Below are 288,358 nucleotides of genomic sequence, written 5' to 3'. Positions count from 1 at the left end.
ATGGGACGTATCCCTTGGACTAGTGTTTTGATATAAGTGAGTATATACCGTTTGTCTCTTTTTGCTTCTGGGTGAACTCACTCATTATGATAATTTCTAGGTCAATCCATTTGTCCACAAATTTCGGGAATTCCTCGTTTTTAATAGCTGAGTAATACTCCATAGTGTAAATGTACCATAGTTTCTTAGTCCATTCTTCTACTGAGGGACATTTAGGCTGTTTCCATGTTCTGGCTATTGTGTATAAAGCAGCTATGAACATGGTTGAGCATATGTCCCTGTTGTGTGTTAGGGCGTTTTCTGGGTATATTCCAAGGAGTGGGATAGCTGGGTCTTGAGGAAGCCCTATTCCCATTTTTCTGAGAAAACGCCAGATAGCTTTCCAAAGTGGTTGTACTAGTTTGCATTCCCACCAGCAGTGAAGGAGTGTTCCTCTCTCTCCACATCCTCGCCAACATGTGGTGTCATTTGAGTTTTTGATCTTAATGGCTACTTCTCTTGAGTGCCCATGTGACAGAAGGACAGCACACTGAGTTGTCCAGTTACATTTGAATTTCAGGCACAATTTTTATTAGAAGTATAGGATTTGGGGTGCAGAGATGGTTCTTCAGGAAAACGTTATAGCTGTGGGAGAGTGAAGACTTGAGTTTGAATCTGAAGCAATCATGTTAAAAAAAAAAAAAAACTAGCCGAGTGAGCACCTGTCACCCCTCTCACCAACTGAGAGCAAAGACGATGACCCACGAGTCTCGCTCCAGGCCCTTCGAGATCCTGTCTGAAGTGGGCAAGGTGATAATGATAGAGCAGTATATGTGACATCCTCCTCCACCTCCATGCACACATCACACACACACACACACACATACACATACACACCACCACACTCCCACATACACATTCACGCATGTACACCTACACACATACATACATAAACATACACCACACACACCACACCACACTCCCACAAACACCTACAGACAGAGATAAATAAACATACACCACACATACATACACCACAACACACACACACACACACACACACACACACACACACACACACACATACATCCACACATACACAATTTTAACCTATTTTTCAGGTATTTTATTCAACATTAACTCTCAAGGAATCCCATGGACACAATGTTTACAATAAACATCAATTTATTTTTAAACGTATTCTTCCTGTGAAAACATCAGATGCCAGTAAGCAGATGAGCTATTTTAAAGTGTACAGTTCAAACCACTAAGTACAACCACAGCACTGTGTGCCCATCACTGCTGCTTAGTTTAGAACTCCACTTCCTTAATGCAAAACTCCCATACACTTGAAGCTTTCATTCTCCAATCTCCACTCCCCTGACCCTGGTCACCCCCAAATTGATTTCTGTCCCTATAGACTTTTCTCTACATGGCTTACATTTTATGTAAATGATATGTAAGATGTGCCCTTTGTTTCTGAAAATCATTCCCTAGAGCAGTGTATTTAACAAGTCATGTCTTGGCATGTACCAGAGTGTCACTTCCTTTCATGGATGAATAACTTTCAATCACAGGGATACACCATGCTGTGTTCATCCATTGATCTAATGAGGATATCTGGGTTGTTCTTAACAGCCTCTGGCATGTGTGTATGGTTCACACATGTGTGAGCTCACCTGGGTCCACAGGTGCAAGTGCACAGCAAAGACCCGAAGTTGATGCTGAGCATCTTTCTGGATGGTTCCCATTTTATTTATTGAGGCAAGGTTTCTCACTGATACCAGCTCTTCTATGCCTCTCAGTTTTCCTCAAGGAGGAAGGCGCCATGTGTGCCCAGCTCCTCCATGGGTTTGTAGGGTCTAAACTCCAATCCTCATACTTGGGGGGCAACTTTGTTCACTGAGCCATCTCCCCAGTCAATTTCTAACTTCTGACCATTGTAGAGTATGTACAATTCTGCACCTTTTTAAAAAGCTTTCTGCTGTCCTGGACAAATGAGAAAAATATTTCTCAGAGCTTTGTCCTTTTCGGTTTTAAATGATGCTGAGTAAAACAGACCACCAAGTGATCATTTGTTACACAAGATGAAGGGTATGGATTTGTAACACACACAGAAAAAAAGAAGCATAAAACCTAAAACTGTCCATCAAAGCACTTAGATTTTTCCTTTGGAATGGGAGTCAAAATCCAGCATTTAAACCCAAACCTCTTAGCCAGGAGCAGCTGTTGATCTTACCAGCTCAGGCTTCCGTTGCAACAATAAGTAGGGCACATCACATCTGTGTAATTAAAATGCTTGTAAAATATGTGCTTCCTGGAAAAAAAAATCCCAAATAAGTCATATTTTCCAGTTGTTAACCCCGCCAAAAGTTCAGGAATGTAGAGAGATGGGGGGGCCTCTTTCAACATTGCCTTCCTCACAGTGCATGTACAATGACTAACTCCTACATTCCCATGTTTAGAGAGAAAGATTTTGCTGTTTTAGGTCTTCAGGGATTTTCAGACTTGCATCAGCCAATTCTTCCTGCACAGCTGGAAGATGCTGGCTCTAAAACCTTAGAAGCAGGACTTTTCCGAAGCTCACAGCGTAGAAACTGTGTCACAGTGTCACAGAGAGTGACACTGGAGTTTCTTTCAGCAGCCAGTGCCAGTGCCTAACCCAACAGCTGAGGAAATAGAGCAGGGCGGGGTTAAGAGAAAGGGTTGACACACCTGAGGGATGGAGACTCAAAACTGTCCTGGTTCTAAGTAGGTTCTTTCTCTGTTCTACAGTTTGGCCTGCCCTTCCTTCGCCTCTGCTCGCATTTCCTGTGTTTCCCCACTCTCTGATGCCCACCACTGCGCCACAAATAATCTCCTTCAGAACCCTGGGCAAGCACTGCCTTCTCCAAACAGGTTTTCTTCAGCAACGGTTCTCCCGTTTGCTGCTTCCCTCTTTTGGACTCCTGCGGGTCGTATACACGGATTCCTACAAAAGTCTCTTTTCCATTCTCCTTGAATGAATATCTCCACTCTAAATGATCCCCCACCTTCCCACCAAGAGTCTACGTACAGCAGTAGTCTGACTCTGTTGGTGTTTTCTTTGAGTTTCTTTTATGGGTCTTGAAGATCTGTAAGTGCCATCGATGGAAATATCAAATCCCTCCTTGGCGTCACAGCTTAGGATGTGTGAGGAATCTCAGCCCAGATGGGTTTCCTAAACCCACCTTCTGGCCTTCTGCCTTGGGCACACCACATGAGCTACTCCAGATACAAACAAGGAAACTTTAGCCGTGAGTATCTTTCTATATGCCATGCCGTCTTCTGCCCCAAATGCTTAAACCAACTAACTACTGGGGAAGCTCTGCAGAGCCCAGGCCTCCCCTCCTTCCCTCTCCCTGCATTCTCCCCAGCTTGCTCTCCTTTCAGTGAATTCAAGATTCACTGCTGTGTTGGCTGGTACTAGCTGGGACTTCCTCTGCAGGCTAACGGTAGCTAGAGCAATCCTCCCTGGCTTCTTCAGTCCTTTGAACTATCTTCAGAGCCTCTCACATGGTGAGATGACACTATACCACTTAGCTGTGGCTTTACTCTCTTTTCATTTCTTTGCCACAGCCCAACCTGATCTCCAGAGAAGCAAGACTTTGTTAAGTTGACCAAGGTAGCCATCGGTTTGTTCTGCAGCCCAGGCAAGCATCAACCAAACTAGTGATCTCCCTGCCACAGCCTACTAAGTAACTGACAGTAAGGGCCTTCTAGAATAAGGAAATCATTTTTTTAATCATCTGATTTTGATATGATTATCAGAGTTCCCAACACACACACACACACACACACACACACACACACACACACACACAATGGGTCAGTGTTCCTGGCATAGAACAAAGAGAAAGCTACCCCACATTCTCAGACACTCTTTCTTTTGAAGAATAGCTAGTCCATAAACATCAGAGAGCTATTTGGTCTCCTACTGTCTATCACATGGGTCAGTAGTCAGAATTTGTTGAGGTGCTAGTCCTTTTTCCCAAGCTTGCAGAAAATTTTTCTTGGAAAGCGATACAGGAGGTGAGAGGATTAATCCAAACTTTGTAAAACAAAGTTGTCCTTTCCTTCCTTTGTTCTAGAAACAAAACCCAAACCCATCAAATCTTGATTGACACAAGCAGGAATAACCCCTTGTTTTGTCTTGTATAATCCAGTGTTTCCATGAAGTAATTTGCAGAGTAAGAAAGAGGAAAGGGGTCTTTGTTCGGGCCTCCAGAGGCATTCTGCCCAAGAAAATCTGATTAATTTGAATAGTAAACTTGGAGTCTCAAGACCTCTCCATGAAAGCCCTGCCTAGCCGACGGGTTCCTGGCAGCAAGTTGCATCTCTCCTTCTGCCTGGAAATCCCACATCATCCCACCTGCACCACCCCGATGGACGAAAGCAATTCCTGATGCTGCCAAACTTAGCTTGGTCATAAAACATGACCAGCTTCCCTTGACTTCTACAATGGCATAACTCCTTACTATGAAACATACCAGAGAGATAACACACATTAGCCTTTAAAATTAAAGCTAAACACATCCTACGAATAGTCCCCCATAAAGCAACCTTTCAGAATTTACCTGCATTATCAGAACCATGCACACTAATGCAAATGGGATTGAAGAATTGCACTGTTGTTTATGACAAAATAAAGGCCTCCTGTCCACCCAGACACTGCAGTTCATGGCTCTCACAGGAATTCTTTTGTGAACTGCGGTGGTTGATTTAAATTACGCAGTCCAAAGCGTTAAGCAGAAACCTTAAGAAACAGATTAAGACACAGAAAGATTAGGGGAAAGCCCGCATCGCTAAAAATACCAGTAAATGAGTCCTGCCTCCAAATGTTTAAAAAAAAAAAAAAAAAAAAAGAAACGGTAGGTTATAAATGAACGCTCTTTGTGGGTAGCAGCCTGAGTCAGTGTGCAGGCCTGGATAAAGGAAACAATGAGTACCTCCTGACACCAGGCTGCACGTCTGCTGAGCATCCCTCAGTGCAAATGTTAGCACTGTGTGGGTATTTATTGTGCTTCTATAAAGTCCTAATGAGCTCCTTGGTGAGAGTGAGACCCTGTGCCGTTTCACACTGTGCTCAAGACCTCGAAGCTTCACGGGGTCAAATCTAGAGAAAGGGTAATGGACCATGAGGTCCCGCTTAATAGACCCGATATTAACACAGCAGCAAGAATGTCACCAAATGCAAAGTTTAGGGCAGGCAATGAATGAAGTATTTGTTACACTTAAATAATATACAAAGGTTATAACAGAGTAGTGGCACTCTATCACTGTCATCATTGCAAGACTTTGAAAGTCTGCCATGTATGAAATAGCCCTGTAATGCATCTTTTGGTTACAATAAGTGAATTTGCTTTCCAACAGCAAATAATAAATTAGAGCAGAATGTTCTGCAGCTGCCGTGACTATCTGCAATTACTTTTAGATATTGAAAATCCTTTGCCTTGTATAAATTACGAGGCTGCTATAAGTATCTAGCGCTCATATCATGGAAGTACGATGTCTCCTTCAGGATGGCTGTGTGCTTTCTATGTGTACATGCACGCTTTCTCAAAATGAGGCGGTGCTCAGAGTTCTTGGGATAGCAAAGATTCCCCTCGCTTCGAAATGGGTAGCACACGACCGCTGTGAGGCTGCAGTCCTAGGACAGAAGCGCTATTGTGAATGGAGCGTTCTTCATCTTTGTCCTCTTTCCATGCATTATTGACTGTCACAATAACCTTGCTCTTTTACACAGTGAATCTTCACTTCAGATGCTATGGTGTAAGCCATGGACCTGGGATCGCAGACTCCTGTATACCATGATTTGCTTGTAAGTTAAAATTGAAGGTGGCCTCATTCTCTCCTATAGGTAAAAGTGGGAAAATATAGAGGCAGGGGTCAGTAAAAATATCTGTACACAGTTTATCTTTCAGGTTCTTATTTTCTGCTAGGCTTATTAAACAGTTTTCTTTGGACTAGTGGGCTATAAATTATTTGAGACAGAGGACTATGTATCCTCCCCTATTTTATTTCTATTCCCAACATCAAAGACAGCAGCAGCAGCACCCTCAGTACATCCCAGAAAATGTGGGCAGTACATTGTCAAACTACTAAGCTAACATAAACTGTCGAACGGATTTCGAACTGGTATTTCTTCATCATTTTGCATTATGGATTTGATTTTCAGGAGGTAGTCTTATCCACTAATTGCCTGAGATTACTAGACCATCACTTTCTTATTTTTAAAAAGTAGGCCAGGTTAAATTGACAAACCTCACAAGTTTCACATAATTGCCTGGAAAATGAACTGGGGATGCTTAGAAAGCAAAAATGCTCCTGAGCTCTTCCGTTTTGTTGTTAGCTGTCATCATGTCTTTTTGACTAACAAAGACAGAAAGAATGGCATAATCATTTTCCTTTATTTTTGCCATAGTAAGGGAAATATATACGGATTTTTAAACAGAAACTAATGATTTTTTATTAATAAATGAAAAACCAAAAACATTTAACTATTGATATACGTGACCGTAAAGAAAAAAATATCAGAAGCTACCTCAACGTACATGAGTCAGGAATGCCAAAGCTCTAACCTGCCTAAAGAGATCTTTTCCACTCACCCACCAGAAGTCTTAGATTTTTGCCTCCAGACACTGCTGTGACTAGACAGCATTACAAAAACTCGTTAAAATGGAGATGCAATGTATTTAAGCAATAGTGTCTATTCTTTCTCCATATACATTAGCCAAGAGCAAGTCACAGCCAAGTAAAGGCTGTGTGGGACAAAACTGCAAACACAAACTCAAAGAAAGGAGGATGTGAAGGAATTCTGGGAAGTCAGGAAGTCTCAAAGATACCAGAAATGGAAAGAAAATACAACCTAAGCCCGCTAGTGGGATGCAGAAGGAAGTGTCTTTTTTTGGAATTGAACTCCCAGTCTGGTTCTGCCCCTTGGTAAATTGTTTATAAAGGGTTCCCGACAATTAGCACTTCTTACTAGAATTTAAGTTGATATCTCCTGTCTTACACATCAAAGGCCAGGTTGTGTTATGAAAGTAATTCATTTCCTCTGAGATGCTTTTGGAAACAAAACCAACATAAATGTTAGCATAGAGGCACTGGGGTGCATTTCAGCTAAGACGGAGAAACATGACCTGGATATTTCCCTCTCAGTATACACACACACACACACACACACACACACACACACACACACACATACACACACACACACACACAAACATACAGACATACACACACTCACAGACACACACAAACACACAGACACACACTCACATACACACAGACACATACACTCACATACACACAGACACACACACTCACAGACACATACACTCACAGACACAGACACAGACACAGACACACACACACACACACACACACACACACACACACACACACAAAATCTTAAAGCCACTAAACATAAAGAAGCAAAGAACAGTAATACTTGCGGTGATTCCCACAGACTTTATACAATAAAATAACTAATTCCACAGCAAACCTGAACAGAGGAAGCACAGAGTTCTATCTACACCGCCCACAACCTCCTCACATACACAGCCCCCTACTGCCAGCATCCGGCACCAGTGGCTCAGGCGGCCAATCAGAGAACCTGCATTGGCACATGATTATTAACCGGTCTGTAGTGACATTAGAGTTCAGTTCTGCTTTTTTGATATGCCTATGGTTTTAACATGTTACAAAAATGAACCTCTAACCCTTACAGATGTTTACATGGCGGCAGATTGTAGCCGTGATGAAATACAAAGACTCGTTACAAGAGCAAATTTAAAGTGCCTTGGCTGCTGCCAAAAATAATAGTGTCTTTCTACACAGCACTGAGAAAACGTGGGGCCAATTCCACCAAAGGCTTATTAATTGCCCTTCCCTAGCAACAGGCTTCTCTCAGTCCATAGTTAAGCTAAAATGGTGACCAACACACTCCATTGCTATACTAACACGTTTCTCCTACGGGGGGGAGGGGGGGGTGTCAAACATTCTTCTTTATTTTCTCTCCATTTTAAATGACTCCCCACTAAGAAATTTCATGCAATCTTCTTAAGCTTTAGGTAAATGAACTTTTAAAGGCAGTAATGGTCTGCTAACTGATGAAAACTGAGTATATAGTCAAAATATTTCTATCAAACACTAAAGAAAAATGAGGTTTCTTATTTTTCCTTAAGAATGACTCTTCTTTTGTTTTTTATTTATTCCTTTTAATTTTAGTTTAAATGTAGTTACTTCATACACATCCTCCCCTTCCATCCCCTCAGCCCATCCTATGTCCCTAGCTCCTTCACTCCCTTTCAAATTCATGATCTTTATCTTTCATTATTGTGTGTGTGTGTGTGTGTGTGTACACATGTGTGTGTGTGCGCGCGCGCGCAAAACTATATAAAACAACCTGCTAAGTCTGCTTCGCGATGCTCATGTGATTTAAGGGCAAATTACTTTGTATTAGATAACCCAGGAGAGACTAATTCTTCCTCTCTCCACAGCCCCTAGCTTCCTATAGTTCTTTGCCTAAGCATGGACCCCATGCGGTTCCTCCCGATTCCATGTTAGCATAGCTGTTGGTTCTGTCCTTGTTTGGGCAGCCATATTGTTGAGGTCTCTTGGGTGTAGCTTCCTTATCATTTCCAAGTGACAAAAAATGTCACCAGCAGACTTCCTGGTCCTCTGGATGTTAGAATCTTTCTGCTTCCTCTTTTGTAATGCTCCCTGAGCCTTGGGGGGGGGGGTGTGCTCTCGGGGTATCTTTTGGGAGTAGACTTTCCAGGATCAGCTGATCACTACGTTGTGAGCAGTTGTGCCTTTCTAGAATGGTCTTCACCTGGTGTGAAGAGAAACTTCACTGATACAGGATGAGAGCTACACTTATCCATAGGTGTTAAGGATACGTATTTAGAATGCACTTAGGCATTATGCAGGTTTAATAAAGTATCAGTTGAAGGTTTGCCTCCAAGACCCATGACCTCACTAGCCCCAACTAGTTGGCTAGGTTTCTAGTATTAGGCAGGACGCCCCTCCTGTTGAGCTGACTTTAAGTCCAATTAGAGAGCTATTGGTTACCTCCAGGATATAAGCACCACTGTAGCCCCTTTAGAGATATCTTGTCACGCTGGTCATTACGATGGTTTATAGGCATCACATCTGGGCAGCACTACTGACTGTCTTCTTCCCTGGGTAGCTTGCATAGCTCTTTCTGGTATTCTGAAAGCTAGACAACAGAAGGGGGCTATCTGGTTATATCCTACTCAAATCTCCCAAGCCCCAAGTCAGAAGTATGTGCATCTTCAAGAATACTACAGATTTACCTTAATCCTCTGAGAGGTCACAGGGGTGAAAACAGTAGACAATACCATTTCAGAGTCTCTTTGACTACCCTGACTAAAATGTGATGACTTTCCCATCTCTTGTATTGGGATTTTTGTTATATAGTTTATGGCTGGTATAAGGAACATTGTCAGCACAAATAAATAAAGTGTGTGTGTGTGTGTGTGTGTGTGTGTGTGTGTGTGTGTGTGTGTGTGTGTGTGTGTAAAACAGAGCTGCTTCCTGACTACACTAAAAGAAAGCATAACATGCATATCAGTCTTGGTTATGTTCCTTTTGATTTATCCTTGGTAAACTCTGAAATATGACACTGACTCAAACCACCTACCAAAGATTAAGTCATAATCTTTAGGACTTGTAAAATGCATCTTTCTTACGTCTTTCTGGTTTTTTGCTTGTTCGTTTTAGCTCTCTGTTTTAGAGAACTGGCGATGTAAAAATAGACATGAAATGTTGAGAACAAGTAAGACAGGGCTTTAACAGCTGTTCACTGTCTTTCCACTCAGTGTACCACAGTGACAGGTGAGTCCACTGAACCATCCCACTTTGGTATCATTCGGTCTCACTCTGTGCTTTATAGGAACATCACAGACATACGGAGGCAGGAGCTCACTTCTTACTGAGTTCTCACTGCAGAGATGAAAGGGGCAAAGGCGAGAGCGATCATTTGGCCATAAGATTCGGCACTGAAAACTCCAGTGCAGGTCCCCAAGGCAGTCGGAGGAGAAATGCCACCCCGACCCCAACACGATTCCCAAATGGACGGCTTGCTGAGCTGTGAGCCACGGGTCCTCTGCAGAACGCTGATGCTCACTCTTGCCATCTTGCATTTCTGGAAGATTGACTAAGATAGTGCAGTCTCTGGCACATCGTGTGTTCTTAATAACTGTCTCCAATGAGCAAACTTACAAAAGCAATTGTATTAGTCGCTATGGTTACCATAGCCGGAAGAGTCAGACAACAGAAGGTCATTGACTAACAGTTCAGAAGAACGAAAGTACAAAAACAAGTGTTGTGAAAGCTGGATCCTTCTGAACAAGCAGGTCCTCTGCAAGAGCAGCCCGTGCTCTTACCCAATGAGCCACTGTTCCAGCCTCTGTTTACATACTTATTTTACCACATTAACATTAGAACTATTGACTAGCTAGAAACAGCAATGTATTACTCAGGGTTCTCTAAAGGAACAAAACTGAGAGAATGAATGAATGAATGAATATATATTCAATATATATTCATTATACTTACTATATGCATTCATATATATATATATGTAAATATGTGTGTATATATGTATGTGTATATTATGTATGTGTATGTATGTATGTGTGTGTATGTATGTATGTGTGTGTGCATGTATGTGTGTATGTATGTATGTATGTGTGTATGTATGTATGTATGTGTGTGTGTACTTGAGTGTCTTTACAGGCTATGGCCCAGCTTGTCCCACAGTGGGACAGCAATGGCTGTCTCCCAATGGAAAGGCCAAGAATCCAGTAGTTGGTCAATCTGTGAGACTGGATGTCTCACCTGGCCTTCCATCTAAGTTGGAATCTTAGAGAAGTTGGTTCTGACACAAGGAAGTAATGCTTCAGCCGCAGGACAGGTGAACTTGCCAGTGAGATCAAAGGCAAACAGGCAAAACGCTAAAGCTTCCTTATTCTGTGGCCTTTTATGTGGGATGCCACGAAAAAAACATGGCCCAGTTTAGGGTGGGTCTTCCTACCTCAGATAGTGCAATCAAGAAAAATCCCTCACAACTGTGCTCAGCCTGCGGGTTTTAGCTGGTTCCAGGTGCAGTCAACTTGACAACCTAGTTTAGCTATCACAAACAACAGCAATAATAAGATTCTGAATCAAGTTGTTCCAGGTTTATACAAATGTTGCTTCCTATCTTGGAATCACACACATCAATCGCATAAGAGTCACAGAGCAGAAAGATTCTGGAACTTTTTCGAGGCCACACAACCACTGAGAGACAGAAACCATTGAGGGGAGGATGTCCTCAGGCCTCTGTGGCTCAAGGTGGCCACCATCATCCTGTATCAGCTCTTGTCACCTGTCACCTGTCACCTGTCACCTTTCTTATATACATGCCTGTCTCTAAGTCCACATTTCCCTTTATTAGAACACTTACCACAGGGCGACCTAGTCATAACTAGTTAAATAGGAAAGTGACCCTACTTCCAAATAAGGCCAGAGTCTGACGCAATGGGCGTTAGAACTCAACACAGGGACTCAGTGCATTACAGTAAGTAATAAAGGCTTTTCATGAAAATTCAGGCAATACCTTTTCTGACCACGTCCCCTGGATGGGGAGGCCTGGCGGCACTCAGAAGAAGGATAGCAAGTTACCAAGAAGAGACTCGATAATCTTAGAGCATAGATAGGGGGAGGAGGTCTCCCTCAATCACAGACATAGGGGAGGGGAGAAGGGGGGAAGTGGGAGGGAGGGAAGAATGGGAGGAAACAGGGGAAGGGCTAACAATCAAGATGTAATATGAACAAATTAATAAAAAAATGGTAAAAAAAAAGAAAGAAAGAAAGAAAGAAAGAAAATTCAGGCAATATAAAAAATATCTCCTTTCAACTTACAACATTTTATATGTCTTTCTGCCCCACCCCCACACACACACCATGCATATAATCTTGTATTTAAGCATATACAGCCCTTTCACAGAAGATAATTCATATTACTCATATATTAGCTGGTTGCCTCTTTGAGCATATTACTTTATACGCCTATAAATTGAGATTATAGGCATATTTGCCCCCCTGGTAGATATTCAGAGAATTTCCAGACTAAAGTGTTAATTTTTAAATATTTTTAAATGCTTTATGTATATGAGTGTTTGCCTCATGAGGTGTGTGCACCATATGTGTGCTTGGTGCTCACAGATGTCATAGAGTACATTGGTTCCCATAGGACCAGAGTGAGCGGTGGATGTGAGCCATCATGTGGTTGCTAAGAATTGGAGTTAGGTCCTCTGCAAGGCCAGCAAATGCTCTTCGCCACTGAGCCACCACTCTATCCCCATGTTTTTTATAACGAAGTAGTGTATGGTTTTACTTATGCTTTTCCTTAAAATCTAGCACTTTTATCTATGAAAGTTAAGATTTTTATTGTTTTTTTTTAAGATAGTGTATAAAGTAATGGGTGTTGAAGGTTATTTTTACATAGTTGTGTTTTTTTCTCTTAGTTACTTAACCCAGCTATCACACAACTAATTGAGACTCTTTTATATTTGTTTATAAAGCTTTACAACACAATCTTGAGCAGTTTAAGTCTGTTCTTAACCCTCTATGCTATCCTGACTCCATCTTTGCCAAAATCCCCAGGTTACTTGCTTTTTAGTTCTTTCTTGGCTCAGCTGAATCTTCTTCATCTCTCCAGCACCTCTGCCTGTGGCTGAATCCCTACTTCCTCTTCTAACTCCTCCTCCCCTGGCTGGCAGGAAGTCCAGCCCTATTCTCTCCCCTGATCAGTGATTGGCTGTAAGCTGCTTTATTGACATACCAGAGGAGCAGAGCTTAAATGACATTGAGACAGGATATTCTCAGAACAAGGCTTACAACCAGATATGGAGGATTCAGAAATCATCATTTGAATTACACAATAACTTTTGCCAACAAATGGGTCTCGTTGTAGCATTATTACATTTCCTTATTGTGATTTGCCTTAAGAAGCAGTATTTCTAGATCAAAGATATACAATGTGAAATTCAATACTACAGACGACTTTTTAAAAATATGTTAGTGATTCATTCGAAAACATAGTGCTCACTAGATTTACATCTTTTTTCATACTTGTGCCAACGTGCATTTGATAAACTAAATTTCTTGAGTTTCTATGACACAGGAATGGTCAACCTTCTTTTGAGTGCTATGTATGCTATCCCTCACTACCACTGAGTGGCGTCTTCATTTTTTTACTCTTCCAAAAATTACCACATCACACATCATCCTATTTTTTCTCTGAATTCCTTGTCTCTTACAATCTTGTAAGTCATATTCATTGAAAGGCGATGAATAATTTGCATGCTGCAGGTGCTCTTTTCCAGCCTGCCATCTGTTCTTTCCTTTGTACTGGTGTCTTTTACCATTTAAAATTTTTTCCTTTTTTAAAAGCATTTATCAGTAAATAAATACTGAGACGAGTGACATATACCTTGCTCCTCTCTTGTCTCCCGCCCCCGAGACACACACACACACACACACACACACACACACACACACACGCACGCACACACACACACACAAGCCATGGACTGCCCTTTCACTGTGCAAAGAAAGACATTCTGTCCCTTGTATAAACATGGATGACATTATTTTAAGTGAAATAAGCTAGGAGCAGAAATATAAGTATGCTATGACCTGACCTCTGTGTGGACTCTACAAGAGTGAGCCCCACAGAAGTATAGAATAGGGATATCTAGTAAGAACCTGTCTTTAGAAAATAATTTAAAAAGGAAAAAGAGAGGGAGGGAGGGAGAAAGGGAAGAAAGGAGGGAAAAAGGACGTTTAAAACTTAAACAACTTGGCATGTTTGTGCACACCTATAATTTTAGTGTAAAGGTGAAGATAGAGCCAGGAGGATCAAAAGTTTGGGGACAGCCTCGGGTACATAGCAAGCTACTGGTCACCTTAGGCTACATAAGACCCTATGTCAAAACATTAAAAATAAAATAAAATACAATTTACCCTTGCAATACACTATAAAGTTCACTGTCACATTGGTGAAAATTGATTAATTGCTGGGTTTTTTTTTTAACTTAACTTTAAGATACTAAATTTTTAAAAGTTTTAAATCTTAACAAAATTAAACTTTTATTTCTATTATATGAATTTATGGGCCACCACATAATAATTTGATATATTTTCATAATCTGTAATGATCAAATTAGGGTGATTAATGTGAAATTAAAACCTTTCTAAGTGGCATTAAATTAAAGTCTTTATCTAGAGATAGAATGGTTTTAGTGGTATAGCACCTCAGAGATGATTATGGGTGTATGCGTGTGTGTGTGTGTGTGTCTGTGTGTGTAATATATATGTGTGTGTGTGTAATATATATATGTGTGTGTGTAATATATATATGTGTGTATGTGTAATATATGTATATGTGCGTGCATTATATATCAACAATAGATTAAAAAGAAGAGGTAATGATTGTGAGAGAGAGAGAGTGAGAGAAGAAACAGGAGAAGTTAGAGAGGGGAGAAGGTGGGCTATAGGTGATGCAAACATAGTATTCATGTATAAAATTCTTAAAAACATTAAATTCTTTATTAAAAATAGCTATAACTACACAGATGACAGGGCCACGTATGGGAAACAGCTGCAGAGCACTCGCTCCGTCAGCCCGCCTCCAGCAGCATCTGACCTGGACAGCGCTCAGTGCACAGCTCTGTGCACGAGGCTGTTTGTGCAGAGTGTTCACACTATTCAGTGTAATGGATTGTGTCGGCTCCCCACCCTATATGCCCAGGGCTTTCCCACAACCTCATTCATTTTTTTTTCCCGGACAGATTGAAATTACATTCTGTTGCTCTTATTAAGGAGATGTGGGGAGATTAAGCATGACTTTTCCCATCTGCCCCACATGCGTGCTATGCATATGTTTTTAGGCTTTTTGATCAAAGGCATGCTTATAACATTTTTTTCAGGAGAAACCAATGGGCCTGACACAAACTGTCAGAGTGAATAGCTTTCATTATTGAGAAGAGTAATGTCAAACTATTCCAGAATGTAGGATGAAATATCAGTCAAGTATTCACTACCTTATTAAAAAGATTGGCGTTTATCCTAAATTTACCATATGTGGTATAATAGCTCTGCTTGAAACATCTCCAAATAGAAAGGTTAATTTGGAAATGCAGTGATAAAACGTTACCTCAGATTGTGACATGAAACGCTCGTTATCTGTGAGTCGAAGAGGTGGTACCTCCAACCTCTGCACTGAGTGCCGTAATATGTTAATATACACACATGTCAAAACAACTTGCAATAGGCACCTGCCCCATTAAACTAAACAAATAAGCAGCAACCGCCAGACGGAATTCCTTAAAAATAGCACGAGAAGAGAAAGGAGTGTCTTGACACGATTGTGACAGGGACGCTCACTATGCCTTTTAACCTTCTGCTGGGGACATCACACAAAGTCAGTAGAAAATGCAAATGAGTTGAGGTTTAGTAATAGCTTGTGAGGACTGCAGAAGCTAGGGCCAGAGAGATGGCCTGGCCACTAAGGGCACAAGGAGAGATGGCTCAGGGGCTCAGGGGCACTGGCTGCTCTTACAAAAGACATGGCTTCCATTTCCGTCACCCCACAGCAGCTCAGACCCATGTCTACCTCTAGTTCCAGGAGATCCGACATCCTTTTCTGACCTCCTTGGGAACTTCAAGTGTGTGGCACACATACACAAATATGCAGTCAAAATATTTATACAAATAAGGCAAAGTGAGTAATTTTTTTAAACGTTTAACTCTCAATGCAAAGGAGTCTACTATAGGGAGTTGGAGTATTTGTTGTCCTGTGCTATGCCCAGATTAGCCTTTACATGATAACAAATTACAAACTTGGCAGAGAAGATCTGCAAGGTTTTGTAGGCTTTTGTAATGTAAACATGTCACACCAATACCAATTTGCTTTTTCTGAATTTATTTAATTTTCTTAAAAATGGACTTGCTTGTCTTCATATGTGAGAGATTTGTTATTGTGACTGATTGAAGACATTTCTGGTCTCATAGGTCTCCACCCTCAATGGCCAATCAGTGGTGACTACCTTCCACACAAAGCCTTCTTCTTCCGGACATGGAGGCAAAGGCAGCGCTGCCACCATCAGGAGCATGCAAACCCCTCTGTCTCCATTCAAACCCAAAACCCCCATTTTCCTTTCTTAAGACTCTACTCTTAGGTATATATACAATCAACAACAGAAGCAAGCGGGAACTGGATACAATCACATCCTATATAAAAGAAAATAAAAGGCACATGTGAAATTATAAGCTTAGAGGCAAATATTTTACAAAGCCTGCTATAGCAGTTATTTGTAGTAATTATCTCTATTAAATGCGTAGTCATCTCCATGAAAATGCCTTTCCCTTACACAACACTCTCATACTACAATACAAAGAAAAATATTCAAAGAACATGGTAACGTGTTTAATAAGGAATTCAGTAGATGTGTCACTTGTCCATGCTTGAAAATGCTGTATAAAATCAAAAAATACATAACATCTTCATTCTTCTGTTTGCTGCAATGTTTTGAAGCTATTGTGAAAAATAAAGATTTTATGTTACAAAAGCATCACACAAAAATGACTGAGAAAAATTAGGCTGGGGAGATCTCTTAGTGAGCACATACTGTTCATCAAGAGAACCCAAATTAGTTCCCAGCACTCAGGCTAGGCAGCTCACAGCTATTGGAGCTTCAAATCCAGGTGATCCAATGCCCATTTCTGACCTCCACAGGTACCTGTCTTCATGTGTACATAACCACACAGAGACACATATTTTTAAAATAAAATAAATTTTTAGATGAAATACCAACATTTAAAAGCTATATAATACAGTTTTTAAAATTAAGTTTCATATACTTGAGTTTTACAGGTTATAATTATGCTTTAATATATAAATGCTATTGACGGCTAAGTATATTGAAAACTCATACATTCAAAAACTAGCATGGTCCTTGGTCTGTAATTATCTTTTGGGATCTTAGAAAAGCTTTTCTGGGTTTGTTTCTATAGTCTCTACCATGAGAAAATTGTGGGACACCATTAAATTACCAGACCCTCCCATCCATTTTTAATCCTTTCAAATAGTTCAAACAGAACATCAAAACCCTCGTTCAGGTACACCCACACAATTTCCATTGATTTTCCTTTGGGAATATCTATATTGTTGAGATATAATGAAATATCCATGGTCATCAACTTGTAAAGCAAAATGCTTTTTTTTTCTCTCTCACAGAGTTGAGGATTCCACTCCATGGTTAGTTAGAAATTGCTACCAGAGAAGTTGGAAACTCATTGTAAAATCAGCCAAAATGTCCGCCAGCACATAAATGAATAAAGATTGGAGATAGATGGATAGATATAAAATAGATAGATAGATAGATAGATAGATAGATAGATGATAGATGAGAGAGAGGGGGGGAGAGAGGGAGGGAGAGAGAGAGAGAGAGAGATGGACAGATGGATAAAGTGTTACTCAGCCATAAAAGAGAATGAATTGTTGCCATTGTCATGGAGGCGTAAAACACTGGCCAGCGTCATGTTAACGTAGATGCTGACCCCACAAAGACAGACCAGACACACTGCTTCACATGCGCAGCCTGCAGGCAGAAAAGTGGGGACTACTAGGGAAGCGGACAAGGAAGGGAAGGTCAACATGAAATTCCTTCTTGGTACAATGAATACAGACTAATAGAAACTTTAAAACAAAGCGGTTAAATGCTTACAGAGGTCTGTATCCTACAGCATATCGCTTTCTACTCCTGCGCGACTGTCCACCCAATTAACTGTCTCCTCAGCTACAAAGGACAGGAATTCGGTGTGACCCGACCTTGAATCTTCAATCTGCAGTACTTGGGAAGTGAAGAAGCATAAATCTGACCCCTCTAAAACAGGACCTCGGGTTTATCTGCCCGCATTAAATGAGTTTTTAATGTCACAGTTGGAGCTACCGTGGAGGCTGCATAACTAGCTTGATGCTCTTCTATTAATTATACAAATAGGAACCTGTGATGATAACTGCTTTATTATAAATCAACCTGCCTCTCACTTTTACTGGTATTCAGGAAATGCAACACACTGAAGAAGAGACAGAGAGTTGGAAGCAGGCTGGGGAAATTATACACCACACCTACTTGTCACATAGGACTTCTCCTAAGGAGCTTGACTGACAAGCAATAATCAGCTGATCTAATCACCTCTCAGACCCAAACCCTAACCCCAACCCTGTTGGTCCTAATTTCCTCCCAGCATGACACATCTGACGTCTCCCCAAGTGTAGCACATCTCTGCAGGTGAGTGCCGTTTTTGGTTTTGGTTGTTTTGTTTTTGTTTTGTTTTTTGCTATGACAAAACCTCATGATCAGGATAGGGTTATTTGGAACTTAGGGTTCCAGAGGAATAAGAGTCCATCCCTATCACGTCAGTGCACTGATACAGGGAGGCGTATCCATCCCAGCAGCAGCAGCAGCAGCCAAGAGCTCACATCATGATCCACAAGCAGAGAGTGCACTTCTGATGGATGCCTCAGAGCCCACTCCAAACATGCCTCATCCAACAAGGCAGCCACACCCCATTCATTTTTCCCAAACAGTTCCTACAACTGTAGTCCAAATATTCAAACACACAAGCCTACAGGTACCATACTCATTCTAAATCGATAAAGGAAATTTTCCATGTAAAACGGTCTCATGTTATTATTTTAAATGAAGCCACCTGTAAAGGGAATACACTGATGCTCAGGACAAGGTAGATTTACTTTTCCAAGATTTATTTAACATTTTAAAGCGTTTATTTTACTAGTTTTTGAATATTTCAAAAACGAGCACTTTGTTTACACCATTTTCTCCCATGTTACACTTCAATTTCTCCCATGTTCCCCGCTCCCTCTCAGCTTTATCTTTTCTTCATTATTAATGTTATTCATAACATAATATATTTTATATTATTATACAATATATTAGTACACTATTTCCACAAGCTGCAGGGTAACGGACTTACATACAGAACTATAAGATTGTGTGGCTGCTATGGAAACAAGCGTGGCAGTTACTCAGGATGCTGGGAATAGATCTGCCTCAAGAGCCGACCACACCGTTCTTGGGAGTATACCCAAAGGATGCTACAGAGATACTGTTCACTCATGTTCATTGTTGCTCTACTTCAAATAGTCAGGAACCAGAAACAGCCTGGATGTCCGTCCATGAATGTACAGATATAGAAAATGTGGTACATTTGCACATTGGAATTTCCTTCAGCTTTTAAAAAATGAAATTGTGAAACTCATAGGTTAATAGATGGAGCTGGGGGGGGGGGGGGGAATCACCCTGAGTGAGGTAACCCAGGCCCCAAAAGGCAAACATTGGATGTTTTATCTAATCATATGTAACATTCACAGATGTTAGCTTCTAAGCCTTCGATGGGCATGTTACAGTCCAGATATCCACAGAGGTTAGGCCTACAGTTAGTGAGATATTATGCTAGGGTACGCCTGCACGCCGCAGTGCTCTCTGACAGGATCCACATCAATGGATTCTTACTCCTCTAAAACGAGACCTTAACCTTCCTTTCCTTCTATAAGTTGGCCTAGTCATGATTTCTTATCACAGCAATAAAAAAAAATAATAATTGAGAAAAGTCCGAGCCTGGACACTCACATGCAGAGATGTGTTACACTGGGGAGACAGGGGAGGTTAGGGCGGGGCTGGGGGAGAGGAGAAGATTTTCCAAGGACCGGAAGAGAGACTCTAGGCTGTGGAGACAAAGGGAGAGACCCGACTAGGAGGATTAAATAGGAGAGGTCGTGAGGGAGATGGGCAAGGGAGGGACTATAAAGAAGGACAACTAGCACTAATATACATCTGAGGGGCCATATTTAAACCTAATGACGTAGAAGCCTCCTAAAATACATACGTAATATGAAAGAAATCCTTCCTTATTTGGGCCGAATGGATCAGACAGAATGTCACGTGCACTGCTCCCACGGCCCAGTAGAGGGCGCCATCAGTCATTACTTCTGGTTTTCTCCTGGATTCTTCCACACTACTTAATACACACACACACACACACACACACACACACACACACACACACACACACACACACACACACACACACACACACACACACACACACACACACACACACACACACACTTTCTAAATCTGTTTCCATCTACATATGACAGATTTCTAACATGGTTGCCCTTAAGAGTTTTCAGCAGACCTCTCTGAACTTTTTTTTTTCCCTTCACTTAAGCCTTAGGACAACCAAATGTGTTGGGTAGGATTTGTCACTTTGCCATTCTGCACTAAAGAGCAGGATAAATTAGGTTATCTTTCTCCACGATCAAGCACACAGAGGGTGGGAGGTTGAGGCTGAAATCCAAGGCTGCACCTCATTGCCCCTTTATAATAATTACAACTTCAGGTCCACTGGAGGGTTGTGGGCTCTTAAGCAGGTGACCCAGGGTGCAGGGCTCTGAGGTTCATTTGTGTCTGCCCTTTGGTTATAATAATAATAATAATAATAATAATAATAATAATAATAATAATAATAATAATAATAATCATGGTGGTAGTGTATGGAAATTACATATTTATATTACACAGTTCTGATAATGTTTAAAATATGACAAAAACATAAAAATATATTTGTTGCAATATGCATTTAACAAGTTTGAAAGAGAAATTGCTGATAAGTATTCATCAAAATTCTGAGTTCTCAAAAATAACAGGTTTTGGTGTTGGGGATATTCCCAGTGGGTAAGTGCATTTGCTGTGAATGCAAGAAGATCTAAGTTTAAAGTCCCAGCACCCGCATTTTTTAAAAGTCCAGCACGGCCAGGCATGCCTGTAAATCTAAAGGCAGGAGGGGGAAGACAACTGGGCTCTGGGACCTGGTGGCCCAATAACCTTGACAAAATGGTGGGTCTTAGGTCCGTGTGAGACTCTCCCTCTAAAAACAAAGTGGAGAAAGATACAAGGAGACATTCGTCATCCCTTCTCTCCTGCACATGCACACACATTACTCTGCACACCATCCTACCACATTTACACACATGCACTCACTCACACACAGGCACGCACACACAGACACACACAGGCATGCACACACATGCACACACATGACTATGCATGCCATCACACCACATGCACACATTCATGCACAGTCACACACACTCACATACACATGCACAGACATGCATGCACACACACACAGACACACACAGGCATGCACACACATGCACAGGCACACACACACACATCAGTTAAAAAAACAGTTTTCTTGGTGGTGTTTCCTTGAAGTGCTTCATGTAATGAATCATATTCATCATCACCAGCAGCCTGAATTCTCCCTTTAGTCACCCTCTCATATGTCTCCAGTCTTTCTGTTTTTATCCTATAAGCATGTGTGTATGATTTTACATATCTAGTGAAGCATGGGATACACAAATGAGAAAAATATAAAATATTTGCCTTTCTGAGTCTGGCATATTTTGTTTAATATAATAATGATCTCAAGTGGCATCCATTTTTCTTTTTTCTTTTTGTTTCTTTTTCTTTCTTTCTTTCTTTCTTTTTTGAGACAGGGTTTCTCTGTGTAGCCCCAGCAGTCCTGGACTCACTGTGTAGACCAGGCTGGCCTTGAACTCACAGAGATCCACCTGCCTCTGCTTCCCAGGTGTGTGCCACTGTGCCCAGCTGGATCCATTTTCTTGAATAATCACATAATTTCATTCTTCTTTATGGCCAAACAAAATTCCATTATGTATATGTGTCACCTTTTCTCTGTCCGTTCATCTATTGAGAGTACATATACTGATTCCATAGCTGGACTATTATGAACAGAACTGCAGTAAACATAGATGCACGGCTCTCACTGTGGTCTGTTAACTTAGAAGAGGTGCATCAAGTGGTAGTTCAAGTTCTAAATTTTTGAGGCGCATCCATACTGAGGCACATCCATACTGAGGAGGCACATCCATACTGAGGAGGCACATCCATACTGAGGCACATCATACTGAGGCACATCCATACTGAGGAGGCACATCCATACTGAGGAGGCACATCCATACTGAGGAGGCACATCCATACTGAGGAGGCACATCCATACTGAGGCACATCATACTGAGGCACGTCCATACTGAGGCACATCCACACTGAGACGCATCCATACTGAGGCACATCCATACTGAGGCACATCCATACTGATTTCTACAGCAGCTGAAGGAATGCCAGCTTTGAAGTGATGACCCATATTGTAAGGAGAGTAAGTTGGCAATACCTAGTCATGAAAAAGCATCACATGAGGGAGATGTAGCTCAGTGGTAAAGCGCTTGCCTGTGATCTGCAAGAGCTTGGGTCTGATCCTCAGCACAAGAAGAGGAGGGAGATGGGGAGGAAGGAGACAAGGAGAGAATCTAAGAGATTGTGTCTGGTTTTCTTATTAACAGAATAGCACATACTCATTGAAGACACACCACATTCATCAAAGAAACACTAATCACGTCATTCCATAAATGCAGAAACTGAGAGGGAATGCCCAGTGTCTCGTATATGATCACAGTAGTTGTCAGCTGAGACCAGACCTTGGATCTCCACCAAAGTGCACACCTGTTATGAGCCAGCTTTGCAGCGTCAAATCTTCTGATCTTTCCACAGAGTATAAAAGTGTGCACTGATGTAGCTACACTGAACTGAGGTAGATGTTTAGAAAAGTTATACTTTCAAATAAGAAAAAAATTAGTCTCAGGTAACATCCTAGAAGATGGGGCAGAAAAAAAAATGTGAGAGTCAGAGGTGGGGGGGAGCACTATGAAGTGCTGTCCTCGGGGATGACCCAGTTGTCACCACTGCTGTGCCCATGAACTCACAGCAGCTGTGGTCACTAGCACAAGAGCCGCACAAGATTGAGCGTGTGGATAGTCTAGCACAGATGGGGGAGGGGCTAACGAGGCCCCACCCAGTCACTGCCTGTTGGAGGGAGGGGATTTGACTATTCTAATGGGATGACTGTTTGTAAGTTATCTGTGTCAGAGCGAATAGCCTCACATTCACACTTATGCAGCAAGCCTAATTAAACTCAGTGGGTCATAGAAATATGTAAACAAAATAAGCAAATACTATTGTTGTTTTGTTGTTGTTTAATGTACTGTGCAAAGCCTCTACTGCATCTGGCTCAGATGAGGGAAAACTGAAAAGTGTGCCAGAGGCGTTCCTTCCAGGGTTTGAGCACGTTGGCAGGGCCACGGAGGCTTAAGGTACACTTATGATACAAGGTCAGAGATCAGAGTCATTTCTTAAGGCTTTCAGTTGTCCAGAGAACATTTCCATGCTGGTCTGAGAAATAAAAGGGTTAACTGCAGAGATTTTTTTTCAAACATCAATTTGCACATAGCAAACATGTATATTACTTAAGGGAGCTTCACGTCCCTTTTAAGTACAGGACAGAATCAGTCTTTTCCCCTGAGATAGATTTAATCTTTGTTTTGATTTCAAGCTTTATTCCATTGTGTTAATACGCAGAGTGCGAGGCTGAAGAAATGGCTCAGCAGTTAAAAGTGCACACTGCTCTTTCCAAGCATTCAAGTTCAGTTCCTGGCACCCACATAAGGTGCCTAACACCTGCCTGTAACCTCAGCTGGAGGGGTGCCTGGCCTCTGCACGCACCTAAACACACTTTTTCCTGTACTCCCCAAACACACACACAAACACACAATTTAAGATAGTTATATAAACCTTTTGTAAAGACTGCATGGAGTTTATTCAATTTGTAGAGGTTTTTTTTTTCTGTCTCCCAATATGTGGCCTATTTGAAAGAACCCCCCCCCCATGGACTGCTGAATCTTTTATAAGTCCATCTAAATATAATAAGGAACTTGCATCTTTCAAAATATAATAGCATAAAACAAACACTAGTGACCACGAAGCTATGCATCCTAAAAGCTTTTGTTAAGAAACCACAATTAGGCGCTAAGGAAAATGAATTTAAAGGCACACTCCCAACATGGCGGGAGTCCACTGCAAACAGAAAGCCTAAGAACTGGCAACTCCCTCGAGGCCAGCCAAAGCCACATTCCAAACTGACCTGCTCACAGAGCACTGACTTGTTCAGAAAGTGTCCACTTGGTGGCACCCCGGTGCTGCCACAGGGATCAGCCTCTCCTGTGGGGTGCCACCTGTGACTTATGGAGGGTTTCATGACTCTTAAACATGTGGTCAGACCACAGGACATGCCAACAACTTACAATCGCCCTAGTCATTTGCACAGAGGAAAAAAGAAAAGAAAAGAAAAAGTATTTGTAGGTTGCTCAAGCAGGACAGCGTAGGTCAGGTTCCTGAGGACCTGCAGGACTGGTTGAGCAATGAGTAGGCGGCTGAGAGCTAACACAAGCCTCCCTTTATCTACAGCCATGGACAGGAGTGTCTCTGTCTATTTGGTTGTTCTTTATTTTCATAGTCTTGGGACTCGATTCTGATCAGAGAAACAGGCACCAACCACTTGAGCCCGGATGAAAATTGCACCGCGTTTGTTTCTTAATAAACATCTGTTGGATACCTGATATATCACTATTGGGCGCCTTAGGTTTTGTTGTGGAAGAATAAACGCAGTTCGTACTTGGGTGTCTTGCGGTCCGCCTGCGAAGGAAAGATGTGCGCATGCGTGTGAAGCAGATATTGTTGAACCGCGTGTTGAAGAGAAAGCTAACCGGAAGAATGGTCACGAAAGGCTTCTCTCTTAAAGAATGGTTTCTCTGTGGCCTACCGCACATTTCTGCACAGCTCGAGCTCCGGCTGTCATCTCTGTCACCGCAGCAGCATAGGAAAGGGGTGGCACAGTTTCCCGATGGACTTCCCCTCCACCAGTTAACACCTCACTGAAAGGGCCCACTGACTCGCTGGCCTAGCTTTCTAAAACAAGTACACTGCTCCAGACATTGGATGGACTATATCTCCTGAATCATTTAATTCACAATTATATAGTTGACTTAGAAAGTTGGGCCCATGCTGGGTGCTGGGCATGGTGGTTCACATCTATAGTCCCAGCAGCACCAGCACTCCCTAGGCTGAGGCAGGAGAATGGAGAGTTAGAAGTCAGCCTATGCTACACAGGCCCTGTTTCAATGTGTGTGTGTGTGTGTGTGTGTGTGAGAGAGAGAGAGAGAGAGAGAGAGAGAGAGAGAGAGAGAGAGAGAGAGAGAGAGAGAGACAGGCAGGCAGACAGACAGACACAGAAAGACAGAGAGAGACAGAGAGATGGGGGAAGGGAGGAATTATAGATAAATATAGCCAACAAATCTCATGGTTTGGGGGGGGGCAGAATCTTGCTATGTAGCCTCATGTGGCCTTAAATTCTAAATCCTCCTGCTTCACCCTCCTGAGTGCTGGCATTACAGATGTGTGTCACCCTGACCAGTTTCAAAAGCCTATACTTTTAGAAGTATGTTGATGACATTTAATAATTTAATGTTTAATTCGTACCAAAGTGTATATACATAAAATCTTATGGAGTATGGATGTGCTTTAAGATGTTTAAAGAAAGGCGAGTGAAATGGATGACACTGTAATTTTGACAGTTGTCAGTGTGGACGTTAACTATGTAGAGATGTATTTATTCTGTCATTCTGGTTTTGTGTGTTTAGAAACTTTTGATACCTGTTCCTCAAAGTCAATGGTTTGAAAAGGGAATTCCAGAAAATGGGAAAGATGGAACCTAAGGGATGTGGATGATGCTGTTAGTCCTAGGATACCTGGCACCATGCTCACACACACCTGGAAAGAACATTACTCCTCACCCTCTCAAAAAAAAAGAAAAGAAATGTATGTCCTCCCAGAGATGTTTACTAATTTAAATAGGCTCTAACATAAGACACTGATTCTCTGGGCACCATATGGGCCACAGCAAGTACAGGTCACCAGGACTACACTGTACAGATAAGCGCCTACTAAGCAAGGTTAGATGTCTTCAAGTGCCAAGTACAAAGTCCCACAAAAATGTGAGAAAAGCCATGCTTGTCTCTGACGGTCTTCTCTTATCTGTGGGCTAAAGGGAGGCAGATAACAAACCAGGGGAAACTTCAAAGGAAATGTGGGAAGGAATGGGGAAGAGGAGGAGGAGGAGGAGGATTGACTTAAAATGGGCTGAGCCTATGACCAAAAGTAAGAAAACTCAGAATTCTAGTTCTTTGACTTTTAGCTTGTGGGATTGAGAACAAGACATGTAAATTTTCCAATAATCAAGTTTTCTATGACAAAGCAGACGTGCAAAGAATTGCCCAGGCACCCTATGAAGAATAGATAGTGTGGGCATGATTTACAACATGGATGCTCTCTTCACCTCCTAGCCTTATATGCACAGGTCCTAAAGCCCAGCACCGACGGAAACAAATACACGAAATGACAAGTCATAGGTAGAACAGAGACCCCACTGTGTGTGACACACTAGCCATCTGGGAATGATGGGGAAAGGGAGACCCTGTGGCTGTTCTTTACCACGTGGAAGATAAACCATAAAACACCCCCAGAGGATTGCTGTGCGAGGGAAAGTAAGGGAGAGAGGTGGAGGGGAAAGGACGGGACGAAAGGCCTTTCCCATTCGCAGTGCTTTTCTCTTGTCCTTGGTGGGAAGCTTCACTCCTCCACAAAAGAGTGGGAACTGTAGCCAGACAGTGGTGGCGCACGCCTTTAATCCCAGCACTCGGGAGGCAGAGGCAGGCAGATCGCTGTGAGTCCAGGACAGCCAGGGCTACACAGAGAGACTCTGTCTTGGAAAAAAAAGGGGGGGTGGGGATTGTGGCATAAGCATAACCCAGCCCTTACCTCCCCCCTTTCCTCATGGCATCTGTTTGCTAAGACACGAATTCTGCCTGGCTTTGTTATTGATAGCCCCATTGGTGGGTACAGCACAGGCCCATGGACAATGGGCCTTTCTAGCCCTGAGATCCAGAATTGGGCACCCATGTGTTCCAGAATTGTAAGCCTTCCCCACAGAGAGCAAACCCTCATCTGTAGCCAAGCTAACCACAGGGCCTGCACAGTTCTGCTTGAAGTATATGTATATAGTTGTACTACATACGGAAAATGGTGTTGGCTGATTACACTTTTCTAAGTCAACATGTAGACAATAGGGTGATTTTGCAAAATGAACCTACAAAGTAGGCCCCTAGTTTAAGATTATGAGCCTGGTGGCGGTAGTACACACCTTTAATCCCAGCACTTGGGAGGCAGAGACAGGCGGATCCCTGTGAGTTTGAGGCCAGCCTGGTCTACAAAGGGAGTCCAGGACAGTCAAGGCTACACAGAGAAACCCTGTCTGGAAAAAAAAAAGATTATGAAGGCAAGTGCTAGAGTCCTGGTGCTCTTGTGATCACAGTATTTTATACATTCCCATAAATATGGAGGTTGCCAAGGATGGACTCCTAGGAACAGAGATTAGAACAGTGGCTCCCAGAGTCCAGGAAGGACAAGGCGGAGAGTGAGGTGGGACAGGGTTGGCTAATGTGCACCAATGGACACCGTTCCATTGCGGTGGTCTATGTCCTAGTTGTGACTTAGATAACAGTGACTTTTTGCACACATGAAAATTGTTAGAAGGCAGCATTCTGTATTTCCCTAATGCAAAAAAAGGATAATGTTCTAGGTGGAGATAATATTTCCTATGATCTTAATATCATCAAATATATGTATGACATGCATGCCTATTACATATCAATTTTGTTAACCTAAAGAAGAAAAGGACTTTAACAACTAATACAATTATTGACTGCTATTGGACATAGAAGAAAGAGACCATGGTCTTTTAAGAGTGACTTTGATGTCATTCTTCGTAGTGCAAGCCCGAGGCAAGAGGACCACTATTTCAAGGCCTAAATATACCACAGAGTGAGTTCAAGGCCAGCCTGGGTTACTTAATGAGATTTTTGCCTCAAAATGTTTCTTAAAAATACAAAGAGAGCCGGGCGTGGTGGCGCACGCCTTTAATCCCAGCACTCGGGAGGCAGAGGCAGGCGGATCACTGTGAGTTCGAGGCCAGCCTGGTCTACAAAGGGAGTCCAGGACAGCCAAGGCTACACAGAGAAACCCTGTCTCGAAAAACCAAAAACAAAAAAAAACAAAAAAACAAAAAAAAACCCAAAGAGATCTGGGGGTATGGCTCAGCGGTAGACTAGCAGGCATGAGGCCCTGGATTCCATCGACAGTACCTCGGAGAAAATGAAGCAAAATAAACAATAAAATTGAGTTGCTGTTCTCCCACCTCAACTGTATACAACCCAACATCCTCACCTTGTCTCAACTTAATTCTTAAAGTTCATTTGTTTAGAGATGCCGCAATATGTACCTAGAGGGCAACTTGGTTAGAAGCCAGTTTTTTTCCCTTCTACCGTGTGGGTTCCTGGGAATGAACTCGGGTCATCAGGACTGACTGCAGGTGCCACGCCCACTGAGCCCTTCGCTGGCTCTGATCTACAGAATTTCTTAAGTGCAGCATCCTATTTGCCTCCCCAAAGTCCTGACGACAAATAAGAATTACTCTAGATAGCCGTGTGCCCACTTGATGATTTCCATTTCTTCCAGATGGAATTCAAACTGTGGAGACAGAGACTCTCTCTTGTTTTCTGTTTGTGCGAAGAATCCCTAAAGCAATAAATATGTGTTTGTGCATAAAAGGAATGGATTATTATTGAGCTGTGGTTTGTCTAAACCAGAAGAGACTCAAGGCTTAAGAGACTTGGGAAGTTCACTAAAAGGAAGAAAACAGTGTCACCCAGAGACAAGGAATGAGTCCCTTGTTTGGTGACCACAGCCAGAGAACGGCTGCCCTCACTCATGTAATGGGGAGGTATAGTATTTTAAATTAGACTTTATTTTTATATCTTAGAATGTATACAGTATATTACTCTAATAGTATATTATAAAATTTAAAGTAAATAAACATGAACATAGGAAAACGAGGCCCCATATTATTTTATTTATGGGTTATATGATCAAAAAATATCTAGGGAGAGCTCTCCAAAAAAAGGATTTCCCAAGGGAACTGAGGTTGGGGTGGTTGGCACAAGCAACTCTGCACATTGGGTGTTATTTTAAGCAGATGAGGCAGTGCTGTAAAATCAGTTATTTGTTTGTGACATGGTCACACTATATGTCTGGAAACTACTATACTATATACTATATGGGGGGGGGGGCTGGAAACAACCATGTAGGCCAAGCTGGCCCCAAACTCAATAGCTCCTGCCTGTGTCTTCCAGGGGGCATCAAAGGTGTGCACCACCACACCCAGATCAGCAATGTTTTCAAGCCACAGAAGACTGCTAACAATTGGGGACCTATCTCTTTTTTGGGAGGATGTCTATTTTTAATTACCCTGATAATTGTTCTTTTTAAGCTTTTTTCTTTAAGAAAATGAGGTAAAAATGCTCTTGAAGTAATATAAAAATAACCACCCAGAGTTAATTCATGTTAGCATCTTGTCATATTTAAGGCTGTTTATAAAGAAACAAAATGTGACTGATAAATATGGAGTCTATGTGTGACCAACGCCAACTCGATCTATTAATAACATTTTCTCACTAGCATGTGCATACATGCACACACACACACACACACACACACACACACACACACACACACCACATTACCTTTTCACTCATTATTTTCTAGAGTTATCTTCGTTCACAAATCCAGAACTAGTTAATTCTACCTAATACCGTTATAGGGTTGTACCATGTGAATGAATATCTTAGGCAGACATTTAGGGATGGGCGTTTGGATCACTTCAAATTGCTGGTTGATACCACTGACTTCCAGAGAAAAACTCTTTTTTTAGGCTTAAGAAAAATTTAGGTATATTCTGTCAAGACATTTGATAGTAAAGGAATCAAATATAATTAAATATTTTGAATCTAAGATGTGTATTATATATTAATCTACATTTCAATACATATATTAAATTATTTGTATGAAATATGAGTATGAATAAGAAGTCAAAGTATCCTTACTTGCAGATTATATGATTCTGCATATTAGCAATCCTGAATCGTCCATCAGAAACCCCTAGAACAAAACAGGATGCTACAAAATTACACACGTGTCTGGAGCCAGACTAATGCCAGACTTTCTCAGAGGCCCTGATGAAAGGACAAAGGAGACTTTAGTTTTGTGTCCTTGTCCAGGAGTGGACTTGGCAAGGCTAGTCTGGGGCAGGAGCCAGCGTCTCCTCAGAGGAGTTAGGGGAGAGTTTTGGGGGACCCGAATCTTCCCCCTAGGCTAAAGAGCCAGCTATGTCAGAGGTATGCTATGTTCCCTTTGCCAACACTGTCAGACTTAGCTCTTTGCTCACCTTCACGTTCCCGCCCCCACCCCCCACGCCCCCCACCTCCGGCAAAAAAAATATGCTGTACTTCTTAGTAAACATGCTAGGCATAAGTCATCAGCTTATGCAGGACTATCTGGGTCCCAGCTACTGCCTTTGTCTTCTTTGTTTCTCATCTTTTTTTACTTCTCATCTCTGGTCCTCTCACTTGACACCTTGCCTTTTGGGGCCCTTGTTCCTGCTGGTGTGAGAAGCCTTCATATTCCAAACACACTGAGGATGAACTCACAGAAGCAATCCCACCCACAATAGCCTCAAAAAACACCTTGAAATAAGCCGGGTGTGGTAGCACACGCCTTTGATCCCAGAACTCAGGAGGCAGGGGCAGGTGGATTGCTGTGAGTTTGAGCCAGCCTGGTCTACAAAGAGAGTTCCAGGACAGCCAGGGCTACACAGAGAAACTAACAAACTTGAAATAAACGTAAACAAGGGAAGCAAAAGGATTCTAGAGGTTGCTAGAAGATGGAAAGGTTCCCTAGGCATGTGGATTTGAAGAATTAATGCTTTGAACGTGGCCCTCCTACCAAAGCAATCTTAGGCTTTATTGCAATCTTCATCGACTCCCAAAGCCACTCCCCACAGACATTTCATTTAATCTTTTAAAAAATTCACATGGAACCACAGAAGATGCCAGATTGCTCCATCAATCCTGACCAAAACGAATAACAAGGAAGGTAATTCCACACTTTGCTCCAGCTACACTACAGAGCCATAGTAACGAAAAATATGGTGTTGGCAGACTACAACTACATGAATTTTTATTAAGATGTCAAAAATACACATCATGGAATAAGGACATTATCGACAAGCAATCCTGGGAGAATGGGTCTCCATATGTTGACTAAAGGCCGCTATGCCTCATCCTTTCCAAAGGTCAAATCCACATGAGCCAAATCCCTTTTTTAAAAGACTTTATTATATTTTATTTTATTGGCATATACATTTATATTATTACATGTAAATTAAAAAATTGCATACAGCAAGAAGAACCAAAAAACAATCAGGGATCATATTAATGTTACATTCATGGTATTTTGGCTAATTGTATTTGGCAACCTTGTAGAAAACATCTCTCCTATCTTGGTGAGTCTAAAATTCTGAGTGAGAATCAATATCTATCATATCTCATCTCTGTCAACTTACAACGTCTATCTAGACCTAAAAACATCTTAATCCCTAAACAGCTAAGGTTGACTGTAAGACTAAACTATCTTAAAGTAAGCTTCCAGACTCTGAAACTATGAAAAGAAAATGATGGGGGAAACCCTGGAAGATTCAGGCATAGCTGAGGACCTTCTGGATAAAGCTCAACTGCTCAGGAAACAGTGCTCACAACTTACAAACGGGACTTTATGAAACTGAGAAACTTCTGTGCAGCAAAAGAAACAGTTAATTGAGTCAAGAGAGAGCCTACATCATGGAAGAAAATCTCTGCTAGCTGCTAGCTATACGTCCGACAGAGGGTCGCTGTCTAGAATACACAAAACCACACTGAGATTCCACACCCCTCCGCTGGTCCAAATGCAGTTGTTAATAAAACAAATAACAAGTGTTCATGAGTAAGGCGATAAGAGAAAATCCTTACACACTGCCAGTGGGAATGTAATCTGGTCCAGCCACCATGGAAGCTAGTATGGAGGTTTCTCTAATAACTCAAAATAGATCTGGTTTATGACCCAGCTATGCCATTTCTGGATATTTACCTGAAGGATCCCAAGGCTGACACATAACAGAGATATCTGCCTATGACAGAAATTAGTAACTTTCATATTCCAATTACAAGATTGCCAAGAAAGAAATGGGAGGGGCAAAGCTGAAAACACTAGAAGATGGAAAGGCCTCCCCTGTTTGTGGATTGGAAAAATTAATATTGTGAAACTGGATACAACACACTAAACAATCTACAGAGTCTATGCCGTCTCCACCAAAATGTCAATGACATTCTTCACAGAAGCAGAAAACAAAACCTAAAATTCATACAGAAAGCCAAAAGCCCAGAATAACCCAAGCAGTCCTTAGCAGATGCTAGAGATATCACAATATCTTATCTCAAATTATACTATGGAGCCATGGTAACAAAAACAGCAGACAGGTAGATAAGTGGAATAGGACAGAAGACGCAGAAATAAATTTGAATAGCTACAGTCCCCTAGTTTTGATAACACTACTTAAGACATAGCTGTAGGAAAATGACCTCCTTTACAATGAAGCTAGGGAAATTATGTTTCCATACGTAGAAAGATGAAAATAAAGTCATATCTCTCTATGTACGTAAATTATCAATTCAAAAGGGTTCAAAACCTTTAATCTGAAATCCGGAAACTTTGAAACTGCTAGAGAAAGCACAGGTAAAACATTTGCAGCTACAGGCAGAGGAAATCATTTCCTGAAAGGAATTACAAGAGTACAGGAAAGTTCCCTTAAGAATTGACCAAAAAAGAAAAAGAAAAAAGAAAAAAATGCCTGGTGGCAAGTGTCTTTAATCCCAGCACTGGGAGGCAGAAGCAAGTGAATCTCTGTGAGTTCAAGGCCAGCCAAGCTACATGGTAAAACCCTACCACAAAAATAAAAAAGGAAAGAAAAAAGAAAGAACAAAAGAAGGGAGGAAGGAAGGAAAGAAAGAAAGATTAAAAGAATTGACAAGCAGGATTGCATGAAATTGAAAACTACTGTACAGCAAAGAAAATCACCAGAGTGAAGAGACAGTCTACAGAATGATGTAAGAGTATGTGTGTGTGTGTGGGGAGGGTAGTATGTGGTATGTGTGTGGGGGGGGTGTATGTATGTGTGGTGTTTGTGTTTGGTGTGTGTCTATGTGTATGTAGTGTGTGTTCGTATGTGATACGTATGCGTGTGTGGTGTGGCTGGGTGTTGTATGTGTGTGTGTTTGTGTGTGGTGTATGTGCTGGTTGTTGTGTGTGTGTGTTGTATGTATGTGCTTGTTTGTGTGTGTGGTTTGCATGCGCTTGTGTGTGTGTGCATGTGATAAAACTGGAAAAGAGATCATGAGCTCAAAGGATATCTTAAGGGAAGGGGAAAAAAGAAAAATTAATAAAATAGCATGTCATAGCTAGGGTATCTATTGCTGCAATAAGCCCTATGAACAAAAGTAATTTGGGAAGGAATAGGTTTATTTCAGCTCACCTTCCATCACTGAAGGAAGTCAGGGCAGGAACTCAAGACAGGAACCCAGAGTCAGGAGCTGAGGCAGAGGGCATGAAGGAAAGATGCTCACTCACGAACTCCTTGTAGCTTGTTCACTCTGCTTTCTTATCTGCCTCAGGACCATCTGCCCAGAGGTAGCACCATGCCCAGAGAACTGCACCCTCCTACATCAATGTTAAGCAAGAAAATGCCCCACAGGCTTGCCTACAGGCCAATCTGGTGTCAACACTCTCAACTGAGGTTCTTCTTGCAAATAATGTCTAGGTTTGTGTCAAGTTGGGAAAAAAAAACCCAGCACAACATATGACATGAAATCAGAGAGGTTAACTGTCTGAAGGAGGGTAAGGAACTAGTTAGTAGTGGGCAGGTGACACAGGAGAGAGAAGTGAGGGCAGAGAACAAAAAGAACAAAGTATAATTATATATATATATATATATATATATATATATATATATATATATATAATGACATAATGAAACATTACTTTGTATGCAAACCTGTAAAATTATTTCTAATTACCTCACAGAAACTCAGGAAATATTTGTAACTAATAAGTAAGTAGATAAATGGAGAAACACCTGACGCAATTACTAAATATATGTCATCAAAATGGCAAAGGTTGAGATTAAAGAACAAGCCGAGACTTTTCAGATCAAGGTGAATTAAAATAAAGCAACGGGGAAGAATAAATTGTTTAAAAGTAAATTCAGGTCAAAGAAAATAAACAAGATAAAAGGCATCAGTCCACAATAAATACACACAATTGGCCTTTGGGTACTAAATAAAAGCTTTAAAACATTGGAAGTTATAATATATATATATATATAACTTATAATGTAATATATTAATATATATATATTCCTAAATACAGCCTGCTCGGTATGTATAATGCTGACGGTGCGGATGTTTTCAAGGCTGACTCTTAGTGTGCTCTTCCCTAGGAAGAGCCACCTCTGCCATTCTTGCCAATTCCCTTGTTTCCTGTAGTTCTTTGTGTAGGACTGAGGCCTCATGGGCTTTTCCCTGTCCACTTTGCAAGTCCACCGATGTCATTCCTGTTCAGCTCACATTTGGGCAGCCATGTTGGTGAGACTTTGTGGGCGTGGCTTCTGGCATTACTAGGAGGCACAATCTCACAACAAGCTTCCTGATCCTCTGGCTCTTAGAATCTTTCCACCTCCTCTTCCACAGCGTCCCTTAAGCCTTGGGTGCAGGAGTGTTTTACGGATGTATCCGTTGGGACTAGGATCCAGAGCTCTGCATTTTGATTGGCTGTGGGTTTCTGCCGTGGTCTCCATCTGTTGCCCAGAGACGTTTCCTTAAAGAGGGCTGCAGATTCCATTTATCTGTGGGAATGAGGACAAGAGTTTAAAGATTGTTTTTAGGAATGATGTTGGTTATATAAATTAGTGATTGTATAGTCTTCTCCAATAAACATGACATCACCAGTACTGAGTAACTTCCTTAAATATGCCTGTGTAACACAGGAGTAGACATGGCCTCTGACCAGACGGCAAAATTTAAATCAGTTTATAAAAGTTTTTTCAGTATCTGCCAGTAACAGAAAAAAAAAAAAAAAAGAGTAAATACAACACTTTAAATCTAAATTAAATTAGCATTTTAAATTAAATGCCACTTTCCAGAATTCCTGTGTCACCTTCCTGCTGACATTTTTCTTAGCATTTATCACTTTCCGTTGGTTACATCTTTGACTTCATCCCAGTTTCCTAGAATGTAAAACTCCAAGAAGACAGAGGTTTCTTTGTGCTATTCTAACCACTTTATCTTAAGCACCCAAAGTATATCCTGGCTCACACAGATAGTTACTAAAATTAATTAATGAACTGCCAATTTCACTGAAAGGCAAATATACACCCTAATTTTTATTTTTAAAAAAATTAAAGAAGAAAAATCATCCAACTCCAGTTGAAAAACATAGATTGCAGTCAGTCAAGAAAACCAAACATAATTCCTGAATAAGCTGGGAAGTCAGTAAAGGAAAAGATTCTATTTTTAAGTAGCTTAATGAATTAACAATTCTTGATCTGTAATTCATGAACCTCCAATGAATCTAATGGATGAAAGTGGGAAGTCTCAGACAAAGCAAAACGGGGACAAGAAAGTAGCTACTATAAAAACTAAAAAGAGAATCATATTATTACTGAGTGTATTTATAATTCTATGTCCCCAGATTTTAACCTTAAAAGTAAACAACCTTCTCTAAAAACATAAATTATAAAATTTGACTTATAAACAAAACCAGAGTAGATTAGCTATTATTTACCAAGAAATGAAAATTTATCAAATATTTATCTTAATTATAAAAGATTCTTGAGGATTTTTTTCATCTTATCCTATAAATTTTCAACAACAACAACAACAACAACAAAAGAGCCTCTGTGCTATAGGAGGTGACTAAGGAATATTGAAAAAAGAGGAAGTTGGGCTTGGATTTTACCAAGTGACTTTTCACCATTCTCCTTTTTCTCTGGGTCTGTTGATCCTACTCACAGTGTTACAAAAAAACGCCTGAGTGATGAAGCATCCTGCGGAACTGTGGGACAGTCCTTTAACCCTACTGTTGAGCTCACTTTGTTCATCCAACTGCACAAGAGACTGCTAAATACCCAATTAAAGGGGAGGTTTTCAAGAATAGTTCATGATATGGGAAAATGCTTACCGCTTTTCCCCATCCCATTTATTAGCTCCATATTTGAAAGTTGTACATCCTATCCTTATTCTGCCAGTACAGAATTTCCTGTACAGGGCAGCCTCAGCCTGAACCTCCACCTGGACTTGCGTTGGTTCTTGTTCATTGATAGAAGGTGATCTCCGGGAATCTGGTAAATATGCTAGCCACAGTCTAAAATGCCAGGGGAAAGGCTGGTGAGACCATTTTGTTCAGAGAGTTCCCCAGTTTGACAGTGTTGGTCATAATTTTGCTACGGTCTGACCTTGCTTTCCCCCACCCCCAGCCTCCACCCCGAGTCGAGTTCCAACCCTGAAACGTAACGGCTATTGTGATCATATGATGAGGAGATGTCTAGATAGTGATGAGATCAGTGATCTGGCAAAGATGTGTCGAGGAGACCTTGACTCCTTCCATCATACGAGGACACCTGATATCTTATCTAGAGATGTCACCCACGAAGAACAGACCCCTAACCAGATAGACACTGCAGGTTCCCAAGCCTCCAGAAAATGAGCAATACACTTCTGTTGTTTATAAACATCCCTTGTAAGACATTTTGTTATGATAGCACAAAGGGAGTGATGTATTTTCCCATTCTGATTACCACACTGAAAAGTTGAAAGGGTGTAGACAACGCTAAGTTAATACCACAAAGTATTCAGCTAACTTTCTTTAATATTATTTGTTTCATTCCTTCAATTAAATATTGTTGTCAGAAGGAGCAAAATCCCCTTTTCCCATTTATATTAAGTAGCTGGTAACAAACCCTTCTGCTCCTAGACTAAAATTGTGGATTCTTCATGTATCCTTCCTGTGTAGTTTTGCATATTTCTCATCATTTGCACATTATCCAGGTTTACACAACGTTTGCCTGTTACAGTCTGTATTTGGATATGTTTGCATTTGCTATTTGTGTCCAAGTTAAATAAACCGGGGTGGGGGCAGGGCGGGGAGGTTCTTTTAAATGGAAAGGTTGTAATTGAAAGGTTGATTCTGTGGAAGGGCAGAAGACCTAGAAGAGTCAAGCTTAACTTGAGTAAAGGATGGCATTTATTTAATGGGTTTAGAAACAATGCTGACCAGATTCTTTGTGTGGTGTACGCATCCGTAGAGCAGTTTCCTCTTGATTGAAACATTCCATCTGGAGCCAGGTTCCTGAGCACTCAGGATGCAAGCAAGTCCAACAAGGCTCAGGACATAAACAACTGGCAAGTCCCAGGAAGTTTCTGAAACTTACAAGGGTACAAAACCCTTCTCCAACGCTTTGTAGGCAGTAATAATTGCTGAAATGGGGAGACTCTCTGATCTACCTAGCTGTCTGTGAGCTGTCCAGAAGATTCCATGGCTAAAATGGACTTTTAGATGATGCAGATGTCTTTGAGTCACTCAGGGTCTTCTAAATAGCACCTCATCCATATTCCTGTAAGTAACCCCAATAAACACCCTGGGTCACCAAGTTTGACCTTGGTAGAATTCTGACTTTGGTCTGTCACTGGTTCTCCATCTGAGGTGAGTAGATACTAGTTCCTGTCTCCAGTGGAAAAGTCATAAAATGTAGCACAGCATCTTGTCACTTTAGAACTTGGAAGGTTATTCTGTTTCATAAGAAAATGAAAATGAAACACCAGAATTTTTATTACGACCAAAAAGAAAAAGTGCGAAGGAGGAACATTTGACCCTTTCCCTTTGCCTTATCAGTGTCTTAGTCAGTATGTCTGTGGTGTAAACATTTCTGGAGGAAGGAAAGTTCAGGAACTGGGGACTTCCTCAACGGGGAGCAATACATTTCTGTTCTCTACACATGCTGTCTGCTGCACAAAACACTCATCCAGTAGCAAAAATACTTTCCCTTACTTGTCAAGAAGAACAGAAGACAGGAAAGGAGGGAGGGAGGGAGGGACGGAGGGAGGGAGAGAGGAATGTGAAATACTTGATCTATCTTTCAAAGTTGTACCTAAATGTCCCAATCCTCCACTTCCTCTGTTCAGTAGAGGAACCAGTCACGACTTCTGGGAATGGAAGTCCCATCTTTACTTGATTCTGGCAGCATCTATTTCAGAATAGCAACAACTCTGGTTGGCTCCCCTGCTAGGAGAATGGGCGCAACTCTTTGCATTTCCTTCCTTGCTCTAATCCAAAGAACTTAGACTTCCCCTCTCTAGCCACAGTTCACAGACCAGCACTCCAGTCTCCATCTCTTCAGGAAGAAGTTGTCACAACACTAATCTGGCAGTAACGAGCTCACTCACCACTAGCTGCTCTGTGCGGGGGGGAAACTGGGAGAGGCTGCAGTTTGCACCACCTCCTTTAAGTATGCTGTAATTATCCTGGTAATTAGCTCAGACTATTCTCCCACTTCGTGCCTGCCCGCTGAGACGTGGCTAAAGCCCTAGGGAGACAGCTGCACTTCAGCGTGAGGGTGAGTGTGCTCCAGTTCGTATTTTAGGCTGTTGGTTCTTCTCTGTCCCAGCAGAGGAGAATCTGGCAGAAATGAGATGACGACAAATAGCAAAAGAAATCACCAAAGCAGCAACAGGCATCTAGAACAAGAAGAATTGAGAACACAGGCACAAAAATAACCGCTCTCTTTATTTTGTTATACAGAGATGAAAGCGGAGTAGAGAGCGGGGCCCGGCCTAAATAAACCGTCCCTGTGTCTGGCCTGGAACAGGGGCTCAACTGCTCATTGCATTCAGTAGATGTTAACTAGTGGCGCTACTAGCTCCTAGTGGGAAAAGATGTCATTGAGATGCTCCACGTGCAGCCTCTGGCCACGTGGCAATTTAAGGGGAGATAGTGAGAGCAGAGCACTGGACTGGGCAGAGACCCAAGCAGGCACCTAAACACCCAGTGCTCTCTCTGTTGCTCGTGATTATCACGTGCACTTGGTAAAGCAGGCATAAGCTGCAGGAGCAGCCCAAATCCCCTCTCATCTTTACACATTCCTAAGAGATTAAAGAAGGAAATTAACCAGGACCCGAGCTGTGTCAGGCTCTGAGCCAAGTACTTTAAAGCATTGTTTCATTTAATTGCCCAGAGCACGACCGACTCAGAGAAAGCAAGTACCCTGGCAAGGTTTTGGAGAGCTAAGATTCAAACTCAGACCTGCCTTGCTGAGCAGCCCATTCCACCGTGCAAAAAGAAAGGGGGAAAATGCTTGATCTCCAGTAAATAGTTCCTTTCCAGAAGAGACCATTGAGCACCATACAATGTCAGCATACATACAACCCCGCCTAACCCTGCTCTTTTCTGGAATGAGTGTCTATGGCGTCCGAGATTTGTGAGGACTTCCAGAAAACTGACAACTGATGGATGCAACATTTTGTCCATCTCTGGACTCCCTCTCTTCTGGCGAGGAAGCAAATTTTAAAAGCCTACTATTTCTCTCCGTCTGAACTTGAGGTCCTCTGTTATTTTCCACTGTCAAAACTCAGACAAACTCTATTATTTTATTAGGTCACTGGCTATGATTTATATGTCTCCTAGGTGGAGCGTCTGCACAATGGGAGAGTGATAGGATTATCAGCCCCAGAGTGGACTGAGCTCGCCCATTACAGCTAGCCTGTGTGGCCTGCGCTTACCAGGCACAACTGCAGCTTTTGCCTCTTGCAGAACCCAGTGCGGGTCCTGGAGAGCCAGTTGCAGGCGCAGCACCATGGCAGCTGTTACTGTCCAGACATGCCAATCGTTTCCACATCTGGGGCACAGAGTGCCATAACACTTCCCTCATTACCTACCTTTGGGGGTTCCACCCCGAGGAATTTTAATAACCAACAAGAACCTGATATGGCTTTGAAACAATTTCCTATTGTTTCACCACACTCGGGTTCAGCCAGTTTCTAGGCAGGCAATGATTGCGTCTTAATAGCGCCCCAGTACTCTGAAGGCACCTGCTTCTCCTGACCAGCCGTCACTGTGTTATAACAACCCTACAGGGCCAGTGAGCTCAACGTTCTGACCACTTGCTCTCCGTAACAGCTGTCTTCAGCTATTCAGTGGACAAATGCAGATGCTAGGATACATAATAATTTCTTTGTATTAACCAGGGGTAAGTGAAGTCATGTTGCAGTAACAAGCGACCACCAAATCACAGAGTCTTTAAAAACATGCTTATTCTTCATTCATATTAAACTGTGGCCTGCGTTGTGGATTAGCGTAGTGTGTTCCTTCTAAGACCCAGACTAGTAGGGCCACGCCCCCCACCCCGCCCCCGCAGTCAAGACACAGGAAGCAAGGCAAAACAGAAGCTCTTCGGAGAGCCCCCTCCTTACTTTATTAACAGGGCAAGGTGTATGGCCTCTTCAACAAATAGAAGAGAAACCTTCATCCAAGATCCAACCACTTAGGAAAGCAAGGCATACGGCAACACTACAATCTAGAATAATGTAGTAACTTTGATGGACAGAAATAGAGAGGGCCATTTGTAAAACACACGTCTCGGGGTTCCCCGGGTTGGGCAACGGAGACTGCACTTCCTCAACAGCACCCGCCATGTTGCATTCTGGTCCTCTGTCACTGGCAGACGGACTTCCTGCGGTGAGTCAAGGTGTTGCTCCTGGTCTCTGACATTTCCATCTTGTGGGACCCTAATACCTAAAGAAGCAGACCTCACCGGAGCCCAGCCCCTGGGTTGAGTAGGAACCCAACTCCTGTCCAGCCACTGAGTTGAGCAGATTTCAAATCCTTGCCCAGTGCAGGTGATAAGCCCCTCTGCTGGAGCCTTTCAGCTGTCAGGGAAGGACACTGCACTTCTTTTACAGCTTGAGAGAGACCAAAGGAGATCGATCGTGTTTTGTTTTAGTTTAGTTAGTTAGTTTTGTTGCACCAGCAAATATTCAAAACAGTAGTCTCTGATACATCTTTATCAGGTTAGTAGTATAAATGCACTTGACATTTAAGGCTGGGATTGCCTCTATATTAAAATATCTGGGTCTTGGAGGCTGGAGAAATGGCTCAGTGGTTAAGAGCACTGGATGCTCTTTCAGAGATCCCACATTCAATTCCCAGCCCCAAACTAGTGGCCCACAATCATCTGTAACTCCAGACTCAAGAGATCTGATGCCCTGCCCTGGCCTCTGTGGGCACTGCATGTATATATGGTGCACAGACACACATACAGAAAAAAACACCCACATGTATAAAATAAAACTAAATAAAACCTCAAAACAAAGATATAATATATGGTACAGAAGATGCTAATTCTGTTCCTGATAAGGTGAGATACACTTAACATGACATGAAGATGAGTTGAATATTTGCATTATGCTAATAAATAGACAATGTCTGCACATAGATTCTTTGAAATATGGTTAATCAAAACCTAGCAGAAGATCATTTAAAAAAGAGTTCATATGGTCATTTTAAATATATTATCTGAGGGCTGTATACACACATGCATACACACAGTTTGTATAGTATTGTATGTATTATGAATTTTACACATCTATTATTACTCATATAAATAAAGACAGAGGTAAGAACTGCAGATAATATATTTAAAAGAATCATATCAACTCTTTGAAATGGTCTTCCGCTAGATATTGATTAACCATATTTCAAAGATCTGAACTTCCTGATCACCCTACAAGCCCCTCGCTCTCACCCATCACCTTACTTTTATCTCTGATACGCCTTCAGCACCCTAGAGATTTGAAATTCACAGATCCCATGGTGATACAAAAGGCTCAGCTTCTAATCTCCAAGTCATATGCCACAGCATTCCATCGAAGCGTACTGCTCATCTTATCCAAAGGGGATTGCCCCCGAAATGATAGGTTGACAGGCCCTCGTAGAGACGGCCTCACATGTATTCATCTTTTCCTCTCTATTTCTAAAACTGGCAGTAACTTCTTCTCCACGGTTCTCTCACTGTCTTCTACATAAAAACTGACAGGATCACTTTCTTCAGATCTCAGGGTGGGGAAAGTTCACCTCTCCTACTGGAGGATGAGAGCGAAGTATTCTGTTGTGTCTCCTTCTTGCTGTGAGCTAATAGGATACTCAGAGCTGAGGATAATGCTAAATTGCTATGAGTTTTCTTAATCTTCTTTTCTTCTCTGGTGTCTCTTCAATGTTTCTTATTTTATATGTTGTTGTTGTTGTTGTTGTTGCATTGATTATTGACTTTCTTAAGTACCTAAGTAAGTCATAAATGTGTATTAAAACATGATCTAATTATTTTTATTTTGGTTGACTGCTTTCTCTAGCTATATTGACAGTATGGAGATAACATATCAAAACAGAAAATTTATGCCAGTTAATCATTAACAATCTCTTTGGTAAGTAAATTAAACAAATTAAGTGACTTGTATTTTCCACTCTAAAGACAGTATTTCTTATCCAGGAAGAAAAAACAACAACAAAAAACCACTCTGGATAGCTGGTTATTACTGGATCCTTCAGTTTAGAGGATCCAGAGGTGAGTGCATCCTCAAGAAATTTACCATCTAGAGTAGAAGAGATTTTATTCGTTCACACTTCTCTTCAGAACCAGCGTTGATTTATAAGTTTAAAAACTAGTTTGCAGAAGAATATGTTTTGAGAGGAAACTAGTCTCCCCACTTGGCTCTATTATCTCGTGACAGTAGATAACACTCACAAAAGAAATCGATTCTGTGCATCCTACAGGTGCAGGCTGCCTCAAAGACGTAGGTAATGCTTTTAAAATTGCTTCTACAACAAGAGTTGATGAAGGCTCCCCACAGCTCCTGACAAGCCACGAGGGTGGGGGGGGGGTTTCCTTTTGATCTATCCTGCTCTTGTCAACATCAAACTCTTTTTAAGTGTTTGGAATCAATACTTGGCTTAGGAAGGCTGAAGTTTGCCCACCTAACTATTCAGGATGCTCTTTAAATATCAGTCATAATTCTGAGCAGGTTTTACACCTTTTTAAGCTTGGTGCATAGCTTTATGTCATCGGCAATGCGCCTAGAATATCGACGGAGGCGTTTTTCAGACTTGCAGGTTATAGACCTAACTAGTCCCAGTGGGTTCTCCTCAATGTTGGCACTCTTTGTTCATGTTGCTAATCATCTCTAGTGCGCCCATCAATACTACACGCTGCAGTATAAAGAGCTGCTAAACAAGACAGGCATGTCCTCTGCCCTCATGGACCTGAGTCAACGGATGACACAAACAATAAACAACATGTTGTTCAAAGTGGGATGGATGTAAGCTGAAGGCATCTGCAACGCACCAGCCCAAAACGTGCCATTCTGAGATATTAGTTATCTGGAGCTAAAGATCTTGTAAGAGGGGCGCATTCTATAAAAAAAAAAAGAGTCTGCTTTGTCCTTTTTCTTCAACACAAGAGATGAGGACTGCATGTTTCCACGTGAGATCTGCCCTCCCTATAGCAGAAGGAAAGACGCATTCTTCTCATCAGGGGCAGGAAGCTGAGACCTGCAGAATTCTGAGCAAATAGATTTTGTTAAGATAATTTTTATCTTCTTTTACTTTCCCATGTATTTTGGTTATTTCTCCAAAATTACCTGCCTTTGTCCAATCTAGTATAAATGCCTTGAGTCTTTAGGGTTTTCATTTCCTTCTGCAGGCTCCCATGTCAAGTGAAGCTTACATTAAATCACTTATTATACATATATATTTTACTCTAGAATGTTCTCTAGTCTCTTACGCCAGTCTGACTCCCAGGCTGAACTGTGCCCTGAGAATAAAGGTGAAGTGTTTCCTCCTCTATTGAGCTCCTGAGGGCAAAGGTTTGTGCTCACGGCTGTCACTATGGCATCTCTGATGCATACAGAGTGGTGCTTGGCTCAACAACTAAAGGAAGCACAGAGTTCTACAGAGCATCGCCTAGTCTTCAGGGCTGGGGAAGGTGGTCCTGATGAGCCGGTGGTACATCTGATACTTACAAGGTAAAGTAAAGAGGAGAGGGAAGAGATTGTGGTGAATGACAAGCTACACTCGAAGGCCCAGACGCAACACCCTGAAGTTCAAAAACCGAATTCATAAGTACTAAGAATGACGAGGAGGGCAAGTGCACAGGCAGAGCTGGTGTTGCAAAGCCGGGTAGCAGCCAGCTTAGGCAGTTGCAGCAAGCACAGGCAGTGGGGAGGCACTGACAGGTTTCCAGTTGGCAGGGGAGGCCACTAGATTTGTCATGTGTTTGTTTTGAGACAGGGTTTCTCTGTGCAGCCTTGGCTGTCCTGGAACTTGCTCTGTAAGCCAGGCTGGCCTTGAATTCAGAGATCCATCTCAGCACAGACAGGCCACCAAACAAGAAGCAAGTAGTTCTTCAGAGGCTCTGAGAAGGCTTCCAAGGATTTTAGCCCCCAAATATACCGTTTACAGAAAAGGTGGCGATGTTATAGTTACACTGGCAAATCCCATAGGATGCCTAACAAAAAAAAGACAGCCCAATTTTAGATGAACAAACAACAGAAAGCCTCTTCAGATCCCTCCCACTTAAATTTCCCAAGGTTCGTGAGTTTAAAGTAGTTGCCATGAAGGCGAGGCTCCAAACCAAAATATAAAGTAATTGCTATGCTATAACCTTCAGACTTAAAGCTTAATGATGCACTCCTGGGCATTTTCTAAGAGTTTGTGTAAAACTTGCTCTCTTCTCCACACCATGGTGGTGAGAGCCCAAAAGTAGGGACCAAGATAAATAGCGCATAATAGTAAAAAACAAAGACACTGGACAAATTTGTAGATCCAAGGCACTTCACTCTGTTGTAAAGAACATGTGAAATTAGCCAGGTGTGATGGTACATGCCAGCAATCTCAGTATTCAGGAGCCAGAGGCGGGAAATTTGTCACAAGTTTGAGGGCAGGCTGATCTACATGGCGAGCCAACCAGGGATGCATAGTAAAATCCTCTCAAAAAAAAAAAACTACAAAACAAAACAATGTAAGAATATATTAATTATTAGATTATACCAAAAAATGCACGGGGCAGCATCACTACTTAAGACTTAAAAGGGTTGCAGTTGTTACCATGACTAATTGTTTAAGCATCACCTAGTATGGTGTGTATTCCATGTGTGAGCGAGTTGGTGATTTTAGGGTTGGATCCCACCCACCCATCTCACCCTGTGTGTGTTCTTTGTTGCATCCTTGAGAGTTGCAGTTCGTTGACTTGGTGAAATGCTTATTGAATGTCTCTTGCATCAAGCAGTGAGCTCCATCCCCTCAGGGACGATGTCAGTCTCATTGGCATCCATACCACCACGACTAACACATCCCTGATGTGGTGTGAGCGGCCTTAGTCGTTCATACTTTCTTGCTTTCTGCAGAATAAAACAGTGTTTACACACTCTTTACCTTATGTCAAGTGACGCCAATAAAGCCATTCCGTTTAAGAGCCCCGAGATGCTGGCTTGTTTTGTAGACAATTTTCTTGTCTCTCTGAAACCCAGTGTCCTTCCTTCTCGTGTACTTGCCATTGTGACACAGCCAAATGTGCCACTAGCCTGGAACTGACAGCCGACGACGGTCCATCTTCTTCTTGTTACATCTCTAGCAATCACATTTGACAAATTGAATCGCGGCCCCCAAATGATAAACAAATCTATTAAAAGAAATTATGGCTCACCAGAATTTATTTATTTATTTTTCACATTAAGGGAATTCTGAAATTGAAATATTGCTAAGGGAAGGGTGACATAAAACAAAACAAAACAAAACAAAACATTAGCGGAGTCCGGAGTTAGAGAGACGAAAGAAACAGAGACTCCCAGCTAAAAAATCTAAAAATTAAATTGCCTCTCTATCAACCAGGTGCTGAGATTTGTGGTTTAGGAGGGGCAGGGCGGCTTCAGAGTCAGCAGTCCCAGTGGTTGAGAGTGATCAGAACAGAGGCTCTGCACTGTAGAACAGGCGTCTCTTCAGACTTCTAAGGCATCTGCTACGGCTTAACAGATCGCCCTCTGCTATAACAGCTGTGTAAGCAACTGACTCTGTAGCCAGCAGGGCAGCTGTGGGAAGCAGCCGAGAGTGGGAGGGGGCGAGACACCTCACAGTTTTCAAACAGTGCATTTGATAACATCTGAGACATCTTCTTCCATCAATAGCAACAGGCTAGGAAACCTATGTTTAATCGTATCTTTTTTCATGGATGACTCATATTGATGGACCCAAAGTACCGTGTTTCTACACCTGGGAGGTGAACAGTTGATAGGAACCCAGACCTAGTCTAAAGTGCTCATTGCAGGCTGTGGCTAGACTCTCTTAAGAACCGTGTGCTGGGCTGGAGAGATGGCTCAGTGGTTAAGAGCACTGTCTGCTCTTCCGGAGGTCCTGAGTTCAATTCCCAGCAACCACATGGTGGCTCACAACCATCTATACTGGGATCTGATGCCCTCTTCTGGCCTGCAGGTATACATGCAGATACAGTAGTCATATACATTAAAAAAAATAAAGAAAGAACTGTGTGCTAAGTACTTGCCATTGTGCTCCTGTAGCAAACACGTAAGGTCCCAACACATCACCTGTCCCTGAGAGGGGTCTCCCACCACTCAGCTATGGGCTTATAAAATAGAAGATTTAATTATACTGTATTCTTTAATAAGATTAATAACAGAAAAATAAACTGTCATTTGACTAGAAATACTTGAAAGAAGCTGGAGAGATGGACCAGTGGTTAAGAACACTGGCTGCTCTTTCAAAGTACTGATGTTCAATTCCTAGTACCCACATGATGGTTCACAACACGGTCTGTAACTCCAGTCTGAGTGGATGCAGTGCCCTCTTCTGGTGCCCTTGGTCACTGCACACAGATGATGCATACGCATACATGGATGCAAAAACACAAGAAAAATTGGGGGAAAAAATCCTAATTAGTTACACACTGGACTCAATTTCTTGTCTGCTGACTTTCTGCTGGGGTAATGCAAACATATCCTTAGGCAATACCTTTCGTTTGTTTTCTTGTTAACCGGAGACTAGAGAAAGTATGGATTTAAGTGCGTGGGGAGGGCTATGAGGAAATGCTGCTAGCATCCCAGCTCTCTGTGTAGTGAAAGCTCTGTGGTGTGGGAGGATAACAGTGTAGTACAGAGAGGAGGGCACAGACCAGCCTGGTGCCTAGAACCAGTGAGGGTTCCAGACGGTACTTCTTTCAAGCAGGCCCTGCTGCCAAATACAGCTCAGTAAGCAATGAGAACCAGAAAGCCATCATTGAGTCTGTTGATCATAGCTCAGAGCCTTCCCAATGAAAACTTATAGTCCAAAAAAGGTTTCTCCCATTAGTGACTTTTACATCAAATTTTTACAAGTTGTGAGTTTGAAGCCAGCCTGGCCTACAAAGCAAGTCCAGGACAGCCAAGGCTACACAAAGAAACCCTGTCTCAAAAAAAAAAATGTGTAAATCATCCAGTGGCACTTTATTAATTTAAGATGTCTTCTTTTTAAAAAGCAAATTATAGCCAGGTGGCAGTAGTGTACTCCTTTAAGCTCAGCACTCAGGAGGCAGAGGCAGGCATGTCTCTGAGTTTGAGGCCAGCCTGGTCTACAGAACAAGTTCCAGAACAGCCAATACTACACAGAGAAACCCTCTCTCAAAACAAAATGAAAACAAAACAAAGTCTGAATTATATGATTGTAGAAATATGCTGAAAAAAATCCAGTAAATATGAGTGTCATTCTGAGCTGAAACATGAACTATGCCACGGGCCCCAAATCTACACTAAAATTGTGATTACAACCCTAAGGGAGCCAGCTCAAATTCCTATGTATTCTACCAGACTATTCTGTGGTTAATTCCATATACAAGCCTATGAAGGAAGAACATGTACTTGCCTATAATGTATGCATATATGTATGCATATGCATGTAAACATATATACACCATATAATATATACTAATATATGTATATGTGATATATATATAGATAGATAGAGAGAGAGATAGAGAGAGAGAGAGAGAAGAGAGAGGTAATAAATGTCCATACAGTTTGGAGACAGTTGAGTAAATACTAATGTGTGGTAAAATGGCTAACACCTGGATGGGTTTTGGGATAGCGTGGCAGCCTGTGAACTGATCTGTTTCCACGGCAGCATCTTCACCTTTTAACTCAGCCAAGCCGCGTGTCTCACTTTCCCTGGGGGAAGCCAGGGTGGCCATATGACTAAGTCTTGACTAGTCAAAATCAGCCGGCAGCTCAATCTCTGCCCTTTTGTCGGCACCCTTTCTCCCTTCCTGTGGGAATTCAGACGTGAGGGCTGTGCTTCAGCCACAAGTGACCTTGGAGATGGGATCGAAGAGGAGCGAGGACCACAGCGGAGGGACTCAGGGAACCAAGATGCTCTGTGAAGCGCAGCTGTCACGTGAGCACTGCTCTGTCCACATCTGGGCTTGGAGAAGAAACCTATTCTTTTTCTTAGCAAAGCTCACCGATAAAGCTAACCTTAGATACCACAAGCACGCCAAATGACCAAAGAGAGTGTGTTAGCTACAGACCAGGAGAAACCAGATGCAGAAGGAACAGTCAAAAAGATGGAAGGAAACCAGGAGTAAATGATATTTGAAAGCACACGGTTATTGTTCATAAATTATTCAGCCTTGGGCGTTTTGTTTTAGAAGCACAAACAGGCTGAAACAATAGACATTGTTGACAGCAGATAGTTAACAGTGATCACCCCGAGACATTTGCTCAATGGCGCAGTCAGCTCCAGTCCCATAGCAAGGGGGTTATAGTTAATAATGTGCTGTATATTTCAAAATGGCTAGAAAAGGGTGTAGTCAAGACTATATGATGATAAATATTTGAGGTGAGGGGACGCTATCTAGCCTGACTCCTTATTCTCCACTAAACTTGGGTATCAAAGCATCACATTGCATCATGTTGATAATAACTGTTCTTCCCCCTCAGTCACAGTCATAGGGGAGGGGAGTAAGGGGAAAATGGGAGGGAGGGAGGAATGGGAGGATACAAGGGAGGGGATAACCATTGAGATGTAATGTGAATAAATTAATAAAATTAAATTTAAAAAAAGAAAAAAGAAATAAATAATAACTGTTCTACACCAGTGAAATCCAGACTTCAAAACTTATCTTATTTGGTCCTCACAATAATTCACGTTGCCAATGAGGAATCCGGCACAGAGAAAACGTACACACATCACCAAGGCCACACAGCAGCCAGAGGGGAATCGGAAGCCGATCCGCATCTACGGGCCCTCTGTCGATTCCCGTACTCTTCTGCAAACTCACCTCCAAGGCCCATGGAGACACCATCGCAGAGAACGTCAGTAGACTATGAGGACGGAATCCAGGTCATAGGGTCTGGGAAAGGAGGAAGTAAGAAAAAAACAAAACAAAACAGAACACCAGAATAGTTTTTAACTGACTTCAATCAAAGAAACAGAAGACGCAGATGAGAAGGTAAGATGAAAAGACTTGCTTTAAGAAATAAAACCTACAGAGGCACAGGGAAGAAGTGTTCTAGGATGGAGCAGATAAACACAGGTGGGAGGATGGCCTAGAAGTGGGATTTGCGCTGTGAGTGAGGTCATCTAAAAGGGCTGCCAGAGCCAGAGTACAAGTGTTGACTGTACTGCGCATGCCTGGTGGGGTCTAACATGGGCGAGGGATAACTTAGATTTAACGCTCCAGATGGAGAAGAGGGCATGGACAGAGTAACTCACCTTGACAGGAGAAAGCACGCCTCATGGCTTAAGTTATTTAAAAGCAGAACGAGTTGAGACCGCAATTTTCTTACTCTAGAAAGCACTTTGGTAAACACTCTTTGGATCCCAAGGGAGGAATCTTAACTCTGCTAACATTTCATAAATACCACTAAGTATTATCCTGCCTATGGGAAGACTTTTTGGAGCGCCCTTTCTATTATTTACAGGTAATAAAAGCGGGAACCGGCTTGCCTTCGTTTCTGGCACAATCAAAGCCTCTCGAGTGTTGGAAGTAACTTGAGTCACTGTTTCAACTCACAATCGGGTGTCCTAAGTACAATTCCCTTTTCCTATCGCAGTAAATAGGAGGCCCTTTTTTTATGTATCTTCAGCGTCACTCAGCACATTCTATAGATAAGGAAAATAGTGAGTCTCACGTCCCAGTTCGTAGATAAAACTTTACTTCCAAAGTAGAGGGACCATGATTCCGTGGGTTAATAAAGAGAAAGAAAGGAAGAACCCACCAAATCCCGCGCACATCTCAGCGCACCCCAAATCAGTCCCACAGCGACTCTCTGCTGTTCTTTCTCCCCAGCCTGAAGATGCCAGCCTTGCCACCAGAACATTGGAAAGGAAGCTGGAACTAAAGCCGCCTGGCCTCAGGAAAAAAGAGCACATTCACCAAAGCGCTTGCTTTTTTTTTCTCTGCAAAGAGGCAAAGCCCAGCCTGGTGTGAGTTCAGGAGAATGTCGCCATCTGCTCCACCTGTTGTGGAAACAGTTGATGAGGAGACCAGGAGACCATGTAGACCGCATGCCTGAGCTGGCCTTTCCAGAACTGCAAGATCAAGTGTCCCATGAAAACTAACTCAAACTCACAGAGTCACGAGGGACCTGAACCTTCCATCTCTTGTCGGAAACGTAAAAAACAGATTGCTCGCCTTGCAGTTCTGGCTTGTGAATTTAGAAAGATGGTTTCTAAGGTCGCTTTGACTTTTAGCCTGAGTTGAGACGCTGTAGCCCGCCCTACCTGTGGGTGGGCCTTGCACAGTTGCAGTTGCCCCTGTTCTACGGGAAGGATGGATTTAACATGGAAAACACTTAGAAGAAGATGCTGCATTATTCACACAACTGTTATGATATTATATTCTTACATTGGTCTGTTTTGTTGTTAGCTGTTATTAGCTGTTGTTGTTAGTTGGCTACTGTACTTAATTTATAAATTAAACATTATCAGAGGTGCGCATGTTTATGTCAGATGTGCAGGGTTTGGTAATCTCCACCACTTCTGGCAACACCTGTAGGTTTTACATGCATCTCACACAGATAAAGATAGCTATTGTATGGGGCTGGAGAGATGGCTCAGTGGATAAGAGCGCTGTCTGTTCTTCCAAAGGTCCTGAGTTCAATTCCCAGCACCCATAGGGTGGTTCATAATAACCATCTATAATGAGATCTGGTGCCCTCTCCTGGAAGGTAGGCATACATATAGGCAGAGCATTGTATACATAATAAATAAATAAATAAATCTTTTTAAAAAAATAAAAAAGATAGCTATTGTATGGAAGTTGCTTTAGAAAAATGCTTTTTTTTTTATCTTTTCATGCCTTATAAAAACATAGTAATCAGGGGAAATTTTCTACGCATGTGCATGAACAGGTGCATATTATGTCTGTATGTGTAACAGTTTGGACCTTCATCTCTGAAACTTCAGAGTAGCAAACCTGCTTGACAACACACGAGCCTTGCATCATCACGAGGCATGACAGGAGAAAAGGAGAAGAATCTATTTAAGTGCTGTGGGTGTCTTCAAATGCCCTTAAGCAAGGGTTCTCAACCTGTGGGCCATGACCCCTTGGGGAATAAATGACCTTTTTATAGGGGTTACATCAGACCATCTGCATAGCAGACATTTACACTACAATCCATAACTGCAGAATTACAGTTATGAAGCAGCAAAGAAATAATTTTATGTTGGGAAGGTCACCAGAACATGAGGAACTATTAAGGGGCCCAGAGCATTAGGAAGGTGGAGAGCCACTGCTAAAAAGAAACAACAGTTTGGAGTGGCAGTTTTATTGTCAGTATTTGTGATTTCGGGGCTGGAGAGATGGCTCAGTGGTTAAGAGCACTGCCTGCTCTTCCAAAGGACCCGGGTTCAATTCCCAGCACCCACATGGCAGCTCACAACTGTCTGTAATGCCAAGATCTGACACCCTCACACCAATGCACATAAGTTAAAATTAAATAAAATATTTTTTTAAAAAAGAAAAGTATTTGTGATTTCTCACAACCATGAAAGTTAACAAGGACAAACCACAAAGGCACAGTTGTAAGATTCTCTGGTGCCCCTACAAACTATGTCACCGCATGTAGAGAAACATGTACTTTTTCTTTTCATCTTGTAGATACCAAGTAGATACGTACGATGTAATCACGACGTTTTCTTTAGAATGTTTATAAGGTTGCGGGTGTTTGCAATGTTTAGAAGCAGTAGAATGGAAAGCAGACCTCAGCATGACCAAGGCCTAACAGCTAGCTCGTTTTGTAAATCAGTTTATCAGTTTCTTCCTTCTGAGGTAAAAGTGAGAGGAAGAGAGGACATTGTCACTGGGTCGGTTTGGAGCCAGAGCTGTTAATGGCCATCCACCAGGGGGCAGCGCCGAGCCAGGAATCAAGAGGTTAGCTGTGGTCAAACTCAGCTGAGTCTCCTTGGTTATCTGAACTCCCTGGACCTGTTTGCTCATCATAACAGGTCAGGTTAGTCTGTTTTGTTTTGTTTAACTAGTATATTGTTCATAAAAGTCTGTTTTTGAACGACTTGGAGTCTTGCCGATTCTCCCTCTGGAGGTACACTGGCTTGCTTGAAGGGCAGGGAGCCAATGGGGAGAAGAGGGAAGCCCGGAGTAAGTGGGGGAGTGGGCGGTTTAAGCGCTCAGATTTTCTCCTTACACTACTTCTCTGCAGTGTGGTTGGCTACGGGGACAAGACGCATGCAAATAAGTTACATTCTGCTAATTTACTAGACGTTGCTCTCTTCGGCATCAGGACACGTGTGCCTGTGTTCAGAGCGCTTGAGCAGACTGAAATGAAAAACAGAAGCATGCTTGACGAATATTTAGCGCTTCTAAATATTCTTCTTTAAAGGCGTCCCACAGGCCCGGTCTTAGTGGTAAGAGCAGACAGAATATTTGAGATTAGGTAGCTAAAGACCCCCTCTCCTCTCCTGTGGCATAATATTATCTTGCAGCATTAATTTTTACCAGTAAGCTTGGGAGCTATTCAGTGGTTCTCAAATAGAATAAATGACCCCGGGTTCTTTTTTTTTTTTTTTTTTTTTTTTTTTAATGGTTGTCCCGGGCATGGCTTAGTAGTATACAGACAGCTCTGGAGTTCAAATGCCTGGGTTCTGGTCATGACACTGACTTGCCTTATCAGCTTGGCAGATCCGATCCCTCTCATCCCCACCCCTGCTCTCTCTTTCTGAGAGAGCCAGGTAGCCCTGACTGACCTGGAATTGACTGTACAGACCAAGCTAGCCTTGACCTCACAAAGATCCTCCTGCCTCTGCCTCCCAGGTGCTGCCACTTATGTCCAGCTACCCTTCTTCGTCTCTTAAATCAGGCCTGACAGTTTGCTACATGGTATGCACTGGAAGATCAGCTGCTTCTGGAATGTTCTTACCCATTCCATCTGCAATGTGTCTACAGTAATGATATGCATGCTCTATAACAACGTGATGTTATGCCACAGCCAAGTACTTCCACAGAGGGCACATGACGCCATCCAGCCCCAGCATTATCATCACCGCCATTTTGCGGTGCATCACAGTGTTAAGATGACGCTTTAAAAGTGGAGGCACATGTGGTCCAAAAGCACGAAGAAAATAAGTATCTGTTTCCGGTTGAAGTGTTTTCAAATTAGGGCCACAGCCTTCAAATGTAGAAAACACGTTGATGCAGCCACCATGCGCTCTGGAGAGAGATTAAGAGCAGGAGAACAGAGCATAGTGGGAAGAAAGGAAGGGTTGAAAGAAAAAGAGGAGGAGGAAGAGGAAGAGGAGGAAGAGGAAAAGAAGAAGGAGGAGGGAGAAAGAGGAGGAAAGGGGGAAAAGACGTGAAACAAAAGTGGCAAGGAACGGGGCGGGGGGAGGGAGAGGAGAGGAAGGGGGAGGTCACATAAAGAGAGGTCTTGGGGACTTATTTGTCATCATTAGCGAAGTCCACTGTGAAATTCTGCACGCGTTGGGGTGCATTGTGCACTTTTATTCTTATTTTCACTTTATTAATTGGGCAACTTAGGAAAACATGGTTCTAAGGTGCAGGTGGAAGTGGTAAAGTGGGGGGCTGACGTGCTGGCTCACTGGGTAAAGGGACCAGCCTGACAGCCCGAGTTCAATCCCCTGGTCCCTAAGGGTGGGTGACGAGGACTGACTCCCAAAAGTTGTCCTCAGATTTCATACTCTTGCCGATGGCCCAGCCCCCACCTCAATAAATGATAAACAAATGTAATTCTTTCCGGTTGTGAAGTACTATTAAAGAATGTGGAACTCACTGGGACTCAGCTGGATCTCTGTCTTTTGCAGCTGGTTTCCGAACCACTCCATTCAGGTAATGTATGTCATCTCGAGCAAGTTTCTAATCTCATCTTACGGGTTTAAGGCTTAAGAAGCTGCAAGCTAAAAATACAGTTGAATGCATAAATCATTAGTACAAATAATCGATAAAAAGGATTTATAAAAGACTATAACGGCCTATAGAACCGTTTGGACAAATGAATTATTTGTAAGGACTTGACGACTCTTCAAGAAATTTATAATCGCACGGTCATCAATGCTTTGGGTAATTTTCAGGATGTAAAATAGCGACAGTGTAATAGAACGAATCCTTGACATTTGGAATACAGCGAGCATAATGGCTGCTGAATAAATCATGGCTTAATTCCTCTGTCTTGAACTGTTGGATTGTGTCCACTGCCTTCTGGTGCTAATTTTTCCAGCTTGAAGAACACTCACCATCCATCTCTGCTCCTAGCAGCTCCTCACTCTGATTTACCTTTCCATAGCTGCACATACCCGCTACCCGGAATTCCAGGCACAGGCAACAGGTGCTGCTATATTTAAAAGTTAAATTAATTTAAAAAATAAATTAAAAAAAAATGGACAAATGGGCAGCTTGGAAACCCAGGTCCTGTAGGCCAAATAGACAAAAGTCCTTGTTCATTATTCATATTTTCTCGGAGGACGTCTGTATGAGGGTTGGTGGAGACCTTGCCGCCTAGTTTTGAGATCAATAGCAATAGGCTAGCATTCTCATAGGTGATGCCCATATGGCTACGGAGGTCCAGTTTTTCTCTCCCTTGTGTCAAAGTGCTTTATGGCTTACATATAAACCATCCCCCCAGAAAACTTCATGTGTTGAACATTTGATCCCTAGTGCAGTACTCACAGGTGGGCTGAGAGGAAGTCACTGGACCCTGATGGCTCTGATCTAATCAAAGGATTGGTCTACTGATAGGGTCATACTTCATCCGACCTTTGGAAGGACTGCAACTGTGGAAGTGGGATCTGACCAGAGGCATGACTCCCAGGGGATGCCTCTGAGGGTGTGTGGTCCCTGACCCAGTACTCTGATTGTCCCTGGTTCCTGAGCATCAGGAAATGAGCATCTTTACACCATAAGCTCCCAGCATGCTGCTCTGCCTCACCAGAGTCTAAAGCAGATGGAGTCACCTGACCATGGACTAAACCCATGAGCCAAAAGCTGCCCTGCTCTGAACTGTTTTCTGAGGTATGCTTCCATGAGTGAAAAAGTAACCAACATAGCAACCATTCAATAGGGATGAACTCATACTATTCTTTGGGTGAGGAGAAGGAGAAGAAGAAGAAGAGGAAGAGGAAGAAGAAGAGGAGGAGGAGAAAAGAAGAGGAGGAGGAGGAGGAGGAGGAGGAGGAGAAGGAGGAGGAGGAGACCAAGAAAGATATTAGTGTCTGAATGAAGAGCTGTCCAGATCATAAAAGCTTTCTGTCCTGCTCCATGTTTTCAGAAAATGTACCTGACTGTAGTTAGTTATCTACCATACAACATCCTCACCTAAGGTTCAGGGGACATTTCAGAAGCCAGAAGACCAGGATGCTAGCTGTGTGGCGGTGTTTTCTAGACATAACCTGAATGTTGCACATACAGAATGCCAACAGTACAGTTGCCTTAAGCAAGACTTTAATAATGACCATGCCTGCTAACTGCGTGGTTTTGGCTATGGGACTCTAATGGTGCAGGATTAAGGAGGAAGGAGAGCTTCAATACCAGAGGCCTCAGGTGAGGATGGCATGAGTCAGCCCTCTCCCTGGTCCCAACCTGGGGCCATAAAGTTGGCTGCCCTACCATTAGCCCTATTAAGATTTATTACCCTTACAATTATCAGGCTTTCCTCCTTGTTTGACCTTGCGAGGTTCTTACACACACACACACACACACACACACACACACACACACACAGCCTCTGAGTATGCAGATGAAGATGAAGTATCTTCCAACACCCTTAGTCTGGCCAATTAAACAGGGCCACATGAATGTTGCCCAGGGAACCTGGTCACCTCCCCAGAGGCATAAATACCCCCCTTTTCTCCTCCAATAAAGTAACCAGTTCTCCAAAGCTTTGCACCAGCACTTACCAAGCCAATCAAGATCCTGCCTGCACCCACCTGCCCCAGCTAAGACCCTCTCCCTCCAGTCCATCTCAGTGCACAATGGGCCTGGCTATCCCAAGGGGGAGAGGTGGACACGGGTGACACTTTGCTTCTGGTGAACCGCTTGCTTGCTTTATTTCCCCTTACACCAGGATGTAGCTTTTCTGTGTTCTTTCCCTTTCCAAGGCTCTCTGTAAAATGCACTTGAGGCTGCTCTGGGAGAAGCGTTTCTCTGGTGCTTAATACCGCCTCTACCGGACAACAGTCAGCCCTAAACCCATGTACATATGAGCATCCCTAACTTGTGTCAGGTGTGTATGTGTATGTGTGTGAGAAGGGGTGTGTCATGAATCCAAGAGGGAATAGGAAAGGGTAGGGAGTAGTAGAAATGATGTAAATATGTAAATACAATATACTCATGATATATAAAATTATTATAAACACACATATATGTATATATGTACATATATATGAAATCATATGTATGGTAGCTGACACACATTTCAGTCTCTATATCTTTTTGTTATTGATAAAAAAAAGAGTGGATTCTTCTAGGCTTCTTGCTTGTCAGCCTCCTCGGTTCCCTTTATAACTCAGCCAGGATTTACTGCATGACCGCCGTATGTACAGCGAGGACTCTTATGAAGGGAAGGAAAATCTAAAGACACACACGCATTGCTGTGCTAAACAAACATCCTAGAGAAACAGAGCTGAAGAACACAGTAACTGACCGAAAAGCCACTGCAGGTGCTTCCCATCAGACTGGAGCTGACAGAGGGAAAGTCTGGTTGGTGAACATGCAAACAGGACACTGGGGCTAAGTCAATCAGAGCAGGAAAGGAAAAGGAGGAGAAGCAGCCTGGTGGGGTGACCTGACCAATGCTTAAAAAGCTTTTCAGGAGAATCAGAAAGCACACTTAAATAAGTTGCCACTGAACACTTCTCAAACATGGGTGCAGCCACTTAGAACAAGAATGGCCCCTGTTGCGGTTTGGCTGTAAAGGTTTCTCCCCCCCAGGCTTGTGTGTTGGATGCTCAGTCCCCAGGTGGGGGCGCTGTTTTGGTAACTGATAAAATACATTATGACCTGAAAACCAGCTTGGAGAAGCACATCCCTGGGGGTAAGCTTTTAAAGCCTATCCATGCTTTCTTCCTTCTGTCTCTGCTACGGGTCAACCAAGAGCTGAGCTTCTGCTGCCATTGTGTGTCATCACAGGCCCAGAATTAGTGGGGCAAAGGTCAGTGGGTTGAAAGCAGGAGCCAACATGTGCCTTTCCAACCTAAAGGTTTTTTTTTCTGTCAGGTATTTTGACAGAATTACAGTTACAATTACAGTCTGACTGACATATCCTCAAGGTCCATGTGTCAAAGGCTTGGTTCCAGCATGGTACTATTGTGATGTACATAAGACCAAGTGCAACTATTTAGAGTGCATGGCCAGGAAGGGGATTCTGGGATTCTGGTCTCTTCTTCCTCTCTTACAGCAAATGGAATCTTCATCAAGACACACCATGACAGACATCATGACACATAGGTCATACACTGAACCTTTTATTTTGAGGGGAAAAAACTAAAACCTTTCTTGTTTTTAAGGTGATTTTTCTCAGGTGTTTGCCACAATAATAGAAAGCCAGGTGACCCACTGGAGAAAGGAATATGCATCTACATGGAATATACATTTAGGTGGAAAATACATCTATGTTTGTGAAACCAATGGGATTTGGCCTATGAATCCCAAGACCTTACCAAGTAGTCAAAAATCAAAAACAGAGACTTTTTCACATACAAATGATCCTTCATTAAACATTGGCATATTTCTTAGCTGAAATCTTTCAGACCAGAATGGAGTAGGAAGATATATTCAAAGTATTACAAGGGAAAAACAACAACAACAACGCTATGTTACAATTGATGTCTTGGATCCACAGTGAAGAGGGTTTGTCGTGTTGAGTTGGGTTTGTCTCCTAGGTTTTGATCAGAGGTGGCTGGATCTTTCAAGATATTGCTTGGCCAGGCCTATATTGTAATGTCATGGTCAATGTCCCTCAAGCTTGGCTGTCGTGTGTGTACCTTTAGGCCCGAACCCACATCCCAGGGTCTAAAACCTGGCTCCATCCACCACAGCACTGGCCAGCACGTGCTATAAAGCATCTTGCCTGGCAGCTAGAAAGGAGGAAGTCACAGTGAAGTGCCTCCCAGTTGGAGAAGGAGTTTGGGCCTGTATTAGTCAGGTTTCCAGGAAGAATGCATACACACAGGAAGGAGGGTTACTAGGTTGGCTTAGGGGCTGGTTAGTCCGGAAATAGTTGTCTGCACGTTGGAGTGGCTGAGAATCACTCAGCAGCCCACCCTAGTAAGCAGGGCCCGGAGGGGTTTCTGAGGAGCGATGGTCTTCAGTTCACATCGCAAGCCGGAAGCCAGGAGCCTGAAGCAGCTGGGCCCTGATGTCAGCATCGGAATGCAGCAGCGCTGACAGCAACAGTGGAGCAAACTCACAATCAAGATAGTGAACTCGTCGGTGAGACAGGAAACGCGAAAGCTTTTCCCCAGGTTCCTTCTGTCTTGGCTGCCACAAGAAGCTGCCACTATATTTAGGGCAGGTCTCCTCGCTTCAGATAACCCAATCAAGAGCATGCCTCAGAGCCGTGCCCAGCCCTTATCTCATAGATGATTCCAGATAGAGTCCATCTCACAGCCAAGATTAATCTCAACAGCCCATCCTGATTTGGGCATTTTAGAAGGAGGGACCGTACAGGGACTTGGTAGAGGCTGAGAAGTAAACTGTACATGGGTCTCTGGGGCTATCTGAAAGGGCAACCAGCAGAGAGTCAGAGGCCAGCCGTGGGGATCGGAAGCTCCTGCTGCAGGGTCCATGGAGAAGCTCTTGCCTCTGCATTCATCTGTCTACTGTGCCAGGCCTGGACTAGGCAACAGCAGGGTGGCAGGTGTCCACTGGCTTGGTCACTTCATCCCTTTGGTCATCTAGTATACTGTAAGTGATGCCCCAACAAAACGAAATTAGGAAAGGAAGTATTTATTTTAGCTCATAATTCCAAGGTAGAGTCCATCTGGGGAGGCCAAAGTAGCAGGAACTTGAAGCGGCTAGTCACTTCCACAGTCAGAAGCAGACAGAATGAATGAATGCATGCGTGCTTAGCATCCAACCAGTTTCCTTCCTTGAATTCACTGCAGACAGCAAGTCCAGGGAAGGGGGCCACCCGTAATGGGCAAGTCTTCCTTCCTCAGTTAATGTGATCAAGACGGTCTCCCACAGATGTATCCAGTAGACCCATCTGATCTAGGCAATCCCTCACAGAGACTTGCTTCCCACGTGATACCTAGATTATGTCAAATTGTCATTTAGAAATAGCACAGCTAGCCGGGCTTGGTGGCGCATGCCTTTAATCCCAGCACTCGGGTGGTAGAGGCAGGTGGATCGCTGTTAGTTCGAGGCCAGCCTGGTCTACAAAGTGAGTCCAGGACAGCCAGCATTACATAGAGAAACCCTGTCTTGAAAAACTAAAAAAGAAAAGAAAAGAAAAGAAAAAAAAAAGAAATAGCACAGCTATCACTAAATGTAAGCTTCAAACTGTAGTATGGAGCCATGGTGACAAAACCGGCATGGAACGGGTACCCGGACGAAAAGAAAGCCATGTAGATCAACAGAACAGAACCCCAATAAAAACCTGGGCAGCCCCAGCCACATGGTCTCTGACAAAGATGCCAAAAATAGACATTGTGATAAAAGACAGTGTCTTCAATAAATGGCGCTTGGACAACCACAAGAATGAAACCAGATACCTATTGTTTATCCAATACAAAAATCACTGAAGGCTAACTCAGCAGTGCCAAGTACTTTAGTGCTCTTGTAGAAGAGCCAGGTCTAGTACCCAGATCCCTTAAAGCAGTTGACAACTGTCTGAAAAAGTTCCAGAGAATGTTGTGTTCTCTGGCCTTGGCAGGTTCTGCATATATGTGGTATACATAAACACACACACACAGACACACAGACACACACACACAGATTTTTAAAAAAAAAACTTTTAAATGGTTTAAAAAATAGACTCTACATAGACTAAAGTCCTTAATTTAAGCTCTGAAACTAACAGAGGAAGAAGTAGGGAAACTCTTTTAAGACAGCGACATTAGCAAGCATTTTCCTAACAGAACTCCAGCCACTTGGGGAATAGCCTAATGATTGGCAAATAAAAGGAAATGTCTTTACTGCAAGGAATCAATGAACTGGCTGAAGAGACAGAGGACAGAGCAGGAGAAGATCTTCGTTAGCTGTATCTCACAGAGGATTAACTTCTAGACTGTATAAAGACCTTTTTCAAAAAGGCCCCCAAATGACAAGAACTCGAATGATCCCGCCAGGAAACAGGCTAGCGGAATGAGCAGACAGTCATCAAAAGGTGCAATATAAGTAGCCAATAAGCATACGGAAACACAATCAACACCACCAGCCATCAGAGGAATAGAAATGAAAACTACATTGAAATTTCATCTTACCCCAGCCAGAATGGCAGTTAATGAGAAAACATACATCATGGCTGCCAAGATGGCTTAGCAGACAACGGCCGCCGTTGACAAGCCTGGTAGCCCGAGTTCGGTCCCTGGAACCTACACGGTGAAAAGAGAGAACCAACCCCTGCAAGTTGTCCTCCGGCCTCCATACATACGCCACGGCATCCAATGGCACTAAACACATAAATGAATAAGTGTTGAAGTGTTGAAGTCAGTAAATACTGGCAAGGATGCAGACACAAAGAAATCTATCTGTGCTATTGGTGGGAATGTAAACCAAGTTTAGCCATTATGGGGTCAGCCAGGGGTTCCTTTAAAAACCACAAACAGGCCTTCCACATCCTGCTCCTGGACATTTACCCAACAGATTCAAGTCAGCCTGTCACACTTGAGTGTCAATTTTTATCACAACCTTTCACAATAAAGTTATACAGGTGTGGCAATCACAAGTTGAGGAGTAAAGTTGTATATATGCACAGAAGTATTCCTTTTTGTCTTTCTGTTTCTCTGTCTCTCTGCCTTTGTGTCTCTGTCTCTGTATCTCTGTCCTACAGGAAAATGGGTGTGCCTGGAGCTAATCACAATAATTGAATTAAGCCGGTCTCAGAAAGACAGCTCAGGCCACCAAAAAGTTCCTCGGTTGCTCAATTACCTGACTATCTCCAGCACAGCATGCTAAGAAAGTGAACAGCCGACCCAGCATCACAGTTGTGCTCTGTGGTGACTGACGATGAATGCGATGCTCCTGTCACTGCCAAGGCTCACAGAATCAAACACAGCACTGAGGCACAAGGTTGTGGTGTCAGAATAGAATACAGAGACCAGAAGAGTATATTCTCTTACAATCTACTTTCCCAGAAAATGCCTGGGGAAAAGCATTGGGCTGCCACTGTTACCGCTATTATTAAACCAGGATGATATTTCAAACGCTGAAAATTACAATCATTGTGAAGAGGCTAGAAATGGCTCCTTAGTCAATGGTCTATTATGGCCATTTTCTTTTTTCACATCTTACAGACACTGCTCCATTTAAGATTTATATAAAGCTTTGTTTTTCTCATCAGATGGGCAAGATAACTAACCAAGGTCTAGAAAGCTTTCTATTGGTCCCAGTTTGCTTTCTATTGCTGTGACAAAAAGCGTGACCAAAAGCAACTTGGGACAGAGAAAAGTTTATTTGGCCTACACTTCCATGTCACAGTCCATCACTGATGGACATCAGGACAGGAACCTGGAGGAAGGAACTGATACAGAAGCCATGGAGTAATACTGCCTTGCTCCTCCATGGCTTGCTCAGCCTGCTTTCTAATGCAACCCTGGACCACTTGCCCAGGGGTGACCCCAAGCACAATGGGCAGGACCCTCCCAATATCAATTGTCAATTAAGAAAGTGCTCCACAGACTTGCCTTCAGGCCAATCTGATGGAGGCATTTTCTCATGTGAGGCTCCTCTTCCCAGATGAGCGTAGCCTGCGTCAGGTTGACACAGATGAGCCTTCACACCAAATAAGTGATATGACGGGTGTTGAACTTCTGGTCACTTGACTCCCGCGTCCCATTTCCCAACTTGCACTTCGGCCTCTCAGATGTCAAGTCCCAGAGAGGAAATCCTAGGTCCTGGGAGCTCTGGATCCCCACTTGCCTGTGGGTTCATTTACCCCTTGTGGAAGTCTTGCATTACCTGGGAACAGATGCGTAGCTTGCTCTCTTGAGTCACTGACATTGGCTCCTCATACACTGGTTCCTCACTAAACTCTGTGGCCCTTTAAGAGTCCTGTCGCAGCCCATCAGAAGGAAAGGTGAGAAGCTACAAGACATGGAAGGTGGACGGGTCAGCTGTGTTCTCACCATAGCTTTGAGTACAGCTGAAAGACTTTGGACGTAGTAAATAGAATTAAACTGCAGGATTTTCCTCCCCGTCAGCCCCTCACTCATCTGGATAGGATGCAACGAGCCGGCCAGTAGCCAAATCCCACTTACAATTGTGCGTATCAGAAGGGAAAACCTCAGACATTATAACTTGTAGTGCTTTAGAGTCTCTTTTATGGCTAGATCTCTGCAAATAGGCTTTGTGAACAGCATCTAACTCCTACGAAAATGTAATTTTCCGGGTTCTATTCAGTCTTTTAGAAAATTTGATGAAGTTGAGCTAACACATGGCTGTCAATATCTTTTAGACACTTATATAATTTTCCCATGGTGCTTTAATTTTTTAGACTTGTTTTATATTACGCATATGAATCTTTTGCCTGCATTTATACATGTGCACAGCATGCATGCAATGCTCATGGAAGCCAGAAGAGGGCATCAGATTCCCCGGGAACTGCAGTCACAGATGGCTGTGAACAGCCACGTGGGTGCTAGAAACCAAACCCGGGTCCTCTGTAACAGCAACCAGTGTTCTTAACTGCTGAGCTGTATCTCCAGGCCCTAGAGGGCTTTTTTGTGATTCAAAAGATGCTAGAAGTATTAATAACCAAATGTTATGCAGACAAACGAGTCCATCCTATTGTTTTAATGATTTCTAGAAAAGACAATTCACAGTATCCCTCAGTTGCCCTTCCCTGAGGGTATCAGTGTTCACTGAAGGGATCTCTGTAATACCTAAGTCCCATTTCCTTGAGTGATTGGCATTTCTTCACTCCATGCCAATGAATGAAGAGGGATGTGTCGCAGGGAGAGGGGAGGAAGAGTTAATCTGTACGCGATGAAATGCTTCTGAGTTTTAGAGCAAGAAAGATAAGACCTAGAAATTAAATTTTAATAAACCTCAAGATTTGGGCAGCAATCAAAGGTTCTGTCTATCGTAACAATTACACACCTCACCGATCAGAGATCAAATATTTATGTCTTCTCCCTGATAGAAAAAGAAAATGCTAGCATGTTTCTGGTTGCAGATATCACTGGGGCAATTCGATAGAAGGTCAGAGAGACTAAAGATGTCTTTCACAGCGTAACCTACAATGGAAAGCAACAAGACGCCTGGAAATGATGAGGAACGGCTGGAACTGAGTGAGCATGGAAACAAAGCTTCGTGCTTGAGTGGATATTTTAGGCTATAATTCTAACTTCTGCTGAAGGACTGTCCTGCCTATCAGTGAAACACACACAAAGGCAGAAGAAGAAGGCTCGTGCCAACAGGAAACAAAAGCTCCCCCACTTCCTACAAGCACTTTCGTTTCTAGGAGTGCACAGTTTGAATAAGGCTCTTCCATTATGCCTTGGGGGACATGCAACCTTTCCCTTTTTTTCAAGATGAAATACAGAATATGCTTCCCCATGGAAAGACATTTCCATTGGTGTTTGTAATGTAGAAAGCAGTAACAGATTAAATTCTGCTCACACAGGATGCGGCTAAACAATGCTAGTGTCTTCTGAGAGGTAAGGGAGTGGGGGATGGGGAGGAGAGAGGGGCTATGATTGGGATGTAAAGTAAATAATAATAATAATAATAATAATAATAATAATAATAATAATAATAATAAACAACAGTACTGCTAATGTCTCACCCACCTTAGAGGACTGGGGCTTGCTTCCCTTAGCCCATCAGTAGCAGCAGCAGTAGTGTCACATTGTCAGCTGCCACCAGCTGTATCTTTGGTTGTATAATTCTGTGCTCCATATCCTTTTCAGAAATAATTATAGAGCTGCCTCTGGAGAACTTTAGACTTAATAACTCACAGTAAATTATATTGCCTACACAACTTTCTTATAGGATTTTCCCTTCTGTTTTGGTTTGGTTTGGTTTTTTGTTTTGTTGTTGTTGTTGTTGTTTGGGTGATTTTATTTGACTTCAAAGAGTCTATAAAATTCTGTTAACTTTTTTTCTCAGTGAGTTCAGAATACACAGGCCAGCTAGGCCATCCATAGATTTGCCCATACCCTATGCACACGGTGCTTGATAAGTCAAGTAGGGAGACACTGAAGCCCTCGACCATCCATCTGTTATGTTAGCTGTTGATCTAACTCTCTACCTGCCACTAGGCCTGGTTGGCATTGCTACTACTAACCCTGCAAATGCTTTGCTGGCTGTTAAGCTAGGCTGCTTAATTATCCCATTTTTGTGACAAGCTTATAGTTTTCATTATGGGTCTTTCCCCTTGCTACTTACTCATAATAAGCACTCTTGCCTCAGAAATATCAGACCAAAGAAAGACCAAAACTTAGGGCAAACACCGAACCCTGTGGCACACCGTGCCTAGCATCACAGGCTTGTGACACAATCATGTGGGTGACAATAGCCCCCTCACTGTCACCTGCAACATGCTCAGCCTTTCTCTTGAGCCAGCTCCACGCCATGACACCTGCAGTTATCCCTCATAGGTGTCTCACAGTGCTGACATTTCCAGCATCCTGGCATCTCATCACAGCTTAGGCATCTCAGCTTAGAGTGGCTTCGTGGGACCTCCCCATAGAGAAGCTGAGCCCCTGCTGCCTGCTGCATAGCTTTGGAGGCTGTCTGGAAACGTGGGGCTCTCCTGTGTGACCCTGTAACTCTTGCATCTTTCATGGCTGCAAAACCAGCACCACGGGAACGATGCTGCCAAGTTCTGCCACCAGCCTGACATGCAACCTGACCTCTGGATTACAGCTGCAATAGCCTGCCTGGGCCTTTAAGGTGGACTCCGGGGAAGCGTTTTCTTGGGGGGTTGCTTTTTTGTTTATTTGTTTTTGTTTTGTTTGTTTGTTTGTTTCATGATGGGATATTAGTTTGGTGGCTTCCGTTTTAAGCTCCCTCCTTTAAAATGAGTCTTCAAGCTATAGTTTGGAGCATTTGAGGATCGGAGGGCGGGGTCTTAATATTAGGGTACCTTTCCTATTGCTCCCGTGCAAAGCACTGAGGTTTCTCCTTAATGGTGTGAATCTCTGAAACAGTTACAGCTGTTTCCCCATCTACCTTGCCTGCAACCTCCAATGCTCACACCTCACTTGCCCAAATACACACTTCTCCCATACACACTATTCCCACCCTCCACTTACTGCTCTCTCCCTGACAGACACAACTTGAATGCTCGTCTGTCTAGGACTTTTGAGTTCAGCCTCACCCAAGCTCTCGGGACAGCTGCAGAAAGCAGCCAGGTTGTTGCTGTTGTTGTTGTTGTTGTTGTCATTGTTACTGTGATGCAACAGGAATGACCTCTAACCCAGTTCCTAGAAAGAGTTTCCCTTCCCTCTGACACGCTGCTTAAGAAGGCTTCCGTGTGTGCGTTTCTACCAGTGTTCTGGTCTTCCAAACTCCTACCCGAATGGTCCATTAAACTCTGCTTTCACGTTCCTCCCTTAAACCAATTCCAAAGGCCTTAGAACAGCAGTTCTCAATCTATTGGTCAAGCACCCTATGGAGGCTGAAACACCTTTTCACAGGGGTCAAAGACCATCAGAAAACACAGGTATTCACGATTCATTACCATAGCAAAAAATTACAATTATGAAGCAGCAATGAAAATAATTGTACGGTTGGGGTTGCCCCAACATGAGGAACTGTGTTAAAGGGTCCCAGCATTAGGAAGATTGAGAAGCACTACCTTAGACCAATGTGGTTATCTTTATAGTAGCAATGGCCCCACTGCTCAGTACCAGTTTGGTACGTTGCTCTTTTGTTTCTCATTACTATGACAAAATACCTGATACAAGCAACTTGAGGAACAAAAAGGTCGTTCTGGCTTTCCGTTCTGAAGGATACCGTCCATCATGGTATCGCAGGTATGCTGCGGAAGGAGCAGGAGGCAGCTGGCCCCGTTTCACCCACAGTCAGGAAGCAAAGTGATAAATTCTGGTGCTCAGCTTGTTTTCCCCTTTGTATCCAGCCCAGGACCCCAGCCCATGGATCCTGCCACCCAGAGGTTTGCTTTCTAGGTGACTCTTGAATGCAAGGGATGCAGTAAAGAAGCCAAAATAGCCTATTTTATCCCAAATTGTCAAGGCTGTCTCTTAGGAAAGCAGAGAGAAGAGATGGGAAAAACATCTCCGGGTACCTGGGAGGAGGGGAGCCTGTGAGCTGGGGTGGGGGGCTCGGAAGTGTATGACAAGTGCGTGTGAGGGAGCCTGTAGTCCAGCACGGGCCTCCATATGCTGATGGGCACCAAAGGCACAAGCAAATGGAAGAGCCATATGTCCCTTTTGCTAGAGACAAGGAGAATGACTCCTTTTGGCAAATGGGAAGTAGTTCCCCCAAGTCCCCGAGGGAATGCTGGCTTTGTCTATCTACCAGGATGCGGGGAGAAGGCCTTTCTTCCAGACCTGATTATTCTAAATTCAGATAAGCTATCAATGAAGGTGAACCGTCACAGTTAATATGAAGATTGAACAAGAAAATGCACACATTAGGCAGAGCACGTCGCCAAAGAGGTACATGATGGATCTCTGCTGTCTGCCCTTCTGCTGTTTAGAAATACATGTTTCATGCATGTTGTCAACAAGTCTAGAAAATACAGAGACGCATTGTCAAACAGCTAAATACCATGATTTTTCACTACGTACAGGTGTTACATTCTCAGGCAAACCAAAAACGCCTTGGATGTAACCAGGAATTGCCACATTCATCAGATGAAGTCCAATTGCTCCAGCAAGTGCCCCTCCCTGCTTCCCACGTGTTTAACATAATTCCAGGCACACCGGTGCCTCTTCTCGATTTGCTGAGAGAATTACTGCTCAACCTGGGGCCATTCCATGAAAGGAGAGATGGTGAGTGGCTAGGAATTCTGAGGGGTGACACCTCAGGTGTAATCATTTCTGGCAAAAATGGAAGTCCTTACTAAACACATGACACATAGATCCACATGTCAAAGGTACTTAAAAGTTCTCGTCAGAATCTAAGCCCCTTGAGGACCAGTTAGTGTCCTGGTCACCTCAGGGTCCCAGATGCACGGCACATGGATGGCTAAGGACCATCTCTTGGATGTGAACCTTGATATAAATCGTCTTAGCTATTTCTCTTTCCCTCCCAACAAAGGAGGAACCCAGCGTGACAAAGTGAACAGCTTGCCCGAGTTGACTCGATTTATAAGCAGCACAGTCAAGACTTGTAGTAACTTCACTGTAGGCACACTTCTTTAAAAATCTATTTTACTTAATTTTCTTACGTCTCTACCTTCCTTCTCTACCCCAATCCCTTCCGCCACCTGAATACCAGGTAGAAAAGAAAGAAGACTAGAAAGGAAAAGGGAAGGTAGCCCTCTTTCGACTTCGTTTTGGCTCTTTAGGGCCACTGGATTCCTTGGGGACAGGTCCAATCTTTGTTTCAGGACATCTCCAACTCCTCAGACTGCATCGACAGTAATCAGGAGAGGCTGGGGGAGCAGCAGCAGTCTTCTTTCTTGGAGCCCCCCTCCCCCCAGTCTTATTTTCTCTCCAGAGTCCTCATAATTAAACAACTGTCTGCAGCTGGTAAAAAAAAAAAAAAAAAAAGCCCCTCTCAGACCCGCACGAGGCAAACAGTTTGCTGCTGTGGACAATCTGAATCAGCCCCATCCCCAACACCTGGGATTAAAACAAAAACATGTTTACATATCACAACTGAGTTTTTAAAGACACCAAAACTTTCCACTATACTGTACATCTTGGGGCCTTCATGTTTCCAACAAAGGTACTCTGTGTGCGCAGCCACCTTTTGAAGTGGGGGAGGGGGTGAAGAGGGGAGGGAGAGTGGGGCCAAAATACGCAACTTGAAGGAGAAAGGGGAAGCTGGGGATAGGAACATTTATCTCTCTTTGTGAATTTGCCTATATTTACAACCTAACTGATGAATGGCCAGGCTGGCAAGTCTTCAGCCCTGGGTGGGTGACACAGAGAGAGCCATGCTTGGGTCTTGGTTTTTCCCTCTAACTGCTTTGCAAAGCCCTTTGCATTTTTATCCTAAGTCTCACAGAGACAGAGGACCTGCTGACCCTCAGCAAGTTGATAAGGCAGTGCTCTGCCAGCCTGCCTCGCCTCTACTGCAGCAGCCATGCTCCTGGAAATAAGCCTGTTAGGACCGGCTTCTGCAGGAGGAAGGCTTCGTCCCTGCCACCTCTTTCTTCTCCCAGCATCCACTCCAGGAACTGTCTTAGCAACTGTCTGAATATGACGCACCTGACTAGGTTTTAAGCTCTACATTTATTGGGGGATGTTTGCATATTTTTTTTGAAAAAAGAAGGTACAGAGACGTTAGAGGGGTTGGAGAGATGGCTCAGTTGTTAAGAACAGTGGCTGCTCTTTCAGAGGACTTGGGTTCAGGCATATACGTGCTGCACAGATGTATGTGCAGGAAAAAAACACCCATACACGTAAAATAAATCTTTTAAAAAAATGTAAAGCTGGTAAGGATATAAAGTTCCAGGTGGGAAAATGACCTCTTTCAACCATTTTCTGTTTTGATTTAGAAAAGCTGTGTCTTTGACATCTCCAGACCACCTCCAGATGGCTTTTCAAAACTATAAACAGAACCTGAGACGGAGTTCCATGGCAGAGGGCTTTTCTACTCCTCAGTTCTCTCCCTAGCATATCAACCAATAAGCCAAACAGTAAGCTTGCAAAACCATAACTGATCATCCTTTCATATTTCCTTTCAGGATCTACTCACACCCAAATAAAATATTATTCACGTATAGTGCCTGCACATATGTGTTCTCAGGTTTAGACACGTTCTGCAAATTCTATGCATCCAATATTGCGCATTTGGTACTTTTGCATAGCTGGGACCAAGTTCCTGATAGAAACAATCTAAAGGAAGGAATTGCTCGTTCTTAACTCACAGTTTCAGAAGCTTTATCTTGGCTGTGCATGCTTGGGCACAGCGACATGCTGTACTGTAACAGACCTGGTGCTGTCACATGAGCAAAAGCCAGGAACTGAGTCTCCAAGCTGAACTTTGTTCTGAAAGCTGGCAATCTACAAAGCCAGAGAGAAATCTCTCTTCTAAATTCTTTCCTCATTAGTGGTTTTATAGAGAATCGGAACAAAGAAAATCAATTAAAAGTCCAGGCTTATCCTTCTGGCCAGGTGGCTCATTTCTCTGCGATTTGCCCTTCCTCCCCAGCAGTAGAGGAAGGTCTGCACAGCCAACCCACCAAGTCTTGTCCACCCCTCCTTTGGGGTGTGTGTGTGTGTGTGTGTGTGTGTGTGTGTGTGTGTGTGTGTGTGTGTGTTGGGGGTAAGTCAACTCAGAACAAGAATCATCAGCAATCTGCCTTACATGCAGAGTCATCCTTACAGGATGCCCAGGAATGCATACTTGCAATGCTCCTAGCATTGGGTCCTTATATTATGAGCACGTGGTAGAGAACCATCGCTTGTAGAAACAGAAGGAAAAGGAAGAGGCTACTCCGCAGGCCTTCGGCTCCCCCTTCATTCAGTCCAAGGCCCTGCCTAGGGAGAAGTACCACCATGTCTGAGGCCTGCCCCAGCCTAGGGGGAAGTGCCAAAGGTGGCTTTAACAGCCTCCCTAATCCACACAGAGAAAGAGAAAGTGTAGGCTCCAAAGTTAAGAGCAGTGTGCTTTGTGACCGTTTGCAAAGCCCACGCCTTATATTGTAGACATGCTTATTACTTTTAAAAGTCTCATGATAGCAACTCTTACTTGAGCTCGCATTTCTTCAGGTATACAACCTCCCTCTCACCTACACTGCTGTCTGAGACCTCAGTAAGCTGGGCCACAGTCCACAGCTACGCTGGGTGTAAAAGCATGGCAAATCTGCTTTTTGAAAAAGAGGATGCTACACTTTGCACAGAGCGCTTTGTGATACCTGTGGCTTCATCTACCAGGTTGAAGGAGACAGCTAATGGCTTGTGGAAAAGACTGGATGTATGTGAAATAAGGGTAGCATCTAAGTATTTGGTCCGATAAAGGGCTGTGCTGACTAGTTTTACGTCAAGTTGACACAAGCTAGAGTTATCCGAAATGAGGAAATGTCAACTGAGAAAAATGCCTCTGTAAGGTTCAGGTGTAGGACATTTTTTTTTTTCTTTTTTTTTTTGAGACAGGGTTTCTCTGTGTAGCCTTGGCTGTCCTGGACTCGATTTGTAGACCAGGCTGGCCTTGAACTCACAGCGATCCGCCTGCCTCTGCCTCCCGAGTGCTGGGATTAAAGGCGTGTGCCACCACGCCCGGCTGTAGGACATTTTCTTAATTAGTGAACCATGGGGGGAGGGCTCAGCCCAATTTGGGTAACACCATCCCTGGCTGGTGGTCCTGGGCTCTATGAGAAAGCAGGCTGAGCAAAGCATGAGGAGCAAGCCGGTAAGAAGCACCCCTCCAGTGCCTCTGCATCAGCTCCTGCCTCCAGGTTCCTGCCCTGCTTGAGTTCCTGTCGGGGCGTCATTTGGTAGTGAACAGTGATGCAGAAGTGTAAGGATAAACCCTTCGCTTCGCTTGCTTGAGTCACGGGGTTTCATCACATCATCAGTCTAGCTACTGTTCTGTACTAATTACCAGGCACTGTGCATGATGGCCCCATCTTCAATGTCAGCTTGACTGGATTAGGGGCCACCTAGGAGACACGCCTCCGGGCAAGTCTGTGAGGACGTTCTAGAGAAGAGGAAAGACCTCCCCAACTGTGACTGACACCACCCATGGCTGCGATCCATACCAAACCAAAAAAAGAGGACGGAAGCAGAAGGAAATTGGCTGTGTTCCGTCCTTCTTCCTGACTCCAACACTCTGTGAAGCAATGCCTTGTACGCCCGATGGCACAGCTAGAGGCTCTCTCGATGCCACGCCACATGTTACGTCTCTGCTTTGCCTCATAGCATCCAAGACACATTAGCAAAGCCATCCCCTTGCTTGTACCCGCAATTCCTTCCCCCTCTTTCCAACCGCTGAACTCCTCTGGTGAACCTCAACCCTACTTGTAGCCAACTGCCCACCTACTTGTCACATACATCTGAGATATGGCCTGTACCAGAAATAAACAACACCCTAAAACAAACAAGGTGATGGAAAACATCACCACACCCCCACACCCCCCCACATGACCATCCTGACAGGTTTTACTTTCATTTCCTGACCTTATGTAGGGTATTGGTGTTTTCCCTTGAGAGGTTCCCATCCATGCCCTCTCTAGGAGTCTTAAGCAAACATCCCATTCCTTCTTTCTGCATTAACTTTCAAATTATCTTGCCTGCCTGCTAGTAAGTTTGGTTTCCACTCTATGGAGAAAAGAGAACTTTGATCTGAAATAGCTTTTGATCCGCGAAGACACTATGCTAAGTAAAATAAGCCAATCATAGACAGGCAAACACCGCCTGTATCATCCCACTTAAATAAAGGCGCTTTGTAGTCAAAACAGAAAGTAGAGGGTTGTGTGTAGATTGGGGGAGACTGCACAAACGGCAGAGAGTTTCAGTTTTGCAGGGGGAAAAAAAAAGCTTCACTGCACAGGAGTGTAAATGTATGCTTTTTAAATAGCACATGCAAATGTTGAGGTGATCCCTTTTATGTTATTTTGTTGGTTTTATCCCTGATTTGGACAAACAACAAAAACCGCGTCCTGTCCTCTTCGGGTCTCTTTTCTGTGAAGTTATGGTATTCTCACCAGTCTTGAGCCTCCTGCTATATGTTTCCTCCCAGATAGTGGGGACCCAGGCTGGTAATGCTCTGCGGCTGCTGGGCAAGGAGGCAGACTGTGCTTGTCAGGGTGGAGAGAACACACGGGGCTTCCCTGGCCCCTGTGACTTCCTCTGCCTGAAGTCAGCAGCACGGGCATCATCTGCTAAGCAGTTCCTCGCCCTCCATACTTAAGCAGGGTGCCACTAAAGGTGACCCAGAGATGGACGCATAGCATTAATAAACACCACCAGAAAGATGGGCTCCTTTTGCCAAGAATAGGGCTCTTAAGAACAGCCACAGAAGAAGCCAAGTAACATCATCGTGGACGAGAACACGTTCACAAGAGACACAAAGAATGCAGTGTACCAGGAGGGAATCTGGCATAGGGAGGAACGATTATTGGGGGGCACTGCCCAGAATCTCCACCAGGAAGGTGAGTGGCTGGCCGGAGGAAAGCTGTTAACCCCATCCTACATGCGTGCTGTCAGGATGGGGCTCAAGACTACTCAAGACTCAGTAGAGAGGCCTGGAGACAACCAGGACTTAGCTGTCTAACCTGTGACGGTGAGGAGCCTTGTGGGTAATTTTCTTTGGAGAAAAATATGGCTCACTCACAATTCCTTTTTCAAATACCATTTTTTTTTTTTTTTTACTTTCTTTCCAGATTCAGTCAGGAGACTATTTAAGAAGACATGGTAGAACATTCCTATAATTCTAGCCCCTGGGAAACTGAAGCAGAAGAATAGAGTATTGAAACCAAGGCCAGCTTGGGCCACATAGCAAGACCCCATGCCAAGAAATTTGAAACTATTAAAAATAAAAGCGCACTTAACACCTGGCCAAGCATTCACCTGGAGCCTTTTCTTGCAGCTTTTTACTAATCCTATGAAGTTCTTTTGTGATTTCGTCCATAATAAGCCCTAAGGAGAAATGTATAATTGTTGAAAGTAATGAATAAAAAAATCAACATATCAATAAGTGGTTCTTTGTAATTGTCTCTTTGTAGATTATTCACAAGGAGGAATAATGCCATCCCAGTCAGTGGGGGAAGGGACAGCATAACCCAGGGGTCCCTAAAAGGGTCCTCTGAAAGGGCCAAGGGATAACTATTTTTGATGTAGGCCACAAAGGTTCAGCAAATGAGATAAAGATGCAAAGAGGGCTCAGGTAGTTCTGTGAGCTGAATATATTCATAAAAATGCACTCCTTCTGAGGCTGGGGACTAACTCAGTTGTCGAACACGTGTAAGCACAGTATCATGGTTCAATCCCAGGCGTCAGAAAACAACCAAACACAACAAAACAACCAAACACGCACCTTCCACTAATTTAAAAAAACATCAAGAGCCAGGTAAGGGCATGAGTATTGCTCTGAGTTTGAGGCCATACTATTTTTCTGTCGCTGCAATAAAATAACATGACTGTATTAGTCAGGTTTCTCTGGAGCAATAAAACTTATAGAATGAATATATATATAATGTAATATAAATATATACATATATACACATATGACTTATTAGAATGATTTACAGGCTGCAGTCCAGCTAATCCAACGATGGCTGCCTACCAGCGGACGGTCCAAGAATCCACAAGGCTGGATGTCTCAGTTGGCCTTCAGGAGAGGCTGGAATCCTGAAGAAGCAGGTGCTAATGCCAGTGTAGGGAATGCACTTGGCAGCAAGGTGAGAGCAAACGGGGCGAAGAACAAAGAGTTCCTTCCCCTGGGTCTTTATATAGGCTCCCAGCAGGAGCTGCAGCCCAGTGAGATCTGGATTACAGATGCGGCTTCCTACCTCGGAGATCTGAGTTAGCTGTAGATCTTCCTGCTCCAAATTAAACAGAAATCCCTCACAGGTGTGTCCCTCCATCTTAGGGGTTGTAGTTAATTCCAGATGTAATCAGGTCAACCAAGAGTGGCCATCACTATGACCAAAGCCCATTTGCAGGAGGGAAGAATTCATTTTGGTTTTGGTTCTAGAGGGAGAGGCCACAGTGCTGGGGGAAGTATGACAGCAGGCTACCAGAGCAACCAGAGCAGGGAGCTGGAAGATCACAACTGACACGGAAAGCAAAGAAAGTGAAGTGGAAGAGAGAGGAGGCTATACACGCTCAAAGTGTGTAACCCCAGGGAAAGTCTTCCTCCGGCAAGCCCCACCCTTTAAAGAGCCTAACACCTTCCCAAGGGGCACTGTCATCTGGGGACCAGATGTTCAAATACCCAAGCTTCCGGAGGGAGGGAGTTTATCATTCAAGCCACCACACTGGGCTACACAGCGAGCTCCAGACCAGCAGAGACTAAGTAGTGAGACTTGACATGAAAACAAAGGGAAACAAAACACAGCACACATTGGCCAATGGACTAGAGTAGAGACCGTCCCACACACTCACAGTCAATTGATCACACATTGAACAGCGGAGCAGATTAGGGATTTCTGGGATAAACCTACATGCTTATAGTCAATTGATTTTAAACAAATGTGTAAAGAACACACAGTGGGGAATGTTCACACGCAGAAGAATCAAGTGAGAGTCAGATCCGTATCTCAGCTCACCTATAGAATCCAGCTTAAACTGGTTAAAAAACAGGCAACCAACCTCAACAGGCATTTACCAAAAGAAAGCCCACAAGTGGACAAAAAGCATAGAAACACATTCTGAATATTACAATTTTAATGATTTTAAAAAAGTAAATTAAAACAAGCTCACATCTTTTAGAATGACTAGTGTTTTAAAGAAAAGGACAAAAGGGAAGACTTGTCAAGGATGGAGAAAATAAAACCTTTACAAGTTCCTGCCTGAAATGTACATAAGTAACACCACTCTGAAGAAACAGCTTGGAGGCTCCTTTGAAAAGCAAAACTATTGCATGGCACAGAAATCAGATGCAATCTGCTCCAGGGAACCTGCTTCCACATGTGTGTTTGGCACTAGTCACAACAGTCAACATAGCAAGTCAAAAGTCAAGTGTGGTAGCACTGAGGTAGGGGCAGGAGAATCCAGAAGGAGAGGCAAGTCTGCACTACATAGAAGGTTCAAATCCAACCTGGGTTATCTTGTGAGACCTCTATCTTAAAAAACAAAGAGAACTCCAAACAACAAGTGACCTGAAGAGGCGACATATACACAATGGGATTATTGTCCTTTCAGAAGATGGAAATGCCATCCCATGTGATATGGATAAACTCTGAGGACATTAATCCCTGTGAAAAAAGGAGTCTTGGAAAGACAAAGATGGCATGATTTTGATTCTATGAAGAATTACTGATTGATTGAAAGCAGATCTTGCTGTGTTTCCAAGGCTGATGAAAGTCTTGGGCTCAAATGATGCTTCTGTCTCAGCATCCTGATTGTTGTGACTACAGACACATGGCCACTGAAGAACTTAAAAAGAGCAAGCTCCCAAAAGCAGAGAGTAAAGTGGAGTGCTTCAGTTACAAGAATAGGACCCCAAGATGTACAGTACAGAACTTATAATGACCAGCGTGACAAGGCACAGTGCCTTTGACTAGTCACATGCACGCATGCATGGGTGTGCACAGACATGCACACACACACACAACTCATGTGAACACATGCATGTGAACACATACTCACATACTCATTCATATACTCATGCGTACACACACACACATACACACACACACACACACGTGCATTCACATACACACACACTCACACACACACTTTTTTATAAATGACAAGGCTTCTCTGAGTAGTTCCAGCTGGCCTGGCAGCCCCGTGGGGCATTGGGAGCAGCGCATATAGTGCTAATGGACCTCTTAGTGCCCCAAGTTCTCTTTCCAGTAATTTCTGGAAGGAGACAAGTTGAACTGCTTCATTCAGTACGTGAAGTCTTCTAGAAATTTCCTTCCATTACAGTACTGCTGTAAGGAGATTCCCAAATTCTTGCTTTTATCCCTCTGGAGAAGTGTTCCCCTTCTGTTATCAGTAACAGTTAGTCCCAGTACCTTTTGAAGAAGATACCCAGCAGCAGCCAGGCTAGCGTGTATTAACTGCCCTGGCATCTTCTCACCATCGCATTAGGCCACATCCCCTTTGCTACATCTCCTAGGAACATTTACATTTACTTTTCCTTCTGCCCAGACGGCCCTTCGGATAGCAGTTGCCAACATTACTCCTTCACTTTCTCTAGGTCTCCCCGACAATGCCGCAGTAGATAAGACAGGCTACGTTCATAGTAGCCAGGAAGTGGTTGCAGTAGGATTCAGCAACGGGCTGGCTCGGGTAGACAGGGAGAAGAAGCAGGGCTTAAAATAGCTTTGGCTTATGCAGTTTATGTCTGTCTGTCTTTCAGTCTTAGGATTATTGGCTTCTTTGAGGAGCTTGTATCGTTCATTGGTTCACACAGTTTGGGGCAGAGATGATAAATTTACTAAATTTCAACTGTGGAAAGAAGGTGCAAGAGATGTTCAGTAGTGCAGGCAAATACACCTCCGAGAATAAGGACGCGGATCTAGACTGCAACTTGACAGTGCCGTCAGGTCGGCTGCAGCGCCACAATTTTCAGGGGCCAGTGCTATAACGTAACAATTCCCTCTGAACAGAAGTATCCAAAACATCCCATCCTGGAGAACGATCAGGAAGCAGACCTCCTCCGTCTCAGGAAATTCCTTAACCTTACGAGATTCTGAAGCCCCACGCCACGCCCAAGGATATGTAAGTGTTAGAGTTGCTGAAGATGATTTCCCAGGTCCAGGCAGCTTGAAGGAAATTCTGACCTGCTGAACAACACGCAGGTCCAGGGAGGCAGAGATCTAGGGATGCCTATGCTGGGATGGCCTCTAAGCCACACCTGCTCCTGCAGGTAACACTCACTGATTTACCATATTGGACTCTGGTGGAGCTGTTACTTGGTTCTCTATCTGGGTTAAGGAGAATTGTTGATGCCTCTCCTGAAAAAGTCACACAAAAGCTACAGGACAAAACATAAGGGTGCTGGAGAGATTAAGTGGTTAAGAGCAGTACAGAGCTCATGCCTGGCTTCTCATAACTCCAGGCCTGATGCCCTCTGCTGGCCTCCTCAGGCACTGCATTCAAGTGCACAAAGCCATACACATGCATATACAAATAATTACAAATAAGGCATATATATATATATATATATATATATATATATATATATATATATATATATTTTTTTTTTTTTTTTTAAGGATATACCTATATAGGCACGTTGGCAAGGGGCAGAGGTCAAGCCAGCTATGTCTTTTTTTACTTTTCCAGGCAATCCACAGGACTGAGGCACACAGCCTCTGTCCCTGGGCGGAGGGAGGCATCCTCTACTCTTTAGTCTGGGTGACTGAGGTACTGGCGATCCAGGTCAGGGACAGCTGCTGTCATCCCTTACCATGACCCTGGTCCCTATGCCTGTGCCCAGACTTCCATGGTGGTCTCAGGTATGCTCAGGAGGACTTGCAGGGCCAAGATGGAGGAACACCACAGCTGCTAGCTGAGAGCCCACTTCACAGAGATGGAGGAACAGATGGGGACAAGGCTTGCACGTGAATGGAGGCACTGTCCCATCTGACCTCACTGACAAAATTCAATTTCAAAGACAAATGCTATTAAGAAATTTAAGATTGCCCGGCAGGCAGTGTGGGTGAGCACACCTTCAATTCCAGCTCTCAGGAAGCAGAGGCAGGCAAATCTCTGAGTTCTAGGCCAGTGTGGTCTACAGAGTGAGTTCCAGGACAGCCAGGGCTACACAGAGAAACGGTGTCTCAAAAAACCAAAACCAAAACAAACAAAAAGATGACAAGTGTAGGCCTATAAAAACCTTCAGGAGCTTTGGAATACAGGGACTTTGTGAGCACACTTTCTTTCCTTTTTTTTTTTTAAGTTTTTCTTTTTCGGTTTTTTGAGACAGGGTCTCTCTGTGTAGTCCTGGCTGTCCTGGACTCGCATTGTAGACCAGGCTGGCCTCGAACTCACAGCGATCCGCCTGCCTCTGCCTCCCGAGTGCTGGGATTAAAGGTGTGCGCCACCATACCCAGCGAACTCTTCTTTCTTGTGACAGCGCTTAAAGTTGTAAAACAGCATCAGTTTTATAGGGAAGGAAAAGGAGCCACAGACTAAAGCCAGTGGGAGTGCTATCATTCACAGGCAGGGCAGGAAAGCATCTTTCTTGTTGAAGACCAATGAGTGAGAAACTATTTGGTCTGCGACCTGACTTGGAAAAGCTATGCAAATACAAACACACTGGCCACATAAAGCCAGGGGCATCTTCTCTCGCAAATTGGCAAACTGTGCATAATACACCCAATTCTTTAGGATCAAGGGTGTGGCTCTTATATAGGGCTATTATTTGTATTAATTTTGCAACATATATTGGTCAATTGGGAAAGAAAAACAGGGCATGAGAAAGTGTATTAATGGACCAGACGGGTGTACTAATAATAGACTCACAGCTGGCCTAAGTAGAAAATTCATGGCAACAGTCATATCGACATAAAAGATCAGCAACGCCTCTGTGTAACACTTACCAAGCAAGAGGCAAATGGAGTCTCTAAAATCTGCTGAGAATCCCAAATGACTCGGCGAGACTTCTTTCAGAATGAAAGCCAGGAGCTGCCTAGCTACAGAGTAGCTTTGTCTTAGGGCAGAACCCCAGGGAACATCTGCTGAGAAGTGTGGCAGGTCAGTGAGGAGACTTGGAGGAGAGTTGGAAGAAGTTGACATGGAAACACCTCTGGAAGCGGTTTATGGAGGGCTACTAGCACAGGCCCACCTCCAACACCGACCCTGTGTGATGGTGGGACAAGGCCCTCACTGCTCTGGTGCTCACGTGAAGCCACGGCGGCAACTCCTAGGGTGAGATGAACCGACCACTGTAAAACGTTTAAAGCCAGACACAGCGCATGAAAAGCGCCATGTAAGTTTCTACTGAAGGAAGAACGCAGACTCTGCTCCTGTCACCCAGAGGCCTCTGGAACTGAGAGTTCAGTGAAGGCATTCTCTCTTCCCCCCCCCCCCCCCTTCGGAAGACTGTCTTGCTTCAGAATCCCCTTCTTTGGCCTCTGGAGTGCTGGGATTGCAGGGCCTAACTACTATTATAGGTCATGGGACACATGGATGGCATTACTGGTCGTTTGTGTCCCCCACCCCCTCCCTCTCTCTCCCTCCCTTTCTCCCTTCCCTCCTCCTTCACCCTCTCTCCCACCTCAGAGTCTTCTCTTCACCAGAATTCTGCGCTTACTTTTCATGTTAGTCTTCTTTATTAAAACCAGGCCCTAAGAAGCAAGGATAGTATTTCCTTGTCGTTTTCTGGAGCCTAATTTGTACTGTCTTTTAGTGCATATCCGCGCTTAAATTCGTGGGTTAATATTGATTCTAGTGTTTGTTTGTTTTGTTTTTTGTTTTTTCCTTCACAGGAGAACACCAAAAATAACCATTTGAGGGTTGGAAGTGTAGGTCGGTGTAGAGTGCCCTATTGGCATGCCAGGGGTGCTGGGCTGGATTCCCAGCATCTGAGAGGGAAAAGAGGAAGAAAAGTTTGTATATGAAAGACTAAAACACACAGTCATTTTAGTGTCATTGAGCAGCGCTGGATGATACAATAGGAACAGGCTCAGGAAGCAAGAGGTTAGGCAGTGAGAGAGCAACATCCTAGAAGCTGCTCTTCACCAGCGTTTTTGACAGCAGCGGTTCACAAGGACTCTGCAGATCTGCCTCCCTGCGTTTTAGGAGCAAACTCGCTTCGTACCTACGCCCCAACGTCCTTGGGTTGTCACGGAGGCATTCCTTCACTCTCGGCCTTCATTTTCCCGTTGCATCTCTTTGTTCTTCCTGGTGCCGTAGTTTCCTCCCCCCCCCTCCGCCCCCATTGCCCTATTAAAGAGTTTACACGTAGCCGTGACGTGTTTGGCCTAGTGTCCGGTCTTTGAGGTCTGATTTGCAACCGCTGCACCCCGCGACCACTCCCCGCGAGTGCTCCCTCGGGCGCGGACAGAGGGTTCTCCGTGCGCACGTGTAGATTCTCCTCCCCTCCCTAACACACACATACACACACTCATCAGGCACCTTTCTGTCCTCTTGCCATTCTGTATAGGATAGTTTTAAGGGCCCTGGCGAGCACCCCCGCGCTGGCCCGCCTCTGCGGCTGCAATGCGTGCTGCAGGCGCGGCCGGGCGCACCCAGCGTCTGCTACTCACACCCTCTCCCCCACCCGACTTCCTCCGGGCTCCCCGAAGCCGGGGCGGTTTGATCTGGGGCGGGAGTGGCGGCCTCTCTCTGGGCATGCTCAGTCGCAGGCTCAGTGGCTGGTGAAGCTGAGCGTCGGCGGAGTGCCCCGGGGCTGTGCTGAGAGGGCTGAGCGGAGCTTGCCGCCCGAGCCGAGCAGAGCCGAGCAGCGCCGAGAGGAACCGAGCGTAGGTCTTGGGGAGACATGCAGATGATGACTAGGAACGTCCTGCTCAACATGGAGCTGGAAGAGGACGACGATGAGGATGGAGACATCGGTGAGTGCCCGATCGCGGGGATCCGAAGCGCTGGGATCCGGGGCTGGGCTGGGGGGATCCGGGCCGGGGCTGACCTCTCTGCGCCGAAGCCGCTGCTCAGAAGCAACTTCGGGATTTTTCCTGAGCCCGTTCTGGGCAGTGTTTTGGGGGTTCCTACACTCCGGTCCACGAGACACCTGAGCCGGTTTCTCGGAGGTCACGGACTGCGCCGCCCGCGGGTCCCGCCCGCAGCCCCGCACGGGCCCCGCAGAGACACAAACAAAAGGGCTGGAAGCCGCGGGAGCGGGGCAGAAACGCGGGGCGACGCCGGGCGGAGGACTGTGGCTCATTGCCACCAGGCCTCTTGGATGTCAAGCAGTTCCCTCTTAAGGCCTCCTAACACTTTACAAAGTAAATTTAGGAGTTGGGTGTGGCTTTTCCTTCCTTTCAGGTTTCACTCACAGACCATTTAAATCAAAGGAATTTGGTAACTTCCCCGGTCTAGATGAAGTTGGCCACGATTTAGGCGTGACCTTTCATCGCGACAGCTGTTTATCGGGCATTCGTCTTTCTGGAAAGAGCGAATAGTATTCCTTGTTAAGCAAGAGAATAAAGTGCGCACAGGTTAACCTTCTTGGCGCCTCACGCTGTTCAGCACAAGTTTCTGGTTTACTAGACGTGAGCAAGTTAAGGCTCTGCACCTGGCCACTCTGGGTAAAAGATGTAGGATGCTACAGTTAGTGAGACTGGATAGTAAGTGACCATCACATAAAATTACCATCCCTGGGAGCAGCGTTTAAAAGTTACATTCAAATTAGCACAATTAGTTTCTTAAAATATTCTTGTCTGTCAGTCATATGAGCTACTACGTGAGAGTTAAGCCGGAACAGAAGTTGAGGTAAGCAAGAGGCGCTGAGGGCAAACACTTGGCTCCAACAGATTTCAGTTTAGAAAGAAAATCTAATTTGGTCTAGCCTGTGTTACTTAATGAGGCATCATGGGTTGTCTTTGGCCCCTGGTAGTAGGCTGGCTTTGCTTTTAGTGACAGCGGATGTAATTAGCTACTTCTACCTTCTCCTACGGTGCCCCTCCCCCCCCATATTTAGATTCGTACTTTAGTGTAGACAGCAGACAACCTTCTTTGTCAGGTAGCAAATATTTAAGCAGGTTCTGGCAATTTTTGCTTGTCCTTTATTGAATTACAAATTTAATGTGGAGTACAGTGATTTTTGTATCAGGAGCCTTTTTTTTTTTTGCCACGCCTGTGAACGCTTAGGGAAGCAGTCTGATAGTGGTTTACAGATTATCACAAAATAATTCTAATTTCCATCAGTGGGAGAGGAGGCATTGATGAAATGAACAATCATTGAAACCTCTGCCTCAAGTGTTAAAGCTCTTGGTTAACTTATTTCTTCAGTACTTGTCACTCAGTGGTGGTTCTATAATAGTTTAAAGCATAATCAGTATTGACCTTTTCTGTTAAACTTCTCTTAGCTTTATAAGTCAGAGCAGGAAAATTGCTTCAACATGAGCCCCTGACGTCATCTAATGCGTATTGCAAGCTATGAAAGTAAAAAAAAAAAAATTTTTTTTTTAAACTTAGATGATAGTATCTCAGAGATGTCCCACCTACAGCCTTCTGGGAGCCTGTGGGAGCCGCCTTCTGGTTGTAGGGCTTTATAAATAATTAACTCAGGCTGTTGTTCGGTACGTAGATGCCAGACTGGCCTCCTTATTCGGAATGAACCCACATGCAGAACTGACTGTGGTGAACGTCCCTTGGTGTCTTCCTTATTTGCTTAAGTCACGACCACCGGAAATTATGCCTGATGAATGAACCCACAGGGCACAGTGGCTTTTGCGAAACTTACTCTCTGAATTTCACCAGTTATCCACAGAAATCCTGGGTAGGCAGCGGTTGCAGGAAATGCCCTGGTGGAGGTGGCTGTAACTGGGTAGCTTTGTCTCCAAACTTCCCTGCCTTTAATTAGTCAGTGATCAATTGGGTCAGTGATTCAGCATCACTCCTTGATTTAAAAAGTCATGGAAACAAGACAGGTGAGATGGCTCAGCCAGTAAAAGCATCTGCTACCAAGCTCGAGGACCTGAGTTCAATCCCCGGGCCCCACATGTTGGAAGGAGAGACTCTGACTTTTGTTTGTGCATTGGCACTTGTGTCCTACCCTCTACCTCTTAAAAAAAAAAAAGATAGCAAAAGCTTTCATGGCTGAATGTAGAAGCTCTTGATTAATATGATTCTTGGGTGCTTCCCACTCCTCTAATAGTTTGTATACTTTAAGCTTTTATTTTCTTGTGGTATCTATGTTCAAACTCTGCCAAGGGAAAGTGGGTCTAGACATGGGACCTATAAGGAAGAACTCAGGGTTCAGATGGTCAGTTTGATGTTCATAGTTGATCTGTTGTTTTGGCTTCCTAGTTAGGTTAGATGGTAGGTGGTTAAAAGCTCTGGTTTGACCATCTTGGGTTTTTTGCTTTTTTTTTTTTTTTTTTTAAATTTCGGTAGTTGATGTGATTTCTCATACTGATTGTCTTGTCAATTGGGAAGTGGACAGAGGCCCTGTGAGGTAATGGTCCAGCCATCCCTTTTCTGACTTAGCTGCTCACACAATCTCTGCTCCCTCAGTCCTTTTCATGTTTAACCTCCCCCAAATCTAATCCTAGCCTGTTAGGCCTCATCCACACTAGTTGAGCAACCTTTCTGCGCTAAGTGCGGGAGGCTGTGTGTTAGAGACACACCTGTCCCAGGATGAGGGTCCCTTGAGACTGTAAAAGTCCCTCATCGAGGGTGGCTTTATTGAAGCATGCGCAAAACGGACGATGGGAGAAGGGCCTGAGAGGGAACTTTCCAGAAGAGGTGGTTAGGCTGTGCAAAGTCTGGCCTGTGCAGATGCACAACGGGCAAGAGAGCTCCCGGCACCATGCTGGAAGGACAGGGGACAACTATTCTGTGAAGAATTCTCCATACATCTTAAAGATCTTGGCCTATGGGTAACTTGGGAGCCCCAGAAATGTGACCATCTGGTCTGAGTCTGGCGGATGCTGGCAAGTACAGGAGGTAGGAGATGATGCTGTAAACCTTCTTGGGTTTAGAAGAGGCTGCAGTGTCCCGGGGATTTAAGAGTGTGTCCCGGAGCTTAGGATGGGGGAACCACCTCTAAGCATCTGGTTTTAGCTGCCATGCCTAGTGTGACTCCCCATCTTGAAGGATGGGCACTGCCCAGTGTGGTGTTGGTGTGTGTTAAGTCACAGTTTTCTTGGCTGCTTTGGCTTAGCCCATTGCCTTCAGCCCCACTTCCCCTCTTTCTTAGTGACGCTTCATCCTTCCAAGCCTGATACGAACTCCTCCAGATAGCGCTGATGACTCGACCCCTACGTGACCAACCCCCAGTGCATTCTCACATCCCTTGATTCTCGGGTCTGTCCTTAGCTGCCGCCTTCTTCTTCTTCTTCTCCTTCTCCTTCTCCTTCTCCTTCTCCTTCTCCTTCTCCTTCTCCTTCTCCTTCTTCTTCTTCTTCTTCTTCTTTTTCTTTGTGTTTTATACTCTTTGCTTTGATTAACTCTACAACTGGTGTGTAAATTTCTTAGTACTGGGTGGAGTTCACTTAAGTCTTGTAGAGATTATATAGAATATTGCAAATAAATCTACTCATAATTTTTTTTAAAAATCATGTCTCTTTATTACCCTTTTTAAAAAATACAAGTTGACTTTGAGTTTTAACCCTACCCCTAGAAGCTTATGTAGAAGCCAATGAGTTCATTATTGAAAGAATGAATGGTGCGTGTGTGTGTGTGTGTGTGTGTGTGTGTGTGTCTATTATATAATGTGTAATATGATATTATATTATATGTTATTTATATATACTATATATAATTTTATATATTACTTATTTACTTATTTTTACTTTACTATTTTGGAGACAGTCTTTAATAGTCAAGCTGTCTTTGAACTCAGTGCATAGCTGAGGCTAGCTCTGAACTTCTGATCCTCCCTTCCTCTACCTCTTGTGTGTTGGGATTACAGGTACGAGCCACTACACCCGAGTGACTCACTCTTGAAACAATTTAACACAAGGCTTAGCGGTGTTTATGGCTTTGTAGAAGTCTCCTCGGCGTTATCTATCTGAAGAGGACATACTCTTAATTTTTCTGCTTGGCTGGCTGCACAGCTTCCTGAAGGAATCTATTACTACTAGCGATGTTATCAAAGGGGTGTGCCAGGAGCAGTCCTGGTACGGAAGTGGTTCCAAGGGGAAAGCATGTGATTTTGTTGATTTGCTGTGGACAGGTGTGGGTGGCAGAGTCCGCTGGGAGGGCGGAGAAGACAGATGATGGGGGACATTGTGTGTACATTGTTTTAAACAGAAGGATGAGGGTTAAAAACAAACTGTGATCAAAGTCCTTTTCTCTTTCAGTCTAGTGTTGCTCGGTTCCACAGCCGTCCACATTCTCACTTTCAAGTCAAACAGCAGCTTTCCAAAAGGTCCCCTAGTCTCTCAACTCTTCGGCAATCTACTGTTGTGCATTGACAAGTGAGCTCTGAGAGAGGCACTCGAAGAGAGTGTGTGGGGGCAGGGTTGCCACAGGGGCAAATACTGCTGGTTCCTCATCCCCCCCCCCCCCGCCCCTCTTTAGAAGCCAAGAAATTTAGATCAAACACTCCTACAGACATTTCCCTTGGAGACCAGGCTTTAACCATATTTGTGGGAGATAATACAGTCTTAGTGAGAACTGCACGATACTTGCCTAAGGAAAAGGATGGTACTGAGCTCTGTAGGAGGCATTTGCAGCAGGCTAGATTGACATGTGTGTATGTTGATAAGGGTTGCCCTGTAGTTAACACTTCCTTTCCTGTTAACAGTGCATCTTGACCACAAGCTGTAGACTCACTGGGTGATGTTTTATGTGCTGCCGTGCTGCTTTTCTCATAGTAGGTGTTTAGCAAAAACATTTGTTACAGGGTTGATTGAGGTCTTGTTGCCACATGATTTAAACTGCCCGATCCACCTTAGACACAGTGCATTCTGGCGTGCATCTGCCTGAAAGCAGCCGTGGTTTAGAAGGAAGAGACACCTCTAATTACCTTCTACCAAGGCAATGGGCTTCTGGGCTGAGAATGTGGGAATTGTAGAAGCTGAATTGTTGTGTTACGGTCATATTGCCATTATTCGGGAAGCCCAGCCTCTTGCATGCGGGGCGAGTGCCCCACCACTGAGCGACACGCCTGGCCCGTGTCTTTACTATGATCCTTTTTGCTGTTGGCTAGCCTTGTCTTTTCAGCTTTGCAGCTAAAATTAATTGGCATCCATCCTGAGAAACAGCCAGTTTGAAGAGTATAAGATGAGTATGTCAAAGGTAGAGGATTTTGGATGTGGGCCAGAGAGCAGTGCAGATACCGTTCGCACCCTGTGGAACATGCACAGAGAGGGGCATGCTGAAGGGTTAATGGTAGCTTTCTCTGCCTCTGTATTTATGGGTGCCCTGGCTACATTTCTGAATACCAATTGATTGATCTTGCTACAAGAAGTTATTCAGCAGCCAAAAAGACAAATAAAGGAAAATATATTCTTTCTTGGAACCCAGATGTTGCTTTTATATTTAAATACGTTTATTCTAGGGCATGGGAATGCTACAATTTGCCACATCCTTTTAAAATATAAATAACTTAAGATTGGGAAGCATTGATCTTTTAAAGTTGTCTTTTCTATAATATTTCTTTTAACTTGGACAGAACTTTACTCTTGGGTCAAAGTCATCAATAATAGATGTTCTTTTACAAGTTTTACAACCATGCAAATTAAAGGCTTATTTGTAAAGTTTGTGTTGTAGAAACCAAGACTCTGTTTACATAATTGAAATTTTATGATCTCTCCAAATACTTTAACTAGATATTTGAAAAAAAATAATATTTGGCTTTGCATGCTCAAAATGATGACTGAGGTTTTCTTGTAGCACCATCAGTAGATACTTTCTTAAATTTTTTTTTCTGGTTTGTGCTGCTTATTGATAAACATTATTTAAAAGAAAAAAATAGTACTTTATTTTAAAAACAACTAGGACCCTGTTGTTTTTAAGGTTTCACTTTCATTTACGTAATGATTTGAAATAGTTGCATTCTTTTGAATCATCTTATTTCTTTCTGTTACTTATGAAACAAGTTCTGAGTGTGTAAAACACAGTCCAATATTTCTGAAAAAAGGAAAAGAAAAGCCAGTATTATTTCTCAGTAATATGTAAAGAAACACGTATAAGTTTATTGCTTTTAGATGCTGTTTAAGAAGAAAGAAATTAGATTTTAAAGAACTTTTTGCTTTCTTTGGGCCACAGGTAATTTTTTTCTTTTCTTTTTCTTTTTTTCTTTTCTTTTCTTTCTTTCTTTCTTTCTTTTTATTATTATTATTATTATTATTATTATTATTATTATTATTATTATTATTATTATTTAGTGTTTTAAGACAGTGTTTCTCTGTGTAGCCTTGACTGTCCTGGATTCCCTTTGTAGGCCAGGCTGGCCTCGAACTCACAAAGATCCACCTGCCTCTGCCTCCCGAGTGCTGAGATTAAAGGTGTGCACCACCATACCCGGCTTCAAACAATTCTAATAGAGGACTGAAATTTTATGGATGAAAAGAGACTCCCACAGAGATACTTGCTACCATCATTGCTGAGTGGAAGGAGAAAAAACAGTCTTGAGTGACTGAGTGACGCCTGAGTTTGTATCAGCTAGCATGCAATGTATTCACCTAAAGCCTGTCTCCTGAGGCCAGTTTCTTACCTGTCAGAGCCTGTCTATTCAGCCCTATGAGGTTGCCAGGAGAATGTAGGGTGATGTTTTTAGACCTGGGAAGAAATCTCTCTCTCTCTCTCTCTCTCTCTCTCTCTCTCTCTCTCTCTCTCTCTCTCTCTCACACACACACACACACACACACACACACACACACAGCTATAGTCTCTTGTCACAAAGTCACCATTGTAGCTAATTCCTTTTTTTTTTTTTTTTAAGGCAGTCATGGGAACTGCTACTCTTAACCTCTGACACCAGGAGACGATTTCCTCTGAACCACAGGTGCCTGTCTCTGTTGCATGTTGTTATACACCCAGGACTGTCAGAGGGCAGTCATGATGGTGGCTATTCTGCAGCCCCGTGTGTTTAAAAGTGAGAGCTAAGGAGTAACAGCCAACCATTTCTGCAGAGACGATTACTGTGCTTCCCCCCACCCCCCTATATTTTCAGTAAGGCTGATAATGTTTTCACCGGGAATGTTTCAGCAGGAAGCGTGAACAGTAAGTCTTTTTTAGGGGAACCTTAGCTAAAGACTGTATGAGTTAATGCATGGTAGGTTCCTTAATACGTGGTGGAAGGAAATGTGGAGGTTGTAGCCCCGTCAATGGTCTCTGCAACACGTATCATGCTGTCATACAGTTTTGGAAGTGTGCCCCTACCTGGATAGTAAGTGAGGAAGGAGTCATTCAAGTAGGTGATTGTAGTTGTTTGAATGAAAATCCACCCCCCCCCCAAGGCCCATAGGGAGTGGCACTGTTAGGGGGTGTGGCCTCCTTGGAGTGGGTGTGGCCTTGTCAGAGGAAGTGCGACACTGGGTACAGGCTGTCAAACCAGACCCAAAGTCTCACTCTCTCTTCCTGCTGCCTGCTGATTTGGAGGTAGGACTCTCCACTCCCTTCTCCAGCACCATGTCTGCCTGCTTGCCCCCTTCCTTCCCACCATGAGGGTAGTGGATTAAACCTCTGAACCTGTAAGCAGCCCCAATTAAATGTTTTCTTTAATGAAAGTAGCCGTGGTCTCATGGTGTCTCTTCACAGCAATAAAACCCTAACTTAGACACTGACTAGCTTTTTATTATAAATTAGCTCTTTGAATGTGCCAAGAGGAAGATGTTAACTGGTGAGATTGTTACTGAACCGCTCTGCATGACCCTGCTGGAAATACACTTTTCTACAGAGGGCAGCCAGTTGGGAAGCTCCCGAGAGGAGAGACTGGCAGCCTGATGTTTAAAACGCTTGCTTTTAATCTTAACACTCACTCGGCCTTGGAGTTTTCTACCAGTGTGCACATGGAGAGCGTCCATTGCAGTCTTCCTGTCTCCGAATGTCTTGGAGAATTCAAGGTTCTCTGGGTCTTGACTGTCTCAGCTACATTTTCCTCTCTGCGCAGTCTCCCAGGGCGGTCAGGTTGCCTTGGGAGTCGCTGTGGATCTGGAGGGGAGGAGGGACCAGGCTCTGGACTAGAGGAATCCCCCTCCCTTCCAAATCCTGAGAGGTGTAGACCAGGCTAGCCAAAGGTCTGGATTGGAGGGGGTCCCTGAGTTTTTCCCCTGCAGGGACTTACTCTGCAGATGAAAAGGAAAGGATGACGTCCCCACGTGGAGAGGTTATTTCTGCCACCTGTTTAGTGATAGCCCCAATTTTATTTGGCCGGTGGTGTGGACTGACATCCTGCCATGCTTTGGCTCTGTGTGATGCAGACCAGTAGCCCTGTGCTGGCCTGGGGTCTATACGTTGGCCGCGTGTGACGCAGAAGCGATTCCTGGCTTGGTTGGTTGTTTCTTTGCTTTTTCCTCTTATGTCAGCTGCTTGGCCTTTTCACTTGTTCATCGTTTTTTTTAGAGTCTATCACTGTCTGCCCTGCCCCCCCCCACCCCCACCCCCCACTTCTTCAGATGGCTTAGCCTGGCTCTACGCAGAGGATGGAGAGCATGCAAGTTCACAGTCTGGCTCAGACACTCACCAGCTTGTATGGCCTCAAATGAGCAACGTGGCTTTCCCTCTGCAAAGTGGGGCTGTGACGTGCAGGGTGTTAGGAGTGCAGGCTTCTGGTGCCCGCTGAACTGAGCCCTCCACAAGTGTACGCTGATGTTGCCAATGCTTTGTGTAGCTGTTTTCCGGCTGTCTTAACCCAGGGTTACCTCCTGCTTGTTCTGTAGGAGTTTGTTCCTTTTCTCTAAGCCAGCGACTTCCACTTCCACATCCCACTGTCGCTCTGTATTTCTCATCTCTTACTGTTACTGTCTTGAGGCCTGTGGCCCTAGTGAGCAGCACGGGGCCTTAATGCATAGTTTCTGATGAAGAGAAAGATACTGACTCCCAGGAGAGCTGACATAGCACTGGAAAGGTATGTCTTTGGATAGTGACTGGCCCCAGGGCATGCCAGTTAGAGGATTAATATATACAGCACAGTGGATGGTTCTCGGTCCAATAGGCCAGTCAATCATAGTCATTATAAAACAACTAAAATATAAAGAAATGTACATGACTGGGGCTTAGATTCAAGTAAGATTTTGCAGTAGTAGATGCATTTCATAGCGTGGTTGGATCAACGTGTTGCAATTTTAATAAGAAAGATACAAGGACATAGTGCAAGGTCACTATGACAGATGCTATACTTTGGTAGCCTTTATTCTAAAAATCTGCAAGAAATAAGACTAGACAGCCATCCAAAATGTGTTTTGATTGTACTCCACACTTACCCCCTCCAACTTCCCCAGGAACCACCACACATGTCCGCCTTTAAACTCACGTTCCCTTTCTATGGTCCTCCCCACCCCCATTACATAACCTGCTGAGGCCAGTTAGTGCTGACTGTATAGGGTCATCTACTAGAGCGTGGGCAACTGATCGGTCACCATACTCCTAAGGAAAAATGACAGCTCTCGCTCCTGGCGTGGGCTTTGTGGGCCCCTCCCCATCCACACTAGAATTTTCGATGACTTGATCCTTAGCAGGTCTTGTGCGGGCCACCATAACTGTAAGTTGATGACGTAACGGCTGTGTTGTCAGCAACATTCCTCCTCACGTGTCCCCACCTCCACGGTACATTCTTTCCACCCACTCTTCCTTGATGCCTCCTGAGCCTGAGATGAGGGCACTGATACAGATATTCTATCCGAGGCTGAGTACTTGGTGTGCTTGTTCTCAGTACTTGGACCAGCTATGAGTCTGCGTTGGCTGCTGCCCACTGCACAAAGATGCTACTCTGAGCAAAGCTCCGAGCACCATACAGAGTATGAGCTGTTGGCACAGTTGCACCAAGTCAGGAAATGAAGTTCCCACCGTTTTTTACGTATTCTAATAGTAGGTGAATTTAAAAGGGAAAAGTCCAAAAGTGTTTAATTGCCTGTGAGATCTGTTCATTGGATGGTGTTAAAAAGTTTGGAAATTAAACAAAGCCAGTAAAAAGACACAAATAAATACAAGACAAATAGATGAAGCAGAGGGCATGAATTCCCTTTGTCTTATTGCCCTTGTCGCTTTAATTCTTTTGAATTTAATGGTAACAAAAGAGAAAGCGCTGTATCACTGTATCATTTGCAGGCTAGGTTTAGGAGACAGGGCTTTCTCATTTTGTGTACTGAGACGCTGGGGGCGCTTTGCTCTGTGTCTAGTTGTTGGAGCTGGACTGCAGGCTGCCCCCTCCAGAAGCACCGGACAAAAGTTGAAAGCCAACCCATTGCATCCTGTTGGGGTCAGGGAGAGCAAAGTGCAAGGAGGAGGGGAGGGGAGTTTAAGGTTGCCTGCTTGGCACTTACCCCTTTAATAGATGAGACTTCTCGAGTAAGCCTAATTCCACCCCTCAAGTCACCACGGTTGGAGTCCAGCCTCTGCCACGAGGGCCTCTCATGTTTCCCGGCTTCCATTTTAATGTAAATAGTATTTAGTGACCACTGGGTACAGGCATCTATAACAGGCTCATTGCAGCCTACAAATCACAGAGGAGATGCGAACACTTGCAGACAAGCCTTTCATCATGCCCAGGGTAAGCAAACACCAAAGGCTTCGTGGCAATATGGCAATCATGGTTTTCCTGGGCGTTACGGGTGCCTAAGCTGCGGCTTCTGGCTCCTTTCCTACTCCACGGGCTTATTTTGAAGAGTTCAATCATAGATAGTGTCAACTAACTTACTTGACCAGAAGAGTTCCTTTGAACTCTGCCTGGATTGCTAGCGATGAGCCCTGTTGCAAATCAGACCTCTTTGTTTTGTTTTATTTTTTTTTCTTTTAAATCGTATCCATAGAGACACCATTTATGCTAGTGCACTACAGTGGTCTCACCTTACTCTTGTATTAGTTCAGTAGATTTTCACGGAAACCCTCCCATTGGCTGCATGCTCTGAGGTCTTAGGATAAAGAGGCAAGTAGCGACAGCCCATTTTCAGTGGAGTTTGTAGTCTAGACATGGTACATAAAAACCAAACTCACACAGGATCCTGCTCATTTACCAAAAGGTCAGGCAGTGCTTTCTGTGTGCTAGGTGTAGGGGAAAGTTTCGGTGTCTTTAAAAACGCAGTTATGTTACCTACACATGGTTTGGATTTAATCCCAGGTGTGGGTTATGGGGCTGATTCAGATTGTCCACAGCAGCAAGCTGTTTGCATCAGGTGGGCTCTCCGAGGGGGCGTGGCCTTTGCCAGCTGCAGATAGTTTAATTCTAAGGACTCTGGAGAGGGAATAAAAGCCTGAACCAGGAGACGGGAGGCTCCTCATGGCTGCTGTTGATGCATTTGACGAGAAGTTGGAGATATCCTGAAATGAAGATTGGACTTGCCCCAAGGAACCCAACTGACCCGGACCAGCAAGAACTAAGTTTAAGGAGGTGTGCGTGCCCTCTTCCTTCTACCTTCTTTCTCTCCTACTGGTGTTGGGGTGTTGGAAGGGATTGGGGTGGAGAAAGAGAGAGAGAGAGAGAGAGAGAGAGAGAGAGAGAGGGGAAGAGGAAGGTAGAGGCATAAGGAACCTATGAAATAGTGTTAAATGGCGCCCACGGCTAGGTATGGCATTTGGCACTGGGAAATGAGCACCAGGTAAGACAAGTGGCCCCTACCTACCTACTGCAGCACGCGGGCAACATGGCGGGGTGGAGCAGATGCATCAACTGAGTGTGCCAAGTTGTACTTAAAGGTTGAAAAAGCAGAGCACACCAGGGTGGCACAATGGGAGGAGATCTTGGGTGTACCCCAGCACTCTCCAGGGGAGGGGAGGGCTTTCACTGGGGCATGGCTGGCAGTGCAGTTGTTATTTTCATGACTCTAAAAATAACAGGAGCTTAGAGAGGAGCACATCTTCGAAAAGCAGGGCCGGGGAGAGAAGGCTCAAGTGTTCATCTGGCGAGAGTGCGAACCTCTGCTTCCAGCTCCAGCTGCCGTGGGGAGCTGGCCAGGCACAGGCTCTGTTTATACGGAGTTCTGCGGTTTATTATGCACCTTGCAGAAGATGGTTGCGCACAGTCCTTAGACCCACACCATTCCCAGGAGTGTTGGCTGCAACAAAACTTAGTTGCATCCTCAGGTCCTTTCATAATGACTTTGCAGTTCAGCATAGGATAATCCTCTCCCCTCTGTAGCTTTAAAGGGTGGGTGGGTGGGGGGCACTGAGACCTTCAATGTCATCAGTTTTGTCAGTTTCCCTGAGTTATCAAAGGAAGGAGAGACACAGAGTTGGTCCAGACGTTTCCTGCTCCCAGTGGGTTCCTCTCTTGACCTCAAAGGCACGGGGACCTAGAGGAGTGCGAACCTTCTAGATTCTCAGCCAGGACCAAGCTCTCTCTTCCTGCTGTGCTCCCCAGGGTATGAGTCAATGTCTTTTGGGAGGAGGAGGAGGAGGAGGAGGAGGAGGAGGAGGAGGAGGAGGAGGAGGAGGAGGAGGGGGGACTGACTGCGCTGGGAGTCATGAGCAAGCTCCCCCCACCCACAGGAGGGGCATGAATCAGAAGTCCTGTGAGGTGGGAAAGCCCCACAGGTGACCGAGCTTAGGCTCCAGCTCCTCATCCTTTCCCTGTGCTAGGCAGAACACCTGGCACCGCACAGCAGGGGCAAAAGTTAAGGCTTGTTTTGTTGCCAGTTCACGGGCCAGGAGGGCATGAAGACAAACTGTTTTCATATGCTATTTTTTTTTTTAAATCCCATTGCCTGTTTTCCTATATTGGCTTTTGTTCAAACTAGAAGGGCATCTCGACTTGACTTTTATGTCTATTAGGCGTGGTTCCTGCCCACATGGGAATCTGCGTGAAAGGGGAAGTTGAAGTGTGAGCCGTACGGGCCCTGCCCTCTGCCGTGCTTTTATTGGACTGGGCATTTTTTGATTGTATTTTTAAAGTTCACATCATAGATAGTGACATGGATGCACTGTTAACTATTGAGCTGGGCAAGTTCAATCCTGGGTGTAACTACCACCCCCACCCAGGTGGAGGCCATTTCCAACACCACCTCACCCCCATTTGGCTTCCTCCTCCTTCATTGAGTGGGGGTGGGGTGGGGAGGGCAGCAGCAGGGGGCGTGGGGTACTTTAATGACCTCTCCTGCCAACTGAGTTTGCCAGCTGTTGGTTGTCATGGTAATAGGACCAATTGTACTATAATCTTTACACCTGGCACTTTTCTCTTGGCGCGGTATGTTTGGAAGTTAATCTATGTGTGCTTGCCTATACCCAGTGCATTCCAACTACAAAAATATCTGGAAAAGACCTTTCCGGTTAAATCTTAAAAGTGCTACCTAACATTAATTACTCTTTTTCATTCTACTTAAAATCGGGTGTTTTTTTTTCAATCTTAGTTATTTTTGTAATCTGTAGCTCACACAATGCCTTTGCCTGTAATAGGAAGTTAGCTAACTTTAAGTTGGAGGGGGCGGTGGGGTGGTGTAGGGAAAGTGAATTCCATCCCTTTGCTGCGAGTCTGAGTGCACACTCAGTCCTTTCACTTGCCATCCCTGAGTGAGCAGGCTGCTGGTTGCCTGTGTGTGACAGCAATCCACAGAGGAGCGCATGCGGGCCTGTTCCTTCCACACAAGAATGTCAAGCATAATATTCTCCCCCCGCCCCCCCACGAAAGGTCAGCACTTATTGGTGTTTCTGACTAAGGCAATGCTTTCGACGGATAGTCTTAGCCTCACTGGGTAACTGAAGAGCTCCCACAGCCCAAAACTAAACCTGACCTGTGCAAAGGAAAGGGGCTGCGTTCAGTGCTGGCTCCAGACCGTACATTCCTCACTATTTGCCCAAGCCCATGTGTTCCCAGTTCTCAGAGAAGTTTCCATGCCGTGTGACTCATGATGCCTCAAGGCTGACTTAGACTATTAGTCATTCGCTGCCTAAGTTGCTAGGAACTGCAGGAGGCAAATGGCTGCCCCCATCCACACTCCCCCTAGAGCCAGCTCTGGGTTCCTGCTTCCTAGCGGGGGCCACACCCCAGTCTGTGGAACCAATTCTGGCTCTCTTCAGGAAGTGCCATCATTTTACTATTAGCCCAGCAATAACCTTGGGTGTCTGGCTCTGATCCTGTTGCCTGCCTCCCTCCCGCCACATGCCCCACACGCCCACAGTCCGTCCTTGGGAAGGTTTTTCTTCAGCTTGGGTTCACCGGTTCTTGTCGATGTCTCTTAATTAATTGCCTTCTTGCCTGGTGTTGTCCCTGTGTGGTGGTGCCACTTGTCTCCTGCCCGAGGCAGAGCTGATAGGGGCCTGCCCATCTCTGTGTCTCTTACCGGATTCAATTAGTTTATTCTCGATCCCAGGTCTCCTCTTACACTGCTCCACTTGTGGTACCTGAAATCTTGGCTCCAGATTGTTACCGGAATGTTATTTTATTTCCGCTGCCCTTCCTCGCTCATACTGTGTCTGTTGTATGTGAGATGGTGAAAATGGTGTAGCACAAGAGAGAGGCTGAACTTCACTGCTCACTAGGATGTGGGGAAGCCACCTACCTCCCGGGGAAGACTAGCAGTGTGGGCCTGGCAGCTAGCAGGTCTGTTGAGAAGCTGCTCCCTAGAAAGTGGTGACCACAAGCTGCATGACTCTGAACAAAATGAAAAATACGTGCTGGCAGCTTGCTTTAATCCCAGCACCTGTGTCTGGAAAACACCTCTCGGTATTGTTTTTGTTTTTTCGAGACAGGGTTTCTCTCTGTAGCCTTGGCTGTCCTGGGCTAGCATTGTAGACCAGACTGGCCTCGAAGTCACACAGATCCGCCTGCCCCTGCCTCCTGAGTCCTGGGATTACAGGCGTGTGTGTCACCTCACCCAGCTTCCCTTTACACTGTAAAAAAAAATGGACACTTTCTTGGTCTTTGTGAAAAGTCCTCTAGTCAAAACCACCGTTATTTAGAAAACTCTTTGGATCTGAAATTATGAATGACTCTTGACCTTTTTCCTTCCTCATTCCTCAGCCGTGTCTCATGTTTTGGTGTCTGTGTTTTCCTAGGTGACTTTGCTCTGGAATCTTCCTGGCTTCATTCAATCCACTCTGGGGCCAACCGCTTTCTTGCAGATGGTCTCTGCTTGGGTTGCTGAGTGTGGACTGGCGAATGGATTAAGTTTCTGTGACCCTCAGAAAGGTCTTGTTTGTTTTATGAGAGGGAAATGAGCTATTTGTGGGTGGGCGCACAGGCACCATACCCTGACTGTTGCTGTGAACTGAGACACACCTGGCTGATCTTGTGGGGGGGGGGGCGAGAGGGGGCACACTACGGGGTCACTTTTTAACTAAAGTGATAAATTCTGTGAATAAGTAAACTTTAGAGTTCATTGTCGGACTTCTGTTAGAGCTAGCATATGTATTACTTGTCATTTGTTTTACTAAGGTGGTGGTTTTTTGTTTTGTTTTTTTGAGACGGGGTTTCTCTGTATAGCCTTGGCTATCTTGGACTCAACTTGAAGACCAGGCTGGCCTCGAACTCAGAGCTCTGCCTGCCTCTGCCTCCCAGAGTGCTGTGGTTACAGCCCTGCGCCACCACGCCCAGCTTTGTTTTACTAAGTTTATGACCTTCTTACATATGAGGTTCTAGAAACCTGTCCTTCTGGCCTAGTTTTTGTTTCTGTTGCTGTGATAAAACGCCATGACCAAAAGCAACTTAGTGGCAGAGAAAGGAGCTCATTTCAGCGGTAATCTCAGGCTGTCATCCATTGTGGGAGTCAAGGCAGGAACTTCAAACAACACATCTTCAGTCAAGAGCAGAGGAATGAATGCATGCATTTATATGCGTTCAGCTTGATTTCTCCGCTCTTACTTAACACAGCTCGTGACCTCTTACCTAGAGACCGGTCCTGCTGCAGTGGGTTGGGCCCTCCCGCATCAGTTAAGACATCCTCCCACAGACATGCCTACAGGCCAGTTCAACGCAGCCAGCCCATCATCAAAACTCTTGGCAGTTATTCCAAGTTGTGTCAAGTTGACATTAAGGCTAACCATCATACTTCCTAGTTTTTTTTTAAAAAATGGTTTTTTAAAATATTCTTTTGAAAGATGTTTATGTCTATTGATTTTTTAACCTGTACATCATCCTTTGGTACCTGTGGAGGGCTGGCTTTAAAACCTCCTAGATATCAAAGTCCCCAGATGGCTGGGTCCTTTATATACATGGTGTGCTCTTTCATATGACCTACCATATACTCTAAGTCAATTCTATATTGTGGGACCAAATACACTGTGAAAGCTGTTAATGCTTGTCATACAGTTTACAGTGTTAACTTTGTATTCCTTACGGGAAATGTTAAGAAAAAGGCATGCCCAGTGTAGGTGCAGGCTTGCTTTTCTTTCCCAAGTATATTTCCTCCCTCCCTTCTTCCCTCCTTCCCTCCCTCTCTTTTTTTGGTTGTTTTGTTTGTTTGGAGACAGGGTTTCTCTGTGTAATCTTGCTGTCCTGGACTCATTGCCGTCCGTCTGTTAGAGCTAGCATATATGTAACTTGCCATTTGTTTTACTAAGTTTTTGTTGTTGTTGTTTTTTTTTTTTTGAGACAGGGTTTCTCTGTGTGTAGCCTTGGCTATCCTGGACTCCCTTTGTAGACCAGGCTGGCCTCGAACTCACAGAGATGCGCCTGCCTCTGCCTCCCAAGTGCCGCATTCTAAGCTGTTAAAGAGATTACATTTGTAGTGTTGATCCCACCATGGTAGGCGGCACTAAAGAGTTTAGTTTTAGTTCTTCTACGTCTATCCGTTTCCTACATTTTTGGTCTTTACCAGAGGTGCTTTCCCCACCCCCCCTCTTGTTGGAGACAAAAATATCATTATGTAGCCCAGGCTATGCTTAAACTGGAGCTCTTCCTGCCTCAGCCTCTTGGCATTACAGATGCCAGCTGCCTCTGAGGAGACCCATTGAGAGTCTAGGCTAGTGAATGGTGCTTTTAAAGACTGCGATCAAGAAGTTGCTGTCTGCCCCAGGTCTATTCTCGCCATTGCTGAAGCCACAGGTATTATGAAGAAGCTTCTAGGCCAGGGTCTGTGTGCTACATGGGTAGAGATAAGAGATACTGGACCCTGAAAGCTGCATGGGAAATAGGTTATAGGTCTTTGTAGGTCTCTGCTGTACACTGCCATAATTTCCCTTAGCCGCTAAAGGGGGACCTCCTTGCCCATTCTCCAGCGTACCCATGTGCTAATTATGAGGAGTTAAGGTGTGACTTGTTAGTGCTGTGGAATTCTTAGCCAACGCTCCTGCCTTTTAAAGCCGAATTCCAGCGCTGTTGTTGCCTTAGCCTTTTAGAACCATCCTGAGTTCCCATCATGAGTCGCTGTGTTGGGTGATGGTGAGAGAGATGCAGAATGCTGCCCCTCCCTAATCCCCCCCTTCCTCCCTCCCTCCCTTCCTTCCTTCCTCCCCTCCTCCCTCCCTCCTTCTCTCCTTCCCTCCCTCCTTCCCTCCCTGCTTCCCTCTTCCTTCTTTCTCTGACTTTTGACTCCTGTTTCCAATTACTTTGGCCACAGGGCACAGGAAACGCAAAACACATGGCCTGAACAATGAAGAGATTATGTTGTCAAGGTGTGGTGACTGTAGTCTCAGGAGCTGGCTCTTAGCTCCCTGCGAGGGGTTCTCAGCTCAGCTTGCCTTGCTGCAGATCTGCTCCGGTGCTTTCCCAGCTGCCTAATCTCTGCAGCAACCATGACTTTTTTTTTTTTTTTATCTTTACCTGGCATCAATATTGGGGTCATGAACCTTTGGCTTGACAGGACACAGGCCCTAGGTTAGAAGCCATTGCTGTTACTTTGCTAAATGGGCAGAGCATTTAAGCCGGCGATGGCTGCTGCTTATACCCACACATCGGTGCGTCTTTCTACTTTCACCAGAGAAGCTTCTGCCTGCAGTAGATGGTAATTAACCTAGAGACTCAGAACTGGTCAAGGCGCAGGGAATGAGAGACTGTGGGCGTGGTCACACGTCTTTATCACACCCCGTCTCCTCCCTTCCTCTGGAGGAAGAGGCTGGAGGTGGTGGATGGCTACGATATAGTGGTGGTTTCTGGACACAGCAGGGTGTCACACATACAAAATGTAAAGCAGTTGAGACAGCACAGGTCGTGTAGGCTTAGGCCAGAAACAGTTTTAGCATGCAGGGCAGGGGTGTGTGTGGACATTAGGTATTGGCAATTGACAGCTACTGGGAGAGGAGGGGGTCATGCATGGCCCCTGGTGGGGTGACCACCCTCTTAGGAAGGTCACACATCTAAGAGCATAGGGGTGGCACAAACCTTAAGTTGGTAGGTTAACAACAACAACAACAAAAAAAAGTAAAGTTGGGTGGGTAAGAAAGGGGAGCAGGGCTGGAAAGCATGTGGGGTGATTATGATCATACTACATGGCATGGAATTCTCAAAGAACTGATGAAAACAAGGAAGGAGAAAAGAGTTCTGGTAGCTTCTGTCCCTGGAGCCCAGCAAGGGGCTCCTGTGGGGTCATAGATGGTTCTTGAGGCCACCTTTGTAGGCCAGTGTCGGTCATCACTCCTACACTCCAGATTTCAGCCGCATAAGGGAAGGTAGAAGTGAGGATATTTCTTTTGAAAATTTATGTTATCTTGTAGTGAAACCATCTGCTGTTTCAATGTACTGACATGTAATTTCTAATATAGTATTTGGTTTTTTAATATAAAAATCAAAAGCATAACATTTTTCATTGATTTTTTTTTTTCATATTGAAAACAAAGTTTAAATTGATTTTTTTCTCCTTCCTCCTTGAGTTATTGTTGGTGGCTCTTTTTTTTTTTTTTTAAATAGAAAATACCCTCCTAGCATTAATCTGCTTTTTTGTCTTCCTGGCAAATGCTTTTCAGATTTCTGTCTAGTATAAACCAGCAGGAACGCCTCATTAGGAGTCTTTTCTGATGTTGAAATCTCTGAATTAAAATAGTGACCCTGCTGCATACAGACTTAGTAAGTTACTGTGTCTTCTGAACTTTTTCCTTCTCCTTGCTATGAAGGTGAAATGAGAAAATACATGCCCATAGCTTGGTATAGAACCTGAGCCTAGTAGCTGGCTAGCTCGGCCTGACATTGTACATCTCACGATTTCAAAGACAACGGTTGTAATATATAAAACAGCTTAATTCCAGATATTCATTGAGTAGACTCAAAGCTAATTAATCTGCCTATAGAAGGAATCTGTTAATTATAAATTTGCACAGATTCTCTCGGGTGGGATTCCAGAAGTTGGATTGACATCTTAGCAAAAAAAAGAAAGCCCAAGATTATTAAGTTGACAGTGACGGCATATGGTGCATTAATACTGCTAATAAGCGTTACTTGTGCCTACTGCATTAGGATCTGGAAATACCAAGAGGGAAATTAGCTTAAAGCTCTGAATTCCTAAGTCTATCTGAGTGTAAGCACACAGTGCGTCTTTAATTGATTTTTATTCCTCTGGCGACTTCATTCAGTCTGGACTTCATTCAGACTGGAGCTGCCTGTTCTTAAGGATATAGTAGGAGTTAGTTAAAATGAATACATTCATTTACCTCTGTAGTAAACGACCCTCATAAGGATCATTCACCAGCGACCTTCTTCGAAACCGGCGAGTGGCCGAAACCCAGGGGAAGTTTACTTTGTGGTTTTTGGGTTGCTTGCACTTTCCCAGAGTAATCCTGTCTGAGTTGGTCAGGATTTTTTTAACCTGGGTCAATAGAGTGCTCAAAATACTTCTATATTTGAGTATTCAAGTCAAACCAAACATTGGCATGCGGGCTGTGGGTGGGGGGAAAGCGGCGGGGCTGAAGTCCTTGGGCCTGCGAAGAGAAGCTGAGGCGTGGCCTAGGAGACTGTGGAGGTGGATAGACAGGTAGTCCTGTTGGATTTGGGGAGCTGGCTCTTGTAGGTTAATTAAACACTTAGTGAGTCCCCTAAATATAGACTTGTTTCCATAAGAATGCTTAAAAGTAAACAGAGCAGTGGTTGGCCTGGTTGTAGATTAGATGACGTCACTTGGTTCAAGTCCTGTCTTTTATAAGGAAGGCCTTTGGCCCAAGCTTGTGTTCCATGCCTGTGTTTAAAAAGACTGGAGATGTGAGCAGAGACTGCAGCCTATTTGTCATGAGCTCTTTTCTTGGCTTCCGATGGCCTCTCCTGTATCCTCTTAGAAAGAGCATCAATCCCAAGGTGAGCGTCACCTTCATGACCTCATCTAACCCTAATTACCTCCCAGAGACCCCAGGGAATACTGTCAGCTTGACTGACAGGATCTCATGACAGGAAGTTGAGGATGCAGTGAGTCTGTAGCTTCTAGCTACAGATAGCAGCCTAAACAAGTAAGAGCAGTCTAAATACTTGACTGGCTATTAGCCTGGCATCTTGGTAAACTTATTTCATTTTGTTTGAGACAGGGTCTCATGTAGCCCGATCTGGTCTCAACCTCCCTATGTATTGTAGACTGGCCATAAATTCCCGATCCTCCTCCTGTACCGTTTAGAGTATTATGGTTACTGGTCTATGCCGTCATGCCAAGGTTAAATTTTATTTTTAAATGTATGTTATCTCGTTTCTATTAATTTTATTTCATTAGCTTGAAAGTTCTCCCTGGGTGGAAAACTAGTTGGTTAGTGCAACAAATTAACAATTGACGAATACCGTGATGAGATCACTTCCTTTTCCTGACACTCATTCATAATGGAACTGGCTTCATTTTGTGTCCCCATGGCTCACTGAGGGCACACGCCTTAGCAAGTTGGGAGGACATCAGTTTGAGGGATGCGGGGACTGAAGTGTAGAGTCACCCCATACTTCTGTCACAGTCTTGCTACTTCGCTAAGAAACTCGTGCGGGTAATTAAGAGTGCATTTTCTTTCGTGTTTATAGGGATTATTTGAGCTAGGAAAAGGAATGTGTGAAAACCAGCTGCTTTTTACAAAATCAAAACTAAAGCAGGAATTTGGCGTTGATTGACCTGAAGGATTATGAAGGACGATCTTAAGACAGGGCTGTGACAGAGTTTATGGAGGATTGCTTTGTGTCAAACAGAAGTCACTGCAAGTCCCATGTGTGTGCCCCCAGAGCCTGCTGAGGGTGCATGTTTCCTAGTCACATGGCAGCCTTGATGTAGCATGCCCTGCCTCTCAGGTCCTCACCACCTCTAAAAATCATCATGTCTGCCAGTGGGACCATGTAGGATGTTTGGGGAGATAAAATGACAGCGTAGACATTGACCTTCTTCCAAGGACTTAATTGCAAGCTGATGTAGAGGATGGTCCGAGTGCAATGTGTCTTAGACCTGAAAGGCCTAATAAATACAATAATGTGGTTGCACCAAAAACTCCATTTCCATATCAAAGAAGCACAGAACCCCAATCTACATAATTAAAAATACCATTGTCTAAGAGATTGCTGTCCACAGGGCATTTCCCTCCTGTCGTGCTCGTGAAATATTCACAGATAGTTTTAGGTTGTACTGTTTGGTTTTGACTAATTCTGCTGAGATATTTCTTTGGATTGCAGTCTGTCTTTTTTGATTTTGGTCTATTGAGTATTGTGCAAGTAACAAAGGTTTGCAAAGTCAGAAAATAGCTCTGAGAGCATTAGGACACTTCTCACTCCTGAATGTGCTGCTGAGCAGTTGAAAAATCAGTGTTTACAGCAACTGATCCGTTGGCAGGACAAGAGGTCTTAACGTATTTCAGCTCCCTTCTTATCTAAGATTATATTTTTAATCCTCTCCCTCCCTCCGTGTGTGTGTGTGTGTGTGTGTGTGTGTGTGTGTAGTCACAGGTTTGTGGGCTGCCGAATGGATGTGCTGTGAGCTCAGGTTCTCTGGAAGAGCAGTAAGCATTCTTAACTGCTGAGCTACCTTGCCAGCCCTCTCTTTCTTTAAGGCAGGTCCTCATGTACTTCGGGCTGGTTTTGAACTTCCTGTGTAACTGAGGATGGCTTTGGACTCTTGACTTTTCTGTCTCCTCCTTCCAAGTTGTACTAATGTATGGGTAGAAAGAGAAGCATTTAAGAGTTGGATACTATGTCCATTTAGCAAAGTAGTACAAGTACGTATATGGGGCCCATGAGCTCCTTGGCTACGAGTTCTTGGCAAGATTCACAGTACCAGTCATGGGTTTCCTCCTGTCTATGGGGCCTTAAATCCAGTCAGGGAGTGGTTGGCTACCCACATTACTTTCATGCCACTGTCACTCCAATGGCTGTGTCTTGCTGGGTTGGCCATTGTCATCCTTGTACTCTATGAGAGGACGCTAATGATCAAAATTAATACTCTGTTCTCCACTCCTCCTTCCTTGCCCATTCTCCTGCCATCTTTGATATTCATTTAGCGTTATAAACTTGTGTTTTATTCAGGCTATATCGAAGACTCCTTTCTTTCATCACCATCTAAGCTTTAAAAATTGTTTCTTTTGCAGCTGAGCATGGTGGTGCATGCCTGTAACTTCTCCACCTAACGTGGTGGAGGTGAGAGGGCCAGGAGTTAATGTTCATCCTTAGCTGCCCACTGAGTTTGAGGCCAGCTTGAGTTGTGTAAGATACTGTCCCAAACCAAACCAAACAGAAAACACATTGTGCTCTTGAAAAGTAGAGTTTGGCCAAGTGTTCTATGGGCCTCCCTTTGCGCTCGATGTGTGGTGCACATCTTTAATCCTAGCACTTGAAAGGCAGAGGCAGTAGAATCTCTGAATTTCAGGCCAACTTGGTCTGTATAGTAAGTTCCTGAGCAGCCAGCACTACATATAGAGACCATCACAAACAAAAACCCACGGGCCTCCCTTGGGGTGAAGAACACAGGGTATTTACCAATTTTCCATTTTCAGCAAACACAGAAAGGCCATTTAGATCATCACTTCAGCAGCTAGAGAGCTGACAGGAGTTTATAACTTCAGAACCCAACAACTTCTGCTTTTATAATTTTGAAGTTAAATAAAATGCTTTGATTTTTTTTTTTTCTGGAGCCCTATATTTACTTTGACTATAACAGGAGGCTATGTAAAGGGTTTAAGGAATTGTTTATTTAAATAGTTTAATACTGGCTAGAAAATTCTTAATACAAAAAAATCTACATTTTGAAGATTTATCATATTTTCCAAAGTTTAAGTGAGCTTTATAAACAACCATATTTTATGACGAATCGCCATTGCCTCTCAGGCAGGGCCCATACTGAAATTTTGGTGGCTTTTATTGTTCTCCTTTGACACTTATTTCATAGTGTGAAGGAGTCTCATTGCCCAGACCCCATAACATTTTGAGTTTGGGGGAGCGAGCGGGAAAGGTAATTTACTCTTCTTTTGAGCCACAGCAGTTCTCACGTTTTTCTGAGATTCAGAGCTAGCAGTATGGATGTGGAAGGCCAGCATCCTCTGAGGTGTTTTGGGTTGCTGTGTGACCAAAATATCTGACAGATAAGCCAGCGGTTGAGAGGTCTCTGTTGGCTCAGGACTTCAGTTCTTGTAGTCGGGAGGGTGTGGCAGCACGCAGGGGTCTCTCTGTCAGACCACAGGAGCAGATGCTGGCAACCAGTCACATGACACAGACCAGGAAGCAGAGAGCATGGCTGGAAAAAGGCTCAAAATAACTGTAAGGACCTGCTTCTAGTGGCCTGCTTTCACTATCCTACCCCTGAAGTTTACAAAAGAATAGCACCAGAGGCTTCAAAACGTGAGCATGTGGGGGACACTAGATTTAAATCATAGCAGGCACGTATCTGTTTTAGTATTTGTATTTTATTTCGTTATACTTTGTTTATGACGATTCAGTTATCAGCATACCTAAAAATAGATATATGGGTAAATACTGACTCTGAGGAACAAATTAGTCAGGCTATGATTTTTACCTCTTTACTAAATCATCTTTTTGGATTTGTGGAAACAGGAGAATGTCATGCTTCCTCACCTATTTTGGGTGTTTGGTGTCTGTGCTTTTCAACTTCCTTAAGGAGGAAAATTACCATTGATGTTTTCTTGTTTATTCTGGATATAGAATATGACATAGCATTGTTTTAATAAAGGCTTATAGTGTCTGTTTATTCTGGTGACAAACGTAATACTTGGGCAACTTAAGAAACGTGATACTGATCAGCCGGAATTATACACTGTGCTCCGCCCCCCACCCAACATGTCGGGTCACCTCATTCTCAACAAAGCAGACTTGTTCCACAGAGCAAGGATGAGTGTGCAGTCTGAAAATAAACGGACACTCTGAAAAGAGTATTCAGAGAAAGGAAAATTTGATGGTGCCTAATGTCTGTCAACGTTTGGTTTTTAAGTAAAATGAAGATAGTTTAGCAGTCACTGTATCTAGGGCGCCAATAATCAGAGTGGATCCTGGCCTCTTATGTAGAAATATTCTGTGTGCAGTTGTGGCAAGTCTGACCGCTGTGGGTGTCCTCCCCTGTATGGCGTGAGCTGTTAGGGGGGCTGACCATAGCTTTGTGACATTGACCCCTCCTGAAGCTCTCTAGGCTGACTTCACTGATAGATCAAATCTGAGACAGAAATTGAGACCACAGAATAAAAAGATGATTTTCTTGCTTGTTTTAAAATTTTCTGGTTTTTTTGAGTCACCTTCCGTATAAAGCTAAAGCCTGGTCTTCAATTTCCAATCCTCATGCCGCAGCCTACAGCATGCTGGAACTGCAGGCGTACAACTTTGGTCCTGGCATAAATTGACATTTTACTTACTATCTTGTTACACACATAGCATCGGAGGGTTTCTCTATAGCAGATTAAGGACGACACATCGTAGGAAAAGAAATGTAGCTTTAATGACTTTTCTCATCATTGTAGCTCCTACTAGGCTTTCTCATTTGTGAAATCAACAGGAGTCCAGACCTTGATTTTCAATCTCCCTCCAAGCCCTTGCCACTAATTCCATTGTAGGTAGAGAAAATAAAATTCAGAAACCCTAAACATACAAAATTATTCATTGTTTGACATAATTTGAGAATAACCTGTTGGTGTCATTAATAACAATGATGCAAAATTAGTGTTCGCGGAAGAGGCACAAAATATTAAACATTCCAAGTCCTAGCCTTAGATCTACACAGTATCATTAATAACCTGGATTTAAATGAATCACCTCATTTAACAGGGACTTAGGGTCTCAACGCAGGAAGATAGATAATTACGGTACTCTGCCCAAGTTATATAAACATGTTAGGTTACCTTATTATTCTTTGACGGGCAATCACCAATATCCTAGCTCCCTTGTCAGTAACCTGGGATTTGGCTTAGGTTGTATGTCCGAGAGGCCTCCCAGATTGCTGGCGTCTTAACTGTAGGTTGATAACGTCCTGGAAAGAGGCTAGGGAGTTTCGGTTTATGCTTTAGATTTGCAAAAGGCTCTTCCAAACGGTAAACGAGGGGGTTGATAGGCGTTGGATAGACAGAAGGAAGGCAATAAAGAAAGCCTTTTGGGCTATAGTTTGAAGGACCTTGGAGAGGATGGTTACCAGGAGATTCTAAAGCCTGTATTTGTAATACAGTTGTGTATGCCTCCTGCAGGTGGGCCAAGAAGCAGGCCAGGGGAAAGGAGGATGGAGATGTCCTTGGCCTTTATAAGGCCAGGGGAGGAAGTAGAGTACACACTATGATTCTGCAGTGTCCCCATTCTTGCGTTCCACCAACTATAGGAGCAGATATTGGGGAAGAGCTGTACGTGACACATACAGGTGACCCCGCCCACAGCACCACAGCTGTGTCTGTAGCGCTTGCATTGCGCTGGCTGTCCGTGGTCTCCAGATGTACAGTGTAGAGGTTTGATAGGTCACATGCAAACACTGTGCGAAGTCACATCAGGGACTTGAGCATCCGTGGTTTGTGTATCTCTTGGGGTTGCTAGGTGATGTCTGACTGCTCAGATCCACGGCTTTGGTTCGGTGAAGACCATCTTCCTAGTGTTCTCGCAGACCAGAGACGCTGGACCAGCAAAGAGACACTGGATGTGTTGAACATATATATTTTTCCCTCCCATGATCTCTGGGGAAACTTGGGGAGGGTGTGTTTTACTTCCGGCCTTTTTTCTATATGGGGTTGCAGGGTCCTGAGACAATTAAGAAAAGGACCATGAGCCCATGGCAGGAGACCCACACCCATTCTATTTCTCCTCTTCACTAGTCTTTGACTAATAATGACGTTTAGTGGCTCACTAAGAGCACATTCAGTCCTTAGATTGTAATTATGGTATGCACCAAAATATGGACGCACACGACCAGCTGATTGTTCCAGTTGGATTGAGCACACAGACCTGGGTTGTTTGTGCTCCACTGAATGCCCACATGATGGGTAATAGAGTCATACGACACTTATAAGAAGATAGGCCAGGCGTGGTGGAGCACGCCTTTAATCCTAGCACTCGGGAGGCAGAGGCAGGCAGATCGCTATGAGTTCGAGGCCAGCCTGGTCTACAAAGTGAGTCCAGGATAGCCAAGGCTACACAAAGAGACCCTGTTTGAAAAAAACCAAAAGAAGAGGAGGAGGAAGAGGAGAAGGAAGATAGTGAGCCAGTCCTTACAGTGTGACCTGCGTGCTGGGTTCTTTTCTGGTCCTGCTTTTCTCAGTGCTTCCTCACAAGGATCTTGATGGGTGGGTACCACTGTGACCTTCTTTCTGTAAGCAGAAAAGCTGAGGCAGAGACCCGGTAACTTGCCAAGATCACACAGATTATAAGGGGCAGAGCTGATGTTTGAACATAGACCTCTGCTCTATGCTGGGCCATGCTGGACTGGACAGTTTGCTGAAGGCTTTGTAGGTAGTAACAGCTGCTTTTTAGAACCATTGAACTACACACACGCACGAACACATGCACAAATACATACATATAACTGATATATGTATACACATGTATATTTATGCATATAACTTACATATACATATACTGGTTCAATATTTATTGAAGATACATATTTTTCGTATTTAAAATTACCTTTATTATTTACTTTTTTTTTTCTTTTGCCATGGATACATGCTTGCCGCAGTGCACGCATGCGGAGGTCAGAGGACCACCTTGGGGATTGTGTTCTATTTCCACCCTGAGGTTCCTGGGGGAACAAACAGGCCATCAGACACGGCAGCAAAACATTCAACTCACTGAACATCTGTCTCTTCAGTCAGCCTGGAACCAGTGTTCAGTCTCATGTTAAGTTTGATTTTTAAAAATAGTGTAAGTGCATTGCTATTCTGTTTTTGCCTGTCATCTGTCTGTTCCCCTAAGACAGAGTCCCATGTAGCTCAGGCTGGCCTTGAACTCCGTTTCCCTAAGACAGAGCCCTATGTAGCTCAGGCTGGCCTTTGAACTCCCTGTTTCCCTAAGACAGAGCCCCACGTAGCTCAGGCTGGCCTTGATCTCCTGCCGCCTCTCCTGTCTCTACCCACAAGTGCTAGGGTTACAGGTATTTGCTTCCACACCCAGAAGATTTTGCTTTTTATTAGATGTTTATCATACCTTGGTAGATAATGGAGTATTTAACCTTTTCACTGGAAGACCTAGGATTAAGTGAATTGTGACAAATTCTCCCAGTTACAAGTGAACACCTAAGGCCTACCGATTACCTGCTAACGAGGCAGAAGCCTGTACTGTGCACACAGTGTACTGGAGTGGCTGAGAGTGAAGTTTGCTGACTCAGCTGGTTTATTATGTGCTTTCCTTTGAATAGCAAGTCATGAAACGATCATGGTTTTAAAATAACTGTTCAAGATTTGATCTAACGTTTTACTCCTCTATTTTATAATTGAGAATAAGCTGGTTTTTGCTTAAATTCCTCCATATAAGAAGTTATTAGTGAACACTTATATTCACTCTTATGTTAGTGAATACTATCAAATCAGGCCACCAGTATTTTAAGATGTTCAAATTGTCAAGCTATCTATTTATTAGAGAATTCCTTTGTTTTCCTTCCTTCCTTCCTTTTTTTTTCTATTTTTTTTCTTCTTCTTTTTGTTTTTTTGTTTTTCCAGACAGGGCTTTTCTGTGTAGCCTTGGTTGTCCTGGACTCACTTTGTGTACCAGGCTGGCCTCGAACTCACAGTGATTGCCTGCCTCTGCCTCCCTGAGTAATGGGGCCATGCACCACCACGCCAGGCTTATTAGAGAAGTCTTAATTTTATGGGTACCTGTTCCTGTAGTTTAAAGAGGTCATCGTATTTTTTCCCTTCCTTCTCTTTTTTATTCTAATTTTTCATGTTTAATCTGCTGGTTCATCTCTAACCTTGGTGGTCACCTGTCTACTTAGAAAAGACTGGCCTTCACTGCAGCTCTGTCCTCTGCCTTGGGCATCTTTCCTCCACGGAAAGCAGGACTGTGATGGAGGGGAGTTGCCATGGACACCGCTTCTTGGATATTATCTGTAAAGGAGTTACCTTGGAATCATAGACTGGGAAGAGCTACCCTGAACAGAATGGCAAAACTAGCCTGGTGTGGTGTCTGCCTGTACACCCTGCACTGGGAGGCCGTGGCAGGGGAACCATGTGTTCGAGGCTAGTCTGAGTTATGTAGTGAGACCCTGTCCAGAAACGCAATCAAAACAAAACCATACAGAACTAAATCCCCAACTGAGAAATCCTCATCATAGAGACCACAGTGGAGTAAACAGGCTGGGCCCAGAACAGGTTGGCTAATGGCAGTGTTTTTTAAGAAGGGGATATTGGGATTGAGATAGTCTGGGCTGACTCTATCTGTCCCTGGGCGTGTCTCCTTTGATCTTATCACAAGTTTCTTGGTGCCATAAAATCGGTCACTTGCCTACACACACACACACACATACACACACACACACACATATACACACACACACATACACATACACACTTGGTGCCATAAAATCGGTCACTTGCCTACACACACACACACACACACACACACACACATACACACATACATACACACACACACATATACACACACACACACATACACACACACACACACATATACACACACACACACACACACACACACAAACGATGAAGGATCACTGTGTGTTATATCTCTAGCCTCATTAAACACCACCATAGTGGTTATTTTAGATTCCAGACCACATTTACCTAAGGCATTTTGGGTAATTTATTTTCATATCTGTCTTGTCTTTGGTTGCGTGGTACCTCAGATAGACTGTGTTTTCCATTTATCTGATTGTTACTTTTGTTAATCATCACAGCATCTTATTACTGCCCGTATATAAATCAAGAAATACAAACTCGATTTCTAGCATTCTAATGTGGTAAAACAAATTCGTGAATCTAGGAAGTTTCCTCTGTATATGTAACAGAGAGAAAATAAATGTGGGCACAAACACTATTATCATCTTTTGACCTAAACCACACATTAAATAGCCCAATTAATGACTGTTTGATATTTATGATAAAGTATATTAAATTCTTTGATTAACTGAATCGTTCCTTCCTCTTTGTTTCATGAAGCAGTGAAAATAGATCATTCTATTATCATCCTTGCTAGGAAACTTATAAAATTATCCATGAATGTATTTTTTCTTTAAACTGGAGATATATTCAGGTGGTATTGGGGTGTACCGAGCAGACGTTTCACATTTGAATGGCAGGCGCGTTGACTATAAATTGCCTTCCTATTGAATATTAATCTCCTGCTCCGTATGGCTGGTGGATAAAGCTGTGAGAGGCAGCCCAGAGATGTAAATTCCTACCCAGTCATGAACCCTGTCATTAGTTCACTGTTTAAAATTAACTGACTGACCTCCAGAGTATTTTTTAAAAATATTCTTCTCGGGCAGCCCAAGGGCAGAAGAGGCTCAAGTGGGGCTCTGATTCTTTTTTCCTTCTTGGTTAGTTCTGCTCCTTCTGGGCCACTGATTTAATTCAAGCTGAATCTGGGCCCCATCTGCCCAGTCTTTGCAATGCCTGCTCCTCCCTTGGAGCAGGGGTGGGGGTGGGGCAGGAGGGGGGCAATACTATTCACATCCCTGGACTTTTAGGGAAGGGACCCTTCTCCAGGGTGTACCCCGTGACTTCCTGTCTGTTCTTCTTCCGTGTACCCATAATCCTGTCCTTGTGAAATGCATTCTGTGACTGATGTGCACAGTGGAGTTCATTGCCACCCCTCCCCCAACTCAGCCACTGTCCACCCCCAGCATTCCATTTCCTACTTCCTCTTTTGTGCTCTCCTTGACCCGCCAAATCCTTTAACATCCTGCCTTCTCCATTCTTTCCTCAGCCAGGCTCCTGCTCTCCCCCCCAAGAGACCACTTGTTTCTAGGCCTGCAGTGTGACCACATCTTAGCTGACCTGGTCTTCCTAAATGCACCCTTCTCCGCACCACTTCCAGGTTTCTCTGTCCAAAGCAGGCGTATGAATGTGTGCCACCCTGCAGGATTTGCAGGTCTTAAGCGAGGAAAACGATGGACCGTGCTGAGATTGTGGAAGGCCCTGGGTGAGAGAATGGTGTAAGCAAGGCTTCATTCCCCAGCCTTCTTATAGGTAGCATGCTAATCAGGATCCCAGAGAGATGAGTTTGAGAAAACTGGAAAGGTGATTTTTTTTTCCCCTGTAAATCAAGTGAGAATAAAAAAAGGGGGAAATATGAAGTTTTGGAACGGAAATACTTAACGCCGAGTTCCCCTCAGCTGCATGTGAGTTGGGCAGGGCCCTCATAGTTGTCTCTTTCAAAAGGCATATTAAATAGCGACGATTAAATGATTCCATATTCAGCACAGGCTCTGGTAAATAGTAAACACAAGGCATTTTAGTAAAACTGAAGCAGGACTGGTCACATGCACAGACGTACGTGTTTATAAAATACATAAAATGGAAGACCAGTGAATAGCACTCATTTGTTAATGGTGAGGTCATGATTGTTTCTTCATACTTTTTTTTTTTTCTGTGACAATTGTTACTTTGCTGAGTAAAAGCAAGGAACCGGAAAAACCAGTCTTCCAGAGGAGAAAGCCACATCCCACACATTTCTTCCCTGCTCATCTCGCCTTCTCCCTCTTCAACTCTGTCAGCTCCTGAACCTTCTGCCTGTGTGGTCATGTGACTCTTGAAGTACCGTGTTCCTGGCTGGTGCCTGCCTGCTGGCCATCATTTCCGCCTTTAAGGTTTCTCTTTATCTTTTACTCCCCCCCCCCCTCGGTTTTTTGAGACAGGGTCTCTCTGTGTAACCTTGGCTGTCCTGGACTCCGTTTATAGACCAGGCTGGCCTCGAACTCATAGGGATCCACCTGCCTCTTTATCATTCCTCCCACTAGACTGAGCATTAGGACACCAGCGCTAAAAGTGTCTGGTTTGCGTTTGTTTACCTCAGTGGAATGCTTTCTTCCCAAGTGGAGGTTTTGCTAAAAGCTGGAAATAAAACATGATTTAGTTGCTGACAGTCCTAACAGAAGGAGAGGGCCATGTGATTTCCTGAGGGTAATTAATGCTGTGGGATCTCTGGTGCAGGGGCCTACAGCGGGAGAGAAGGAAGAGGCGGCTCTTGGAGGAGAGGGGGTTGGGATGATGGTTGAGAATGATAAGGTGACTAGCTGTTTCCTGGACAGACAACACAAAGCCAGGTAGGTGTTCCCAGCAGGAGTTTTGCATGGAACCGAGGCACAGGTCCTTGGGGAGTGGGCTGGCATTCAGAATGGAGAAAAGACTGAGGTGTGAGGTGTATTTTTCTTGGTGCTTGGCAAGCACTCAGAAATGGTTACATCCTCCTCCAGGTGTCTATGGAGGCTTAGGGGGTTCAGTGCTTTTTATGTACTTCTGCTTTTGAGAATTTTTCTAAAGTTTTTAGATTTTACCAGATTTTGCTAAAAGATCATGTGTGAAAAGCCAAGAGCCATTGTTTTGGAAAAACAAAAACAAAAAAATGCACGTGCACACACATACACACACATACTCACATATACACATACATACACACATACAAATACATACACATTCAAATACATACTCACACACTCACATACTCATGCGCGCACGTGCGCGCACACACACCCCCCCTCACGCCCTATTTAGAAATGGCAGAGAAGGACAGAGCACGGAAATGGTTTGAAGATGCTTTTGCTCTAGCCAAGCTTGGCCGCGATGCTCTTGACAGGCACAGGGCAGGCCCTCAGCTGCCAGAACTCCACAGGGACTAGCCAGTCACGCTCTGGTTGCTGGCTCCAGACACCCTTTCCAGAACCTTCAAGTAGGCTGGTTTCTGCCTCTTTACTTGCTCCAACTAAGTGGGAGCGCTCCATGTTTTATCCTGAGGTCTAGGAGAGCAGGTAAGCAGATGTGGCAAACATGGTTCAGTGTGGCTCTTTTCTAGCACTGAAGACTGAACAGGCACAAGCCAAGCCTCCAGAGGCGGAGGAAATCCACTCTTTCATACCTACTGGCCCACAGATGCTGAACTACCTGGCCCTTAGGATCCTGTCCAGGCAGATTCCTCACCCTCAGTGCAGGCGTAACAGCCCTCTGCATGCCTTTGTTCCAGAGCAGGTTCTCAACCTATAGGTCGCGACCCACATATCATCGGACATGTAGCGGGGGTCACATATCAGATATCCTGCATATCAGATATTTACATTATATTCATGACAGCATTGAAATTACAGTTATAAAGTAGCAGTGAACATAATTCCATGACGGGGGGGGGGGGGGGTCACCACAGCATGAGGAGCTGTGTGAAAGGGTTACAGCGTTAGGAAGGTTGAGAAACACTTCTCTAGAACAGGATGGGCTGGCGCCGTGGTGGTGCATGCCTTTAATTCCAGCACTCTGGAGGCAGAGGCAGGTGGATCGCTGTGAGTTCGAGGCCAGCCTGGTCTACAAAGCGAGTCCAGGGCAGTCAAGGCTACACAGAGAAACCCTGTCTCCAAAAAAAAAAAAGGATGGGCCCACAGCAAAGTTGTTTGTACTTTTTCTCCCATCATGCAAGAGTGGCTTATTGCTGATGCACATGTTTATTGAAAGAATTTGAGCTTCCCAGCCCGAAGGCAGTGAGTTCGGCTTGTGTACTTTACTGTGCACAGAGGAAATTACTGACCGTTGAAGATTCTCTGGATCCTTGGCGTCGTAAGGCAGAACGCCTTTTTTAAGGGAGGGAGGTTGATTTTAGTGAAGATAGGCGCTGCCTTTCCACAGGGAGGATTTGGTTCAGTGTTGACCTGATGCAACTTCTGATGTTATCAGCTTGCTCAACAATGTGGGTGACTTCAGGACTCCATGAAGAAGAACAAAGGTCATGGAACAGACACGGAGGCCACTGTCAGTCACACTGGACATTTGGGATTGTCTGGGGAGCACCATAGTCTCCCTCAGAGTCAAGTAACTGTCAGACGTGTAATAGTTTGCTGTTTTCTCAAAAGCTCAGGAGCTAGCCTGGCAGCGTGTTCAGCCACGCCGGGGTTAACAGACCTTTGGGAGGACTCTGAGGAGCCATTGGAGGAATGCAAGATTTCAAAACAGGATTGTCAAAGAAAAAAAAAATGGTTTCTCTGGTATGTGAGGTCACCCCCATAGGGATGAATGTTTTTCTATTACTGAGGAACAAAGAACCAGGAAAACATTTGTAAACTTTATTACAAGGTCTTCATTGGGGTCAATTAGAAAGTGTAGAGCATTTGCCTGTTTCTGGTATAGTGCCTGTCAATGCCAATACTTTAGCATTTCACTGTTTTGTTTTGTGGGTTTTTTTTTTTTTTAGACACTTCATTTGAACAGGAAACAGAAGGAGGCTCATGGTATGGCTTGGTCATCCAATGAGAACAGTCTCAGAACCTTTTTGTCCTGTTAAATACTGAGGGGAGAGGCACTGTCGTCCCCATGTGTGATGTCACTGGGAAGAGCATTCGCACACCAGTCCTTTCTGTGTGGTATCTGCCCAAGTTTGTGTGACTCAAATCATCTTGCTTGAAGGTCAGCCCCAGCATGGTGAATCCATGTTCTCTCAGGTCACCTCTTTGTCTTGTCACAAGTCCTGACGGTTTACCTTCTCATGAGAACAACTGTTCACCGTCCAGTCAGTTACCTGTATGTCCAGAACACAGCCGTTACTTGGCACTGTTCAGCCTGGTTGAGGCATGCTCAGTGGTGCCTCGGCTCTGAAATGCATGCTTTCTGCCATAGAGAAAAAGAAAGCAAGGAAAGTGTGTCATTATAATGAAAACAAAAGTCTTAACTTACAAGGCCCGAGTTTGGACCATCACAAGGAAGGCAATGGTATAGTTCATCAGGGGTGGCAGCAAGGTGAGTCAACTTGGATCCAGATTGAACCTGCTGGTGATAAACCTTCATATCCCCCCACTCACTGCACCACACCCCTTTTTATCTGCAAGTGTTGAAATATGTGAGCAAGTATAGAAGATTTGGAAACTACGGAAAACTGAAACAAACAGTGCAGGCAAGCTCCCTGCCTCTCACTGCCTCCTAACCAAAGCACTGGAAACGCCTTGGCAAGCCATCTTCCCGCTTTGTCAAACGAGCATTTGTAGTTTTTGTACTTAAGGCATATGCTGCCCCCTTTTTCAATTACCTTGCTCGATAAGCATTCTTCTCGCTTATTTTATTTCTCTCGCTGAGATAGGATGCACACAAAACATCATTTAACCATTTTCTAATTTCTGTAGCACTAAGCATGTTCAGTTGTGTTAACTGTCACCTTTGTCCATTTATGGAACTTTTCATTATGCATAGTCCATATCTGAGTAATATTCTGTGACGTATAATCTGTTGTATCTTATTTGCCTGCAAACAATAGCAGATGCTTATTTTGTGCTCACTGTGAGACTTTATGACTAAGTGTGGATAGTATCTGGGGGGCTAAAAAGATGATGGCTCGCTCAGAAGTAGAGAGCACTGGCTGCTCTTGCAGAGGAGGTGGGTTTGGCTCCAAGCATCCACACAATGGCTCACAACTATCTGCTACTCTGGTTCCATGGGATCTGATTTCTTCCTCTGTCCTCATTGGGCACCAGATTTACATGTGATGCACAGACCGACATGTAGGTAAAACGTCTGTAAATGTAAAAATAAAATATAAAAAAAAAACATTAAAAATACGGTGCGTGTTCTACAGGACCCTAGAACTCCAAGGGGAAAGCGGCCAAGTTGTGTCCTGTGGAGGTGACAGCACAGGGTCTGTGGGGTCATATAAATGAGAGGAATTTGACTTGAGGCTTTATTCGTGAGATCAGTCCTTGATTATTACAAGTTTTATGCATCAGTTTTGTTACTTTCATAAGTAATAACAGTGAGCTATTTGTAATAAATCTCTGCTCATATTTCATATTTAGCCTTTGTTTTCTCCCAAAAGGCATTCTTGTCATTTGTCTTTTTTTTTTTTTTTCCAGTGTGTAGCTCCAGTTGGCCTCAGAGTTGCCACCCTCTTGCCTCTGTGTTCCACTCACCGGGACTAGAGGTGTCCTCTCCCATTCTTTCTGTGACGGTATCTGTGGTCAGTGTTACAGGTGTATCTGTACTGACTGGTGTCCAGGTGGTCTTACTGGTGGGTGTATCCCTCGTTCCCTTCTGTCCCCAGGTCACTAAGTGCTTGCAGAGCGCTCTGTGCATCTCACCCTCTTTGATTGGAAAGTTTCCGTTAACTGTGGGGAGAAGAATCAAGTTCATCTCACCCAGCTCACATAATCACTTTGGGATTTAAGAAAGAACTCTGTCTCTGTCTCTCTGTCTCTGTGTCTCTGTGTCTCTGTGTCTCTGTGTCTCTGTGTCTCTGTGTCTCTGTGTCTCTGTGTCTCTCTCTCTGTCTCTCTCTCTGTCTCTCTCTCTGTCTCTCTCTCTGTCTCTCTCTCTGTCTCTCTCTCTCGTGTAAGTGCAGGGACTGGACAGAACAGTGTGTAGACGAAGTGTTAGTTTGGAGAGTAGACATATTACCCAGGCTTTTCATATGTTCACATCGCAACGGCTTGAAAGATAAAGTTTAATGGTTAAAACATACCTCTAAGCACCCATGCATATTTGTGTGAATGTACATGTTGTAAAAATACGCAGTCTTCCTTTTAAGGCCGTATTCCCAGAGAACATAAGCGTGGCTGTGTAAGCCATTGCTTGGCATGGGCAAGGCCTCAGCTGCATCCCCGGCATCTCGCACACATGGGATGTTAGCATTGCTGAGCCAGACATGGCACCATCATCTTTACTTCTGCATAGTGACGCAACCCACAGGACCAGGGGCTGTGATAGTAAGAATTAGAGAAAGGGCCTGGGGCTCCATCTGAGGCTGTGAGCCTTGTGTCAAGTGTTAAACAGCCTGTAAAGTCCCAGGATAAATTCTAGACAATTTCCGGTAATTCACACTGCAAAACCTTTCACTGTGTTATCAGGCCCTTTCATTTAAGAGTGGAAGGAAATGCTTCCTCATTTCTTGTCAGTTTTTTATGTTGGCAATTCCATCCTTAATTTAAAAAAGCATTGGTGTTTTCACTATGAAAACAGCTTTCCTGAGTTTTTAGCTGGAACCACTAAATTCAGTTGTTTAAAGCTCACTGGTGTTAGCCTACGCAGTTACATTTGTGTGTAAAGCAACCTAAAATTGATTTTTGGGCCTTCAGAGTTTGGTGGTTTCAGTCTGCTCACAGGTTACAAGAGGCTGCAAGAGTCAGAACAGCCACTGAAGAGTCTCTTGGCTTCACAGCTCTGCATGTTTGTTGAGTTATTTGGGTCTGCCTTTTCTTCACTTTTAATTTGCTAGGGCAACTGTAAGAACAGCACGGAACAGGTCATTAAACAACAGATGTTTGTTGTCTCACAGTTCTGAAAGGCCTAGATCCGGGTGTCAGCATCCCTGGCCTCCCAAGGTCAGCCCGCCCCCTCCTGCACTCCCCTCCCGTCCCCCCCTACACAGCTGCCATCTCTTGTGTCCCTGTGTGCACACACATACCTGGTATCTCTTCCTGCAGCCCAGGGTTTCTTCTGATCAGGACACCAGCCTGCCCCGGTTAGGCTCTACCCCCAATCCCCAATAGCCTCATGGTAATTTGCTTAATAATTTCCTTTAAAGGCTGCAGCTTTAACTTGGATGTAGGGATTTTGGGGAGTTGCAGTTTCCTAAACATCTATTTAGGACAGCATTGTTTTGCTTTCATGTGGGGAGATTAATATAAAAAAAGAAACCAAAGTAGCACACTACCAAGTTAGTGTCTGTTATTAAAGGGGAAGAGGCGGGTAAGTAGATGAAAAAGATAACTCAAACTGCTTTACAGGAAAAGTAACTCTGTCCTAGTGCTCTTCTGGCAAACGACTTCTCTGACATTGGCACTTTTTTTTTTCTCTTCATGTGTTAATAATGTGTCATAGGGAGGCATCCATGCACTGACTGTCCTAAAATGCTGTGTAACAATCTCGTGTCTGTGTGTGTTTGTCTGTGTGTCTTCAGTTTGGTCAGATAATAGTGGGCATTCAGGCTGTTTCCAAGGTCACCCCTCTCCTAACTCCCAAAGTGGAGAGCTGTATTCCCTTTAAAGCCTGAGCTGGAAAGAGCCACTTAATAAAGGCAGTAGGCCTCAGCTTTCTGTGAAAGCAGGCTGTTTTCCAGCTTCCTGTTTGTTGCTGCTTAGTCTTTCGGCCTCTCCGAAGAGGCCCACACTATGGAGGGAGGGGTTTTCCTTGGCCACTGAGGTCATCTCTCACCTCAGCTCTGCCCTTGGACAGGGGTCTGTCTGAGTCATTAATTAGCAGGAGTGCCCACTTTCAGTTAAGCAGCCTTTCTTATATGAACGGCTGTTGCCTGTGACTCCTTTCTGCCTGCCCCAAGCCTCTGGCATGGTGGCAAGGGGCCAGCCTTCTAATGGAGAGTGGGAGCAGTCTTGCCATTCATCAAGATCTCAGAGCATGCCAGGAAGGCCAGGCACTTCTGACGTTATCAGGCCCTGTAAGCCAGCTGCTGCAGCTAAGGGTGGAACAGTGCTCTGCTTGGCCCGGGGTTTCCTGCCCTAGCATCTTAGCCTTATGTGTCACCTGCCATTGTTTTATAAGCCATGCCATGGTGCAGATGCTCTTTTGGTTTCTGGAAATAAAAGCTGTCTCTAGAGAGGTTCTTTTCCAGATCCCTGAAGAGTTCATTTTCACCTGGGACTTCTAAACCACACAGGGCTAGTGTCCTGTTTACCCAGCTGGGAGAAGGCACTGGCAGAGAACAGCCCTCTTCTAAAGTCTGTGTTAGCTCCCTACACAGTCCCCAGGAGGTCCTGAGGTAGCTTGTGTTTATGAGGCTCTGATTTTGCAATGCTGTGGACATGTTGTGCACATAGGCTTGGGTGCAGGAAACGTGTAATTTCAGCAAAGATTTAAAGGGTTGTCTACAGTGTTTCTAATTACTGTTTGCTTGGCTCACCAGGGCCTAATAAGAGTGTTTACGTAACCTAAGGAGTAAGGAATGCAACGCTCATGTTACAGGCAACCATGCAAATCAAATTCTAACCAAGGATTGCAGAGAGTCGTTGGTAGGGAAGTATGCCATTGGGTTTTAATTTTAGAACAAGAGCAGTTTGGAACTTTCCCGCCTGTCGCACACTGACAAGAAGGACATGCACACCTGAAATTGGCTACTCTGTGCAAACCCCCTTAGAAGTCACCAGTGGCCTCTGATAATTCACTTTCCTTTTTAACTTGGCAATGAGGGAGGGAGAGACTTAGAGGCTTCTTTCTTTTCTTTTCCTGTCCTTCACTGCCTGTACAGGAAACCAAGCACGGGTCTGGAACAGTGGTGTCAACTTGGGTACAGCTGGGCACCAGCCTGGGAATGTTGAGGTGCCTGGGACCTGATCTCCACCCCACCACGCTGCTTTAATTGTCTGGGATGCAGTCTACTGGCCTTTTAAGAAGCCCCCCAGGGGGGTGATTATATACCAAGGTTGGTTCATGAGACAAATCTCAGCCCTGGTCACACAGGGTTTCTGCAAAGCTCTCGGGCAATTCTGATGTGCAGCAAGAGTCTGGCCAATGGATTGACTAACTGAACTAACCGTGTCCTAACGATAGGAAAAGCGAGGCCCAGGAGAGTGGGATGGTTGGTCAAGGTCAGACACTTGTTGCGGATGCCTGGGTCTCAGGTCTGATGTCTCTTCTGGACTTTGTTTGCTCAGTGCCAGTCCTTGTGTTTGTTTATTGTATTTATTGATGCCTCCTCATCCTTCAGGTGATGTTCCCGACTCCAGGAGGCCTTTTCTGGCTCCTCATACTCTTCACCCATCCGGTCTGGGTAAGATCCCCTTGGTTGTGTTTGAACAGCACTTTTACGTAGGCGTCCCCTCACATGGTCGGTTCCGGAGAAAAGCCCATAACCTCCTTGTGCGCTGTGTAACTAACTTGATGGTATGTGCTAGGTCCTAGGTACCATTTGTTGGGTTGCAGTTCCCTAACTTTCGGTTTAATCTGTCAGTCCACACGGGTTGCTAAAAATAATCAGATTCCGTTTACTGGTTCAGACAGCTACGTGTGTTTCCTGGGGCCTGCTGCATTATGGGTCAGGATCTAGTGGGAGAAATGGTTGACCCAGGCAATGCTAATGGTGATAGAATGAAAGCCAGATTTTGGTGGCCTCGCATGTTGCTCAGGGTGCTTTGAATAGCATGCAGCAGTCAGGGTGCAGTTGACGTGACGAGAGGGAGCCTGTGGTCCTTCGGCAGATGGAAGGTTGTCTGATGAAAATAGTGTTTCATGGAAATGTGCTTTCAATCAACTCTGTGTTCATGTTGAATATGTAACTCTGAGCGGCCACAAGCCAAATAGCTGAATTAAATGGCAAAAACAATGTGTTTTCCTCTATTCATCCTCAATATTTAGAATGGTGGTTTTTACTGGGAAAGCACTGCCAGCCCCGTGAGCTTGTGTTTCCTGCTTGTGGCTCTGTAGCCTGTAGGTGGCTTATGAAGGTTGGTGTAAATGTCACACAAAGAAATGATTGTCATGGGAGTCAAGAGTTTAAGCCACCTTGGAACCAGGAGCGCTCACTGGGCAGTGTTGTGGGTAGATCCTAGGACGTGAAGGTGTTGAGGAGCCATGGCCAAAGTGCACAAGTTACTTTGGAATCTATAGAACACATTTTTACAGGTTCATTGTTATCAGGGACCATCACATCCTGGGTGTGTGGAATCAAAGCCACCACACATCAGGGAAACTTCCACAACAAGCACTTCGATAAAAATGTTAGGGCAAAGAAAACAAATTTAGTTGGAGATAAATGCAAAATATTTTTTGTTCGATTGTTTTCTGAGGCAGGTTTTCATTGTTGCCGGCTGGCCTTGAATTCACCGTCTCAAAGATGTCCCTAAACACCCAAGCGTCCTGCTGTCCCACCCTCGCAGTACTAGATCATAAGAGTGGTGGGCTGTCACACCAAGCTCCAACTGGAAAACATTTTCATACCAAGTAACTTTACCATATTGTACGAAATGCATTAAGATCACTTTTAAAACAGAAATCTCAAGAACAGTTTCTGTCAGATTATTTTTTTACATTTTTGGGTGAAAAGATTTAACAGGCCAGTAAAATCCTATTGATGAGTAACTGTTGCCATCTGAACCTCATTGGTGAGTAATGATTGCCACCCGAACCTCAGAGGCATGGCAGTATAATCCAGAAATAGAAAGGAAGAAATTAATGCTCTAAACCTATAAGGACTGGTGTCCTCATCACCTACGTCACACTGCTGACCTTCTGTAACGCCCTGCCATTTAGGACTAAGGTTTTACAAGTAAATACACACCCATGCACACCTACCCACACCACCCACGTGCATTGCACCACACCACACACCCACCCACATTTGTGCACATACCCACACCACCCACACCACCCACACCACCCACATCACAGGCACACAACCCACATCACAGGCACACACCCCAAACCCCACACCACATGCACATACCCCTCCAACACCATACACCACACTGCATACACACCACACACAATACACACCATCCACACACCCACACTCTTGCATACACACTACCTATACCCTCACACACACCACCCACCCACCCACACATGCACACACACACATCACACCATGCCACATGCAACACACACACACACACACACACACACACACACACACACACACACACACACACTAGAACTGGAGTTTGAACCCAGGTCTTTCTGATTCCTAAGTCCTGTGTCTTTGGCCCGTGGTTGAGGTGTCCAAATAAGACTGCTTACTGAGTGTGAGCATTTACCATGCTGGTGGAAGAGCCCTTGATTTACCGTCTTAGAATTTCCATTGAGCATTGTTCGGTTGCTGAGATGATAACTGTCCATGAAGTGTGGAGAAACGGGGACACGTGTACACCCCCATTGGAGTGCAAGCTGTCCAGCCATTATGGAAAACTGCCTGGTGGTTTATGAAGAGCCTAAGAGTAGAAAGAACTTCTGTCAGTCCTGGCTCTGGTGTACACCCAGAGGAGATAAGGTCAACATCTGCATCTCCATAGCTATCACAGCATTATCCACAGTAGGCCAAATATGGAAAAATACCTGTCTGTTGGTGATAAGTGGAAAAAGAAATTACAGCGTATGTATGCACGTGTGTAGGTGAGTCCCTGTATGTACATGCCTGGGTTATTATTCAGCTGTATAAAGGAGGTTTGTGACACTCGGGATACCATGTGTGAATCTTAGAGGACATGGTACTGAGTGAAATAAGACAGAAAAGAAAGCCAAACACTGCTTATATGTGGGATCTGAAAACGGCAAACTCACAGGCGCAGAGAGCTGAGCAGTGCTGGTCCGGGGCCTGGAGGGCGGCAAATGGACAGCTGGCAACCAAACAGTTCTCAAGTCCAAGGGGGGGTGTGAGTCCTTAAGGGTCAGATGCGCCTCCCTGTGTTGTGGGAGGTGGTGTGTGGTAATGAATCTGACTGAGGTCGTCTGCACACAGTGTGTATGTGCAGCAAAGCCCTTGCATTCTGGGAACGTGTCCGGTCTTTGCCAGTTACATATTTTAAAAGGACTGCTTGTGATATGAGGTCATAGCTTTAGAATGTGGGGATCTGATTATCAGCTATATTTGATGTAGGAGGAATCGAATGAGCAAGATGGTTTGTCTGCGTGCTACCTGTGTGATTGTCAACAAATCACTTACCTGGTCTGTCTTCAGTGTCTGCATCAGTCAAATGAGACGTTATAGCTTCCTTCCCACAGGCCCTGAGTTAGAAGAATATAGCAGCCTATAAAATGGTTCTGCCCTCTGCTCACAAAGCTTGCTTTCTCTGCCAGGACATTGTCTGCTTCCTGTTTGGGAAGCGTGCCCATCAGAGCCTTTGCGGTTCACAGGTGGGTCACAGGGTTTCCCGGTTCCTTCCTGGAGCCCTCTGCGGAAGCTTGGCAGGACGGAGCATCCTTGAGAGTCAGTATTCTGGAACTTTAGGTCATCTGAGCACACTTCTAGAGGAGGCGTGCAGGGTCCCATGCCTGCAGAGTGAGTCACACAGGTAGTCCTGTGGAGCTGAGAGCCCTGGCTTCTCCAATGCGTCACCTTCCTAAGATGCTTTACTGCCCTCGTTCCAGGATGCTGCTTCGTGGGCATTCTGCTCACGGCTCACTTCCTTCTTGGAATTCCCAATTTGTCTTCCCAGATCCTGCTGTTTATTCTTTGGTCCTTTGCGAGCATTTCCTTCATTGTAGGATGTTGAAATGTTGACTTTTTCCCCCCCTCTTTCTGCTGTGGTTTGGGCCCGTTTTCTCTACATACTCATCTGTACCCAGCAGGCTTCCGTTAACCTCACTTTTAAAACTACTTTGCGTTTTGAACTCTCCATCTGCCTGCTTCTCCGAGGATGAAGTCGAGGTTTATTAATTAGTTTTATTTATTAATAGTCTCACCTATTCCATCCTGCCTCTTATTTTGTTACCTTCCCCATCCATGGGTGATGCTGCCTCCTCCCTAGTTTCTGAGTTAAAATGTTACCAACATGAACAGGGAACCAGCCTTAGTGTGTTTTCTTTGTTTCTTCGTTCCCTCCAGCACTTGGGCTCTCCTTTCAAAATGATCGGGAGTTTGTTTTTTCTGTCTCCATTTCGTCAGCCTGGTCACCTGCCCTCAACAGTAGTCTACGGACTGGTGTGTGACCTGCACTCTTGCATCAGAGAGCTCTGTGATGCTGAGATGCCCCACTGTTTGCCTTCGGGGGTGGGGAGACTTCCTTGGGGTTCATCTGGATTCTTCTACTTCTTCATCTCTGTCTTTCTTTGGGTTCGTATTGGCTGGGTATCATGAAGTGTCCCACACGAGCGTGTACTCTGTCTCTTGTTTTCTTCTGGTCATTGTGATAGACCCAAGCTATAGTCTTGAGTACACCAAAACCTGTTCAGTGATCACAGCATCCCTCTTCCCTCGTCCCCTGAGGCTTTCCTTCTGCACAGTCAACTTCCGTCTCACTCTTCCCCATCTCACATATCATTTCTCAGGGAGGCTCCTCTCTCCACCCTGCCCCTGTGGCGTTATCTGTCATAGCAACCTGTTTGTTTTCCTTCTCTTCACTAAGCAGAGTAAGTTATTTTAGAAGTACTTACACCCGGCTTTGATTGCAGAATTAAAGCTCCCTCAAAAGAACATTTTATGATTTGTGCATTGTTACATGTTTTGCACGCAGCATGGTGCCTTGTGTATTGTAGGTGCAGCATGTTCTCCGCACCCATCCCCCCCCTCCCCATCCCCCCCCCTCACCTCTCACGCTCCAGCTTGGTGATTGATCCCACAGTGAATGTCTGTTTGTCAAGTGCTCCACAACTGCACTCCTCCTTTTTTGTAAAAACTCTTTTGTTTTACTTTGTGTGTGCATATATACATGCCTGCATTATTTTATGTGTACCATATGTGTGCAGGGATCTGCAGAGGCCAGAAGAGGGCATCGGGTTTCCCTGGCACTGGAGTTACAGGCTGTTATAAGCTGCCATGTGGGTATCGCACGTGTATTTCTAGTCAACAGTTGTAGTGTAGCTGTTTCTCAGTTTTAGGCATTATCCTTTGTGCCAGTATTTGGTTTGCTTTTATCTCCCCTTGTCCCTTGTTTTTCAGTTCATTTTGCCAACAGTAATCGTATTGTAATTGTACTGTGATTTGGGCGAGATCAATATTCAGTGTTTACTTTATTGCAACTGTGGAATCTTCTCCACAGATGAGCCTTTTAATATAAGTTTGATTAACGTTTTCTCTCATGATTAAATTATGTGGCCAATATTGACTTTTTATCCTTAATTTTTGATATCAGTTGTAAATCGCCTTTCAACATCACCAGCCACATAGGAAATCTGTCAAGGTCATCTTTGGAGGAAGAGTCTCTGAAACCTTCCATTCCTTTCCAGGTGGCGAGTGGTTTCCACTACTGCACCACCTTGCCAATTCCTTTAGGCTCTGTCTTGTATGGGGGCCCTGCTCCATGCTGGCTTCATTGTTGGTTTAATATTTCACGAACACATTTTCCAGTGCTCACAGAGGAAGGTGGGAATTCCAGAGATGAGAGGCACAAGTCTGAAAAGGTCTTCATAGGCATCGCGTGAGGGACGCCACCACCTCCTCCCACGCAACAGCCCGGTCCTCCCTCTCAGCCATGCAGGTTGACTCGACCAAAGTGATGGTGGAGAAGCCTAGTCCCCTGCTGGCCGGGCAGGAGTTTGTGCAACAGTACTACACCCGGTTGAACCAGGCTCCAGACATGCTGCACAGATTTTATGGAAATGAACTCTTCCTATCCCCACGGGGCCTGGATTCCAATGGGAAGCCAGCAGATGCATCTATGGGCAGAAGGAAGTCCTCAGAAAAGTGATGTCATAAAACTTCACCAACTGCTACACCAAGATCCACCATGAGGATGCTCACGCCACTCTTGAGTGATGGGGTGGTGGTCCAAGTGATGGAGCTACGGTCCAACAGCAGCCAGGCTCTGCGGAGGTTCCTGCGGACCTTTGCCCTTGCTCCTGAGGGGCTCTGTTGCCAACAAATGCTATGTTCACAAGGACATCTTCAGATACCAAGATGAGGTCTTTGATGGCTTTGTCACGGAGCCTCGGAGGAATCTGAGGAAGTAGGAGAGCCTGAAGAAAGACAGCAGATGCCAGAGGGTGGTGCCTGATGATTCTGGAACTTTCTATGATCAGATTGTCATCAGTGACTTGGAGGGACATTTAGAGGAGCCTGCTGTAGAGCTGGAGCCCGGAACCAGAACCTGTGCTGGACATGCGAGAGGACCAGCCTGAGCCCGCACTGGAGGAAGCCGCTCCTGAGGACGTGCAGAAGAGCGCTTCCCCACCCGCCAGCCAACATGGCCCCGACACAGCAGGACTTGTGGACATTTTCTTGAGCATCTGTGACTATTGTGGGGCTGTTCCAGTGGCGGGGATATCACCTCCCATGGTCAAAGTGTGCCACTTTCATGGCCCCGTCCAGAATCTAAGCTTGGGTCTCAGATTCCACTGCAAAGGCTTAAGAGAGAGCGGAGAGTTTGAAAGTAACGGATCAATATCCCTACACAGAGGGCACCCCGGCCAATCCATGAAGCTGGTTAACCAGAAGGTGTGGAACCTTGAAGGATGGGGAGACAGCACCCTGACAGTCACCAGCTCTTCATCAGGAACCTGCCACATGATGTTGACTGAAGGATTTTAAAAAATATATATTATATTAATTTATTCATATTACATCTCAATTGTTATCACATCCCTTGTATTCTCCCATTCCTTCCTCTCTCCCATTTTCCCCTTACTCCCCTCCCCTATGACTGTGACTGAGGGGGGCCTCCTCCCCCTGTATGTGCTCATAGGGTATCAAGTCTCTTTTTGATAGCCTGCTATCCTTCCTGGTGGCACTCAGATGAAGGATTTTTTTTCCCTCAAATCTATGGGAGCATAGTGTCGGGAAGTTACCTAACTTCAGTTTTGTTGTGTTTGATGATTCTGAGCCTCTTCAGAAAGTCCGTAATAATAGGTCCATCATGTCCCTCTGAATGTGGAAGAGAAGACTTGAGCCGCCAGGGAAGGCACCCACAGGGATTAACCCCCCACCTTCCTGTGTGGGCCGAGTGGTGGAATGAGAGGCCCTCCCTGTGGGAGGCATGGTTCAGAACCCAGAACCCAGGCTTTGGCGTGGGCCAGGGGAATTACAACTTCAAGGCAGTGAATTGCTCGGCCCAGATCTCACACAGCACACAGCCCGGGCTCCTGTAGAATGGTGAATTCCTTCAAGCTGCCCTTGGTGTCTCGGGGTAGACTATTATACACTGCTTGGGTTTGTACAGTTTTGATTTCGCCTGTGTTCATGGTGTGTGCTCCTCACCCTTCTCCCCTCCCCTGACCTTTTAGTCCCTCACTTCCAGTTTTCCCGAATGATGCTTTAGGAGGAATAGTTTTAAAGAGGAGGAAAGACTGATGTTCCTGCTCACGCTGCTTATACCGACTGGAGTCTAACAGCCGTTCCCCCGAAGGAGCGTGTCTCGGTTTTCACTCTGAGTGGTTGCTCATTTTTGTTGGGAGACACAGGATTTGATAAAAATTTTGGAAGCAGGAAAAAAAATCCATATTATCAAGAGTCATGACTCCTTTCTGGTGTGGAAAAATTGCCTTTTTGGCAACTACCTCTGGGGTCCTTTCTGGTGTGGGTAACCGAATAAAAGGTGTTTCCAGAAAAAAAATAATAAAAATTTAAAAAGAAAAAAAAGAAAGAAAATGCCTTCATCTTCCTGGATTTTTAAGTGATGACTCAGTTAAGTGTGTGTGTTCAGGGTGGAAAACATCTGCTTTCCGAATTTTGACACCTTCCATCCAAAGATGCTTCTTGGAAAGTTGCGTACATCAGGTTCTGACTTTGAATCCTTTGTATGAAAACCTTGCCCTGGAATTTTGTGGGCTTTTTTCCTTCTTGAATCCTGATTTAGAAAACTTTATTAACGTGGGAACATTCGTAGATCCTTTTACTCTGGCAAGCCTTTCCCTGGCAAAGCTCTGGCAAGCTTTTCTTTCTTAATGTTTAATAGGTTTTCTCCACTGATGAAATGAGCCAGGTCAAGTCAGATTAAAACATAAAGGCGAGTTTTTATTGGGTACAGCTCTTGGGTGGGCTCCTGGTCACAAGGAACAAGGCCAGGGAAGTTGTCTTGGGTAGGGAAATGAGAAGAAGGGGAAGAGAGAAAATGCAGAGAAGGGGAGGAAACCAAAAAGTCTGGATTATATAGAAAAGCCCAGGCCTTGGGTTGGAAAGTTCAGGCTAGTGGGCAGGCTTTGCCAGCCACACCCTGTAACAAGTAGGGACTGAGGGATGCTGGGAGAACCTGGAGGCCAGGTCCACTTTGATATGTGAAACATGTACCCCTGTAATGCCCAAGTTGTGAAACACCCAAAGACTACCAGGAATCAGCTGGATGCAGATTACACAGGGTCTCCTTTATTTCAAGCTCAGAGCCTGGACTGTCAGCCCCCTCATGAGGAGAGAAGATGGTGGCCCCTAGTGCTAGGGGGAACAGGGTTTTTAAAGGGAAAAACTGCAAGGAGGGGGTTCCCAAGCCTTGCTGTTAGATGATAGGTTAGAAGGGTACAGGGGCGTTGCCCTTTAAGCTGATTGGCTGGGGGACCAGGGCCAGACTGCAGGGGGTAGTTTTCATTTGTTCTGGTCACTATGACCTGTAGCTCTAATTGGTTCACCCTAGCTCCTAGGAACAGTTGCTAACTGTATGTTTGTGGGTCTCCCTGGAAACTCCGGGGGCTCAAGTTTTCAGGCCCTGAGCACACAATGTCGTTGGTTTGGTCTCTACACCTCAGCCACTTGTCCTGGGTCTGAAACCCAACAGTGTGGTTCTCAGCTGACTTGGCGCTCACTCTGTGGACCAGGGTGTCTCAACCTTCCAAATGCCATCACCCTTTCATACAGTTCCTCATGTTTGTGTTGACCTCCAACCTTAAAATTATTCTTGTTGCTACTTCATTGCTGTAACTTGGCTACTGTTAGTTAACCATAGTGTAAATGTCTGATATGCAACCCCGATGAAAGGGTTGGCCCCACCCCCAAAGGGGTCACAGCCTGTAGGTTGAGAACCACTGATGTAGGTCATGTTGGCCTGGAACTCCCAGAGCTCTGCCTGCCTCCCAAATGCTGGGAATAAAGGTGTGCACCACCATGCCTGTGTAGAGGAATGTTAATTCAGAATATGGCTGTTCTGGCTAGAGATCACATCCAAAGACGTTCTAGGTCTGTCTGATCTGGCTGGAATACAAACACGCCTTTAATCCAGGAGATAGAGGCAAACAGATCTGAGTTCAAGACCAGCCTCATATAGAGCAAGTATCAGGTAAAGAAAAGCTTAGGTCTAGGTGTGGTAATACATGCCTTTAAAGTTAGTTTACAGAAGGAAGCACCCATGTTTGAAAGTGATGTCTAATTGTGAATGGCAGAAAAGGTGACAAATCAGAGAATATTTGACAGAATGGGATATGCCCAACTCTCAGAAGAGAGAGGAAAGGGAAGCTACTTGTGAGGAGGCAGTTTTACCAGGACAGTAACAAATGGGTTGCAGAGAGAGAACTCAGGTGAAGATGGAATGAGCCAGAAAATGAGAAGCCAGAAGATTAGAGCAGATGGCTGAGTTAGTTTGAGGTCAAGCAGAGCAATTCTGAGCTGAGTGAGAAGTCAGGTTAAACAAGTCAGTTGGGAGAAGAGTTTGAGCCAGAACAGCTAAGTTGAAGCAGCCAGCCCAGAGCTCAGGAAGAACAAGTAAGGGTGAGCTCATTAAGCAGTAAGTCTCAGAGGCTGAAAACATTCTAGGCCTAGGTTAGATTGTATGGAGGCTAGAAGCTTCCAGGCCTAGGCCTAGGTTAGCAGGAGGCAGTAAGCCTCCCAGACAACAATTGAAACAGGCAAATAAAATATACTTTTACATGCGTAGCCTGTCTTTTAAACGAGAAAGTTTAGTTTGGAGAGCAAAATAGCCTTTAAATTCTAGAGAGAAAATATACCACATGCTGGGATTTCCCCCTCTTTCTTGTTCCTTTGGTTGTAAGTACTTCTGTCATCAGATATTGGCTCTCACGCTTTGCACAATTGCTCTTTGATCTCTTGGGCAGCTTACTGAACATACCTTGAACTGGATCGTTCAAGCCTGCTGGTGAATTTTTAATTTCTACCACTATCTGAGTCTCCATGGTTTTTGTTTTGTTTTTTTGTTTTTTTGTTTTTTTATCCTCCAAATGCTTCTCTCTTTGTGTTTCTTTTTGGTAAATGGCTTTTGTTATCTCATGGGTGTGTTCATCTGACCCATCAGATAATCAGTCTGAAGCTGTGCATGCTACTCCCCCAACACCCCCCTCCCCACACACCAAGCAGCCTTCCACCCCCCCCCCCATTCCTAGATTTTTATCTAGGGACTTTTGCTGATTCTTCCTGCAGTCCAGGCTTCCTCCACAGTGACTTGGCTGGACTGTTAGAAAACATGTTGGTATTTTTAAGTCTTTTTTTTTTTAACCCTTGACTCTAGCTATTTATGAAATAGTTCAACCAGAATATAAACTTTACAATTTTATTTGCCTTTAAGAAGAGGAAAAAGAAAGGGTGGAGGTGGCCCATGGATTTGGGCTCAGGATGCTTGTGCAGGCCGCTGTGTTCAGTCCTTAGCGACCCCTGAACCGCTCCAAGGATGGAGGACTCATGTTCGATTTCTATGAGAAAATAGAACCAGCTGGGAAGCTCGGTGGGTAGCGGCCTCGGAGTCGCCGCATTGACAGTCAGCCCCTGTGTAAACTCTTTTCCGTGTAACTCTCCATCCTGAGTTGGACTTAGAACCAGTCCATGGATCCTTGCTGAGAAAACAGCCCAAACCTGTAGTGGGGCTGGGGGTCTGGGGCTGGGGGTGGGGCTTCCGGCTTATTGTTCCCCTTCCGAGGATGGTGCGGGCAGGGTGAACCAATATGTCCATTGGTTCTAGTGTTTGAAACCTATAGAGATGTAACCGGCTGGCCATAGTGGCACACTCCTTTAACCTCAGCAGAGGCAGGTGGATCTCTGTGAGTTCGAGGCCAGCCTGGTCTACAGAGTGAGTCCAGGACACCCAAGGCTACACACAGAAATGCTGTCTCAAAAACAAACAAAAAAGACAGAGGGGTAACTGGATATTAGTGGCATTTGGCTCCTCCCTCCTGCCCCATCTTTGCCTCCTGCCCCAGAGCTTGTGAGGAAGAAATGAAGTTCTCTGGCCCCTCCTAGCTTAGGATGGAAGAGCTTCTCCAGGGGCTAAGCCAGTTGCTGCTTGCCTGTGAGTTCTCTCTTTCACGCACACATGTCCCCATGTCCTCTGTCCTCATTGCTTTGTGTCCTGGTGGGTCAGCCCTCACTGCAGGAGAGGGTCACCCATACCTGCCCTGGGCTGCTGGCTCTGTGCAGGGCTCCGCCTTCAGTCTCCTTAGCATTTCTTGGGAGGCAGTTCTGTTGCCCTGGGAGAACAGGGTAAGTAGGAGACTGTGATCTGCCCCTAGATTAGCCCCAACTCTGTAAACACACTCACTCTCTTCCTGGCGTTCCTCCTCCCCTTAAGACCAAGGACGTGAAGACGTCAAGGGCTCCTTTTTGCTCACAGGTTTATTACGTTTAAGCAATGAAGACAGAGAGTGGAGCTGCTACAACTGACAGAAGAAAATGTGAAGTTAAGGTTTTCCTTATATTCAATTCACTAACTCCAAAAACCCTTAAAATGGCAACCCAACAATTGCAACGCATGCTTCTCAACTTGTAAAAGGTTGAATACTCTGAAATGTTTTCCCTTGTGGGCATTTTCAGCGGATGGCAACTCAGCACCCAAGTGCGCTGGATCCATGTTCTCAGTAGTGAGGTGAAGTTATCTCAGTCAGGAAAATAGGAAAGCTAGCAGCGAAGAGGTGTGTTTCCCCTCTTTGTCCTCTGGAAGGGACGGCATCCTACTGTAGCACCTTCCAGGAACTGTGTGTGAGGAGATGATAGTCCCATCTGTGTAGACTCTTCTCCACCTTGCCTTTCTCAGTTGGGATGGAAGGCAGTGGCCATTGCCTGTCACTGTGGTTTTGACTGGAGGGTTTGATCATTAACCCAGCAGAGTCCGCTGCGGTCAGTACAGTGACTGAGGAGAAAATTGCATTGTGAGGTCCTTGACCCCGTGGCCCAAGAGCCAGGGGTGGCTTCCCTTGGGCAGTGCTTCTGCACTGGCCTTTACAGCAGAGCCCCCCGACCCAGGCTTCCAGCCTAGGCTCTCCTCGGCACGGTGTACAGATTGTTCCGATAGTTCAGCAAGCAGTTGTTATTTACTCTGTTTTTTTGCACTGACATTTGGGAACCACTATTTCAGGCACAGGAAGCCAAAAGCCAACTCCGGGCTCTCAAGTATTTGCAGAACTCAGGGAGAAAAAAAAAAAGACAGTCTGTGTACCTGGACAGCTGACCCTCTCCTGTCAATCATTCATAATCCACACCCCTGTTTCTTCCTCACTGTGGATCTCCTTGCTTGGGAGAAATGGCAATGCTGAGGGGCGCTGGCTCAGCTTATGTCTGTCTTCTGCCCATCAAAGCACGTGTGTACATGATACATAAGTTGTATATAGTGTGGATGGTTGCAGTCCCATTTTATATGTCTGTAAGTGTAAGGCATGTGTAAGTGGATGGCTGTTGTCTCATTTCTCGTTCTTGTATGAACATGGGGGTTTGTGCATGTGTGGTATGTGTGTATTTGTGCACATGATCAAGTGTGTATGGGTGTGTGTGTGTGCTTGTGTAGACCAGAGGTTAGGGATCTTCCTCTATTGTTCCACCTTTGTTTTTTGTTTAGTTTTGTTTTTTAGACAGGGCCTCTCACTGGACCTGGAACTCGTTGATAAGCTAGGCCGGATGCTTAGGACAGGAGTCGGCCTCTCCGTCCCCCTCCTCTTCCTCCTCCCATTTTCCCCTCCTCGAAGCTCTAGGAGTTACAGATAAGCGCCTCATGTGCCTTTTATGTGACTTCTAGGGGTCCTTACGCTTGAAGGGCCAGCGGGTGACTGACTAAGCCGTTTCCCAGCTCCCTTCCTCCTGCCTCTGATGCTAACACGTTCACCTACCTATGCCTGTTTTCTTCAGTGGACCCTCCTAGTTTTCTTTCTTTTCTCTTGATAGCTTTGTATATGTGAGAATATGTCATATATAAAACCACCAGAAAGACATACTCCCTTTAACTTTATGGTCACCTAGGTTCTGCTTTGTGCCATTGAGTCATCACTAAAGATTGATCACAGTTAATATACAGAGAGCTCGGCTGGGCCCTGACGGTCTGTAGCAGCATATGTAGACGTAACTCCTTTTCTCAGATGCTTGTAGCCTCTCAGTAATTTTTTTAAACCTTTAATTGGCGTAGTAATTATACATACTTATGGAAAACAGTGTCTCACATATGTGAAGGGTACACACACACACACACACACGCACATGCACACATGCATGCATGCTTGCACACGCGCGCCACACACGTACACACACCCCAGATCAGACTGAGGTATGTCTGTTTATGTTAGGAACATCCAGCATCCTTCTTGTAGCTATGTGAAGTATAAATTGATGGCGTCTGCTGCTTTTGCACTCTGCTGTGGAACATTCGAAGGCTTTTACCTGACTGTGCCCCCTTGCCTACTAACTGCCCTCACTATCACACATTTAAGACTCTGGAAACCACTATTCTCTGTTTTTATGAGACCAGTGTTTTTGCTTCTGCATAGAAGTAAAAACCACGCAGTGTGTCTTTCTGTGCCTGGCTTATCTCACTTAACACCATGTCCTCCAGTTCCACCCGTGTCACTGCATACGGCAGAAAGTGCATTTTCATTGTTGTCCCTGTTACTGTGTCATTCCACACCAGGCTCTTTATCCATTTGTCCACTGAAGGACACTTAGCTGATTCCACATCTGGGCTGCTGTGAGTAGCCTTGCTCTGTGACGGATGGAGCAAATGTTGTAAGGACTGAGCTTCTTTCGAATTCTCTCCCCTGGCCCTGCCCCTCACCCTCATCTTTTTTTTTTTTTTTTTTGAGAATTGAGACAGAATAGCATACCTTAAGAGCATGCCTCTCTTCAGGTAAGGTCTGCCTATGTAGCTTTGATTAGCCTGAAGTTCCTTTTCCTCATGCCTCAGCCTCCTTAGTGTTGAGACTACAGGCCTGTGCTACCACAGCCAACTTTAACAGTTTTTTTTTTAGTCAAACATCTTTTTTAAATGTATAATTTGCCTCATTTATTTGAAAGTCATTCATAACAAATTGCCTATATTTTATTCACTCTGTCTCCCTTAATAAAAAAAAAATGTTTTTTTCCTTTTCTGGTCTTTTCTTAAACTTTTTATTGTAATTGATGGAATTTGTATTGGAAATCTTTTTTTCATATAATATATTCTGATCTCCTCCCTCATCTCCTCCTAGATCTTCCCCTCCTCCCAACCTGTCCAACTCTAGCCGCCTTTTACTCTTTTTAGAAAACAGGCAAACAAACCAAAATAAAACAAACAGAAAAAAAAAAAGCGTAAAACATGAAAGCATGAAAAAACAGAACAAAGGGGGAAAAAGCATGCAGAGATACACACAAATACAAAACCCATAAACACACACACACACAACACTGGGAACCACAATATATAAACAAAAGTCCCATAAAATAAAAAAAGGCCCAGACAGAGCATCGTGAGACAAAAGAGAGCTAGAAATACCATTGAGTTTGCTCTGCATTGGCCATGCACTGCTGGCATGGGGCTTGCTTGCCCTTGAGTGTGCTAACTAGACTTCTAGAAAAGCGATTGTCTTAGTTTTCTACATTACAGAAAGAACAGATGCTTGGTACAAATTACAGAGTGGTTTTCTTCACTGGAAGCCATTAAAGGGTTTATGGCATAAAACTACTTTGTCAGAGTTCTGTTTCCAAAGGTCACTCTGATAGCTAGAAGGGGTCAGAAAGAGGATAAAAGTTGCTGACAGAACAGATGAGGAAAGTGCAGCTGTGTGTAGAGCAGCATGCAGGGGGTTGCCAGGGTGACATGAGAGAAGAAGGACCACAGGATGCTGAGTGTGCCTGTACAGGGCAGAGGGGAGAGGGTAGGACTTTTGGGTCATCACTATGTGTCACTATCACATAGACAAGGGGACATAGCAATCCGGAGATGGGAACTGCAACAGAGCCAGGCATTGATGCAGAATGTGCTAAAAGATGCGGTAGCACAGCCTGGGGGTGGGGAGCCCTAGGTGTTTCCTCAAGAGGGGAGATCCAGTCTCAGAGGGGATGAGAGGCCAGAAAGATGGAAGGACTCAGGCACAGAAGACACCCCTGTAATCTCAGCATCTTGGCTTCAAGGCGAGCCTCGGGCGCTCAAGGCCAGCCCACAGTGCAGAAAACCTGATTCCCGCCCCCACCCCCCCACAACACACCAAAAAAAAAAAAAATGGCAACAAGAATTTTTCAAAGTTGTCTTGGTCAGCCATGGCAAAAATCACTGAGATGTCTGAGGGGCAAATTAGTAAGACATGGGGCTTAAGCAGCGTAAAAGCCATGGTTGAACTTTGCTAGACCTCATGGAGGTGGGATGCTCGTTGGTGGGATGCCAGCAGTACCTACATATCTATCGGTAGTCATAAGGATTTGGACTGGGTATCAATCCAGGACCTTGTGCATGCTAAGCAAGTGTGTCATCATGGAGCTACGTTCCCAGCCCTTAGGATTTTGGACTGTGTCACAGTACAATAAGTACACTGGGAAAGGCTGATGAAAGTTGTTATTTTAACTTCTTAAGATAACCTTATCTTTATTGTTTTATTCAGATTATAAAGCTCCATATACCTGATGTAAGTTTTGGGCTTTAAAAATGCAGCCTGGAATGACGTCCATAGCTATTTCTTTGTGCAGTCATATATTTGAGATATGCCCTTTAGGGTTCCTTGCTTTAGCACACACATGTATGCAAACACTTGGCAAGACGTTGGTTTGTAAGGTTACAGGTAACACCAGATTGCTTCCTTTGAGCTGTGTGTACCGCTGTGGATTGTACACGTTCATGTCAGGGGCACCACCGCCTGCAGCTGAGGCATGCCACTCTGTGGGACTGCAGCATTTTCTGGATGCTTGAGCTTTAAAAAAAAAAAAAAAAAAAGACGTGGTATCATTTAGCTTTGCTGTGGGCACATTTGTATCTTTTCCCGACCAGTGTGGCAAAGTTCCCGAAGTGGAATTGTGGGGGTCAAATGGCGAGCACATTTGACATTTTGATAATCTTTCACCACCGAGAGCCACCGCCTCTCCCTGGTTTTGTCATTATCGTTGTTAAATATAGATGGAAGATAATGTGACTGTGAGAAATGTTAATGATGGGAAGAATAAAGAATAATTGAGGTCACAGGGAAAAAAAAATGCCAAGTAGCCATTAGTAAGAAGGCCAGTGGGCGTGGGTACCATGGTCCAGGACATCGTAGCTTTGTCCTGCAATCAGAAGGCAAAAGCCACCTATTTGGGGGGGGGGGCATTGAGGGAGACAGCATCCTCAGCATTCCTGTATCCACAGGGCTTGCCCAGTGCAGGCATTCCAAAGCTTTGCTGCTTAGATGAAGAGTCAAATAATGAGTCGTTCCTTCTAGGGAGCTTCGTGGTGCCTCCATGCAATAACATCTGTTGTTAAGCTTTATAAATTGAATGTTACTATTTCCTACTGAAACCGGTGAAGGAGCCCTTCTTGCAAATGAACTCTGGCCCACATCAGAGAAGACGCCCAATTTAGTCATTAAAAACGTTTAATGTTTTATTAGCGTAGCTTAATTATATATAGGATGGGTTCCATTATAACATCTTCATATATGTACATAACTTGTCTAGGTCATCTTCACCCCGCTGACCCTCTCTTTTCCTCCTCCCCACCAGCCTCACTTCCGAGTTCATCTTGTGCTTATGAGTGCACCCGCTCCCATTTGACCCAATGAGCTCATTACAGTTCGTTTACAGCGGCGTGACTGGGAGTTTGTTTACAAGTCCTGTACATCAATCAGACCCCTGAGGAAGGTCACCTTGTACCCCACCAGTCCTTGTCAGAGATAGGTAGGGCCTCGTGAACCCCACCTCCTACCATGACAGGGTGTTGGCAAGCCCAATCTTATGGGGGGGAGTGTGTAAAAATAACTGCTCCTGAAGACACTACACAGCTTGGTCACAGGACACAGAGACATCAATGTGTAGTCAAAGGATCAGTGAGTTCAGTAGTGCAACAGCCACGTTATGCCTAGAAGTCGTCAGCATTCCGTCGTGCCCTCACGTCTCCAGCTCTCACAGTCTGTCTGCCCCTTACCGCTGATGTTCTTTATGTCCTGGAGGGGCTGTTATCAATATCCCATTTATGGCCAGGCATTCGGTCACCACTACTGACCACTACAAAAAGAAGCTTCTCTAATCAGTGCTGGCAGTAGCTGTAGTGTGTGGGCATAGACGTTGCTGTTTGGAACGCAGTTTGACAGGAGCATCAGGTCCATTTAGCAAAACAACAGCAGAAGCTTCCTCTCTGAGGCCTTGACTCTTCCCCAGCGCTAGGCTTTTGACTGGCTTTATAGGCCCAAGATGTCAGTTCTCTCCGGAGTAGCAGGCCTCAAACCTAACTTAATAAAGCAGCTGGTTACGCCCCGTAACAAACTTGCTACTGTTGCTCCTTGTCTGTGTGGATGCTGTTGTTGCAGGCAGGGTCCACAGCTGAGCAAGACCATTGGTGGCAGTTTTCCCTCAGAAGCCTATACAACACTTTGTAGGTACAGTAAGGCCACCAGGAGGAGGTTTCCAATCCAGAATCGCTGATTTACATGAACTTTTCTATGTCATGTGACCAAGGCGTGTAATGTCTTCAGTAATAGGCTCTTACCAGCTAGTTTCAGTGGGCAATGAAGAAGAATGGAAATTACCTGTATTGTTTTGGGTATCAAGGGGCCTCTCAGAAAATGACTCCTACGGAGGAAGCCCAGTGGTGAATGAGCTCTCATAGTAGTTTTACCTACCTACACAGGGTACCTGCTCAAACTTTTTTCGCCTTAACTTTGGTTTTGACTAGCTAATCAACAATCAAGATTTCCTTTTTGTCTTTTTCAAATATTAATGTTGGTAGGCTCCCTTCCCTTCCCCCTCCCCCAAATTTCTCTGTCCCACTGCCTGCTTAAACCTTAAACCTTTCCATTTCCAGTTTCCCCCTTCAACTTTTATACCACACATTGGTATTCCTTTCTGGGTTTTTCTTTTTTGTAGTTGGTTTTGTGTGTGTGTGTGTGTGTGTGTGTGTGTGTGTGTGTGTGTGTGTGTGTTTTGAAGGAGAGAGAGAGAGAGAGAGGAGATAGATAATTGTACACACAGTTGATAAGATGCAGGTGAGCTTCTCCAGGGAGAGTTGCTCTTAGACTAGAAATCTGTAACCTTTTCTTTCCAATCTACCTGCAAGACCTGTGCTTCTTGTAGCTTCTTGCCTTGCCATTCCATTGACCTCTGTTTGTAGCTACTGCCACTTTCACTTTCTAGTTCCATCCCTAGATTTCTGACCAGCTTGACCTCTTAGGTGGTCCCTGGTTCCTACCAAAGTGTCCATCAGGGCTTGTCTTGGGGGGGAGGGGGCAAGTCTAAGCCCCATGGAGCCATCTGCCATCCATAGCTGCCCATTTATGTGAAGCCATCACAAGTAAGTGTCTCAGTAGCTGTTTTATCTTTTCTATTTCCAAGGCCGTCTACAATGCAAACTGCATACTAAATAAATGATAGTTATGATAGTTATTTTATGTGAACAAGTGTGATGCATATATAGACTTGGCACATTAAAAAACAAACTGCTGGGGAATCTGAGGCATGAGGATCAGAAGTTCTAGGCCAGTCAGGGTCTCACTAAGTTACCCAGTCTCAAAATAAAAAGGTAAGAGGGAGATCATGGGATGCAGGGGTTGATAGAATATTTGTCTAGCGTTTGCGAGGCCTTGGGTTAAGCTGCTGAAAATGTGTGAGGCCATAGTTTAAAATACCAGAACTGAAAAAAAATAAAAAATAAAAAATACAAGTAAAAATAAAAGAGAGGGAAAAGGAAGGAGGGGTGAAATTACAAGGACGAGGACAAGGACAAAAGTAGATATTAGATAAACTAAAAAATGACCAGAAACTGAAAATGTTTGACCTTGAAACAAGTAGCAGGATTATAGCTCCACAGGGAAGAAAGAGCAAGCTCAGTCACCGGTGTTATTTTCATCATTAACAAATTAAGTGCATGTTTAAATAATCCAAAATAGCTCAGATCTCTAAGGAGATGTAGCTACATTTGCGTGCGCACACCATTAAAAATCTCAAGCAGAACTACAGTGTGGTGTATTCTGGGTAAACGTGTCTGAACGTCATTAGCTGCATCTGGCCTACTGAGGATGAGTGCAAGGATCCGAGTCTCAGCTGGGGTTTGACGGGTGGTAAGGAGTGTAGAACTGGATGCAGCAGTACCTCTAGGATCTGCAAGCTTCCCTTCCGTCCCCTCAGCCACTCCAGCAACAAAGAGAGTGAGAGTGGCCAACCCACCCCCTCGGCAAGACAGAGCGGAAAGTTACAAAACACGATTAAATAGAATGCTAGGAAATAAGAGCTGCAAGGGGCTGGCTGTTTCAGGTTTTATGAGACCTCGCATTTAGGGCTATAGTCATAAGGTTGCAGGGGTCATTGCTTCACGGAGACAGTCTGCTGAGGGAGGTTGTAGGCATCGCCGGCTCTGAAACATCACTCCTGGCACTGGGCCAGATGCTGCTGTGCACGCCCTCCCCACCTCCATCCCACAGAATAGCCAGTTTACCCAGAGTGCTTAGTTAACTCCTAGCCTGACTTTGATCACCTCTTCCTTTAGTGAAAGATTTGCAGGATTGCTCCGGGCGCCCCACATCTGAGAAGTCACCTTGAGGCTCCTGGTGGGGGCCTGAGAAGCTGGGTTGACTCCATAAAGCTCTGAGTGATGGCAACACGTGCGTGGTAGCTGACTGAACTCAGGTTGGCTGAGCTGTTCAGCTTTCTCTTCTCTGAAATATTAACTCGAGCTAAAAGAAGGGAAAAAAAATGGATCCTTGCGGAAGGGACTTTTGTTGTCCACCTTCCTCTGTTATTTATTAACCAGTGGCTTGAAATGACTCCCCTACAATCGAAAAGTAGAAGAGATTTCAGTGGAGAGTGCCTGAAAGTGGTATCTGGACGGGTCATGCTCATTTGAATCCTCTTCGTTTTACTGGGGGCACTTACCCCTTTGTGTACGCTTTCTTATTTTCTGCAGTACGGGCTCGGAACACAGTGCCCTGCTGTGTGCTCTGCCGCTGAGAGCGCCATGCTCAGCCACATGCCTTCTTAGTCTTTGCTGTAATGGGGCATTTACTAAGCTGCTGGTGGCATCTTTCTCAACTTACTCCGTTGCTGTATTTCTCCTTATTTACAGTATGAGTGCAATTAGGAAGCGCTGGGCCCGGGGACTGAGTTCAGATCTGCCTGCCCTCTAGCAAGTGGCCTTATAGAGAGCGTGTTCATCTGCGGAGCCATCCACAGGAAAATAGGGCCTAACAGCCCAGATGCTGCTGTAATTGTGTGCAGCTCTGACCAAGAGGAAGACTGCACCCTCAGAGGACTCAGACTCAGACTGGATGGAGGACTTACATGGCAGCAGCGAGTACAGAGAAATGGTGAAAGAGTGGCGGGAGACCAAATGCAGTGTGTAGAGAGTTGAACGCTGAGCTCCTGGGTTCAGATCCCACAGAGCTTAGCTCTGTGACTTTTAGACTCACTACTCAACTTGTCTGTGTCTCTTTTGTAGTGCAGAGATGGTGGCGGTACATATGTCCTGCCAGCTAGGATGATGTGACCATGGCTGAGAAGAACTTAGCTGTGAAACAGGCACTAGGATGCTTGAAGGTCTCTGAGTGGCAGCCGTTTTATCTAGGCCCAGGAGAAAGGGCCTGGTTTCCAGGTGCAGTACTTTCACGTGATGGGGTTCATCCAGGCACAAAGCATCATGGAGGGCACATGTAGAAGTGTGTCTATCATGTTCATGTTCCCTGATCCTTGTAGAAAATACAAATATATATATATATATATATATATATATATATATATATATTTTTTTTTTTTTTTTAAGTTAAAAGTCACTTGACCGTGCTGCATATAATACATAGAAGCTTTGTTTCATCTTTGAAAATAATTCACTGGGTGCTTTATTGGCAGATGGCCCCTGGCAGAGGGGAAAGTTAGAATCCTGGCACCGTGTGAGGTCTCCACCCATTCCCACCCACTGTGGTGCTGGTCTCTAGCGTGGGGAGGGTTGGGGGAAGGGGCCAAGCTGCCCTGTTGGTAGACATTTCTTTCTGCCTGGTCCAGTCCAGCCAACAATAGGCAACAGATGTTTTTACGCTACTTTCTTTTTCATTGTGGTAAAAAATATATATATAACCTACCATGTACTGGTGTACCATTTGTAATTATATGGCTCGGTGGCATAAAATACATTCACATGTGGTCTGTCCATCACCGTCCCCAAGTCCATATTCTTTTTGTCTTGTGGACTCTTTTATCTTGCACGCATTAAACCTGGCTCCCCACGTTCCCCTCCCCTGACGGCCGCCTTTCCATTTCACGTCTGTGTGGAGTTGGCCTCTGTGGTACTTCACATAAGTGGAATCATAAGCCGGGCGTGGTGGCGCACGCCTTTAATCCCAGCACTCGGGAGGCAGAGGTAGGTGGATCGCTGTGAGTTCAAGGCCAGCCTGGTCTACAAAGTGAGTCCAGGACAGCCAAGGCTACACAGAGAAACCCTATCTCGAAAAACCAAAAACCAAAAGAAAAAAAAAAGAATCATATTTATCATTTTATGACTACTTATTTTACTTAGCGTAATGTCCCCAAGATTCTCCCATGGGTAGCACTTTGGATTTCCTACCCCTTATCCTGAGCTGAGCAGTATTCTGTTGTACTTGCAGGGTGCATTTTGTCTGTCTGTCCATCTGTTGGTGGACATGGCTGGCTCAACCATTCATTGTGGTAAATAATGCCTTTCTACACGTGGTATGCAAGTATCTTATTTGAATTTCTGTTTTCAATTTTTGGGGTGATGCAAACCAGTTTCATAATAATAGCTCCCCCGCCCTGAAATACATTAAATTTTTTCTGTGTGACTATTCTCTAAGTTATTTAAACCAACCCACTCTTATCATGCAGCTGTATTCTAAAAGATTCAAGCACCTAAATAGTGCTTTCTCTATAATTAAAACAAAAGGGTGTAACAAATACTGAAGATTTTGTGATGCATCAGATTGCTCACAAAGCTAAGTGTAGCCAACACATGTGTGTCCTCCACCAATACTGATTCTGGTAATTTTCTTTTCTGCTAATTATGAGAAATACGGTACCATTTCTGATTTTTTTTTTTTTTTTTCATTTCCTGAGCTAGAGTTGTTTGTAAGTTCCTGCTAGGTGGTGTTGCTGTGGTGGAGACTCAGTCGGTGAGAGGGTGAGAGGGGCTGCTGGGCCTTCCTCTCTTCCAGCTGCTCTCCGTTCTGAGGAACTGGCCTGCTCCTTGCTCTGCTTGCCCAGGGCAGTGTGCTCTGGTTTACATCCTGTTTACCTCCTGTTGTCCTGTGGAGGAAAACGTTCTTAGTTCTTACAGATTCATGATTCCTTACAACAAAAATTCAAGAAGGCGCTAGAAGGAATTTTCTGGCTATCTCTTGATCATCACGCCCCACAGATTTGAGCCCGCTTGATGAAGTGCTTGTTAAGGGCGGTGCCAAGGACCTGCCAAGGCTGCATCTTAGTAGAGAGTGAGTACGCGTAGACCTTCTTTTGTTTATAAACTCTGAATGCTCAAGATGCAAAGTTTTGTAGTAGAAGGTTTAAAATAAGGGTGTGCGAACCTGTACAGGCTTCTTTGCTTGGCATCCCCTCTCATTTCTATGGTCTTTTTTTTTTCCCCCCCACAGGCTGTAAAAACTGATTTTGAAATCAGGCCTACTCTGGTAGATTAAGCCAGGAGTTATATCTCAGTTGTGGCTTGGGTTTACAGGCAATAGCAACTTGAGTGCTGTGTCTTTTTTCCTTCCCGGTCATGTCCAGCCATATAATTGGGGAGCTGGCAGGCCAGTGACTAGACTGAATCTCACTTAGCTATAGCCAATAGCTAAGCTAGGGTGGAGTGCATTGGGGGCCCCAGGAGACTGAACCCCTTCAGATGTAAAGTGATAGCGAGGTTTCCAAGATGTGGTTCGGACGTGTTTCTGTAATGAATACCATTTGTCGTCTATAGAACCTCAGCTGTTGCAGCCCTAATTTTAAAAACATTGCCAGATCAGCACAATTAAATAGCATTACTCTTCAGTTATATAATGGATGTGTATTGAATGGGGAAAGTGTATAGAAATATAAAAGTTGATCATGTGGGAGGATTCACATGAGCTAATTTAAAAATTAATGCAGAGCTGGGTGTGGTGGCATACATTTCTAGTACTGTGTACCTCCTCTGCCTCAGGGCTATGTGTTAGTACTGAGGCAGAGGCAGGTGGGTCTCTGTGAGTTCGAAGCCAGCCTTGTCTGCAAAGTAAGTCGCTGGACAGCTAGGGCTACATAGAGAAACTCTTGCCTCGGAAACCCCACAAAAACAAACCCCACAAAATTTAAAGCAAAGCCACGAGCAGTGGTGCTGCAGCAGAGTGTGGGTCCAGACATAAAGTCGCAGCTTTTTGGCTTGTTGAATTCTCCATGAAGGCAGAGCGGAGTCTCTCAAAAGTGATGGTGGGTTGACTAGACTTCTACACAACAAGAGTGAGACTGAATTTCCTACCTCAGAGTCTGTCAATAATGTAAGAGTTAAAACTGTAACTCCCTTAGAGGAAAACAAAAATGAGTCACATGGCCTTGGATTTGACAATGGCTTCTTGGAAAAACACAAAAAGCTTGGGCAGCAAAAGAGTTATAAAACAGATCACTGAATTTCATCAAAATTAGAAACTTGTGCATCGAGGGGATATTATTGACAAATTAGACTTTCTCTTTTTTTTTAAGGAGTAATAATCAGAACTCGTGTATCTAGTATGTCTGTAATATCCAGAGTACATAAAGAATTCCTGTGCTCCACAAAAAGACAACCCTTTTGAAAATCGAGGAAAGGTCTTGCGTTGGCAGGTCTCTGAAGAGTGCGTTCAGACAGCCAGTGGCAAGTAAAAAGTATCAGAGCAACACTGGTCATTAAAGAAGTGCAAATTAGAACCTTGGCACCATTTAGCACCTACCTGCATGGCAGCTACTGAGAAAAAAAAATATCAGCACAGAAAAGAGCAAGGGCTCATGGGGGTGTTAGAACACTCAGATGCTGTTTGGGACTGTCAGACAGCAGCAACCCTGGCAAAACGCTTTGGTGGCTCCTCCAAAAGCTAAGGTGTACTGTCCGACTCACCAGATCAACTGAAAAGTAAGGACTTAAATGGCCACTAAATATTCACTGAGGTGCTAGTAGGAAGAGCCCAAAGATAGAAGTAACCCACATATTCACCAGTAGATAAGTGATCACACAAAATGTGGTTTGTATATGCAATGGAGTCAGTCATCAAAAAGATCATTGGAGACAGTACAAAACATTACACTAATTGAAATACTAAGGCAGACATTGGATTGCGGAGACACATCAGTTGTTAGGAGCACTGGCTGCTCTTCCAGAGGACCCGGATCTGCTTCCCAACACCCACAGTGTGGCTCAGATCCATCTCTTAATTCCAGTTCCAGGGATGCCCAGATGCTGCCTGCCCTCTTACGGCCTCTGTGGCATTTGCGTGCAGGTGGTGCACAGACATACATGCAGGCGGAATACCCACACACATATGACATTTAAAGAAAAAAAAAGGCGGATACTGAATTATCCAGGTGCCTGACATATGCAGAAGGCAAGTGAATAGAAACAGAAAAATTTTAGAAATGTTCAGGCAGAAGGAAAGGGGAATTGGGAATTATTGCTTAATGGTTACGGAGTCTCTGGGGTGATTGACTTGGTCAGAGGGGTGATGGTTGTGCAACACTGGAAGTTAACGCTGCTAAAAGGCCCAGTGGAAACTGGCTAACATCTGTAATGTGTATACGTATGCCTGCTAGAAAATGTAAGTCGGTAAAAGAGCAGACAATTTTAGTGTATCCATTGTGAGTTCAGAGCACACAGTGGGGTTTCCTGTGAAGCATTGACTGGCCGTGTGGGCTGTGAGAGTGAACAATGTGATCACGTTTTCAAAGCTTTTCTGAAGCGGATCTGTTGGGCTTCTGAGATTATTTCCAGAGCTGAGTGTTTGGGGAGAAGGGTGTGCTGACAAGACCAAGTGTGTCTGTAAGAGGAGCCAAAAACGGCATGACGGGGCGGTGTGCTCGCTGGCGCCCTTCTTGAGGATGCTGCAGTGTATGGATGAAGGTCGCCTTTAGAATTAGTTTCTCTTGGACAGACACCAGGAAGGACAGCGGCTTCCTTCCATTTTGTTCTCCTGTGGAATGCTCCTGGCTGGGGAGTTTGGTGGCAGCGAAATGGGTAGGGTGAGGAGGAGCTTGAGTCTTTTCCTTCTGTCAACCGTTTGCCAAGTTTTTGTAGACTATTGTCTGAAAGAGGCACTGTGCCAGGCCTCCTCAGTGTGCGCAAGTCTCACCGTGGCCCAGTGCAGCTTGTGTCTGGCATAGAGCTTTCTCCTTACCTAAGTAACTACACTCGCTAGGAGGAATCACAGGGCGCTGGGAGCTCACCTCAGTTTTCTTTTTGTTGCTGGGAGAAAACACCATGGGCAGAAACAGGAGAAGGAGGAGTTTATTTCTGCTTTATAGTTTATACAGTTCATCGCAGAGAAGGTTGGGAGGCAACTCCAGGCAGGAGGCTGGAGGCAGGGACTGCCTCACAGTGCCCCCTGCCTGCCTTGCTCTCCTTTGTTTTCTCAGTTTGCTTTCTCATATACCCCAGACACCTCAGGACTGGCTGGGCCTTCCCACATCCTTCATTAATCAAAAAAATGCCCCATATGTCAGTCTGACGGGGCATTTTCTAAATTGAGGTTTTCTTATCAGATGACCCTGGCTTGTGTCAGGTTGGGGGAAAAAAATAAACAACAAAATTAGCCAACACAAGTGACTTTACACACAAACACATCATTATTAAAGTATAAACTTCTTTTTTGTCCTCTTGTTTGTCCAAAGATGTTGTGTTAATATTATTACAGTATAAAACACAGTGTAAGTTTGAAAAACCTAGTCTTTAAAGAAAAAAAAAATCAATGCTTTAAAAGTCCAATCTCTTTTAAACATCCAAAGTCTTTTTATTTTTTTTTCTAGAAACAAAAGGTATCTTTAACTGTCTACTTCTGTAAAACAAAAAATAAGTTATATACTTATTTCAAAAAAGAAGAGCTAGTGTATAGCCACAGTCTGAATAAAGTAAAACCGAACTGTTAAACCCAGTAGCTTAATGTCTGGCATCTGAGATTCACTCATGATCCTCTGGAACCTAAGTGCTCGGGCAGCTCACATAGCATACCTCATAGGCTCAAACAGGCTCCTCTCCAGAGCTGTTGCTGTCCTGGGTGACCATCTAGCAGTCCTGGCATCTCTAAAAGGTGGGGTCTTCATGGCTGCACTTCACCAATGGCCTGGCCTCTGTTAAGGACTCCGCCCCTGCCACATGGTGCTAAGTCTCAGCTTTTTCCCCATGACTCCTCCCATCCTTGGGTCCCCACTGCAGCTGGGTCTGCGTCCTCACCAGTGCCTTCTCCTGACCTCTCAGCAGCTTCGCAGCAGTGTCATGTGGGAGCGGGAGACTGTGACACATTACCTAATTCAGCTTGACGCAGCTTCTGGGTGCTGAGCCTGAGGAACACTCCCTGAAGATGACTTCGGTGGTGATGCTGCGTCTCTTCTTAACCACAACTGATTTCTCAGCTCCAGCTGGCTAGACGCAGCGCGCACTCGTAATTCGGAATAGCGTGTAAGCAACCCTGACGGTGTCTTTGAAGACCTCTCCAAATTCCCTCTGGATCTTCCCAAGCCAGGCCTCCATCACCTGCACTACTCTCAGCATCACCTCCCAAGGTGCACAACAGCTCAGTAAGGTCTGAACACCCAATGGCTTTTCTGGTCAACGTTCAAAACTCCTTTGACAGTCTCCCGCAGCTCCCTCCCAGAATGATATTGACAAAAACCCACTACAGCTCCGCTGTTAATATTCTTCTCAACGGTGACTCTGAGTGACCCTATTTTAAAATCCCCCTGTAACCATCTGTACCCTTGCAAGCAACCTCCTGGTAATAAGAGGAATAGCGTTCACTTTGTCACCACAGCCCAGTAGATACAGTTAAACTGAGATCAGAGAAAGGGACGTCAAAGCTGGGAGCCAAATGTGACTGTTAAGAGTGGCGTGGGATGACCAGGTTAGGCGGTTAAGTGACATGGGAGTCGGGTGAGGCAGGCCGGTCCTTCTGGAAGGCAGGGGCTGCTGGGAAAAGTGTCTCGAGGGTGTTAGCACAGTGGCCGGGGAAGGCTGGCTTTGGGGTCGAGTACAAGATGCTCTAGGATCCAAATTCCTGAGGCTTCTATCAAGGAGGAGGAGAAAACGCTAGGTGTAGAACATCCAGGTAGGCCACTAGGTGTTCTGCCCTATCTGGGTATAAAACCGTGTCTAGTGTCCCCAGGTGACGCAGGTCACTCCCTTGACTTACTGTTTTTGTTTGTTTGTTTGTTTTTTAAGATTTATTTATTGCATATGAGTGCTTTATCTGCAGAAAAGGGTATCAGATTACATTATAGATGGTTGTGATCCACCATGTGGTTGCTGGGAATTGAACTCAGGACCTCTGGAAGAACAGGCGGTGCTCTTAACCACTGAGCCATCTCTCCAGCCCTCCTTGGCTTATTGCTGTTTTGATTGTACATCCACTAGATCGCGGAAGTTTTGAAGGCAACCTCTTTATTCTTGGGGTCATTTGAACTCAGATGATGGCTTGTACTCTTGACATCTGTGTTCAAGCCCCAGCGTGTATGAGCAAGTACATGTGTGCGCACGCGCACGCTTCTCACCTGGCTCCTGGGTCTGTAGGCTTGCCAGTATGTCTTTGTTTTGTAGAGCTTCTCCATGAACACTCTTCCAGTTATAACCGCTGCCAGCCAGTTCCATGGCATGATTTTTCCCCCCTTTGGTTTTCAAGATGTCTTAGGTTTTAGAGAGAGGATTTTATACAGCCCAGGCTGGCTGCAAACTTGCCATGTAGCCAAGGCTGGGTTCACAGCCCTGGTCCTGTCTCTACCCCCTGAGTGCTGGGATTCCAGCACTGTGCCACCTCACCTGCCGTGTTAGGCGTCTGTTTCTGTCTGGCCATGTGTTGGCACGGATTTTTGCTAATAGTCTTTCAATTTGTATTTGCAATGCTATTTTAATTTTTTTTAAATTAATGTATTTAAAAGACGTTCAGTTTTGCAGCAAGACAGATTCAGAATCCAATTGATTTTACTTGTTGATTTGAGGTGACTGACAACCTTAAAAAATTATTCATCTTCTGAGGAAATCAGGGCAGAAACAGGAATAGATAAGATCAGACTTTTGGAAGTGCCAGGCACAGACTAGTATGCCCAGTAACTTTGCATTTTCATTTTTTCACATTATTGAATTTGTATGTGCAGACTTACTTTATATTTACATAGTGTTCAATTAAAATTATTATTTTAAAGTATGGGTGTTTTGCCTGTGTGTATGTCTGCACACCCTCTGTGTGACTGGAGGTCAGAAGAGGGCACCAGATTCTCCAGAGCTGGAGTCACAGATGTTGTTAGTGTTGGAAATTGAACTCAGGTCCCCTGGAAGGTCAGCCAGTGCTTTTAACTGTCAGGCTATCTCTCTAGCACCCCCACACCCACTTTTAATAGCATGCTTTTGAACTGTTATTGGTATCTTTGTTGACCCTGTGATATCACCGAGGAAACTGTTATTGCCAGGTTGGGATAAATATGCTGATTGAACTCAGCAGGTCACATTAGGCCTGGAGCCCTATCAGGGCCCTTGGTCCAGGCCCTTTGCACTTGGCCCTGTCATTCTTACTCTTTTTTTTTCTCCCCAATTCTGGGTGTTGAACCCTGGGGTGTTTCACATGCCAGGCAAGTGCCTTTTGCCAGAGCTACACCCCCCAGCTCAGGCCTGGCATGACCTGCTGTCTCACATATTCGGTGTGTCTGATTATTTCAGTGGTAAACAATTACCTTTATAAATGAGTCAGCTAGACCCAATTCCTTGCCCATGCTGGTGTCGTGTGTTAGAGAAGTGTGTTCCTATTCTAATCACCTTTATTCCAAAGCTCTCTGTATCGGCCACTTTGGTTTTCTTCCATGGATTTTTCTGAGAGACGGTTTTGTGTTTCCTGACGGGTGATAGGCTGTCTAAGCTTTAAGATGATAGATAATGACCTTTTATTGGCTACTCTGTATCACAATCTCAGTAAGTGTTGTAGTACAGGTTATATCTGTTTCGTTTTGTAATCTAGGTAGTAAATTCAAGTCACTCCTTTTTAATCAGTACACAAGTAACCACATGACCGTCACTTTTTGGTGAGGCTGCCGATGTCCTTTTATTAACCCATTAATATGGCCACGCAACTACGTTGTTTTATTGGGTCCTTAACTTTACAGTGCTGAATAAGTCAGAATTGGCTCCACCTTAAGACTTTTTTATGCTGACTATATTTATAAATCTTTAAAAAATATATACTTATTTTCATTTAAACTACTTGTTAGGTGTTCAATTTACTGTTAAACTCATTAAAAGTGGATATTTTATGGGCTTCTTTTTTATTTTTACTCAGGCAATCCAGTTAGGAGTATTCTTTTGTTTACTTTTAGGTTGTCCTATTTTGTGTGTGTGAATGTTTCACCTGCATGCCTATGTACCTCAAGCATGCCCAGTGCCTGTGGAGTTCAGAAGTGGCTGTCAGATCCCCAGGGAGTAGAGATACAGAAGGTTATGGATCACCACGTGGGTGCTGGGAGTTGAATTCGGGTCCAGCCCCTCGTTGATGGTACTTAGAGCTCTCTGTAAATCTGTCTAACTTGCAACTGACAAATGATTCTGACGTTAGCATTGATTCTGTCTTGAAGAGGGGCCTTAGTCTCCTTAGGGCTAACGTACAACGGACAGTGTCTTTTGGGCGAGCCTGACGTTCAGTTGCCCTTTCACCCCACATCTGCATGGAGTTCCGTTGCTGTGTCAAGACCACAAGCTTGCATCTAGAACAATCTCTCTAGTTTGCCTTTGACAGACGAGTAACATAGACATACCCAGGGTCTTTTATGTTCCAAGTGCTGAAATTAAGTGAACCGAAGAGAGTGTTCACAGTAACACTCCTACTGTTTAACGTAAAAGACATAGTGGCGATACTGAAGGCATATTCCAAAATCTATTCAGTAAAATTACTTTTTTTAATTTGCATGTTTGCTTTTTTAGAACTATCACTCCCTTTTTAAATAGGAAACTCTGTTTTCTACCTTAATTTTAAAGCTAGCTTTTTTTTTTCAAAGAAATGAATTTTTTTCCCATTTATTTGGAACTCTCCTTTTTGATAACCTAAGACTTCCCGAGCCCGTAAGTTGAAGAAGACTAACTATTGTATTAGCATCATGTGTCATGCACTTCTCAGCTGTGTTAGGTCCAGGGAGAAACAGCTGTGGCTTTGTCCTTACCCACACGGCTTGTCAGCAGAGCCAGTTTGTTTTTATTTACTCAAATCCAGTTTCTCTTCCGTGTTGGCATTAACTGTGACCATGTTTTCATTATGAGAATAACTAGGCCTCTCAGCAGCTCTATACTTTCACAGATCCATTCCTCTGCATCCATGCCTGTGATGTAATGGAACCCCTGGGTACTGTGTATCTTGTTTCTTCTGTCACGAGGCACATAAGTCTGTCTGCCTTTCCAAAGGAGAAAAAAAGGAACAAAAGGAACACCATTGAGATTTTGACCTCAGACACATAATAGATAACTTGCACATCTCATCCTGTTGGGATTTAGAGAAGATGGCCAATGGAGTGACGCCATCAGATTTACAGTGGTCTTATAAAAAAAAAAATACATGCAAATATGGTATTTCATTGACTTTATAAAGCAATAAATAGATCATAAATACCACGCTTGTCATATCTTCACTATCTCTACAGTAAATACTGTAGAAAGGTCAGGCCTTTAATTCCAGGTGTGTGAACCAAGCTGCGCTCCAGCTGTGAAGAGCTTGTCACAGCCTGGTGTATTAGACAACCATGTTTTAGGACAGTGGTTCTCAGCCTTCCTAATGCTGCAGCCCTTTAGTGCCCCATGTTGCAATGACACGCACCCTCCCCCCCAATCATAAGATTTCCATTGTTACTTTGTAACTTTAATTTTGCTACTGTTATGAATCACAACATAAGTGCCTGATACAGGATCCCAGAGGGGTCAAGACCCAGGTTGAGAACCGCGGCTCTGCCTGGATGGAATTAATCTTGGGCAGGGGCTAACCAGCTGTTGAAACATCGAGCTCATTGGTTGCCTGCTCTCTACACTTCACCGGCTGTGTGGAGGTCGCAGGCCTCCTGGGCTGTGCAGGTGCACCCTCCTCAATGTCACCTTTGGGAGATGCCTTCAAGCCTTCTCTCAGCTGTTTCCCATTTGTTCTCTGGTTCTTACATGGGGGGCTCCTCTGATAAGCTCTTCAGAGGAGGTGGCTGCCTACTTGTGTGTGCTGCCCGCCAGTTCTATTGGCCTTTCTTTCCAGGTCACGGTGTTATTAACATGTGAGTTAAGTGTACAAACAGAGGTATTCAGTGTGAGTCGAATATGTAATTCTGATATTGAGATTAAAAAAAAACCAAACAAAAACAAAAACAAAAAAAACCAAGGTACAAGTCCTATGTATTGTGGCAGAGGCAAATTGTCTCAACTTTTGGCTGATAACCGGGGTTTGTTTGTAAACAACCCTAAGGTCTCCTCGTGAGTCTCCCTATGCAAGTTGAGGTGTTCTTTTTTTAGGCACTGAAAAGAGGGATTTGTTTGCATCAGTAGGAACAAGCTATTTCACAAAACCTTGTAAGATTCTTGCTACTACAGGTAAAATTAAAGGCCCCCTTCTAGCTGTTCCGTCAGGACCTTCTGAGGGCTGCTGATTGTGCCTCGGGGCTCTGCATCCTTAGCCTTGTCCTTTTTCATGTCAGTGGCTTGTTGAAGGCACATCGGCCCGTTGACAAACAGGAATATCTATTTTAAAAATTTCAAGCAGTTGAGCTTTGGACATCCTTAACTATTTAATGACTCTTCAGTTTAATGGTGTTTTTTCTAAATAATGCAAGTTATATGATTATGTACTAATTCCTAGTATAATCCAGGACTTTATTCTTATTTGAAATTTCCCAATTTTTTTTTTAAAGCGCTCATGTTTGAACAGTGCAAGTGCTCTACTGCTGATCAAGCCCCAGCACTCAACACATCCCTTATGCAGGTTTTCACTTCTTTTAAGCTCTTTGATCCCAGAACCACACACAGTGTGTATGGTTCGTTTGCGTTCTCAGTGCCCTTCTCACCGGGCCAGCCCCTTTATTTGTGTCAGGGTCTTGATGACTACATAGAGATAGACCTGGTTGAATGACCACATCCTGGACTTGGCTCCTGGACCCCACCTCATGCTGCAGTCACCTAATACCATGGCCATAGTCACCTGTGGCTGCTGGACTTTTGACTATGGTTCATCTGTACTGAGATACGGATTGTAGTACATCCCGGATCCCCAAGACTTAGTCCAAGAAAAATGTAAAATAGTTCACTGATTCTCTTTAATATGGACTATGCATTCAACTGTTAATATGTTGTTAGGGGTTAAATTATATTGTAAAATAGTTCACTGATAATGTTTAATATGGACTATGTATTTAGATGTTAATGAATTATTAGGGGTTAATTATATTATTGTAATTAACTTTACTTGTTATTAGTTAAAAGTATCTACTGGGATATTTTATTGGGCTCCCATTAATGCCTGCCAGATACTGACTTTCAGTATATTTTAAGACGGAAAATGACTGCCCTCATCTGATTCCCCTTCAGTTCCCTGAGAGACTAGAGGGATATTGAGTTTCCTAGCTGCACTACAGCATTTAATTGCAGTGGAGAGGCTGGTAATTTTCCACGCTAGACGCAGCCTAAAGCATTTTGAGCCCTAGCCTCACGGATGAACTAGTTGCTGAAGATTTTAGTGGTGGAGAGAGCTTTCAACCATCGCAACCTGCAGATGGGCCTCACATACTGAGGATCACGACTGCCGTTGCTTTACTTATTTCTTTTGCTCCTTTGTTTGCAGTGCTGGAAAACTTTGACCAGACAATTGTCTGCCCCACCTTCGGCTCACTGGAGAACCAGCAGGATTTCCGAACTCCAGAGTTTGTAAGTACTTCATCTTAAATTGTCTTTATTGGACACCAAGAATTTCTTTGAAAAAATGAATTCTACTCTCCCGTGGTTCAGCCTGGCATAGGACTCCTCGGTGACTGGTCCAGTCTTTGGGTCTCTGCAGAGCAGGTTACTTGCACTTGAGCCCTGGGCTTGAGTCCATACTGTGTGTGTGATTACCGGCAGGAACTCATTCCGTAGTAAAAGAGTGAAGAGAATGTTTGTGAAATGTCCTGCTTTGTTGCCTGAGTCTGTTGCTGTTGGTTTCTGCTCTCTGTGACCTTGGCAATCAGTCTTGACCGAGCAGGGACAGTGCTCTGGCCAGGGCTGTTGTTCACCCCGGAGCAGCCTGTTTCTCGTTTCCTTCCTTCCATCCTCCCATCCTGGTAGGGCTGGGGATGTTTTATTGCGTCCTCCTACCAAGAGGGAAACTAGTGTTCCCACTCAGTCAGACACTGAGGATGAGCCATGGTGCCTACCCTCAAGGAATTAAAAGTCGTATTAGATGCCACTGTGATTTTTAATCAGTGCCTTGTCTGGAGAAAGTTAAGGACGGAGGATGTCTTGCAGAGAGCATGCCTTTCAAACAGATTTTATATTGGGCTCCGGAAGTGCTTGGCTCTGACTCATGCCTTACTGTGGCACCAGAGAAGAGGGAAGGCATGGCAGCCTTCATCCGCATCACCCAGTGTTCTCCTCACTGTAAATGACTTTGTCTGCCATTTGCTTTTACGATGTGTGTGTGTGTGTGTGTGTGTGTGTGTGTGTGTGTGTGTGTGTTGGTTTAATTTCAAAGTGTGATATACCTTCAACAGTCCAGTAGTTGGAGTGTGACTGCATCTCTGATTTTGTGCGACTCATCTCTCTCACTCTGTATGGATCGCCCACTCTATTGAGCCATGAATATAGAGACCAAAAGTACTCAAGACTGACAAGGATTGCATACAAAACTGTACCCACAGTGCCATTTTCATCTCAAGAGTGAGGCTCTTGCAGTGTCCTTGCAGATGGCCTGCTGTGAAGATCAATGCGCTGTAGTGCAGAGACGTGGCACTCAGTGACTCCTGTCACAGTCAGGGTGAGTGTTGGTGAAGGGGAACTGAGAGTGCACTCCTTTGTCCCATGTCGTGAAGGGCAGAGCAGTTGGATGAAAAAGCAGAGGACGCTGGCACAGACACAGAGAGCCTCTCGACTTTTCTCCTTCCAGCCAGATTTTAGTTGAAACATAACTAAGGTACCAAGACTAGCAGCAGCAAGGTGATGGGCGCCCGATAACACTTGCACTTCACAGCCATGGTGCGCATTAAAATGAAAGCTCCCTCAGCAGCTGATAGTACGCCGAGGTGTTGGCGCCTGGCTCCCCTCGGCAGTGGCTCACAGATAGCACAGATAAGCTGTCCATCCTCTTCCACCATCAGCGTTAGATTCTTGACTTTTACGCTTTTCATTTTCAAAGTTAGAAGACTGTCAGCTCCGATGACCACAAGCAGAATCTGGGATCGCCGACTACGGCTGTCTCAGAGAAACTTATGACAGCTGTGGTTCTGAGAACTTAGACACTGAAACCGGAAAGAATCTTCATTTCAATTTTTTACCGTTGGGCCTCAGGAATTCCTGCCAGTCATTTCATTAAGACTATAGTGTTGACACAGTATATACGATCGCCCTATAGGCACACTTGACAGCACACCTCTGTGTCCCTGTCTACCAGTTAGTTTTTGCCATCTTGACCCAAACCAAGACACAGGCGCAGAGAGGGACTCTCAGCTGAGGAGTCGCCTTCATCAGAGCAGTCTGAAGCTATGCCTGTAAGGCGCTTTCTTAATTGCTAATTGATGGAGGGACCCCAGTCTTCAGGGACCTCCCTAGCAAGTGGGCATGGGTTTAAGAAGAAAGAGAGCTGAGCAAGCCAGTAAGTCGGCCTCTGCTTCAGTCCCTGTCTTAAGTGTCCTGTCTTCCCTCAGTGATGGACTGTTACCTGGAAGTCTGAGGTGAAACAAACCCTTTGCTTTCCAGGGTGTTTCTTATCAGTGTTCTATCCCAGCAGCAGAAAGCCTGGTTACCTAACTGCCTTTGTCTACACGTTCTTCTCATCCAGGAAAGAATTATTTTTAAAAAACATTTTTACGTTTATTCTTTGTATGTTGCATATATTGCATATGTATCATATGTGTATGTGTATAAACATAACACATATAATATATTTGATTATAATCCACTCTCTGTTTCCCCTTCAGCTCCTCCCTGACTTACTACTATGATATCTCCCTCCCAATTTCACTTCCTCTTTTTCTCAACCTACTGAGTCCAGTTTGTTCTTCGAATACAGTTCGAATACAGGTGTACAGTTTGCCACTGGAGCGTGGACAATTTTCAGGGGGTGGGGCAGGTCCCTAAAGGAAATGACTGTCCCTCAGGCAGCAGCCACCTGCTAGTAACTCTTCAACCAGCGTGGGGCTTGAGGACAGGTCTTCATGTCCCAGTGCCTCACACCCAAGTTCTTGTGAAGCCTGCAAGTAGCTGCTTGTATTTGTTTCCCAGCACCACTGTTGCCAGTACTCCTGGCCTGATAATAAACAGATGCTACCACACGCAGTCTCCACAGTAAACAAACAGGGTGTAGAGGGAGGTCCCTTGAGAGTGGGACCCTCTAGGGAACCGCATGGTCTGTTTAAGAGAAGGCTTTTATATAGGCAGCAGGTTGTAGTGTTAGGGAAGACAGAGCGCTGCTCTTAGAAGCAAGTGGTCTGGGATAATGCCAGGGCATCAGGTAAGTTGATGACAACAAGCTACTTAAAACCAGGGCGATGATGGGATGTGGGAGCCAGAGGCCCTCATGGCAAAACAAAGTTGCAATCCATAGGGGGAGGGGAATAACAGAAGTTGGACAAGTCAGTTTTCTGTTTGGGGGTCTCTTTTGTTTTGTTTTGCTTTTAATTTTTTTCCATCTGGCATTTTGCAGTTTTCTGAGTTGAAGAAAAAGCACACAGTATATGCTCAGACCTTATTATCAGATGGCCAAGATTTTAGGCGGGTTGAGAGCTGGTGTTGTTTACGTAACTGTGTTTATCTAGTTTTTCAACGGGGAGGAAAGAGATTGCTTTTCAGGTTACTTCCTTCTGTAGATCTGTTTCAAAGCCGTGTTAGCTGACTTAGCCTAGGCCACTGGAGCTAGAGTGAGTGGTACCCTCACGTGTACCGTGATTCTCAGGCCGTTGCAGAGCCTACGTTAAGTTGAGCAGATTGACACCCCTGTCGCTGCCTACGACTTGTGGGCAGTAGCAGCTCCATTGCCCTCCACTCTTTTTCCTCGCACCTCCGCTTTGCTGCTGCCTCACTGTCCCACACAGGTGCTTGCCCTTTGCACAGGTGCATCCTTTGCAGACTGAAGGCCTCAAGTCAGCCAGAATGCTATCATGATGAACAGAGATGCAGGCACAAGGCACGTGTGTTCTTCCTATGTCACACCTGTGGAAGGTGGGGACATGTGGAGACTAGAAATGATGACATATACCCACGGTGGGGTAAGGCAGATGTGTTGGGAGGGAGTCAATATGATAAGGATGTGGTTAAACACGCTTTACAGAGAAACTTGGTGATTTTCTATGGTAAGAAGCCATTTTGGTCCTGCTGCAGTTTTGCAGAAGTACAGTCAAAATAGTTAACATCTCATTAGGAATGTTTTCCCCCACGCTGCTATCTTTAGAAAGCAAACTTGTTGGTACTGGTATTGGGAGGGGCACATGTGCCATGGCACTCACTCGTAGATCAGAGGAAGCCCATCTTTGTGAAGTCAGTTCTTTCAGGCGGCCATGTGTTCATGTCAGGCAGCAAGCAGCTTTACCCACTGAGCAATGCTGCACCTTGCAGAGGGGTCCCCCATGCTGTTTTATTTCTCTCATTATCATGTATTCTATCAATGAAGCTCAATTCGCTGACATTATAGTATCTAAAGCAATTAGTTCATGATCTACAGAAATGGCAGCTGTGTGAGTGATGTCTGTCATTTAGAGCATGAGTGAAGAAAGGCATGGAGGGCTGTGGTTCTGGGGATGGGTGAATGGTGGAAATGATGCTGGGAACTGAGAGCCTGAGCCTCAGGTCATCTAGGAGAGTGAAGACTTAGAAGTAGAGGGTGAGGTCGATGAGATGGCTCAGTGAGTAAGGGCACCAGCCTCCAAGCCAAGGTAACCTGGCTTTGATCCCCAAAGCCCAGGTGGGAGGAAGAGAGAACTGACTAGGTTGTCTAGACACACACACACACACACACACACACACACACACACACACACACACACACACACACACACACACACACACACCGTCGTCGTCATCGTCATCATCATCATCATCATCATAAATGTAAAAATAAAACCAACAAACAAACCCAGATGCTATAAAAGTAGACTACAGATTATAGGCTTAGATTTTTCAAAAACCTACTTTATTTAGGGTTCTTAAATGCTTCTACCTCCCTTCCCACCACCCAAGGAAATGTGGACTTTTTAGACATAGTTCCTTAGGGCAATTCCACTGTGCATCGTCAGGATACCAGCAGTCCAATCCAATAGCAAACACCAAACAGCAGTAGGAATCAGCAGCTGCACGATCCAGCAGAAGCAACAAGGCTCTGCCCAATCAGCCCGAGTCAGTGGGAGTGGCCAGAGTCAGCCAGAGTACCGCGAGAAGTTCTCTGGAGCGCCTCTCTCTGGGAAGCGAAGACCCGCAAAGCGACGTTTTGCAAGTCAGAGTGACGAAAAAGCATTCTCACTGCCTGTGGGCTTCTATTTATAATCTGAGTCCTCACGAGGATGTTTTTGCAGCTGGAGAGGTTGTAGAGAGGGAGAGACTAGGGAAAGCCACGAGGAGGGTCTAGGATTTCTTGGTAGCAGAGGGAACAGAAGGTAGCTGATCCCGTCGGCAGCACCATAATATCCCTCAGACATGGAGAGAAATGAGAGAACGTGTCAGTGAGGGTGTGAAGAGGGCTGAGTGTCTCTGGCAGGAGGAAGTGTGATATATTTTAGAGAAGACGGGAGCACAGTGATTAGAAAGGGACTGGAGGGGCTGAAGGGGGTACCTCTGGGGTCTTTATGACATCGGAAGAATGTGGTGCTGGCCAGAAAGGACCGGAACCTTTCTAAGGGATGGCAGTGTCTTTATTGGCTATGGCAGTTAGGGCATGGAAGGGCGAGAGCAGCAGGAGCTGGGAGAGATGGGGTGGGCAGCGCATGGCAGAATTTTCAGCAGCCAGGAGCAGCATCTGGGAAGTAGACGCTCTGTTCTGAGAGCTCTCAAGGCTCTGATCACATAGCCCTATAAGGAAAGGAATCTCCTCTTGAGAGGCCGACTGGTCTGAAAACGTGTAAAAAGTCAGTTTTAACCTCTCTCTGGTGTGGGGTTGTTCTGAGAACAATCTACCAGAAATCGTGTTTGCAGATTTTGTTTCCAACAGGGTAGGTCAGGGTTCGTGTTTCAGAGCCAGGCATGAGGGCTCATATTTTTAGTGCCAATACTTGGGGAGCAGGAGGATTGCTAGGAGTAAATTCCAGGCTAGCCTGTCTCTCCCAAAAGCCAAAAGCCAAAAGCCAAAAGCCCAAAAAAAAAAAAAAAAAAAAGCCGAACAGCAAATTCAAGGATTTTAATCATTTTTGCTTTTCTCCACCCTTGCTTTGGTTACTTCTGAGGCAGCTGGATCCTGGAGCTATTAAAAATGACTTATTTTACTGCCAGCCTGTGGTCTTTCTGGCTAATCTCTCAAGTCAACTAAAGTCTTACTGTCTTTCTCCAGTTTCAAGATCAGTACCTGTGGGAGTGATGCAGGACCATCCCCTCACGTGTCCCCTCACGCATCCCCTCAGGCATCCCCTCACTCGGATGCACAATCTTCTGTGTAGAGAGAGAGAGATAGGATGTCTTTGTCCTGTGTCTTCTGCAGTGACCACTCAAAACAGGAAGAGAAAAGGACCTCAGTGCCCCCAATCCCAAGCAAACAAACAAAGGAATTTAATATTTAACTTGACAGAAGGACTCTCATAACAGGAGTGAAATCAAAGATGAGCACGTTAGAATCTCTTACTTGGACCATTTTGCTGTGGCTGGTATTCACAAGGTGTTTCAGCATCGCAAGGATACTGTGCAGTCAGGGGAAAAGGTGATGAACTGTGTACGCTGTCTGAATATGGAGGGACTCTCGCTCTGTGCGGCTGGTCCAGAGCCTGATTTTTATGAATTACTAGCATGGAGGAAAATGAGCAGAAATAGGCAGACTTGCAGAGACGCCATTCAGAAATTCTGAGTTACGTCTGTGGAATACAGAAAGCCTGTTCCAGGGAGGTGGTAGAAATTAGACTACAGGGGCAGCCAGGCCACGCCCATTGGAGCCAACGTAAAATACTACCAAATCCCATTCTCAACATTCTGGAGCATTCTAATTTTTTTTTTAATCATTAATTTAATCTTAGGAGACAGAGGCACGCAAATCACTGTGAGTTCGAGGCCAGCCTGGTCTACAAAGTGAGTCCAGGACAGCCAGGGCTATGACACAGAAAGCCAGTCTCAGAAACCCTGCCCCCCAAAAATCATTAAAAATTATTTTTAAAAAAATTTAAAAGCCAGTCCTGTTAGTCCTGTTGGCACAAGGCAGTAGTCCCAGCCACTTGGGAGCTAAGGCGGGTGGTTCCCAAGTTCAAGGCCACTCTGGATAACTTAAAAGAGATTCTGCCTCAAAATAAAAGGTATAAGGATTAGCTCAAAGAGAGAGAGAGAGAGAGGCCTGCCTACCACGCACGTCACTCCCGGTTCAAACCCACCCCTGTACACTTTTCCCCACAACTCTGAAGTGAGTAAAAGTAAAGTCCAAAGTTATGTCAGCAAATGCATAGTGTGACAGTATAGAGTAACTGACTGGTTGCTTTTGAGTCCTGCCAGACAATGAAGCAACAGCAGTAGGCCCCACGGGGGGGAAGGGGGGGGGTTTAAGGGGGGTGGGGGGGGGTGGGGGGAAGCCAGCTCCCTGTAGGAGGTCACAGAGCAAACAGGCTATCAAACTTCTCTGTGATGGGAGGTTAGCCCCAGTGAGCGGCCACAGGTGTCCAGGCTGCTCAAGAGTGGTCTTCGTAGTAGTGCGCCTGAAATGTGCCTTGGGATCTGAGGCCTCAAACCAAAGCCCCAGAGAAGAGTCACAGTGCTCCAGATAGGGGGGAGCTTTCTGGCTGGAGCTGCACGTCAGCTAGGGTGTCCAGAAGTGGGGGTGCCGGTTTGTGGAACCACAGTGACTAGTCTTGAGGTAACATAGGTGATATAGGTGCCAGGGGATGACAAATGGGATATTTTTCAAAAAGTGGGAGGGGGAGGGGGAGGAAGAGGGAGCAGAGGGGGTGCACATTGATTTAGGGAAGATATTGAGCACAGACCAAACTGATGAATGGTGGGTGTGTCAAAGCCGGAATGTTCGTCTCCTAGAATGTTACAGAAGGTCTCTAAGTATGCTGTTTATGAATGTTAGGAAGAGGTCAGAGGTCACCAGGAACCAGCGTGAGGCTGGTCGTCTCAGCAGGAACAGAATTCCAGCCTGGGTATGTTAATTTTTTTTTAATGGAGTTAATTAGACAAGTAGAGTGGGTGAAAGCACATGTGTTCATTTTCTTTGAATTTAGTAAGGGAATACAGAAACAAACAAACGAACAAAAGCCCTGCCTCTAAATACAAAAATGAAACAGTATAGTCCTGGAGATGGCATTTACCAGGTAATCGATCTTAGGAGGAATGCGGGATAATGGATGGAAATCAGTTTACTGAGGAGACAAATCAATATGGAGCAAGGTGAAGGCCTGCCCCCTGTTCATAAGCAGAGAGCACAGCAGTGGAAGCTGAGGGCTGATGGCGTGGGACGATGGGGTGCTGGGCTAATTACGCGTGGTATGAGCAGGACACGTGATGAGGGTGTCGGGAAGCCAGTGGGAATCCAGGCTGCATCCACGCCTGTCCCCGGGGAAGACAGCACCAGGTCTCTGCTCAGGGTCAGCGAAGCCACCTCCCATTCTCAGTGCTCCCCCTTGGAAAGGGAGCACATTGAGAGGTGGTTCCTGATAACTGCAAGAGTGTGACATCATCAGGCAGTGGCAATTGGCAGGTAAAGACACAAAGTAGAGAGGGTTGGTTTTTTTTTTTCCTTTTCTTTGTTTTTTAAAATAAAAGACAGTTCATTTTCAAGGTATTTTTAACATTTAAATTAGGTAGGGGTGTGTGGTGTGTGTGTGTATGTGTGTGTGTGTGTGTGCATGCACACAGGTACCCAAGGAAACCAGAAGCCTGGCATCCCCTTGAGCTGTAGTTTCAGGAAGGTGTGAGTTGCCCATTGTGGGTGCTGGGAACTGAGCTGGGGTCCTCTTGGAGGGTGTTCTCCTTAGGAGCCACCTCGTCAGCACTGTGAGTGAGTGGAAGGCAAGGATAGCGGAGAGACTGCACTCCAGGAGGAAGGCTTCTCCCCGTGGAAACACTTAACCCCCCAGCGGCGTTCCGATGCGGTCAGATGACCAGGGCCAGATGGGGATGATGAAGATGTGACACGGGATGGGTCAGTGGGTGGGAGGACAGGCCATGGACGGCTCGTGTAGAGCGGGATGCACTTGTGGGACCTGTGGGGTGGTGAAGAGTGGGAGCGGCTGTGAATCCCCTTTGTGTCTTCATTCAGTGTGGCTCGTTGATGCATCTGATTGATTTCATTTTTTTTTTCCCCACTCTGTCCTGATCAGCAGCCGAATTACATGATTGGTTAAAATCCTCTTCTCCTTGTTCCGCCTGGTTTTTACCCCTTCCTTGTCAGAAATCCATGACTGTCAATGCCCTGTGCACCCTGCCTCACAGAGCGTCACATTGGACATTCAAAGCGAGCTTTCTGTTGTGTGGGGATGTCAGAATTAAATTAACAAAAACATGTCGAGGAAGGCCGGAAGCCCTGGGCATATTCTGAACAGTTAGGATGTCTATTTACGGTGGAGCTCATCTGATTAGAAGGCATCTGGACGCACAGCACAGGAGCGCCCATGGAAAGCTAGGAGTCTCCTGGCCAGCAACCTGACCGTGCTATGACCTGCAGCAGCATGGATGTGCAGATGCGATAAAAATGTAAAGAGAAAACAGGGGCATGTGGGAGTGTGGGTACACTAGGAATCACAGGATTTCTTATAAAATTAAAGAGGGACCAGTGGGATTGGTGCCATATTTTCACTTTACAAAATCTCCTAATTTATAAAGGTTCCCAGTTAACTGTAGGTTTTGTTATTTCATCAAATAGAAACAAAAGGTGAGCCTAAGTTTTAAATTCTCTTTCACACTTTGTGTGTGTGTGTGTGTGTGTGTGTGTGTGTGTGTGTGTGTGTGTGTGCGCGCGTGCATGCATGCACGCACGTGCACACATGCCGTATGCGTCTTGCTGTGCATGTTGGGGTCACCCACACACTCTGAGCCATCTTGTGATGCTATTAAAAGTCTTAGGTATTCTTCAGTGAGTCTGCTGAGAAACAATAGACACATTTTTACCTAGAAAGCCCAAATGCATTTGCAGTTCCTTCCAAGTCACTTTGTGAGATATAGACAATTGTGACCTGATAGATTGTAATTACCACAAAACAGCACCATCAGTGCTGGAACATTCTCTTTCATGGTGTTAACATTAATTAGAACATATCAAGTCTGGACCCGAGTTGTTTTCCGGGGTAAAATTTGATCTCAGTGAAGTGCCCAAAAAACAGAACAGGCCATCAGATTTACCAGGCGGCTTGGTGGGGCTTTTGTGTCACTCTGTTCCACGCAGCGTCAGAAGCTTTTTGTGGGTGGTTTATAGACAGGGTCCTACCATTAGCCCAGGCTAGCCTTAAGCCTGCAGTCCTCCTGCCTCAGCTGTCTGACTACTTAAACCACAGGCAAGCACCACTGTACCCTTAAACTTTATGCATATTTGCTGTCAATACATGAAGTGTGAAATAGGGATAAAGAAAAAGGTGAGAACAATGAGGGACTTCTGAGCTTTTAAAAAACATTTTTACATCCTCTTAGGAACTGGCTTTTTGTTTGCTTGCTTGTTTGTTTGTTTGTTTGTTTTTTGTAGGCAGAAGCTGTTCTAATAGCCGCAGTAGGAAGTGAAGCCTCAGATGGACCTGGGGCTCTGGAAGCCTTCTGTGGCTCTCGGTGGCTCTGCCCTCTGGCTCCCATCAGCAGCTTCCTTTTTGCTTTTTCCACTTCCCTTGTACAGAAAAAGCAGGGCAGTCAGTGGTAGGCTTCCTCGCCAGCTTGTGGTGCAGCGGCTGCGCAAGGATGGAGAAAGTGTGGGCAATGTGTTTCATAAAGTTACACAGGGAACAACAGCCTTGGCTCAGTCAGTGGTCGTGGATGCTTGGCACACTGCAGGCGAAAGCACTGTGTGGACATTGCTCAACCACCTATGCCACTTTCCTTTAAAGTGATGTCACTCTGTAGGTATCAGAAATTGGCCTCGTTCTTAAGGAACAGGCTAGATCATCAATAACTTGTATCCCTGAGAAAGTATACTTATTGGTTTTTATATATGGACCAAATTAACAGTGGGTTGGGAATTAATTATAACCAGCAGCATTCTAAAATGCCAGCAGCACAACTGGCCAATAAATATATTGAGTGAGCCCTTTCTAAAACTCACTAATAGAATTTTTAATGAATTAGGAATAAGGCCCATTTAAATTATTCAGTTTTGAATCAACCACTACCAACCTCGCTAAACTTTGTAGTAAGAATTTATTCATCCAGTCATTCAGTATTTATTAACCCATGTGCTCCGTGGGGAAATGGAGTGCATCTCAGAGGTTTTCCCTCAGGGCCAAGAGTGGGCACAGTGTCTACCTCTGTGTCAAGTCACTATCTGTGCAGATGCTGCTGACTGGCTGGTGGCTGAAGGTCGGTCTCTGAGGCCTATTGGAGTCGTAGGTTAAGTCCCAGTGTGCACAGAGTGCTGCCTGTGCCTTAGGTTTCCTAGATGATGCTCTAAACATAGAAAGGACCACATGTGCTCTCCTTGCTCCTGGCTGGAGGCCGAGCGTGTTCATGTAAGCTTTACAGAGATAACATACACTGTGCCCCTGGCTGCTTTTGCAGGAAGTAGTAATATTCCTCAGCTCCTTTGTTCCTCCCACCCTTCTTTCTTGAAGCCAATCTCCCTTCAGCATTGTACCACCCACTGGTACCCACTCTTGTGGGCACCTTTAAAAATGCACACCGGACCATTCCTTTCCTTACGTGATGCAAAGCGGAATTTCTCTCCTGGCCTTTATCTGCCTAATTATAAAATGTCACCGGGTAAATGGGGGATTAATTTCAGTTTATTTATTTAATATTTATGCGTTTAATGTTTTTGTAAGTCTCCTGGGAAATGCAATGAAATGGTGGCATAGTCTGTGTCCCCTTGGGGCATACATTCTAGAGAGAGACAGACATTAATTAAGCCATTATACAAATAGCTCAACAATTAGAATTATCAGACATGACATTTAAGGAGAGGTAAGGCACTCTGAGCTGTAAGGGAGGAAACCTCAGCAAGCAGCCGTGGGAAGGCCCTTGAGACTTTGCTGTGGGAGATAAAGGAGAGTCTAGAAAAAGGACCTATGGGCACAAAAATGAGGAAGCATCCACGGACATCCCTGAGCTCAGGTGCAGCATCACTGGCCTGGACTCTCAGCTGCGCAAGTGCAGCATCATCACTGGCCTGGATGCTCAGCTGTGCAGGAAGATGTGAAGCAGGAGGATTTGGAGCTCACGTGGTTCCAAGAGTCACAGAAAGACCCTCAGCCTCATCTCAAGAAAGCAAACCAAAGACACAGAAACTTCAAATAAACAATCTGGTGGCTGCCTTAGGATGGAGTTGCTTGTTTTCAACATCATCTACAGTAGCTCTTGCAAACCAGCAAGAAGAGACCATTAGTACTGACTTTTGGCTGCTAATTATAAGACTTTAACCGAGTGGTTACAGTAAATATTTTTACTGGACTATGTTACCTCAAGTCAGTGCAACAAGTATCCTCGGAACCACTTCTCTTGGTGTTACAGGCTAAGAGCAAAACAAGTTTTCCCTTCAGTGTTATATAGTCCAATTACACTTATCAATGGTATACACACAAATACATGACATTATGCTACGTATGGATGGCATCATACTGTGGTAATTTATATAATGCAAAGTTAGAAATATCGTGTAGAACCATAGCTCTCAGCTTTTATGGTCTTAATATTTTACACTCAGTAGAGTGTGCCCATGTAGTGATCAGTGCACTAGAACTTAAAACAGAAATTCAACACATTTACTAATCAATTTAAACATAATCAATAATAAACCAAAGATTGGCAGTGTAAATTAATATTGAAGCATGTTAATGTACATTAGCATATTTTAATATAGAACATCTTTTTTTTTCCTAAAAACATAATATAGCAGGAGAAATGTCCTTCTGTGTATTTTGCATCTCCGTGTTAGAGTAGATAGGTTTTCATGTTTGATTATATATTACAGTATATATTACAGATTAGCAGCACTTACAAATGTTTACTTGTTTCTTTATACAAAATGAGGAAAAAAACATCACCTTTTATAACATTACCTTAAGTCTCAACAAAAAGCCATTATTGGGAAGCTATCAGATGGCCGTGGTGAATGCTAAGTTCTAATACTTGTTTGAAGCTTTAGGATATGGTCGTTAATAACAAATGTTTTCTTGAAAGTATCTGCCAACTACCTAAGTCTTTTGTAAATTTTTATTACTTAATATAATTTACTTAATATAATATAATATAATAAACATCCTGATTATTATCCCTTAGCTCTTATCTTCTCATTTCTACCCACCTCCCTCCCTCTTCTACCCTGTTCTCCTCCCCTAGACTGCTGACAGAGGGGCCCTCCTCCCCCACCACATGGCCACAGCCTATCAGGTCTCATCAGGTTAGCCTGCACCCCTTCCTCTGTGTGCCCGCAAGGCCACCCTGCAAAGGGGCAGTGACTAAATCATGGGCCCCAGAGTACATGTCAGAGGGTCGGAGGCAATCTCCCACGACCCCCAACATGGAGAGTTAGTGTTGTGCCTAAGTCTTTATAACCAGGTTTTGATCAATTTCTGTGGAATGGAGTGTTTGCTGGTGCCGGGAGAGATTTCAGCACACACGTCAGAAGCACTTTTTCTGGAGCTGTCAGGAACCTTTTGTGTGTAGATAGCTCTGTTTTATGAGAACTTCTTGCTTTGCTCCGCATGTTAAACAGCTGCAAAGTGCGTGTGCCAGTTGGTAAAGCTGGGCACAGTTACTCTGCCTCAAGGGCGTGAGTGTGGGTAGGACGTGGCTGCGGCACAGTGGGGCCGCTGTGTGTTCAGTAAAGCAGTGGTTTTAACCCTTCACCACTTTTTCTCTTAAGCCTTATTTAATTTTATAGATATGGGTATTTGGCCCATATGCACGTCTGTATACCACATGCGCACATGGGGCCAGAAGATGGCATGGGATCCTCTGGAACTGCAGATAAGGAGGGTTGTGTGGGAATGTGGGTGCTGGGAATCAAACCCAGGTCCTCTGGAAGAGTAGCCAGTGCTCTTAACCCCTGAGCCGTCTCTACAGCCCGCCCCGTAAGTGCTGACTCACAGATGTTAACAGAAGACAGACAAACAACGTCTTCTATATTATAGAAGTGTTTTTGGCCTTTCGGATCCCCTCCCCCAAAGGGTCAGGCGTCTCTAGAGGTGGGTGGGACACGCACGCAGTGGCTTAGAAAACAAGGAAGAACTGGGATTTGGGTAGGTGGTGAGAGAACGTTACACGAGCCAAGGAGTCGAGGTAGATGACAGTCAAACCCCTGCTTAGAAGAGATGAGGTTAGACCGGATAGTTAGAACAGGGAGAGCTGTTCACAGTCTGTCGGTTACAGTCAGACCAGCAGGTGTCTTTGCCCTCGGGACTTGAGCATATTTAGGCGCGTTCCTGTGTGGGCAGGGTACGGGGTGCACCAGAGGGCAGAGAGTGTGCCCTGTGAACTGTGATCCAGCTGCTGAGAGCCCAGCACAGGCTGCGTGCTGCCGCACTGGGGGACCCGAGGGTTAAGGAGACGGCTTCGGAAGGAGAAGTGAGCTGAGAGAGCCAGAGCCGACGGTCCGAGGTTATCTGCACAGCGTGTTATAATAGCTCCACTCCCTGCTAACGGCATTGTTAGAGAAACGGACACAATCAGGGTGTTTTTGTGAGAGGTCCCTTATAAGACTTTTCTGCCCACCCCACCCCCCCAGAAGGATTGAGAATGCTTCCTTTTCTTCTGATAACAGAACTATATTATTAAGCACGGTTTCCCTTTTGTACTCCTGCCAGGAGGCTTCCAGCCAGTTCTTATGCTAGGATCACGACAGTTGAAGTTGTCCCAATGGCTAGTACATTTTCTTCCCACCTATCTTCTCTGACCCCAACCTCCTCCTTTCTGTATCCATTCTCCATGACAGCGATATGCCGCCTTTTTTTTTTTTTAAGGGGGCTGGAGGTGGCTCAGCAGTTAAGAGGTCATACTGCTTTTGCCGAGCACCTGGGTTCAGTTTGCAGCACTTGTGTCTGTAACTGACTCCAGCTTCAGGAGAGCTGAGGAGCCCTTCTGCCTCCCTGAACCGCAGGTATAGGCAAGCACTGGTGAGCTGCCTGACAAGGGTGCTGTCCTCTGCAAGAGCAGCAACTGCTTTTAACCTCTGAGCCATCTTGCTGGCTCTATTAGAAACTCGTTTCTTTGGAGCATTTAATTTACAGAACACCTCTAATAATTGAGTGGGGTTTTATAAAGTTTTATTTCTCTTCCTCCCTGTGATGCCTTTCACGTTTTCCTGCCATTGTTATGAACGAGTTGTTAGGGCTGCACGTTATGGAAATACCATCCTAGCACAGCCATCAGCGCTGCTGCTGCTTCTTTTTTTAAAAAGATTTTAAGATTATTATATATACAGTACTCTGCCTGCATGTATACCTGCAGACCAGAAGAAGGCACCAGATCGCATTATAGATGGCTGTGAGCCACCATGTGCTTGCAGGGAATTGAACTCAGGACCTCTGGAAGAGCAGACGGTGCTCTTAACCTCTGAACCATCTCTCCAGCCCCATCACTTCTTTTAATACCACCTTTTGGTTGAAGGGGGGAAGTAGCATCTCTATAGAACATCATCCAATGGATGCTGGTTGGCACGGACCCTTTGCTCTCTTGGGCTCTGGGTTTTCCTTCCTGTTGGTTTGAATGAAAGTAAAACATCAATTGCCAAGTAGAGGTCAAGTGAGATCATTGTGGCTTGAGAAGTCTCTAGGGCATAGAACAATTGGGGGAGGGGAGCACCCCTGCTCAGGACCCTGGAGCTGACAATAACACAGTGCCTGCTGCTCTCTCAGATAACATGCTTACCACAGACGTCTTGCCACCTCAGGAAAACCCTTAGATGACTGTCAACCTCACGTCACTAGAGGAGGTGAAAGATCGCAACCTTGAGGGAATCTGTGGAAGAATTACCCAGGTACCCAGGGAAGATGTGAAGACTAACTCAGCTCACAGTCTGGATAGCTGTATTAGGAAACTATTCGTTCTCAGCTGAGGAACCTGCCGTGCAGTGGCTCACTGTTTAAGACTGTTGACCTGCGAACTTATTGATGTGAATGATGGAGCCAAGGGGGCAATCCGTAGCCATGAGCTTGGTGAATGGCTCTACCAGTGTGTTTAAGATATAACCAATCATATATGTTTCAAAAGCAGCTGAAATATGGCTAGTAAAGAAGTTGCTCCCGAAGACCAGGCATCCTACAACTCAACTTCTAGGTAGAGTACCGTGAAATCACACCAAGACGGAAGCTAGGCGCAGTGCCATTCTGGCTCTACCTGATCCCAGACTATAAGACAGGGGAGCCAGTCTTGAAAAAGTTCGGAAATGTAATTTAGGGCAGCCGTCTTGTTTAAGGTGGAAACCCTATCCAGCATTCTTCAGAAGAGGGTATAAACTAAAATTTGAAGTGGATTCAAAGTTTTATGCAAGTGGATGAAAGACGAACCCAGACACACTGATGTGTGGGGATCTGAGACCTCGGGAGCCTAGCCTCTAGGAGAGACAGCGCTTCTCTCAAACAAGTTCTCTTGTAGCACCCATCGCTAGCCTGTACCTTATCCAGTGGGACGTAGTTTATCCCTCACAGTACTTTTACTAACACTAGCACCAAGAGCTGAAAATAAAATAAACAAATGACAGTTTACTCTAGAGTGGGAAATTATAAAAAAGAGCTACAATGGGCACTTTCACTTTTTCTTTTTATTGTTTGATGCTGCTTTGCAGTTTTCTTATTTTTTTAAGACTAAACTGAGATTTCCTCCCTGCCCCCTTCCTCCAAGGTAGGAAAGACCATAGGATATGAAACGGAAAATGAAAAAGAATGAAGTTGTGTTGTTGAGATCAGTCACACTGCAGCTCTTGAGGGTTTAAGAGAAGACTGTGAGGGTAGCTCCCTGCCGAGCAGGAAGGTACCTGACCGGAGTCTCCATAGTTAGTTAGATTTCTGTGAGCGGAGCTTTGGATAGAACCCAGGACTATGCTGATACCACTGAGTCGCATCCCCGGCCCTGGTGAAGTCCTTTAAAGGAGATTTTTATCTTTAGACATCATTTCAAAGTTCTGTCTTCATAGGCCCGCCCCTGAACTCTAGTTCAGAAAGTTTAAAGAGTATTTACAAGTATGCAAGAATGCCACTTGATAAAAGAACTGAGCCCTTGTCATGAGCTTGAGGGAGACAGAAACACAGATGCTGGAGATGACATGCCCTCGTCCTTGCTGGCATCTGGAATGTGGGGTCCTAATAATAGAACCCTGGTATTTAGCAAAGGCAAAAATGCACATGGCGAATCAGGAGGCCATGGCATGTAAGAAGACATCGTAATGATACATTCCCATTATTTACAAAAAAACCCACATCTGTGCCTTGTAAGAAATAACTGAAAATAACAAGTCCCACCACTTGGAAAAAAAAATGTGGAAACAGTTTACAGATAAAACACAGCACTTTTATGAACTTGGCATCCAATTCAACGACACCGCAACCGTTATAAGCCAAATAAGTAGTGTGTTCTAAATATGGAAAAATGTATGAGCTGGAACGCAGAACCAGTGTTTGGTGGTTGTGAGGGTGGCCTGTAATCTGTGATGAAAAGTCAGCCAGTGCTCTGGTGACCTTCTACAATGGGGCACGTTGCAGTTTAATGTCCACATGAAAATAATGGCTCAGCGCCATCGAACCCAGGGCGGGCTTACAGGGCCTGGAGTATGTCTCCCTTTTCCTTCCAGGGGGTACTTGGTAAAAATGAGTGCTTTCTAAGGTCTCGTTCTATGTAGTGCCCTGTCTTCTCTGCAAGCGCAGACTGCTGCTGCCTTTCTAACAGCGTCTCGGGCAGCGTCACTCGGTGTCAGGTGGGCACCAGTGTCCATGGTGGCTACAGAGCGTTGCTTCCACACATAGCTTGCTGCCAGGGCGCCTTCAAAGGTGCTTGAGCCTCTCTGCCAGCCATTCCCTCACACCCCCCACCTGGGGTTAACTTTGAAGAGGGGCAGGTGCTCCCCATGACTTAGCAGGTCTCGCAGGCGTCAGGTTTTCAAACTGAACCACACAGAGTCCTGTAAGTCTCTTCTGTGCTCTCTGTTGCCCTCTTGCCTGTTTTCCCTGTGCTGCCTCAGATTTCACCACCAAAGTAAGTGTTTTTAGAATTTACTTAAAAAGGCCAGTTAGGTCAAGGGTAGCAATAGGGACTACTTAGGAACGTAGTAATTCCTTTGAGCAGAGCCTGTGATAATGTGACTGTTCTCTGCTTAAGAGGTACAAAAGGAAGAACCAGAAATACACATTTTGGCCATGGTGGTAGGAAAGTGGAAGGCTGTATTCCAGGGAGCGTGGTGCCTGGCACACTCGTGTTCTTACACTGTGTGGGGAGGGATGTGAGTGAGTGTGTGTGTGTGTGTGTGTGTGTGTGTTTGAGTTTGAGAGAGAGAGGGTTGGGATGACAATGGTTTAAGCAACTCTTCTATCGGGTGCATTCAAACAGGCTGTAGCACTTAAAAATCTGCTTCCAGAATTTAGCCTAATGAAATAGTAATTGAACATGTGCACATATACATATGTACAAGGAAACGCATTGCAGCAGTGTTTATAGAAGCAGAAAATTGGAAGCAACTCCTGTGTTCGTCAGTAGAGGAACTGTTTAGCTAAATTATATTGCTGCTATTAAACACGATGATTCAGAGCGTTATATAAAGCTAGAAAACGTCTCTGATCGATGTTTGTAAAACAGTGTGTGCGTATGGTGCCATTTTACTTAATGTGTACGTGAGCATGCCTGGAAGGATGATCTCAAAAAAATATTTTAAAACTCAGCTCATTTCTGGGAGATGGAATTACGTATGACTTTTATGTCTTTCTTTATACTTTACTGTGTTGTTGGGAGTTATTTCAAAATGAGCATAATTTTTTTTTCCATTAGGAGACTAAGAGTCTTGGTAGTTTAGAGGGGGAAAAATTCTCGGAGGTCCTGATACCCGGAGAGGCCCGGTAGAGAGTCCAGGGTGAGCGAATACTGGTCACCACCTTCAGAACTGAGTGGTTAACGGAGAGCCTGGGGGAGGGGAAGTCTGACTTCCACAGAAACCACTGGGGTTCCCCTGAGTACACAGTGATTGTCACAGAGTCCACACCACCTGCTCTCGGAACATCCTGAGACACACTCTAAAAACAGTCCTCACTTCAGCGCCTGTCCTCTGTCACTTCAGTGGGCTCTTTTGCCTCGGTTTCTCTGCAGTCAGCACTCTGGAATGCCCGGTCTGGCCAGAGAGAAGCTGCTGTGTACCGGCTCTGTGTGCTCACACTTCTGCTCTCCCTGTGACTAACCTCTTACGTCCTCCTCCTGCCACCCCTGCTTTCTTCAAATATTTGTCTTTCCCCCTCAATACTCAACCTCCCTCAGCTCAGTCCTGGGGCGTTTTTAGTTCAAAATTTGCCTCTTGACATTGATTTGCAATTTGCGTTTTGATCAAAATAAAAGGAGTGAAGTTTCTCCTGCTTCATAGCATGTTTACATTATTGTACAGAGAGAAGCATTTCACTTATTTATAGCTTGTATTCTAGGAGTCAGGAAAATGGAGATGTGCCATTTGTAGTATTTAAATGAAATTAAATCCTGTGTTTTGAGATCTGAATAAAGGCTTTTGCTTGAGCTGAACTTTGTGTGTGTGTGTGTGTGTGTGTTTGTGTGTTCAGGGTTTACTGCAGAAAGGACAGTACTGCATTTTTTAGTTTAGTTCTGTTATGAATGGTCCCCCTCGCTCCCCACATGGTTTTAGAATTAATTGCTTTATTTTTCCAGTCATAAGAACTGCAGAGAGCAGTTCCTTGCTACACTCTTTGGCTGTATGAAATTTCTGATATTTTTCATAGTGCACTTTCTCAGCTATTATTGGAAAACTCGCCTTTCTTACAGCCTGCTTTGTGTGAGGGGAATGCTGTAAGCCCACACGAGCCGGGAGCACGCCAGTGTTCCAGGTTGTCTGGAAATTCTTCAGACGCAATCAGTTTCACTGTCCAAGGCAAGTGTCGGACCCCCTCATGCATAAACATGAGTTGGAGCAAAGATGCCAATACAGCCACATTTCATCCTGATTGTGAATAAATAATTTAAATTCAGCATTTCGAATGATGATAATAGATTCTGCCGGAGTGAGGTGGGACTGGGTCCCTGACAGGGATTTTCGAGGACCCATTTTTAATGACATGTGAGACTAGACCAGTGTTGACAAGTTACACTCACAGACATACGGAAGTCAAGGAGCCCGAGAGTGTTTATTAGTGAGGCAGAGCGGGTTCCACCGCACCTGCCCTGAGTTGACACAGAGCCCCTCCATTCATGAGGCCCTTTCCTCGGGTCCCTCTCACCCCACACCCCATTTCTGTCTAGAAGAGAGACCTTCACGTGCCCATATCACTTCCCTCTCGTGTGACTGTAGCAGCTTCTCCAAGGGAAAACTCAATGCCACATTTTGACCAGATTGCCTAGGTGGAATTTCCCTGCCAAGTTATTACTGGAACACACTCACTCTGAGGCGTTCTCTCTTAGCCATTGTCCTACAGTAACTGGAAGTCTCGCTTAAGACTGTGAATGGGATGAGGGCCCGCGTGTGCTTCCTTCACAACAGCGAGAAGAATGCACATATTTACCTCCTCAGCTGCACACTAGGGTTGAAGACACTGAACAAAATAAGTTCCCTACGTGATGCGATGTGTGTGATGGTCTCTGTCCTCACTCCCCACCCCCCAGCTTCCCCAGGGCCCCTCCCAGGTCCTGTTCCCCCACAGTATCCTGATGGAATTTTTAACTGGCCTGACCTTTGCAGGTAACCACAGTTGCTGTTCAGTTCATGTATCCAATAGCCATGTCCTATCCAGAGCACAGCATTTTACAGCAGTCCATAACATCCGCTGGCTCCTTCCTTCTGTGATGTCCCTTGAGCCTTGGGCAGGAGGTTATGTAGATGTCCCATCTTTGGCTGAGCAATCACAGCCTTTCTCTTAGCATTTTGAATAGTAATGAGTCTCAACATTGACCACTCCCACCACAATAATAGCAATATATATAATATATATTTATATTACTACATACCTACCTATACTTACTATGTGAATATATTTATATATTCATATATTTTATCTTGTTATAACTTTTCTTTATTCTTTTTAAAATTAAATTTTCTTATTCAGATTATATCCAGATGGTCATCCCCTCACTTGTATAGAAGTTCATAGATGTAAACAATAAAATGTGATCATAGCTACTCCTCATTTCTCTCTCCAAGCCCCCTTCCAGTATGTCCCTGTCTTAGTTGCTTTTCTATTACTGTGAAGAGATAATGTGACCAAGGCAACTTATTTTAAAAAAGCATTTGATTTGGTACTCATGGTTACAGAGGACAAGTTTGGAGTACATGGCTGCTATGGCAGAGAGCAGGGTAGCAGATAGGTATGGTGCTGGAGCAGGAAAAAAGAGAGATAACCAGGAATGGCTGGGTGTTTGAAACCTCTAAGCCCACCCTCAGTGACAACAAGGCCACGCCTCCTAATCCTTCCCAACCGGTTTACCAACTGTGGACCAAACATTTACATATATTTGCCTATAGGGGCCATTCACCACAGTCCTCCAGCCAACTTCAAGTAGTGCCACCCTTATCTTCCCGGATATGGAGCCATGCACTGCACCTGCCAACGGGAGCCAGTGGGGGGAAAATAATTCTTCCTCCTGCAGCAGCTATAAACTGCCAACAGCTCCTTCTTAAAGGGCAGAGCTTAGAGAGCACTTCCCCCACCTGTGCTGGCAATTTGGCTGGCTTGATCTTGTACAGTTATTAAGCAGGTGGTCACAGTTGCTATGAGTTCATGGATCTGAGTCCCACGTCAAAACATATTTAGAAGGCAGTTTGCTAATGGCCATGACCGTTTAGCACAGTGATTCTCAACCTTCTTAATGTTGCAACCCTTTAATACAGTTCCTTGCGTTGTGATGACCACACACCCCCCTGCCATAAAATTATTTTCATTGCTACTTGATAGCTGTTGTTTTGCTACAATAGTGAATTGTAATATAAATATTTCTGGAGATAGAGGTTTGCCAAAGGGGTTGCTACTCAAAGATTGAGCAAAGCAGCATCAATAAGTTCTCTCCTAGGGCTTATGGCTTCCTGTGGGGTTGTTGTTGTTGTTGTTGTGTTGGTGTTGTTGTTCTTGTTTTGATTTATAGTGCCAGGCATGAATTACTGTCAGTAGTTCAGGCGTCAGATCTAGTCATGAGATCAGTTGGCTGCCCCGTAACTGTCCTGTCATTATTGCCCTAATGGGCAGGTGCATCCTTCCTGTAACACGGACCGTCCAGCACGCGGTGAAACTGTTGATGTCTTTTCTTCCCTAGCTACCCACATAGCACCTTCCAACACCACAAAAGCTGGCCAGCAGGGAGTGTTTCCTAGTTATCTCAAGGTTGGTTTCTTTGCGTCCTTTAACCAGTGTGTCTTCAGGAATAGGGACGTGCTGCCTAGTCATAGTGGGCAGCCAAGAGAACTGCAGTAGCCTGCATTGTTTTGGCTGCCTCTGGAGGCCTCCCTGACCAACAACTAGTGAGGAAGTAGCCTGTGCCTGGGACTGAGATGTTTGATTAGCTGTGTCTTCTAGAAGCAGCCTTGTTAACTAGAGTGGGGTACCTCTGTTCAAACACACACACACATCCCTCCCAAAAATAACCCAGACTATGTAGTTTTCTTATGGATCCTTCACCCATCCTTGAGTTTGGTAAGCCCATCTCACCGCTCAAATTCTCGCCCCACCTCTTCCCATCCCTGTGTAAGGTTTTGTCTTCCCGTAGTCTCCCTGTTATCACATCACACCACACACGTTCTCCTGCCTGCTGTGAAACTGCTGGAGGGACCAGGAGGGAGGAGACTTCAACCTGAAGCACAGGAAGGACTTTGTAACTAGGTCTTGAGTAGCCCAGGAAATAAAGACCAAGAATTGACAAATGGGAGACACTTCCTAGTAGCAAAGGAAACGGTCAGTTGAGGGAAGAGGCAGCCCACAGAATGGGGGAAATTCTTTGCCAGATACACGTCTGACATAGGATTAGTGTATAGAATTTACAAAGAATTAGAAAAAGACTAGACACAAAGAAAATGACCCTATTAATAAATGGACGATGGAATTGATTAAGAGTTCTTTAAAGACAAAAATACAGATGGTTGCTAGCACTTAAAGTGTTTAGCATCCCTAGAAAGCAGGGAAATACAGATTAAAACCACTTTAAGATCCCATCTCACCCCAGTCAGAATGGCCATCTACAGGAAATAAATGATAAATGCTGGTGTGGATCCTGGAGGACCTTTACACACTGTTAGTGGGAGTGCAAGCTGTTTCAGCCACTTTGGAAATTAATATAGAGCACTGGTTCTCAACCTGTGGGTTGCCACCCCTTTGTGGGTCCAACAACTCATTTACAGGGATTGCTTAAGACCATCATAAAACACAGTAACAGTATTGAGTGTGGGGGAGCCAGCCCTGCCTTTTGTGTGCTGGATAGTGGTGTGGATGAGGGAGAGATGCTCTTCTCCTCTCCGTTGTCCTTCACCATCTCTGGCAAACAGGAGAGCTGGCCCTGGGGTCATGAGACTTGGAGAACTGGCTCTGTCCTTCACCGGCTGCAACACTTGGGAAGAGCCAGGCCTGGAGAGCAGGGCAGAGCTGGTCCTGGTGTGAGAGGTTGCTGGTGAGCTGGCCACAAGAGCAGGAGAGCCAACCACCTGACAAACTCAGGTACCTCTCAGGCCCAGATCCAGGCCTTTGAATTGGCCCATCCCAACATCTACCCCATTGCTGAACTGCTGGGGTGCGTGAAGGGGCCAGTCCTATAGATCCAAAAATACAGGATCTCCATGACACAGAGCAACGACAGGGTATCTGAGAGGAGTCCCAGTGAGATTCCAGTATCAATAGAAAAGCAGAACCCAGACTCCACAGGCCTTGTACCAGACCAACAAGTCTTTGCAAGTAAAGGAGTGTAGACAGAGGGGTAAACTGTGGGACACACTGTGACACACTACAGCTTCCATGATGAGATTTTTTTTTCCTCTGTTGAGGGAGGGGGAGGTTACAAGGGTAGAGAGCAGGTATGGGGGGGGCAGGGAGAATAGATAAGTGTGATTAGGGTGCATGAGGTGAAATTCACAATAAAAAGTTTTTAAAATTTTATAGCAGCAGCAAAATTATAGTTATAGAGTAACAACAAATAATGTTATGGCTGGGGGGGTGGTGGTCACTGCAACATGAGGATGTATATTAAAGCGTCACATCATTAGGAAGGCTGAGAACCACTGGTGTAGAGGTTTCTCAAAACACTAAACACAGACTCCTCTATGACTCCGCTATGTCACTCTTGGTCATGAACCCAGAGGTCTTCTCTGTACCCTATGATAGAGATGCTTGTACTTCCGTGTCCTTAGGGGCTCCGTTCACATTATCTAAGAAACAGAATCCACGTGGCTGTCCATCAGCTGACAAATAGATACGTGGCACATATTCAAAGAGAAATGAAATTTGCAAGTAAATGGACAGAACTGGGAAGAAATGATGCTGGGTGAGGTCACGCAGGAGCTCGAAGACAAAAGCAGCTTGTCCTTTCTTGTACATGAACCCTAGCTTCAAGCGTTTTTGAGCTTAACGTTGTGTACGTGCGGAAGCCAGGACGCTAGAAATGGGCCATTCTCTCGCAGAGCGATGCGTTTAGGAGGTGGAGCAGATAGATGAAATGATTAAATAGAGATGTGGAAAGCTGGGAGCAGGAAGGTGGGGTGTGGGTAGTGGAGGGATGAGGGGTCAGGGGAAGGCCTAGCCCAAGTGAAGTGCGCGCTGAGAAGCTGTAGGATCCCGTAACCTTACAGTCCACGGGCGATGTAACTTTGCAGCCAGAGTTCAGTATTTTTTCCTTTACATTTTCTTTCTTTGTGTGTACCCAGGTGACAGGCACCTGCACCCATTCAGCCATCTTGACTGGCCCATATGGGGCCTTTTGTTCTGATTTGGGTGAGGATCCTGCCTTTCGGGTTATCTTGAGAGAGCACGTAGAATGAAAGAAGCCAGATGGAGAGGCATCTAGAAATGCCACATGGCTGGGCACCACTGGCCTCCCTCCCTCCCTCTCTCCCTCCCTCCCTTCGCGCTGTCACCATTGCGGGGCTTACCAAAGGTCTGTTGTAAGATGCCCTGTGGCCAGAGCACACTTCCTCGCAGTCCCAAGTGAAGACTGTCAGAGCTTCAGCTGAAGGAGGGTGGGGTCGTTAGCAATGGGTGACATTTTGACTTATTTTGATTCGACGACAAATGAATGTAAGTTGTGCTTTGAGCCCTTATCAGGCCAGGTTGGCTGGAGATGGAACAGGGGGCTCATGGGAGTCTGTTGTCCTCAGGATCAGGTTGGGTGGGGGTGAAACAGGGGGCTCATGGAAGTCTGTTCTCAGGACTAGGTTGGGTGGGGGTGGAACAGGGGGCTCATGGGAGTCTGTTGTCCTCAGGACTAGGTTGGGTGGGGGTGGAACAGGGGGCTCATGGGAGTCTGTTGCCCTTAGGATCAGGTTGGGTAGGGATATAAACAGATGGAATGTTACAGAAATGGCTCTGTAACTGGAACGTTGCAGACACCTTTTCGAGTTAGAAGTGCGAGTCATAAAGAGCAGAAAGGATGTTTATTGACTTAACATTGAAAACATTTGCCCAAGACTCAGGGTAAAAGTTTGGAAGTTACCTTTGGCGAGCACAAGAATTATTTCCCAGTGAGAAAGTCGGGAACTGTGCGCAAGCTCTAGTCTCTAAGATGAGGTTACCGGAGAAATTGCAAACTTTTCCTTTAAGTATTTTTAAACTGAAGCTGCTGAACAAGAATCATTAGGCTTCACAATTTTTGACTATTCGTTTCTGCGCCATTTGACTCAGGCAAGAAGAGTAAACACCAGAACTCAGTAGCAACCTACCTCGGACACAGTGCGATGACCAAAGTTTGTTTGGAGAAACTATTAAAATTTTCCTTCCTCTAGATAAAGTAACATGTTGGGAAAGGAATTTTTTAGGTTACCTGTGATTTGAATGGATTGCTGTATGAGTTGGGCCTGTAAGTGAAATTTATACTGAAAAATCCATACTTTTTCCCCCAAAGCTTCTTTCTTTCTTTCTTTCTTTCTTTCTTTCTTTCTTTCTGTCTGTCTGTCTGTCTGTCTGTCTGTCTGTCTGTCTAAGTTAGACTTGTTTCTTCCTCACAGTTGTCTGGTAGTATGTCTTCTGCCAGGAGATGAGAAATTTGGATTTTACAGCAGTAGGAAGTTAGTTGGCACCCTTTCCCTGGCAGCCCACCCTAACAATCCCATATCAGACTCTCTCACCATTGGCTTCAAACAGGTAGCTGATGCCAACTCGTGGGGTCTTCATACAAAGAGCCATGGTGTTGTGTTCCCACACAAGAGGTTTTTGTGCCCACTGGCTGATTTGGGAGGTAGCTGCCAGCCTGTGCCATTGTGAAGGGGCAATGCATCCCCAGCCTGTGCCGCCCCACAAGGGCGATGCATGCATGGCCAGCGTGTGTGGTGTGCATGGTGGTGCTGCACACTCCAGGCCTGGTTCTTTAGCACCTCAGTGAGCTGCTGGCCCCACCGAAGCCTGCTCAGAACAGCCTGTGTCTCTGCACCTCTCAGATGTCTACAGTGAGAACCTGGCTTCCCTGTCACACGCTACCAACTTCCTATTGCCAGTGTGAGAAATTATTCCTGGTTCCCCCCCACACACCTTGACTGGCCCTTTCCCTCTGGCAGCTACCCTGGGCATCACCCATAGTAACACCCTCATCAAAGAGAAGACATGAAGGCACCTTAAAAAAAAAACTCTGTAGTTGAAATGAAAAGTTCAGGGCTTAGCATCTTCCTATAACTTTATTCTTATGCTTGTTAGTTTAAATAACTGAAACAGCAAAGAAAAAAAAAAAGAACAGTAACATGAGCCTGAGTCAGGGGTGTGTCTTGTTTCCCTGGGCATTCTGTGCCCTGAATAAGAACAGTCCCTAGGCAGAACCATACTGTCCATGGCATCTCTTAGTGAAGAGGTTTCACGGCCCCTTTGGGGGGGATAGAATGACCTTTTCACAGAGCTTGCCTAAGACCATCAGAAAATACAGGTTCGATACATTATAATTCAAAACAGTAGCAAAATTACAGTTATAAAGTAGCAATGAAACATTTTTACAGTTTGGGGGTCACCACAGCATGAGGAAGACCGTGTTAAAGTGTCTCTGCATTAGGAAGATTGGGACCCACTGGTTTAGAGGGATGTGTGGGGATGGATGCAGCTACCCCGGGTGGGATAGCCTGCCAAGAGTGGAAAGCGCATCATTGATGTAGAGCCCTTCACGCCCCCTGGTGGGAGAGAGGAAAGGAAGGGGACGCTGCTGGTTTTATGAGTTGCAAAGATTACATCTTCTCAGAAGTGTGAAGGAAAGGATACAGAAGAGAATTAATCATGTTTGATGAGTATATCATGCAAGTTGCTCCATCGAATGATTAAGAAACACAATTCTCCATTTGTTTTAATGACTGGGGGGCGGGGGGGGATGTTTAAAACTATCACTTACTAGTTAAAAAGCAGTCTGGTTCTTAACAGCGAAGTTGACATAGCATTTTTTTTATAGGCTGTGAGGACACAGACTCTCCCCACAGCAGATTAGACCAACTATGTCCATACGCGTACGGGAACAGAGGGAGAGCGGTCGTTTTATATTATATTAAGCCCGTCCCCTGATGCTATATCTTATTCTGTCGCCATATTCATTCTCCCCCTTGCTCTTGTTTTTAACACAGCATCCCATTGTAGCCCAGGCTAGCCTGTTGGTCCTCCCTGGTGTTAGAATCATAGTAGCTTGTACCACCATATACAGCTAAAGTCTGCTCCTCATGGGTCAGGGGACACAGCTTGTGGATTGGCAGACATACACCAAGGACTACTGTGGCCTTGTGTACATGGTGGCTCCTTCTGACACCATAGATGAAGCGATGTCTAGAAAGATGATAAGGTTTCCATCAACAGTGTTAAGTCTCGTATTTTTCTTTTTGCTAATTAATTCAGTCTGTCAGCCAGAAAGTTCTCACTGCTGAGTTCCTTTCCAGCCCCCACTCCCTCTGCTGTCCAGGCACGTAGGATCTGGGACGGTATGTCCTGCAAATAACACTGACTGTTCCCAAGCATTCTAGGCTGATGCCCTGCTCATAAAACCTTCTCAAATCACAGGCTTCCTCCAACCAGGACTAGATATGCTGCAGAGATCAGGTAACCAGAATGTCTGTCTGTCTCTTTCTCTGTCTGTCTCTGTCTCGTCTGTCTCTCTCTCTCAGCGAGCTCATCAGTGAACCCACGAAGACTAAAGAGATGTACACTCATCAATCGTCCCTTTTCCAAAAACTCACATTTCCGCTTTCCCCTCCAAACAGGAAGAATTTAATGGAAAACCCGACTCCCTCTTTTTTACCGATGGCCAGAGACGAATCGACTTCGTTCTTGTGTATGAAGATGAAAGTAAAAAGGAGAACAACAAAAAGGGGACAAATGAAAAACAGAAGGTAGGAAAAAAATTTTTTTCTATTTTGGTTTCCCTATTATTCCCTTTAATATTGTGAAATGAGAAAAGATGTGTTGTTCGTATGTAAGCAGTCAAGTGAAACTGGTGCAGAATACTGTGAACCAAATGTCCCTTCATTGCTTTCTCAGTCCATGCTCCTTAAAGGCTTGTTAGCAGGAAACTGTGGAGCGCTTCCTCAGCTGGTTCCATACTGAAGGGGCAATACACATTTAAGGAATTGTACCTTCTGTTGTGCAGAACAGATTTACATTAAGACACACCAGGGCGGCTCGCACCTGGCTGGGAACAGAGGCTGGTGATTAAGGACAAATGCAATCCCAGCTAGCATTCCCTGCGCATGCGCTCACTCTGCGGTCAGAGGTGCATTTTGCATGCGTGATTTTTTTTTTCTCTCATTTAACTCTTACCACACGTGAGCTGGGCTCTGTCATTACACCTTTGTGCATGACAGTTGGCGTCAGAGAAGCCGCATGATCACCCAAGGTTGTGAGGGCTTAACAGGTTCAGGGCGGGGCCAAGTCCAAGCTTCTCTTCTTAGCCTATGAGCCTCCTGTTTCCTGCCACCTTTCCCCCCCTCGTTTGCATCCATTGGCAGCCATACTTCTTCCTCCCTTTCCTTTGCTTCTGCCTGTTGGGGAAACAAAGCCATTCTTTCTTTGAGAAATTAAACAGTCAGGCTAGGCTTAGCACAGCCGCCTGGAACTTTTTAAATTGAAACACAAACTGCACTGAACTCACACAGGACAAAAGGAGTGTATACGTGGATGCTTAGATCCACTTTGGAAATCATTCCATCCTCGTATTAGGCCCCCCCAGGCACGTGCAATTACATACACACAGCGTTCGTTGTCCTTACTAATACTCCACCCGTAACTAACTACACCAATCTTCAGTCTTCTCATTTCTCCTTGTTCATTGGAAGCAAGTGATGAGACCTTTTTTATCCTTGTAAAATAAAACCAATAACTGTTTTATTGACATGTTTGTGTTTACAGTTTTAAGTGTGTCTGGTAGGACAGACTAAGCCCAGGATATAGAAAATGAAATCCAGATTCGAATTCAGCCACTGTTTTAGCTGGAGTGGTGTGGAGCAATTCTCCGGGTGATAATGGCGTGTCTCTCTCTCTCTCTCTCTCTCTCTCTCTCTCTCTCTCTCTCTCTCTCTCTCTCTCTCTCACACACACACACACACACACACACACACACACACACACTGAATGTATTCCTTGTGCCAAAGTAAAAGGTGCCGTTCCTGTTCAGCATGTGGTTTAGGGGTGGAGCTGAGCTGCTTGCAGTCATTCGGGAACCTAGGCTGAAACAAAGGCTCTGGCATATTCCTTGGGCAGTTTCAGAGTCAACTTGAGCATCAACACAAAGCAAAGAGGATGCCAGCGGAGGGGGAAGGAGGAAGTCATGGGAGTTCACTGCTGGGACCTGGCGCGACTGCAGCCATTGTGCTCAAACTGTTGTATCAGGCAGAGCTCGGCAAGTGAAGCTGTTGGCAAGACTGGATCTGCCTCAGGAAAATCTCTCTGTCATGTTTGTAAACCCCCCCCCCACTGCCCCTCCAACACACTTAGACTTCTTTGAATTTAGATTGCATCTTACAAATGGAATATAATTTTATAATTGGCGGGGCTTTTTTTTCCTTACTGGTATATAGAATATTGGTTCATCATATAATCAGTGGCATCCTAGATTCTGCCAAATAGGATTTTAACACGTATCATGTGGCTATGAGTAAGATTAAATAAAATAAATGTTACATACACAGACACACAAATGTTAACATTATACTTTCTCTTTTTATTTGGTGTGATGCTAAAGTAACACTCTGATAAAGAAGGCGTGACTCTCCTGTCGCCCAGCTTTATCACTAAAGTTGCTGGTGGACTTGATCATTTTCCATGGATGCTACACTAGCCAGCACATCCATAGTCACTATTACCAAATCGGCACAGACCACCCACATGCTGCCAGAGCTGGGCTGGGTTTATGTAAAGCAAGTTAAACAGATGAAATCCAGTGTAACGTATATAGAAGGTGGTCTGGCTTCAGACGTGAGCGTTACTGCTGTGGTAAAGGGGCCCTAGAGCTACTCACATTATTAATAAGTTCTTCATTTGCTTTAGACAGAAGCATTGGTCTCAGGGTAACTCTCATAAGTCAGGAGGGATTAAAAGAAAAAAACATCATTAATTTTGGCAGTCCTCCAACACAGTGAGGCCTGTACCTTGATGTTGATATTCATAAGCTGTGCTTTGAAGTGTTTTGAGTTTGCATTTGTATATATTTCTTAATTTTATACTCTGTCAAAATTTAAAGCCCAGCTTTGGAACCACATTTTTATTAATTAGTCAGACGTTTCTGAGCTTTGCTGTATTCCTTGTCGGAGCTTAGTGAGGATTTAGGGCAATGCCAAGGAAAGGCAATTTCAAAGTCCCATTTCCCCTAAAAGGAAAATGGTTTTTGTGTATGTCATATTGATTTCCTAAAACACCACCATGAATGACTTTGCCAGAATTGATGAAAAGAGTTCTGTAAGCAAGTTTCAGGGCTGTGGAAAGACGGGACTAAGAGGGCCAAAGGCACCCTGAATATACTCACAGATGTAAAGCCCCAAATTCTGTTCCAACTAAGCCTTTAAATGCTATGCATGTTTACCCCTTCATGTTGTGAAATCATGTCCTAAATTTGACACTTTCCTTTTAAAGCATAAGATGTTTGCTTTTGCATTTTATGTGGCGGTGCCTGTGAATTGTTTCTGCAAGCCCTATTTGGCTCATGCTATGCTCTGCACAGAACCAGCTTGGATGATTTTCATTGCAGGCCACAAGAAAACAGGGTTTAAAGTGGCTTAATTGCCAGAAGGAAATAATTATGTAACTAATCAGCAGCTAGAGCCAGTTTCTGAGGCAGGTGATTTTCCATGCTAATGAGGCCATTCCATCCCTCTGCCCTGATCCTCAAGCAAGCATCCCCTGGGTGTGAGGTGAGGGCTGGGACTCCAGGCAGCCAGCAGCAGAGGAATATCTATTTTGAGAGATAGGGACGCTCCTCTGGAAGGACCCTGTACTGCCTTTCCACTGTAATTTCCTGTCTAGCATAGATCATAGCCTCTTTCTTTCCTCTCTCTCTCTCTCTCTCTCTCTCTCTCTCTCTCTCTCTCTCTCCATCCCTCCTTCCCTCCCTCCCTTCATCCTTCCCTCCCTCCTTTCTTCACTCTCTTCCATCCTTTGTCAAGGTCCCATGTAGTCTATGTTCATCTTGAATTCGCCAGTAGTGATGACCCTGAACTATCAATCTACCTGCCTATACACCCTGAGTATTTAGATTATAGATAAATGCCACCATGCCAGAAGTGGTGGCTAATCTTGGTAGGCATCTTTACACACCTTGCAAGCGATGGCCTCAGTTACAGAGTTGCCTTCACCCAGGTGTGGGGATTGGGGCATGGAGATGGGGGTATTCTCTTGATTGCTAATTAATGGAACAGGCTGTAGCCTAATGTGGGCCATGCTGTCCCTGAGCGAGTAGACCTGAGGTGCATAACAAAAGCTAGCTACGCAGAAGCAGGGAGTTAGCCGGGTGAGCAGCGTTCATCCATGGCCTCTGATTCAGTTTCTGCGCTGCTCCAATTCTTCCATCGCAGTCATGGTAGTAACTGCTTCTTCCTTTCCATTTTTGCCAGAACTGCAAACAAGTCGGAAGACTGGTCCGCTTTGACTTTGTTTTGTCTGGCACTTAGCTCTTCTTCAGATAGCTGTGTTTTTGGCCATATTGATGATGTAATCAAACAATAGGATGGGGGTGGGGATGGGGAGGAGGTGGTGTCTGGACAGAACAAAAGCAGCAGGTGCGGTCCCGAATAAGTTTTATTTAATTTTTCTCCATTCCTAGTAATTGATGGAAGTTTAGTTTTCTTAAACTTGAGGAAAGGTGTACACATTTAAAAGTAAATGACTGTATTTCACGTTCACCTTAGGAACTCGCTAGAAGGGTCTGCTTCAGAGACTGACACATAATTTAAAAGTAATGATCACGCTTCCTTGTATATAAAATGCAGACATTAGTTGGTGTTCCATCTCGTGACCCTTTAGAGTTGTTGGGCGTTGCTCAAGGGAGTCACCCCAGGCAGAGCTGTTACTTAACGGCTAGATGACTTCGCTTGAGAAATGCTTTCAAGTTCATCAAACGTCTAGGGTGATAAGCACAGCGTACCATGATATTTGATGAGACTTTATATTCTTTACTGAAGTTTTGTGATGTCCATGTGGGTTTTGTATCTTTTTGATAGATTTTGTTAGTTATTTTAAATTTTTATTGCTTGTCAAAATGTTTTAAATTGTAGTTTGTGACTTATTCTATTTAAGACATAAGACGCTTGATTTTTGTGAGTCTAGATGGATACTTTGATAAGCTCTTTAGTTCTAATGTGTCTGTTGGTTCTTTTAACTTTTTTTTTCAGACCATATTGTCTACAAATTATATGGCTTCTGTTGTTGTTGGTTTTGTTTTTATTTTTGTTTTGTTTCAAGACAGAGTTTCTCCATGTAGCCCTGGCTGTCCTAGAACTTGAATTCAGAGATAGGCCTGCCCTTTTTTTTTTTTTTTTGAGACAGGGTTTCTCTGTGTAGCCTTGGCTGTCGTGGACTCACTTTGTAGACCAGGCTGGCCTCGAACTCACAGAGATCCGCCTGCCTCTGCCTCCCGTGTGCTAGGATTAAAGGCCTGAGCCACCACCACCCGGCTATCCTTTGGCTTCTTACAGTTCTCTCTTCTTTCGAATTTATACACAACTGCAGGCCTTCTGAAGGGAAACTAGCAAGTCTTCATAGTAGCTGCTGTTGTATTCTCTATGGTTTTAATGGGAATAGCTGCAAAACTTCACCAATAAATATATTTACACCAGTGTAAGTTTCTGGTAGATTCCTTTTCAGAAGTTAAACTGTTGTCTTTCAAGTTAAGTGTTTTTATAGTAACTAAGGTTTGAACTTTATATTATGTACTTTTAAATATTTACTGACATGAGGTGGCATATACCTTCAATACCAGCACGTTGGAGGCAAAAAGCAGGCAGATCTCTGTGAGTTCAAGGCCAGCCTGGTCTACATAGTGAGTTCCAAGCCAGCATGGGCTACATAGTGAGACCCCATCTCAAAATTTTTTAAACAAAATCTATTGGCATGATAGTTTGGCTGTTCATTGAGCAGATTCTAAGATACGTTAATATCAGTACATAGACAGCCTCTACATCTACGTAGTGACTGGTTCCAAGGTACCATAGGATACCAAAGAGTGAGGGTGCTCGAGTCTCTTTTATAAAATGGTGCAGGACGTTTGCATATAATCCCACATATTTCTAGGTGCTTTTCTTTATCCATGTATCACTTACTATAAACACAATACAACATAAATAGCTGTTAAACTATGTTGTTTGGGAGAATAACATGGGAAAATCTGTATGTGTGGTTCCAGTTGTAATTTTTCCCCAAATAGTTCCCATCTTAGTTTAGTTGAATCTGCAAATGAAGAACCTACAGATGTGAGGAGTTGGCTAGATGTAGCTGTTTGTAGCCAATAAGACAACAGATAGCAAGCTAGATAACACAAAAACTGTTTCTCATTGGCTTTAACATGCTACATAGTTTCATATTTATTAAATCTGTACTTATTTATAATGCTTCGTTAAATAATATGCTATTGGAAATTATTTGACAATTCTGTGTAGTTTTAAAAAGGTACGCTCATAGATGAAGTAGTAGAATGGACTTCCCAGAGCGTTTCGTGAACAGAGGGTTTGGGGGGGTGTTTGTCGACGGGTGGAACATTTTTGTTGGGAAGAATAATTTCAAGAGATCGTTTGTATGTCACTGAGACCATAGATAATACCATGTTGTTGTAAATATCTAAGAGAATAGTTTTCAGCCTCCCAGGATAGTGAGAGGTAATCGAATGCTAAGGAGTTGAAAGCTAGCCTTCCCCATGTAAGTACAAGTGAAATGCGTGTAGTGTAGATGTAAGTATGTACAATTTTATCAGCTAAAGTAAGCGAGTGGGAAAGTTAGGAAGCAAAGGGGAAAACCTCTTTCAGGCCCTTTACGTGAAAGGAACATAAAATCCAGATGCATTGTGCTAACCGTAAGATATTGTTCAGAAGTTAGAGTTGAGCTGCCCAATTGCCTTTGAGCTTCCTCGCCAGCACAGAGCTGGGAGTGTTACCCACAATGTGAGCTCATGTCAAAATTGACTGTTGAGATGGAAAGCCGGGTTCTAGTGGGTCTTCTGGAGGCAAGACCGAACAGGCGGACAGTCTCCTCCAACCTCAGGACCAGCAAGGGAGTGAGTGGTAAGGGAGGGTGGTGAATGCAAGAGGAGAATCCTAGCAGCTGGGAAACAGCCCCTGAGGTGAGCATTTACCCCCACATAGTGCAGGAATCAGAAGCCAGGGGTTCACGCGATGGCAGGTTACTGGATAATGCTCGCAGCCACTGTTTTGTGATGCCACCTGGGGGTGGTAGGCACTCAAGCTCGTGTTTTAGAGAGAAATTGAATCTACTTTTGATTTTTTTAATGTTTTGAACTAATGCCAGGAGCTCCCTTTTAAGATTAAAAAAAAAAATCTTTCCCTTTGCTTTCCACCATGCTTACAGCATTAAAATTGGAGCTTAAAAGAAAGAAATTGAATTACAATTAGGAGTTCTAGATTGCAGCTAGGAAATGTGTTGTCTGTTTGGTTTGTCTCTTGAGCATGTGGCATAAGAGCAGTGAATCTGGATCTTACTTCTTTCCAAAAATGGACAATGTCATTGGCCTTAAGCTCAAAAATAGACAGAAAATGGTGACACATTGGAGAGGGAAGTCAGATTGTTTCATGTCAGCTCATCGAAGACCTTGGTGCCATCACAAAGATGGGGAAAGAACATCCTTTTGCTAAATGTTCCTCTTACTGTCTAGCCTTAGGTTTGAAGAAAGACCAGAGTTTGCCTCAGCACTTACAGTCTCCTGTATCTCACCTTCCTAAATATCATCTATTAAAGGAACCAGGGGTTCCTCGACTAGACCCCATTCCTACGTAGAAAAGGCTTGGGGGGCGGGGGGCATAAGCAATTCTGAACAAATATGCTTGTGTGCCCTTGAATCTGAAAAGGTGCATTCTGGGAAGAAGTATTTCTTTAAATAAAAACGTATTTCTTTATTCTTTGACAATTTTATACAATGTGGTGTATGATATCATTTTAAACCCCGCCCCCTGATTTCCCTCTCTTCCCATTCCTGGGTAACCCTTTGTTCTAAACAATATCCACCTGGCTCTACTTTCGCATCTTCCTGTTTTGTTTGTTTTCTGTGCGAGCCCTTGGAGGGTGATATTTACTGAAACGGGGGCGGTTTACCAGGGCCTTACCCCTGAAGGAAAGGACTCCTTCTCCCGTAGCAACTGATAACTGCCAATAGCTCCCCGGGAAGGAGCTTGACCCCCTCCTCCACCCACGATAGGACAGGCCCATCTTTGCAGCCCTAGGGGACCACAACTGCTGCGACTTCATGAGTATGATGGCCGTGTCCTGTCGTCCAGAAGACAGCATCGGACAGCCCTCCCTCCATCTGCTGGCCAGCAGTATTTGACTGCATCTAGGTTGGCCTGTGTGAAGATCACTTTGACTCCTTGTCATCTCTATGGATGACCTAGTAGCTCTAAGACAGCGGTTCTCAACCTTCCCAATGCTGCGACCCTATACTCTAATACAGCTCCTCGTGTTGTGGTGACCCCCCCCAAGCCACAAAATTATTTTCTTGTGGCTTCATAACCATAATGTTAACTGCTGTTATGAGTCATAATGCAAATATCTGATACACAGCATATCAGCAACCCCCATGAAAGGGCCGTTCACCAAGGGGTCACGACCTACAGCTTGGGAACCGCTGTTCTAGAACAAAGGCCCCAGGTTGTACTTGCACATGAACTCTCTAAGTAGTTCTCAGAAGCTGATAAGCACAGAGACCACCTACCTCGAGAACCCATTGTTTCCTTTATTCAGTAGTAGCTTACGGGCAGTTTTCCTTCTGTGGTAACTGGATTTTTTAAAAAATAGTTTGAAACTGAACTCCACTTTCATTTATGCTTGTCATTTAAAATGCTTGTCTCCTTTCTTTGGCCCCTTCATGAACACACATTACCTGCTTGAGTAAATCCCTCATCGCACCGGTCTGCCAAGATGAAATGTGTCACGAGCACATGAATTTAAATTAAGCTGCAATTGATTAGCTTAAATGTTCTGCTTCCCAAACCTTTTGGAGCACATGCGATGTAACTAATAAATTAGCACATAAAGTAATTAATACCTTTTACATGATTTAAGAACCTTTGACTTATTTCTTACACATGTTTCTAGGCTTTGCAAAGATTAGCCAAATGAAAAGAAAATGGTAGAGCCACCGGTACCTTGCTTAATGGAGTTATAAGAATATTTGAAGTTAATCCGCATGTATCTCATTAATGTGTTTCATTGCCCTGTACCCCATTCTTTGACGTCTTAGTCGCTGTACTCCCTACTTTTTCCACTGACAAAAGCAGGAACCCGTGGAGTGGTAGAGACTCCTGTTTGTTTATAATCAGGATTTGCACAGTGTGATTGATTCACAGGTGAGTCCTGTACCGCAATCACGTTATTAAGCCAATGAGATGTGGAGTAGGTAATCTACAGTGTTTAGGAATAGAGGGCTTCTTTAATTAAGTCAGTCTGTCCTTTGTAGTTTCCATTGCTGTGTTCTTAAGTCTCTGACATCTTTATTAATCTCTCGAAGGAGGTACAGATACCTTCCGTTTCTGGAGGGTGAGTGGGAGGTGCGCTCTCCCTCCCTCCCTCACTTTGAGCTGTGATCCCACTCCCCACACTTAGAGACCCCGTGGTTCTTTCTGTGAGGGACACATTGTCACAATGATTAGTCACTTTGGATTTGCCAGAATTCCATATATGAAGAAGACAGATCTCCTCGTCTTACTGATGGTTTTGCTTCCAGGGAAATGAGGAATTTACAGCACAATTTACTTTATGACTCGATTGAGAAAGAAACTGTAGGTCTAATCTTTTTTTTTTTTCTGCCAAATACAAATCAGAGAGCATAGTTTAGGTTTTACATCTCAGGCTTCCCAGCATGCCCCTGAGATAAATTTTAGTTAAAAGTCTGTCTTCAGATAATCATTTACTCAATAATCATTTGTTGAGCAATGGCTGTGTCCATCAATATGCAATATTAATTGTCTTTGGTTTTAACATAGAAGACATTCTGCAGTAATTTTTCAGTTGTCAAGAATGGTTACTGATGCAAGTGTGAGTTCTAAGAAGTAAAGATGACGATTTCATACAGAGGCTTCTGAAGTCTTTGAAGTAGTAAGGGCGTCACTCTGTGCCTCTTTGACAGAGCACACATGCTCGTTTCATTTGCTTTAGTTGCTTGACACAACTGCAACCGGTTAGATCAATTTTCAGAATATGCCACTGGTTCTTTGTGAATTGACATGCCAAAGGAAAATAATAGGATCTGTCTTGTTACAGTAAATACCAAGGTGGTTTATTAACATCTTCAAGCAAATGTCCTTGAGTCAAATGTTTAAGTATTTATAGTTCGTGGGAGGCATTATAAGCCAACTCCAAGCTCTACCAACTAAATGAAGCAAGTCAGGTAAATAGCTTGGGACTTCTTTATAAAGAACCAAAGAAGAATGAAAATAAGATGAATTAGTGCAACCTTTCTGGAGGGCGGGACGGCTGTACGTATTAAAGGACTTCCAAACACAATTGATTCAACAGTTCTACCTGTAGTGTTGCACCCCGAGGAAGCAATAAAAGGTGCACAAAGATTCTCATGATAGTGAAAAAAAAATGTAATAATTTGAGGTTGGCTAAATAAAATTAGCCTACCTCCCTGAAAGGATATTTTATTTAGCCACTAAAATGAGATTGAGGGAAGGTTTTTTTTGTGTTTTCTGTATCTGTGATGGGCCCATGTGCCACAGTGTCTGTCGGTGGCCTTAGGACACGCAGAAGGGTGACAGAAGAGTTAAGCGGCTACATCATTTCCTCGAGAGGATAGTAAGAATACATACACATTAGATATCAAAGACACAGTTTAAGGATCAGGGTCAGGGTGGCCACAAAGTGTGGGCGGGTCCAGATGACAGAGTAACTGAAGGTTGAGAGCCATCTGAAGCACTCCTGCAGAACGGGACAAAGCTGTTCCGTGGAGGGATTGGGGTCACTGGGTGTACAGTGGAGTGGCAGGGTGGATGGTTATTGCTAGTCTGTCTTTTCAGATTTCTGGTATTAGGAAGGAAAGGTGAATCTAGAAGTCCTGAATCTATAAGGGGTTGTGTGCCACAAGCATCATGTGCGACAGTGTGTTCCTGTCATCACATTTGATCTTTAACCCTAAGGCGAAGCGATTTCTTCACTGACTCTAGAGAGGATAACAATAATACTTATCTCAGGTAATTCCCCAACACCACAGAGGTAGTCAGTGGAAGAGGTAGGATTTGAATGTTGCCCTTAACCCAGGAGTAAAGGAAATCCAAATAATGAGAGCTGACGGGGGCTGTTCGAGCTAAAGTAGATCTAAGAGGAGAGTGCCCTTGAAAAAAATTGAGAAGTTACAGCCTCCACTCAGGAAAATCTGCGGAAGAACAGACCACATCTGGTTGGCAACACTCGCTGTATAATATCAGAGGTTGGTGCAGTTGGCAAAACCAAATCAGGAGTGGCTCATTTGGTGTGTCTGATGAGAGAACAGCCCAGGTCTCAGAACCTTACCTCTTCAGATGTCTTCTTACTATTAAACTCTCTGACGTGTCCGGGAACCTCAAATGCTACAGAAGCCCTGTGCTCTCTGATATCGGGGTGCTCCACAATGACACTGTACCTCTCCTCCACCATCGTATCTTGCAGTACCCACAAGTAAAGGTTCACTGGGGGTTGAGTGTGAAAGAGCCCAGTTGTTACCCTGAAGCGGTGTGAATGTGCCAGTTCATTTCTGAGTAACGGGAGCCATTAATCTATCACGCACTCAGTTTATTCATTCATCAGACATTTACCGTACGCGCATACCATTTTATAGGCCTGTATTAAGTGCTAATGATACTGATATTAAATCACCAACATCTCTAGGGGCAGGAATGGTAATAGAAGACAAGAGGACCATGGGAGATTCGACAGTCTTAGAATGGGAAGCATTTTAAGTGATGTTTGGCTGACAGAGAAGAGCAGGGAGCGAGTAGAAGGCATTACCCAGTAACCTCAGGAAATGCATAGATGATGGATGCCACGGAGAGAGATGGTATCAGCAATTAATAGCCAGGGAGGATGGAACCGGAGGTGTACAGTGATAGCCACCATTGTCTCTATGACGAAGGAAGCTAGCCCACAGAGAATGGGGTTCTGCTGGTTAGGTGCCAAGCATGGGGGTGCACCTTGGAAGTGTGGGACAGTTCCCTGGTGGGTGACTGGTGGCCAGAAAGGTGACAGCTGAGCATTGTGATGGACCTAACTATACTGGAGCAAGAGATTTGTACCAGCCAATCACCATTGATTTATTTTCTACCAGCATTTAAGTATTAAAGTCCTCCTTAAGCTACAGGAGATTTTCCCCGCCTCTGGCTGACTCTAAATTTGTCTCTACGGCCTTCATACATGTTAGATTTTGATCTGAAATATCCCCCACCGGCTCATGTTCCCCAGCTTGTGGAACTCCCAGGAAGTTACGAAGTGGCTGGTAGAGGTAGAGTCATGAGGGACAGGATCCTGATGGTCGTGTTCAGCTCTGGTTCTGGGGTGTCCTTCCTGTCCACTGCCATGTGAACAGGCCGCTGCTGCTGCACGCTCCTGCAGCCACAAGCACTGCCTCGCCTTCCCCACTGTGGTTTGCCTTCCTCCTTTGAGTAATTTCTTTTGTGAGTTCTGTCCCACTGACAGAAAAGCAACTAATAAAATATTAACTGAAGTCCCTGCCACCGCTGGGGTCACCATAGCGTCCCATTAAGTTTATCTCTGGAGGTGGCATCCCCGCTCATCGTCTGAGAATGAGTGTTCCGAGTTGTGTGGCAGCACTTGTTCTCAAATTCAGGGTGTCTTAGGTAGGGATTCTGTCGCTGTGATAAACACCACGACCAACAGCAACTTGGGAAGGAGAGGGTTTATTTTTTCTTACACCCCACCACTGAACGAGACCATGGTGGGAACCTAGAGGCAAGAGCTGATACAGAGGCCATGGAGAAATGCTGCTTACTGGCTTGTTCTTCATGGCTCGCTCTGCCTTCTTTCTTTCTTTCTTTCCTTTTCTTTTCTTTTCTTTTTTTTTTTTTTTTCTTTTTTATGAGACAGGGTCTCTCTGTGTGGCTTTGACCGTCCTAGACTCACTTTGTAGACCAGGCTGGCCCCGAACTCACAGACATCCACCTGCCTCTGCCTCCCAAGTGCTGGGATTAAAGGCATGTGCCACCATGCCCGGCTCTGCCTTCTTTCCTATAGAACCCAGGACCACCTGCTGAGGGGTCACACTGGCCCCAATGGGCTGGGCCCTCCCATATCAGGCATTAATAAAGAAAATGCTCTACAGCATCACCTTCAAGCAATCTTATGGAGACATTTTCTTAGTTGAGGTTCCCTCTCTCATATGACTCTAACTTGGGTCAACTTGGCAAAAACAGAACAGCAACAACATAAATAACAAAAGGACCACTCAGGACACAGGGTCTGGAGTACAGCTGAACTTGACAAGACACCAAGGCAGTGGTTTTCAGCCTGTGTGTTGTGACCCTTTGGGAGTTGAATGTCCCTTTCATAGGGGTCACATATCAGATATCCTGCATAGGACATATTTACATTATGATTCATAATGGTAGAAAAATAATGGTATGGTTGGGGGTCACCCCAACATGAGGAGCTGTATTAAAGGGTCGCAGTGTTAGGAAGGCTGAGAACCGCTGCACTAGGAGAAGGAACAGCTGCACATGCCTGCGGTAGTGATCTAGGCTCTGCAAGGACCTGAAATGTTGCATGTCCATAGAAAACAGCAGGCATCAGTTGCATTGCCTTGAAACATTTGAGTGTTTCTGTCCTCACTCAGGAGAAAGCCCATGGTCATGGACAGTTTCTCTGTAGATCCTCTATAGCAGACATGGGAGCATACTCTTTGTGTCTTGAAGTTTTCAGATTCCCCGAAAAATATCAAGATCTTAGTAAATATTTAGATAATAAACTAATAGATATATTTTGAGTGCCGTGCTCTCCCCTCATCTGTGGGGGATGCTTTCCATGACTCCAGTAGATAGTCCCAAGCCATAGACAGTGCCATACAAACTCTGCACACACACATACACACACACACACACACACACACACACAACCAGACATAGGTGACACACACACACATGACACAAACACAGATACCAATGACACACACATGATCGCGCACACACACACACACACAATGCTTTTCTACCAATGTGTCATGTGCTGTGGCTCTAACATCTGTGGTGTGAACAGCAAACTAGCATGGATTCTCTCCCCTTCACAATTTCCTGAAAGGCTCTTTCTCACCATAAGTTTTAGCAACTTCAGCCTGTTATTTTTTTTCAGGCTACTTAAGCATTTCCATCTTTTCAGTGAAAAGCAGTGTGCACATGCATACCCGTGCATGTGCATGCTTATACATGCGCGCGCGCGCACGCACACACACACCACACACACATACACACACACACACACACACACACACACACACACACACACACACACACACACGAGAGGTAGGGACTAACTGGGTCTGGGTCTGGCCTATGCTTTTGAAACCACTAAGCTTGCCCCATCACCACACCTCCTCCAACAAGGCCACACCTCCTAATTCTTCCTAAATAGTTCTATCCACAGGGAACCAAACATTCAAGTATGTGTGCCTGTGGGGCCCATCCTCAGTCAAACTCCACAGAATCGAAGTGATTCTCTTCACTGTTAAAGAAGTGTCCAGGAGCAAGGTTGCATTGCCATGAGAGAACCCACGTGAGGATTAGAATCCAGAGGGGGGAATGCTATGACATAAGAGGGGATTGACTTATGTCCCAAGCTGAGCTGGAAGTAAGATAGGCCAGGGGGAGAAAGATCAACATCCAAAGACGGTTTGGAAAGATGGAGAGCATGCGCCCAGAGGGTCCTAGCGCTTGCTGGGAGCCAGGTGGGAAAGCAGCGCCTGAGTCTTCTCGTGGTTTCGAGGCCAGGGCCTCAGGCCAGCCGAGTGCTCCTCTCCAGGACGTTTTAGTGCTTGCTTTGGTGGCTCTCTTCTACGTTACCCCCTCATGTGCTTTATTGTTAGGACTGTGTGATCACTGAGCGCGAATAAAACCATATTCAGTTCTGATGTTTCTGTAGAAAGTTAGAAGTTCCACGTGGACTCAGGGTCAGCCACACACTGTGTGTCCACGTCATGTTTTATAGGCTCTTTCTGTGTTTGGGGCCTAGCAGCTTAGGGTCTTCTCTGGTCCTCTCAGGACCGAGTCACAAGCGTTGCTCTCTGGGTGACGTGGCTGCTGCTCCTGGGTTCTCTTGACCTCCGACTGGCAGCATCTGGCTGGTTGGAGTTGTTCTTAAAAGGAAAAAGAAAACCCACCTCCTCCATTCTCAAGTGTCCTCAGCGGGAGGGTTGTCTCCGTTCACCTCCTGCCATTACCAGGAATGCAAAGTCAGATCAGCCTGCATCAGGCAGGTTAACCCAGTCTCTTATGAAAATCTAGAGGGCCACTGCTGAAATGTGAACACACTGAAAAAGCAAGGCACAGGGGACTCACCTTCCTCTCGTGGGCTGTAGAGGCGATAACCAATGGAAAGAGAGCGCTAGCCCGGTCAGGGCTTATGTTCTTAACCACCCGGTCCACCCATTTTCTCTGTTGCCTTCACAACACAACTGTCTCCCCATTTCTTGTTTCCTTTCTATTGCTGCCATCAACACCATGTCCAAAAGCGATGTGCACAACAAAGGATTTATTTCAGCTTCCACCTCACAGTACATCGTGGAGAGAGATCAGAGCAGGCATTCAAACAGCAGTCCACGTGTCTGCATCCTTTCCTTATGCCCGTTTGCAGATGCCTGGCCACATACAACTTAATACCGCATCCAGTGTGTCCAGCAAAGGTGGAGATAATATCAGATCTGCTAATGATTATATTTTTAAAAAAAAAAAATTAAAGGTAACTCTTTAGTTTGGATTAAAAAATAAGACTAGCGGTTTTTAGATATTTTTAAAGTTTTATTTGTGTGTGTCTGTGTGTTTATGCATCTTCTGAACTGGCCTTGTACCAAGTGGGACTTGGAGACATGTATGGCTTTATGAATATTTCATTGCAAATACTGTGGATCTCGTTAGAGTTCTCTGTATTGTTGTATTGACTTAGCTAAGACGTGCATGGAAGGTGTGTGTGTGTGTTTGCGTGTGCGCATGTGTTTAAATCTACATGTATCTACTATTGAATTATTTGAGTGTATAGAAATAAAAGTTGAAAATCTGGAGTCTTTAACCCTGGAAAATAACATCAACGAATGAAACTCAAGAACAATTCCTTTTGTGTGCCCTTGGGAGACAGAGATTCTGCCACAGCAATTTTTATAGACCCCTCCCCGCCCCCAAAGGACCAAAGCCCCGCCGGGCCGGGCCAGGCCCTCCAGAGAGTACAGGAAACACATTTTACTCTCTTGTGCTCTCTTGGAGACCAACATCTGCGTTTCACCCCCAAGCTCACAGCTTTTGTTCCATTTTAAGTAAATATATCTTTCCAAGGCCAAAATACTTGGATTTTTTTTTTCCCCTTTGGAAAAAAAAATAGCCTTTCCCGCTACAACTGGCAGTCAAACGTGCATTCTCATTTCTCTTGTCAGAGGAAGAGACAAGCATATGAATCTAACCTCATCTGTCACGGCCTGCAGCTGGAGGCGACAAGATCGGTAAGTGTTGGAGCCTTTGAAACCTTCTGCTAACCGCTGTGCCTCAGCGCTTGTGATTCACCTGGAACAGTGGGGGCGGGGCACACACAGGAACCATGCAGCTGTAGCCACACTGCAGACCGGGGGTTGGAGGGTGGGATGGGGTGGGGTGAAGGAGACAACCAAAGCCTGTACCACAGGCCAGGGAAATAGCTCAGGGGGCAAAAGCGCCTGCCGAGGAGACCTGATGGCCTGAGTTCGGGCCCAGGATTGCATGGCTGGAGGTGGGAGCCAGCTGATGAGGGTCATCTTCTGACTTCCGCACACGTAGCCAATGCACGCGCATGTGCGTACTTCTTTCTTTGAAAGGGAGATCAGTTCGGTTTTGTAACTTGCTTTCTCCTTTAGTAGATAGCAGTAAGTAAGTATAGTTCTTAGGCATCAATGGCCATATAGCACAATGGATATTTACAAATTATACATAGAAACCTACTTCCAGGTTTGGAGTTTTTTTCATTTAGTATGACAACGCCACGAACCCATTCTAGTGCTGCCATTCCAAGTCAATAACTTAGATTGTGTGCCGACGAGTTAGCAGTTTGCTCTCCTCACTTAAAATATTATTAGTTTGAGTCTTGAGGGTGACTCGGCGTTTGGGGCATTTGTTGCTCCTGTGGAGGTCCAACGTCCAGTTCCCAGCACATCTGCCTGTAACTCCAGATCCAAGGGATGTGACATACTCTTCTGCCTGCTGTGGCATGTACATAGAGTGCACGCATAAGTGCACATACATGCACACACGTACAAGTGAAACTCAAAAGAGAAATATTTTAAAAATTACTAGTCTTATGTTTCTTAATTCAAACTAAAGAATTATCTTTAAGTAAAAAAACAATGCATAATCATTTGCAGATCTGATAGCATCTTCACTTTTTCTGGTGTCCTGTCTGCATAGATTTTCATTTCAAAGCCCACATGGAACATGGAACAGGGGAAATCTGTGCTTTAAAACTGTGACCATAGTGGTTTCGTTTCTGCTGCTCCTTCCTAGGTTTCTGATGACAAGCTTGTGTTCGTGAAGGTGCACGCCCCCTGGGAAGTGCTGTGCACCTACGCTGAAATCATGCACATCAAACTCCCCCTAAAGCCAAATGACCTGAAAATGCGCTCAGCCTTCGGCACCCTCAACTGGTTCACCAAGATCCTCCGCGTGAGCGAGAGCGTCATCAAGCCGGAACAGGAGTTCTTCACTGCCCCGTTTGAGAAGAGCCGCATGAATGATTTTTATATCCTTGATAGAGATTCCTTCTTCAACCCTGCCACCAGAAGCCGCATTGTAAGCCTAAACCAAATATGGTTTCTGGTTTGGGGGAGATCTGAAACACCTGCTATTGAATAATTAGCCACTTGGTTGAGTTGTTGCTTTATTTTTAAAAACCGAAGCGTACCATTACTAATAGTATCGGTATTATTTCAGTGCCAGCCATTTCTATGGCAATAAACAGTGGTTGCATGGACTAGTTCTACCACTAAAAAAAAAAAATCACACAATCTGTTTTGAAATCTTTCTAGGTTTATTTCATCCTCTCTCGGGTCAAATACCAAGTGATGAACAACGTTAGCAAATTTGGGATTAATAGACTGGTCAGTTCTGGAATCTACAAGGCAGCGTTCCCTCTGCACGACGTAAGTCAAATGGCAAAACTGAGGACGTCCAGTGAGTGCTATGGTGCTGACAGGAAGGACTCAGACTTCCTGACCTTCTGTCTCTTCCTCAGTAAAACAAAGATAAAGCCGGGAAAGATCACAGGGCAAGAAAGACTCAGAGCACCATGGCAGATGGAGCCCGATTATAGAGACAGTGTGGGTGCGGTGGTTAAGGGACGAGGGACCATGTGGCAACAGTACAGATCATATGGGGCAGCGCTTGCTCTGTGTGTCTCATGCCCAGGCCCACTGGCCCACTCCCCAGCTAGGTGGCCTTGCGAGCCACATATTCTCCCTGTTCCCATGTGTCCTGGTCAGTAAGGAAGGGGTTGTAACATTTCCTGCCTCGTGGGGTTGTCTCGAGAATTAGATTCATATAAAACGTTAGACCCCATCATATAAATGGCAGCTACTCTCATAATTACTGACAGGTGTCATCACCAGAAAAAAAAAAAAAGCAGGACTTTTTGTTCGCTTGTTTGTTTTGTAAGGAAAATGTGTTAGAAATTCTCATTTGACATTTTCTGCAAATAGGCTTTTTCCTCCTTGAAATACTATTTTCAGGCTGTGTCGAAGCTTTTTAAAAGGGGGCTTATCAGGGTTCATGTCACAGTGACATGGCCCCAGATTATTGGCACTATGAAAGGACTGTTCGAAGGCTTCAGCGACCCATGGGATTCAGGAGCATTTATCAAGCAGCTAGTACCTCGTATGGACTGAATTTTTTTATAGTGTGATCATTTCAGCCCTTCACGACCACATATATGTGAGGTCGCTATATACCTAAATGTGTTTACTGTATCCCGTCATTGAAATGTGCTAAATACCACATCCATCACAAGGTTACTTTGCTGCATTTACTGCCAGTTGATCTAAATCTCTACAACACAAGAAAGCAAATGCAGTTTCATCTTCGCTATGTGTTATTTGCATTGTGGGTTAAAGACAATCTTGAAACATACCATACTTCAAAGCTAGAACATCAAGCAAGTGCTTGATTCACATGGATAAGCAGAGAGTGGGGGGGGGGGGCCGGCAAGATGGCAAGGACTGAGCCTCCAGGGAGACCCAGGGTGGCCACTGAGCCTAACAGTTTGTTCTATTTTTGTGCCCCAGCAAAATTAGCAGTGGAAGCTTATGAACTTTAGGGTCAGTTACACATCGTTCTCTGAATGTTAGCGTCTGCCACCACTGTCCTAGAATATTTATTTGACATTTATCTTCCCAGTCTCCAAGCCTAGAGTAATCCTGTGGTGTGAGTGAGAGGCAGGCAGGGACCAGAGCCCTTACTAAGGATGGGCTTTCATGGTAATATGTTTCTGTGCATGAGCAAGCGAGTGGGTCAGACAGGAAAAGGGGTGATTGGATTTAAACAGAGGCGGGAGGCTCTGTTTCTTGGGTGGCAGGATACAGTCTTTGCTAGTTATTTTCTGTGTCATCAACATCACTGCTGAACTGAGACACTGTGAAGCACTGTCTATCACAGTGGCCTGCTGCTCACCAGCCAGTGTTCTGGTCCCCCACCATCCAAGGCTGGGCTTTCAGGTAGATGACCCTTGATTGTGAGGACCTGAGGTCTTGAGTGGTGCAGAGTCTTATTCATTAGGACTGCCTCCCTTCAGGGCATCACCTCCTTGCCTTGTTCACTAGGAGTGACAGCTGCTAATGTCACTATCCAAGCATCCATTGCCATCCCCTTACTCCCAAATACTCCCCAAGGGCAATAGTGATTGCCTTTATTTCAGAGTCATTAAAAATTAAATGAGGGCATGTCTGTCCCTTCCGGCAAGTGGAGCTCAGTTTCTACAATGGCCGTTAGTGCCATACTTACCAGACTTGTGAGTTGAGGACTATGATGCTCTTTCTTTCTTTCTGCTTCTCAGTGCAAATTCAACTATGAGTCGGAGGACCCCAGCTGTCCGAGTGAGCGCTACCTTCTGTACCGGGAATGGGCCCATCCTCGAAGCATATACAAGAAGCAGCCCTTGGATCTTATCAGGTGAGCAGGAGAGAGCAGTGCCCTGTGGTGTCTGTGCATGGCCGCTCTTCCAACAGCATTGCCAGCCAGAGGTGCTCACTTTGCTTTGCATTAGCCAGGATTTCCTCGAGACTTTCTTACACATTCACAGGGGATAGGGCATAGCTTCTTCCATGTCTCAGTCTTTAGCCTTAGACCAGTGGTGAAACTGGCCTTCTGGCATGGCCAGCTCCATCCCGAGTTGTCTCATGAGTGCGCTCTCTAGGCCCCAGCATGATTTATGTGGGTAGAAACTACCAGTGTGGCCCCACCATGAGTGGGAAGATGCTTCTCTCTCAGGAACGGCCCAGGGGTTAGAGGTCACCTGTCAGGGACTTAGAATTCTTTACTGCCCAGGAGTAAGTGGTGGAGTTATTAGCTCTACTGAGTGGTGAGGTGTGAGCACTTGCAGTATTTTTCCACTGTTAGTTGTGATGTCATTACCTCATAGGAAATCATGACTATATCGGGGCTCGTTAGAAGCTGGTAGTTTAGGTGCTGTGGCATTGTTGAAGCCCACCTCTGTCCTGTGTGCTGTAGTGACATCATTCTTGTCCAGTGGCTCGACCTGCTTTGTGCAGGAACATTTGTTAAACAGTATCATGTGCCTCTATTAGCGTGCTTTCTTCTTGGCTCTGCCTTTGTGAAGGTAGCAGCCATTTTTAAAAAATTGTTAGAGTAAGTATCTCATAAAGATTCATTTAATTATTCCATTTGGTCCCCCTTAGTTCTCCCTTGTTTAATATTGTGTGGATTATTGTCACACGGAAGTACCCCTGCCTACTTTGCTTACCCGGTAGATAAAATAGTACGTGGATGTATACATGTAAACCCAGTTTTCCTGGGCATTCGTGAGGAACTGGTTTCTGGAGCCTCTGAGATAAGAAGATCTGTGCATGTCCCTTACATAAAAGGCCACCACCTTCATATGCCCCGTGCCCTTCCTCCCACACACCTCAAATCATCTTTTAATCCTCCTAATCCCTAAGGTAGTGTAAATACCATGTATGCCAGAGGGTGTTCCACTGTACTGTCTAGGGAATAACAGAAAGAGGAAGAATCTCAGTACGTAGATGAAGTTACCCCCAGTGTCTTCAGGCAAGACTGGGTGCATTCAGCGGTGTTTTCAGTTAGTGGCGGGATGCATCCGAGTATAGGACCCCCAGGTGGAGGGCTGACTGTATTCAAGGTCGTCGGCCTTGTGGAGTTTCCATTTTATTGATTTCCTCTTATAGGAAACCAGTTGCATCTGACTGCACAGGGTTTGACAGGTTCTTATTTTAAGTAAATTGAACGCCCCATTCCACATGTCATTTCCTTTCCTTGAGTCACCAGTGGCTTCTTGAGCACCCAGACTTGCCACGCTCTTTTCTCCAGGCACTATCCCAAGCCTGCTGTTTTCTGGCTGTACAGGAGCCAGACACCAAGCCCCAGTCACATGAAAGTGTCATCTTGTGCCCCTCTCGTGTCCTCACTCCTCTCCACATGGGTCCTAGCCTTCCTTCACAGCCTGTGGCCCTGGGGTGGCCTCTGTCCTGTGCTCTGGTTCAGGCTCCAGGGGATCTAGGCTGTGCTGATAGCTGAGCTTCCCTCTAGATGAGGCTCAAGGAGACTGGCTCAGCCTCGTATTGAGCCTGCAGACCCACACAAGTCTCTCAGCCCGGAAATGCTTGAGTCCATAGACCAGCATGGAAACAAAAGCAACTCAGAGACCCACAGCACAGCCGCTGCCTGGGCCTCGCTCGCTGCTCTGGCAGGAACAGTTTTTTGCCTGAGCCTTATAAGCTGTGCTGAGACAGAAGGTGTTGGGTGTATGAGAGAGACCAGCTTCACAGAACGACTCCTATTTTCCTCCTGGTTTCCCTCTTACTGCCCCGTAGGTCTATAGGTATATTTGTGTGGAGAGGAGTCACGGTTTGTATGTGGCGGGTGACACCGTCTGGGGTCAGAGGTGCCCACTGTTTTCTCAGAAATATACCTCGAACACGGGAGAGAAGCTGTGTTGTCAGAAGCCTTGGGTTTTATGCTGCCCCTTCTTACATAATTCTCCGGGTACATAATAGCAGGCAGCAGATGAATAAATACACGGAAGACTCTGAGTAACTACAAGGTCTTTCAAGAATTGCAGCACGGTGCTCATCTTCGCCTAAAACAAGGGATGCCCCCCATCCACCCCACCCGCAGCGCTTTTCTCTTCCTTGGTGGATTTGTAAATGCACTGTGCCTTGGTGCGTGCCGCATCCTTCCTGGTCAGGCGCCGACGTGAGGATGAACATGCCACAAGGGCGAACTGAGTCAGGTGTTCACGGAAAAAGCCTCCTTAACTTAAGAACCGAGGAGCCGCGCTAGGATGGAGCTGTACGGTGGCGAGCCTCTAAGAGCGCCTTCCCTCTCTTTTCCCTCTCGCCAGGAAGTATTACGGAGAGAAGATTGGAATCTACTTTGCTTGGCTGGGCTATTACACGCAGATGCTCCTGCTGGCAGCGGTGGTGGGCGTGGCCTGCTTCCTCTATGGCTATCTTAATCAGGATAACTGCACTTGGAGGTAGGTAGTCTCTCTTTAACCATTGTTGCCACACTGGTTAGTCATGAAACCGTTTCCAGGGTTTTAGACTGGGTTTTGCTAAAGGAGAACTCAACGCAAACGCCCATTGCATGATCGATCTTCTCTCTCTCTCTCTCTCTCTCTCTCTCTCTCTCTCTCTCTCTCTCTCTCTCTCTCGCGCGCGCGCGCGCGCGCGCGCGCGCCCCTTTGTTCTGAGAACAGTAGTGAATCAAATGGAATTTTTCTCAGATAATCCAGCACAGCCTCTGACAGGAGCATTATGTCCAGGATATAAACAAACAAACCACTCAGACATTTTAAGATGGTTCTTTGTATGAAAAAGAAAGGACTGGAGATAATAAGGGGTTGCCCTTGAACTCCTGGCTTCCACGGAATGCTTTGCAGAGCCGTGCAGACCTGGGCCAAGAAAAGCTCCGAATTCTTATGGTTTTAGTGAGAAAACTGGTGGCTTTCTGTGTTTAGAAAAAATTTTTTTCTTAAATGATACTAAGAGTTGCATGATTGGAAACTCCAGTGACCAGTCACAGGGACTATTCCTTACTATGTCAGAGAAAGAGAAAACTAAGACTTGGTACTAGAATTCAAAAGTCAGCTTCATCTTAGGACAGTGGTTCTCAACCTGTGGGTAGTGACCCCTCTGGGGTTAAAAAAAAAAACAAAAAAAAAAAACAAAAAAAAAACCCTTGTCAGGAGTCACCTAAGGCCATCAGAAAACGTAGATATTTACGTTATGATTCACCACAGGAGCAAAATTATATTTATGAGATACAACAAAAATAATTGTATGCTTGGGGTCACCACGACATGAGGAACTGTATTTAAGGGTTTCATCTCTAGGAAGGTTGAGGACCGCTGGTCTAAGGGGACTCCAGGGCATACTGGATTTTCTGTGTCACTGGGAGTTGTGCATCTGCTTTTGGCGTTCTCAGCCTCCAGAGTGGACACAACACTACGCCAGACATTGTCTTCTGACGGACTGGCCTCTGTCCCCGTGTAACCGGCAGATTGTGGTCTGTGGGCTTCAGTGCGGAGAGAATGACATCTTCCAAGCCCTGAGCATGGCTCTTAGGGGGGACGTCTGCTTGTCTACCTGATATATAGGCACATTACCTGTTCCACAGGCAGGCTGCAGAGCCTACATGCCCAAGATGGCTGTTTGAAGTCTTCTCTCTCTTCTTGAAAAAAAATTTGTACCCAAGGACTTGAATGTTGGTGTTTTCTCCCTACTTTGTTGGGCTAATGTTCCACACTCATGTGGCATCTCAGAATAGATCTTCAAAATGGGCAGGGTCCACTTTGCAAGGTCCATTTGTGTGTGTGAAGTGGTGTGTGTGTGTGTGTGTGTGTGTGTGTGTGTGTGTGTGTGTGTGTGTGTTGGCTGTGTTGGCTGTGATCTATGCACACAAGTAGATGAGCAGGTAGAAGCCAGCATCCTTCACTGATCCAGGAGTTCCCCTTTTTCCTAGACTGACTCATCACTGAGCCTTTCCTGGCTTATGTCCTGTCCAGCCCATACGCTGTTGGGGTCCGTAAATCTAAAAAACAACCCAAGCAGTCACAGGAGTCCATCAAAGCAAGAGCTCTATTTGAACTATGGAGCAAATGACCAGCCAGGAACACAGCAGCACAGACCCAGGAGTTGTCTGTGTCTTTGAACGTTCATCTTAGTATTTAAGCAGATGATAAAAATTTATTGTACTCAGGCCGCTACTGATTGATCAGGGCCATAGAACAGACTCAGGAACTAAATAAGAACTTCAAGGCAGAATGTTAGAAGATTTTTTAAGTCCAAAATCCACAAACATCTGTGCCAAGTTACAGGCCCAATTTTTTATCAATCAGAATCATTTGTTCTTTCATGGCTAGGAACAACCATTACATTTTGAGGAACAAAGGAAGAAGGAAGAAATTGGCTAGCCATCTGGAAAGTTCCCCAGATCCTGGGAACTTGAACTTAATTTCACCTTATGATCAAAATGGAGTCTGAAAACAAAATGGCAGTACTTAGGGTAGTCTCATTTGTTTGATGCCAACACTATGTGTGGCTTTCTGCGTCTCACAGATATGTTGGAGGTTTGGTGTCTGTGGATACCCCATACCTCATTCTTCCTTTAAAGTTTCTGGTTTACATTTATGGTTATTACTGACGTAGGCAGCTGCTACATTAATTCCCGAGATTCTTAAACTATGGGTATGAGGTAAAAATATATATATAACAAGCTCAGCCTAGTGGTGGTGGTGCACGCCTTTAATCCCAACACTTGAGAGGCAAAGGCTGGCAGATTTCTATGAGTTCAGGTCCAGCTTGGTCTACAGAATGAGTTCCAGGACAGCTAAGACTACACGGAGAAATCCTTTCTTGAAAAGTAAAACAAAAACAAAAGCAAAAACAAAAAGAAAAAAGCTCACCATGATGCTTCCCAGGAGCTTCTGGACAGGCGAGGCTCCCTGAAGCAGCTATAGACGCTGCCTGCCCTTTTCAGTACCCGTGATGATCCACTCTTGTTCACAGTGCCTGGAAGGGTGCTGGGTCTTAAGGCTGCTATGAACCTCGGGAGATGGGCATGGTAATTGGTCTAATTTTAAAATGCTGCAAAGCCGTATTCTTCACAGATTGGCCAGCCCTTTACACACACACACACACACACACACACACACACACACACACACACACACACACACACACACACACACACACACCATGGTGGGTAGGGGCAGTTGCCTAAGCAACTCTAAGCATTTAGTTAACCTTCGGAGTTCAGAAAAGGGTGAGTTTGAACATTTTTGTCATTGTTCTCATTGTTTTTATGAATGAGTGGCTTCTGTTAGAGCTTACTCGGCTCTCTCAGACTAGCTTCCCAAGCCCACTTGTTTCTCTGGGTTATTTGCAAGGTCACGTAACCAGTCATAATGCTGCCTCCCATCCTAGCAGGGTCCATCCGAAAGGGCATCAGCCACAGGAGCATTCCAAAGCTTCTTGCCTCTTCTCAGTAAATCTTGAATATGTCTGTAACTTCCTCTATGGCTGTGGTTCCATGTTGACAGCATTTCTCTTTAACCTAAGATTATTGCGTTATTCTTTTACTGTTGCTGTGTTCTCTTTTATTTTTAATGATGTATGTGTTTGTGTGTGCATGCACATGAGAGCACAGGTCTCCCTAAAGGCCAGAGAAGGCATCAGGTCCCCTAGAGCTAGAGTTACAGACAGTTGTGAGCGCCTCTATGTCGGTGCTGGGAACCCAGCTCAGGTCCTCTTCAAGAGCAGCATGCACTCTTAACTCTGAAGCCTATCTCTCTGAAGCCCATCTCTCTGAAGCCCATCTCTCCAGCCCCATCTCTATCCTTTTTTTCTATTCTGTAGCTGTCATTCTCATTTTTCACATAGAATTGATTTTTTTTTCATGTGGTACAATTGGGGTTTATTGAAGCTTATGTTTTTCCCGTGTACCATGAATTTAGCTGCCCGTTCTTATCTTCCTAGTTTGGGGTCCAGACCTTTGGACATAGGTAGAAATCTTTACATGTCTCATTTTGTGCTTCTGTTGTTGTTTTAGCTTGTGCCAGCAGTGTCTAATTATTAACTTGTCTGTTCTGAGCTTTGGGTCTTCCGCGAGATTTGTACAGCAAATGGAAAAGGCCTAAGATGAGTTCTAATTTCCCCCACCAAACGATTCTGAAACTCATAGCGCAAATCTTCTTCACTGTATTAGACAAAGTTTTACAGGTGTTTCTTCATATAAACCTTAATACATCTTTGATTAGATTCATTCCTAGACATTGTGCTCATTAAGCTACTGAAATACAGAATTAAGTTATTTCCCAATTGTTTTAGGTGGGTAAGGAGGAAATCTCTTTTGTTTCCCTGTGTATACTTTATCTACTGATTTTGTGTCCACAAACTACTAAATATGCTATTATTACCTCTGGATTCCAGGCTGGGCATAATGTTATAAGTTCTAGGATCTGTTGCGGGGAGGGAAGAGTGGCATGGAGGCATGGGTTTTAATTGCTTCTGCCCGAGGCTCATCGGAGGAGAAGTGTAACTTCTAGATCAAACAGAAACGGCAACTGGAGGGTTTTATGGGGAATGGCAGCTTGCTGGGTGGCATGAGGAGACAGCCATGACCTGTGAGAGGCAGTGGGTTCCCTCCTCCCACCGCTCACAGACAGCCCCGCTTCCCTGACTTTCTGTTAGCTTTATAGGCCTCCAACCAAAGCAGTTATGGAGGAGGACCTTGTGTCATGTCCCTGAGTTAAGAGTAGTAGGCTTGAGCATTATATGAACCTCAAAAGTAAATAAATAAAAAACATTATATTAAAATGGAGAAAAGTGGTTAAGAGCACTGGGTGCTTTTCCAGAGGACCTGATTTCGATTCCCAGCTCCCACTTGTTGACCCACAACTGTTACAGTAAATTGTATCTGTTAGGCCTAAGAAGCCAATAACTGACACAGGGAGCCTGAAACATACTTTAAAGCTGCCAGCACTAAACCGGGAAGAATCTAAACTGATACAAATCTACTCTTAAACTAACATAAACTTCTCTAAACCTTATAACATACATATATCCCAAGCACTTGCCACTATAATCCTCAGAGGCTTCCTCCTTCCTTCTCTCTAGCAACTGTCAAGCTTGGCTCCGCCCCCTCCAGGAAGTCCTGCCTTCCACTTCCTGTCCTTCTACCCAGCTTATTGGCTAAACAGCACTTTATTGACAGTTGTTACATCCACTAAAGACATTCCTCCACACACAACCTCTCTATGACTCCAGTTTCAGGGGACCCAATGTCATCTTCTTGTTTCTGTATACATGGTGCACAGACATACATGCTGGCAAAGCACCCATACAGATAAATAAAAATAAAGGTTAAAAAATTTTGAAATAATGTAAACAAAAATTTTAAAGAAATGTAGATCGTTGTCTACTCTGTACGCTTTTTCTAGCCTTTTCTAGAATTATGAATGCCACCTGTGGTCCTGTTTTGTCAGCTTCAGTTTTGTCGCTTGTCATGGATGAACTTGGATTTTATTATGCTGGTAGAAAATAAAGCCTTTTGCTAAGGTTTTTTGAGTTGTTTTCTTTCTCTCTTGTTAGCAAAGAGGTCTGTGATCCAGATATCGGCGGCCAGATCCTGATGTGTCCACAGTGTGACAGGCTGTGTCCCTTCTGGAGGCTGAATATCACCTGCGAATCTTCTAAGGTAACGTTTGCTATTCCAGATGCTTACGTAAAAAGAGTTGCTTAAACGCGGCAGGCAAAGTATCCCTGCTCGGAATAATTTGGACATTCAGATTTATGTCTGAAAAACTTGTCCTACTACTATTTACAATGATCGTGGCACATTGTCAGCCTCCCCGATTCCTACACTTAATTTATAGATTAAAAAAAGACTTGACTGGCTGCCCCTGAGCTAAGGCAATGGCTGGACTATGCACTAGAAGACCGTGCACTGTTAGCACATCTCTTGAGCCTCTGCACCCAAGGCAGGTGCGGCGGTCATGCTCCCGCGAAGCCACAATGGAAGGTCCCTTCTGAAGCCGTCCTTTCCTCCTCTCTTCCTTCCTCACTTACGCTTCCATTTCCTCCAACTCCACCTTCCCCACCTTAGCTCAGGACTTTTGAGTGTCTTTCATTGTCTGGGGAGAGGTGTTTGGTTCTGTTGTGTTTCCTCAAGGGCTCCTTGAATCTTGTGGGAGCAGGTTACAAAGGGAAGGGAGACTAAGACAAGAGTCTGGGGGAAATGGTGAAAGGGGTTGGGGCAAAAAAATAAATAAATAAAAAGGCATTTCTGGTTTCATTCATGTTTAATACTAATAAGTAACTTACTAGTTTCTTCCTTTCTTCTGAAGAGATGTCCCATGACTCCAACAAAACGCTGACTTGGGGCTGCTCTTAATATGGCATCTAGTCCACTGTGCCAGCTGCCAGCCAGCCTACTAAGTTAGGCTTCTAACAAGCTTATATCTTACCGTTTCCCTTATTCCTACTTCTGTAGTGCTCGGGGGACCAAGCAGAAAGGCCAGATGTCTACTTCCTTTCCTGTGCCCATGATCTCACATATGAGACTAGCATGGCAGCTTCATCTATGCCTAACCATGTCCTGAGATACCAGGCACATCCCTCATTGGGAACTAGGCGGTTAGCATGACTTGTACCAACTCCAAAATGGAGCATGTTGAGGGAGAAGATTACACATCTGGAGTACTTTCCATAGCACTTTGTGTGCAGTTATTTGCAATAAAAGGTAGAGCATAATGTTGAAAGACATCTCGGAGCAGGTGGTTTTCTAAAAGGCAAAGAGAGAAGAGAAAAAGCATCGTTTGTGGGGGACACATGCCTCAGCTCTGTTCCCCAGGACATCAGGCATGACAAATCCATCTTCTTACACCTGGCCTGGAGGGTTTGGGGTTTTTTGTTTTGTTTTAGGGGAATTGTTTCATGAGACCCTTTAGAACCGTGCTGCTTGATCAAAAGCCACATGGATGGTTGCGGGAACTTATATCTGCTTTGGAAGCCAGGCAGATGAGAGCTTAACTAACCAGATACATACCTTCTAATGAAAACAACCAATAATCTTGCATACATGAAAATTACACCACTTTGAGTATAAAAGACAACTGAAAAAAAAAAAACGCAGCAAAGTACACTTCCCACTTGGAAACAGATCTGAATGCTATCACTGTGGATGTCCCCTTGTTCACCTGGGGCCTCTGTCCACCCACCCATTTTCACTCTCCACGTGGCCTCTTATAAAGTTGGCAGAATAATATGTGTCCCACCGCCCCCCTGCCTCACCCCCATCTCCCATTAGTGTTATGAGTTCTTTCTTAAGGAAGATTTTAAATGCTTACTAATGGAAAGTCAGTAAACAATTCAAAGATTTTTTTTTCCCCAGCAAGTCATAAAGACAGCTAGGCTATGTGTACATTGCCAGAGAGCAAGTTTGGCAGCAGTGGTAGCACTGCCCCAGCGAGAGGATAAACCTTTTGAGACAATTGTGCTGGTGATGTCAGCACAGCCTTTATCCCACCGAGGAGAACACTCGCCAGTCACAGACGCAAAGCCGTCCTCCGGTTGGTGGAAGCAGGGCGCTCCTAGAGGAGGAGAGCCGTCGCCACATAAACTCAGCTTTGTATCTTATTTTCTTAATAAGAAAAGAAGTATTTCTGGAATTTATCCTCTGAGGGGAACAAGACAAAGATAAGAGGCAAATCATACAAGTTGCTTAGAGGGCACTAGATCCTTAGGGCCACTTGCTGCGTCCATCTTTCCAGTCACTCTGTGACAGCTCATAAAAGAAGCTTTAACGGTCTCAGCAGATGTGCCTATTCCTTTATCGCGCTGTGGGACGATTCCACTGGAAAATGCACTCAGGCTCAGACGGCGGAAGCCGTTTGCTTTTAAAATGTGAGAAATTCCATCTGCGATTACGCCATACGTGTGGTGATTGTTAAGCCAGCACCAGGCTTGGCGACCGCTCCAGGCTGCAGGGTGTACAAAGTATTACGTACTGGCCGAGTTCTGATAAGTGGGGAATTCATTTACTTACGTGTCATTGCTCTATTTTCCAGAAATTGTGCATCTTTGACAGTTTCGGAACCCTGATTTTTGCAGTATTTATGGGAGTGTGGGGTAAGTTACTGTCGGTCTTTTTTTTCTCTCTCTCTCTTTCAGTTTGATGCAATTTTGTGTTAGCCATTAAAGTCGCTCGCTTTGAGGACTGTGTCCTGGCTGAGCCTCTACTCCCCCAGAGCTTCTGTAGAAATAAAGCTCATTTTGGGGGGCCTTTTAAAGTCACCCAATCTTGCTCCCAAATAATTGACACAGAGACATACTAGAGTAATTCAACAGCTTCAAAGCACTACAGCTGGGCAGATGTTCATCTATTCTAACCCTCTGTGCTGGTCTGGCTACTTCCCAGCCACATGCCTTGAGTTCCTTGCCATATTGGTCCCTCCTGGGCTGGTTCTGCGCCATCGGGTCATCCTGATGGCCACAGCCTTTCTCTCCCTCTTCTTCCTTCTCTTCCTACCTGAGACCTTTCGACTGGGAACAGAAGTCCAGCCTCCCTGTCGTCTCTCACCAGCTATAGGCTGCTCAGTGTCTTCCTTAACCAGTCAGAGATAATTGCAGAGCATTGTTTACAAAACATCGATCAATGGCATTGATAATACTGACTTCCGGGCTGCAACTGGACCTCATCTCAGGGCACAGAAATCAGCATCTGAATACACGGTGTACAAAAACACCCTCCGATGTGTCATAGTTACTCTCATAGGATTGCCCTGTTTTAATTTGGTTCTTCAGGCTTCATTCATAGACGCCATTAGATTTTACCATATGAAAATTTTACCTCAAAAGGCCGAGGCTTCAACAACACACCTGCTTTCACTATTGCTTTATTTCTCTCAGTCCACTGGGTTCACAGACAGCCTGACTCAGCTGATGCCTGTGGTGAGCCTGGCTTGGTCTGTGGGGGTTCCAAATGGCCTCTCACCCTCCAATGGTCTAGCCTGGCATTCTTTAATGGGGCCTCAGAGCTGCAGAGGGATGCAAACCCCAGTGTGTCTGGCACTAAAACTATTCATACATGTATACAATTGAATATGGCCATCTGCCTACCGCCTTCTTTCTCTCTCCAGTTTCCCCCCCCATCCTCTCCAATACCCCCTCCTCTCAACTTCATGTGCTCGCTTTCTAAAATATCCCACAAAGTCTAGTTAGTGCTGTGTATGTGTGTGTGTGTGTGTGTGTGTGTGTGTGTGTGTGTGTGTATGCGCGCGTGCGTGCGTGTGTGCATGCATGTGTGTGTATGTGATGTGTGCTGTGTGCATGTATGTGTATGTGTGCATGCGCATGTATGTGTATGTGATGTATGTGTATGTGATGTGTGCTGTGTGTATGTATGTGTATGTGTGCATGCGCGTGTATGTGTATGTGTGTGTGCATGTGTGTCTACGTGTGTGTGTATATGTGTGTGTGTTCATGGGCACGGGGCCATCCTCTGGAGCATGGGCAACCTACCTCTGGCTTCTCCTCCCCAGGCAGCTACAGAGGAATGCCAGCAGCTCCTCAGTTGAAGGTGGAGTCTTGTAAGCTCACCCCGGTCTAGGCTATAATTTGGGCTGGCTTGTTTTACGCAGGTCTTGTGCAGATAACCGTAGTTGCTATGAGTTTGTGAGCACAGCAGCCATACCTTGCCCAAGAGGCAGCATTTCCCAGCATTCTTCCCTATCCTCTGCCTATTAAATTCTTTCTACCCCCTCTTCTGCAGTGTAACCTGAGCCGTGGCAGGGGTCTGATAAAAGATGTCCCATTTAGGGCTGAGCAATCAGGGTTACTTATTCCCAACACTTTGACTAATTATAAGTCTGCATTAAACTGCTTCTCAGCACAAGGAGCTGCTTCCTTACTGAGGTCGAGAGCATCCTAGAAGGATGGCTTTACATTAAATGTTTAGAAGACAGCTGGGCTGCACAAGCATTTAGCAAAGTAACAATTGCCAGACCCACCTTAGGGCCTATGACGTCAGCCATGGGCTTTTGTATTATTTTAATAGTATCAGGCCCGCATACACTTCTGTGAAGCAGACCCCAAATCCAATCAGAAAGCAATTGGTTACCCTATAAAAGTCATGCCACTATTGCACCCTGGGTACCAGCTTGCCAGGCAAAATGTACCCACAAGTGCAACAGTGCCATTGGCCTATGATTGCATTGTTTGCTAGTGTCCTGTCAGCTGCAGCAAGTCAGGCAAGCAAGCCTGAGTAATGAGAAGATGGAGTGGAGGAGACATCCCAAGGGAGTGAGTCACTGAAAGCCTTTACAGTGTCAGTATCCTTATCCCAAATGCTCAGGACCAGAAGTGTTTCAGCACACAGAGTGGGCTCCTCCTCTTCCTTCTCTTCCTCCTCCTCCTTGAATAGACTACCACAGGAACATCTTTAGTCCAAAGATAGAAAAATCTGCAATGTTCCAAAGTCACAATGTTAGTGTCAGCCAGCATTCAGCATTCAGCATGTTTTGGATTTCAGGCTTTTGGGTCAGGAATGCTTATCCCGGTGCCACAACAATTCCAACAGCTAAGGTCCAACCTGGGGCCAGGGGTGGGGCATGAGGGCCACGTGGGAACATCAGCGCATCCAGCTTGGGGCCAGGGATGGGGGGGGCACGTGGGAACATCAGTGCACTGCTCGCTTCTTTTTAGTACTCCTATAGGATTGAAGAGGTTTTTTAAAAAAATATTTAGTTATTTATTATGTATACAGTGCTCTGCCTTCATGTACCCAGGCAGGCCAGAAGAGGGCATCAGATCACATTATAAATGGTTGTGAGCCACCATGTGGTTGCTGGGAATTGAACTCAGGACCTCTGGAAGAGCAGTCAGTGCTCTTAACCTCTGAGCCATCTCTCCAGCCCCAAGATTGAAAAGTTTTTAAGTGCGTTTCCCTGTAGTGATAATAGCAAGCTCTCTGTCATAATTAGAAAAGATGCAATCTTACCCTGTAAGTTCTGCACAGAAACTGGATGCTTTGCGTCCTCTTTAATCTGTGCACCATCAGTAACGGAGTGGAGAGAGCATTTTATTTTAGAGCAGACTTTTGAGTGGTTGTTGGTGTAAATGTCCTAATATGGAGGGGAAACTCTTGTTTTCGATGGTACATGTATTTCCTTTCCAGCTGCTTTGTGTAGGTTGAGATGAGCAGCATCAGGTTATAAGAAAGTGCGGGGAAGAAACTGAACCATGCCCCTCAACTTGAAAGGCAAGCCACTAGTGCGTACACACACAGAAGTGGGGGGTGGTGTGGGTCCTTGAAGGGTGGGTGGTGGCCGTACCTGTGAAATGATACCACCAAATGGTATTTTTGTACCCTTAAGAAATACCCTTGAACACCGTTGGGGGAGAATGAAACCTCTAAGGTAGCCACACTTAGCCAGCGAGAGGCCCTGTCATTCAGAACCTTAGCATGTCTTACTGGAAACCACACACTGAAAGATACTTAGCACAGAAGCACAGAGAGAGCTAGGGGGTGCAGCTCGGTTGTAGAGCGCTTGCTTGGCATGAGTGAGGCTTTGGGTCAGATTCACGTGTTAAGATCCTCTGTGCTGCCCTCTCTCCACTGCTGTAAGTGCATCGCTTTCCCACAGTAGCAGCCAGGGAGTTGTACACGTAAGCCAGTTGTCACCTCAGCCCCAGCTTGTGATCTCTGCAATTCTGACAGAAGATGTTTTAAATAAAGCAACAAAAAAAAATAATAATAATTTAGATGCAGAAGAGACTCAGATTTCCTTACTAACTTTCCTTTCTCTGATCACTAACTGAGGCCTTCATTATAGAACTGTCATGCGCCCGGCTGTCGATCAACCCTGTCTGACATTAGGATGCGGAAAGCATCTCTGTGTGGCTCGTAGCATTGTGCGTGCGCATCTTTGAGGATATGCATTTGATGGACTCTCTAAGTGCTTTACGCTGGTCTCCTTGTTGCTTCTGCCTTCTGAGGACCACTGCTGTGAACCTCATTACGGAGAGCCTCAAATTGCAGACGTGAGGCGGAGGGAGGCTCCGAAGTCATTCCTCACCACTGCCATTCCACTCCTGTAGCATCTCCTTTAGCAGCGCAGTGTATCTGGCACTGATTATTTCTCTGTTTTCTAGCATTGGTAAATGTTAGGGGTAGAAAACCTTTTACAGCCAATATAGTACTAGTTGTACACTTACCTACAAATACCTCCCATTTAGGCTGCACCAGCCTGAGGGATTTTGCAGACTCACGGGGCCCTAAGCACAAGCTGTGGTTAAACCAAAGACCCTGAACACCACATGCCAGCCGCCTCATTCCTCCCCACCTGACTCTCCCTGCCTTAAACACATGGTTGTACAGTACTGTGTTTCAATGGTCTCCTTTAAGGGCAAGCTTTAAACAAGGCCTAGTGATTTCTGGGAAACCAACAGCTTCCTGGCTCCTAAAGGCCCGGGGAGTCAGCCCAGAGACCCGCACTGGGGGATCAAGCACCAGCACACACATGCGGGGCCCCAAGCCTGAGCTGTTCCGCGTGCTTCCTCTCCATTGCAGCGACACACAGACTCAGCTAGTGAGCATTTAAAACCGTCGTTTCTAGTGCCCCAGCTGCAAGCTGCAGAGTCTGGATTAGAAAGATGACGTGGGGTGAATGAGCTTATTTACCTTAGAGAACACTGTAAGTAAAGACGTCAGAGTTAAGAGGCCTTTTTAAGACATCTCTGACTCTTAAAGCACCCGAGCACAACTACCTGTCGGAGTTTATGTCTTGCCCTTTTATGTTACAGGACGTACACTGCTCTCAACAGTTTTGGGGTTTTTTTTTTTTAATTTTTAATTTTATTTTATTTTATTTTATTTATTTATTTATTTTTTGTGCCTGGGCATTTTCATCTGATATATATTCCTTAGAAGCAATGCCATCATAACTGAGAGAAATGGTTTTGACTTTGAGGTCCATGCAACCGTCCCTCATGTCTTATGCAGCGGGTACTAGTAGAATTTTAACTGCACCTTAATGACTAGAGCAATGGCTCTCAGCCTTCCTAATACTGGGACCTTTAATACAGTCCCTCATGTTGTAGGGACGCTGCCCCTCCCCCACCCATAAAATTATTTCATTGCTACTTCATAAGCTTGCTACTGTTATGAATCATAATGTAAATATCTGATATGCAGTATATCTCATATGAGACCCCTGTGAAAGGGTCGTTTGACCCCTAAAGGGGTTGTAACCTACAGACTGAGAACCACCAGAGTGTGGCCTGTGGTTTGCCTGTCCACTAAAGTACAGTGTTAGCCAGTGGAGCCCGGCTGGTTGTATTACAGAGACACAGAGCAAAAGACACAACAGCAGTTTCTCCCATTGTGGGGACACACTTCATATGAGTGACACTCCCAGGAGTACTCCAAAACACTGGGTAATTGTACCCCCCCATAGAGTTCTTGGCTGTGAATGAAAATGAAGAACCCCACTCCATTCTTGTAACCCCCAGGGGTTTGCCTTCAAGGTTAAGAATTGGCTAACAACCCTGTGTTTCCTACCTGGCTACCTGCTCGCTTCAGATCCACACACTTCCAAGGCTGAACTGCAACAGGAAGCAGATAGCCTTCGACGCTCCATGCCAGGGGCGGAGGGGCGGCAGCGTTTCTTCTCCTCTTAGGTGTGGATTAGAACCTGTTCATGGTTGCTTTTAGAGAGAAGAGTTATTCTCATGAATCCTCTTGTACCGATAGAGTGGCTTCATGTGTACGTGTCATGATTTTAAAAGTGGGCCATGGCCACATAGACAGAAAGTAGCAAGCACGAAGTAATAGCTCTGCAGAAAGCTTGACCCTTCTCAGCCTTCAGTCAATGACAAATGCAGTGTAAGCCAGGCATGTCGGCTCACATCTTCAATCCCAACACTTGGCAGGCAGAGGCAGGTGGATCTCTGTGAGTTCAAGGCCAGCCTGGTCTACATAGTGAGTTTCAGGACAGCCAAGACTACACAGACCCTGTCTCAAAAAAAAAAAAAAAAAAAAAAAAAAAAAAAAAAACACAAAACAGCAACAAAAATGTACATTAACAAATTTGCAACAAAGTTTTTAGAAAGAGGCAGAAATGTTTGATTTCATTGACTTAATGATATTTCGATGTGCTTATGTCTTGTTTAGAGTTTAGAAAAATAGGAATGGGTTAGAAAATATCCACTCCACCAAAAAAAAAAAAATGTGTCTGAGTTTAATGGTCAAATGGTCCTTAACAAAGAGCTACACCCAAACACCAAAGAAGTACCTTCTCTTAGCAGCCCATGGAACTTTCTCCAAGACAGATCCTACACTAGGACACAAGTCTCCACAGACGTAAGACAGAAGTGACTGTAGAACAGACGTGGGCTGGAGAGATGGTTCAGCAGTCAAGTCACTGCTTGTGCAGAGGACCAATGGTCAGTTCCCAGCACCCATTTTAGACCACACACAACTACCTGTGACTCCAGCTCTGGAGGATCCAACACCTCTCACCCCCATACACACCTGCATGCATCGTTTTAAAAATAATGAAGATGAATTTTAAAATTTTGAATGATGAGTGAATGGGTCGTTGAAGAACTCAGGAAAAAACTCAAAGTTCCTAGACTCAAGTGAAATGAAGACACAACCTACCAAAGCCTCTGCAGTACAATGAAAACAGCTGTAAGGAAGTTTATAGTCACAGGTACATATATTAAAGTCTAAGAAAGGTTGCAAAATAGGTAATTTATTTAAGGCACCTTTGGGGCCTTGCCGGGGGAGAGAGAGAAGAACCCAAGATCTCAGTAGGCAGAAAGAAATTATCTAAATGAGGGTAGAATTTGGTAAACTAGAAAACAAAAACAAATATGAATAAATTAATAAAATATAAAATAATTTTTAAAACATTTTTAAAAATTCAAAATGAAAGGTTAAAAAAAAGAAAGAAACAAAGAAAAGAAAAGAAAAACAAAAACCAAGGCTTAATGAGACAACGCATTTGCCCAGGTCAACTGACATAGCAAAGAGTGGTGAAGGTGAAAGTGAACACAGATGTGGAGGTGTGAGCTGAGAACTCTAAGAAGATTGATTCCTCAAGGTGAGGTTGAGGACACCCAGATTCTGTCCTGTTTCCTTCAGTTTTTTTCACTCAGTACATTTGTTAAGTCTATTAAGTTGCATTTGTGAATTGTGAAAAAAACATTCCTGTCCTAACAGTGATGTTGTGGGCATGGCAGACAATCAGCCTAGGAGCAAATGTAGGTCAGGTTTACATGCATGCTACATGTGTTTACATGGGAAATATGATGTTTTTTGTGAGAGAGAGTTCAGTTTACTAGAATGTGTTGTCATAGTTACCAGACAGCGTGAAGTCAACTCCTGGAGTTGGGCATAGTTAACAGAATACTTGGGTAATTAAAGCAGGCCTTCTGTTTGAGGGCTCTAGTTCCACAGTCAGAGTGAGAGGGTTGGCATGGGGTCCCTCAAACTCTCTACCGTGGGTCTCAGGACCCACTCAAGGCTAGCATAGCTCCTGGGGGTTGCAAGGCTAGCAGTCCCAGCTTGCTCCACACAACTGCCTGGTGGTAGTGACTCTCAGGGGCTGGTGCCTGTGCTCAGGGCTGTTTTAAAGCTACCGCCGTAGCCTCTTAGTACAGCTCAGGTATGAACTAGCACACTTAGTGATCTCATCCACCTGCCAGTCAAGCCCCAGCTGCCACTTAAAACACCGAGGACTCCTGGCTGGTTCTTCCCAGAACTCTAGACTCGATGCCAGTCCATGGGCACCTGTTATCACTAACTGTCCTAGTCACTCTAATAGAACTCTGTGACCAGGGCAACTTATAAAAGAAAGTGTTGAATTGTGTTCACTGTCTCAGGGGCTAAAGAGTATCACGGAGATGCATCTTGACGGCAAGCAGTGGGCGTGTTGGCTGGAGGAGCAGCTGTGAGCTCACATTTTGATCCAAACATGGGGCAGGGCAGGGGAAGAGAGGGGGGAATGAGAGAGAGAGAGAGAGAGAGAGAGAGAGAGAGAGAGAGAGAGAGAGAGAGAGAGAGAGAGAGATTGAGAGAGAAAGCTTTTGAGACCCCAACGCCTGCTCTAGTTAACTGAAGATACAGCCCCCTCTAACAAGGCCACGCCTCCTAATCCTTCCCAAACAGCTTCACCAACTTAGGGACCAAGTATTCAACTATATGAGCCTGGGGGTTCATTCTCATTCAAAGCACCACCCTGGCCCAGTGTCCTCCCTCTTGGTGTTATCCTCTGCTACACTAGACTCAAGGACACTGTTGACACCAGAACCCTGGCCTATACTCCTGACCTCCAGCCCCTTCATTCCTCCTTGCGTCTATTATGTCCACTTCAACGTCCTTCGTACAAGCTTCCTTCTGTGTTTGCTGTGGGTCTCCTGCACCTGCGTTCACTCACACTAGACCACCTCCTTTAAACGCCTCGTTCCTCTCAAGGTAACATGGCCTCCTGCAGGTCTGTTGCTTGGCTACCCCATTTCCTCCTCATAACCCTTCAGTCACAGCAGAATGGAAAGCACCCAGTGCCCTGGCCTCCGTGACATGGACAGCTTTCTGAGGAAGCTAAATGTTTCTCTTGCCGCCTTCCTCCCTCGCCTGATCATGTTAGTCATCCCAAGGGAGCCGCCTTGCCCCCTACTCTGAAAGTCTGTCCCTGAAGCATCTTCTACAGTGTGTTCAACCTTCCTAAATCTACAACCCTTTAACTCAGCTCCTTGTGTTGTGGTGACCCCCCAACTATAAAATTATTTCATTGCTACCGTTATGACTCGTGATAGGAATATGATATGTAGGATTTGTGATCCCTGTGGGGTTGAGAACCACTGGTCCATTGGGTGTGTCTAAAACAGCCTGTTCCTCCTCTGTCTGCTGTGCCCATCATGTCCCATGATGCATCTAGGAGCCCCCCTTTTCCCTTTCTTGTTCTCAGCATGTAGTGGACACTTTAATAGGAATTGTGACTCGAACCGTGATAATTTCAGGATTTTTATATAAGAGGGGTTAAAGACGGTAGACTAATTTAACAAGCCTAGGGAGTTGATCCTCGATTAACTGAACATAATTAGCTTTTTTGAGTTACAGATTATGAAAAACAGTGATGCCCAATTTTTTCATATCTCAGGTATAAACCTGAGAAAGAGATCTACCTTTCATGTAAAAATATTGTTTTAGCTCATTTAGCGGGCACTGGAGTGTTGCTTCCTATTCCAGCCCCAGAGAGAGGGAGGAAGCAGAGCATGGAGGATGGAGGGCAAGGCTGAACTGTGCGCTGCTCTTTGATAATGGATTAACTCATGTGTTCAGCTGGTGAAACACAGGTGGCAAGCTTTGTGTCCAGCATGCACCCTTGCCTCCCCCCTCAGACTCCCCGTTGCCTCCCCCCTCAGACTCTCATGTTTCACAGTGTTTGCAAATCACCAACGTCTTCATTTAAAGAAACACTTCCTGCCTTTCGAATGTTACTATCGCCTATAAACAGGTCGCTCGCTGCAAAAGAGCAGGACTAGTAACCCCCAGCCTGTGGCGCTCTGATAGCTGCCCTAAAGAGCCACACTGTCCTCTTCTGTCTTGTCAGTCACGTTGTTTTTGGAGTTTTGGAAGCGGCGCCAGGCAGAGCTGGAGTATGAATGGGACACTGTTGAGCTACAGCAGGAGGAACAGGCCCGGCCGGAATACGAAGCCCAGTGCAACCACGTGGTAATAAACGAGATCACTCAGGTACGACGCGCGGGTTCTGCTTGCAGGGCCTTGCGCTCCTTCCAGGTTCGCAGCAAGGTGGTGCGGTGCGGGGCTTTCTCTGAAGTGGTTGGCAGCATGACCCACCCAGGCCATCGCGGGGCTTGAGCAGTGCAATTGCCTGCGTCCATTACGGCATCAATGAGATGCCGAGTATCCTAGACGTGTTCTGGGCACGGCGTAGGACAGTGTGTGTAGGGGACCACTGTGACCCCTCTCTTACAAGCACGGTAAAATGCATCTGTTTTAGAGCAAGAATGGCACAGCCGTTTAAGGAAAGCTGTGCTGGCATTTACAGGCAAGTCTCGATGGTCACAGAGCCCTTCCATGCAGTGAATTTTCATCCTGAGCTAGCTGTACCTCTGAGCTGGCTGTCCCGGGCAGACCTGCTAGATGGGATGTGAAAAAAGAAAGAAAGAGAAAGAAAAAATACCATGGGTCTTATTCTAAAGTCAGAAGGAGTTGAAGGAGTGGAGTGCATATTGAGATATCACTGTGTGCCAGCACTGTGTGAGGTGTTTGTCACTAGAAGACTATATTTGCTGCAACTACTGTTGTAAAAAAAAGAAAAATAGCGCTGCGTGTCTTACTGTACACCCCAAGCCCCGCAACAGCTGATTTCTGAATCTTCCACAGTATAAAACTCAGGTAATGAAAAAACCTACAGACAGCTAAGACAGAGATGGTCTAACCACCTAAAACGGTCAACTGATGGGTAAAAATCACTGGTGAAATGCTTCTTGCTAAAATTCTCAAACCAAAAAAATCTCACTTTTCTTTATTCCTCATGTCAACTTCGCTGCCCTATGCTTCCTCCCTGGGCTGGGAAGAGAGCTGTATGTTGCTGACATTGCAGGTGTCGGATTCATATCTGAACACAGCAGCTTATGGGCTTTGCGATCGTGGATCCGTGCCTCAGTTTCCCCATCTGTAAAGTGGATGTGGTAGAATGTTTCGGTGTTGGCTATAATGAGGATTGGTGGAGTTTGTGTATAAAACTCACTTGGAGTACCTGGCACAGAGTGAACGCCAGCTCAGGGTCACACCCTACATGCTGGCTGCTCTTCCAGAGAAATCAGGAGCCTTATTTTCCTCCTGATTAAACTATAAGATGGAAACTCTCCAAAAATTCATTGTTACACCATGTTACTATATAAAGCTTGACCAAAAACCACAGATTGGATAGCTGAGAGCATTTGCTAAGCAAGCACAGGGCCATGTGTTTAACACTCAACACCAAAACAAACAAACAAATGCTGCACTTAACCTGTGTGTCTGTCTGAGATTATTAACTGCATGGTTATGAGTGAGAAGGAATGCTTGAAAACTTGGGTCTTGTCTGTTCTTAAGTCTAAGATCTGCTAACACGCACAGAAATTATCAACAGCTCTATTGGTGTTGCCCCCCTGACCGGCCGGTTTTGTTCAACAGGAGGAGGAGCGTATTCCGTTTACCACCTGCGGGAAGTGTATCCGGATCACCCTGTGTGCGAGTGCTGTCTTCTTCTGGGTAAGAAGCTGTCACAAGCTTATGTTTGAGTAATTGGTTATTATTATTATTGCTGTTGTTATTGGTGGTGATGATGATGATGATACTTGACAGTCTTTATTTAGTATTTCATGTAAAATTTCAAGGAAAAGTGGAAGCCTGGTGTGGTCCCTCCATCGTCTCATACAGAGAGATGTGCTTGCTGTGTGGTCTCATGTAGAGATGGCTCCTGAGCGCCCCCTGGCAGCCACATGAGGTATTGCCAGGCCAGGGTACCTTCCCTTTCCACTGTGGCTCTTCCATTGCTTCCACCCTTATAGCTGCCATCAGGTCAGTAGGTCAGGAGTTTCCAGCTGCTTCTGAAGAAACCAAGGGGAGGCAGTAAGAACTCTGAGAAATTGTAATAGCAACAATTAAAACTAAAAACTTTAGGAATTTTGATATTTTTTTAAAATCCCCCCCAAAAAGAAATGAAGTTTTAAAAATGATTTTAGATTAAAAAAAAAAAAAACTACTGCTAAAAAAAACCCCAGACTTTACAAAATAGTTCTGGTTTATTATTAATTAAAAGATATCATTAATACAATTTAATGAGAGCTTTGTTTGGCTTAGGAACGAACAGATTTAAGGATGGATGTGACAGCCAGGTCCAAGCTGATTTAGTGATTTAACACATAAGAAATAAAGGACTGTAGATCCAGGGTGAGTTAATGACCAGTGGGGATGCTTGCTAGCTGTTAGGTAAAGAAAAGTCAGGGTCACACTTTGAACCACATGCTGTAATAAATTCCAAAATACTTTTTTTTAAACTGTAAGCCATAAACTAGGAATCGATGTGAATGAATGTTAACAGTCTGTAGGTCTAAAACGACCTCCTAAACCTCACTAGCAGAGGAAAGCACTTCAGAGGAAAGGAAAGTAAGCACTGAATTTAAACAAAATGCCAGAGGAAATGCTAAGCACGCAGAGCAATGCAAGCACTGAGACCTTTAGGTTGGAGCCCCAGTCAGCTGTGAGACAGCTGCAAGAGCTCAGCAGCAGGTGACACCAGGGTGACTTATGCGCCAGCCAAGAAAAACACAACGGCCCACATGGGCAAACTGTACCTTTGGGAGGATCCAAGCGTGCGCGTTATGAAGAGATCCTGCTTTCTGCCTCTTGGGGGTGCCATGTTGAGGTGACAGCTGTAATGTGATTTTGTTTCTCCATCTTTCCTAGAAAGCAGGTTGACAGTGTGTATTAAGATAAACTCAGGTGGAGCGCAGTAGTGCACACCTGTAATCCCAGCACTCAGGGAGGCAGAAGGCAGGCAGATCTCTGTGAGATCGAGGCCAACCTGGTCTACAAAGCGAGTTCAAGAAGGCAGCCAAGGCTACACAGAGAAACCCTTTCATGTATATGATAGTAAGACAGGGAAAAGTGGGTTTTATCAATTCCTGAAACTGAACTCCATGTCTAGGGTATAGCTTCGGTGAGGGCTGGTGACTGCAGCTTGAGTAACATCCAGTGGGCAGGCCACCCAGTAGGCTGAGAGTTTAGGAGAAGTTGATCCTACAGAGCAAAACCCAGCTTCTCTCTGAGAGGGGGAAAGGCTGTGTGTCTGTCCACTGGGGAGCACTTCCAAGTCCTCTCCAGTGATCTGAAATATGTTAGCGTCAAAAAACAATAAACCTGAGGGGAGAGTGCGCCCTGCTCTGAGAAGACTGAGCAAAACCAACAGCCTGGGAAGTTGTGGAGGCAGCTGCAGGTTTACGACAGCCCTGGCAGGTACCAGAATCTAGTACCCAAGCCAGAGGTGGGGCAGGCCAGTCGGGAGGCAGAGCTGGCGAGGTCTGTGTCTGAGTCAGTGTGGCTTTTCCCTCCTGGCAGCTTAATCTAGAACAATTTTTTTACTCTTTCAGTCTGTGTTTTTTTTTTTTTTCATTCTCACACTGCCTACTATCCAGACTTCTTAACAAGAATTCAACAGTGAGAGTGTTGAGGTCGGCAGCGAGCGTGCTTAAAGGATGCTTTTGTGAAGAATAATTATAAAAGTAATTGTGAGGTGATTATTAGAAAGATTTAAATGGCCTGTTTGTAGTATGCTGAGGATGGAAGACGTTGCATTTTTCCAGATTTTCTCAGCCTTAGAAAATTTACACATACACACGCACACACACACGCACACACACACACACACACACACACACACACACACACACACACACACATTCCTTTTCATTTCACCAGGCTTAACTGTGAAGGAAAGGAGATAATTAGCGAGAATATGGAGAAATACAATGCCTTCTCTATATGCAGACTGCACAGCGAGTAAGAAAATGTCTTTTTAACACTTTGGTCGCCGTAACCAGTGCTTTCCCTAGGCCTAGGCGTCATATTCTCCCCTCAGGAGTTTGCCCGCTACATGAGGAAAGTGAAGCCTGGGGTTACCCTGTACAAGGTTCCGCAGCCAGTGGCTGAGCTGGGGTGCACACACAGGAGGCTGTAGCTCCTCCCTGCGTGTTACCCCGCACACGTTGAAACGGAGTGTGCCTTGCTTGGTGCTGGGGTTCTTGTTCTCTGTAGCTTTCCCTTGGCTCTCATCACTGGAGCCAGAGTTCATGGGTCTAAAGTGTATCCAACGAAGAAGACATAGGGAAATGAGTCTAAAGCAGCCACTTTGACAGTGTCTAACTCAGTGGTTCTCACCCTAACCCTAATGCTTTTATATGTTCTCATTATTTTTGTTGCTACTTCATGATTGTAATCTTGCTACTGTTACGAATCATAACTATCGGACATGCAGGATATCTAATACGTGACACCTGCGGGTTGAGACCCGCTGGTCTAAATTCTGTCTATGGAATAAGGAAGACGGAGCAGGGAGAGCAAATCTGTTTACTGAGAAAGTAAAATCCTATCAAGTGCAGGCTGTGGCAGCAGGTGCCCCCCACTGATCATGAGAAGTGGGAGTCAAGTGGGCCCCAGTCTGTAGAGCAGAGCTTGTGGGATGCAAGTGTGACTGTTGGCTCAGGAAGACCTGAGCGTGAGAAGCTCTTAAAGCAGAGACCTGCTGCCAGGGCAGCTGCTGGCACCTCAGCTAGTGCTCCGGGCACACCCTGCTGCTACCATGGTAAAAGCAAAGCCAGCGTTGCTGACTCTTGGTGACGGGGCTTTCTGAAGGGAGGGATGATTCTCCTTCAAGTAGAACTGAAGAATACCCCACCCCCATCTATCCCTACCCCCACCCCTGTTACTCCACCCCCACCACCTGCCATCCCCACTAACTCCACCCCCACCCCGCTAACTCTACCCCCACCCATCCCTGCTAACCCCACACCCACCTGCCCCCGCTAACTCCACCCCCACCCCATCCACCCACGCTAACTCCACCCACCCCCACACCCACCCCCGCTAACTCCACCCCCTCACCCCCACCCTCCCCACCCCCACCCCCACCACTAACTTCCCACCCGAACCATGTAGTATTGTACAAGGGACATTTTCATTGCTTCTGTGATCATGAACAGTCCTTCCACCTAGAGCGGTGGTTCTCAACCTCCCTAACGCTGTGACATTTAATACAGTTCCTCATGTGGTGTGAGCCTCGACCATTAAAAAAAAAAAGCCTTTGTTGCTACCGTTATGAATCATAACGTAAATATCTGATACACAGGATATCTGATATGCGACCCATGTGAAAGCGTCATTACACCGCCAAAGGGGCCCTGACCCACGGATTGAGGGCAGCTGACCTAGAGTATTACTTCACTTCTGTGCCGTCTGAAGATAATGCTCCTTTTAACATAGGCTTTCTTTACTGGCACTCCTAGTTTTACAGGACAGTTGCGTAGGATATGCAGCGAGAGACACTCTGGCCTCTTGCCATGCACCGGGTGTTACCATCAACAGCGTCCCACTACCGTGGGTGCTCCCTCTTTGCTTCCCGTGTTTCTTCCCACCCTGCCAACGCTTTCATGGCACTTAGGTGACATTTCCTGCATCCGGCAACTGCCCCTTCTCTCCCTAAGCATGAAGTCAGTGCGGGTGCAGGTCTGCGCCCTGCTGAGGCTAATGTTCCCTAAACACCGGGTCCGTGCGGGTGCAGGTCTGCGCCCTGCTGAGGCTCACACTACCTAAGCACGGGGTCCGTGTGGGTGCAGGTCTGCGCCCCGCTGAGGCTCACGATATCTAAGCACCGGGCCAGTGCAGGTGCAGATGTGAGCCCCACTGAGGCTCACGATGCCATCGCTTCCGGTTTCAGATCCTGCTCATCATCGCTTCCGTGATCGGGATCATCGTCTACCGGCTGTCGGTGTTCATTGTGTTTTCTACAACCCTCCCCAAGAACCCCAATGGCACAGACCCGATCCAGAAGTACCTGACGCCACAGATGGCCACGTCCATCACGGCCTCCATCATCAGCTTCATCATCATCATGATTCTCAACACCATCTACGAGAAGGTGGCCATCATGATCACCAATTTCGGTGAGGCCCCGCCCAGGAAACCCCGCTTAGCAGTTTCCATTCCGGCAGGTTAAGTTCTTAGAAAAGCGTCGAGTGCTGAATGTGTTTTCTCTAGCCCACCTGGGAAGTTAACCGTGTGCATCTCTGTATCTGGAGGAGGGACACAAAAGAGACAATGGAGGTCATGTCCATCCAAGCTCTGTAAACACATTGGTCTGAAGAATATGTCCAGTTACATTAGGTCCAGTGTTCTCTTCCTAAAAGTGAGTGGTCTCTTTGTTGCAAACAAGTGGAACAGGGTCTCTCGGCTCCAGTGGCAAAAGTCGAGTCCAGTGCTCTTCTGTCACAGAGAGGACAAGCTGCCGCACTGGTGCGTGGCATCCCCCCATGCTGCCTGTGTTAATACAGTTCTCATCAGCTCTGCCCGCTGTTACGAGTGCTGCTTCTGCCTGGCGTGCGTCCCAGACAGCTGAGTCAAGGCTAGAGTTGGGGACTTTCCACACCCTGCTTGCACTTGGGTCATTCTCAGAACGACAGTCAGACTGGCTGAGATTGGATGCTAGGAGGACAGCCCTTTGTGCTTCCCAGATGCCTCTAGCCAGCTGCTCCCGCTCCATTGTTTCCAACAGATCTTATCATTCCGGAAGTCAAAGAATAGTCTTTATTAGGCGGTTGAGAGCTGATTTTCTGAGGGGTTGGGCATGATGTTGCTCAGTGGTCCTGGGTTGATTTCCCTAGCATCACAACAGAAATAACTGTGGGGTTTTAGACCAAAACAGTTCCTGCTGATATTTAATAATATAGCATTTACAATTTTTTTAAGGTGTGTTCGTGCTGCCTTCCATGGGGGATACTGTGTTTATCTGGGAAGGGAACGCGTAACAATGTGCAAACTCACAATTAACACAGTGGCTATATTGAGGAATGGAAAGCAGATGAAACTGAAACAGTGTGAATTGTCCTCCTTTCCTTGTGTTATCTCCGGGTATCCGAGTCTTTGATTAAGGTCTCAGAGCTGTTCCGGGTTTCAGCGTCTGTCTGTCTTGTTGTTGTTTTAACCGCAGAACTCCCGAGGACCCAGACGGATTATGAGAACAGCCTGACCATGAAGATGTTCTTGTTCCAGTTCGTCAACTACTACTCGTCGTGTTTCTACATCGCGTTCTTTAAGGGCAAATTCGTAGGCTACCCGGGGGACCCGGTGTACTGGCTGGGCAAGTACAGAAACGAGGAGGTGAGGAAACAGAATGGTGTTACTCCCCTGACGGTTGAAGCTGCTGCTTGCCTTCTCCCGGCTGCCTAATGAGTAGTGACTTCCTTGTGCAGTTCTGAGATATTTTTTAGCCCAGGAGAGCAAATAGAGATGCTAATGGAATGTTTCTTTGAAAGCTATACACCCCTGGAATCTAAATGTTGCTTTCTTTATGACATGCCAGTGCGACCCAGGAGGCTGTCTCCTTGAACTGACCACACAGCTGACCATCATCATGGGAGGGAAGGCGATCTGGAATAACATCCAAGAAGTATTGCTCCCGTGAGTACCACATACATGGTCCTGGCCATCAGGATGAGGGACAAGCTAGCCTACCGATGGAAAGATACAGTCCTGGGCATCAGGATGGGGGACAGGCCAGCCTACCAATGGGAAGAGTTTACCCACCGAGCCATGCATCCTTCTCTAAAGCAGATTAGAATCCATTGAAATGGGATTTCACTGGGAAAGAGGTCCAGCCAGGAGTTTACATCTGGGGGGGGGGGGAGGGGCTCAGCAGATGGCTCGGTTGTAATGTGCTTCCTGTGTGAGCATGCAGACTGGAGTTGGGGTCCCGAGTACCCATAAAAAGCCAGGCACTGCCATGCACACCTGTAACCCCAGTGCTGAGGAGATAGAAACAAGAGGATCTCTGGAGCTCACTGGCCAGCTTACTGAGCATAGCTGAATTGGGGAGCTCATTGATAGCACACACACGAACATACACATACATGTGCATAAACATACAGTAGTTATATAAAGACCTTCATCTTCATATTTAACAGAAATCCCCACCCTCTGTCGTTTATGCCTCTTAGGCTATCACTGATGGCTGACTGGACAGAGGTCTTTGAGAAAGGGCCCTTAGTAGGGCTAATTGCCATAGCAGCCCCACCTTCACGCGTCTAGACGTCATTAGTAGTAATAGTAACATGCATGCCAAATGTGTGCCGGCCTCTGCACTACGTGCTGTTTTTGTGTATACATGTTTATGTGTGCCTGTGTGCACTTACATAGCTTAATTTTCACAAATCTTCCTTTTGCTAATGAAGATCTATGGCTTAAAGAGGTTAAAGAGTTTACCCACGATCACACGGGCAGTGGGAGGGTACTGTGGATTCTGACCGGGATTCCATGACTCCAGACACAGTGTTGTGAAGAACAGTTGTCTCCTGGGATCCCTGAGACACCAGAAACAATCGCCGCTGGGGTTTTGAATGGTTTCCCTAAGAAGTGAGAACAGTGGCAAGGCACAGTTCCCGCCTCCCCCCCCCCCCCCAGACTGTTAGCAAGGGCCCTAGTGTGGGCTCTGCCCTCAGGGCAGCACCATCTGCATTTCCTGCAAACAGGACATCTGATAGAATAGTTTTCTGTTGCAATTTAATGAATTATTACAAGGTTAAGGGTTAAAATAAGGTCCAAGTCTTCGAGTCCTGGAGGTCGGAAGTTTGACATGGGTCTCCCGGAACTAATGTCAAGGTGCTGGCTAGCCAGGGCTTTTCCAGAGTTCCCAATGAATCTGCCTTTGCCCTTTCTGGCCTTGAGGCCAGACCTAGACCCTTCCTCTAGGGTGCTGTCTGTCATACCTCTGCCCCTATATCATCCAGTATGGTCACCTGTCCTGTAGTAGATGCTTTCATGGGACCTAAGACTCTTAAGATCTTCTGGAGACAGGCAGGGGTGGCAGGTAACATTTTGGGAAGGGGGGGAGGGGTGTTCCACCCACATGTTTACTTGGAGAAAGTCATTTCTGCCTTCCATACTTGGCTTTCATGAAACTTGTGACCCGCTCCTACGGGGCCTGTCCTTTTTCTATTCCATGCCAACAGTGGTGCAGAGTGTCACTTCTCCTTACTGGCCTCTTGAGCCACTCATTCACACCTGAAGGTAAACTTAGGATTTGCATTTGGAAATGTAGATTCTTCCCTTGCAGTCCTTTCCGCCATTCTGCGATGGGACGGGCTTGTTTAGCACCCAGCTCCTGGTGTAGACCTCAGCATCCTGAACTCTTCCCCGTGTCCGCCACCACTGCCTCGCTGTCCCTTTCCCTGCCCTGCATCTTCGCCTCCGGCACTGCTAGGTTTCTGGTCATTCTTTCTGGAATAGTCCACATTCTTCACTGGGCTTTTTCCTCCCTTTTCATCGTGAACTGTCAAGGCCCTATTCAAAGCAAAGGCAGCACTCCCGTCCCAGGAAAGGATTTTCCAGCTTTAACTGTGAGATAACTTTAATCCTGCTGCACAGAAAACAACCCTCCCTTTCATCGAGTTCATATTTGTGTTTTTCCAGATAAGTAAAAGTGGGTCATGGGCAAACCATGCTGTTTTAATATGAAAATGTATTTTAAAAAAAAAATAAAAACTTAACTCATTCTTAGACTACTAAAGCAGCATGTTCTGAGCCAAGTAGATTATTTAACAGTAATTTTTTTATATAAGTAACTATTTTCTGCAGTGAGCTATTTTCTGCAGTTTAAAAGTTAGTGGGGGAAGAGTGTGTTTCCTAAATTGATTCTGAGCAATTAAAAAGGTGACCTTCAGCACCCATGGCCTGTCCACACTGTGGCTTCAAGAAGGCTTATTGCTCACAATCACAGATTTCCATTGGGGCTGAAGATACCGATGCCATCTGTTTTTCATTCTCTTCCCCTGGCTCGAAACCCGGAGAAGGCTGAGTCTCAGTCAGAGCAGTGTCCCCGGGGGCCACCGCTGCTCTGCGTGGGCCAGCTCCTTCCCTTCACACAGAATCCCGCAGGGAGGGGCGTGTACTGCCTCTGCTTCTTGGAGCCTCCCTCCTCGAAAGAGTCAGCTCAGCTGCTTCCATATGATGGTGCTGGGTCATCAGAAACAGAGTTTCTTAGACTCGGCCGGCCATTTCAGGTCCACACCCTTCCTGCAACTCCAATTAAAGAGCTAGCCGAGTCTACACCTAGACTGCTCTCAGAAGCAGAGCGGGCACTGGGCATGAGCCCTTGAGTGTTGCATTGGTCTCAAATGCAAACCATTGGCAAATTATATCTATGGTGTTTTGCTGGACCCAGAGAATGTCAGCCTTCTGGTCATCATCCCAGCATTGACATTCAAGGCATTCTGGGGGTTTTCTTTTCTTTTTTTCTCCCTCCCCCCCAAGACAGGGTTTCTCTGTGTAGCCTTGGCTGCCCTGGACTCGCTTTGTAGACCAGGCTCGAACTCCTAAAGATCCTCCTGCCTCTGCCTCCCCGAGTGCTGGGATTAATGCATCACCACTGCCCCATTGGGATTTTCTTTCTAATTCACAAAAGATGATGCTAACATTAAAGAAAATAACAAGAACTCCAAAACATTAGTGTCCTTGAGTATCCAGCCAGGGGATGGCTGTGATATGCTTCTGCTTATGTAGCTTTTATCCTCTCAAAATAACAAAGCACGCACATAACAAGAGAAGGCATCGTAGTAGAAATCACCCTCCTCAAGAGAGGCTGTGGACAAGGCCTCAGTCGCCATACTAACCCTTCACAGGAACACTGAGTTCTGGCATGAAATATTCAGCAAGAGGTGGGTGCTTGTGGGTGGGATCTACCTAGTGGAAACGGCATCGGGCTCTAGTTTAATAAAAGGCCAAGAGACAATGAGATGTGAAGCATTATCTCGAGTTTTGTTAATGCTATGGTAAATGTGTACAGAAATTAATTTGTAATTCTGCTCCTAGTCTTGGCCATGGAGGGAAAGGGTTTGATGTATTTTGTTTTTCCCCCAAGTTCTGTGGTAGTCAAGGATGAGATCTGGTGCCAGAATCACAGCCCAGTTTGTTAGTGCTGGTTTTGTAAAAAAAAAAAAAAAAATTCAAAAGACTCAGGGCAAAGATGGATTCCTACTGTAGATGAGTAATTCAGGAAAATGGAGTGAGAGGCTTGGAGTCTATAGTGCATAAAGCTCAGCAGAGAGGCGCCCACTGTGATCTACAGTGTGTGGGAAGGGGAGATATCTGCTGAGTTAGGTAAACACCAGGGCAGAAGATGGATTGGAAACCCCAGGAGAAAAATACTGCCTTTGTCTGGAGTATGGGCTGTGTTCAGAAAAGGCAGGGAGTTGCGGTGGGGCGGGGGGGGGGGGGGGGGGGGCGAGGCAAAGCAAAGAAAACAAAAAACAATACGAACAAGCCCAGATTTATCTATGTCATGAAGGCTTGTGAGGTGTGGCCCTTGGGTACCATCTGGGTTAAGGGCTCCTGGAATGGCAGAAGCACTGCAGAAGCACTGCAGATTTGGGGTGGGGTAGGGGACTTGCGCAGATCTTTGGGTTGATATACAGAAGGCTTTGTAGTCCATAATTGATACCTTGAAGCAGGAACCTATCAGTCCACATGGCGTGGTGTCTCCAAGCCAAGATTCCAATATCATACCTCCACGTTCAGTGGCCTCTGCCCGTTAGTCTGTGTTGGTCAGCAGGAAGTCCTGTGAGTGTGAGGAAACGTGCTGGCCCCATGTGCTTGTGTTGAGTCCCATTGGTCCTAACATTGGCCCTGGCCAGTGTACATTTCATCAGCATACTTGAACTTCGCCGAAGTAGCTAGAAAGGAGGCGGGTGTGGGTTCAGTGTCAGGAGCATCCGAGTCTGAGTTCCTCCCCTTGGCTGGCCTCCTACTGAGGAAGTGGAGAGAGATGGGGAAGCCACGGCCATATTCTGCAGAACGACTGCCCTGAGCAAGGCTGTTTTTCCAGTGGTCAGGAGAGGCTGGCGGGAGGAAGGCCACCATGATGAGTCCACTCTTGTCAGCCTTGTGCCTTAAACACTTGGTGCACTTGAGGAACAAGTGAGGGCCTGTAGCATTTTCTTGTAGCATCTGTCTTTACAGTCCAAAGATGGGGCCTCATTGTCAGAATTTCAGGGGCATGGCTAATTCTGTTGCTATCTCGGGTCTGTTTTGTTTTCAAGGCAGATTGGCGTGAAAAGGGTGGGAAACATTTATCAGGGACACAAGAGGCATGACGTGCGAAAAAGAGAAAACAGGCCACCGGATGGGAACAGAACGCAGTCAGCGGTGTGCAGGGCTGGCTCTGCTCACTGATCTGGAGGGCATGGATCTCTTCTATTGTTCTGAAGTTGTGTAGTTTAAGGCAGAGACCTAGTCTGTCATTTTTTTTTTAGATTTATTTATTTATTATGCTGTATACAGTGTTCTGCCTATATGTACACCTGTAGGCATCAGATCATATTACAGATAGTTGTGAGCCACCATGTGGTTGCTGGGAATTGAACTCAGGACCTTTGGAAGAGCAGGCGGCACTCTTAACCACTGAGCCATCTCTCCAGCCCCTAGTCTGTCATTTTTGTCCTTAGCGTTCTGCAGCAGCCCCTCTCTCCCCTCAGCTAGGAACACCCAAATCCTCCCGCTGCTCTCGTAGAGCCCATCTATAGACTCATAGATCGCCTTGCTTCCTACTCTCTGGGACCACAGGAGCGTCTCCTGTGCTGCGCCATCCAAGGCAGCTCTGATCCAGCCTCACGCCGTCTGTAGTCACTAGTGCGCCCCAGCCTGGAGGTTCTTGCCCTGGTCCTGAGCCTTCTGCTTCCTTCGGAGCCTCACATTTAATCTCTCAAGACGACCGCCCCTGGTCCCCCCTGCACACCGTTACAAACAGAGCTTGCTGTTGACAGCAGCCAATACTTGCTCACGTCACTGTCTTCCTCTCTCTTGTCTTCACTGATAATTTTCATACGGAAACAAAATACTTTGAATGATTAGAGGGAAAAATGGAAAAGCTGAAGATGTTTAACATGCAAAAGAGAAGCAGATTTCTTTGGAGGCTATATATGTGTGTGTGTGTGTGTGTGTGTGTGTGTGTGTGTGTGTGTGTGTGTATGCATATGCCGTTTTGAGATGGTAATAAATACTTCATGGTGTGGGTGGGTCTGACAATGTTCCTTCTAATTTATAGTTTGATCTTTCTGGCAGATGGGTCATGAATCTAATTGGACGATACCAAAGAGTCTCGGGATCAGAAAAGATAACCCCACGATGGGAACAGGACTACCATCTGCAGCCCATGGGCAAGCTGGGATTGTTCTATGAGTACCTTGAAATGAGTAAGTTCTCAGTAAAATACGTTGGGATGTGTGTTGGGAGTTGAGAATCATCTGTTGCTGAGCCACAAGATCACTCAATACATTGATATGAAGAGCAGCACAGTTTCCCTCTACTAGGATAGAGTCATCGTACAGTAGAGACTATGACGGCTGCACATGGCTTTGTTAATAACCACGTTGTTCAGAGCTAAGGATGTGTTTACCGTGCGGTGAAATGGAAGTCTGACTTCACTATGAGTTCCCAGATGCTCTGGCCGGGGCGTCTGCGAGTGGACCCTATCGCTGTCGTTGCATGGGATTCATTCAGCTTGGGCGTGAGTCTATACGCAGGCACTGCTATTGGCCTGACAAGATCACTGAGCAAGCCAAGCGTGTGAGAACACCCTTTCACACCTCACTCATGCCTGAGATAAGGCCTCTTGGTTCTTCTGGGCAGGGTTTGCGTGTGTGTGTGTGTGTGTGTGTGTGTGTGTGTGTGTGTGTGCGCGCGCCTTGGGTGGCGTCGTGAGTGAGGAGACACTCTGCTGGCCTGGAGTTAGTTAGCAGTGGCACAGGCCCTGTACTACCAGAGCTGTTATCAGCATTAATAATAGCATCCTGGCATAAAGTGTTATTTACTTGAGCCTCTTCACAGGAAGACTTAAGAGGAAGTAATTTTCCCCCAATTAATTAGTTAAATGAATGATATTCCAGGGAAGTTACATAGCCATGCTTTGTGGGAGAAAATCAGACTTTTAGCGTTTCATAGGCCTATTAAATAGTTATGAACTAATTTGGTCTCATCCTACCCTAGGATATAGTCATGATATTTGTCATAATAGCTGCTACAGACAGACTCTGAGATCTCTTGGACTGCTGAATATCCATCCCAACAATTCCCAATGAGTTAGAAAGCTTCCTGAGTTTTTGGGCATAGGCGGTCTGTTACTATGTATTCAACACAGTGAAATCTGTGCTTAGCGCTAAGCTGTGAAAGATACAGTCTTCGTGCCCTTTGAATTCTTATCTTATTTTTCAATAAATAAATAAAGTCTTTGGAGTGCAGTCCTCTGAGGTGACCCTCACAGTGTGTTCTCCCACATTTACCAGCAACGCCACTGTGCACCTTTCTGGACAACTTCAAGAAAGACCTTCCTGCGGGTGGCCTGCGCCATCCACCAACCACACCCCTTTTCTTTTCTTTCCTGCCTTACTGGCTCTTGATGGACCTCCAACGAGCCGGTCAGCTTCTCACTCTGCTTTGCTGCTCTTGTAGTCTCTGGCAGCCTTGACTCCCATAATCCTGTGCGTGCATGAATGCCTCTTCCCCTGCTAGACTCAGCCAAAGGAGGCATCTACCAAGCCCTTGGTGCCAATGCTCAGGAACTGATAGTCGATCTTAACATTTGTGTTGCCCCGCCTACTCTTGGTGCCCAATGAGGCTGGATGCCCTATGATTTTTTTTCTTATTGTTACTGCTGCTATGAATTTTTTTTTAATTTAATAAACTTCTCCATGATTTGAGATGGAGCACTCCTGAGGTATTTGCCAAAGTTGCCTGGCAAAATGTTAAGCCCAAACTCTGAGAACTTAAGATGCAGACCCGTAGTGACTACTAAGATCTGGAAGCTGAAGACACTGTTTCACCCCTTGGTTCTACCTGTCATGGGCACAGGTGTCCTGGTACATGGGACATCTCAAACCAGGGTTCACCTGGAAGAAGGAATGCGAATTGGAAGAGACAGAGACACGTGGGGTATGGAGCCAAGATAGATTCCGATCAAGGCCCGCTTTGGGGATGGTTTATATAGCAAGGACACCACAAGCTCTATTACAATCTTACTAACCCCCTAGCCCCCAGGCAAGAACACAATCCTCTGAGTAGTTCCCTGAAAGAACTTCCATATTTCTTTCAAAGGTAAACAATCCAAAGATAGCCTAAACACGGGACCTCCTTTAGTAAAGGTCACAGCATGCAGCCTAAGCACAGGATTTCCAGCATGGCTGATTTTCTAGTCTGGCTCCCCACACACAGGTCTCTTGAGAATGTGGTGACACCTTCCTGGTTGGCAGGTGCCATAGTGAAGGGCACCAAAGTGATGCAGCAAGCCCACCTGTGTCTCTTCTGAACTGACTTTTCCTTATTTTCCTAGTTAATATGACCCATCACCAATCGAATTCTCCAAAGTCACGAGAATAATGGCTATTTTCATTTCTTTCCTGCTGCTGTGTTAAAATACCCTCAAGAAATGCATTTTGAAGGAGGAAAGGTTCATTTTAGTTCACAGTTCACAGTGTCACAGTCCCCACCACAGTGGGAAAGTCCAGGCAGCAGGAACCTGGAGCAATTGGTCACCTCACATCCATAGAAGCAGAGAAAGATGTATGTGTGCTAATGTTTACCTTGCTTTCAGCACTGTATACAACACAGGGGCCCCTGCCCACAGTCTTCCTACATCAATAAATTAAATCAAGATACCTAGACAGGCATACCCAGAGGCCCATCTCCCAGGAGATTCCTGTCAAGGTGCCAGCACCAAGCATCACAGTGTAGGCATAAGGTTACTGTGCAGTTCAAATCTGTACCCTGCCCCCAATATCTGGTAGTAATCCTTGTTCTGAGAATCTCCTGTCTCAATAATGTATAAACACTGCTCTCCAATTGATCCCAATAAAGCAGTTTACAGCCAGTTGCTGAGCAGGGAAGAGAATAGGGCTGGACTTCCTGCCAGCCAAGGGAGGAGGAGTTAGAGGAGGAAGAGGAGGAGCCACTGACAGAGGTCCAGGTGACATCAGGAGAAGAGCTGGAGCAAGAAAGCTACAAACTGCACGCATCTCTTGGATGTACACTGGGAGGAAGCCAGATTAGTTTAGAGGATTAAGAATAGAGTTAATACTGCTCAGAATTGTGTTGTGAAGCTTGTTAAAAATAATAATAAAATTGAGTCTCCATTTTTTTGTTTGAAAGCCATGTTAAGAGAGAAACTGATAAACATAGTTTTATAAAAATAAATTTAACATCACAGTGATCTCTATAATTTTTTTTCCCTGCATGTATTCTGTAGTATCTCAGCTCCTTAGCATCATCTTGGCTCGCTGCTTTTCTCCCTGTGACACGCCCACCAGAATTCGGACCTGCTTTTCTTCTTTCCCTCCACTGTATCCCTGTCTATCACCTGCACCAGCATCTTCTAGTCCTTAAAGCAATGGCTTTCTAGTGTGGCAGATGGGTAATTCCTGTCTCTTCACTCAGTACCCAGTGTCGGGTGCACTACCGTGCCAAGCACTGTATTATTTGCCAGAGATACCAAGCTGAGCTCTGGCGCATGCTCTCCTGGAGCTTACACACAGTAGTCTGTGCAAGAAAAGCCAGATAAGGCGTGGTCAAGCAGGTGGTGTTCAGATGTCATTCGGATACATGAATGGTAGTATCAAAAGCATGCCGAGGAAAACGGACATTACGGACCAGTGTAGTACTGGACACGTTTTAAAATGCGAAGCCGCTCACTGATTGCTTCAGCATTACGTAGACAAAGCATAGCTGAGGCAGAGGCTCAGTGGTGGGAGTATAAGGCAAACTACAGACATATGTGATGACCTCCGTGTGTATAGCTAGGGCTTGGAATTCACTTGAAAGAAGGGGGGGGGTTGTTTAATAGGAATATTGGTAAGCGAGAGAATTGTGTGGTATTTTTGTTGAAGGTCAGATTATTCCGGAAGCAGTTTTGGATGGGGATCCGTATTTGGTGGGAGAGCTATAATTGGGAGGTTACAGCAGTTAACCCTGATGAGTGATGAGTGCCTGAACAAAAGTCGTGGGCGGGCATGGGGATAGAAGTGGGGGGCAGGTTTGATGAGCACTGAAGAGGGGACCCAGATGGCAGATGAGGAATAGAATTTCCAAGGTGTCTTCCAGGAGATGGAATAGGCCTCAGGGTGCACACAGGAAGGGAGCTGGTATGGCAAGAGCTCTGGTGTCTGTAGGACCTCAGGACTGTTGGGCAAGGCAGGTGCACAGGTCAGGTGCGGGGGAGCTGTAGGTGAGGCGGTGTGGGTGGATCAGGAGTGCCTTGCAGCTGTGAGAGACTAGAAGCCCAGGCAGAGGAGCAATGCCGGTGGAAAACTCCAGCAGGGTTATTTCCGCAGAGAAGGCTTGTAAGGGTGACAGCGTTGCTCAGTAGGGATTGGACCGTGGCAGAAAGGCACCTAAGACAGGAGAAGAAGTCAGAGCTGAAACTTTGTGATTGCTAGAACCTCTAGGAAAGTAGACAGAGCCCTGTGGGCAATGGTGTTTTCGAGGGCTCTTATTTAATGTATAACCTGGCTTTTTAAGTTAAGTAAAAACAAGTCAAGAAAAACCATCCCGTGGAGAGGGAGATGCTGGGCCCTGTCAAGAACTATCTGTCTAAATAAGCTAAGAGTGCCCTGGGCTTTAGAATGTGCAGCCACTTTACGGGGCTACAGTAGCAGCTTCCACGCAGCAGTGAGGGCTTGTTTGTGGGTGGTAGAGTTTAGACCGTGGGGGGAGTGAAGTGTGGTTGCTGCCGTGAAGAAAGTGCTAGAGGACAGTGGGGGCTCTTGACAATGGGTGTGTGTTTTTTTTCACCTCGCTAACATCATCTGTTCTTGTTCTTGGTTTCAAAGGGGCCTTAGAATGTTCTTCTCACTTTTTTTAATGTTAAAAAAAAAATCTTACTACTTTTGGGGGTAAAAGTGATGATGGCCCCATCCCAGCTCTCCTGATAACTTAACCAGCTGTTTAGTATGAGACAACCCCCCATCCCCCGGCCCTCACCCCCATTAGCATTCAGCAAAGTCCCATGAATATCTGTGTTTCTTCTGTAAAACCTGTTTAGTGAGTACCATGTCTGCATATACTCGAACCCCAGACCTTTATTTTCAGTGACACACTGAACAAGTCAGTCTCTTTTTATTCTTTTCCAGACATTGTGTTTATTTGTCGATGTCTCTTGAAACTTAGTGTCTAGGATAGCTGTAAGGAATTGCCAACTAGATCTTTGTTTCCCTAAATTTGAGTCTATCTGATTAAAAGCATACACGCCCTGTCACTCATTGATTCGTTTTCCTACAATAATCATCAGTCTTAACATTTACCATTAATTTACTCTAACAAAGTATTGCTTTAGTTATTATAAATGGTCTCTTTTCTCCTTTGGACTGTGTTATTTCTGGTTTCTCTTGAACAATCTAGATCTGCCCATGCACAGGAGACCCCAGGCTGTCCTTCCAGTAGGGTGGACACTGGCTGGCTGGTTGACCACTGTCAGCTCTGACCCACTCTGCAGTGTCTTACTTGCCAGGCCCCAAGGCTGTCGTGGATGGCAGTTAGAGAGGTGCAGATGCAGGTGTGGCTCCCACTGTGCTAGCACAGCAGGCTCCTTGCTGGTCTGACTTCCCTGAGGCTGACCATGCCTGCCTGGCCTGTGTGATGTCTCCTCCAGTCTTAGGCTCACTGCCGCCTGGGAGGTGCCCTCCGTGGCTCTGCTAATGAGGTGGGAAGAGGCTCAGAGAGGTTTCCTGGTTAGATCCCTGGTCTTATCTCATTCTTCTCCATCTCCATGGCACAGTTTAACCCTTTCTCCACTTATACCACGGTCACATATCCTCCAGATAAAGAGAAAAGATCATGGTCACCACTGGAATCTTGACCTTGTGACCACACAGACTGACCGTGGGTTAGGACTGCTGCATGCGTGTCTGCGACAGATGAAAATGAAGTCTCCGAGGGCTTTACTGCACTCCCAGTAGTCTCGGAACATCATCTTCATAGCCACACATTTCTGCTTCCTTTAGCTTAGTAGATAATTTTACTTGGTTCTCTTTTCAATGCCAAGCCCTGAATCTGCTTCCTAAAATTAGCTTTACGCGAAGAAGTAAACAATATGCTTAGGGTGCCTCAAGCGTATTACCAGGAAATAACTGTGCTTGATTTAAAAAAGAGCTTTCAATGGTGTTTCTTTTGAGTGAATGTACGTGAGGGAATTAACGCTGTACTTAGCCACCTTTCTTTTAGATCCCATATTTGTGTTTCATTTAGTTTGCCTTGCTGTGAGCACTGTGTTGTGATTTGACCGTGACGTGTCTCCCCGCTGGGGTGGGTTGTTTGTTTACCTTCCTCTTTCTTTTAGAACAGTAGAAGAAACTATGTTGTCTTCCCATCTGTCCCCCCTCTCCATGATGTGTGTCCGTTCCGTTGACAGTTATTCAGTTTGGGTTCGTCACCTTATTTGTGGCCTCTTTCCCACTGGCTCCCCTGCTGGCCCTGGTGAACAATATATTGGAAATAAGAGTGGACGCCTGGAAGCTGACAACTCAGTTTAGACGCATGGTGCCAGAAAAAGCTCGGGATATCGGCGCGTGGCAGCCCATCATGCAAGGAATAGCCATCCTGGCTGTGGTGACCAACGTAAGTACTCCTGGGACTCACAGGGTAGGCCTCCCGTTGTTCTCTGTATGGGTTATGGGTGTTTTGCCTGCATTGTATATGGACCACGTGAGTGCTTGGTGCCCAGTGGGGCCAGAAGAGGCAACAGAACCCCGTGGAACCAAAGTTTCAGATGCTTATGAACTGCCGTGTTGGTACTGGGGACAGAACCTGCGTCTTCTGCAAGAACAGCACGTGTTCTTCACCACTGAGCTCTCTCTCTCTAGCCTCTGGTATGGCTTTTGGTTGCTATGCAACCGTCTTTTTCCAATACATTATTGACTCACCACACCAGGACATCTTCCAGAGGTGTCGTTATTGCTCTTTGGCTGAAGGCTTTATCCAAAGACAACTACGTACATATGCTTATGTATGTAACAGAAAAAGCATCATCGCCAAAGAGTGCTTTAAAACGTAGGCAGACATGGGTTCATTGACCGTCGGAGTGCCCTAAAAACATCCCACCATAGATTAGTATATAACCTAAAATGGCATCTTAAAATATTAACTGTAATGAGGGAGGAATTGTCCACCCTAACTGGGTGTTAGTTACCCTCTTGTCTCCAGGGAAGTAAGCTCTTAGGGGAGGTGGGGCGGTCCCCAGGTTGTGGCAGCCTTGTGGCTGCATGCGTCCCAGCTGTGAGAGAACACAAGTGGGTTATATAGCCTGTTACATCGCCTCTACACGTCGCTTATTTGGGCACTGGCCAAGAGGCAGCTCTTAGGTAGAACGGTTCAATGCCATCCCGTCAGAACAGAGCCAGGGTTATTTCTGCCCATATTTCACTACCCATCTCACCAGGCCCAGCTTCCCAAAAAGAAAAAATGATTTTTTTTTCCAATTTTAGTTTCTTAAAGCCACAATTTGCTGAGTCCCCATGAGCTCCTGCAGAAGCGGAAGTGGCCGTCTCCGTCTCAGGCACGGGAGGAGGGGGAAGTGGGCTGTGGAGTCGGATAGATCTCAGTTCCGCTTCCCAGCACCGCAGCTCGAGCTGTGTGATCTTGGTGCTGTGCGCTGCAGAGCCCCACTTTGTATTTGCTAGATGAGTGATTCTGGACTGGGCATAGTTAGGGAAGTCAGTGAGTCACAGCACACACACGGAGCCCTGTCCTCTTTCACATAGCTGCCACTATGTTTGGCTTCGTTCCCTGACATCATTAACGATGACTCCCTGAGGACTCTTGACAGGCACCTCAGAACCAGTCACCTTCCCCCCCCCCCCCCCCGACTGGTTACAATAAAACAAGTTCGCTGTCACCCCCCACCCCCGACAGATTTTTGAATTGCAGGCTGCCTCTAGCTTTGAGGAACTGATAGATTAAATCACTTTCTCTCTCAACCCAAATAGCCCCTACCTTGAACGCCCCCTGTGTTATCAAAATGAAGACTGATGTTTAGAGCCATGACCACAAGGCCTACAGTCATGAAAGCACGAATCTGTCACATCCAATATGCTACAGTACGTTAGGCAGGGCAGGGACACAGATCTGTGTGCTTCGGGAAGACATGCCAGAAAGGTTGGAAACTAAAAGGGTTTTTGTTTGACCTTCAGAAACAAAAAATTGATCTGGTTCAAACCTCTGATTCCTCAAGCATTCTGGAGTGATTATGTTAGACATCTTCTCCCTTTATCTGTACCATGGCTATATCCCATGAGCACAGATGGAGGATTGGCTAGGTTTCCAAAGTACTCTGTGTGTGTGTGTGTGTGTGTGTGTGTGTGTGTGAGAGAGAGAGAGAGAGAGAGAGAGAGAAAGAGAGAATGAGGACACATATGCCCACTGGCTAATTGACTGGGTGGTATTATTTATTATTATTATTATTATTATTATTATTATTATTATTATTATTATTATTATTATTATTATTATATACCCTAGCAAGACCCCTTACTAGGTCTGTGTCATTGATTAAACTATGGGCAACTCTTCGGTCCATACCTTTAGCGCCCATTACACTTATAAAATGAATTATACATATGCATACAGGTAACTATGAAACATATCTGTTACCCCACATATAATACTCACCCCTAAAGCACCCCACATGGTGTCCACAACCCGATGTGCACAAGAGAGAGAAGAGAGGCCACCAGGGTAGGCGACATCAAGCAGGAGTGTGCTGTGACGTCCCTTGAGTTAAACACTGACGGGTCCATAAATAAACACAGCTGACATTGTGGCGCTGTGATAGAGCTTCTGCTATTGAAGAGCGAGTTTAATTTGTTTTAATATAAATGGAACCTGCGTGCAGAGCAGCATAGGAAATGAGGCAAGCTCCAGTGATGTGCGTCCTCGCAACGCATCTCACAGCAGCTGAATTCACCCCTGTCAGAAAGACAAAGATCTTCCTTGCTGGAATTCTTTTTCCTCCCTGAAGTAGATTTTGGGTGATTCTGTAAAAAGATAGCATTGAGCTAAATGACACCAGGAAACTTTCATCTATTGAAATCCGGCAAGAGACCAAAACGCCTTGTCTTACCTCACTGCTAGCAGACAGACACAGATGTACGCATGTGTGTGTGTGTGTGTGCGCGCGCACACACACACACACACACACACACACACACAGATTCTCCAGATCACAGAAAGCAAGGGAGCTGGTTCTGGGGGTGCGGGGAGCCCCATAATTGTTTTCTTGCTTTTCCTGAATCTCGTTGTTGGTTTGTAGCCTCACTGCAACTAAACAGTATGTCCAGGTAAATATGACTAAAATACAGTCTGAGCCAAAAAACTATGCCTATTCTGACTGGCCTAAAGAACATACAACTTCCCCTTTGTCCTTCCCGCGAACCAGTTTCATATTCCAGAGAGTTAAGCCCCAAATTAAAGATCTGTGGGGAAGAGTTCGTGTAGCTCTAAGTGGGCTCGGGTCCCAGTGCATGGCTGCCTGGTGTAGACACAGGCTTAGAGTTGGATCATCCATTCTATGCAGGAACATAGTCAGCTGTGTTATATGATAATTTATGATTTCCGACCTTTATCCCGTTAATCTTTTGGAAGTTCGGATGCTTAGATACTAGGCATTATAAAGCTAGCATTGTTTCCTGGCTGAGTCAATAGAATAAGCCTAATATACTTTTATCAGGCCGTGGATTGTCTAAACAAGTCTAGGATAGCATAGGGGCAGGGAATGTGAGCTTAGTGGCCGTGATATAACTCTGGATCAAGAGGGGTGTGTTTTAATCAGCTTTCATTCTTCTTTGTGAGGAAACAAGTGATTTTTATTTATTTTTTTTTAATCAGTTTTGTATAAATTCTTTATTCCACAAATGAGTTGTCTTATCTTAGGGATATTGACCTTAGTGCTGTCTTACAAGAACGTTCTAACTCTAAACCATGAAAGACTGGGTTGTGTGTGTCCGTGTCCTATCGAGTAGCGCTCTGAGGTTAAGTGGATGTTGTAACTCCGAGCAGCACTGATTTGCACACAGGCTGGGCAAGCTAGTCCCGCCCTACAGTACAGTGGTTCTCAACAAACGGTGTTCGTGTGCTTCACGCGCTCAGCAAGCAGCCATCAGGCCCTCCGCTCAGGCCTTTTAACCTTCCCTGAGAATGGAAGATTTCCCAAAGTGCCCTCTGCGTTAAATATGTATCGCTCACATTGAGAAACTTAACACAGTAAAAGCAGAGGCGCTGTCACACGGAGAGCCACAGCTGCCACGCTAACGTTTCTTTCTCGTTTTCCCCGACATAGGCCATGATCATCGCCTTCACGTCCGACATGATCCCCCGCCTGGTGTACTATTGGTCCTTCTCCATCCCTCCCTATGGGGAGCACACTCACTACACCATGGACGGCTACATTAACAACACTCTCTCCGTCTTCAACATCACCGACTTCAAAAACACGGACAAAGAAAACCCGTACATTGGGCTGGGTAACTACACCTTGTGCAGGCAAGTTCTGGATTTGCCTGTTTAGAAATGTACTTCACCTTGTAAAAGCCTTAGAAAGGCGTTCAGATGGGCACTTCATAACTGATGAAGTAAAGCTGTGATCCTAAGAAATGGAAATAGCTCAGAGTTTTACAAATCAAATCATTCGGCTCTTAGGACTGCCTTATGAGAGTGGAGAGTGTGGCTCAATCAGTAGTTCCTGCCTAGCCATGTACAAAGCCTAAGACCAGGAGTGATGGTGTGTGCCCATCAGTGGAGCCAGCCTGGGACACATAGCAAGTTCAAGGCCAGCCTGGGATACATAGCAAAACTCTCTTTTTTCCATTATATTTTACTGAAATAAAGAGGTACACAGGCTGTCACTCAGCAGCAGAGAGCACTGGCATCCCTCAGGCATGGCACTGGTTGGGTTCCCTCCCCCCCCCACCCCCCCCCACCCCCCTAGCAGTGCTAGGAAAGAGAACAGGCCACCTTTGTCATTCAAGGAGAACCTAAGGCTAATGATGACACACTGGCAGCAAAGACGTAAAGCCTGATGCAGGGAGGTCTCTGATGTGCTCTGCATCGGCGGTTAAGAAAGTCAGCAACTACAGAGAGTGCACACGAGCTCACTTATCAGTCGGGAATTTGTTGAACACGTAGGCCATGGAAATCTGTTTTCTCCAGTACAGATTCTTAAGCCCAAATTCACTTCAAAGCCATTTTGATTCAGCTTTTCAGTCACATAACCAAAGAAGTCAGACAAGGCTAAAGCAACTCTTCCAAGCGCTCTGCTTGTTCTGACTGTACATAATGCTGATCCCAGTCACTGCCTTCCCATAGATCTAATAGTTTACAGCCAGGAAGTTAGAAGTGCGCCGAGGAAGCCAACAGGAGTGAGCTGGCTGGCTTACCTAGGCAGGACTGGGTAGTATGGGCCAGTCGGACATAACGGACCTAATCCCCAAGGTCGCTAAATCACTTTATGTCATCTCAGAAAGCATAGATAAAGCCTTGGGGAAAATATGAAAATGTTGCTTTATAAAGATGCACCCTGTTTTACACAGCTGGAATCCACCATTTTCTGGCCACATGCTCATTAAGTTACTATAGGATAGTTTTCTTCTAATATTTGATACCAAACTGAACTTCAGATGAAACGTTTGTGATGTCAACTTTAAAAAAAAAAAAAAAAATTACAAGCCGAGCCTGGTGGTGCACACCTTTACTCCCAGCACTCGGGAGGCAGAGGCAGGTGGATCACTGTGAGTTCGAGGCCAACCTGGTCTAGGACAGCCAGGGCTACACAGAGAAGCCCTATCTCAAATAACCAAAAAAAAAAAAAAAATTGCATCCAAGATACTGGTTTCAAATCAGGCCCTTGTTGACAATACTAATCAAAACTGCTTGTCTCCTAATCTGCCTGGTTGTGTCTCCAGGTACCGTGACTTCCGGAACCCGCCTGGGCACCCGCAAGAATACAAACACAACATCTACTATTGGCATGTGATTGCTGCCAAGCTGGCTTTTATCATTGTCATGGAGGTGAGAGAACTGTGCTCCGAGATGGCCTGTGGCCGTGCATATTCGTGGGTCACCTATGAGGTCCTTTAAGTATCACCAGCTCTATAAAAATGTATACTCCTGCCTCCTTACTTGCTAATGACTGCTTTAGGATGTGGCCTAACCAGGTTTGGCCCGAGACTAGACTGTGCATAACACTCCCAATGAAATAGCTGTGCCTGTGTCGAGGGAGAGTCACTTCCGCCATTACCATATTCACTGGGTGCCTTTCGTACCTTGGGGCACTCTGCACAACATGGTGGATTGTGGAAGGCCTCTGCCCCGGGCAGCTATGATGCTCACAAGCTCCTCATAGCACTTTGCTTTCTCTTTCTCTCGAATTAACACTGAGAAAAAGCAACACAACTGTAGACTGTCGGCCTAGCCAGTGTCTCGCTCAGAGCAGATAACTCATAGCAAATTTCAGAGCCTCTGAATTTGTTGTGCAAAGAAAGAAATCAACCCTTGCTTGTTTGAGCTGCTACACAGGTACGTTTTCTGCCAAATGTAAACACCAATCCAGACAACTCTGAGGCTTTGCAGTCTGATTTAAAAAATAACAAAAAAAAAAGCGAAGAAGAGGAACACTGTAATGGACGGAAGCTGTCGGCCACGGAGCAGAACGCATGACGTACGTCATAAAGGAAGACGCAGCTCATCCGAGAGAGGAAGCAGGCGGCTGACGAAGAAAACCAAGAATGAGGGAGGATTCTCCGCAGCAACAGTGGGGGCTGGAAACGAAACGTCAGATGAGGAACCCTTCCCTAACTCCTGAGAGGCTAGAAGAGTCTAGATCAGTGGTTCTCAACCTAGGAACTGAGACACCGCAAAATTTACACTTGTGGAGTGGCGACAAAAATACATTTATGGTTGGGGGGGTTCCTAAGGCCATGGGAGATAATGTGTTTTCTGGTGGTCATGGCCCACAGGTTGAGAACCGTTGGCCTAGATTCTAAACTCAAGACAAGCCTAGACACAGAGAGGAAAACTGTCCAATACAGTGTCATGTTTCTTCCAGACCTGTGGAGGCACAGGTGCCCGACCCCTGTGGGTCGCAGGACAGCTGGAGCTCCACCGTGAGACACTGTCTCTAAAAACAGCCAACAACAACAGAAGGAAAACTAAGGCCATTCTGACTGGCTCCTAGATACAGAGGTCTTCACAGAATGTGTAAAATGAAGCCACAGGATATTTTTAAATGACAGCATCACGTGAACCATATTGACTTTAACCCAGAAATGAAACCCACCTGTGACCGACCGCCTCTGTGGCACCCGCACCCATCACACTTGTTGCCACAGCCTGTGGCCCTCAGCAGCTCCACTCCACTGTTCTTCGTCAAGTGACATCAGGGTCCCTAAAGGCAGTGGTTGCCCCCCCACCCCGCTCCCTTCCTCCCCTCCCTCCTCTCCCTCCTCTCTCCACTCTGTCCTAAGAACTTATCTGCTCTGTCTGTAGTGACTGTAGTGTCTGCCCTGTGGTGAATTCCTTGAACAGCCTCCGCCCATGTGACATAGCTGTCAGCACCAACACAGCCCGCCTCTCGCTTTCCCATGAAGCTTCTTCACTTAGCTTTGGGGAAACACTTGTTTTGTTTGTTTTAAGCACAAAGAGAAGTCTAGGAAAGTTAGGATGATACAGGGGTCAATGCAGCAAAAGAAAGTAACAATTATAGACAATAGATGCCAGATAGCGGATTGCTGAAGGAAGATCTGCGTGCTCTGAGGGGGAAGTGGATGTCTATCAACGGCAGAGGCCTTTATCAGTCCACCTTCGGCTGCAGACAGGTCATCGGTACCCAAAATAAAAAGGAAACTGCAGAGTAAAGGTGCACTCTAGACCACCCGGGCCTCGCTGACACCCACCCAACACTGCTCCCAGGGTAACGCGCACATTCCTCTCAACAGCGCAGCACCCCCAGGGCCTGCCACCCAGGAAGCTGCGAAACAAGTCTCAGCACATGCTTGAAAATTAAAATCATATCAAGTGGCTTTTCTGAGTACAGTGCAATTAAGTGAGAAATTAATCAGAGAAATTTGGGGAGGCACGCGTGTGCACAGAAATTAAACAACATATTCTCAATCAACTAACAAATCAGTAAATATATTAAGAAGGGCTTTTTCCCCTCCTCCTTCTTTTTAAACTTTTAAGCAGATGATACCGGAAACAAATGTGCCAAAACCCATGGAATATAATGAAGGTGGTACTGAGGCAAGTTTAAATCAGCGGCTACATCAGATTAGCAGGAACATCTCAAAGAGCTCCTGTCCTCACGCCTCAAAGATGAGGAGAACGAGCTGCTCAGCCCGAGCCCAGCGCTTTCTGATTGGTTGTCTCCAGGCAGCTGCCTTAGTTCCAGAGTGTCCTCATAACCAGCTATAGGCTACCCTAGACCCGCCCTCTGCTCCAAACACAGTCCGCTTTGCACAATAACATCTTCGTCTAGCCAGCCGCTCAGGACGGAGTTCCTGGAGCCCTTCCGCCTCCACTTCCGCCTCCACTTCCGCCTCCACTTCCGCTTCTCTCATCCCAACACCCAAGCCTGATGGCTTTGCCCTCAACAGTAGACCACTGGCCACTTCTTGCAGTCTTTCCCACCTTTACCTCATATAGGCCAGCTTTGTATTGCTATAACAATACTGGCAGGTTTACTTTGGCTGATAGTTTCCATGGTAACCTGCTTGCTGCCTTAGGCCCTAAACTGAGATCACACCCCCAAATCAGGAGAACGCTATGGAGAGGAAGCTTCTCCCCTCGCGGCAGCCAATAGGTAGAAAATAAGAAAGGCCCAACATCCCCTTCAAGCATACATGTGCCCTTCTAAGCTTCTTCTGCTGACCCCCTTCAATTGCATCGCAAGCTGGGAGCTCACCTTCGCATAAGGTTTTAGAGAAACCAAGGTTCGCCAGGCCAGAGCCACCATCATTCTTGCCTGGCTGGACCCTGGTTTCTGCCTGGAGACTACTGTGTTCTGACCTTAGAGTAAAAGCCAGAGTCCCTGCTGTCGCGTGCCCAGCCATGTCTGTGGCTGTCACTGCCCCTTATCCTTCCAGCCTCGCTATTCCAGACCACGTTCTGGAAGCTTCCCCTGCCCAGACTCTGCCCTTCTGATACCAGCATGACTCGTTCCCTTAAACCTCTTGCTGAGTAATATATGTGCAAATTACTACTGTGATGTGTTCAGCGTGCTGTTGCACTCAGTGAGGTTTACTTGTTCCTGGTCCTCCCACCGCTCTAAGCACTGTTGGACCCTAGGCACAATCCATTCTTTAATATTTTTATGGGCATTCTTCTTTAACTCTTTTGTACATGAAACAGAGGGACTTCAGGATGATGATTAACAAAAGAAAAATTTAATGCCATTAGCAGTCACAGAAATGCAGAGTAAGACCAAAGGTCAGAAAATTGGCCAAAAAAAAAAAAAAAAAGTGACAAGACGGGAGCATAGCTGAAGCTGCCTGGCCCTACTGTTGTGGTGCAAGCTAAGCAGGTGCAATTGCTCCTGAAAGTTATTTATCTTGTAAACCTAGGTAATGATTTGACCATGTGCCTCAGCAGTGCCCCCTATAGCTTCCTGCTCTTTAGACACAGAGGATGTGGATGTTTCACTACACATTGACCACAGCACTGCTAAACTGAAACTGGGTACCAGGCCAATGCCTAGGCTGCAGGAACAAATGTCACAGGGCACCCAGGAGCATTACACAACTGCGGAAGTAAATGAAACGGCTATGGAAGTGGCAGGGAAGAATTTTAGGAAAAAGGGTATTTTCCCAAAATCTATATTGAGGGGCTAGAAAGATCGTCCAGCAGTTAAGAGTACTTGCTGTCCTTGCAGAGGGCCCTGGGACGGTTCCCAGCACCCACATGGCAGCTCACAACCTCTGTAACTGCAGTTCCAGGGGCTCTGATGCCTCTTTCTAGACTGCACGGGATGTACACACATGGTATACATATACATACAGGAAACACACACACATAAAAGATAAATAAGTCCTGTTTTTTGAAAGACTATGGAATACTGTTTTTATAAAGCTCAAATCAACTAAGAGCACATATGTTATTGGTGAGTGCATACATATTTTGGTATTTTCCTTTATAGAAACATATATATACACTTACACATATAAGATAGCATTTATAGGATTAGGAAGAAGCACACACAAAATACAACAGCACTGCGAGTGGTCTGACTTTTTAAACTAATGGAGGGTTTGCATTTTATTTTATTTTTTACCATGTAGCCCAGACTGACATCAGGCTTGGTCTCCCATGTACTGGAGTAGTGGTACATATATGGATGAGATTACACACACTGGGATACACTCCATGGTGACGTAACACAGTACAGCCGACCACTGACAGGTCGTGCCTATACCCGGCTGCTTTAAGACTAAGCGGCTACAGTGTCTGCCCTGTCCAAACACTCCGCCATGCTGACAAGGGACTCTGTGAGGAGCTCTGTACCCCTCTGACAGCGTCTTCCCTCTCTCCCGCAGCACATCATCTACTCGGTGAAGTTTTTCATTTCGTATGCAATTCCAGACGTGTCAAAAATCACGAAAAGCAAGATCAAGAGGGAGAAATACCTCACGCAAAAGCTGCTTCATGAGAGCCACCTCAAAGACCTGACCAAGAACATGGGGCTCATAGCCGAGAGAATGGGAGGAGTAGTTGACAACAGCCTGCGACCAAAACTCGAATGAAGGACAGCTCTGTGTCCTGAGAAGCACTTTAAGAGTAATTAGCTGTCAGGCGTGCCATGAGTCACTAAAGGGCGCGTTGACGTCCAGCCTCGTCTTAGGCAAACTGAGTCTTCACTGTGCCTATTTCCACCTGTATTTTTTTTTTTTCCAGTTCCAGCTAGCAGTGCAGGAACCGGAAACCAGAAAACTTAGATCAAGAAGGGCATAAAACTACCTACCAGGAACACCTGAATGTGTTCCCTTTTTTTTTTTTTTTTATAAATTGGAATTTTCGTAACAGATTTTCCAGTCTCAAAAGCAGCACTCCTTTCCTGTGCTTAATTTTGCATTTTGCCAAATCTATCCCAGATGTATTTCGTCCTGACAGTACCATCGCCAAAGACCAGGCATACCTCAGCCTTAATCGCTTTTTGTGTTATCGACAATTAGCCGCTCAGAACTCGGTTTGGGTGTGGTTGCCTTATCAGGTGCCAGGTAGACTCCAGAGTTCACGGGATTTCAGTGTCTTACTAAAGCCTCGAGGAAGGAGGCTTCGCTGCATAAGAGCGAGCCTCCGCCCTCACTTCAGACTGTATTTCCACCTCCAAGATGGGCCTGAATGCTGAGGGTATTGAAGGAAGCCCGCCTCTTGTTACGTCACAGTGACACCTACAGCACTCCCAGCATGCTCTGGGCCTGATCAACGCTGGACTGCTCTGCAGATCTTAAGGGGGTAAGATGAGAAAGTAGGACGGTTAATTTACCTCTTCTTGTTATGTACGTTTCTTGGGAAGATGATAATCAAAATGATAGTGGCCGTGTTGCTATCCACAAGATGGCTGCAAAGTTAAACTCATCATACTGACACGGAAGGAAGGCACTACCAATCACTGAGGGCCTTCTGCTCGTCTCGTTTTTAAAGGCTGGTGGCCCGGTGACACTGGGCATGGTCAGAGCAGCAGCCAGCAACCCAATCACTAGCCATGCCCCATGATCCTTGTGTGGCCAGCGTCACTCACTGGGAATCCTCCTGACTTTTCTGTTTGGCTCCATTCCTTTCCTAGGCCTGCTAACTCATATGTAATCACAGCTGTGCTGGAGACAGGTCCACCCCCAACCCTCCCACCCCCACCCCCAGATTATTGCCCTTCGAGGAAGGAGACCCCCCCTAGCTGCCTCTGAGGCCATCAGGCAGTTGACGAGGAGAGCTGGTTTCTCGGCTGCTGGCTTGCTGCTACACTGGCCTACGCCTCTGCTTCCTGGTGCCTTGCCCTGCCTGCTGCTCCACTGAGCACTTTTCTCTGCAGCCTGTACGTGCTCAGCTTTTCCTCCAGCACATCTGGAGGAGACATGGTTATACCTTGCACCCTCGACTGATAACGGCTGGGTGAAGAAGGGAGGGGCCTGCCTCACACCATCTGGGATGGGCCTCTGCTGACTGGGGTGGTGTGAAATGCCTGGGTGTCCGGGAGCCAAGCCAAGGAAAGTGAACAGTTTCAGAGGCCTCCGCCTGAAGGCTGAGCTTTAACTCCAGCAGTGTTTTAAATGCCTGCCAGGCACGGGTTAATGGAAGCAACAGCATGGTTGTCAAAGCAGTGCCCTGGGCTTTTGGGTGGGACCGTTTCCCAACCCCCTTCTACTGCCTGCCATGCAGTGTCAAACAGAGCTGACATAGAAATGACTGCCTTCCCCTCTGAGGGATGTTGTCACTCCACAGCTCAAACCAAGTGCCACTCCCTGTCCCCACCCAGACTGCCCTGGAGGTCTCACTCCATTACCTCTCTCTCCAGAGCCTGTGCTTAGTTCCTGAGGATGGGAAGGCACTCGCATCTCTCTTCCCTTCCATCCTTTGCATACACAATGAACACTTCAAATGCAAAGTGCATTTATTCATCTGTATCCCCCAGCCAAGAACTCCCTCCACAGTGTAGAAAGTGCCACTGTGGACAGGAAAAGAAAACAACAACAAAGAACCCTGCTTTTCTCGAGGGATCTAATGGCACCAGAATGCTGAAAGGCTGCAGTGAGCCCGAGGGTCTCCTGGTGTCAGCATCACTCCTGTGAGGCCTGTGCCCAGTTGGTGAAGGGGAGGGGAGCAGGGGACACCTGCAGTGTCAGTCTGCAACTGCCAGTGACCGTAGGGTAGCCCCCCAGGCCCAGGAAAACCAAGAGCATGACAGTAGCCAGTGAGAGAAGGGCCTGGTCCATCCGCCTGTCCAGCATGAACCACTAGAGAAGTTTTTATCTTTTTGTAAATGCCTTTAAACTTTAATGGATTAAAGCGGTAGACCCAATACTCAGGGGATTTTTCTTTAAATGTTCCTTGGATCCTTTTAAGTATTCCAGTAGAAATAGAAGGCCGGAATTTGTCTTGAGTTTCAACAAGGCTGTCTGGTGATGAGCTTGTCAAATGTTCCCCTTTGTAGCGCTCATGGGTCCTGAGTTTCATAGGACAAGGACAGGATGTGGTGTTAACACACGTCTTGTGCGCTCCTTGCGTTTCTGTTGTGTTTAAAAAGTGAAAGCGGTGCACAGCATAACTATGAAAAGGGACTGAGATCTATCAGTGTAGCGTTTGTAACTGATGTTTGTTAATTTCTATGCATTTTAATATTTTTTAATTATGAGCATTTTAATAAATTCAGTTTTACAAACAATCCTGTGTCCTAACTAGATTTGTCTTGTGATTCCTTAAAAAAAAACTTTAACATTTCTGAGATTTGCCAGTAACTAGCTAAGCATAACTTAAATAATGGATGTACACTTCTGTATAGATTTATCTAAAATTGCTTTTCATGGCCCATGATTATATGAGCTTTAAGACTGGGGATAGGAGTTCCAGCCAGGGTAGCTGTTAGAGATGAACTGAGCCTGCAGATCCAGGGGAACTCACCCGCTCACCTGGCCAGGTACCCTCGAGCACCGTGAGATGATACCCTCCTTCCTTCACCATCTTTGGGTTGTTTTGAGATGAGTCACACTGTACCCCAGGCTGGTCTCGCCCTCTCAAATCCTGAGACTACACGTGAGCCACACACCTGGCTCCTGAATGCCCTGCAGAGTGGCACTAATAAGGAACTGTGTCTTATGAGCGCTGTAAGCACAGCACAGGGTTACTTACAAGGTAACTTCTCCACAAAGCACCCCCTTCTCAACGGGGAGCCCCTCAGGAACCCATCATAGGATGCAAAGTTTAGAGAGTTTTAAATGTTTTAAAGATAATCTTCAGAAGACAAGGCAGATAAATAGATGCATCCAGCACTCATTTTTTTTTTAATCTTCTTCACAGAGGAACTAAAGGTACAGGTGGTGACTGGGCTCTGAAAACGAACAGGAGATTGGAATCTTAAAAAATTGAAAGATGTGGGGCATGGTATCACCCTGGGTTTTGAGCCAGGGGTGGTGAGGAGGCCTGTGAACAAATAGCTCAGTAAATCAGAGAGAGAGAGAGAGAGAGAGAGAGAGAGAGAGAGAGAGAGAGAGAGAGAGAGAGACGAATCTCAACAAATTGGATCGACAGAATATCTGAACTCAAAGCCAAACTGTTGAAACAACCTATTCAAACAAGGTAAAAAGGAGGAAGAGGAGTGGAGTGGGGAGGGGAAAAAGATGACAGCACGGCATTCAGAGACTTTGGAAAGAAACATGCATTTTCAGCATACCACAGCCTTTGATCTGCCTTGAAAGGAGACAGTATCCAGATTTGGACAGATTTAGGAGTCAACCCTCCGAATATGCCCATCTCTGGGACTCTACCACACCAGCTCAGCAGATGGCTGCACATAAGCCAGACTGGACTTGGTGGAACAACTGTCACAGACCAACTGTTACGAGTATCGAAAATGTCCTACCGGGTCACTTATCGCATGCTTGGTCACCAGTTAAGTAGCACTATTTAGGGAGGTGGTGGAAAATTTAGGAAATCAGATGTCACTGGAAATAATAGGTGTCTAGGGGCATACCTTTAAGCCTGGACCCCAGACCCTTCCTCAGTCTTCACTCAGCCGCCTCTGCCACGTGCCACATGCCATCAGAATGTTATGCCTCACCCACAGTGCCAGAAACAAATGATCATGTGCTGTGCCACCTGAAATGTGTCCTACCTTGATAACGTCAGCTGCAGTGTCACAGCGATGAGAAAAACTAACCCACTGAGTGCCACGTGATGGGCGTGGAAACACAGAAGCTGAAAGGCCAGCCACCTGTGGTTTTGTTTAGGTGCAACTCCCCTGCCGCCCCACCCCTGCCCCCGCCCCCAACCATGCCTACCACTAAAAAGACAAAGCGGGTTCCCAGAGTGTCTCCTATAACCGAGGACCTAGCTGGATCCCCATGTCCAAGGCACAGCTTAGTTCAGGTGATAACTCCTCCTGATGTCACCACCATCATCATCCTTCTGACTCTTGTGGGCACCTCAGCTACAGCAACTTTGCCTGGATCCATCTGTGACCCACTTCCGTTTGATCTGACTTTGTCTATCACCCCGCCCCCCCCCCCCAGGCATGCATAGCTGGGGAAAACACATGCGCCCTGTGTCTGAGCACAGAAGCCAACAACAGTGGAATGCACCATTTCGTCTTGCATCTGCATTTATGCATGTCGCCTAAGTTGATCACTGGTACCTCACCTGATCATGTGATGTTAACAGAGCCCCATGAACGTTAGAGAGAAGTTACTATGATTATTCTTGACACTGCTTCTTGTTCAAGTTATTAAAACAGTGTTAGTTTCTTAGCCTGGCTGTCACACAAATAATTGAGGCTCTCTTATAGTTGTTTAGAATTAAGCTGTACAACACAATCTTGAGCAGTTTAAGTCTGTCCTTAATCATCTACATTAATTTTGTCTTACTCCCCGCAAACACCCCAGTGATACTTGCACTCTGTAGCTTTCCTTGGCTCCAGCTCCTTCCTTCTGATCTTCCTTGGACCTCTACCCAAGGCTGAGTCCCCTGCTTCCTCTTCTAACTCCTCCTCCCCTGGCTGGCAGGAAGTCCAGCCCTATTCTCTCCCCTGCTCATCAATTGGCTATAAGCTGCTTTATTGACATATCACAGGGACAATTGAGGAGCAGTGTTTACACATTTAAACAGGAGATTCTCAGAACAAAGCTTGCAACCAGACGTGAGGGGTAAAGAAATCAGCATTTAAACTACACAATAACCTTATGTCTACAGCCTCTCATTATGTGCCTGGTTCCATATCAGAGGGCAAACGTGTTAGGTCCCTCGAAACTTAGAGCAACAATAGTGTGATTCATTCAAGCAGCAGTGCCTGAGGAAGCCCACATTGCCTGATACAGACTATCACATAGACCATCCACAAGGGATCAAACTGTAGTGGTCCCAACACCTCCCAAAACCTCTAGAGTACCTACACTCATAAAACCCAGCTCTTAGTCTCTCTGTGGTTTCCCCGTGGTGGTCAGTCTTATGTGTTGTTAGCTTGATTAGATAGAGCGATGCCTAGGAGGCTGGTACAGCACAGCTCTGCATGTGTCTGTGAGAGCATTTCCCAGGACTATTACAGCATGAGGGCTCCTACCTGACCAAATGCTTGATCCATTCAAGGATTCAGAATGTGAACAGAGTATAGGAAGTGAGAAGACTGTGGAGGGCAAGGTACCCTTGGAGAGGCGGATCACTGAAGGTGTCCTGTTAGCTTGCCATTGCTGTGATAATACCACGGCTCAAAGCCACTGAGAGGACTGAAGAGTTTGTTTGGCCTACACTTTCACATCAGTCGTCATCTAGGGAAGCCAAGGCGGGATCTGAAGCAAAGATCGTGAAGGAACGCTGCTTGCCTCTCCATTAATCATTGGTTGAGAGAATGCTGCACGGACTTGCCTGCAGCCAGTGTGATGGAAACGGCTCCTCAGCTGAGGTTCCTCTTCCCAGATGGCTAGCACATGGGTTATGTCTTTGAGGAGCCTATCCCAGCCCTGGCCCCTTCCTGCTGCTCCTGTTTCTTGGCAGTCGTGTATAAGCACCTCTGCCTCGCCACGCTCTTCCACCATGACGCTTTGTCTCCCATAGGCTTGGGTTCTGCTAACCGTGAACTAAAAGGGCTGAAACTCAAACAAAGCAAGTCATTTCTCCCCCTCAGTGGTTTCACTCAGGTACTTTGTCAAAGGGACAAAAACAAACAAACTCTAGCACGTGGTCCAACTCCAATATGATAACAACCTGTGCCCAATAACAAACAAACAAACAAACAAACAGAATAATTTCAAATAAGTATTTTAGTGATCCATCTCAAGGTCTTGGAGAATTAGAACCATACCATAACCCCGAAGCTGGATGAAAGAAATTAAGAGATCAGAGGAAAAAAAAAAAAGATAAATACAGAGGATCAGTGAAACAGTTAATTAGTTGAACAGAAACAAAACTGTGAGGGGTCCCCACAGCGTGCGGAAGTGTGGGAAAGGAAGGATGAAGACCACTGAACGAGAGGGATCCGAAAGCATTGCCTTTAACTCGGTGCAGCTGTGACAGCAGCGCTCGCCATAGGGTTCTTTGTGGTTCTTCCTTGTGGTTCCTCTCTGTGGCTTCATCTGCTTGGTTATACTTCAGGGCTGCTGTTTATGCCTTTCCACTCAGTTTACTATAAGGCTTTCTCTACTGTACCATTATATTCCTCAGCCGTCTCTCACACGCTACTTCCTCTCCTTGCTCCTACATCCTTTCCTCCCCTCACCCCTATCTGCTCCTCCTTACCTCTTAACTGTACCCGTCCCTGGATTTGACAAGCTCTAAAATCTGTAGATTCTAATGCTATCTCTGCTTTGACTCCGTTATACTTTGTCCACCTCCATTTTTTTTTCTTTTCAAAGTTGCTCCTTACACTTGCCCACACTATTGACCGAAAGCCATGTATTATCCCTAGTTGCCTACCCTCCAATAGTTATTGAAGTCCAGCTGACCACTGTTATGATTGGCTAATATGACATTTGCATATGAACTGGCTAATATGACATTTGCATGACGGCAACATGAAGCACCTGTGGTTGTCTTCCCAGTTAATATCCTGAGGAGGAAATAGTAGAGCATTTACATCTGCAGCCCTGACCTCCTGGACTTGGGTATTATTTTGGGCAATATATACTCAGCTCTACTACAACTAAGCAGTTGCAGATACTTCAACTAAAAGAACATAACTCAGAAAACCAAACCAAGCAACAAAAGAACACCAGATATTTAAATCCCAATGCAAACAAAAAACAAAAACTAGAAACTTGAAAATCCAAGACAGCATAATTCCTCCAAAATGTAAAAACCCTACAGTAATAAGATCTAGGGAAAGCAAGCTAAATACAATCCCAGAGAATTACAAGTTATTATTTTAAGTACTACAAAGACACAAACAGGTGAACAAAATAATAAAAGTAATACATACATAATATGAAAAAAGAACTTAGCTGTGAAATAGAAACACTGGAGAAAACCCAATCTTAAATGTTGTAAATAGAAAACATGGTAGGCCAAAGGATAAATTCTATGTAAATTCTCCATGATATCCTGGCTCAAGAAGAAGACAAGATATCTGAACTTGAAGACAATTCAGAGGAAATGATACTACAAAAAAGAGAAATACAAAATTAAAATAAGGTACTACTGAGAATTTCATGTGTGTGATGCTGTTAAGAGATGAAAATCTATAGAAGTGAGCATAAAAGATGAAGGTTCTCATTTTAAAGGCATGAAAACATTTTCAAAATAATAACTGAAATTTTCCCATTTAGGAAAAGAGATGCCAATCAGATACAGGAGGCATTTGGAATACCAAACAGACAAGACCAAAAATTGTCCCTTCTCATGGTAGAATTAAAATAGTAAATATACAGAACAGAGAAAGTACAATGAAAGTAAAAAGAGAGAAACACTAAGTCATTGGTAAAGGCAGGCTCATCAGTATAGCAGCAGATTTGTCAACTGAAACCTTAAAAACTAAGAAGGCCTGGGTGTATTTCAGCTTCTGAAAGATTAACAGCTGCTAGACCACTGTACCCAACAGAAATATCAGCAATGACTGAAGGACTAACAAAGCCCTTCTATAATAAAAATAGATTAAAGGATTTTACAGTGACTAAGCCAGCTCTACAGAGATATTTGAAGGAATCATCTAGGCTGAGAAAATAGATTCATCCATGAGGCCACAGGAAAGAATAAACTATAACAGAATAATACTTAGTTGATAGTTAAGAGAGAAAAAAAAGACACTATGAAAGCAACCAAATGGCAGGAACCAATACACACCTTTCAGTAATAACTCTGAGTGTTAACAGTCTCAGTTTTCCAATCATAAGGCACAAATGGACTTGCAAGATTGCTCAATAGGTGAAGACTGACAACTTGAGTTCAGTCCATGTCACCCTACAAATGAAAGAAGAGAACTGACACATTCAAGCTGCCCTCTGATGGGCACACATGTACCATGGTGCAGAGGCCTCTCCTTGCCCCTAATAAATAATAAATTTGTAAGCTAATTAAAAATAATTGTTTCAAAAGGAGTTTGAAGTATGGACAAAAAAAAATAATAGTAATTTTTTTTAAGGGCACAAACTAGTAGGTTGGATCAAAATGCGAGAACTATTTGTTGCCTCCAACTAGTGTACCTCACCACAAAATGCAGACACTACCTTAAGGTGAAAGGATGGAAAATGGTATTCTACACAAATGGACTAATAAAAATAGGAAGATGTCTCTGTTCTAATAATACCTCACAAAATATACTTTAAACCATAGAGGTGAGAAGAGATAAAGCCGCTTAATACTGATTAAGGAAACAGTCCATCAAGGGGGTCTTAGGACTCTAAATATATATGCAAGGAACAGTTGCATGAAATTTCATCAAACAAATACTATCAGATGAAAAGTCGCAGAGTAACCACAACACAGTGATAGGCAAGTTAAATTATCCCATTCTCACCAACTGGCTGGTCATCCTGACACAAATTAAACAAACACCTGAATTAAGTGACATTGTAGACCAAACGTATTTAATCGGCGTCTACAGAATATTCTATTCAAACACTACAAAATGTACATTCTTCTGAGCAGCCCACAGAACTTTCTCTAAACTAGCTTGTGCCTTAGGACAGAAAGCCAGTGTTAACAAATAAATGAAAATCAAAATGATTCTCTGTATTCTGTTGATGACGATAGAGTAGGACTTCAAATCAGTAGCAAGAGAAACTCAGAGCACCAAGGGACTCGTGAAGGTCAAACAACACACTATTTGATGACGATTGAGTCCTTTAAAAAAGCAAGGAGAAAATAAAAACATTTCCAAGATAAAATGAAACTATGCTACACCGAAGCCCGTGGGATACAATGAAAGCAATTCTAAGAGGGAAATTCATGGCTTTAATGTCTACATGAAGCAATCAGAGGTAACCCAGACCCACGGTTTAGTTTACATCTTAAATATCTGAAAAAAAAAGAAGTCAAATCACAAATCAGTAGACAGAAAGAAAACATTACTATCAAGGCCAGAATTGATAGAATGGAAAGAAATAAACAATACAAAAGAATCAATAATATAGAGAGTTTGTTTAAAAAGATAAACATGATAGATAAACCCTTAGCCAAGCTAACAAAGAGAGTGAAGACATGAATTTAAAAATTAGATACGAAAGAATCTGTATGTGGCCTTCACTCCCAGCACTCGGGAGGCAGAGGCAGATGGATCTCTGTGAGTTCAAGGCCAGCCTGGTCTACAAAGTGAGTCCAGGACAGCCAGGACTACAAGAGAAACCCTGTCTTGAAAAACCAAAAAACAAACAAATGAACAAACAAACAAACAAACAACAAAAACCCACTAATTTTTAAAAGTCCAGGTTCACATAGCCTCTCTATGGATTTTATCAAACAAACATTCACCACAATCAAGCTGGTTTTATTTCAGGGATGCAGGGACAGGCCGATCTACATAAATCAGTAAATGTTACAAATTATATAAGTGTCTTAAGGACAGAAATCACACACAGTCATTTCAACAGAAACTGAAAAGGCTTTTAACAAAAATTAAAATTTATGAGGAAGCTTAGAATAAAAAGACTATAGCTTGACATAATCAAGACTATAAGCTGATGGGAACAGATACACAGACCCACACGCAAACATTAAGCGGAGCTCAGTGATGGGGAGGAAGGATGGTAGGGGCCAGATGACTTACCAAATCTGGTGGCCTCTTCTAGTTTATCCACAACTGGAGTGATCTCTGTGTCTGTGGGGTCATGCCACTAATTGGAGCATCAAAATGTTGTTATAAAGAAAGAAAATCCCAAACATTGGACTTTACCAATGAAGACTCAGGAGCCAGATGCTGGGGTGAAAACCCGCTGGTTCAGAAGCAGAGAAAGCACCCAGCTGACCTTCCTACTTAGCTCACATCCCAGATGGAAAAGCCAAAAACTAAAAGCCAAAAAGGTTGCTAGTTCACCTAACAGTCCAGGAGGAAAAAGCCAAAAGATGAAAACCAAAGAGCTAAAAGAGCAAGGCCAAGGTGCTAAAGATCTTCTTCTTTTCTTCTTCTTCTTCTTCTTCTTCTTCTTCTTCTTCTTCTTCTTCTTCTTCTTCTTCTTCTTCTTCACACTGTCTTAAATGCCCTTCTCTCAAAATCCCTCCTATCTACTTAATCCCTGTCAGCTGGTTTCTTGCTCCACCTCTTGAGTTAGGATTAACTTTACTAAATACTGTGTACAGAAAGCTCTGGGATTAAAGGTGTGTGCTAGGGTTGAGGCACACCATAATCACCTGTTTACAATAACAGATAGTACTTGAGTTAAAGGTGTGTGTTAGGGCTGAACCACACCAAACAAAAAACAAGGTTTTACAGTTCACAGATACAGAATTCACAATGGAATCAAAGATCCTGCCTAAGTGAGCATCTACTGGCAGTTGATGGGTGGAGCGCAATGCTCACTGTCGCCCTTGCTCTGGTAGATAGCCCACACCCATGAGCACTCTGGCAGTACTAATTAGATGAAGTAGGTCCTCCAAAAGGGGGCGGGAAGGACATGAAGTTGGGAATAGAACATTGTGGGGGGGCAGGGTCCAGGAGAATTTGAAGGGAAGGAGCAGGGGTTTATATGATCAAATACACTGTACACATGTGTGAAGTGCTCAGAGAATAAGAAATATTACTATAAAGGGAATTTGTGACCACTAAGCAAGCCTTACAAGGGATACTTCATACTGAAGGGAAAGATCAACACAGCCACAAGGATACCATAATAAACCATGCTACAGCACTAGAAAACCAAGTGAGATATAGGGAAGCGCTCCCACTACAGTGAGTGCCATGGCATGATTTAATACAGACCTTCTAACAGCACTCTCGGTATTAATGGATGCAGTTCTCTAATTAAAAGACACAAACTTTCAGACTGAATATTTTAAAAATCCATTTGTTGATTTAAAGAAGTGTACTGTATTATCAAAGACAGATGATAAGCTGAGGTGAAAGAATGAAAAAAAAAATAGTTTAAGCAAATGGAACTAGAAAAGAATTGCTATTCTTATCCCTGACACGATGGACTTCAAAACAAAATCAGCCAGAAAGGATAAAAAAGATTACCTCATGCTGATTAAGAGAGCAATCCATGAAGGAGCATTACAGTTTAATACATATGCACACAGCAAATACAAGTACACTAAGGTTCATTAAAAAAAATATCATTTCCAACACAGTATACTGGGTGAATTCAATACCTCACTCTCGCAAATAGATCATTTCAATAAAAGTAAACAGAAGAACGTCAGAACTAAATGAGAACAAATAGACCTAATAAGCATCTACAGAAGATTTTAGTCAGACTGCAGAATAAACATTCTTCTCAGTAGCCTATGGGATGTCTCTAAAACGGATCATAGAATAGAACCCAAAGCAAGTCTTAACAAATGTCATGAAAATGTCGTTATTTCCTGTACTCTATCTGACTTCACAATTAAACCAGAAACCAACAGCAAGAACATAGGCAAAAGCAAACAAATTAAAGAGCACAGTATTGTATAGCAATTGAGTCTTCATGAAGAAGAAAGTAAAAAAAAAAAAAATTACTAGAAGCCAGGCACGGTGGTGCACACTTGTAACCCCAGCTCTCAGGCAGGCAGAGGCAAGTGGATTGCTGTGAGTTTGAGGCCAGCCTGGTTTACAAAGTGAGTTCCAGGACAGCCAAGGCTACACAGAAACTCGATTTAAAAAAAAAAAAGACTAGAGTCAAATGAAAACGCAATCTACCAAAAGTTACATATAGGATTGACTCATTGTAAGCTCTCCTTACAGGAAGTGTATAGCTACTAGTGCCCACTTCTAAAAATTTCACAGTTCTAAAATATGTGATATAATGCTGCCTCTTGGGGCCTTCGAAAAACAAGAGTGAGTCAACCCCAAACAGTATTCCAAAAGATATTATTTCATATAGGGCAGAAATTAATGAGGTAGAAATATCTGTGAAACAACTGGTAGGTAATTTTAAATGGCAAACAAGATCAATAAACCCTTTCCTAAACAAAATAAAAAAGATGCAAACTAACAAAAGTAGAAATGAAAGGGGAGACATTACATTGGATTCAATGAAATTTAGACAATAGTTATATCTTAGGATCATATATTCCATTAATGTGGAAAATCTGAAAAAATATTGGATGTATTTCTAAGTACACATTGCCCATTAAATTTAAACCAACATGAGATAAACAATTTTAAATGATCTTTAACAATAAGATTGAGGAAGTGGTTTTTTTTTAAAAAAAGGTCTGGGTGCAGATGAATTCACAGCTGAATTCTACCAGACCACTAAAGAATATACACCAGTGCTCCCCAAATTATCCCCAAAATAGAAAAGGAAAAATATTGCCAAACTCTTTTTATGAAGTCAACATTATCTTGATAACCAAACCAAACAAAGACAACGATGGGATGGTGAGGGGTGAAGGAAGGAAAAACAAAACTGTCCGGTAAACACAGATGCAAATATTCTCGGGATGAAAAACAAACCGGCTGTACAGTGCTTGCCACACATGTAAAGGACCTAAGTTTGATATCCAGGAGCCATGCAGAAAACCAAGAAATGGTGAAACATGTTTGTGCTTCCAGCCCTGGGACAGCAAAGAGATGAGGACTCTTTGGGTTTACTGATATCCCAGCACAACCTACCAAGCAAGCCCCAGGCCACTGAGAGATCTTGACCTAAGGAAACCAAGGTAAATGGCACCTGAAAACACAAGACTGACTCTAGCCTCTACTTGTAAGTACACAGGTGTGTGTGCACACGTGTGCACGCATGCACACACACATAACAGTACAAAATTTTTTTAAATTACAAATTCAATTTAATAATACACCAGAAAGACCATTTAGCATAACTAAGTTGACTTCATTCCAGAGAAGTAGGTATGTTTCACCATATGCAAATCAATGACTATAACACAGCACTTGAAATGAAAGTAAGGACATAAATTACATGATCATCTCAACAGATGCAAAAAGGCTTTTTACACAAGGGCCAGTGTCCATTCATATTAAAAAGGTCTGGATAGCCTAAGAACAAAAGAGACGTGGCAACATAATGAAACCTATATTTTACAGAGCTACAGCCAAGTTCACTCTAAATAGGAAAACCTCAGAGCATTTCCACTAAATTCAGGGACAAGATAAGGGTGCCCAACTTCTCAACTCATAGTGTGTAACTCATAGTGTGTGCCGTCTTAACTACAACAGTAAGTTAAGAAAATAAAATGCCTACAGTTGGAGAGGAAGAAGTCAAAGTATCCTACCTGTATATGATATAATTCTATGCATTCCTCTAGAAATGCTACCAGAAAATTCTTAGAACTCATAAACAATGTTAGCAGAGTGGGAGGATATGAAATTAGCACACAAAAAAATCAGTAGCTCCCTATGTATCAATGACAAACATACTGAGAAAGAAATCAAGGACACAAATCTATTCACAATAGCCACGCAATTAAAACAAACTGCTTTAGAATAAACGTAACTGAGAACGCGATGGCAAGACGCTACTGCTGAAGACAGGATGCACTCCAGACCCAGGACTTAGAGGACTTAAGCTAGACCTGACCTGGAGGCCTCCTCCCTGAGGACTAGTTTGCCAAGTATCCAAAGTGCTAGGCAAGCTGCCAAGGGAGAAAAAACATGGCAACGACTGGACTGGCAAGATATCCACACTAGGGCAGCAGTGGCACTTTTATCAACCAACAACAGGGTCATTGGACTTAAGGCCACTCAACATAGTGGCCTGTAAATTTAGCCAACTACCCATGGCTGCTCATGTCATGGACCCTAGAGAGAACCACTACTAATGCTTTCCTAAACAAATGAACTTCTAAGCATATTCTGAACACTTACCTTTATACTCACAAACAAGTGTAGCTCTCACTCCTCATCAAAAAAAAAAAAAAAAGAGGAGGAGAGGAAGGAGGAAGTGAGGAGAAGGAGGAGACAGAAGCCATTACAGAAAACAGAGTGTGAGTGACTTTGAGATGCCCACCAGCAAATGATAGATCTGCAATGCATCCCCTGCGCCTAAGGCTCAGAGAACATTACAGAAAATGGGTGGAAAGACTGCAAGAGATAGAGGCCCAGGATTTCTGCCACTAGGGTCTTGACTTGACAGAGAAGCTGCACCCACAAACTCTTCGACAAAATGGCAGCCTAAAGAAGGGTTGCATAGTGACAGGGCCCATCAACTTGGATGGGGAAAGTCACAAAGACCCCACCCCTAGATGAAGAGCTGAAGGTAACCGATGGCTGTGAAAGAGGGAATCAGTTTTATAGTGGGTCATTTGAAATGTACATCATCAGTTTTAAACACATGGATATACAAGTAAGATTAAATGAACATGGTAGATCATATAATAAACTCCAAAGAAATGTTTACCTGTGTACAACACTAATAACTGAAGTAGAAAAGATCTTGAACTTGAGAGGGAACAGGGACATGGTTGAAGTTAGAAGGGGAAATGAACAGTGGGGAGTGGACAGTATATACATATGCATCTATGTATATACACAATGGACAGTATATACGTATGCATCTATGTATATACACAATGGACAGTATATACATATGCATCTATGTATATACACAATGGACAGTATATACATATGCATCTATGTATATACACAATGGACAGTATATACATATGCATCTATGTATATACACAATGGACAGTATATACGTATGCATCTATGTATATACACAATGGACAGTATATACGTATGCATCTATGTATATACACAATGGACAGTATATACATATGCATCTATGTATATACACAATGGACAGTATATACATATGCATCTATGTATATACACAATGGACAGTATATACATATGCATCTATGTATATACACAATGGACAGTATATACATATGCATCTATGTATATACACAATGGACAGTATATACATATGCCAAGCATCTATGGAATTCTCAGAAAATATATTTTTAAAGGGCTTAAAATACTAAAGAAATTAATTGAAGGCACTACCTCTAGTACAATCTTCATAGATGTTCCATGCTTGTGGATTGTAAGAATTATCATGATGACAGTGACTATATTACCAAACGTAGTCATGCCCATTAAAGCCATCAGGTTATTCTTCATAGATATAAAAGTTTATACAGAACCATGAAAGACCTAAGATAGACAAACAATCCTGAGTAGAATCATAGTATTCTAGCTGACTTCACGTTGTACCACAGAACTAAAACAACACAGAGCACAGTGCCATGGTACCAGCACAAAACCAGACGTGTAGATCAGTGGGATGGAGTGGAGGACCCAGGGAGACATCCACACCTGATTCTTTATGAAGATGCCAAAAATAAATACGCATTTGATGAAGGTTGTGTTTTCTATGGCACGGGAAAACTAGGTGTCTACATGCAGAAGAGTGAAGTGAAGCCAGATCCCCATCTCTCACCACGTACAAAAATAAACTCCAAGCTGATCGATACCTAAGTGGAGGACCTAAAACTCCAAAACTTGGAAAGTAGAGTAAACACTGCCGGAGAAAGACATAGGCAAAACTTTCTGAGTGGCACCCCATCCGCTCAGGAAGTAGCAGCAATGGATGAAAAGCTTCAGCTCAGAGATGGAAAATTAATCAACTCAAAAGACAGTTTACAGAACTAGAAAAAGACTGACAGAGTTACTATCTAGACTATATAAAGAACTAAAAGTAACTGCACAAGAAATCAAACAATCTAATTAACAAATGAGCCAATGATCAGACATTTCTCAAAGGATGAGACACCAATGGCCAGTAAACATAGGAAAATATGTTCAGCCCATTAGCCACCAGGAAAATTACACTGATATTGCACCTTACTCCAGGCAGAGTGGAAATCATTAAAAAAATATGTAATAACAAACACTCACAGGGGTGTGGACACAGGAGCACCTTACACACTACTGCGGGAACTAACCCAGTCACTATGGAAATCGATATGGATGTCTTTCAAAAGGCAAAAGACTACAAAAAACTACAAAAGACAAAACAAAAACAAAAACAGAACCACTGTATGACTTAGCTATAGCACTCTTGAGTATTTACCATTAAGGACTAAAAGCTGCCATAACACAGAGAAACTAACACATTGTTTATTACAGCCCTATTCACAACAGCTAAAGCTATGGGACAAATGTAGATATTCAACAACAGAGGATGGATAAAGAAAAAACAAGTTATATGTATGTACGAGATGGGAAAGCTATATCATTCAAATGGAAATTCCAAACAGATGTGAGTAACAATATTAAGCACCAGTTAAAGTAAGTTTGAAATAGAAACTATAAAAAGAGACAAAAGCCTAGACATGGTGCTCGCCTGTCGTCCTAACCCTAGGAAGGCTGAGCAGGGAGAATTGCAAGTTTGAGATCAGCCTGAGCCACTTACTGAGCTCAAGGGCAGCCTAATCTACATATGGAAATTTGGGGGAAAGAGAGAGTGGGTTGGGGAGCGACAATGGAAGGGGAAGAGAGAGAGAATGAGGGGCAATATGAGAATGTTAATAAAGAGATCAATTGCAAAAAGATAGAACCACTAAGCCACCCAATACATAAAGCAAATATCATTAGACATGGAGACAAAGATAGACTCTAATGCAATAATAGTCAGATTTCAGCACCCTACTTTCCTCATGGGCGGAGCATTGACACAGAAAATCAGTCAAGGGGCTGGAGAGATGGCTCAGCGGTTAAGAGCAGTGACTGCTCTTCCAAAGGACCCAGGTTCAATTCCCAGCACCCACATGGCACCTCACAACTGTCTTTAACTCCAAGATCTGACATCCTCACACAGACATTCGTGAAGGCAAAACACCAATGCACATAAAATAAAAATAAATAAATTATTTAAAGAAAGAAAATCAGTCAAGAACCATACTGTAACCCAGCGAACGTACAAACTGTTGCAGTCAACAAGAACAGAACACACTTTATTCTCATTGGCATCTAGAACATTCTCTTGGACAGATCATCTTGTAAAGCCTCAAACTGAATTGCAACAAGTTTTAGAAAAATCGAAAATATATCATCTATCTATTCAGACAATGGCATAAAAACTACAAAACAAAAATAAAAAAAAATTTAAATATACAGATACATGGACATTAAACAGCATAGTCCTCAGTAGACAATGACTCTTTGGAGAAATGAAAGGAGAAATTTCAAAAAGTCTTGAAACAAATAAAAATGAAACCATGAAAAGTCAACATGTGTAGGCCACAGAGCTGGGCATGGAGGTACACACCTTTAACCCCAGACCTTTGGAGGCAGGCAGAGGCAGGTGAATCTCTGTGAGCTCCTGGCCAGTCTGGTGTACATAGCAAGTTCCAGGCTAGCCAGGGTTACAGAGAAGATGCTACTTGGGGGTGGGAGTGGGGGGAAATAATAGGTTGTAACAAAAACAGGCTTAAGAGTGAAATGTATACTAAGAATGCATATATTGAAAAGAATTAAATAGGGAAGAAAAAGAAGAGTATTAGGCTAGGAGTAAAATTTGGTGGTGGAATTTTTGCTACTATGTCTAGTATCCTATTTACAACATGGAAAAAAATATGCTAATCTGAAAAACTATTATATGTCAAGGATTTGGGAAAGAAAGAATAAACAAATTGAAAGCGAAATGAGGAGGAGGAAAAAGAATAAAGATTAGGGCAGGGGTACATTAAACAAACACAATACAGACGAGTAATAAGACAGTTGGTTTTTAAAGACAAACACGATTACCCTTAGCTACAAAAGTAAGCCAAAAAAATGAATAAATAAATAAACAATTAAATAAAATCAGAGATGAAAAATGAGTTTTAGTGATGATACAACAGAAATACTATCGTGAACAATTCCATGCTAGTGAACTGGAGGCCTAGAATAGGCAAACACCTTCATGCATAAACTAATATATTGAATCACAAATAAATAGAGAACAGACCATAATAAGTGGTAAGACTGAAGCAGTGATTAGGAGTCTCCTACCATAAACACCACAGGATCTGAAGGCTGTCCTTCTGGAGTCTATAACATGTTTAAAAAGAACTAGTTCTACAACCATAATCAACAATTTTAAATGGCAGGGATTCTGCCAAATACTTTTTATGAGGCCAGTATTGTCCTGAATCCAAAACAGCTTCAGAACAACTGCCGACATAGCCCTGATGAGCAGAGGTATAAAAACTCCCCTCAAAATCATAGCAAGCAAAATTCAACAGCACATCCAAAGGCCACACACCATGATCAAGAGGATTTCATCCAGGGACACAAAGACAGCTCAACAGTGCACAAATGTGACACAACACATCCACAGGATTAAGTGCAAAAATCATATGGTCATCTTAAACCACACAGAAAAGTATGTGAAAAGATTCAATATCCTTTCATCACACACACATACACACATACACACACACACACACACACACACACACACACACACACACACACACCATATTAGGTATAGAAAAACATAACTTTAAAATGTTATGGATTAAAGGTTAAAACCCCAGAGGCAATACTATTGTATAAACTTCCTAAGTCTATGTGTTTATATACACAAACATACATAAAAATAGTTTAGATAGAATTACCCTACATGGAGGATAGTGCTCCCCTAAGAAGCCACAGATAGCCTAATAAAAGAGCCCGGCACCAGATATGAGATCTCTTTCCTTGGGTTATTAGTCAGAGTGGTCCAAGAGACCTCTCCCCCAAATAATACAAGCTATTATCATTGCTTTTGGGTACTGTTTTGGTTAGAGTTGTATCACTGTGAAGAAACACCGTGGCCAAGGCAACTCTTGTAAAGGAAAATATTTAACGGGGGCTGGCTTACAGTTTTGGAAGCTTAGTCCATTATCATCACGGTGAGAAGCAGGGCACTGTGTAAGCAGACACGATGCTGGAGGGGCTGAGAGTTCTACATCCTGATCTACAGGCAGCAGGAGATGACTGTGTACCACACTGGGTGTAGCTTCAGCACTGGAGACCTCAAAGCCTGCCCTGACAGAAACACTCTTCCTCCAACAAGACCACACCCACTCCAACAAGGCCATACCTAATAGTGCCACTCCCCATGGGCCAAGCATTCAAACACATGAGTCTATGTATTCAAATCACCACGGGTGCCTGACAAAACTTGTTGGTAAGACTCTATATTTGAATGCTCCATATATTTTTGGTACTTGCAGAAGTCAAATTAGTACTGACCTGGAAGTGTCCCCCCCCCCCTTTTTTTTTTTCTGGCTAGTTTTCATAGTGCAAGAATGTGCTATACAGGCATCTAAATGAAAAAAAAAAAGTCATCAATAATCTTATGTACCGGTGAATCCTGAAAGTTACCATAAAGACCAGAATGGCAGGATATGCCCATTAGTATAATGGTGGTATTAATATTATGGGCCTAACCAACTGCTTTCTGATTAAGGCTCACTGTAGGAGTAATTACATGCCTAGGACTATAAATTTGGCAAGAACCCATGGCTGGGAGTTCATAAGTTCTAGGAGTGGGTCTGTTACTATTATTTTGCCGAAATGGTATAGTATTAAATGACCTGATAGATAGATAGATAGATAGATATCTTTATTTAGATTAATGCAGCACCACATCAGAGAAGTGTCTTTGTGCACTAGACAGTAGTTAATGGAAAACTCCAAAGCTTGTCAAAATGCAGAGAATATGTGTCTGTGGGGTTCTCAACTACAATGCAGACCTCACAACCTCCCTCCAAAGCTCAAGAAACACCGTGAAAGAGGAGATGGAAAGATTTTAAGAGATAAAGGATGAAGAGGCTCTGAGCTAAAACAGTATCTTCTGGACATGATTTCACAGAAACTGTCATCACCGGCATAAGATCAAGTCAAGGAACACTCCAGCACAGAGCAGAAAAGGACACATAAACTCCCACCCCAACTGAGGGGCTATTGACAATTGATCACTGTTTTCCTTAGGAGGAGTCCCTCATAGGTTGGCTAGGCTCCAGTGGATGATGTCACGCTTATGGGTGCATAGACAACAGCAACTGGACTAAGTGGGTAACTTAAAAAAAAAAAAGCATGATATTGTGAAGGATTATCCAGAAAACGTTGGAAGAGGGAGTGATTGTAAATATGATGGAATCCATTCTATGTTTATATGGAACTCTCAAAGAATAAAATAATAATGTAATATGCAACAAACAACTGATTTTTCACTTAAATAATCTCACTAAAATTATCCACTTTAAATGGATGGAGATTGTTTGGCATATGAATTTCACTTCAATGGAGCTGCTAAAAAAAATAAAGCTCTCAAACGTCTCTCTCTAACAACCAAACAAACAGATACATAAATAAACAATCATCCTACCTAGTGGTCTATAGACTCACTGTAATGCTTTATCAAAATACTAATTATGATGTACTTCAAAGAAATAGGGGAAAATTCTAAAGTTCAGATGAAGCCACCAAGGACCCTATATAGCTTATATGATCCAAAGGACAAAATGTAACGTTTGTGGGAACCCAGTGCTTGACTTTGAAATCCAGTACAAAGCACAAGAGACCAAAACAGTATAATACTGGATTAAAATGAGACATGTGGGCCAATGAGATGATACAGTCAGTAAGGGCTTGCCATGCAAGCATGAAGACCTGAGTCCAGATTTCCAGCACCTATGCTATGACCAGTTGCCACCGTGTGCATGTATAATGTCACAGCTAGGGAGGGAGACAGAGTTCCTCTGTTGGCCAGGCAGTCTAAGCAATTGGTAAGCTCCAGGCTCAGTGAGATACCATGTATTAAAAAGTAAGGTAGAGACCCAACTGGGGAAAGACAGCTGATATTGACCTCTGACCTACACACACACACACACACACACACACACACACACACACACACACACACACACACACACGAGAGAGAGAGAGAGAACACCTATGGAATGGAAGAAAATATCCATAAATTATTTATCCAAAAAGGAATCGCCACTGAGGAATTTAAATATATATAAGGAATTTTAAAATGAGAGCACTGAGCTCTGCCTCGTCAGGGTTGCTTGAGGGAAACACATGGTGGATGATTGGACTTGAAGAGTATGAGAGAATCTGTAAGTCAAATTGAGGACTGACACCTCCCTAGGCATTATCAAGAGGAAGTCTAAGGAGGCCAACACATAATATCATAAAAGATGCCCGCCCCAATAAGTAAACAATTCTCAAAGAAATGAAAAGACACACCAAGTTAAGTGAATTAAAGACCGTGAAGGATCTCAAAGAACCAGACTGAGAGGATCTAAAGGTCAAATTATATATATATATATATATACCAAAAATGGCTGCCTACCAACAGTAAGTCCAAGAATCCAGTGGTTGCTCAGTCCACAAGGCTGGATGTCTCAGCTGGTCTTCAGTAACCAGCAGTCCTGAAGAAGCAGGCTCTAAGGCCAGTGCAGGAATGGACTTGCCATGGAGAGCTAGAGCCAGCAGACAAAAAGCAAAAGCTTCTGTCTTCTGCGTCCTTTATATAGGCTGCCAGCAGGAGGTGTGGCCCAGATTAAAGGTGGACCTTACCACCTTAAAAGATCTCGATTAAAGGAAGTTCTTCCTACCTCAAATTATTTAACGAAGACCCCTCCTACGGGTGTTCCCAACTGCTTCAGTCTTGGTTAAATCCAGGTGTAGTCAAGTTGACACCAAGAATAGCCATCATGGCAGCCTCAGTGACAAATTAGGCCAAGCAGAAGAGAAGATAGCAGAGCCTGAAGACAAATCATCTGAATTGTTAGTGTCAGACAAAAGAAAAGAAAAGTAAAAAAGCATGAAGAAGTGCAAGAGATTTAGGTAACACTTAAAAATCAATATTAGGATCATTGGCTAACCAATGGAGAAGAAATACTGGTTGGGGCATAGAAAATCCTCTTCAGTAAACCAATAGCAAAATATGCCCCAAATCTGGGGAAAGATATGGACATCCAGGTGCAAGAAGCATTTAGAACTTAAAGCATATAACCATAAATGTACATCACTACAACATATTATAGCCAAGTAGGTAAAAGTCCAGGACAAAGAAAGAATACTATAGTCCACAAAAGAGAAAGGTCAAGTAGTATTTAGAGGCAGATACATTAGAATAACAGCAAATTTTTTCAGAAGTAACTAGAAATGCCAGGAGGCCATGGAGTGATGTATTTCAGGTCCTGAAAGAAAATAACTTCCAATCAAGACTATTACACGCAGCAAGGCTGTGCTTCACAGTGGAAGGAGAAGTAAAGACCTCCCATGATAAGGATAAATCAGGGGAATTCATGTCCATTAGATCAGAGTTACCACAGATGCTTAAGGGAATCCTACATCCAGAAGAGAAATGGTTTAATAAATATCATCATTTAAAATGTGAACAAATCCCACCAGAAAAAAAGAGATATGCCCACAAGGAATAAAAAAGAAATACTACTAGTCCAGTAAACCATAAAATTTATAAGATAAATAGGAAGAATTAAATTTATCCAAGGCTACTTGAAGAAAACCAGAACGAAATGTAAATTTATATACCAAGTATTAGAACACCATCTAATTTTATAAATTAAAAAAAAAAAAGCTACTAGACATAAAAAGGAGATGTTTGGCCCCAGTGTAACAGGGGGTGACTTTAAATAGCAAGGGTAGCTTTCCATAACTGGTGATAACTTCCCAGAATTCATACAGAGCACAAAATTTTCAAGTAGCCAAGAAAACCTATGTTAAACCATATTGAAGCCAAAATAAGGCATAAGGAAAACACCAGGATATTGGCACAGGTGGGTTCCATAGATAAAACTTCAGAAGTAGAGAGAAAAAACACTGACACCTAGAATTATCCAGTTTCTGCTCAGCAAGGAAGAGCAGATGTCTTTAGTCTGTCACCTTACAAAATTAAAGGGTCCATGGTGGTTTGAATGTGAATACCCCCCTATATGCTCATATATCTGAATGCTTGGTCCTCAGTCGGTGGGCGTGTTTGGGAAGGATTGGGCGTGGCTTTGTGGGAGGAGCTGTGTCACTAGGGGGCAGGCTTGAGGCTTCCCAGTGAGCTCTTCACTTTCTACTGATGGTTCAAGACACGAGCTCCCGACTGTTCCTGCCGCCATGCTTCTGCTTTTCCCTCATGGATGCTAAACCACCGGAAACAGAAGCTCAACCAACTACTTTCTTCTCTAGAAATGAAAATCTAAACACTAAATACATACATACATACATACATACATACATACATACATACATATATACATACATACACACATACATGATCAATCCAGAGGCTGGGAAGTTCCCAGCACGTACATAGTCAACTCAGAGCCACCTGTAACTCCAGCTCCTCTGGGGCCAGCCCCACACATGACATTCACCTGTAAGAACACACACACATGAATAAAAATAAATTTAAAAAAAAAATAAAAATAAACCAAATATTCAAGAGAAAACAAATCCAATTCGAACTTCATCTAACTGCCTAAGTAGATAAAAATAGATGATATATACATTATCAACATGTTTATTTTAAAAATGCTCAATCTCGCTTCTCATCAGGGAAACGCAAGTCAAGTCCCCAGTGAGCGGGGCAGGATGGTAAACACTTGGAATCTCAGCACCTGGGAGCCTAAATTAGATGGACCGGGTGTCTGAGGCTAGCCTTGGCTACAGGGCAAGACTCTATATTAGGTAAAAAACAAACAGTATCCGGGCAACAGCAAAAACGCAAGGAGTTATCATCCCACCCGTTAGAGTTGCTACCACGAAGAAAAAAAAAAAAAAAACAACTTTAAGTGTTGGTGAAGATGTGCAGAAGAGGACCCTCTCAGAGATACTGATTGGAATGCAAGTCAATGAAGCCATCGTGGGGAATAGTGTGGCGACCAAAACTAAAAGCAGAATTACCGTGTGATCTAGCAATCCCACTTCAAGAGATCGACCCAAGGGAGATGAGGCAAGTAGAGTCTCAAATGCCCATGTGTACTGCAGAGCTGTGCGCAAGAAGGACTGGGACAGGGAAGTGGCTGCAGCGCCCACTACTGGACGGATGGATGCATAGAATGTGTTACATACGCTCAGGTGAGTATTATACAGCTCCCAAAATCAATGAAATCCTGTCATTTCCAGCAGAGATGATGGAACAAGACAGGATCAATTGAAATAAACGAAAGGCAGACAAATGCTGTTGTTGTCGTCGTCACTATTTGTGGAAACTATAAGTACGTCCAAGTCTTGAAAGCAAAGACATGGCCAACTGGAAGGGCCAGCAATGAGGCCAGGAAGATGTCAAATGAGTGACACCAAAGCCGACTGGAGCAATTTGTTCTCACTTGTATATAGCACCATAAGGTAACAATTGATTAAAATAATCTGCATTTCCAAGTGATTAGAAAAGCATAAGAAATTCCCAACACACAAAAATAATGATTTTTTTTTTTAAGGAGCCAAAAGCTAGAAGATTGTGAGTCTGGGTTCCCTGCTAGTATGAGCTTGAGAGATTAAACTGGTTCTCACACAAACAAGCATACAATAACTAAACATTAACAGCTGAATAGTTGAGAGAACCTGTGCCTCTCACTTGACAATTACATGCAATCTAAGAGCGACCAAAATTGAATTCTTTGCCTGACTTGAGAAGCCTGTGCCAATGCGTTGTAGCCGGCATTTGCTACTCCGTGGGCTCCTTTTTCTCTCTTCCACCCTTCTCAATCCTTTTAGCACCCAACATTAGATAGGAGAGAGAGAAAAAAAAATTAGAGGGAAAAGAGGCAAGTGGATCTGTAAGGGCAAAATTAATGCCATATTTTATATGTAATGTATATTCTACAATTAATGCCGTGGTCTGTGAGAAGTTGTCCTCCAGGTGATTTCACTACTTCCTGCATTCTGGGAAAGACCAGGCACTGCCATAAACAGGGCCTTTTGGCACTCTCCAGAAACTCCACTGGAACAATTAGATACAATTAAGGTCCAATGATCTTCTGAGATAAAACAACTTCCCTGGAGATCCAGCCTCCTGGACCCAACCTGCCTGAAGATCCACATTCCTGAGACTCACCACCCCCACTTATGATTTTTCCTTATTTCCCTCTGACCCCAACCCCTAATTACAGTTTTTCCTTATAGACCCATTACCCTTGAAGCTCTAGTATCATTCTCCTATCCTGCTGTGTCAGGAAGGATTGTGACCTGAAGCTCTGAGCCCGTAATACAGGACCCTGTGTATACTGCATCGAGTCCTAGTGGTCTTTTTTGGGGAGTCTCGTTGATCTGGGTAATTCAGCATAAGAGATTGATGTGAGTTCAAGGCCAGCCTGGTCTACAAAGTGAGTCCAGGACAGCCAAGGCTACACAGAGAAACCCTGTCTCGAAAAAAAAAAGAAAAGAAAAGAAAAGAAAGTTATTATTAGACTGCTTCCTGTTGATTAAGAGAACTGAATTCCTGTGGGCAAGTTTGATCTTGACAGTCAGATTATCTAATTTCTTCTTTGTTTCTTTGTACCAGACTACTTGACAGACCACAACCAGTAGCATCCAACCACCAACCAGCCAACAGCAGAAACTCTGCCTCTCAGGGCCATAGCACTTGCATATATATATCCTCTGAAAAGTTCCCAGAATTCCAAATGTCACACACTCACAGAAACTATTTGCAGCTGGCAAAAACTGCTAAAGCCCTGCTAGAGCATGAGGCAAATCACAGTCACCTGCTATGAAGCAGGCTCTCATCCCCACACCTGGAATTAAAACAAAAACATATTCACATGACGTCGTGTGTGTGTGTGTGTGTGTGTGTGTGTGTGTATGTGTGGTGTGTGTGTGGGGGGTGTGTGTGGCATGTGGTATGTGCATATGTGCGTGTGTGTGGTGTGTGGGGGATGTGTGTGTGTGGCGTGTGGTGTGTGTGTGTGTGTGTGTGTGTGTGTGTTATGTGTGTGTGGTGTGTGGGGGATGTGTGTGTGGCGTATAGTGTGTGTGTGTGTGTGTGTGTGTGTGTGTGTGTGTGTGTTATGTGTGTGTGGTGTGTGGGGGATGTGTGTGTGTGGCGTATGGTGTGTGTGTGTGTGTGTGTGTGTGTTTAAACCAAAATTACAAAATTCTCACTCTAATGCTTGGGATGTCTTTCCTGTGTTTTCTCTTGGAAAGCATCCCACACACTTGGATATGTGTTTCTTATATCTGCTTTCACCCTTCCTCCTTCCTCCCCTTCCTCCAGCCTTGGGAATTACACTCTCACACTTGGGTATGTGCCTGTCTTTCTGAGCATCCTTCCTTCTAAGCCATCTCTAATAAAATCTCCAACTCTGCTTCATTACACTGGCTGGTCCTGAAATCCTCTACAGTGATGAAGCCACAAATCTCAGTTTGGCCTGGGTTAGGATCTCTGAGGCCAGGCTCCCTTAGTCTCAGGACTTCTCAAGGCTGCTGAGGGTAACAGCTGTGTCTCAGCCTCCTTACCACTGAAAAGCAGAATAGTAAAACTCAGAAGAGTGGGAGTGACAGAAACGACTTTGCACTCTCTACATATGTGACATGTGACAGCCACCAGCTACTCTGTCACACCTCTATCTACTGAAGCTGTCTTCAGTGTCTTCCACTGTCTTGTCCTGCATAGGGTCTACTAGGCTTTTAGTCCTCTCTTTCTCCAGCTCTGTCCTGGGCCTCAGTCTGATAAGGCCTGCTTGTATTTTCTTCGGTGGATCTTACCACATTCCACACATATTTGTGGAATTCCATGATGATTTGCTTTGTTTGGAAACCCTAGGCTTCCAGGTAGAAAATCTGTCAACAGTAGTACTGACTAGTGTGCAAAAAACATGGCCGGAACTGTAATTCCTGGTGTCCTTTAGAAGCCCAGTGCAAAAACGTAGCCATAGCCTGATCCTGTACTCTGTAGGCAGTGAGTTATCCTGTTTAGAAACAGTTGCTTCAAGCAAGAAAACCAGTGTATGCAATCATCACTAAACACAGCAGCCCTGGCAGATGGTAGGTATTCAGTAAATATTTGTTTGACTGATGAGTGAATACCTCATCTGCCTTGATAAGAGATTTCTTTCCAGCCAAATGATTTATCAGCATATCCAAGAAAGTAAAACAAGATATAAACGGAAGCCAACAGCTGATTTGCTCAAGAGACCAAATAAGGATAGGAAAAGCTGACAGGCTATAGGTTCAGTACAATGGCTAAGAAGTCCAGGAGGGGAGATGTGAGGAAGCGTTTCCCACATTGCCAAAGCAAGGCAGAGTATAAGATACACTTACAGTAGCCTTCCAAGAGAGTGGGAACCATGCATCAACATGTAGGTCACTCAGGTCACATAGAGGCCGGTGAAAAATGCCAGGAAAGTAGACCATCTCCATCAAAATCTGCTGCATTGATCAAATTTGCAGTACAGATCTCAGGACTAAGTCCCACTTGCTCTTCTTCCTGGAGACAACTCAGAGATTGGCATCCTGGTACCCAGATATCAGCATCCTGGCACTCTTCTTACAGGAAACAGTCACACTCAAAGGAATCTCTCTGAGCATGGTGGCACTTGAATGTGTACCTTTAAGCAAATACTCAAGGATAAACATTTCTTCTCATTTACATTTAGCTTACCTGAAGACAATAGTTACCAGGCATGCTGGCTAGTTTTATGTCAACTTGACACAAGCAAGAGTCCACTGAGAGAAGGGAACCTCAATTGAGAAACTGCCACCATAAGACCTGGCTATAGACAAATGTATAGGGCATTTTCTTAAATAGTGATTGGTGCCATAGGATCAAGTCCACGATGGGAGGTGCCATCCTTAAGCTGGTGGCCCTGGGTGCTGTAAGAAAGCAGGCTGAGAAAGCTACAGAGAGAGTAAGCAAGTAAGCAGCACTCCTCCATGGCCTCTGCATCAGCTCCTGCCTCCAGGTTCCTGCCCTGCATGAGTTGCTGCCCTGACAGTCCCTCAGGGAGGAAGTGTGACCTGAGAGCTGTAAGATAAAATAAACCATTTCCTCTCCAAGTTGCTTTGTAGTCATGCTGTTTCATTACAGCAAAAGTATTCAGACACCAGAGTATTCAGCCTATGGTTTTAGTGAGCTATTCATAAATGTTTGTCTATGAAAATAAACTTTTAGAAGGGCCAACTTTTGATTCTGTGAACTCACTCCATTATGTCTTTAACTTATATTTCAATAACATCCATCTTATTGTAACCTTGGTGCTGGCTAGTTTTATGTCACCTTGACACAAGCTAGAGTCATCTAAATAGAAGGAGCCCGCCATACTTAGAAAAATACCTTCATAAGATCTAGGCATAGGCAAGTCTGCTGGCCATTTTCTAATTAGTGATTGATACAGGAGGGCCCAGCCCATTATGTAGTGTTCCATCCATAGGCTGAAGGTCCTGGGTTCTATAAGAAAGCAGGCTTAGGAGCAGATCAGTAAGCAGCACTCTCCCATTGGCTCTGCATCAGCTCCTGCACCTCCCAGTCCCCGCCCTGTTTGAGTTCCTGCCCTGACTTCCTTTGTTGATGATCTGTGATGTGGAATCATAAGCCAAATAAACCCTTTCCTCCTCAACTTGTTTTGGTCATAGTGTTTTAGTACAAAAAATACCAACCCTTGTAATGGAAGGTTTGGGTTCTTTGTAAACTCAGTTATGTTATGTAAGTATGCTTTTGTTTTAATGCCAAGTGTGGGATTTTAGTTTAGACTTTAGTATATCCACAATTAATAATTGCCTCCTTTGGGGTGTGGTCTTTGCCAGCTGGTAACAGCTTCCCTTGTGTGGGACAGAGAGGGGCGTGGTCCAGGATTCTGAGGAAGATAGATAGGCGAGCCTGGAGAAAGTGTGGCATGTGGCATGTGGCCTATAGCAGTTTGGAGAGACCAAAGATGGGCAGGATGGCAGCTTGGAGATAGAGAAAAACATTTCAATGCAGTGGCTCAGAGGAGACTGATAGGCTGCATTTGATGTTGGCAGAGATTGATATTGCTCTAAGAAGAACCCATTGACCCTAAATAGGCAGGAGAAGTAAGGGTTCTGTGCCCCTTCATCCCACTAACCATCTTTCTGTTACCCAGGGTTAAGGGGTTGGTGTAAGGGAGGTAGAGGTTTCAAAAAAAATTGAGTTTAAAAACAAGTGTCAACAAACCTTGACCAAGACATCCTTCTCTCTGCCTTCTTTATATCACCTCTGAGTTCTCCTTTAATTTATCTAACTTAATTAATTTAATTTAATCAGCAATTCACTAACATCTGTTTGTATACTATGAGTCAGGTATTGTCTTATGTGCTGGAGGCCACGTTAACTAGATCATTAATTTTTTAATTTGGGAATTTAAGGCCACAAATGCCTTTACCTCGGTTATTAAAATAGCAGCTTGATTATAATTTATTTTACCTGAGTTATTTTATTCTGTGATTTAAACTTTTAAAGATTTTATTTATATTACATTTAACCTTAAATTCCTAATAGCAGAATATTTTTGTTCAATACAAACATGTTTGTTGAGACTAGATTTTTGAATTTATATATAACCTGGTTTTTTTTTAATCCCATGTATGCTTGAGAGCATAACTCCTTAGTGATGGTAGGAAAAACAAGGAGAGCTGTGAAGTGACAGGTCCTTAGTTCCCCAAGGAAATATCAAACAAGCACTAGTAATGATATTAAGCTGCTTAGTGGACCCCTGGGACACAGCCAAAGACTTGTAACAATCAATCAAATGCCCACCCCACCCCCCAAAAAAGCCACACACAAACTGATAAAAACATACAGTGTTTTGGTGCTTCATTCAACCTTGCCACATCCACTTTCTGAGAGGCTTGGTGGAAGTGAACCATTCCCAGGTCGCTCTTTCAAGACGAAAGGAAAAGAATGAAAAGCTTAATTGCAACACATTAGCCTCTCTGTGGGCCACCCAAGAGCCAGGCCCTACAACACGTGACCCAAGGCAGAAGGAATGAAATGGCTGCATGGTTTTGGCTATCAGGTTCAAAGTCATGCATGGCAGTGGGGGGTAACTGAGCATAAGAAGCACACAGGGAAATTTCATACTCAGAATCATCTAGAGCCAAAGGATTGCAGAGAGAATAATTTGATAACATTCTGGAAGCAAGTATAAAACTCTCAGAATAATTAGGATACTTAAAAGCAAGATATATATGTGTGTGTGTGTGTGTGTGTGTGTGTGTATGTGTGTATACACACACACATATATATACTATATATATACACACATATACACAACAAGTATATATACACATATGCACAACTTATATATACACACATATGCACAACACATATATACACATATATACACAATATATATATAAAACATATATATACATATATACAATATATATAAACACAACATATATATACACATACATAACACATATATAATATACACTCAACATATGTGCATACACACACATATGTGTGTGTGTGTGTATGTGTATCATACATACTTATATGCATGGGAACTGGGGGACAGACTAAACCATAAGCTTAGAGAGTATGTTCACAGAAGTCCTGGACACTACCTCCCTTGTCTCAACAAAATGGCAGCTGTTTTAGCAAATGTTCAATTTTCTCACAAACATCCAGCTGCCCCTAAAACCGCAAAGCATGGGAAAACTTAGGGAAACATAATGAAATTTAAGAAAATAAAACCAAAGAAATACAGAGTTTGGATATAATACAAAAGGGTTTTAAAGTAATGGCTAAAAATTCAAAGAAACAAGGAAAAACAGGGAAATAAAAAAGAGAATGAGAATGTTTAAAGATACAAGTCATTTTAAAGCAACATGTTTCTCTCTTGGTTTTTTCCAGTCACTTTGATAAGTATAAGACAGGCCTGTGATAAAATTCAGTATGTCTTCCTGATAAAAGCCTCTAAGAAACTAGGAATAAGGAATATAATCCAATGTGATAGAACCTACAGGTGACTGATCTACAGCTGGTGTTATAGTCTGGGGAGGAAACCGACAGCACTTCCTCTAAAGCAAGGGACAGACAAAGATCTTCTTTCTGTACTCTCATTTGGTGTAGTGCTTGAAGCTTTAACTATAGCAATAAGGCCAAAAAAAAAAAAAAAAAAAGATATAAAGTTAAACTAATCCTATTTGCAAACAGCACAATCTTAATATACAAAAATTAGGTTGCTTTTATATATTTCAATAATGAACTAGTAAGAAAGAAATTAGCAAACAACATCCCATTTACAATAACTTTAAAGATATTTAGGAATAAGCTTAGCCATGCACATTAAAGAAACCTACATTGGAATTTTAAGACACTAGATACAGAAGAATTAACATTGATGAAGTGGACATATTGATGAAGTATTCCAAAGAGTTGATATAGTTTCCATCAAGTACCCACTGGTATTCATTACAGAAAATTAAAATTTTAAAAATCCCTAAAAGCCATATGGAAAACAGAAGACCAAGGAGCACTCACAATGCGACTTTAAACAATACTTCAGAGCCAAAGCACCAAAATCAGCGTGGCACAAATCAGACAGGGCGCTGGAAAACGGGCTAGGTTAATGAAACGATGAGAACTAAACCCAGTGTCTTATTTTGCACAAGAAAAGAACCAAAGTGCGTCAAGGACCTTAATATTGGACACAACACTGTGGAACTGCTGGAGGAAGAGAAATCAGTTCAAGATTCAGGTGGTGCTTGAATGGGACGCTAATACCTCAGGAAACACAGTGGGGCTTGATAAATGAGATTCCATAAAACGAAAAAAGGGCTTCTATACAGCAAAGGTGAAATAACAGTGTAAAGAAATAGCCTACAGATGTTGGGGTGACCGTTTTGTGCGCTGTGTGGGCCGGCAGAGATCTGATTTCAGGCCAGACTTCGGCTACATCACATTATGTAAACACTCCCTCCAACACCCTCTGATTGGTTCAATAAAGAGCTGAACAGCCAATAACAAAAGCAGGAAAGGGTGTCGGGATTTCCGGGGTAGAGACAGGAACTCTGGGAAAGAATCTGAGGTGGGAAGATAGACCAGCCAGACATGGAGGAAGGAACAGGGTGCCGGATCTGAGAGACCGAGGAAAGGTAACAAGCCAGGTGGCAGAAAGTAGATGAATATGAAGGGGTTAATTTAAGAGCTCGTTGGGGAACAAGCCTAAACTAACGCCAAGCATTAATAATTAATAAAAGGTCTCTGTGTCATTATTGGGAGCAGGTGGTCTAAGAAAGTCCAGTTATAACTGGCACCCAATGTTTATATACACAACTATACAAGGAAACAAAAATTAAACATCAAAAGAAGCAGCGATCTTACTCATGATACTTTGCTCTATAGTCCTGTCTTTTCTGTTAGAAAAGACAAAGCCAGAAAGCAGATGTGAGAGGGAACATCAGGCCTTGCTAGTTTGGATTGGCCTCTGAGTTGACATTTGAGCTTTGACATGAATAGTTATTAGGAAAAAAACAACGCAGAAACTTGGGGGAAACAGATCCTAGTTGGAAGACATGATGAATGCAAAAGCTCCGAAGTGGGAAAGTGTCTGCTGTACAATCTACTTCTCCTTTATCTTTTCTGTGCCTTGAACATAGGTGACACAGATGTAAAGTCTGGAGCTTCGAGGACCATCTTGGAGCCACGAGGTAAGAAGCATAGTGAGTGTAATGTGAAAAGGCACTAGCATGCTGAGAGAAAAAAAGAACGTGGGTACTTCTTGGACTCATTAAAAAACCCACACACCAGCACAATTAACTGGCTGCTTGGGATTCCTTGCTCTGTTAGCAAGCACACCCTTTTATTCATTAGTCAGTTTTTCCATTACTTGGGGCCAAACACATTCTTAACAGGCGAAATGCTGTCCAATGTGGTAAGGATTATTAGACTTTGAAGATTGTTAATCTGAGGAATGAGCAGTCTTGATTTCAGCTCTTTAAGGAACATCCTGTGAGATTAGGAGTTACAGCAAATGTGAGCATGGAGCCACTGTGCAACCCTAATTTTTTCCAAATGTAACAGAGGGCACATTGGGTAGGGGTTGGGAACCGGATCTGACTTATCCTTTTCAAGTGTCTCTTTGGCTACCATGTAAGGTCAGTTCAGAGACAGCTTAGTAACAAGGAGTAATACCAAGGTAGATGGGCAAGGGTGATGTCACCAAGGAGAAAATGGGGAGGGGCACCACGGTCACCATGGTGTCAGCACTGACAGGGGAGGAAGAGGAGCCTCCACAGGAGGACAGGAGAGCTTGACATGGCCGGAATTGAGATGCTGCAGAAAGGAGTGGGAGTTCATTTTTTCATATGCCAATAAGCCAAGAACTAGACAGGACACACTCAGAAAATGCAGGGTCTATAGATTAGAGCCACTGAAATAATACAGAGAAACCAAATTTATTACTTGTAACAATTTTTTTTTAAGGGCCAGCAAGATGGCTCAGCTGGTAACAGCATTTGCTATACCTGACAAGAGAGTCCCGTCCACAGAACCCCATGGTAGACAGAAGGAGAGAACTCAGACCTCCATGTGTGTGGGCCATGGTATGAGCACACTCTCCCATCCCAGTAAATAAGTTAACAAGCAAATAAATAAACAAATAAAAGGAACAGACAGCACATCGGGAGAAGCATGCACGCCCTCCAAGGGTTTGGTTTTCTGTCTGCTTGCGTCCCCCTGACTCCATCCAGTTTCCTTCTACTGCCCAAAGCCGTGTATGAAGCAAGTGGTCTGTCTAGTGGTCAGAGGAAAGCAGCAGACACGCCCCTTTTCTTTTGTGGTATTTCTAACTACAGTTCTCCAGGGCTGAAAAGTACCGGATGATGGTCAAAGATAAGAGCTGTGACTTCCCTCCCTCCTGTTTTTCGAATCTCAAGCCTAAGCTAGCCTGTACGTCAGTCTTTTATTTAACTCACTTAGTTTCTCAATGGCAGCAAGAACAGGATGTGTTTGTGTGGGTTTATTTTAATGTATAACGAGCAGTTCCCGTGACTGCGAGCCACACACTCAGATGCTGTGAACATGTGATCACTTAAATGAATGCAGGTGCCCTTGCGCTTGCATCCTGTCAAGCCGCCCTCTGTGCTGCATGTGGGAGCCAGCGAGCTTGGCTGTAAACACTACATACCCTAATTTCTTTTTAATTTCATTCTTCAGGATGCTTTTTTTTTTTAACCTAATAAGGCATGATGAACCTTGGGCTTTGTGCAGTAGTTATTTGCGCAGCGGCAGACCTTAACCACCCTTGAAGCACACGGAGAACAACAAAATTTGCAAATGCGAATTGTATTTTTAACTTTGAGATTCAAAACAAAGCAAAACAAACAAACAAGCAAGCAAGCAAGCAAACCCATGTTCTTTAAAATCAGAAATTAGCACCTTCAGCAAGGTATGACACCCTGGGAACAAGGATAAAAGAAATTACATTGCCTTCTGTGCCTTCCTTGAAGCATCATTGATGGAGGCTCTATGCAATGTCCCCCCTGACAGCTCCTGATCAAGCCTCTGGGCTCGCTAATGTAATCAACGCCGGCATATTTCAGTCATGCTGACTGGGATGGTATTAGTAAGGTGACCATGTTGTTTCATAGTTAGCTTACCTTTTCTTTTTCAGACAGGAACTAGAGCAAGTGAGATGGAAACACTCGAGGCTTCTCTGAATCAACTCCTGAAATGTTTGGTGTGTGTGTGTGTGTGTGTGTGTGTGTGTGTGTGTGTGTGAAGTCCCACATGGGCTGGATAAAGAAGCATTTGTTCTCACTAATGAACTCTTCAAGCCACGGTGACACTCCCAGGTCCTTCACTGTCATATACCCTATCATGAAGAAACTCCAGCACTGATCACGGGTTACCCCCATCCACGAACACGCGTCCAGGTGCTTCTCTAAAAGCGATAGGTGGCCACTTCATCAGACCCACCAGAAGGGTTCCTCATGAGTGCAGACACCTGTTCTCCACCCTTTCAATCTAGGTCTCTGAAGGGAACCTGGCCTTTGAGAGGGTGCTCATGTGTGATTTCAATAGCCATTGAATGCAACTGTTTCGCATTAGCCATCTTTTCACCAACAATAATGTTGCCTTTAAGCCACATCTAAGCATACACTCATATCTACCTACACATTTGTAGGTATAACCTCAGGCCCTGCCAATCCCCTGTTCTTTGGTAATGCTATTCTTGAAGACTGCAGAGTGATGTGTCTCGGGCTCACAGTGCCAGCACTAAAACGGATTTGACAGGAGTTGAGCGCCCAACTCATGCTGAGTCAACAGGAGCTGTTCTCTTACTGATTGAGACCTTATCACTAGAACTGGACAGCTGGGTGGACTTTTCATACTGGGATAGTCTGGGGACTGAGTAGAGGCCCAGGAAATAACCAGGCCTTGGTGTGAGGCAAAGGGTGAGCAGACGGCAGAAAAGAAACGCTCTTCAGAATGAATATGCTGTGGAGACATAGGAGAGGAAGAGGTGGGATGAAGTAATTAGTACCCGAAGGCTCCTCAGCTTACAATCCAAACTTCTGGGCTCTTCCAACTCTCAGACTCCACCCCCAGAAGCTAATGTGCTCTAGCCGGTGCAATCAACCTCAGCAGAGATTCTGGAATTTTCTCTGTTCAGGAAAAGCAGGAATAGTTCCTCATCTAATGCCAAGACTAGAATATTTTGAGATAAAACTCTCTTTTTTCTTTGTTAAAAAAAAGGGGGGGCAAGGGGGAGATTAGGGTCCATAAAATCTCACAAAGCAAAGATGCAATCCTGAATTATAAAGGCTCTAGTCATTAATGTCGCCTCTCTCCTTTTTGGAAAAACTGAGGGACAAATTAGCAGCAAACAAGTCCTGTTGCCTCAGAGCTATGTTAATTACTTCTCTGTTGCTGTGATAAAACACCATGACCAAGGCAACTTATAAAAGAAAGGATGTTTGGGCTTACCATTCCGGAGAGGGATAAAGCCCATAGTGACAGTGGGGGGGGGGGGGAGGGGGGGACATGGTGGCAGAAGGGTATGGTGACAAGGGGTGCGGTGACAAAGGCTATGGTGTCAGGGAAGTATGGTGGCAGTGGGCATGGCAGCAGGGAGGTGTGTCAGCAGGGTGTATGTGTGTCAGCAGGGTGTATGTGTGTCAGCAGGGTGTATGTGTGTTAGCAGGGGCAAGGACAATGGCAGGGAGGTGTGTCAGCAGGGTGTATGTGTGTTAGCAGGGGCAAGGACAGATGGCGGGGAGGTGTGTCAGCAGGGTGTATGTGTGTTAGCAGGGGCAAGGACAGATGGCAGGGAAGTGTGGTGTCAAAAGTGGGAAGCTAAAAGCTCCCATCTGAACCATAAGCACGAAGCCGAATGAGCAAACTGGCTTCAAGCTCTCCGATCCTACCCTGGATGACACAATTCCTCCAGCAAGGCCACACCCCCTAAACCTTCCCAAACACCGCCATCAACGGGGGACCAAGATTCAAATACTAGAGCCTATGGGGGACCTTATCCTTTGAATCACCGCAGAAGATCGTCCATTTACTTTGAAGCTAACAAACACGCAGAGGTGATCCCCAACCCTATTTCAACTGGGATCAACTGTGACCAAGCCACCTTCTAAAAGTTTGGTTTTC

At 44.6% G+C, this 288,358-nt stretch overlaps 1 protein-coding gene and 1 pseudogene across 3 annotated transcripts; both read left to right on the top strand.

Moving 5' to 3' along the window:
- The first annotated feature begins 80,975 nt into the window (after positions 1-80,975).
- ANO6 (anoctamin 6) lies at positions 80,976-253,938 on the top strand. 2 transcript variants are annotated; one of them, XM_084748942.1, is made up of 21 exons: positions 80,977-81,109; positions 120,400-120,462; positions 153,600-153,682; positions 181,794-181,922; positions 197,861-197,926; positions 198,957-199,241; positions 199,478-199,591; positions 201,496-201,611; positions 204,040-204,174; positions 209,291-209,396; positions 211,768-211,828; positions 221,317-221,459; positions 222,909-222,986; positions 227,209-227,434; positions 228,478-228,647; positions 228,850-228,947; positions 234,600-234,730; positions 240,931-241,136; positions 244,852-245,054; positions 246,473-246,578; positions 251,096-253,938. In XM_084748942.1, exons 1-21 carry the CDS (start codon positions 81,037-81,039, stop codon positions 251,300-251,302), a joined length of 2,799 nt encoding a protein of 932 aa, XP_084605068.1. In that variant the 5' UTR covers positions 80,977-81,036; the 3' UTR covers positions 251,303-253,938. The 2 variants fall into 2 exon arrangements, with proteins under 2 accessions (XP_084605069.1, XP_084605068.1); XM_084748943.1 differs by lacking the exon at positions 120,400-120,462 and having other exon boundaries at positions 80,976-81,109.
- Positions 80,988-126,860, top strand: LOC311578879 (ras GTPase-activating protein-binding protein 1-like; annotated as a pseudogene). The gene is made up of 3 exons (XR_014783677.1): positions 80,988-81,109; positions 87,374-87,434; positions 125,477-126,860. The product of XR_014783677.1 is annotated as a ras GTPase-activating protein-binding protein 1-like (transcript).
- Positions 253,939-288,358: the final 34,420 nt, after the last annotated feature.

The sequence above is a fragment of the Acomys minous genome, assembly GCF_964271855.1.
Source record: "Acomys minous genome assembly, chromosome: 12".
In the NCBI taxonomy this organism is placed as follows: Eukaryota; Metazoa; Chordata; class Mammalia; order Rodentia; family Muridae; genus Acomys; species Acomys minous.
Note: the sequence above shows the minus strand (reverse complement) of the source record. Positions and strands in the feature narration are given on the sequence as shown.

What these genes read in the sequence shown, in the direction of transcription:
- ANO6 (XM_084748942.1), top strand. Translation starts at nt 81,037, where the DNA reads ATGCAGATGATGACTAGGAACGTCCTGCTCAACATGGAGCTGGAAGAG. An exon ending in TCTTCACCCATCCGGTCTGG is followed by an intron (nt 120,463 to 153,599) that starts GTAAGATCCCCT and finishes CTTTGTTTGCAG; the next exon opens with TGCTGGAAAACTTTGACCAG. An exon ending in TAATAAACGAGATCACTCAG is followed by an intron (nt 221,460 to 222,908) that starts GTACGACGCGCG and finishes TTTGTTCAACAG; the next exon opens with GAGGAGGAGCGTATTCCGTT.